Source organism: Mytilus trossulus, chromosome 1 (assembly GCF_036588685.1).
Source record: "Mytilus trossulus isolate FHL-02 chromosome 1, PNRI_Mtr1.1.1.hap1, whole genome shotgun sequence".
In the NCBI taxonomy this organism is placed as follows: Eukaryota; Metazoa; Mollusca; class Bivalvia; order Mytilida; family Mytilidae; genus Mytilus; species Mytilus trossulus.
The window spans coordinates 81554906-81843263 of NC_086373.1; the positions used below are offsets into that span (position 1 = coordinate 81554906).

At 31.8% G+C, this 288358-nt stretch overlaps 6 protein-coding genes across 9 annotated transcripts; 4 read left to right on the forward strand and 2 right to left on the reverse strand.

Moving 5' to 3' along the window:
- The first annotated feature begins 23058 nt into the window (after positions 1-23058).
- LOC134686988 (metalloprotease TIKI1-like) lies at positions 23059-54879 on the forward strand. The gene is made up of 7 exons (XM_063546890.1): positions 23059-23647; positions 27972-28532; positions 44986-45307; positions 49184-49274; positions 51704-51802; positions 52500-52595; positions 54246-54879. The coding sequence occupies exons 1-7, from the start codon at positions 23564-23566 to the stop codon at positions 54391-54393; spliced, it is 1401 nt and encodes a 466-aa protein (XP_063402960.1). The 5' UTR covers positions 23059-23563; the 3' UTR covers positions 54394-54879.
- Positions 54880-64867: 9988 nt separating this feature from the next.
- On the reverse strand, positions 64868-84463 carry LOC134687028 (very long chain fatty acid elongase 5-like). The gene is made up of 7 exons (XM_063546957.1): positions 84312-84463; positions 78465-78522; positions 76848-77038; positions 75665-75766; positions 73581-73752; positions 69746-69870; positions 64868-68873 (listed from the first exon to the last, which is right to left on the reverse strand). Exons 1-7 carry the CDS (start codon positions 84312-84314, stop codon positions 68625-68627), a joined length of 900 nt encoding a protein of 299 aa, XP_063403027.1. The 5' UTR covers positions 84315-84463; the 3' UTR covers positions 64868-68624.
- Positions 84464-84499: 36 nt separating this feature from the next.
- Positions 84500-96966, forward strand: LOC134687031 (Rieske domain-containing protein-like). 2 transcript variants are annotated; one of them, XM_063546973.1, is made up of 5 exons: positions 84500-84649; positions 88338-88467; positions 89037-89071; positions 94084-94164; positions 96698-96966. In XM_063546973.1, the coding sequence occupies exons 1-5, from the start codon at positions 84623-84625 to the stop codon at positions 96878-96880; spliced, it is 456 nt and encodes a 151-aa protein (XP_063403043.1). In that variant the 5' UTR covers positions 84500-84622; the 3' UTR covers positions 96881-96966. The 2 variants fall into 2 exon arrangements, with proteins under 2 accessions (XP_063403043.1, XP_063403051.1); XM_063546981.1 differs by lacking the exon at positions 84500-84649 and adding an exon at positions 86628-87270.
- Positions 96967-98432: 1466 nt separating this feature from the next.
- Positions 98433-132573, reverse strand: LOC134687002 (CDK5 and ABL1 enzyme substrate 1-like). Of its 2 annotated transcripts, XM_063546914.1 has the most exons (13): positions 132199-132573; positions 124480-124574; positions 123980-124085; positions 121215-121280; positions 120508-120619; positions 119918-120026; positions 116863-116943; positions 106974-107077; positions 106699-106805; positions 106176-106212; positions 104572-104634; positions 103243-103347; positions 98433-101281 (listed from the first exon to the last, which is right to left on the reverse strand). In XM_063546914.1, exons 1-13 carry the CDS (start codon positions 132537-132539, stop codon positions 101141-101143), a joined length of 1467 nt encoding a protein of 488 aa, XP_063402984.1. In that variant the 5' UTR covers positions 132540-132573; the 3' UTR covers positions 98433-101140. The 2 variants fall into 2 exon arrangements, with proteins under 2 accessions (XP_063402984.1, XP_063402991.1); XM_063546921.1 differs by lacking the exon at positions 116863-116943.
- Positions 132574-137494: 4921 nt separating this feature from the next.
- LOC134687016 (E3 ubiquitin-protein ligase MIB1-like) lies at positions 137495-206707 on the forward strand. 2 transcript variants are annotated; one of them, XM_063546935.1, is made up of 23 exons: positions 137496-137931; positions 139655-139826; positions 140299-140443; positions 142171-142260; positions 142847-142913; positions 143991-144124; positions 148004-148080; positions 148454-148649; positions 149057-149204; positions 150402-150550; positions 151047-151154; positions 152474-152671; positions 161198-161349; positions 191370-191502; positions 192057-192098; positions 192741-192827; positions 194898-195026; positions 195993-196174; positions 197661-197853; positions 198262-198340; positions 199555-199641; positions 200608-200711; positions 203612-206707. In XM_063546935.1, the coding sequence occupies exons 1-23, from the start codon at positions 137670-137672 to the stop codon at positions 203750-203752; spliced, it is 3075 nt and encodes a 1024-aa protein (XP_063403005.1). In that variant the 5' UTR covers positions 137496-137669; the 3' UTR covers positions 203753-206707. The 2 variants fall into 2 exon arrangements, with proteins under 2 accessions (XP_063403014.1, XP_063403005.1); XM_063546944.1 differs by lacking the exon at positions 192057-192098 and having other exon boundaries at positions 137495-137931.
- Positions 206708-215686: 8979 nt separating this feature from the next.
- On the forward strand, positions 215687-217687 carry LOC134697148 (uncharacterized). The gene is made up of 3 exons (XM_063559252.1): positions 215687-215697; positions 216598-216730; positions 217478-217687. Exons 1-3 carry the CDS (start codon positions 215687-215689, stop codon positions 217685-217687), a joined length of 354 nt encoding a protein of 117 aa, XP_063415322.1.
- Positions 217688-288358: the final 70671 nt, after the last annotated feature.

Genomic DNA, 288358 nt, shown 5'->3' on the forward strand with positions numbered 1-288358 from the left:
CACAACGGGTTGCGGAGGGTATAATGTTTTTGACCTGTCAGTCCGTCTGTCAGTCCTGTTTCTTGTCATCGCAACTCCTCTCAAACCACACAACAGACTTTCATGAAACCTTTTCAGATAATAAGGACATACTATGTAGTTGTGCATATCGACAGGAAATTGCGATTCAATTTTTTTTCTAGGAGTTACACCCCATTGAACTTATTTACTTTAATGTACTACTGCAACAGTTTGTCATAGCAATTACTCTCAAACCACACAACAGAATTTCACGAAACCTTTTCAGATAATAAAGACATACTATGTAGTTGTGCATTTCGACGGGAAATTGCTATTCAATTTTTTTTCTAGGAGTTACGCCCCTTTGAACTTATTTACTTTAATGTACTACTGCAACAGTTTGTCATCTCAACTACTCTCAAACCACACAACAGAATTTCAAGAAACCTTTTCAGATAATAAGGACATACTATGTAGTTGTGCATTTCGACGGGAAATTGCGATTCAATTTTTTTTTTAGGAGTTAAACCCCTTTGAACTTATTTACTTTAATGTACAACTGCAACAGTTTGTCATCCCAACTCCTCTCAAACCACACAACAGAATTTCACGAAACCTTTTAGGATAATAAGGACATACTATGTAGTTGTGCAGATCGATGGGAAATTGTGATTCAATTTTTTTTCTAAGAGTTACACCCCTTTGAGCTTATTTACTTTAATGTACTACTGCAACAGTTTGTCAACGCAACTACTCTCAAACCACACAACAGAATTTCAAGAAACCTTTTCAGATAATAAGGACATACTATGTAGTTCTGCATTTCGACGGGAAATTGCTATTCAATTTTTTTTCTAGGAGTTACGCCCCTTTGAACTTATTTACTTTAATGTACTACTGCAACAGTTTGTCATCTCAACTACTCTCAAACCACACAACAGAATTTCAAGAAACCTTTTCAGATAATAAGGACATACTATGTAGTTGTGCATTTCGACGGGAAATTGTGATTCAATTTTTTTTTAGGAGTTAAACCCCTTTGAACTTATTTACTTTAATGTACTACTGCAACAGTTTGTCATCGCAACTCCTCTCAAACCACACAACAGAATTTCACGAAAACCTTTTCAGATAATAAGGACATACTATGTAGTTGTGCATATCTATGGGAAATTGCGATTCAATTTTTTTTCTAGGAGTTACGCCCCTTTGAACTTATTAACTTTAATGTACTACTGCAACAGTTTGTCACCGCAACTCCTCTCAAACCACACAACAGAATTTCACGAAACCTTTTCAGATAATAAGGACATACTATGTAGTTGTGCATATCGATGGGAAATTGTGATTCAATTTTTTTTCTAGGAGTTATGCCCCTTTGAACTTATTTACTTTAATGTACTACTGCAACAGTGTCACCGCAACTCCTCTCAAACCACACAACAGAATTTCACGAAACCTTTTCAGATAATAAGGACATACTATGTAGTTGTGCATATCGATGGGAAATTGTGATTCAATTTTTTTTCTAGGAGTTATGCCCCTTTGAACTTATTTACTTTAATGTACTACTGCAACAGTTTGTCATCGCAACTCCTCTCAAACCATACAACAGAATTTCAAGAAACCTTTTCAGATAATAAGGACATACTATGTAGTTGTGCATATTGACGGGAAATTGCAATTCAATTTTTTTCTAGGAGTTACACCCCTTTGAGTTTATTTGCTTCAATTTACTTCTGCAACAGTTTGTCATCTCAACTCCTCTGAAACCACACAACTGAGTTTCATGAAACTTTGTAGATAATAAGGACATACTATGTAGATGTGCATATTGACAGGAAATTATGATATTTTTTTTTTTTTCTTATACAAATTTCTTTTCTAACACTTATTTAAATTCTCCAATGACAATGTGGGGACGTGGGGTATGTAAGTGTGCTCACTAAGGTTCTTTATTTTTTTAATTTCAGATTTTAAGTTTTGGATTTATGGGGCTTTATTCATAAAAAAGGGGTGATTTTCAACACTTCGGACAATAACTCAAAAAGGCTTTCACCAAATGAAACTTTGGTGAATTGTTTATATCTATTGATGTAAGCTCCCTTTCAATTTTTATTTTTGGATTTATGGGGCTTTATTCATAAAAAAAGGGGGATTTTTAACACTTCGGACAATAACTCAAAAAGGCTTTCACCAATGTCCATGAAACTTTGTTGAATTGTTTATATCTATTGATGTAAGCTCCCTTTCAATTTTTATAAATTTCAGATTTTACATTTCCATGTTATGAATTTGTATGCTTAAAAAAGGGGTGATTTTCCTATTTTGAAACAATAACTAAAACTTTCACAAAATTCCATGCAACTTTGATAAATTGTTTATTTCTATTGACCTTAATAGTGCCAATTTTTTGGTGCATTTTTATTTATTATTTGGGGGGGGGGGTATTTGACAGGGCTCACACTATTTCTAGTTGATCATATAAATTCATTTTAGGAATTAGGGGCCAAAAAGGGCCCAAATAAGTATTTTCTTGGTTTTGCGCACTATAACTTTAGTTGAGGTAAATAGAAATCTATGAAATTTTGACACAAGGTTTATGATCACAAAAGAAAGGTTGGGATTGATTTTGGGAGTTTTGGTTCCAACAGTTTAGGAACTTGGGGCCAAAAAAGGGCCCAAATAAGCATTTTTCTGTGTTTTCGCACCATAACTTTAGTATAAATAAATAGAAATCTATGAAATTTAAAAACAAGGTTTATGACCATAAAAGGAAGGTTGGTATTGATTTTGGGAGTTTTGGTCCCAACAGTTTAGGAATAAGGGACCCAAAGGATCCAAAATTAAACTTTGTTTGATTTCATCAAAAATAAATAATTGGGGTTCTTTGATATGCCGAATCTAACTGTGTATGTAGACTCTTAATTTTTGGTTCTGTTTTCAAATTGGTCTACATTAAAGTCCAAAGGGTCCAAAATTAAACTTAGTTTGATTTTTACAAAATTTGAATTCTTGGGGTTCTTTGATATGCTGAATCCAAACATGTACCTAGATTTTTGATTATGGGCCCAGTTTTCAAGTTGGTCCAAATCAGGATCCAAAATTATTATATTAAGTATTGTGCAATAGCAAGAAATTTTCAATTGCACTGTACTCAGCAATAACAAGAAATCTTCAATTGCACAGTAATGTGCAATAGCAAGAAATTTTCAATTGCACAGTATTGCACAATAGCAAGAAATCTTCGATTGCACAGTATTGTGCAATAGCAAGTATTTTCAATCGCACAGTATTTCGCAATAGCAAGAAATATCTAATTGCACAATTTCAATTGGAGTTATCTTTCTTTGTCCAGAATAGTAGTTGAATCAACTTAAATCATTGTTTTATACAATATACAATGTATATATTCACTTTTACTACCAACAGATAAATTAAAACAATCTTTACCATTCAGTGATAACAAGCATTTTTTTTACATTTTAATATTTTATGATGTATTTAAATGAGTAATTATTGTTGCAAACTCCATTAGAAATTTAAATTGAGATCGGTTTTGGAATAAAGGAAAAGGGGATGTGAACAAAAAATTGAGGGGGGGGGGGGGGGTGGGGGGGGGTTAATTTTTCCTCATTTGAAATTTCATAAATAAAAAGGAAATTTCTTCAAACATTTTTTTTGAGAGGATTGATATTCAACAGCATAGTGAATTGCTCAAAGGCAAAACAAAAATTTTAAGTTTATTAGAACACATTCATTCTGTGTCAGAAACCTATGCTGTCACAATCACAATCCAAATTTAGAGCTGAATCTAGCTTGAATGTTGTGTCCGTACTTGCCCCAACCGTTCAGGGTTCAACCTCTGCGGTCATATAAAGCTGCGCCCTGCGGAGCATCTGGTTTTGTAATCTTCAAAAATCTTCTCAAATTCAACTACTGGGCTTAATAACCTAGCCACAATTTTCAGTATGGTATCTTGATCGAAAAAAGTATCTGATGATCCTGCCATCCAACTAACATGGCCACCATGGCTAGAAATATAACATAGGGGTCTGCTATATAGAAATCTATGGGAACATTGTTTAAAACAATTTCAAATGGACACAACTTGAACAATAATTTAAAAAAATAATGATATTGACTATTGTAAGACTACAATGGAATGACCTGCTTTTGATTCAACTTCTTGTTCAAATTGAATCAAACTTGGTCTTAATCATTATTGGGATATCTAATACTATTTATTATGAATTTTAACTTATTTTTACAAAATTTACAAAACCACAGTAAATACAGGTGAGTGACACAGGCTATTTAGAGCCTCAAGTGTTTTGTAGGAGACCTAGCATTAATGATAAAAAGATAAAACCACAAAATTACAAAATTACAAGTGGGGCTAAAAATCAACATCAAGAAAACTGAAATCAGCTCACATGAAACAAATAGAATCAGTTTTACTCAATGGAAAAAATATTGCATATTGAAACCTTCTCATACCTTGGCAGCACTGTTACTTTTAATTGTGGAGAGGGGCCTCGGTGGTTTAGTGGTCTAAGTAGTTACTACTGTAATCACTAGCCAGTCAACACTGAGTTTTTGAAATTTGAACCCTGCTCGTGTGGGTGCACTCGACTCCAATCTAAATTGACTAGAGTTGTCAGTCTCCTTATCGTAGGTGATTTTCACCACGCATTTAGGCTTCCTCAACCTTTTAAAACTGGCTGCCACGAAAAAGCTTAATAAAAGTGGCTTAAAACACCCATCAATCAATCAATCAGTTGTGAAGCAGAATCAAAAGACAACTTTATGAGGTGAGTTCAACTGTAAGGGCAATGTACCATCAGGACAAAACTCAAACTATACAGCAGATGTGTCTTTAGTGAACATTTTGTAGTTGATCAGAATGTTTGAGGATGGCAGATAGCACAAATCTTTTTACTACCAAAAATCTCAAACCAGAATCTTCTCACCAGATGCCAACAAGAAGATCAAGCCACTACTATAAGGAGATGATGGAGGATGGTTAGTTAAGTTCTACAGGAAGAGGATATAACTAAGACTGCACCAAACTAGACCCTGGACGGTAAAAGAAAGAGGAACACCTAAAATGACATGGAGGCAAACTAGTGGCAGAGTCTTGTCAACATTTACAGACATGGGGAACTCTACACAAGCTTGCCAATGTATGACAATGGTGTCTGGCCCCCCAAAAAAGTTCTTCAGGTAATTTACATATAATCATTACATGTACTGTTTTTAACCCAGATCTTTAAACTTCACAAATGCTATTATGAAAATGTTTGTGGAGTCATTTTCTTATTTTCTAGAACTTGTCTTTTAAAGCAAAATTTACAAAAACATGGATACCAGTTTTGTGTCATTAACTGCATTTCATGCAGATGTCTGAATGATAGCACAAATGTTGTAATGATATTTCAAAACTTGGGTCTGTCTTCATCAAGTTTTGAAAATATGGTTATTAATTTTTAGGGCAGATCTTTGGAACCTCACAGAAAGTTTTAGGTTGTGCACCTTCCAAATATTGGATTGTTTAAAGTGTTTTCTGTTGTTGACTTTTCTGTATTGTCAAAGACAACATTCTGTGCAACCCAATTTTACCCATTTTAGACTATTCTGTAAATCATCATTAATTTTTTTCAGATTCTTTGCATGTTAGGAAAAAGTGAGTTGTATCTTCAATCTAATGCATTTTACTACATGTATGTTAACAAATTACAAAATATATTATTATCATTTTGAATTCTTTTTAAGATACCTGTTTATATTATAAAAAATGGTCCCATGTAACATTATATTTTCTATTACAAAATTGCTGCTGATTATAAAACATGTCTTTTTCATATGTTGTATAATTTTTACTTGACAGCATACATTATGAGTACTAGATTAATATAAGAATGTATTGATGTTATGTGGTATTTTATGTTATTTTCAGTAATATACAAATACTCACCTGTTCTTAAGTTAGAAATAACTAATTCTAACAGTTTTGGACTATTTTGGTATATTTCAATCTAACATCACCTGTGCAATCCCCTACTTAGTTAGATTATCCAATACCGTAACAGACTTCAGCTGCAAAAATTAGCATAAAACTGATTTATTAAATTTACCTTTAATTTCATTAAGTGTGTAATTTCTTTTTTTTATTGTAAGTATATGATAATTTTTATGACTTACAAAGAATTACCTAAGCTTTTATGATCTATAGATTGTTTGCTACCCCTGATGGAATAGCAGGGTTCTATCATCAGCCAGGTGAAACCATGCGAGTTCGTGATCTACAATATAGATTAATGTCTTATGAATATGTTGATCCACTTAGCTACTATTAACATACTTTTTTTTTATATCCAATAAATTTCAAATCTAAGTTAAAATTGTAAATCATATTCTCATTGGATCATATTTTAAATGACCCGGTACAATAACTATTTTTGTCTGAAAAAATATCCTTAGTAGACAAAAAAATAAGATACAAGTACAAGTCTAAAATCATGTTGTACCCTTTTTGATTTAATAATGATCTACATTTTAGGATTAAATTCATCCCTATAAACATACATTTTAATAATTCTGTACCTATATTTTATAGAAAAAAAGATAAGGTTCAAGAATACTAATCATATGTAGGTTGCAAGTGTGCTTATATCTATTATATAGCAGAAGTCATTCAGTTTTGAATGACCACTGAACTAAATAGAAGTTTACACAGCAACTTTTTGCAAATATAGGTTTGTGTTTATTTGAAGAACTATTTTGTTTGACCATTGAGTGATATCTTCATCACTGATTTAACATTCTGTGATCTGTCACCATTGAGTGATTTCTTCATCACTGATTTAACTTTATGTGATCTGTCACCATTGAGTGATATCTTCATCACTGATTTAACTTTATGTGATCTGTCACAATTGAGTGACATCTTCATCACTGATTTAACATTCTGTGATCTGCCACCATTGAGTGACATCTTCATCACTGATTTAACATTCTGTGATCTGTCACCATTGAGTGATATCTTCATCACTGATTTAACATTCTGTGATCTGTCACCATTGAGTGATATCTTCATCACTGATTTAACATTCTGTGATCTGTCACCATTGAGTGATATCTTCATCACTGATTTAACATTCTGTGATCTGTCACCATTGAGTGACATCTTCATCACTGATTTAACATTCTGTGATCTGCCACCATTGAGTGACATCTTCATCACTGATTTAACATTCTGTGATCTGTCACCATTGAGTGACATCTTCATCACTGATTTAACATTCTGTGATCTGTCACTATTGAGTGATATCTTCATCACTGATTTAACATTCTGTGATCTGTCACCATTGAGTGATATCTTCATAACTTATTTAACTTTATGTGATCTGTCACCATTGAGTTATATCTTCATCACTGATTTAGCTTTCTGAGATTTGTCATCATTGAGTGATATCTTCATAACTGATTTAACTTTCTTCGGTCTGTCGCTACTGAGTGATATCTTCATAACTGATTTAACTTTTTTCGGTCTGTCACTACTGAGTGATATCTTACTCTCTGATTTAGCTTCATGTGATTTTTCGCCATTAAGTGATATCTTCATCACTGATTTAGCTTCTGTGATTTTTCGCCATTGAGTGATATCTTCATCACTAATTTAGCTTTCTGTGATCTAACACCGTTGAGTGATATCTTCATCACTGATTGAGCTTCTGTGATATTTCGCCTTGAGTGATATCTTCATCACTATCAACATTCTGTGATCTGTAACCATTGAGTGACATCTTCATCACTGATTTAACATTCTGTGATCTGACTCCATTGAGTGATATCTTCATCACTGATTTAACATTCTATGATCTGTCACCATTGGGTGATATCTTCATCACTGATTTAACATTCTGTGATCTGTCACCATTGAGTGACATCTTCATCACTGATTTAACATTCTGTGATCTGTCACCATTGAGTGATATCTTCACCACTGATTTTACATTCTGTGATCTGTCACCATTGAGTGATATCTTCATTACTGTTTAAACTTTATGTGATCTGTCACCATTGAGTTATATCTTCATCTCCGATTTAGCTTTCTGTGATTTGTCACCATTGAGTGAAATCTTCATCACCGATTTAGCTTTCAGAGATTTGTCATCGTTGAGTGATATCTTCATAACTGATTTAACTTTCTTCTGTCTGTCGCCACTGAGTGATATCTTCATCACTGATTTAACTTTATGTGATCTGTCACCATTGAGTGATATCTTCATCACCGATTTAGCTTTCAGAGATTTGTCATCGTTGAGTGATATCTTCATCACTGATTTAACTTTATGTGATCTGTCACCATTGAGTGACATCTTCATCACTGATTTAACATTCTGTGATCTGTCACCATTGAGTGACATCTTCATCACTGATTTAACATTCTGTGATCTGTCACCATTGAGTGACATCTTCATCACTGATTTAACATTCTGTGATCTGTCACCATTGAGTGATATCTTCAAAACTTATTTAACTTTATGTGATCTGTCACCATTGAGTTATATCTTCATCTCCGATTTAGCTTTCTGTGATTTGTCACCATTGAGTGATATCTTCATCACTCATTTAGCTTTATGTGATTTTTCACCCTTGAGTGATATCTTCATCACTATTAACTGTTCGTGATCTGTCACCACTGACTGATATCTTCATTACTAATTTGACATTCTTTGGTCTGTCACCATTGAGTGATATCTTACTCTCTGATTTAGCTTCTGTGATTTTTCGCCATTGAGTGATATCTTCATCACTAATTTAGCTTTCTGTGATCTAACACCGTTGAGTGATATCTTCATCACTGATTTAGCTTCTGTGATATTTCGCCCTTGAGTGATATCTTCATCACTATCAACATTCTGTGATCTGTAACCATTGAGTGACATCTTCATCACTGATTTAACATTCTGTGATCTGACTCCATTGAGTGATATCTTCATCACTGATTTAACATTCTATGATCTGTCACCATTGGGTGATATCTTCATCACTGATTTAACATTCTGTGATCTGTCACCATTGAGTGACATCTTCATCACTGATTTAACATTCTGTGATCTGTCACCATTGAGTGATATCTTCACCACTGATTTTACATTCAGTGATCTGTCACCATTGAGTGATATCTTCATTACTGTTTAAACTTTATGTGATCTGTCACCATTGAGTTATATCTTCATCTCTGATTAAGCTATATGTGATTTTTCGCCCTTGAGAGATATCTTCATCACAATTAACTTAATGTGATCTGTCACCACTGAGTGATATCTTCATAACTAATTTAACATTCTTTGGTCTGTCACCATTGAGTGATATCTTACTCTCTGATTTAGCTTTCTGTGTTTTTTCGCCATTGAGTGATATCTTCATCACTAATTTAGCTTTCTGTGATCAAACACCGTTGAGTGATATCCTCATCTCCGATTTATCTTTCTGTGATTTATCACCATAGAGTGATAACTTTATCTCCGATTTAGCTTTCTGTGATGTGTCACCATTGAGTGATAACTTCATCACTGATTAAACACTCTATGGTCTGTCGCCACTGAAAGATATCTTCATCACAGATACAGTTAGCAACGATATGTCACCATTGAGTTATATCTTTGTCACTGAATTAACATTCTTTGGTCTGTCACCATTGATGATATCTTCTTCTCCGATTTAGCTTTCTGTGATTTGTCATCATTGAGTGATATCTTCATCTCCGATTTAGCTTTCTGTGATCTGTCACCATTGAGTGATATCTTCATCTCCGATTTAGTTTTCTGTGATTTTATCACCATTGAGTTATATCTTCATAACTGATTTAACACTCTATGGTCTGTCGCCACCGAGAGATATCTTCATCACAGATACAGTTAGCAACGATATGTCACCATTGAGTTATATCTTTGTCACTGAATTAACATTCTTTGGTCTGTCACCATTGAGTGATATCTTCATAACTGATTTAGCTTTCAGTTATTTGTCACCATTGAAAGATATTTTCATCACTGATTTAGCTTCCTGTGATCTATCACCATTGAGTGATATCTTCATCTCCGATTTAGCTTTCTGTTGTTTGTCACCATTGAGTAATATCTTCATAACTCTACCTCAGGCGTAGATTACCTTAGCTGTTTTTGGCAACACCTTTAGGAATTTTGTATCTCAATGCTCTTCAACTTCGTACTTTATTTGGCTTTTTTCAACTTTTTTTTTATTCGAAAGTCACTGATGAGTCTTTTGTAGACGAAACGCGCGTCTTGCGTATATATAAAATTTAGTCCTGGTATCTATGATGAGTTTATTACAACCACTGGGTCGATGCAACTGCTGGTGGATACTTATTTCCCCGAGGGTATTACAAGCTCAGTAGTCAGCACTTTTTGTGCGGACATGAATTATCATTGATATTGTTATATTCTTTTTTAAATACTAAGGCTTTCTACCTCAGGCATAGATTACCCAAGCTGTATTTAGCAACACTTTTGGGAATTTTGGATCTCAATGCTCTTCAACTTCGTACTTTATTTGTTTTTTTCTTCAACCTTTTGGATTCGAGCGTCATTGATGAGTCTTTTGTAGACGAAACGCGCGTTTAACGTATATATAAAATTAAGTCCTGGTATCTATGATGAGTTAATTTAGCTTTCTGTGATTTGTCCCCATTGAGTGATATCTTCATCCCTTAATTAACTCTCTTTGATTTGTCACCATTGAGTGATATCTTCATCACGTATTAAGCTTTCTGTGACCTGTCACCGTTGAGTGATATCTTCATGTCCGATTTAGCTTTCTGTGATTTGTCAGCATTGAGTGATATCTTCATCGCCGATTAGGCTTTCTGTGATCTGTCACCATTGAGTAATATTTTCATCACCTGTTAAACTTTCTGTGATCTGTCACCGTTGAGTGATATCTCTATGTCCGATTTAGCTTTCTGTGATTTGTCATTATTCAGTGATATCTTCATCACTAATTTAGCTTTCTGTGATTTGTCACCATTAAGTGATATCTTCATCACTATTAACTTTTTGTGATCTGTCACCATTGAGTGATATCTTCATCACTTAATTAGCTTTCTGCGCTTTGTCACCATCAAGTGATATCTTCATCACTATTAACTTTTTGTGATCTGTCACCATTGAGTGATATCTTCATCACTTAATTAGCTTTCTGCGCTTTGTCACCATAAAGTGATATCTTCATCACTATTAACTTTTTGTGATCTGTCACCATTGAGTGATATCTTCATCACTTAATTAGCTTTCTGCGCTTTGTCACCATAAAGTGATATCTTCATCACTATTAACTTTTTGTGATCTGTCACCATTGAGTGATATCTTCATCACTTAATTAGCTTTCTGCGCTTTGTCACCATAAAGTGATATCTTCATCACTATTAACTTTTTGTGATCTGTCACTATTGAGTGATATCTTCATAACTGATTTAACATTCTTTGGTCTGTCATCATTGACTGATGTCTTTATCACAGATTCAGCTAGCAACGATTTGTCACTATTGAGTTATAACTTCGTCACTGATATAACATTCGGTGATTTTTCACCATTGAGTGCCATCTTAATCACTGATTAAACTTTGTTTGATTTGTCATCATAAAATGATATCTTCATCTCTGATTTTATATTATGTGATCTGTCACAATTGAGTAACATCTTCATCCCTATTAACTTTTTATACGACCGCAAAAATTCAAAAAATTTTCATTGTAAATTGCTATCACGTTGGCGTCGTAGACGTCCGAATATTTTTAGTTTTCGCACCCTAACTTACTCTAGTAAAAGTGAATAGAAATCTATGAAATTTTAACACAAGGTTTATGACCACAAAAGGAATGATTTTGGGAGTTGAGGTCCCAACAGTTTAGGAATTAGGGGTCAAAAAGGAGCCCCAAATAAGCATTTTTCATGGTTTTCGCACCATAACTTTAGTATAAGTATATAGAAATCTATGAAATTTAAACAGAAGACTTATGACCATAAAGGGAAGGTTGGTATTGATTTTGGGAGTTTTGGTCCCAACAGTTTAGGAATAAGGGGACAAAGGGTCCAAAATTAAACTTTGTTTGAGTTCATCAAAAATTTAATAAATGGGGTTCTTTGAGATGCCGAATCTAGCTGTGTATGTAGATTCTTAATTTTTTGTCCTGTTTTCAAATTGGTCTACATTAAGGTACAAAGGGTCCAAAATTAAACTTAGTTTGATTTTGACAAAAATTGAATCCTTGGGGTTGTTTGATATGCTGAATCTAAAAATGTACTAAGATTTTTTATTAATGGCCCAGTTTTCAAGTTGGTCCAAATCGGGGTCCAAAATCAAACTTTGTTTGATTTCATCAAAAATTGAATAAATGGGGTTCTTTGATATGCCAATTGTTACTGTGTATGTAGATTCTTAATTTTTGGTCCTGTTTTCAAATTTGTCTAAATTAAAGTCCAAAGGTCCAAAATAAAACTTAGTTTGATTTTAACAAAAAATGAATTCTTGGGCTTCTTTGATATGCTGAATCCAAACATGTACTTAGATTTTTTATTAAGGGCCCAGTTTTCAAGTTTGTCCAAATCATGTCCGATTTAGCTTTCTATGATTTGTCAGCATTGAGTGATATCTTCATCGCCGATTAGGCTTTCTGTGATCTGTCACCATTGAGTAATATTTTCATCACCTATTAAACTTTCTGTGATCTGACACCGTTGAGTGATATCTCTATGTCCGATTTAGCTTTCTGTGATTTGTCATTATTCAGTGATATCTTCATCACTAATTTAGCTTTCTGTGATTTGTCACCATTAAGTGATATCTTCATCACTATTAACTTTTTGTGATCTGTCACCATTGAGTGATATCTTCATCACTTAATTAGCTTTCTGCGCTTTGTCACCATAAAGTGATATCTTCATCACTATTAACTTTTTGTGATCTGTCACCATTGAGTGATATCTTCATCACTTAATTAGCTTTCTGCGCTTTTCACCATAAAGTGATATCTTCATCACTATTAACTTTTTGTGATCTGTCACCATTGAGTGATATCTTCATCACTTAATTAGCTTTCTGCGCTTTGTCACCATAAAGTGATATCTTCATCACTATTAACTTTTTGTGATCTGTCACCATTGAGTGATATCTTCATCACTTAATTAGCTTTCTGCGCTTTGTCACCATAAAGTGATATCTTCATCACTATTAACTTTTTGTGATCTGTCACTATTGAGTGATATCTTCATAACTGATTTAACATTCTTTGGTCTGTCATCATTGACTGATGTCTTTATCACAGATTCAGCTAGCAACGATTTGTCACTATTGAGTTATAACTTCGTCACTGATATAACATTCGGTGATTTTTCACCATTGAGTGCCATCTTAATCACTGATTAAACTTTGTGTGATTTGTCGTCATTAAATGATATCTTCATCTCTGATTTTATATTATGTGATCTGTCTTAATTGAGTAACATCTTCATCCCTATTAACTTTTTATACGACCGCAAAAATTCAAAATTTTTTCGTCGTAAATTGCTATCACGTTGGCGTCGTAGACGTCCGAATATTTTTAGTTTTCGCACCCTAACTTACTCTAGTAAAAGTGAATAGAAATCTATGAAATTTTAACACAAGGTTTATGACCACAAAAGGAATGATTTTGGGAGTTGAGGTCCCAACAGTTTAGGAATTAGGGGTCAAAAAGGGGCCCCAAATAAGCATTTTTCATTGTTTTCGCACCATAACTTTAGTATAAGTATATAGAAATCTATGAAATTTAAACAGAAGACTTATGACCATAAAGGGAAGGTTGGTATTGATTTTGGGAGTTTTGGTCCCAACAGTTTAGGAATAAGGGGCCCAAAGGGTCCAAAATTAAACTTTGTTTGAGTTCATCAAAAATTTAATAAATGGGGTTCTTTATATGCCGAAACTAACTTTTTTTTTTGTCCCGTTTTCAAATTGGTCTACATTAAGGTACAAAGGGTCAAAAATTAAACTTAGTTTGATTTTGACAAAAATTGAATCCTTGGGGTTGTTTGATATGCTGAATCTAAAAATGTACTTAGATTTTTTATTAATGGCCCAGTTTTCAAGTTTGTCCAAATCGGGGTCCAAAATTAAACTTTGTTTGATTTCATCAAAAATTGAATAAATGGGGTTCTTTGATATGCCAATTGTTACTGTGTATGTAGATTCTTAATTTTTGGTCCTGTTTTCAAATTGGTCTACATTAAAGTCCAAAGGTCCAAAATAAAACTTAGTTTGATTTTAACAAAAAATGAATTCTTGGGCTTCTTTGATATGCTGAATCCAAACATGTACTTAGATTTTTGATTAAGGGCCCAGTATTCAAGTTGGTCCAAATCATGTCCGATTTAGCTTTCTGTGATTTGTCAGCATTGAGTGATATCTTCATCGCCGATTAGGCTTTCTGTGATCTGTCACCATTGAGTAATATTTTCATCACCTATTAAACTTTCTGTGATCTGTCACCGTTGAGTGATATCTCTATGTCCTATTTAGCTTTCTGTGATTTGTCATTATTCAGTTATATCTTCATCACTAATGTAGCTTTCTGTGATTTGTCACCATTAAGTGATATCTTCATCACTATTAACTTTTTGTGATCTGTCACCATTGAGTGATATCTTCATCACTTAATTAGCTTTCTGCGCTTTGTCACCATAAAGTGATATCTTCATCACTATTAACTTTTTGTGATCTGTCACCATTGAGTGATATCTTCGTCACTTAATTAGCTTTCTGCGCTTTTCACCATAAAGTGATATCTTCATCACTATTAACTTTTTGTGATCTGTCACCATTGAGTGATATCTTCATCACTTAATTAGCTTTCTGCGCTTTGTCACCATAAAGTGATATCTTCATCACTATTAACTTTTTGTGATCTGTCACCATTGAGTGATATCTTCATCACTTAATTAGCTTTCTGTGCTTTGTCACCATAAAGTGATATCTTCATCACTATTAACTTTTTGTGATCTGTCACTATTGAGTGATATCTTCATAACTGATTTAACATTCTTTGGTCTGTCATCATTGACGGATGTCTTTATCACAGATTCAGCTAGCAACGATTTGTCACTATTGAGTTATAACTTCGTCACTGATATAACATTCGGTGATTTTTCACCATTGAGTGCCATCTTAATCACTGATTAAACTTTGTGTGATTTGTCATCATTAAATGATATCTTCATCTCTGATTTTATATTATGTGATCTGTCACAATTGAGTAACATCTTCATCCCTATTAACTTTTATACGACTGCAAAAATTCAAAATTTTTTCGTCGTATATTGCTATCACGTTGGCGTCGTAGACGTCCGAATATTTTTAGTTTTCGCACCCTAACTTACTCTAGTAAAAGTGAATAGAAATCTATGAAATTTTAACACAAGGTTTATGACCACAAAAGGAATGATTTTGGGAGTTGAGGTCCCAACAGTTTAGGAATTAGGGGTCAAAAAGGGGCCCCAAATAAGCATTTTTCATGGTTTTCGCACCATAACTTTAGTATAAGTATATAGAAATCTATGAAATTTGAACAGAAGACGTATGACCATAAAGGGAAGGTTGGTATTGATTTTGGGAGTTTTGGTCCCAACAGTTTAGGAATAAGGGGCCCAAAGGGTCCAAAATTAAACTTTGTTTGAGTTCATCAAAAATTTAATAAATGGGGTTCTTTGATATGCCGAAACTAACTTTTTTTTTTGTCCCGTTTTCAAATTGGTCTACATTAAGGCACAAAGGGTCCAAAATTAAACTTAGTTTGATTTTGACAAAAATTGAATCCTTGGGGTTGTTTGATATGCTGAATCTAAAAATGTACTTAGATTTTTTATTAATGGCCCAGTTTTCAAGTTTGTCCAAATCGGGGTCCAAAATTAAACTTTGTTTGATTTCATCAAAAATTGAATAAATGGGGTTCTTTGATATGCCAATTGTTACTGTGTATGTAGATTCTTAATTTTTGGTCCTGTTTTCAAATTGGTCTACATTAAAGTCCAAAGGTCCAAAATAAAACTTAGTTTGATTTTAACAAAAAATGAATTCTTGGGCTTCTTTGATATGCTGAATCCAAACATGTACTTAGATTTTTGATTAAGGGCCCAGTTTTCAAGTTTGTCCAAATCAAGATCCAAAATTATTATATTAAGTATTGTGCAATAGCAAGAAATTTTCAATTGCACAGTACTCAGCAATAACAAGAAATCTACAATTGCACAGTATTGTGCAATAGCAAGTATTTTCAATTGCACAATATTGTTCAATAGCAAGAAAGTTAAATTGGAGTTATCTTTCTTTGTCCAGAATAGTAGTTGAATCAACTTAAATCATTGTTTTATACAATATACAATGTATATTCTCTTTTACTACAAAATGATAAATTAAAACAATCTTTACCATTCAGTGATAACAAGCACTTTTTTTACATTTTAATATTTCATGATGTATTTAAATGAGTAATTATTGTTGCAAACTCCATTAGAAATTTGAATTGAGATCGGTTTTGGAATAAACGAAATGGGGATGTGAAAAAAAATTGGGGGGGTCCAATTTTTCTCATTTGAAATTTCATAAATAAAAAGAAAATTTCTTCAAACATTTTTTTGAGAGGATTGATATTCAACAGCACAGTGAATTGCTCAAAGGCAAAACAAAAATTTTAAGTTCATTAGACCACATTCATTCTGTGTCTGAAACCTATGCTGTGTCAACTATTTAATCACAATCCAAATTTAGAGCTGATTCCAGCTTGAATGTTGTGTCCATACTTGCCCCAACCGTTCAGGGTTCAACCTCTGCGGTCGTATAAAGCTGCGCCCTGCGGAGCATCTTGTTGTGATCTGTCACCATTGAGTGATATTTTCATAACTGATAAAACATTCTTTGGTCTCACCATTGAGTGATATATTTATCACAGATTCAGCTAGCAACGATCTGTCACCATTGAGTTATATCTTTGTCACTGATATAACATTCTGTGATTTATCACCATTGAATGATATCTTAATCAATAATTTTATAATCTGTGATCTTTCTCATTATTGATTGATATCTTCATCACAGATTAAACAGTATGTGATATGTAACCATTGAGGGATATCGTTATCACTTATTCAACATTATTTGGTATGTCACCATTGAGTGATATCTTTATCTTCGATTTAGCTTTCTGTGATTTTTCATCATTGAGTGATGTCTTCATCTCCGACTTAGCTTTCTGTGATATTTCACCATTGGGTTATATATTCATCACCGATTTAGCTTTCTGTGATTTGTCACCATTGAGTTATATCTTTATCTCCAATTTAGATTTCTGTGATTTGTCCCCATCGAGTGATATCTTCATCTCCGATTTAGCTTTCTGTGATTTGTCACCATTAAGGGATATATTAATCACTGATTGAGCGTTATGTGATCTGTCACCATTTGGTGATATCTTTATCTTCGACTAAGCTTTGTGTGAATTGTCACCATTAAATGATATCTTCATCGTTGATTTTACATTATGTGATCTGTCCATATTGAGTGATATTTTCATCCTTATTAACTTTTTGTGATCTGTCACCATTGAGTGATATTTTCATAACTGATAAAACATTCTTTGGTCTCACCATTGAGTGATATATTTATCACAGATTCAGCTAGCAACGATCTGTCACCATTGAGTTATATCTTTGTCACTGATATAACATTCTGTGATTTATCACCATTGAATGATATCTTAATCAATAATTTTATAATCTGTGATCTTTCTCATTATTGATTGATATCTTCATCACAGATTAAACAGTATGTGATATGTAACCATTGAGGGATATCGTTATCACTTATTCAACATTATTTGGTATGTCACCATTGAGTGATATCTTTATCTTCGATTTAGCTTTCTGTGATTTTTCATCATTGAGTGATGTCTTCATCTCCGACTTAGCTTTCTGTGATATTTCACCATTGGGTTATATATTCATCACCGATTTAGCTTTCTGTGATTTGTCACCATTGAGTTATATCTTTATCTCCAATTTAGATTTCTGTGATTTGTCCCCATCGAGTGATATCTTCATCTCCGATTTAGCTTTCTGTGATTTGTCACCATTAAGGGATATATTAATCACTGATTGAGCGTTATGTGATCTGTCACCATTTGGTGATATCTTTATCTTCGACTAAGCTTTGTGTGAATTGTCACCATTAAATGATATCTTCATCGTTGATTTTACATTATGTGATCTGTCCATATTGAGTGATATTTTCATCCTTATTAACTTTTTGTGATCTGTCACCATTGAGTGATATTTTCATAACTGATAAAACATTCTTTGGTCTCACCATTGAGTGATATATTTATCACAGATTCAGCTAGCAACGATCTGTCACCATTGAGTTAAATATTCGTCACTGATATAACATTCTGTGATTTATCACCATTGAGTGATATCTTAATCACTAATTTAATAATCTGTGATCTTTCACATTATTGATTGATATCTTCATCACAGATTAAACAGTATGTGATATGTAACCATTGAGGGATATCTTTATCACTAATTTAACATTATTTGGTATGTCACCATTGAGTGATATCTTCATCTCCGATGTAGTTTTCTGTGATCGTTCACCATTGAGTGATATCTTCATCTCCGATTTAGCTTTCTGTGATTTGTCACCAGTGGAATATATCTTCATCTCCGATTTAGCTTTCTGTGATCTGTCACCATTGAGTAATACATACATCACCGTTTAAGTTTTCTGTGATTTATCACCATTGAGTTACATCTTCATCTCCAATTTAGATTTCTGTGATTTGTTACCATCGAGTGATATCTTCATCTCCGATTTAGCTTTCTGTGATCTGACACAATTGAGTTATATCTTGATCACTGATTTAACTTTCTGTGATTTGTCACCATTGAGTGATATTTTAATCACTGATTTAACGTTGTGTGATCTGTCAACATTTGGTGATATCTTCATCTCCGATTTAGCTTTGTGTGTTTTGTCATCATTAAGTGATATCTTCATCTCCGATATAGATTTCTGTTATTTGTCACCATGATTTATATCATCATAATCGATTTAACATTCTTTGGTCTGTCGCTACTGAGTGATATCTTCATCACAGATTCAGGTAGCAACCATCTGTTATCTTCATCACTGATTTAACATTCTTTGGTATGTCACCATTGAGTGATATATTCATCTCGATTCAGCTTTTTATGATTTGTCACCATTGAGTGATATATTCATCACTATTTTAGCTTTCCGTGATATGTCACAATTGAGTGATATCTTAATCACTAATTTAGCTTTCTGTGATTTGTCACCATTGAGTGACATCTTCATCACTATTTTAGTTTTACGTTATCTGTCACCATTAAGTTATATCTTAATCACTAATTAAGCTTTCTGTGATTTGTCACCATTGAGTTATATCTTCATCACTATTTAAGCTTTACGTTATCTGTCACCATTGAGTGATATCTTAATCACTAATTTAGCTTTTTGTGATTTGTCACCATTGAGTGATATCTTCATCTCCAATTTAGCTTTCTGTGATTTGTCACCATTGAGTGTTATCTTCATAACTGATTTAACATTCTTTGGTCTGTCGCCATTGAGTGATATTTTCATCATAGATTCAGGTAGCATCGATCTGTCACCATTGAGTTATATCTTTGTCACTGAATTAGCATACTTTGATTTATCACTATTGCGTGATATCTTCACAACTGATTTAACATTCTTTGGTCTGTCACCACTGAAGAAGTGTGCGCTTTTGTAACATTTAATGTGTTTTTCATGTACCCTTCTCCCATATATCCATTTTTAGTCATTCAACTTTAAAAAAACCAAATTTAACAAAAAACTCACAAATGCAGAGAAATGCTTTGAAATGTTGATGTGTCTGATAATGTTCTTGATTGGTATTCAAATTGTGACTAACTGTTTCCTTCTTGTTGCTGATTTACCCCCCTTTCTGTCTGTCAGTATGAATCTCAGTTAATTTCTAACGCTCTCTTAACATTTAAAAAGACCCGACGTAACACAAGCATGAGTCCTGGTTCACTGATCGCTAACGCTTAAAGTCGACGAAGTATAAAGATTGGGCAAGGATGCCAGGCTAACTTTACACCACTTTATAAGTTCGATGATCTCCGCTTAAACATTTTTGGAATTGCTTTCTTTTATATACATCATGATGCAGTTTTCTACAATTGTATTTTTCAGTATTGGCCAAACCGTTAAGAAGTTGTGCTTACAACGCTAATGGATAGACAGACACATTAGGATAATATCCATTCCAACATGTACGATCAATATTATTTATTTCTGCTTTTTCGTGTAGTTTACTTCAATTCTGTTAAGTTTCATCGATATCTGTCTAGTCGTTTAGGATAAGAAACGTTTACACGATAAAGTGACAGACAGACAGACAGATAGACTGATAAAGGGATGGACGGACACAGTCGGTCTAACCCCTTCCAAAAGCTTTGATTGAGGAGGACATTCAACAAACAGTTGCTGAATACAGTTAGCTGCGGAACTGTAGCTCTTATATCCTTATGGTGTTGTTGTTTTTTTTTTGCTATTTGCGGACCATAGATCTCTGTGAATGGTAAAATAACAAAAGGACCTGAGAGCTATACGGTTCCACATCTAGAAGACCATCTGTTGATATGTATATGTATTTAACTCTTGTGTTGTGGGTAGTTTCTATCTCTTTGAAGTATATCAAAATAGCTGGAAAGAGATAGTTTGTTAAAAAATCAATCAAGTTAAATCATAAGTATACATTATATCATCATTAGATTAAACTGTCTTCTTAAAGGTTTAATAATATAAATTATTCTTATGTATTGTCAACTTTCTCGTCAAATTAACACAATTTGAGATGATCTTTTTTAGATCTGTTTAAACAAAATTTGTTGGCAAGAAGAACACATTGCGAAAAATAGCGTTAGTTCATCATTAAAAAGGGGGCTAATAATTCTGTAAACCTTGGGTTGCTTTTATACGGCACAGGTTGTTTTCATACAAAATAAATGCATATGAACGAATCAAATGATTTATTTTTCGGCAAATAAAAGACGTCGGCAAATGTATCATTTGGGGTCGGCTGGAAATCCAAAATACGTAAACCGTTCGAGATAAAAGACTGAAGCAAATATGTCCTTACAAATAAAAACAGTAGATGACGGGATAACTATACCAAGAACCCTGCTCTTTATTTCTCCAGTCTGTATTTCATACGCCAATGGGTATTTTAAATGTCTGAATTATATATTGTTTAAAAATGACCCTCATATAAAATGAAAATGAGAAAATCTTATATGCAATGAAATGAGGCCTACATTTGCGCGAGTTTTAAATTTGCCAGATTACGTTTGCGCGTGTCCATGCACCTGTGGTTTACAAGAGTTTTGATTTCTGTTTTTATCATGAGATTGTCCTGAACTTTGTGATTTTTGTCGTGAATTTTTTGCAGTAAACAAGTAAATACAGTCTGGGTGTTAAAGTTTGTTACACATCAATTACTTTGCCAAACATGCAAAGCATTTTATGAAACTTTGACAAAAGCTTTTTTTTATGATTCAGAAATTATGTCTGAAGCAAACTTTTGACAATATTTTCTTTTTTATTTTCAGCAATTTTCTACTAGACGGACTTGATTTTTACAGTTCTATTTCACAGACCGTCGGGGATAAAAAAAAATTTGGGAAGATACAATTTTAAATCTTCATGACCGGATTGGTATCATGCGAAACTTGGACAGAAGCTAATCCTCAAGACAGGACTATATTAGATTGTGAGTTATACATCCTTGGTCAAGACAAAGTAATGTAATCTAAATTTTTATAATTCTGTATTTTACTGATAAATGGACTTAACTTTTTAAGTCACCATTACATTGATAGCAGCAATCGCAGGCGAGGTATATGGTTCTATGGAACCTCTGTTGATTTTTTTGTTTGTTAAAAATTCGTTTATATAAACATTTTAAAAGGCACTACATGTATGTCGAATGCTAAAACAGTTTGTGTTTTTCTAGAAAGGAGCATTCTAAGTATAATACCTTATTCTGGAATAAAACACAGTATGTTATCTCGACACCGACTACATATAAGCAGCCAGAGACATATATACACACGTGTATATATGTCTCTGGTATAAGTCAGTTCTTGCTGTGAAAAGACTCTTTGCCATTGTTGGTACGTTTTTATCCTTTAATTTACAACAGTCGACCACATACTTGGCGTATTATAGACTTAAATATACTGGTGACGTAATTTCAGAAAATTGTTCGTAAAAATTCGCACATACGTAATGCGTCAAATTACAGACTATCTTTGACTGAGAACATTGATTTAGTTTTCCCTTTTTATAAACAGACGCCAAATTCTATCATGAACAAGAATTTTTAAAGCTTAAGTCATGGTGTTCAAATCATTTCTTCATCTAGATAGTGCCATCTGTTCTGTGACAAATATATTGTCACCAATTATCAGTTTTCGTTGTGCCGTAACATGAAAATAAAAGTGGTCGGCATCTATTGAAACTTATACATGAACTGGTCACAAGTATCTACTTTACACGACACATAAGTGGACATCGGCAAGTGTTTTTACCGAAAATCAATTATAAGAATAATCTGAAATTTCTGACTAGATAGTAATTGCCAAATTCATTATAAGTGTTATATCATCTTCAGTCCAGAATATTATAGCCCTTACTCCAATTTTCATGTTTGTCTCGGAAATTTCTAATTCATAAAAGATATTACAGATATTTTGAAGTTTCAATTTACAAAAAACAAGAAGATATGTATATGTTCATATACTGAACAGTTGACAAAACCCCGTACAGATATTTCAAAGTTCCAATTTTCAAATAAACATCCTTTTCATTGAACGTGACATTTATAGGAAGATGAAATACAACTCGAGCCCTTTAACAGGTAAAATACAGAAGAACATAAGAATGTTAGGATTATTAACTTTACGCCGAGTGATTTTTCGTTAGATTACCACACAAAAAAGCAATTTCTCTCGTAATTCATTCGCGACAAAGATTGTAATTCATTTACGTGATACACTTTTCTCTAAAATAGACACGCTAGTTTATCACACGTTCAGCTTATAATATTTCATTTTGTATGTAAATATAGGTTTATTGACTTTTTAAATGTTGTCCGTAGGTGCAACAACATCTAAAGCCTATTTGTATACGGATTATGGAACGGCCAATCAGACGGCTGTTAATTTTGATGGACAAGTTATCGTAACAATATTGGCGATCTGACCGTGGATTAGCGTACTACAAGAACAGCATACTATAGAGAACCGAACAAAATGGATTTATATTCATTCATACGCAAAGATGATTAGAAACTTACGAGAATGGAGTTTACTTAGCGCATATCGTATAATTTTCAAAGTGTTATTTTCTAAATGGAAAAGATGAACAAAAATGATTTATGTATTTATTGTTTTCTGGTTTTGGCTTCGGTGTACATTAGCTGATCTGAACACCCAGTGTGATACACACGATCAGGTTAGTTTATCATTTATTCCTTTTATCTAAACGGGGAAGAGTGCAAACAGACCCCCCTTTTTCAGTAAATTCGCTCAATATATAATTTTTGGGGGGTTGACAGTGACTAAAGCCCCCAACCATGACTTTTTTTTTAAAGAAAGATGTGATCTTGAAAATCCTGTTATTGTATTTAATTCAAAATCACAACATAGAAAAGTCTTATGTAAATATGAATTTCTTAGTGTAAAGATCTATAAATATCTTAAAGTGGATTATCATACAAATTCAGAATTATATTTTCTCTAAAAAAAAAAAAAAATTGATTATTATTGTTATTAAAGTGTGAAGGTATGTGTACTTTACAATTGTCGCACTTACAAACTGTCAAAAGTCTGATAAACATGAACTGGGTATGGCCATGGGTTAATTAGTTCAACTATCACCAATTTTAACCTTTTGTATTCTATTAATTGACCATTAAACAAGTTAAGTTATTTTAATGTTTAAAATGGTAACCTGTTAAATAAAAATACTCAATTACTGTCAAATAAATAGTTGAAATGTCAAATACTCATTTAAAAGAATGTGATAAATTAAGAGGACTATTGTTAAAAAATAATGTATTGACTTAAATGTGAATGACTTCTAATCTGTAGGTCAAAAAGGGACTGATCTCAAAGTATAAGTGGGCTAAATCAAATCAAATTGTCAAGATGTCAAACCTGAAATGAAAAAAAACAACCTTTACATTGCAAAAAGGAAAGGACTAAAATAATTCTCAGATACAGTGCAGATAAATTTGTTCTTGTACCTATGATGATTTATTTTGTATTTACTTGTGTTGGAATGCTGAAAAAAGTAAAATTTGTTCATGTCTCATTTCATTCAGAAAATTTAAAATTCATGTTGACCTCTATAAGCGCTTTTTTGGATTCTTGTCACATTGATGTAATACAAAATATCTCAAATTATTCAATGTAAAAAAATGAGATGTGTGGTATGATTGTCAAAGAGGCAACTATCCACCATACAAACTTAATCCACCAGAGACCAAATGATGTGGATGTAAGTTATAGTTTCCCCATGTAACAATACATTTAAGTTACAACTAAGCTTCAAGATCTATACTCCTTTTAAAAAGTTGGATGAAATTTTAAATTTTCTTTTACTTTTTTGTGGTTTAAATTTTTATATCTACCGGTTAGAAAATATGTTAAATGTATAAAAGAATTGACAGAAGAGCCAGATAATTTTTCACTGATATTTTTTTTGGAAAATAGGTTAATTTCTTGTCCTTCGATACTCAGTTGCATACCTGTTCAATTTATGTGAAACATTGGCTTATTGCAAATGCATTTTTACCCCTTGAACTTAAAAAAAGATGTTTACATTCTATCCCTTTCACATGTTTTCATTTTGAAATATTATACTAGAGTTAATGGATTTCATATGTAAGACTTTTGATGAAATTTATGGTTACTATAAAATTTTACATTTGATTTAGTGTACTTTGTTTAAGATGAAGAGTTGTTAAGTGACAAACTTCAACCTCTCAATTTTGGCTTAAAAAGATTACAACTTTTTTGTATATATTGACAACATGGTGACCAAAGTATTCTTTGTTAATCAAAGGTAATTTATGGTCAATTTATCAAAATTCTAGGTCAAAACGTGTATTGATATTCTTCAAAAGGTGTTTAAATATGTAGATTAAAATTTAATAACTGTATTTTATTTATAAATGACCCTTTTATGATGTGTACCCCTCCTTGTAAATTTTCACTGCAAAGTAAAAACATTTAAATTAATGTAATTTATACAGTTTTATCTTAAGATATATCTAGGTATATGCCCAGTATATCATTTGAAAAGATCTTTTGCTTGTGAAACATAAGATGAGGAGATAATTTTTTTTTCAATAAAAGTCACTATGAAATACAAGAAATTGATCTTTCTACCTTCATTATGATGAATTAAATTTGCATGATAGCATATTAACATTGTTAGTTTGAAATTAAACTTGATCAGGTAAAAGAAATTCAAGCTAGACATTTTAATTTCACATTTCAATCAAACTAATTATCTCGGAAGTTTAAATTGGAATATGATATTTAATGACAAAGATTTAACTCTGTGGTAGTTTATTCATTGAGGTGTTTTTGTAATTTTTGGAAGACATGTACAATACTACTACATTTTAGTTGATGGAAAGGGAGACAACTAATGATACAGTGGTAATTGCAATGACCTATGCATATTTTTAAAAGGGTGTTTAAGGTTAGGCATAGACCCTGCTGTTATATGTTCCTTATATTCCCTTCCTGAATAACTCACAACTAGTGTTTGAAAATGGCTTGGAGATGTGATATGATTACAATGAGACAACTATCCTGGTCCATCCACCAAAGACCAAATGATGAAATTTTAGCAACTATATGTCATGGTAAAGCCTTTGACAATGATAAAAACCCATACCGCATAGCAAGCTTTAAAAGCCGTCCAGGCCCAGAAATAACAAAATGTTAAATTATTTAAATGAGAAAACCAATGGCCTGATTTATATATTCATAACAAGAAACAGAGCAAATATGATATACAGTAATAAAAACAAGAAACAAAAACACTGAATTTCTGGTCTCCTGTTAATCTAATCTTGGTAAAAAAAAATGTGATATGATTGCCAATGTCAAAGACTAATCTATTTACCAAAAGTCAATGATGGTAATGGGTCACCATGCAGCCTCATCTGTGAGCAAAATGCCTATACAGTATGATGACTTTTTCTGTTATAACAGAAGTAATAATATACATTCTTGTATAAACATATTTTCTATCAAAGATGATGCATAACTATACATGCAGTTTTTCTGCATCAAAGTAAATCATTAACTTTCAAGAATAGCATAATTTTTTATGAAAACTTTTATTTTAACTGCAAATTTGATCATATCTGCTCTATAGATACTTAAATAAAATTCCAGTTCATTCCTATCAGCTTATTCAATGTATGTCAAGGAAGATGATGACATATAAGAAACCATTAAACATCTCTGAAATGACTCTAGCAGAATTATTGATATTATTGTTAGAATAAGATTACTTCATTTTAATTAGTTGTTGTAATGTAATTAACAGATACCTGCCTTCTTTGATGTATAAAAAGGTACTTAAAAAGATAGTTTGTTTGTATGTAAAATCTGCAGTTATCATTACCATTTTCTCATTGAACCCTTTGATGTTTTACTGGTTTCAAGGAGTGACTTTAGTGTAAAATTTAAAACATATTAATCATTTAATGCTTCTATAACAATTTTATAATGTTTGTTAATAATAATTTAGGATTCAACTTCAGAGGAAAGTTGATTGATTTATCATTCTTAAGGAGGACAATATGTTGTACTGTTTATATGTATACATTTTGTATGATATCTCCTTGTTATTTGGGGTGGTCCATCAATAGTTAAAACAAATACATTAAATCTAGTGCTAAATTCAAGAAAAAAATAACACACTGACATAGTTTCAAAAAATACAGTACTTAAAACCTGAATATCAGATATTGCAGTAAACATTGATAAATATGGCAAAAGCATTCTATTATTCAATTTCCATTCTCAATTTTATTATTGTCCGAGTCTTTTCTATCTTATATGCAGTCCTGGATATATATCTTTTATTCTCGTAAACCAAAGTACAATGGTACAGAGACACACCTACTTTGAATAGATATTATCACTGGTTTCTACAAGACTAACTCAAATATAAGAAAGAAGATGTGGTATGATTGCCTATGAGACAACTATCCACAAAAGACCAAAATGACACAAACATTAACAACTATAGGTCACCGTACGGCCTTCAACAATGAGCAAAGCCCATACCGCATAGTCAGCTATAAAAGGCCCCACTAAGACAATGTAAAACAATTCAAACAAGAAAACTAACGGCCTTATTTATGTAAAAAAATGAACGAAAAACAAATATATAACACACAATTGCATTTGCAATATTAGCACCAAAGGTTCATCTTAGTGAATTTTCTGCAACCAAAGTATTTTTCTTGGTTAAAACAACTGAAATACATTATGAAATACTGTTTTGATAACTTAGTCAATAGTTTAAAACTTTCTCATCAAAATATAGGTATATAAAGCCTTCTAGGCAAAAGAATTCCACCTACATGTACTATCTTTTTTGGTGTAAATGTTATTACTGTTTGTGCAGCCAAGTAAAATTAAAGCATTTTAAGTAGAAATTGATGTGCTACATATAATGTTTTTGTATGAAAATTGATTTGTCTATTGTCTGAGTTCATAATTATACCTATTATTTTTATTTTCAGTCAAAATCTTACAATTCTTTCCTGTGGAAAGTGAAGAGAGACCCACCAGCATATTTCTTCGGAACAATACATGTGCCCTATACTAGGGTATGGAACTACATTCCAGAAAATACAAAAATGGCATTTGATCAGTCAGACAATATTGTATTTGAATTAGAATTAACAAACCCTTACACAATATCTGCATTAGCAAATTGTCAGCTTCTCCCAGGGGGAGAAAAATTAGCTAATATCTTGCCAGCAGAAATTTATACACGATTAAAACAACATTTGGAATATGTGAGAGTAATGTTACCAGTGTGGATGACAGCCGATCAGAAAGGTCGGGGACTATATGCTGATTATTTGTTTAATGCTATAGCTGGAAATTGGGAAAGAAAACGACCAGTATGGGTTATGCTTATGGTCAATTCTTTGAATGAACATGATATAAAATCTCGTGGAATTCCAGTTTTAGATCTATATTTAGCTCAGGTTGCAGAGAGGGAAAGCAAAGTTACGGGTGCTATAGAACGGGTAGAAGAGCAATGTGTTCCTTTGAATGATCTGAATTTTTCACAGGTAAGGGTACAGTTATATGTACAACAATGAAATGCAATAATCCAGAAAGGTTTCAAATACCGGTGAAAATCAGGTACAGATACTACTGTTATGAAATATAAACTTAAATGGAAAGGCTTTTCTATGAATCACAAGTCATAGAAGTTTATAACTGGGAAAAAAAACCACATGATCAAGGTTGGATACCCGATCACTCTTAGTCAGACTTCTTTCTATTGCATTTTCTTAAAGTAAAAATGTATCGTTGACATGCACCATACTTTGCTCTTACAAGCTATTCATAAAACAGAGAAATGTCTTGTTTCAAAAATAACAAATACAAAACAAACATTTATTTTATATGTATTCAGAATGTTTAAAGGGTAAATAATTGTAAATGTTCAGACACCCAAATTACAAATATATATCAGGTACTGATTCATTTATAACCTATGTTTACACTGGATTAGGAATGCATTTAGGAAGGTTATCATTTGAACCAGATGTTTCACACATGCCTTTGATAAAACTTGACCAATTTACAGCCTCTTATTTTACTTTGGACACCTTACTTATTACTCATTGTGTTCATAGACCTAGCCAAAGGAAGTAAATGAACATTAGTTGGCAGCTTTAAGTTAGCTTGACATTTCTAAGTACATGTATAATCTGCATAATGAATACCACAGGGATAGCACTTTTGTAAATAGGGGTATGATTTAAGCCAGTAGATCTTGATTTTATATATATGACAAGGAAAAGTGCACTAAATGGTCTAAGAAGTTTGTGTTCAATTATCACAACCCTTTCAAATCTGAAGTTGTGAGTTGAATCAACACTGGAGAGTGTGATTCTTTTTTCCAGTTTTTTTTCTGCCAAATGGTTGCTTGTTCTCTCCACAGGTACTCCAGCTCCATCAATACAAGCTGGCTGCTAATTGATTCATTTAGGGGATGAAATATGAAAAAAAAAAACACTCAGTAGTATACCATAATTTGTTTCACGAGTAAGCCTCTTGTTTTGTTTCCTTTTGCCAGACTACTGCAAGACATATGTATCTCTTGAAAAGTGCAAAGCGTATCAAAACATCAGAAAAAAAAATTGAGTAGAAGCTATTTTTTAAATTGTTAGAACATTAGAATCATAGATGTTTTGAAGTCTATTTGAATTTGTTATTATTTGATGTTAGCAGGGTTTTCATCATAATAACTTTTGAAATAAAGATGCCAGTTTTGTATATAAAAACAAAATAAAATGATAAGTTTTAGTATCTCAATTCACTTTTCATTTCATATTTTGAATATGATTTTTTTAACATTGGAATTTGCGGGGCTGGGCTAATGGATATTGCACTTTTTACAATTATTTTTTGTAAATTCAATGAAACCAACTGCACTGGTCACACAAACTTGTTTTGTGACAAATCAGAGATTAAATGATTAAAATAGTAGTAGTTCAATTAAAAATCAATTAGTGACTTCCTGATAACAACACCTTCTTGGTCAACTGTATTATGTGGATGAAGTCATACACGAAATGTATGTGCCCAATCTGTAATGTACTGGATAAACTTGCTTTTGTAATGAAGGATAAAATTTCTCCCAATTGTAAACCCTGATCAAATTGTTTTGTCACAAATTTGATTGATGACTTGAGAATATTTGTGAAAATGAAGTAATTTAATTTATTTGATGAATGTAGCTTGATCAAGAAGGTGACACTATTTGCATTTTTATCTGATTTCTTCACCAGCTTTAGTATTGATGTTTGATTTCATGCTAACAAACATAAGGAGTGATGGATTTACCACCAGTTATTTGTATTAAAAATATTGATATTTCTGTTAAATAAATAAAATATCATCTAACCTCTAAATTAAAATAGCAAAATCTTGTGTCAATATATTGGATTGTTGGTACTTTATTACTAATAATGGACTTCTGCTATGCATTTTGTTACATTGTACTTTTGTTAGGAGAAAACAAAGACAGTTTTGTTTTTCTGATTTAGAGAGATCTGTCCAATTTAAAATGTTTTATAGCTTTCTTCATGAAGAGTACTGTGCCTCGAATTTGTTTATTTTATGAGTTTGATTTAAAATGAGGCCAAACAAACTCTTAAATAGAATGGTCTTTATATCACTAATGATTTTTTCGAAGACAGTTTTATTGTTCACTTTACAAATTCCTTCATAGAGTAAAAGAAATAAAATAAAGAAAAAACAATAAGACGGAGAGGAAAGACCTTAATAAAACCCCATACTTCAAAGTCAGGCTGAGGCTAATTGAAACATTTGTTAAAAAAAGTTAAACTTGTAAAATATCATTTACGAAAAATATCTGATATGTTGCTTAAAATACTTTTAATGTTAAGATTCTTTTGGCTTAGTTAAAAATAGATTGTTGATAAAGTGAGTTTATAAATCATGTAAATTAATTAGTAATTCACTTTAATTTATGTAGTAGGAGACCTGACATTAATTATACCTACATTTGAATGTACAGGTAGATTTACATTTCATGGTCAGTGAAAACTAAATGTTCAAATTATGCAGTAAATTGGTAGAAGTTTTACTATGAAGAATGAGTTCTTTCAAGATTTATCTACTTGTCAAGTTTTTGTGCAGGCATGATCATTAATATTTCCGTTACATTAGCGTCCATGGCTCACCTTTTTGTATTTTATATTTTTTTTTAAATTCAATTGGAACACTGATGCTGGTAAATTTTTGGAATCTGTTTCTGTAAAAAAGGTATTCTGTTAACCTTCAAAGAATATTCCATAGGCAGATCCAGCCATTTCTAAAAGGAGAGGTTCCCATTCCCAACCCAGGATAAAAGGAGGGGGGTCCAACCATATGTCCCTATACAAATGCATTAATCATCAAAACAAGAGTGGGTTCCAACCCCCTGGAACACCCCCCCCCCCCCCCCCCCCCTGGATCCCCCACTGATTTCTTATTGCTGCCATATTTTACATTTTATTTGTGTTGCTATCTTATTAAACTATCATCATTGTTATTTCTTGCAGATTTAAAAAAAAATCATGTAAAACCTCCAAATGGCAACTTTTTAGTAACAAGTAGAGAAAAAAATAAGTATATTCCAAGGTATAAATGAAAGGTTACCTTTTTTGCAATCAGAAAAAGCAGATTATAAATAAATTAATTCTTTATAAAAACTTGTCTTAATGTATTACATATCCACAATTTATTATTCCTTTTAGTCTTTGGTATTCATTTGCAATCATTCTTGAAAAAAAATGAAGATCATATATTCATGAAGTTTAAATGTTTTGCACTAGAAAAATTTTAGTCTTCGTCATTCATTTGCAATCATTTTGGAAAAAAAAGTCTCATATATTCATTAAGCTTTAATTTTTTTGCAACAGATACATAGTTTTAAAACATTAAAAAAAAAAAGAGTTGCCAGAACTCATTAGATTTGAAATGTTGTAGATGATTTTCAATGTTTCATTTGAAACTAGTTTGACAGACCTGTTATTTGGCAAGAATTTGTTGAGACATTGGCCAATGATGATGATGATGATTAGTGTTTTTCTGTGTGTAAGTAAATACACGATTTGATAAAGAATTGATTGCCATGAAATAATAAACCTCCAGCTGTTTATTATTTATCATTGTCTAAGACATGCATGAAAATCCATCTATACAGAACTTCAGATTTAACTAAGATAGAGATATTCTGCACATCTGCAACTTCTGCTTGGCATGTGTAGTCAGAATTTGACATTTTCTAATATCTAATCTCAAAATCCAAACAATAGGTATCTCAGATGTATATAAACTTTACTCTTGAAGCTATCACATCCTTAAGAGGGCTAACATCTGTAAAGACTGAGCAATATAAAAACTACCTTACAAGAAAATGTTGTGTATACATTTTGCAAGGATAGCTTTAATAACTAATTGATACCAATATAGTCTGCTTAGCATGAAAGTGATACCCAAAGGATAATTCTATTGTTTAGTGAGTTCCATAATTTTGCTGCACTCTCAGACTCTGCTTGAACATTCATTGTAGAACATACAAGTTTTTTTCTCTTGCTTTAAATTATGTGAACAATAGGGTAGCTAGAAGTAGCAGAAATATTTATGATCATATATGTGGTCAACATCACAAGTTGGCTTTCTCATTTTTATATAGATTAGACCATTGGTTTTCCTGTTTGAATGGTTTTACACTAGTAAATTGTTGGGTCCTTTATAAATTACTGTTCAATGTAAGCATAAGGCTCCATGTTGAAGACTGTACCTTGACCTATAATGGTTTCCTTTTATAAATTGTGACTTGGATGGAGAGTTGTCTCATTGGCACTTATACCACATCTTTCTATATCTATTTGAGTTTCTGAGAAGTAATTCTTCACCATGATCCACTACATTATCTTAGTCAAGTTTTCCAGTGCATAAATATAATGTGGTATAAAAAAGAAATGAAAACACAACACAACAGACACGACATACTTCTGATCAAATAATTGAGAACTCATATTATAATAACTAATTTGCTGGAATTACATTATTTGTAATTACAAAATGCTATGAACTGCAATGCTATAATCAAGCAGCAAAATATAGTGTATGTTTCCATGTGGAAATACTTTATATTTTGTATAGATAAAGTGTTATTTGTCTTTTTTAAGGACTAAATTACTTGCACTTACCAGTATTTATTATTTACATTATAATTTTGATAACTAAAACAACTTTTCACACCTAATATCTGATGTAATTGGAATTAAATCAATTTTTGTTTTTTTCTTGTACTTTGATGAATAATTGGAATTTTAATATTGGCCACCTTTAGATCAGAAGTCTTGAATTACCACAGAACAGTGAATCTTTGTGTTAGTTTGCATTGCATTTCATCAAAAGTAATACACAAATTGCTAAATTTTCTTGTGTTAAAGAATCATTCACTAAATTATATAACAGAAATTATGCATCATAGATTAAAAAACGAATAAATAGGCTAGTCAGAATAAAGAAATCATAAAAAAAATGACAGCATTGTCAGATTTCCAATTTATTTTGTTTGTAAGAATATGAGTTGGAATGATAACCACGCGTTTGATCAGTCTAGGTGTTGACAGAGGTAACACTTCCTATATAGATAGAACTACCAGACAATGCTGCATCTGTGGAATTATTAATTATAATCTTGTAGGTGAATAATTAGATATAATTGTTTCTATATGCGATATGATCAGGAAGGAATGTTCTTCAGTAGTCTGATTATCGCTTCTGACAAGTACTAAACACACCAGCTGAATGTAGAAATAGGACTGGAAATAATATGGGGATAGTTTATCTGATAAGTTATTTAAGTAGGGATGCATGGTTTCAAATATTTCCTTTATCTAATGAGAGCTACTTTTCTTCAGAAGTAAAAAGTCATAGTTGGAACTTAGTAATTACCCATTATCCTCTTCTCCCAAAACAGGAAACAGATCATGTGGATGGAGTACTCTTCTTTTGGAACTTGAACTATTTTATTAATTTATGTAGATTTCATGCTGTTTTGTGTAGGTCTCTTAAAGTTGTTCTATGAAGAGGTTAATTTTGTACTCTATATGCTCTTTTGTTATAGATCTTATGATGTTTTGTTGTAGGTCTCATGCTGTTCTGTTTTAGATCTTATGCTGTTCTGTTCTAGATCTTATGGCAATATGTTGTTCTGTTTAAGTTCTTACAGTGTTCTGTTGTAGATCTTATGGCAATATGCTGTTCTGTTTTAGATCTTATGCTGTTCTGTTTGTAGATCTTATGGCAATATGCTGTTTCATTGTAGATCTTATGATGTTCTATGTCAATCAGTTGATGTTCTGTTGTAGATATTAAGTTGTTCTATGAAGAGTTGTAGGTCTAATACTGTTCTTTATAGATATTTGTCTGTTCTGTTGTAGGTCTTAAGTTGTTTTATGCAAATAGTGGTCTGTTCAATGTAGATCCCATGCTCTTCTGTTGTAAACATTATACTGTTCCATGTAGGTCTAATGTTGATATGTGCTTAAGGTCACATCATGTTTTGTTATGTGTCTCATGATTTTGTGGAATTTTTATATCTTGATAGGCTGAGTTGCTTATGACTTATGCAAGTTGTATTTTTCTTTTTATGTCTTTCAAATTGTATATTTTGCATGAAAACGAGCACTTTCTTTATACAATAGAATAATTGTTTACTTTTTTGTGCAAAGGAATGTGACTTCTTTATTTGTAAGATTTATTTTCTTTAATTTTTTATACAATATTTCTGAAATACCATGTTATGTTAGCAATAACTTTTGTTATTGGAAAAGTAACTTTTAATCCTGGTATGACTATAATTAAAGAGGTGAAGAAATAATAAACAAACCTATTTCAAATATTTGTATCACAATTTTTCTTAAAATTTCCTTTTAAAACTAATTGTTATCCCTTAATGCATATATAGCATGCTTACACAGAATTAACCATTCAAAGACAGGACAAACAAAAATCACTTAAGAAAACAATTAAATAAAAGAAATTTTAAGTTAGGTGTAATAGGTTTTCTTTTAAAACAATAAAGGGTCAAACACTATTTTTAATCTTTTAGAACAAGTGAATCAATTTCTTTATTGATCACAAGAAAAAAGGGAGTTCACTTTCAAACCACTCTGATTCTATTTAATTTACAATTGTCAAATAGATATTTTCAACTAAAATATTTCTGTAAGGAATACATAAATGCATATTCTAGTTTATTTATGTGTAAATGACCAAAAGAAAGTGAAATTTTTACTTTATTTGTATCATTGGTTGATAAATTGATTTATATACTGAATTTACAGTGGTTGAAAACCCACAAAATTATGCTTGTTATTATGAATGGGAGTTCCCTTGCATGAAAATAGAAAAGTAAAAAAGTACAAGAAATAAGAAAATTAAAAGGGGAGATAACTAATCTCTTTCTTCTTTTGCATGACCATGATGTTGTCTGTCTTGGACTTTTGTTTTTTGTTAACCTGAATAATTCAGTCCCTTCCCATAATCAATCTCAGCCACCTACTTGTTAATGGAGTAATCATAGATCAGCGAAATATAACCACTGAATTATTCGGATTAGGTTTTTTGTTTGTTTCCACTTCCTTTTCATTTTTTTTACATGCCACCTAGTATCATTTTGCTTATTCAGTTTTGATTATAATCACAGACATATATTTAATGGACTTGTTATGTCTTAATGAGAAGCTAACATATTAATCTCTGTCTGAACCAGGGCATTTACACTTATACTTTTCTGAGTATTTTTAAAATCCCTTTTCTTTGAAATTTAAGTTCGTGTGGTTGAATTATTTGAAGAAAAATAATTAGGTTTGTGTGCATTGTCTCCGACCGATTTACACTTTGCTTTGAAGTTTAAATTCAACATTATCATACTGTAACAGATAGTAGAAAGGCAGGGCTTAATTTCTGTAGATTTCATCAAGAAAATTGCAAAAAATCTAATCACTGGATGAAGTTCACAAAATTATATAGGGTAAATTGTTGAATGTTCAGTGCAGATATGATCTTCAGATTTAACTAGAAGCTGTTATATGCTTTTTAATGTCATCAAAATGACATTTTTTATCTACTTCAAAGGTTGTGTAAGAAAACAGAGATTTTTTAAATTGTTATAAAAATATTTTTGAATAATTTGTGGATTTTCCAACCATTTATGATTGTAATCAGTTAATTATTATTACTAAGAGCATAATATTTGCACTTTTGTGTGAATATTTATGTAAAAAATCACCTTGAGGTATTAGAATGCATATAAATGTTATATAAATTTTTGATTGTGTTAACCCCTAGAAGGCATCCATTCAGGATGTATAAACTGTTATTTTAACATATCAAGGAATATCTAGAGTTGCATAAAATTTAATGAGAATGTGCATTTTTCATCTCTATATTATTTGTTTATTTTGCTGGGAATTAATCTATAACTGCATATTCCTAAAAGTATTTTCAGATTTTCAAAATTAGGTCCATTTTAGAAATATTGCTTTCTCCAGATTCACCATCACAGCTTCATCATCTGTAACACACAGATGACTTTTATGTAGATGATGCTCAAGTTGCTTAGTTGAAACAGTTAATAATTTATTAGTGAAAAATTATAACAATGAAGTAATAAATTTTACATAAAATTCAGATATGGGATTGGGAAACAAGTTTGGAAAATCTTTTATTAATCAGTCTCTCAACCTCTTAAGTTGTTTTAAAACACATGTTAACAAATGTCCCTAACTGATTTCTGGTTCATTTTTCTCATCAACTTCTGTGATAACTTGCACTAAGCTTAATTTTATGAAATGCACTGTGACACATTTTCAATTCCTTTGATCCAAAATCTGATCAATAGCTCACACTTTATATTATTTTTATAACTGTATTCTTAAAAAGTAATATGGCCCAAACAATACTAGCTTTTCAAGGTGCAAGGTCAATATATCAAATCTTAATTGTTGTGCATAAAGAATCAAGTTATCTTTTTTACTTACAAGTCACATATTTGCATTCTTATATGGAGGATTATAACACCACAGACCACAATCTACTGTTAAAGCACTTTTTAATACTAGATTCTTACGGAATGGGGGTTATACATCTTATCATCTGTAACACTGCCAGTAGATCTATTTACAATATAATCAAAATCTTATAAAATCTACATTTTTATCTACTAATTGATAAGCATTCCTTTAATGTTTGAAGGTGGGATTACTTTAATGTGATTTTTATTGTATAATAAACTGGAATGCAACTCAATTTTAATACACAAAATGATCTTCCACAGTCAGTGATATCAAAAATTGACAGTTGCTACTCCCAGGTATATAGTCAAAAGATCAATGTAACAAAGTATCTGTTTAATGTAATTGTATACATAACTATTGAAACTGTCAAATAATGCCAAAAAGGTAGGTCTGGTTCCCTGTCATTACCATCTGTATTGTGAGGAATGTTATAAAACATGAACTGGATCTTGGACCGGATTCATGATACAAATACATAAAATTTTACGAACATCTCTTATTATTTTTTGTTGCTGCTAATATCAATTACTCTTTGGCAATGGTAGTAACATGATAAGAGGGATGTTCAACATAGTGCATATTTTACACAAATCAATTGTATTAGATAAGATACATGTTATGCACCACCCAAATATCAAGTGAATAACCTAAAAAAAATAGAACAGACAATCTTGACAAACAAGTTATTATGAAGCATTCAAATTCACTGATGTACATTTCAGATGAGGATCTAGGATTTTGAAAAGGGAGGGAATGGGCTTGGCAGTGGTCTACTTTCATAAGACATAATCTTTCAATCAGTTTAATTGAGGTCTGGAGCTGGCATCTCAGTTAACTGCTTAAGGATATCTAAATGGGAAACAAATCAAAAGGAAAGTACATGATGGTAATGACAAATTGGTGATTAATGTCCAGTGGCATATATTAGATGCATACCTGGATGAGAGTATATTATTTTTAAATGAATATGAACCCTGCTTAATACTAGACCCAGTCACTAAACAGAATTTTTGCATGCATTAAATCACAAGGTAAATATGCTGCAGAAATACATGTTACCATACATGAATACTATATTCTGATTCCAAGCCAATCCATCATTGCTTTAACTCTTAAATGCTGCATGCTTCCTTGAGAAGCAGTTTATACTATACATTCTCCTCATACTCTAAATATTCAATATTCAAAATAGAAAACCATGGGTTTAATTGGTACTAAAACAATAAAGAAAAACAGTTATAGAAGTTAGGTCTCCCGTTGATTTGATGATTTAATTAGATTTTTGATATACTCTTGAACTTCAGTAAAATATTTTCTATTCCTTTTCTCTATGTTCATAATAAGACTACCTACCACTATTAGAATGTCTTAATGTTAGAATGCTATTATTAAGTTTTGGAATAAGGACAAAATAATGAGATATTTTGAGAGTATTTAGACTACATTGTTAACACAGCGAGTCTGTTATTGTTACATGGATAACTACTTATCTGATGTTTCAACAATTGTAAACAAAAACAAATTAGCTAATTGTAAAGTTAATCAGTATTCATTCCTTATCATTAGAATCTGAGGGAGGAGGAATCTGTAACTACTTAATTATAATTATTATGACATTTTTTTAGGGGGTCATATGGTATGTATCATTCAAAGAAATCAACATATTACATGATCATAAGGAGGTTTGAAGACATGTATCTTCTGCTTACTCCAGTGCAAAGTCTTCGCTGTTATTGAGGAGAAGGTACTGATGTGTTCAGATGTCTGTTTGTTTTTCTCAACTTCATCTTGCATTTGAACTTGTTCTGACATTTTCATGAATCACATTGGTAAAATCTGCACAATTTGAGAATAAGAGATCATAAGAGAAACAGATTCAAATTTTCATCAGAAATACTGATATATATGTTTCAACTTTTGATAACTTTAAGAATGGTTGGCAAGACATAGATTTAGAATTTTGAAAATTTTACTTTTTTGAATATTATGGAAAAACTACTTTTTTTTTATAATTGTTTATCATTGTGACCCCTTTTCCTGGACCCTGGATCTGCCCCTTAAGATACAACAAATTTTAAGCTAAATTTAGGCAGATGCAGCCAAGATACATATGCCTTTTATATGCTGTGCATTAGATTTTTTTCATTTTACACAGTTATATTTATAAACAGAGATTTAAGTAAGAATTATAAGTGGTACAGAGATGACTGTGTGGGGTGAATTATGCTTGACTTATTCAGATGAATAATATTTTTACAGATTTATACAAACAGTTCTTTCAAGCATGTTTCAGTGAACTTACTTACAAATGTGTGCTTATAAAAGAAAAAGCATGTTTATATTTTAGTACAACCATTTCCTCAAACAATTGATATAATCGAAGGTTGCATAGAAAGTACTTTTCCAGATCATTTCAGATCACAAGTAGGAAGTTTTGCTTATTGATTTTGAAAGCCAGATCAGTGTTGTGTGGGCTTAGATGAAACATTGCTTTCTTAATAGAATTGAAATCTATATCCCTAAGTTTCTTTTTACAAAAGCCCCTGGATTCTTCTTCCGTAAAAAAAAGATGAAAAATTTGTTTTTGTTGGCAATTGAAAAAGAATCCGCAACCCAGGTGGTTTATCACTGTGATATTTCTAAACTAAATTAGATGTTAAATATGTTTCTTTTTTTTACAAAGGAGATTTTTCAATGAATAAACAAATTAGTTTTAAAAATTCAATGAAAATTAAAGAGATATTTAATCGTGAAGTTTCATTTAAGCTGATAAACGAAGTTTTTTATTTGAATAATAGGTTTGATCTAAAGAGAACATTTATTTGGAGTGTTTGAGTCTGACATACCAATGCTCTATCATCCTTGGGTTACTTGTGTGGTAGGAAATCATCTGATATAACGTATTCTTATCTGAAGCAAATCACTAATTTTAAATGTAAATTTTAGTCTTAGATTAAAGGGAGACAACCCTAATGATAGGACAGAGGTATCGTTACACTGTTTAAAGTGTTATGCTAGAACCTTGTATACAATTGTGGACAGTGACTAATGACCTTATATAATTGTATAAATTACACTGGAGAACCCATTTAAGCAGTGATTTATTATGGTTTAAAGTACAAACAGTCATTTTGTGGTAAAGTACTTTTTAAATTGGTTGTGGTTTAGAATAACAAGCTCTCTGGTGAAGAGAACAAATTGTTTCTTGTTTCAGGAGTGACAATAAAACTAGTCAAGTATTCCTAAATAATTTAATTATATTTTTTCAACATATCTTTTTTTTTCATCTGATAACAATGTGATCATACCATTTCTTGTTAAATCTCTTTGTGGTTTTCTTTAAGAAAACAACTTGAGCAATAACTGCAAAAGGGACAGACATATTGTATTCCCCAACTCGTGGTAAACACCTTGAAATGGGATAACAACTAGCTGTTTTAAAATCTCTGAAGGACTGAATGGGTACTTTAATTGTTACCTTAAAATTAAGATTATGTCAAATATGGTTGAATTCCATAGTTAAGGAAGTTTTTAACCAATCATGACAGTTTGGTGTACACTTTTGATATCAATATTACCAAGAATATATTTGATCTTACCTCCTATACATTTCTAGAAATGCGATTGGTTAAAAGTGTCCTCGTGGAGACCGTGTATTTCATATTAGGTTAGTAGGGAGGCAGGGCTTATTTCATACACGGTTAGTAGTGGAGTAATGTCCCTTTATATTCCATATTATGTAGTAGGGAGGCGGGTCTTATTTCATACATGGTTAGTAGTGATATTATGTCCCTTTACAAAAACAAAACGGCACTGAGAAAAAAAACCTACAGATTTCAATAGACAAAAAAATTGATGATAAAGATTGAAATAAATTAATAAAACACATTTATAAACCTAATAAGTTGTTATTGTTGGCATCTGTTTTTGTAGGATCAATGGAAGTAGTTTCTTAATTCCTACAGTATTGTTCATTTTGATAGGTCACTAGTCTAAATTCACACTATAATTAAGATAGTCAGTAAGATAAATTTGTTTTGTTCTCACCCCATGTGGAATTTACTGACCCCATATATACCTATTAGGTCACTAGCACATTATGTAACTATTAATATTCTGAAACGGCAATTAAAGTTTAACATCCACAGATATATCATTCAGGTACATTCCTTGAAAGGATGTGTTAATTCTACACTTTAATGAATGAACTAAAGACACAATACAATGCATTATTCCATTTTTTTTAAAAAAACAGTCATAATTTTTTTACAGTGTTGCAAACACATCAGATTGCAGTTATTGCTATAAATATTATGAAATATGCAGAGAGCACAATATATAATTTATGGGCAGTTGTTAATTCAAGACATTTAAAATAATTACCCTGCTCCCAAATTTAATTTTATCTGAATACAGGTATATAAAACATACTTTCAGGTTTAAAAGGTGCCATAAAATCATCATCAAAATACTAAAATTACAGTCTAACTGATAAAAATTATCCATTTAAGTTAGACTTTTTTATTTAGTGTCAGTAGATTATCACATGAATGCCTTCATTTGTAACTGATATATGTAAATTTATTCATCATTAAATTTCTTGATGGATTTACAGGTGTAGTTTGATAGAAATTCAATTTCTTTTAAAGCACACATCTAATTTACATAATTTTGATTAATCTTAAATGTCGAAATCTATCATGTAGGCCAGTAAATGGTCAACAACAAAATCTGCATGCTCAGAAAAAAAACCCATTTGGGGTATGACTGTATGACCTTTTACACTTAATTAACATTATTTGAATGGATCTGAAAAAAAATCAGCATAACATTTTTAAAGCTGTTCAAATATTTATTACAGTAATAGAATTTCTTTTGATTTCATACCTGATTTGAATTTTTTTTCAGAAACAAAACTTCTTTTTCCAAAATTTTTTAATCTTCTCAACTGAAAATACTATATTTGCTTATCCGGTTATTGATATTGTAAAAACTTTATAGATCCATCTGTATGAGTTGTTTCCCTTGGTTTGGCTATATATTTTAATTGACAATGAAGGGCTAAGGGAAAAGCTTTATTTGTACTGTGGAACGTGTGCAATCCTTTTTTTTCTTCTATATATCACTTAGAAAATATGCTTTGCATGGACAGGAGATCATTTTGTAAAGTGAAGAGCCATTCATCTATTGGCAAATTGAAACAACTTTTGTTAAAAGTGTGTAATAACAGAATAGAACTGGCAAATAAAGTATTGGCAGCAGTCTGTAAACCTTTCCACAAAACTGTGTGTTGTAAAATAAATTAAAATTGCTGTCTTTTCCATTCAGTTTCAAGGCACAAAAAAACAAGCATACAAAATGTCTGATAGTCAAGAACATCAGAATAGGTATTTAACATCAGTTTTGTGAAAATTACCACCAAACTTTTTAGTTTTAATATCAATTTACATGTTTAAAGGTGTCACTCTTTCCACAGAAAAAGATTTAAGTGAGGAAATTTAATTACAAAATCCCATTTAGTTGCTGCTTTCAAGCTCACAAATAAATTTTTACAGACAGTAATTTAATTCACTGCTTTTAAGAAATGACAACAATATAAATAATTGCATGGTAAAAGTGTCTTCTATATTTCTAAACTTTGTACAATGTATATAAATAAACTTACATATGGACTTTTAAAATTTTAAGTAAAAAGCCTATAAAGTGAAAAAATGTTCATGTGAAATAAATTTATAGTGCACATAATACATTTAAGTTTTTTTACGAACATCCACTTGGACTTGTATATTTCTTTTGAGACTTGCCGATTTTTCTACTTAAAGATTATGGTTCACCAGACATATTCACTGGGTAAACAAAGATTTACCTGCAGTAAAATTCATATTATTGACGAAGTTTGCTTACTTTCGTTAAGTACTGTCGAGTGCATCATAAGCACAAAGTATATAGGGGTGGTTAAGGATATATTTTTTGCCAAACACATTTGCTAGTTATATATTATTTTGTCCTTGTGCTAAAAGGCTGCTAGGAACTATGTTTTCTGCAAATAGGTAGAAATGGAACATTTTTAAGCGTAAAACTAATTTGATGCACATTGTGGCATCACACTTTTGTTTTAATCTTTGGTGCATAGAATCACCTGCATAACCCCTCTTTGAATATAGGTAGAAAAGTGTGATGACTATTTGGGGGGTTTAGACATCTACTTCATAAAAGAGGGACTACATAAATTCCAACACTAGATAAAAGAAAATTTTGGCCTGGAATATCTCCAGTTATTTATAAATATTGACTTTTATTATTATATTACTATCAAAGTTTATTATTGAATTTTTAAACAGTTTCAACTCTATAAAGGAATTTATATTTAAACAGCGACCTGTCACACTGTCCTAAGGTAGGATTAATCGTAGTCTAACAGGGCCCACCCACACTTTAAGATACTTTACAATAAGAAATTTATTGGTAATTAGTTACTTATTGAATATTACATGAAGAATTGATCTACAGTAAAGAAATGAAATCTAATATAATCAGGAAGTGTATTGATCTCCGTCAAGTGGGTTAATTAGAATGGACTTGAAGTCACTTCCCACAGTGGTTGTGACAGGTGTGAACCAGGTATCATTCTGTAATTACACAATACTTGAGACAGGCACCCATTACGCTAGCAGTGCATTTCATTCAATATGATGGAAAAAGAAATTATTGGATAAATCTCAGTGGTTCATAGAAACTGAGACTACTATTACACATTATACTAGTCTCAAATCTATAGAAAACAATTTAAAATTAAACCTAGATACTCCACTTTTTTCTTTTTTTTTATATATATATGTACCGGTATATTGAAGCATATAAAAACAGATTTTTTGGGATAATTGTTCTTAAAGTACGTCAGCATGAAATGTATGATGATATGTTCTTGTCACAAAGCATTGAAAACGATTACAAAAATCTCGAGTTGTTTTTATGAATGAGTTACACTCCTTGACGCAAGGTAAATCTGTGTAAATGACATCATTGAACAATCGGTTCTTTGACTGTGACGTAATAACGTAAGCATAATGTGTCATAGCACATTTATGGGAAAGTGCATGAATTTGATATCTATTGTCAGTCTTCACTGCTCATTTAGAGTACTCAAAGTGGAATTAAAGTTTTCAGCTTTTGACAGCTGACACCCCTATATAACCTCCATAACTGATAACTCATATTGGTAGATTCAGAAAATGTTACCTCTATTTTAAATCCAAACACCAAATTTTCATATTTATAAAAAATAGTCATCTAGTCAGAGTCATTATTATAGTGAGTAGATGGAATTTAGAAAAAGATGTTGGAGCATACTTCCCTTGTAATATGTTGTATAGAAGATGCTTTGTTTCCATCAAATGGGCTCACAAGGAGCATAATATAAAATCATTATAATATTATTTTAACAAATATAATAAACAATACAGTATAGATCAGTATACATAGTTACAAACACAAATAAGAAACAACAGTTTTCACATATTCATATATATATAGGAGTATATATAAAACTTTTGTCTCAGACACACCTCTAGAAAGTAACAAAAAAGAATTCTGTATATGAATACATTGATATGTATTATCTTTCAATATTCATCTACATTTATCTGGATGAATTAAGTCCATTGAGCCATCACTTAAGTATATCAAATAATCACCAATGTAAGTGAAACAAGCTTCACGTTCACAAATAGCTGGTGCATATTTTACACGAAGTTTCATGTCACTGAAAGCAAATCAATTGATATAAAAACTAAAAAGTTTTGTGGTCATAATTATGTGCAGGCTAAAAGTTTTAAAAAGAAATAGATCATTGTGTCCTGTGCATTTAGATATTCATATACATGATGATTTTGTTTTTTACTTTTAGGTAGTGTTTGCATTGAATCAAACTTTATGGAAACATGAACTATCAAGACGATTGAAAAGTGAATTCCAATATACAACTGAGGATTTAATCCACCATTATAATTGTGGAGATCTTAACTCTGTTATATTTAATCGTGATTTATCAAATATTCCAAATCTAGTCAACAATACGTTACCTCTTAAGGACTTACAGACAGCTAAACTCATTGACAATTATTTTAGAATGGAACTAATAGATAAAAGGAATGAACGGATGGCAGCTCGTTCTTCTAGTTTACTTAAAGCTCATCCCGACAAAACTTTCTTCTTTGCTTTTGGCGCTGGTAAGTACAGTTAAAGTAATTAAATGTTACATGTACAATATTAAAAAGATGGAGTAGTAATTTTAAAAAATCAGAAAAAATTACAATGATTTTATACAACAGTATCAGGTTCGCAATACTAAAAAGTCTCTCTCTTAATTTTAGTAATTTGTGGGGTAATTTGGAATTACAGGTAACTCCAGGAGTTGTGAATATGCCATTGAAAATACTTGAGTCTGTTGGTTTTCAGAAAATCAATATTCTAGCATTCCTGACATTTTCGGGGACTGAAAAAAACTTCAAAAAATAAAGATGATGAAAAATATGTTTATTGCATGTACATTTGTACTTATTTACATTGGGCTATCTTATGCTAGACTCGTGGAACCATAACTCTGTTGTTCTTTATAAACTTGATAAAAAAAATAATACATTTAAATTTAAAAGAATGAATCAGAAAACCAAAACCTTTCTAATCACTTTTAACAAATTTTTATTGGAAATAAAATCTCAATATAGTTTACAACTTCTGTTTTTCCTTTGATGAGAAAGCTCTATAGTAGTTAAATTCTATAATGGTTGTTTTGTTTTTCTCATGCTTTTATTTCACAAATGTATTTTAGAATTAAAGTATGTTAAGGATTTGTTTCATTGCGATTGTACTTTAAAAAGCAAATCAATTCACAGATAGGTGGCAAAGAACAGAAGTATCAATCTTTTTACAAATCAGAAAATGAGAGATTTTTTATCTGTGAAGAGCTGGGATTTTAGATTTTAAACTAGAGGTTTTTTTCGTCATTAGATTCTGGCATCATTCTGATTGATTTCTGATAAAACTAAGAGTAAAAAACTTTGATAAAAACCAACTGATGATAATTTTACCAACATCTTTTTGAATGCATAGATAGTGCCAATATATCATTGCTTGAATTATCAATACAGTTTTATTTTCTATTTTTGTGGTTTTAACTGTTATTCACATTAATCTTACATAATGTGGTAACAAATCATTTTTTCATTCTTCAAAAGCATCATAAAGCCTGTGAAAAGGAAGATCATCTTACCTCTTGTGGGGCAAAAAACATCTTTTCTATACAATTTTTATTTTTTCCGGTTCATTACAAAGTTGCACATATCTTCTAGCATCAACTGGTTGAGTGGTTCAGTAATGGATATTACAATTCTTCTGGGGAATGTTGTGCAAGAGATTTTTAGGAAATGGGGCAGAAACTAAGTAAATAAAACAGTATGATGATAAAGATTTTGTCCCCTCAGGTAGCAATTGTCATAGCAACCAGTATTCTATTTTTTTGAAAGATATCATTATTTATACATTAAGAAACTACATTTCCTGTTTTAAAAATTACCATAATTGTTTGGAGTAAATGATATCTTCGCCTATAAATGTCTAAATGTGACATTTTTATTCCAGTGAAATATTTTATGACTTATTAAACTGTTAACCTTTTTATGGTCTTTGCATAATTTTTAGGCTTCCTATAGAAATGAAATTCTTCATAAAACAGTAACAACAATTTTTGGTATTTGAAGTTGAATCAATCCATTCTAATCATCAACTGTGCACAGAAAAATACAGTATGTAATTTGAACTGCAGCCCAACGTGTATACACTTTTTTGTTTACATCCATCTTGGATATAATATTTGAAATAATATTTTTTAAAATGTGTTTTTCATCTTTAAATATTTTTATGCTTTTCTTTCTATGTTTAAAGTTTTGCCATTTAAAATCAAATGAATGAAAATTATTTTATTTTAGAATAGTTAATTTAATGCAAATATTTAAAAAGAAATAATAGAAATGTTTCTAATGAAAGTAAAGAATAAAAAATAATTTATCTACCTGCTGTATTGGCATAATTGAGATTTGCAATAAATTTTACATTATTTTTTGGAGAAAATATCAAGTTCTACTATGAGTTACCTCCCATAAGATGTGACCATTCATGTCGTTGCAGAGTTATCTCCCCAACAAGCATTCCAATACTTTTTTTAGAAACTAATAATCTAATTTAATAAGAATGTGATAGTAATTAATGAGAATTGTAAATAGAAAACTGACGAGACAAGAGAATTAATCTTTTTTTTTCTGTCTGTCTGTCTTATAAGACATAGTCATTACATTTTGTGCTTCTGGATACCACAATATTCAATATCTGTCAATGATGAAGTTATTCATTCTTGAAATTGGTTCTTATTTTAGAAGAAATGAAAAGAATAGGAATTACAAATCCCTCTTAATTCAATGATTGTATTTTCATGGGAATTAATCTTCTTTCTTGTCAATTCTGGAAAATGTTAACAGGGTTTATATGTATGAATTGGTTTTGATACCATTTTGCATTGTAAAGCAAGATTTTATTGATCACATCTATACAGAAAGAACAAGACAAATCAAGTCTTTGATGCATATTTTCTAACATTTCAAATGTTTAATAAAGCGACAACTAACATTGCTAGTGTATTTTTGTGTTCTCGAAGCTTAATGGAACTTCATGTTCAGGTATGGAACCAGGAAACAAGAAATTGTGTCTACCCTTTTTGCAGAATATTTTGTAGGGCATATTTTCACACGCCTCTTTCATAGATACAAATTTTGAGGAAATATTTAGTCATTTGATTTGATCAAAATTTTTAGGTCCGAGATTTATTAACACTGAAAAAATTATAATAGGTCAAATATTTTGTATTGTCTATGCAGAAAGGTCCATTTAAATGATTTTAGTGAATGTTAAAAGATACATTACATGGTCTCTGTAAATGCGCCAAGAATTCAACATACCATCAAGTTATTGAATAGATGACATTTGTAATTAAATTAATATAAAATTCTTCCCTATGGTCAGTTGACAGTTTCAAAGGTGTAGACTTTGGTCTAAATCATGAACCCACATTAAATAGTATTTTATTTAAAACTTTAATAACAACTTGTCTATAATATTTGTATATTTGGTAATGTGAATGTAAATCACCACTATTATGGTATTATATCTGATATCTGTTTGTGAAATTTATTTTGAAATGACCACACAACATTGTGATCTCATTTTAGGAAAAGTATGTTTATTTCCATAGGCATTTGGTCTATCTGCCTATTACTTGATAGACCCTGTTATTAGAGGTTCGTTTGTACCAGTTAGGAGAGACATACATTTTGATTAAAATGAAATCTTTTAACTAGTTAATGTAAAGCTATAGGTCTTATATTTTTTCAATGGAAAATCCTGTACTGACAGTAAAATAATCAGAAAAATGTATTCCAAATTAAAATGTTCTTCCAAGGACCAGACACCCTTTAAAAACTAATGGATCCACCTTTGATAAATGCTGACCAATGGACCAAATGTGAAATAATGCCTCACACAATTTAAATATAAAAAAGAAGATGTGGTACAATTGTAAATGACACAGAAATTAACAGCTGTAGGTCATCATACAGCCTTCAACAAAGCCCATAGCACATAAATTATGTCAACTGTAAATGGCCATGAATTCACAAATGTAAAAACAATTTAAATGAGAAAACTAAGGGCCTCACTAACGTACCAAAAAAGTTAACAAAAAACAAACATGTAACACAGCAACAAATAAAAAATAAGGAATTACAGGCTCCTGACTTGGGACAGGCACATATATACAGAATGTGGTTGGGTTAAACATGTTAGCAGGATTCCAATCCTGCCCTAACCTTGGACAGTGGTGTAACAGTACAACATCAGAACAAACTATAGAAATATGCAATATGAATCCCATTGTTCTCAAAAATAAACCATCACAAAAATTTACTTTACAAGTTTGTTTTCTAATTAAATCAAATTTAAAACTTTAGCCAAATCTGTGTATCAATTTATTTTTCAACTTCTTGATTTTTTTCCAGGTCATTTTTTAGGAAATGATACAGTCATAGACAAAATGAAGAAAGCAGGATTTGAAATAGAACATGTACAACCTGGTGATAAAATACCTCTGTAAGTATTGCAAACATGATGGGTACTGCATTTTGAGCAGGAATCAACTTTGAAAATAATAAATACTGCATTTTGAGCAGGAATCAACTTTGAAAATAATAAATACTGCATTTTGAGCAGGAATCAACTTTGAAAATAATAATGTATAAGTCACTTGATAGCTCCATAAAATTGCAGAACTTAAAATTGGGAATGGAAATGGGGAATGTGTCAAAGAGACAACAACCTGATCATAAATTTAAATATAATTTTCTTTTGCATTTTACAAATGCTTATCAGTTAAAATTGGCCATAAATTTACATCTTTCTTATAAAAATTTATCATTACTTAAAGTAAATGTCCCAATGTGTTCTATGATGTCCTCAAGATACTGATGTTTCTTTTTTATATATAAATAAATATTTTAATTATTTTTGCACCTGTGTATTTATTATTAAACAAAATAAAACAATTCATGACTAAAGGTCATCCTCTGGTCCATTTATCACACCTCAGCAAAATATTTAACATTTCTTTACATAGGTAAGGTCAGAAATATCTGTCATTCTTTGTTTCTGAAGGCAAGATATTACACAATATTTATCATTCTGATTAAAAAATTACAAATGTATATAGCCCAAAGAATTGTTCATTATAAGTGAGGTTTTTGTTCTCCTTTTCCCATCATAGCGATGTGATAGAGACTGAGGTTAAATATCATCAATTTATTGACCCTCACTTTCTTATAAAATATATATATATATTTATATATATATATTAATTATTTTAAAAGAAAGTGAGAGTATTTATAGAATGGGGTTTATAGTACAATACCCTTGTTCTATGACTGTAACATTAGTCAACAACAACTTTTTGGGGGGCATACATCTCACTTTCAGTTTTGAGGAATTAATTGAATTTTGGTCTGAAAGTGTAAATGTTTGAAGGTATAGTATAAGCAATGTACATATCTGCAGGGCATTCAATTTGATCCTTTAAGATAGTTTGACAAAATTCCACCAAATTTGCACAGATTTTACATTGACATCAACATGTTTTGCATCCATTATTAGGAGACCATAGGGGGTTACACTTCTTCCTTAGAACACTTGCACATATTTCTTTATAAAAATACAATATTTCTGTGTCCGTAATTCCTCACATTTGGACTTGCCTGTCAGACAATATTCCATTGAGTTCATATGTACTCATTTACACACATACAGATCAGTAACCAAACAAATTCTGTCTCTCTGTAATTCCTCATGTGATAAGTTTAAATTGAAGTCTGACATTTGGTTTGATGCATCTTTTCAATCTTGTAAAACATTAAGGTATAGGTCAGCTAATACACATCTGATAAGTCTTTGATCTGGTTAATTAGTCAGCTTAACAGGTGTAATTTACCTGATAAAAAGTCTTTATTTTACTTTGATGTCAAATTTATCAAGGAAAAACAAAAGATAATTGAAACTATAATAGTTTTGAACATTTGATTTTTGCTGCAAGGTAACATTATAACATCATATGATGTTTTTTTTATGTTGTGAGAGAATGCAATAACAATGATCCTTATGTCAGCGGTAGGTCTGAATGTTTTTCAAAGATTTTTTTTTAATGCTATTGATGTAATTGTTTTTGATGAACATTAGCTGTTGCATGGTCAAAGAATGCATGATCCAAAAAAAGCATTTTAATGACAGGTTCATAGATTTTTCTGAGATTGGTTCTTACAGATATGTTCTGTGTAAAACTGTCAACGATTAATTTTAAAACCAGAGGCTAAAACTTGAGGGGACATTGAATAGGCTTTGATAAAAAAAAATCTTTAGTTAAACTGAGATAAAATCTTAGATTATTCAAAGAACAAACACCGTTAGACATTCAAAAGACACCAACTATCAGGTACCGCACTAGCAGAAGAAGAAATTTTCTAACAATCTTCAGTCAGAGATCAAGGTTCTAATACCCCCCAAAACTCATCAAAGATACCAAGCTTATAACTATATACACCAGACATGTGTCTTGTCAACAAAAGACTTCTAACTATCAAATAAAAAAAAATTAAAAGGCCAATTCAAAGAAACGTTTAAAATCATTGAGGACTCTTAAATCCGAAAGGTTTTGCCAAATACAGCTAAAATATGCGGTATGAACTTTGTTCATTGTTGAAGGCCCAACAGTGACCTATAGTTGTTAATTTCTGTGTCATTTGGTCACTTGTGGAGATTTTTCTCATTGGCAATCATACCACATCTTTTTTTTTAAATACTTGCATTAGAAAATACTTTGTTTTGGGAACAATTTCAAGTTGTGACAGTAGCCTAGTAAAGAATAACAGCTAGTATATCCTGACAATTTTCGTTTTTGTCTGTTGACAATATTCCACAGACATATATATATATATATATATATATTCTATGACTGATAAAAAGTCTTATCTTTTTAGGTTGAATGGAGAGAAAAAAAGAAAACACAGGAGAAGAAAATTAAAAGATAAAAACAGTATATATGGAGATATATGGTTTGATATGGATGAAGAAACTAGGTAATTTTTATTGTACCAGTGTACTGTGTGACAGAAAATCTGTAAATATCTAGCATTGTATTCAAATTGATTCTTGATGATGATTGAATTTTGTAGCGGTTAACAAGTTGAAAGTTTCAATTTTAACAAATACATTATAATGAAGCAACTAGACTTTGATGTGTAATTACAGATTTTTTAACGTTATACCTCAAGCAATGAACATTATATATGTTATACTAAATAAGCAGCTGTGGTCATCTTTGTGTACAAAAACTAGACGCTAGACATCCTTTTATGCTAGAAAAAAATGATGATCAAAGTAAATTGCTCTTAGAGTATTGACTTATGCTTCATAAGTAATATTTTTTTGTTGATATAGTGTGATAGATTTAATAATTCACAGTATGAGAATGCCTTTGTTTCTAACCCCAAATTTTGTCATTGATGACTATTGTTTAGTAGACATTAAGCCTGTAGAAACAAATACAATTCCCGTTATTGACTTTGTAATTAGCGATCCATTTTTAGTTGTCTCCCTTAGGAGGGACATAAATTTTTAGAGACAATGAAGATCTACCGAAAAGAGCAAAGCAATCTGTTATTCCTTTAGATGAAGTTATGAAGTATTGAAGAGAATTTTAATTGTAAAAAAATAAGTTACAAGATGACATTACCCCTTAATATCTTGCTCATTACCTGAATGTTTGTATTTCAGAGAATGGTTAGAAAGACAAAGTGAAAGACAGAGAAATTATAAAACAAGTTTCACAAAACCATTCAATGATTTGTGGATTAGAATGGATGCCAACAGGTACTTATATGTCTTTTATTTCTGAAAGTCTTTTTTCAAATGTCTGCATTATTGGCTATTTTGTGGCAATCAGTTTTAATTGAGGGAGGAAGCCAAAATGCCTGGAAAACTGACAATCCTTATCAATTAAGATTGGAGTTAAGCGCCCCTGCAAAGTTACTATACTAATAGCAATTATATAAAGGAGTTACACATGAACTGTAATTTCAAACTCTGTGCATCTCACAACTGTACTGGTCATTTCCTAGCATGATTTTTGTCAAGCCTGTGACTTTTGTCACAGAAAGCTTGACATAGGGAGAGTGATCCGGGAGCGGTGGTGGTGTTAGCTCACTTCTTAAAAGCTTATTATTTTAGAAGGTGGGAGACCTGGATGCTTCATACTTTGTATATGGATGCCTCATGTTATGAAGTTTCCGTCAGTCACATGTCCAATGTCCTTGACCTCATTTTCATGGTTCAGTGACTACTTGAAAAAAAATTTTTTTTTTTTGTAATATTAAATTCTCTCTTATTATAAGTAATAGGTTAACAATATTTGGTATGTGCAGACTTTGCAAGGTCCTCTTGCCCGTCAGACAGTTTTCACTTGACCTCGACCTAATTTCATGGATCAGTGAACAAGGTTAAGTTTTGGTGGTCAAGTCCATATCTGAGATACTATAAGCAATAGGTCTAGTATATTCGGTGTATGGAAGCACTGTAAGGTGTACATATCCAACTGGCAGGTGTCATCTGACCTTGACCTCATTTTCATGGTTCAGTGGTTATAGTTAAGTTTTTGTGTTTTTGTCTGTTTTTCTTATACTGTATGCAATAGGTCTTCTATATTTTGTGTATGGAATGGTTGTAAGGTGAACGGGTCTACCTGGCAGGTGTCATATGACCTTGACCTCATTTTCATGGTTCAGTGGTCAAAGTTAAGTTTTTGACTTTTGGCCTTTTTTTCTAATACTATATGCAATAGGTCAACTATTTATGGTGTATGGGAATATTTCATGATCTACATGTCAGTCGCGCTGTTTTTATTTTACCTTGACCTCATTTTTTACGGTTCATTGCTCAGTGTTAAGCTTTTGTGTTTTGGTCTGTTTTTCTTAAACTATAAGCAATAAGTCAATTTTATTTGTTGTATGGAAAAATTGTTATCTGTACATGCCTACCTGGCATGGTTTGTCTGACCTTGACCTCATTTTCAGTGTTCAAAGGTCAATGTTTAGTTTTCTTGGTTTATGTTAAGTTTATGTGACGGTTGTAAAAAAAGCTTTATTATTAGGACTATCAACATTATATCAATAATTAGTAAAGAAGGGGATACATTTCAGTGTGTGCACTCTTGTTCTTTTTTTGGGCTGTTGGAGTTATTAGCAAGCAGCAGTGATATAACTGATTTTACCTCAAAAATGCAATTTTAAATTTAAAAAAATTTAAATTTTGTGCTGCAGGATTGCTGTCTTTGATATGTTTATCCACTATTCTTTTTATACAAAAATTGAAATTACTTATGGTTGAAAGAAATAGCCCATTATTGATACATAATCTATCTTTCTCTCAAGCATTTATATTTGTAATAAATGTATGAATGATTTCCATTTTAATTCCATAGATTTTAAATAAAGATTAATAATTTGTTTATCTTATATATTGTAGTCCTAACTTATACTCCAAGTTAGCAGAGAAATATGGTTACGACAGGACGGAGAGACCAACAGACATCCCATATTCCAGAGCAAGCACCTGTTACTGCACCATTCAAATGCTCATTCTACTTGTGATACTATTCATTTATCATTCCTAATTGATTGTCTTTCTATTGTGTTGATATGTGCAATATCCATGTATTGTAAATGTATTCCATAATGTGTACAGTGTAGACTTAAAGCATGCTGGATCAAAGAGAAAATCCTTTTATTTCCTATTTAGTTTTTTATTTCAATTTCCCTGATTATTTCCAAATTTAAAAATATTTGGAAAAGGGAGACAACTTCTTGGTATGACAACAGTTTTGTTGTTAAGTTTGTTTAACATGAAACCAACATAAAAAGTGTCATAAAAACACTGGTGATGTTTCCTGAAATATTTTAATGAGTTAAATGTGCTATTTTATGTAATTGATACAATTTTTAAGAGATGCTGTTTACATAGATATGTTTTGAAGTTTTGTTATTCACTTCTAAAGCAACTAGAACTATTGATTATGTTCAGTGTTTATTTTTTCTAATGAAAACTATTAAAGGGACAATATGAAGCCAGATTTCTGCTTGTTAAGTTTGTAGTACATGAAAATGTCAACTGTGATGTTCCGGATAAACAAATTTTGTATGTTTTTTTTTGTTTGTTTATTTTTTAATGTTTTTGTGGGAATCTGGGAAAGGGGTACATAGTCATAGTACAGATTTTTATATCCCTAGTATATATCTTATGACCCTTTTAAAAAAAGTTGTTTTTAAATTCTCAAGTTAAAATTTGATCAAAATTACTCCCTTTTGGAGAAGTTCTTCTGGTGTTCAGTAATGATACAGTTAAACACATTTTTTTAAATTATTTTCTTTATGTTTTTATAATTTTAACTTCCTCAATATTTCGTAGAGCAAACTAGTTTGTTGACACTTGAACTTTCACATAATTTTTTTTGAGAATTTGGTATAAAGATAGTCTGGACTATTCTTGGGTCATTCTTCTTTTTGTTTGTTTACAAACTGTCTTATTACCATGATTATGTCATCACTGACTTGATTCACATATCATTCACATTATAATAATCAAAAGTTGATCTTATATCCATGTTGAGAATATCTGGCATTAAAAATATTAAAGTCATAAAATGTAAAATGTACACTCAATATTTAGGTGAATAAAATATGTATTCATCATGTATGTCAAGAAGGCATTATATCTTTTTTGTTTTCTTAATAATTTCTAATTTCAAATGTTAATTTAAGGTTATAAATTGACAATTATTTGTTAGCAAACAAAATTCAATACTCATTGCATGTATATATTTTTTGTGATACTAAATTATTATCAGCGATATGAACGCAGTGCTAAGAAATAGTTCTGGGTAATTTATTGTTTGTATTTAACAAAACAGGTAGTTTCATTGTTATTTCATTTCACTCATTTATGTTGAATCTGGTTGTGTTCATTGCAATATTTTGATGTAATTCATAGTTTGAAAGTTGTACCATGGGAGATAACTCTAAACTACCTCAGAGTATGTTACACATGATATTTGTGATGTTAAATAAAAATGTTTAAAAACTTGTTTTAGTTTGATTTTGTTTATTTGCCTGTAAAGACACCACTTGAGAAGCAGGCGTCACTTATAATTAAGTATGCCTTAAAGAAATAAACTTAGGAGTTGGCTATTTATGTCCACTTCAATGCTCAATGTTCAGACTTTGACATAAGCACTAAAATTTGGCATGTAGGTGCATAATGGAAAATCGACCAGAGTATTAGGTTAGCTAAAATTTAACAAGTCAAACTGTGAGCTATTGTTCACCACCAATACTTGTACTAGGAGTAGAGGTCGGTCATTTACAAACGTATCAGCCGTATAGTATACGTTGACGTATCCGCATCTGCAGATATATCAAAAAATATTTAATATTATTATGTGATCCCGAGCTTACTAATAAGACCATACTTCATTTAAAAAAAACTTATTGGAATCTTTTCGAAACGATCAAACATACACTTTTAATATTTTTAATGGTGGTGTTTTGTAAAACAAATATAAGGGGTTCTAAAACTACTTTTACATGCCCTTAAAAAGGAGCCAATGTAGGGCTGGTACACGAATATCCTTTATTAATCTAGTTAAAAAATATTTCAAGATCGTAAATGAATAAACACAAAAAAATCAAATGTACTACTTATATAAATGTAAGGAACTTTGAATATGGTTCATTCGATATTTTATCATAAAAGGTAAAAGTTCATACCGGCACAAACAAACGATTTTACCGTATTCACTCTTATCATACCTGTAAACTGTTCCAACTATCCGGAATATCTTTAAAAGTAGGGTTACATATTCCACAAAAACTCGATATTTCCTTATTGTTTTGTAAATTTCTGCATTAGAAATTAATCAGTCGCCCATTTTAATTTTTGAAAGTACATAAAATCAAAGCTCGGGATCATATACTATTTTTTTGTAAATCTGCAGATGCGGATACGTCAACGTATATGATACGTCTTTAAATGACCGACCTCTAGTATTAAGTAACCAGGAAGTTGATGAGTGGTGAATGGGAAAGCACATCAGACAGTATAGCATGGTCACATGTACCTTGATTCTTAATTTCAGAAAGCATTGATTTGTTTTTTATATTGAAATGTTACCAATATTTCATACAATTATTCTATGTAGAAATATATAGGTATTATGAAAACATGGAAGTTAATGAGCGATGAAACTAAAAATGATCACACAGTATGGCATGCTCACTTGAAGTGTCAAACCAAATGTCAGGAGGTTCTCATTTCAACTTGCTGAGAAAAATACAACCAATATGCTGGAATAGATAGACATTTCATATTTCACTGGCATTTATTAATTGTAAAGTCTAACTTCAAAGTTCAGTTCTTATATGATGCATCACGATCTACAATCATTTAACTTGAACATGAGGAGGAGCTGGAAATTAGCTAATTTCTAACCTACATTTTGAATTTTACTCCCATTGAGTGTCTTAATAAGTTTGAAGATGATAAATTACCTACAGTAAAGCTACTATGTGCAAGGATAGATTTTAGGGAATATCGCAGCCTTCGAAAAAGTCACTCTGATAAACATTCTACTCGTCAAACAATTATGATTAGTTTGGTTTTCAGATGCAAAGTGACTATAAATAATATAGTGGGTTAAAGGATGCATCCAGTTAGTCTTAAACATCTACAAAAGTATATAGTTGTTGACTACTGGTATATTTAATGCTTTGATTGCCTATATAAACAAGAGGCTCTCAAAAGCCTGAATTGCCCACCTTCAATGATTATTTTTGCTTCTCAATATATTTTAATGAGTGGCTCAAAACTATTAAAATGTTATTTGTATCTGTCATATGCTCTTTAAAAGCAAAAAAATGCATTTGATCCCTATGTTCTGTTTTAGCCATAGTGGCTGTGTTTCTGGTCATACAAGGGAAATGAAATACAAAATTTAAACAAGATACACTGAAACTCATTCAGCCAAAGTTTTTCTGAATCATCTGAAAATTTCAGGGTTGATAAAACTTCACCTAATGAACACTCCTACCCCATGTCAGATTTGCTCTTAATGCTTTGGTTTTTATACGGCTGCAAAAAAAAATTTGGGATCGTATAATGGTATGATTTTGTCATCTGCAATGTCGTCAGTAGACACATTTGGCTTCCGGACAATTACTTTAGTTAACCATGGTGGCCATGGTTTTTAAACCAAACAGAATATAAAAAACTTTATTTTAGATACCTTAAGAATCATTCAGCTTAAGTTTGGTTGGAATTGGTTCTATAGTTTCAGAGGAGAAGATGTTTGAAATAGTTTACACTAGTAGGACAATGACGAACACCAATATATGCAAAGTGATGGCAAAAGCTCATTGTTTCTTCGGAATGGTGAGCTAAAAAGGAGAAGTTGTATGATTGCCAATTTAAAACACTAACTTCAAAGTATTCTAGATACCCTATTAAGAATCATTCAGCTGACGTTTGGGTGGAATTGGTTCTGTAGTTTCAGATGTTTAAAATAGGTTACACCAGTAGGACAACGACGAACAATGACAGATGCCAAGTGATGGCAAAAGCTCACCGTTCAATAAAACAATTATTAACAGGAGACCAAATGATGTGGATGTTAGAAATAACATGAAAGCATATGGCTCAAATATAATCAGGTTTAGGCCTAATTTCAGTTCTTGATTTCTGAGTAAATAATACTTTACATCATATAAGTATGCAATTATGAAGTAAAACAGTCTCACCCTCAGTAACAAGTTCCTTCTTGGGTCAAACTAGGAAATCCATTCACTGAAGTTGGAGAAAGAGAGTTGCTGACCTAGGCTACAATCCCACAATTTGTGTTGGACCATCTAGGAGAGTTGAATGCAGGTAGAAGTGATTGTAGTGTTTGTTTGTTTGTTTTTCCATTAATATTCTATCAGCATTTTGAATTAGCACATGTGAGAAGACCACATGATATATACCCTGAAAGTGCATATTGAAATAGTTGGAATTTTTTTTGAAAGGATATTTAGTATGTGCTATTAAAGGCAAGTTAATAGACAACTTTCGAGATCGATGCATTTCCATCAAAAACTCTGGTTTTAGTGAACGACATTTGTGCGTTTAGGGGCGTCGTCACTTCCATTCCAATGTTGAGCGAGTGGTTGGAAAACTATAATTCTATATTGTACGAATTATTCGGCAAATTGAATTCTCAAAATTGACAATCAGCATTGCTGTCATTAGGGAATTGTCATTATGTACCTACAGAACAACCATTATTTCTAGTTTATACTGCACAGTGACGATCACTAAGACGCTTGATGAACATAAATAGTGCAGGGATACATGCGACCCCCTCTATCTGGTAAATGACGTCCTAAAGGCGCGTATAATTGACGAGTATTTTCCGGTGACGGATGAACGCGAAAAGTGGTCTATTAGATCTGAAGATTCACAATGCCTGAGGATAGATATCCTAATGCATTTAAATATTGTGTCAAATATAGCTGTTTAAAGTCTGATAACAAGATAACAAATCAGAATATTTTCCAAATCATAAGTCTATATTCAACAATCCCATAAATTTTTTAAGTTTTTAGTAATTTGATTCAAGCATACTAGAGCTAAACAAGAGGCTCTCAAGAGCCTGAATCGCTCACCTTAATTCTTTTGGTTAAATCTCTCATCAATGATTATTTTGGCTTTTCAATTTATTTAAATGTTCTTTGGATCGTCCTATTTTCTTCAAAAGCCAAAAAAAATAATCATTTTTTTTTATGTTCTATTTTAGCCATAGAAGCTATGTTTCTTGACATACAAGGAAATAAAATATAAAATTTATACTAGATACTCTGAAACTTATTTAGCTTAAGTTTGGCTGAAATTGATACAGCAGTTTCAAAGGAGAAGATTTTTTAAAGTAAGTCAACATGATGAACAAATTGTGAAAAAAGTCTTTTAAAGGGCAATAACTCCTTAAGGGGTCAATTGACAATTTTGGTCATATTGACCTATTTGAAGATCTTACTTTGCTGAACATTATTGCCGTATACAGTTTATCTCTATCTATAATAATATTCAAGATAATAAACAAAAACAGCAAAATTTCCTTAAAATTATCAATTCAGGGGCAGCAACCCAACAACAGGTTGTCTGATTCATCTGAAAATTTCAGGGCAGATAGATCTTGACCTGATTAACAATATTACCCCATGTCAGATTTGCTCTAAATGCTTTGTTTTTTTAGTTATAAGCCGAAAAACTGCATTTGACCCCTATGTTCTATTTTTAGCTCACCTGGCCCGAAGGGCCAAGTGAGCTTTTCTCATCACTTGGCGTCTGTCGTCCGTCGTCGTCCGTCGTCGTTAACTTTTACAAAAATCTTCTCCTCTGAAACTACTGGGCCAAATCAAACCACATTTGGCCACAATCATCATTGGGGTATCTAGTTTAAAAAATGTGTGGCGTGACCCGGTCATCCAACCAAGATGGCCGCCACGGCTAAAAATAGAACATAGGGGTAAAATGCAGTTTTTGGCTTATAACTCAAAAACCAAAGCATTCAGAGGAAATCTGACATGGGGTTAAAATGTTTATCAGGTCAAGATCTATCTGCCCTGAAATTTTCAGATGAATCAGTTAATCTGTTGTTGGGTTGCTGCCCCTGAATTGGTAATTTTGAGGAAATTTTGCTGTTTTTGGTTATTATTTTGAATATTATTATAGATAGAGATAAACTGTAAACAGTGATAATGTTCAGCAAAGTTAGATTTAAAAATAAGTCAACATGACGGAAATGGTCAGTTGACCCCTTTAGGAGTTATTGCCCTTTATAGTCAATTTTTAACCATTTTTCATAAATCTAAGTAATCTTTTACAAAAATCTTCTCCTCTGAAACTACTGGGTCAAATTAATCCAAACTTGGCCACAATCATCTTTGGGGTATCTAGTTTAAAAAATGTGTGGCGTGACCCCGTCAACCAACCAAGATGGCCGCCACGGCTAAAAATAGAACATAGGGGTAAAATGCAGTTTTTGGTTTATAACTCAAAAACCAAAGCATTTTGAGGAAATTTGACGGGATAAAAATGTTTATCAGGTCAATATCTATCTGCCCTGAAATTTTTAGATGAATTGGACAATCGGTTGTTGCCTTGCTGCCCTCCAATTGGTAATTTTTAAAGAAATTTTGCCGTTTTTGGTTATTATCTTGAATACTATTATAGATAGAAATAAACTGTAAACAGCAATAATGTTCAGCAAAGTAAGATCTACAAATAAGTCAACATGACCTTAAGGCGTTATTGCCCTTTATAGTAAATTTTTAACAATTTTCATTTACTCGGTAAATTTATGTAAATTTTTACCAAATATTTTTCTCTGTTACTAATGGGCAAGGTTCATTATAGATATAATTGTAAGAAGCAAGAACGTTCAGTAAAGTAAGAACTTCAAACACATCACCATCACCAAAATACAATTTTGTTATGAATCCATTTGTGTCCTTTGTTTAATATGCACATAGACCAAGGTGAGCAACACAGGCTCTTTAGAGCCTCTAGTTAGCAATGGCGACCATGTTTGTTGATAGATCAAAACTTCGGATACAATTTATAAACAAGATACCCTAAGGAACATTCAGTTAAAGTTTGGAAGTATTTGGCCCAGTAGTTTCAGAGGAGAAGATTTTTGTAAAAGATAACTAAGATTTACGAAAAATGGTTAAAAATTGACTATAAAGGGTAATAACTCCTAAAGGGGTCAACTGACCATTTCGGTCTTGTTGACTTATTTGTAAATCTTACTTTGCTGAACATTATTGCTGTTTACAGTTTATCTCTATCTATAATAATATTCAAAATAAAAACCAAAAACAGCAAAATTTTCTTAAAATTACCAATTCAGGGGCAGCAACCCAACAATGGGTTGTCTGATTCATCAGAAAATTTCAGGGCAGATAGATCTTGACCTGATAAACAATATTACCCCACATCAGATTTGCTCTAAATGCTTTGGTTTTTGAGTTGTAAGCCAAAAACTGCATTTGACCCCTATGTTCTATTTTTAGCAATGGCGACCATGTTTGTTGATAGATCAAAACTTCGGATACAATTTATAAACTAGATACCCTAAGGAACATTCAGTTAAAGTTTGGAAGTATTTGGCCCAGTAGTTCCAGAGGAGAAGATTCTTGAAATAGTTTACGACGACAAACGACGGACGACGACGGACGCCAAGTGATGGCTCTTCAGGCCAGGTGAGCTAAAAAGGACATTTAAATAAAAGGATATGTCCATTAAAACAGGGCATTGCTGGCTAATATGGAAGAGTCAATGCACTGATTCAAAACTAATGATTTTTTCTTTGAAATTAGGATTTAAGGTAACAAAAGTTTGCGTATTTTAGAGTAAGTGAGAAAACTTGACTTAAGGTCAAGGAACAGTAAATGGGCTATGTCGCAGATTTTTCTAAAAATTTACATACATCCTTTGCTCGTTGAACTACAACTGAAAATCGAAAAAATAATGCATTTATCTCAATTATCATTTGAAATATTACTGATTGAATTCTTACAAAATGGGTGAACATTTGTATAGAAAGCACATAAAATCGGTGGAAACCCTTCTAAAATTTGTCTTAAAATCGCCGAATCTCTAATTCTACTCCATAGATTTTTCTTTAAAAAATATATGTTGTTGATACATAAATTTCCGTTATGATGATTCAAAATAAAGATAGGGTCACCGACTTCGTTTTTACGGTATACATCATTCAAAGTTGCGTTCTATGTAAAAAAATCCTACAAAACGTCGAAATAATCGTAACGTTATCGCGTTGCAGGCCGAAAAACGTGGATTTTTGACGTTTTTCACTACAAACAAGGTTACAAATTGAGTAGTAGACAAAAAACGAAGTCGGTGACCCTATGATTATTTTATAGCATTAAAACAGAAATTTATCTGTCAACAATATATAGTTTTTTAAGAAAAATCTATGGAGTAGAATTAGAGATTTGGCGATTTCAAGACAAATTTTAGAAGGGTTTTCGCCGATTTTATGTGCTTTCTATACAAATGTTCACCCATTTTGTAAGACTTCAATCAGTAATATTTCAAATGATAATTGAGATAAATGCATTATTTTTTCGATTTTCAGTTGTAGTTCAACGAGCCAAGGTTGTATGCAATTTTTTAGCAAAATTCTGCGACATAGCCTATTTACTGTTCCTTGACCTTAAAGTAAAACTTACTTTAGAGATCAGAAATGAAACGTTAGCTTACACAGTGAATGTGCGTTGCAAGTTATAAAGCGACACACCTCTAGAACAGTCAAAGTGATCTAGTGCACCAAGCAGCAAATTTGTCTTGTTTTCAATTTTAAAGAGGTATAACTCAAGATAGCAACTATATTCAAACTTGATCTGTGTAATGTAGGAAGTGCTGAGATGGAAGGATGGAGAGACATTAGTATACCATATTATATCCAGTCTTTGACGTGTTTATAAAAGGTGACTGCTGTTTCCCTAATTGCATGATGTGAAACTTGCTAATTTAAGGGTTAAGTCATCTTAAGTGATTTCAATTTAACATACTTTAGCATTTGATAGTTTGGATGGATAGAAGAGACAAAAAAAATATTGTTTAGGCTAAGAAATTTCATTATAAAATATAGAGGTTGAGTATGTTCAATTGTGTATGGACAAAAAGATAATGAAAACAAAGTCAACGACAACCAACAATTTTCATTCTACTTTTATTTATGCTAGATATAGGTATAGTGTATGCAATCAGATACAAATAGACTACAAAATGTTTAAATAGGTACTACAAAGTTTAATTTTGTTTCAACTTAAATAAATCTATTCAAATAAATATTAAAACCATAAAAAATGTTATGCTATTATGTTAAATTATTGCCCCTATTTACATTGAATATTTCAAAAATGTAATGAAAATGACATGTAGTTTTCATCGTAAATTTCTTATTCATGTGAAAATCAATTATGAAATACTTATAAATGGTTTCTGATTTTGTTATCAAAAACATACTTTGGCTTTTGCTTTTAACAGCATGATACAGAAAAAGAAAGTCAATTAGAAAAATTGCATGTTGAGTTTGTGGTTACATATAAAGTAATTCAAATGCTAAAAATAAAGCAAGAAATTAAAATAGTAGACCTTTCTTTTAACTATTTTTCATTTGTTTTAGCCACTATTGACAAAAAACTTTGGTCTTTATCATTTTTTTAAAATACTTTTTAATAAGGATAGCCCAAGTACATATTTAAAGTAGAAATTCAAAGCATCTACAATTTTAAATATGTCAATATTATCTGTGTTAACATACTGATCTTGGCCTTACTCAATTCAAAATATTGAAAAATATCGCTGCCAAATCAGACATTTTACGAAAAAATTCATTCAAATTTATGACCGCCTTAATAAAAAAATCACCTTTTATAAATCAAATAACAATACATGACACTGAAAACAAACATAACAAACAAAATCACAAAAGAACAGTTCTTTTGTGCTTCTTCATAAGCATCAGTGACAATAGAACAAGCACGAGATTTAAATATCTTTATAATTTCAATTATCATTTCTATATATAAATCAGTTTTGACATTTTCAAAGTATCAGTACTATAATATTCAAAACAGTTATCTAGCTCAATTTCTTATATTTTTTTTTAAAGACTATCAAACAAGACAAAAATACAAAAAAAACATGCTGAAAAAAATAAAATAATGCTGAGCAAAAATAATAAAATAAAAATTTAATTACTATTTACCCAGTATATAATGTTCATCACAAATCATTCTTTTATAAATTATTGTTTTGACTGTAGCGTATGAATAATAAAGTTATTAATTATCCTAAATTTTTAAAACAAATGATGATAAAACACTTGTAGTGATTTTCCTGTGATTTCCTATAAAAAACTGATGTGCAAATATTTCATTCAAAGTTTCATACAAATATGAATAGTACAATATATGGAAGTGTTTAACGACCTTGACTGGCTTTTCAGCCCTCGCACGGTCGGTATAGTACAATAGTTTCTTGTCTATCTATATTAGCAGATTTACTTTATTTTAAAGATGCAATAAGAACACTGATGTTAGAACCTGGTATCATTTAAGTGAAGACCATGCTAGGACCTAATGGGTAGTCAAGGGTGTTAAAAGTAAACCCACCACAAGAACCAATGTTCTATCCTAAAGCTGTACTTTCCTTTCAAACCTAACAACTTAATAAGTAGTAGCAATACACATTTTCTCTGTTGTGTTTTGATGATGTTCACAATCATGTTACATTTTTCCTCAAATCTTCTTAGCAATAATTAAATATGAACCACATGACCAATACTAATGATTTCAAAATTAGATGTCTACACCCAATATAGACTCATGAAACAATTGTTTACATTTTAATACTGATTTAAAATGCTTTTGAATGATTATGGTGTAAAAATGAAGATATGAAAAGAAATTGTATAAATTCTGTAATAAAAGGTGCATAAAATTGAGAATGGAAATGGGGAATAATCTACATGACAAGGATTTATTAAAGATTTAACAAAAATCACATACTTCTTAGCAGATGAGTTAACTATCCTATGGGGGAAATAAACACAGGGATTCAATTTGTTTGGCCTTAAAAATTAAGAAAATCGAATATATGTACATCTATAATGTTTTTCTTAAATCATTATTTTCCTGTGTCTATTCAAAATAATATTATGTCATAAATTATTTTGAAAACTTTCAATTTTGTTACTTTAAATAATGCACATTTTTTATATAAAATATTTGTAACAAAGTTACAGTCATACTTTGAAGACCTGAAGTCTAAATCATTAATAAATCATTCTTAAGGAAAATAAACAAAATAATAATTTAACAACTATAGATAGAAACAAACATATACACACATTTGTACAATAATCAATATAAAAAATATTCAAATAAAAAAGCATATAAACCATAAAGAGATCAAAGATTGGGAAAGAATGCCTTACAACTGCCATACACACAGTTATAGAGGATGTAAGTCAATTATTTCTTACTAATAATAAGGTGAACAAGAATGTGTCCCAAGTACATTGGTGCCCCATCCGCACTATCATTTTCTATGTTCATTGGCTCGTGAAAAATGGTGTAAAATCTTTAATTTGGCAATAAAATTAGATCATATCATAAGAAACATGTGTACTAAGTTTCAACTTCAAATTCATCAAAAACTACCTCAACCAAAAACTTTAACATGAAGCAGGAGGAACGGACGTACGAACAGACGGATGCACAGACCAGAAAACATAATGCCCATAAATGGGGCATAAAATCCTGACAATAATTTGTAACACAATTTTCTTTTGGATATGTATATGGTCAGCCTTTCAGCATTTATTTTTAATGACTGTTGTTGTCATGTGTACACTGAGGACTACTATCAAATCAAGTCATGATGGGACATATAATAGTTTATAAAACAAATTGTAAGTCTAGTAATAAGCAGAAATAAAGCCAATATCTAGTCTTTGATATGAAAGTATTTATATTGCAAAGGATTAAGTTTCAGAATAGAGAGAATAAAAGCATTTTGCTACAGTATCTGATATAATATTTTATACATAATTATAAGCCTGGTATCATTTATAAGTTTTGATACATGTACTAAAATTATAATAATCTGCAATGATTCTAAAAAATCTTTGAACTTCAATTTTGTTTACCTTTGTTTATCTAAGTATCTAAAATAAAATGATACTCTAATGAAAGTTACTTTTCAGATATTTTGATTATTTTAATACCAAGTTGGTTCAGGAAGCCACTGTATTTTTGGTTGGACTGTGTGTTAAAAAAGTAGGAAAAAGATATCTTTTCTAACATAAATTTGATATTTCCTGACTTTGCTGATCTTTCTTTAAGTAAATATGAATGGAAAATTGGAAACATAACAATTTTTCATTTGTAGAGGGTCTCAAAACTTTAATTTTTGGGGCAAAAAGAGCCATTAGTCTTTTATAAATTTTTAGTGGTTTACAAAAAAATGTCACTAGAAAAAAAATGAATGAATGATTGATTGATAAAAACATGTGACTAATAGCAAGTGATGGCAATAGCACAAACATTCATTTTGATGGTGGGAGGTAAAAGGAATGCACGGAAGCACAAAATACTTCAGTAAAAACAACCAATACAAAACCATGGGACTTGGTTGCATGCTCAGTCAAGTATAGCATGTTCTTGAAAAAGGCACACTATTTGTAAGACAACAACAACAATAAATAAAACAATTACATGATATATTTTTTACATGAATATTCATTAATATGTATATTTCTTCATTAACCAGTAATAAATTAAGGTAGATGCTCATGATAATGAAACAAATGATTCCTACAAAATTAGCCAATATACAATATTTTTACACATAATTACAGAATTCAACTATCACTGATAATTTTGTTTTGATTAATATGACAATCATATATATCAGACTGAAAATCTGGAATCCAAAACTTCTAAAACAAAGTGTGACCTTTGTTGTTTTCATACTCAAATAAGACTTTTTGTTTTCACTACAGATGGTTTTTATATGGCAATAGGAGTTTTTTTTATGATAAATATATGGCACATTTGTCCTTAAGTTTTCATTGTATTAGAAAAGAATTAAAACTACCTCCAGTAATCATTTTACTAGTATCTGACATATTTTTTTTAAATAAAATACTTCTTCTTCAGTTTAAGATGTTTTATTTTAAAAACCTTAAGCATTTGATCAGAACATTTTTTTAACAAAGATAAAATACATAATATAAAGATATACAATAACAAATGTAATAATCAAATTTCTATTCATACAAAAGTAAGGATTGAAAATGACATAACCGACAGTACTAATTAGAATTTATTAATTCTACTCAAACTTTTGGTATATATATATGGAACACTTCCCTTTGATAAATATATGTGTTGAAATTATGTTAGTATCATTTATGATTGGACAGCTTTGGCAGACAGGAAAACAGCAAAATGTTTTAAATATGTGAAAAAAAATTATGCAGAGTAGAAAATGAAAAATGTAGAATTATTATGCAGAAAAATGCATATTTTAAATCTCCTTAACCAATAATGGTTTAGGAAATTGCACAATTAAAGCAGAAATAATTTTAATGAAGTAGAAATATATTTTTTCATTGATTTTCTCTTAAACTTCTTTGAATAAATGTTTTAAATCAATGAAATCTTTGTAACTTACTGTCTATAACTGCTGGTCTAATAACAAGAACTAAAATTATTTCCCTTTGAAATTATGTCCCTTTGTTTACTGATGGACACACTTGTTCAATCTTTGACAATTTTGACAAATTCTTATGAATAAGTGATCTGATTAAAAGCAGATTCTTATTTTGAATTGAGAGGAATCTACTCTGGTAAATAAACCTAAAGGGTTTCTAGTAAACTCTACCAAAATCAAGAAGATCTTTGTGACTAATAAAGTGCAAATATTAAATCAATTTGTTTTAATTTCTATGAAGAGAATAACCATTTTATAGATGACTCATGAGTGAAAATCGCATCATTTCCTCTTATCTTTATTCAATCATAAATAAATAATTAAAAATGTTACCATTTTGTTCTTATTTATTGAGTCAGAGTCTTAATGAAAAATATCTATAATGGTTGATAAAGTACATGATATCAATACCCTGTATGGTTAATGAGAAAACAATGCTGAACTTCATTTATCAACTGTTAAATATTATGTTCTTATGTCATTAAACCAACTAATATAAAACTGTGTTCAATCTAATTTTGCATAACCATTAGTATGGCCTTTAGAATGACCATTACTATTTCCATTAGATAGTTTCACTCCATCTTTCATTGCTTTCTCCTTCTGTCTCAAATTATAGGACTTGATGTAGAAATTACCAAATAATACTAACATAGAAATCATGTAAAAAGTCAACATGTACTCCCCAATCTTTGGAAAATCACAACGTGTAAAAGCACTCTGTAATGTGTGTAAGAGAATAAGCGTAAACTGTGTCTGAAAAAGATAAACATACAAAAATGTAATAATTGGTCGCAAAATCAGGATGAAAGGGCACAAGTGAATGTTGGTAGTAGAAAAGCCTACAGCTTTATTGCTTCATGTACAATTTCAATAAAATTACAGATGGACAGAATGCTCCAGTGTCATTATATGTCCCTAATAAACAATTCAACATTTCAATAGATACTTAATAGTGAGTCTTTCTATGTTGTGATGTTTCACTATTGTTTTGAGTAAGGGTGAAGGTTGGTACCTATTAAAACATTTAAACCCACTGCATTTGTATGCATCTATCCTAGGTCAGGTACCTGGTGTTCAGAAGTTGTCATTTGTTGATGTGGTTCATAAGTGTTTCTTGTTTTTTATATAGATTAGACTATTGGTTTTCCCCGATTTAACGTTTTTACACATGTCATTTTTGGGTCCCTTATAGCTTACTGTTTGGTGAGAGCCTAAGCTCTGTGTTGAAGATATATAATTTACATAGAAGTTATAAATAAATATTCTATTTTCCTATTGTTCTATTAAAAAAGATCAATTAATTTTGATAAAGATAGGAAAAGTGTCTTCTAGATGCAGTAATACTTTCAGAAGATGCCTTGCAGACATTTTAATTGCATCTTTTTTTCTTTCATCAAATTAGTACCTTATCATTGCATTTTCATTGTAATATAGATAGCTTAACTATCTTTTGTCTTTTTCTGGATAAAATTGCAAAAATCTGAATTTTAGCTGATCTAAAGGATACATCAACAGAAGTTCATAAAGTTATATGTAGAGTAAAAATTATTATGGCATGGCTGATCATAAATATTTAAACTGTAGGCATTGGAAATGAAAAGAAAATTTTAACATGTCAAACTCACTAGCTGAAATTTAGTAATATACTTTTTCCACCATAACTTTGCCCTCATGGAAGGAATAGCTGCTAGAGCATAATAAGCATACATGACTACATGCACTGAACAATTCATACTGCTTGACATCCATGCTGAAAAAAAAGGGGAAAATGTCACAATTATTAAAAATATTTTAGCATTCTACATGGCATGCATGGGATGCAAGCAGATTATATAATAGATGATAAACAAGAATGTGTCCATAGTACACAGATGTCCCACTCACACTATCATTTTCTAGGTACAGTGGACCATGGAATTATGGTCAAAACTTTAATTTGGCATTAAGATTAGAAACTAGAGGCTCTAAAGAGCCTGTGTAGCTCACCTTGGTCTATGTGAATATTAAACAAAGGAAGCAGATGGATTCATGACAAAATTGTGTTTTGGTGATGGTGATGTGTTTGTACATCTTACTTTACTAAACAGTCTTGCTGCTTACAATTATCTCTATCTATAATGAACTTGGCACAGTAGTTTCAGTGTAAAATGTTAATAAAAATTTACAATTTTTTGGAAAATTGTTAAAAATTGACTATAAAGGACAATAACTCCTTAGTGGGTCAATTGACCATTTCGGTCATTTTGACTTATTTGTAAATCTTACTTTGTTGAACATTATTGCTGTTTACAGTTTATCTCTATCTATAACAAGTGAAACTGCGAGCTACTGCTCACTGATGATACCCCTGCCGCAAGTGGATAATATAAATAGTGTCAAAATATGTGTTCGGTAAACAGGAAGTTGTCGAGTGATGAATCTGAAAACGCATCACAAGGTATAGCTGACTTATATAAATCCTGAAACCAAATTTCCGAAATCCTTGTATTGTAGTTCCTGAGAAAAGTGTGACGAAAATTTTCAACTTGGCTATCATGTGTAAAATCATACAAGTGTTCGGTAAACAGGAAGTTGTCAAGTGATCAATCTGAAAACGCATCACATGGTATAGCTGACTTAGATAAACCCTGAAACCAAATTTCAGAAATCCTTGTATTGTAGTTCCTGAGAAAAATGCGACGAAAAAATAAATAGTGTAAAAATATGCAAGTGTTCGTTTTACAGGAAGTTGTGAGTGATGAATCTGAAAACACATTACACGGTATAGCTGACTTATATAAATCCTGAAACCAAATTTCAGAAATCTTTGTATTGTAGTTCCTGAGAAAAATGTGACGAAAATTTTCAACTTGGCTATCATGTGTAAAATCATACAAGTGTTCGGTAAACAGGAAGTTGTCAAGTGATGAATCTGAAAACGCATCACACGGTATGGCTGACATATATATATAAATGTTGATACCAAATTACAGAAAGGGTGGATGTGTAGTTCCTGAGAAAAATGTGACGAAAGTTTTGTGGGACGGACTGACTGACTGACGGACTGACAGACAGACAGAGGTAAAACAGTATACCCCCCTTTTTTAAAGTGGGGGTATAATAATATTCAAGATAATAACCAAAATAAGAAAAATTTCCTTAAAATTACCGTTTCAGGGACAGCAACCCAACAACAGGTTGTGTGATTCATCTGAAAATTTCAGGGCAGATAGATGTTGACCTGATAAACAATTTTATCCCATGTCAGATTTGCTCTAATGCTTTGGTTTTCGAGTTATAAGCCAAAAACTGCATTTTACCCCTATGTTCTATTTTTAGCCATGGCGGCCATCTTGATTTGATGGCCGGGTCACCGGACACAATTTTTAAACTAGATACCCCAAAGATGATTGTGGCCAAGTTTGGATTAATTTGGCCCAGTAGTTTCAGAGGAGAAGATTTTTGTAAATGATAACCAAGATTTACGAAAAACGGTTAAAAATTGACAATAAAGGGCAATAACTCCTAAAGAGGTCAACTGACCATTTTGGTCACATAAAAACTTATTTGTAAATCTTACTTTGCTGAACATTATTGCTGTTTACAGTTTATCTCTAACTATCATAATATTCAAGATAATAACTAAAAACAGCAAAATTTCCTTAAAATTACCAATTCAGAGGCAGCAACCCAACAACAGAATGTCCAATTCATCTGAAAATTTCAGGGCAGATAGATCTTGACCTGATAAACAATTTTACCCCATGTCAGATTTGCTCTAAATGCTTTGGTTTTTGAGTTATAAGCCAAAAACTGCATTTTACCCCTATGTTCTATTTTTAGCCATGGCGGCCATCTTGGTTGGTTGGCCGGGTCACCGGACACATTTTTAAAACTAGATACCCCAATGATGATTGTGGCCAAGTTTGGTTTAATTTGGCCCAGTAGTTTCAGAGGAGAAGATTTTTGTAAAAGTAAACATCGACGACAGACGCAAAGTGATGGGAAAAGCTCACTTGGCCCTTTGGGCCAGGTGAGCTAAAAATGGGTCAAAGGACACATGTGTACTAAGTTTCCAGTTGATAAGACTTCATCAAAAACTACCTGGACCAGAAACCTTAGCCTGAAGGGGAACAAATGCACAGACCGGAAAACCTAATGCACATAAATGGTGCAGAAAAATAATAATAGAAACATGAGCCTCTCAGTTAGGTCTATGTGTATCTTTTAAACAATAAACACTCTCCGTCATTATGGACAAGAACAGAATTCATGACGAAAATCTTGTTTGTTGATCTTGTATTTACTATTGTTGATTAATTTTGTTGATTTTCAGTTGTTCTCTATTTTTTTTTTTATTGTTTGCACAAAACACAGAAATAAATAAAAAGAAATGGTCATTTAAAGTAATATGATGGACTTTCTTGTAATTTAAATGTTATTGACATTATTGAATCAATACATGCATATAGGTTGGTTTTCCTGTTTGGATGGTTTTACACTAGTCATTTTTGGGCCTTTTATAGCTTGCTGTTTGGTGTGTGTTAATGCTCTGTTTTGAAGATGGTACTTTGAATAATGATGGTTTAATTTTACAAATTATGAATTGGATGGAGAGTTGTCTCATTGGCACTCATACCACATCTTCTCATATCTATATATACTAAACTCAAAGCCATATTGCAATGTTATACATAAATAACAAATCTATAACGCATTATCAACATAATTTTTTCAATCAGTGATTGTTGATTACAAGAGTTAACTTTTGTTGCCAAAGTTTAAGGGACTGTGAATTTGATAAACAAACAACACATATCACTGGGAGCATGTACACAATAAATGAATTGCTAGAGCCATGATTTTTTTTTATACTTTCCATGCATTCCCATTTGTAAATTGAAATTTTCCTTTACAGAACTTTACTAAATGTTTTGGTGTATTTTTGTAATTTAAGAATCAGTTATTACTATATACCTTCCAATGCATGTTTTTTTTACATTCTTTCATCATAATTTTAAAGTTCTAACAAGAAGTCTCACAGTTAAGGTCACTGTATGTATAGTAAAATATTGATGACAGATTTTCTCTATTGCAAGTACTGTGGGTTCATTATTATTCGTTGGATACCAATTTTCGTGGTTTTCTTGGGTACAGGTGAACCACAAATTCATATTGTCAACGAATTACAAATTTTCTATACGCTTTGTACACAGAAATCGGCAAACCACGAATTCAAATATCCACGAAAATGTAAGTTTTCCTCAATCCACAAAAAAAAAATACCCAAGAAATAAATGAATCCACAGTAGTAGACAAAACTTGAACTTTCCCCTCTGTTCTACTTTCAGCTATGTGGGTCATGATTGTTTGGCAGGCAAGGTCATTGAAAACACTTCATACCTCGATGATTGTAGCCAAGTTTGGTTAAATTTGACCTGGTAGTTTCAGTAAAGAAGATTTTTTCTATTGAATACTTACACTGTCCTCCAGGCATATATGTCATAACTATCCACCATACAATTAATATAGAACTATGATGATATACGTGTAGATAGGTTATCTGGTTGTCCTTCTTTCTTAGGATCATTAAAAAGGTATCCATAAACTCCAAAATTTTAGACAGGAAATATATGTACAGTACATTTGCCAACTAGAAGAAAAATGAAAACAATATGAATTAACTAAATCATGAATAATTTCGAACAACAAAGAAAAATGAAGAAATGGCTATAAATGACAACTTTACTTAGGCAATTAATAAACATATTATGAAATTCTAAAGTACATGCAGAATTGCAAATCCATGTAAAAATTAAACAAGAGTGCACACACTGAAATGTCTCGCCTTCTTTACTAATCCTTGATACTATCTTGATAGACATAGATATAAAGCTTTATTACAACTGTCACATAAACTCAACATTAACCAAGAAAATGAAACATTGATCAATGAACCATGAAAATGAGGTCAAGGTCAGATGAACCATAACAGGCAGACATGTACAGCTAACAATTCTTCAATATAACAAATATAGTTGACTAATTGCATATAAATAAAGAAAAATGGACCAAAACTCAAAAACTTAACTTTGACCACTGAAAACATGAAAATGAGGTCAAGGTCAGATGACACCTGTCAGTTAGACATGTTCACCTTACAATCATTCCATACACCAATTATAGTAGACCTATTGCATATAGTATAAGAAAAACAGACCAAAACACAAAAACTTGACTATAACCACTGAACCATGAAAATGAGGTCAAGGTCAGATGACACCTGCCAGTTGGACATGTACACCTTACAGTCCTTCCATACACCGAATATACTAGCCCTATTGCTTATAGTATCTGAGATATGGACTTGACCACGAAAACTTAACCTTGTTCACTGATCCATGAAACAAGGTCGAGGTCAAGTGAAAACAGTCTGACAGGCATGAGGACCTTGCAAGGTACGCACATACCAAATATAGTTATCCAACTACTTATAATAAGAGAGAATTTAACATTACAAAAAATCTTAACTTTTTTTTCAAGTAGTCACGGGACCATGAAAATGAGGTCAAGGACATTTGACATGTGACTGACGGAAAGTTCGTAACATGAGGCATCTATATACAAAGTATGAAGCATCCAGGTCTTCTACCTTCTAAAATATAAAGCTTTTAAGAAGTGAGCTAACACCGCCGCCGCCGGATCACTATCCCTATGTCGAGCTTTCTGCAACAAAAGTTGCAGGCTCGACAAAAATTGTTACCATCTAAAGTTTTTGCAAAAGTCTGGCAAAAAGGGGAAAAATAAAACAATTCCATAATGTGATCTATAATTGCTTTTCTCTAATTCTTTGACAATGTATACCTTTCTGCACTCATTGTATAAGTGGTTTTAATTAACATGTGGTTGTTGTTGATATCAGAAGATGATTGGATATGTTTAAGGGTCATAACTTTAATCAGCTAACTGAATGAATCAAAATATGCTAAGTTGAACAGAAATTGACAACTTTGTGAAATGTGGAAGGCACTTGGAGGAGAAGTTTAACAATTTTATTCATTAGGAGATACAGATTTTTACATAGATTACTCGTAAATAATCGGATTTATCTAATCTTGATAGTTAAATTATAAATTGTAAAGTCCTTGCAGAGGCTTGGACTTTAAAATTGATAATTTAACTATCTCTATTGGATAAATCAAATAATCCACTGGTATCAATGTATATATATATTTTATTTTTATAGTGCAACCTGATATTACATAATAATACAACATATCAAAGTACATTATTTACATATCAGCACTGCTATTTAACTTTATCACAATAATTACAAATAAAAAAAAAAAATAAAAAAAATATTTAATGTAATTTCTCAGGTCTATAAATTCAAATTGAAATTAATTGTTCTCTTGTGTTATATCAGTTATATAATTTGATACATATCAATATATTAAAGAATCTTTACATATCCATTTAATATTTGAAATCTGGTGGATAGTTCTCTCATTGGCAATCATACCTCCTTATTTTTATATAGAACAATTAAGACTATAGTTACAAACCCTCATTTCTTTAGGATCTTTGTAAGCTTCAGAATGTTTGTATTTAGCACATAATGGATTACTGGTACTAAAATACCCTATTAGGTATGAACTGTACAATATCTGTAAAATAAATTATTTCATTCATTAGTGAGTAAAATAACAAATCCATGAAGTATGTGCAATATTGACCGAAAAATATCCTTTTTTAGAACAACAACAGAAACAGAAATATATAACACATTACATGGCTAAATCTGTAACATTTCCCTTAAATTTACAATGGTTATTTAGAATCAAGGGGCAACCCCATCATCTCCTGACTGTCGAAGTCAATATATACATTTGTAATTTGCAATACAATAAATTAGCGTCACCTTTAACTGTGGATTCATTCATTTTGATGGGTACCAATTTTTGTGGATTTAAGAAAACATGCTTTTTTGTGGATATTTAATTTTGTTGTTTTGGCAAGGTCTGCACAAATTCCTTTAGAAAATTTGTTCTTTGTTGTTTATTTAAATTTGTGGTTTCCCTGAACTCATGAAATCCATGAAAATTGGAATAAAAAAATATTAATGAATTCACAGTATTTTGTTTTATCTAATACTTCTGTAGACAGCAAAGATGAAAACTATAGATGAGAGATTAAAATTTAAAACAAATCATTTTTGGTTTATTATCTCCCCTTATTTTAATGTCCTTACTGAAAATGAATACCATGAAGTCACAAAAAATATAATAGGATAACCCATTGTATTTTCCTTCTAAGAAATTTTTGTTGTCCCATAATACATAATTCTTTACAGGATTTTCAATGTTTTTTTCATGAATATATTTCCTCATTCTTGTTTATGCATTCTCTTGCTTTCTTTATAACTTTATAATCACTCTAATGTTCCTTGTTTATTAATCATATCATGGAAATAAAGATATGATTCTTAGTAAAGACTTATAAACAAGAAACAAGAGGATTTGAAATAGTGCCATTGTATCCACAATCATTAACTGATAGACAATTGAGATTGAGTTTTAACAAGATGTGCAGTTATCAAAACTGTGACTGTCTTGAATATGAAATGAGTCAGGATACATGTATTTTCCAAACACTTTGTTTCAAGTGCTGAGCCTTTAACAAATTTTTAAGAATCCTTTGTTACATTTTTTTGGGTGTACTTTTGTTACTATAAAATTGTATACTTACTTCAAATGTCATATAAGCTGATAATATAACTAGAAACCAATTATATATAATCATAAATGTCTGTAATTCATATGGTTTTCTATTCTTCATAAATTTTGGTCCCTGCCATACAATGAAATAGTAAGCCAGTACGATAAGTAATACATAAATAGGATTATCATTTAATAGGAACCAGTTCCTTGTTCTGGGATCTGGAAAAGAAAATTCATTAATCAGAAATCTTTAATATATATATATGTTGTGTACAAGTTGTAATGTTAATTTGTACAGGTTTTTTGTACAAGTTATCAGTGTTTTATGAACAGCTGAAAACAAATGGATGATGCAAGCACACACTCACAGACTTTTGTTTAGCATATTTCTGTCATATTTTCACAACTAAATTTTACAGTCTAATACTGAACATTGATACAAAAAACATTACAAGACCACAAAAACACTTTTATGGATATAAAATGGTGTAAGGAGCAAAATAAAATTGAAAATTGAAACCGTTAAGGTATCCTCATTTCCAGTTTGAGGACAAGGAGAATAGCACTACATGTTAGGTTAAAGAATATAAATTTGAATTTAAAACATCAAACTGGGACATTTTAGAAGATAAACCTGTATCACCAGGTGCAAAAAGGTATGTGTTAAAAAAACATAAAACTTGTACAAAAACCCTGTACAAATTACAATTTGTACAAACTTACATTTTGTACACAACATATACATAATAACATTTATGTAATATGAGGAATTATCAAGCAAAAACTGAAGCTATTAAACTTTACTAATGATTTTTTTTTATGTTTTTAGTGCATTATACTTAACCCTTAATATCAAAATAAAAGCAATTCTGGATATTACAGAGCATTGGATGTGAAAACAAATCATACAATATTTCATGCTCACATAAATGTTGCAGCCAAATTTCATTTATCGGTTTAATTTTTGTGTATCGAAAAAACACTTTTCCCATCTTCCATATGTGATGGCTATAGATAATTCTATTCATCAATAAGCATAGAGAAAAACATCCTGTTTAAGGAAGTTCAAGACTCGTGTTCTATAGATAACTCCTTCCTTTTGTTCATATAAAAAGAGATGGAAAGTTACTGATAAAAAGTGTAACTCTTTCACAGTGAATACAGAAAAAAATTTATCACAAAACTTAACCCTGAAGCTATTTTAAAGTCATACGAAACTTTAAATGAAAAAAAATGATGTATATGTTTTTTTTTTTTTATATAAATGGATAGTTTTCATTATAAAACCTATGTACACATTCATGATATACACTAAAAAAAATATCAATGTATATACAATTTTCCTCATATACAAAAATTGGCATTCACAAAAATAAATGAATCCACAACTGCTTACCCTTCTGGAGCACCTGAGATCACCCCTAGATTTTACTGGGGTTCATGTTACTTATTCTATAGTTTTCTATGTTGTGTCATGAGAACTATTGTATGTCTATTTGTCTTTTTCGTTTTTAGCATGATGCATTATCAGTTTATTTTCAATTTAAGAGTTTGACTGTCCCTCTGTAGGTATGTTTTGTCCCTCCTTTAGTATACTATACTGTAGGCAATATTGAATGAAAATCAACCCGACTATTATCCTTACCCTTTGTTTCTTTAGTCCATTCATAAAACCTCGAGGATTCTTCTAGCAAACCCATTTTCTGCAAAACAAATAAAAAATCAATGAACTAATTAAACAGATTGTAAGCATCAAATTAAATAAAGAAAAAATATACGTTATTCTTTGGAAATGATATATTTAGTAGAGTAACAGCAGTACATGATTTTCCTTTAAAAAATTACCACTGAAGCAGTCGTGTTTGAAACCAAGGACCTTGTGTCAGAAAGCTACCACTCTAAACAATTGAGTGGAAACTGAACTAGCATAGCTACAGGAGTTAGTGGTGATGTTATAAGTGTACAAGGCAGAATTTGTTTGTTTGTTTGTGTTTAATTACAATTTCAGTAAGCCTGACTATATTATGGCAGCCACTTTTTATAGGTGGCGGCATTTCCAGGTACCCTGAGAAGACCATCTACAAGGAACGATTATATTGTACTAGGTTAAATGAAACTTGGTTAATGACAGTTCGAACATCAAACCCTACCTTTTCTATATACTACTTTCTTTTAATCTACTACTTTCTTTTATAATCCACAAGTTTTTCAGCCTTTTTAGCCATAGAAGGAAAAAAAATTTATTTACTTAGTACATGCGATTTTGGAGGGCATTTGTTTCTAACCTAAAGGATGTAAACGATTACGCGCGTCCATAAAGGATGTACGCGCAAAATAGTCGTTGATCTTTTATCGTTGAGACGTGTAAACGATAAATTTGTTACTGCATCTGTCGTTTAAATAATTACGAGCATGTGATGATTTCACAAAGTCCTGGTTATTTATTTCCAGCACTTTTTATACCTGTTTGTTTACAGTGCGTGAGTGTAATCTATTTCTGTTGGACTACAAGGGGTCGATAAAGTTTATTAAACCATGTATTTGTTTCTAGCAGCTTAACGTTTACTAAACGATAGTCATTGATGACAAAATTTCGGGTTAGAAACAAATGCACTCTTAACTAAGAATTCAATGCTTTTTCTCAAAATTTTATTGGACATGTAAATTAAAAGAAATGGCTGAAATTTTTTTTGCCTCATAAAAATATGTACAGTTTTGTAAGAAATAAGTTATTTTGAAAGACACATTTAATAATAACTTTATTACCTTTTAACATTCTTAACAGAAGAGATCTAGATGTTAATGGAAAACTTATTTTGTTCCTTGATAAATGGAAAACCCAACATTTGCATGAAAATGGCAGTTTCAAATTTCATGTGACACCTAGCACATTATAAATACATTGTATCTCTATTTTAACCTATACATTTCAACAAATTAATACTGAACAATAATATATTTTCCTCTTACAATGTTATAAAAGGTTGTTAACCATGTCATATTTTGTAATGGCAAAACAATAGCACTACATGTACATTTATGAGGAAATATTATGTACATTTTCACAAAGTTATGATTATACATCATATAATGTTTGTCTACTGCTTCCTTGAAGACTAGCATGAAAATCCATCTAATAATAAAATCAGAAATTATGATTTTTTTTTATGTAACCACATTTTACATGGATGACACATTTTATGAATCTAAAAAAACTACTTAATGTTAATCTCATTAAATATTTAAAGAAAATGGTACTGGTCATAAAAAGATACTGCTTTAAAACAAAATATCCATTAATACAACTGCATATGATAACTTAATTCTTGGTTTCAAAACTTATTATAAGTCCCTATAGCTATATTTCAGATTTTCTATAAATTTTAAATACTAAAGGTATGAAAGGTGTAGAGAGGACAACATTAATCATATCCTTTGAAGTTGTTTTTATTGGGGTAAAACAAGTACTCATGATTTAAATATTCTTCTTTTTCTATTATTTCAATTATAAAAAATATATTTAATGCTTATCCTATCAATGAAATCGTAAGAAGCCAAGGTACTTTGTCTGTCCATAAAAACTATATAATATATATTAACCACACATGTACACATTTGTGCATACCATAAAATCTAATTACAAATTTGGGTGTTCACTACATTGGACATGGATACATGTACGTCATATATTTCAATCTATTATTCATTGATTTACATATAAAAATTTGTAAATGCTGTCGTCAGTTAAAGTTTGATTTTTAAAAATGAATTAAAAGCAAATATTGTGATAAAACAAATACATGGTACTAAATTTATGGCCTTAAATCTATCATGAAATGCAGACAATCCTTTAAAAAAAATCTTACTTACACATGTAAAATTTTTGTCTTTTCTGGTCAGAAAGTATATATTTAGTAAAGGAAACAAATAATTTACTAAGAATTTGTTCACTATCTATATAGGCCTAGAGTCAATTTATCACACATTTGGTATGATTTAAATGTAGCTCGATAATGATGAATTGGTGTATAGCAACCTATTGCAATAAATTACATGATATAAGGAAAACGTTTAATAAAATATGGTTATAAACCCTACTTTGTACTACACGGACAAATAGAGCCTGATTTTTACTAAAATCTGCTAGTTCAAAAGATAAGTCTACAGGAAAACATGTTCCTATACCCTGACTCCAAACCGACTAGTCTTTAGTCTTACTGCTAAACACAGTGAAGGCGAGGAGAAACTACCAGTGACGTCACAATGTGAGAGGAGACATTATTGTCCTTCCCTATGCCTATATCACCCTGCTCTGTCGATCCGAAATTCTCGTATCAAGGCTTCAAAAGGAGACCAGGCATAATCAGTGAAGTCACAATGTGAGAGGAGAAGTTATCAGCGACGTCACAATGCGAGAGGAAACGTTATCAAGTTTGCTTTTGTCAAGTGAAAAACTGTATTAGGAATAGGGAAAAGACCAGTAATAAAAAGATAATCGGGTTTACTACGTATAGATATCTTTAAATATCAAACCCCAATAATTCATTTTTTGATGAAATCAATTTTAAGTTTAATTTTGGACACTTTTTGGCCCAAAAAGTAATAATTTATGCAAATGCAGTTAATTGTGCAAGGAAAATACAATTCAAAAATTAAAACAAAAGAAATATGTATTGTATACATAATACATAGGTTATTTCCATATTTTTTTTTAGAAAATCTCCAAATGCAGCATATGATAATAACCTATGTATACAATACATATTTCTTAAGTTTTAACTTTTGAATTGTATTTTCCATGTTTTAACTTTTGAATTGTATTTTCCATGCACAAGTAACTGCATTTGCATAGCGCACATTAAATCAAAATCTGAACTGAAAAAATAATTACACTATTGTTAAGTGGCCAGCTGCATTGAAGACCATTATAATATTGGTGGGTCTCTAAAAGAAGACATTTAAAATTGAGAATGGAAATGGGGAATGTGTCAAAGAGACAACAACCCAACCAAACAAAAAAACAACAGTAGAAGGTCACCAACAGGTCTTCAATGAAGCGAGAAATTCCCGCACCCAGAGGCGTCCTTCAGCTGGCCCCTAAACAAATATATACTAGTTCAGTGATAATGAACGCCATACTAATTTCCAAATTGTACACAAGAAACTAAAATTAAAATAATACAAGACTAACAAAGGCCAGAGGCTCCTGACTTGGGACAGGCGCAAAAATGCGGCGGGGTTAAACATGTTTGTGAGATCTCAACCCTCCCCCTATACCTCTAACCAATGTAGAAAAGTAAATTGTATGTATTTCCCATAGGGTCCCATGTTGAACTAAGTCCCCCGCTGGTGGCCATCTTGGATGATGGGTTGGCTAAAAAGTGACAACACTTGGTCAGCACCCCATAAGGTTTGGTTTTATTCCATTCAGTGGTTCTCTAGAAGAAGTTCAAAATGTAAAAGTTAACGACGAAGGAGGACAGACACCAAGTGATGGGAAAAGCTCACTTGGTGCTTCCGGTCAGGTGAGCTAACAATACTGCATGAATGAGCATGGTTGGTTTTTTGGCTTTAAAAACTTGCTCAATTTTCCAATTACACTCATAATAAATATACTGCTAACCACAATTGGCAAAAACAATAGATTTGTCCATAGATACGTGAAAAAAAGCACTATTGGAATAAAAATCTGTATAGAAAAAAAATGTCAGATTTAAAAATGTATTATAATAAAATTTTTCTATTGCATGCATTATAAATAGTTTATTGTCTATTGTCTAATACCAAATAGGCTATTTGGCAATTCCCATAATTGACCCTTTTATTAGAGATCCCTAAAAAAGTTGTCTCCCTTATGAGGGACATTAATTTTTATTTACAATGGAGAGCTAGCAGAAAGAGCAAATCTACCTGTGAGTAATGTGAGTAATTTATTAGGTTTTCAAATCTTTTAATAACATTAATTTGTTGTTTAACTAAATACTTTTGACATCAGAAAATATTTGTCTTGAAAAATTAGTTAAACCGCCGATGACATCACTTTCAATTCATCATGCTTTGCATTGGCTAAAGCCAATTTTGTTCGGTATGGAACCAGTCTACGATTGACAAAGGGAAGAAATTTGTTTAAAAAGTGTGTAATAACAGAATCAAATCGGTAATTGGCAAATGGACTATTTGGACCAGTGTCTGATGGTAATGTCCTGTGACAAAGAAGTAAACTGTTTTATAGTAACATTTTATGTCCGCAGGTTTTCAGATCCATAGATGTATTCATAGCGAAAAAGGCCATTTAGTAAAAGACAGAAAACAAAAACCACATGGGAGAACTATAGCAGATAAATTTCTTTTTGCACACTTTCCAATAAATTCATCCTGATTCCTCGTATATTATTTTATTTTATTATTTTAATAACACTTGTTACGTATCTTTTAATGTGTGTGTATTGCATATATATGTTATTGTTTATAATAATAATGTCTGTATCATATGCCCTCCTGGGGCCCTAATTTGGTAAATAAAAATATTCTATTCTATTCTATGTACTTCAAGTTCTTCCTACTAACAGATTCTCTGAATTTCCCTTTCATATGTTTGAACATCATGAACATAGACATGCTATATATTTTGAGAGTAACTAGTATACTTTTTTTACAGATTCTTTTGGAAGGTAAAAATAGTATCAGTGAAAGGGTTCAAAAATGTTATATCAAATAAAAAAACATTAATACTAATTTATAATAAATTTACTTAGAATATCTTCACCACTCATGGCCTAATTTGCTACTGTTACTAAGTATAGCAGCCAAATATGATGTCACCTGGGCATGCACAGCATAGATATGGGAAATGAAAGTAAAATTATGTTGAAAAACGTAAGATGGTCGAAAACACAATACTATATGACATTGATTATGTTATAACATCACAGTAAGAAGCGATTTTTCAATGACATCATTTACAATGATTGCATTTAAGTCATCCTGTGCAACTCATTTATATTAAAAACCATGTTATGGTAGATATGGTAGAGGTAGCAAGGGCGGAGGGGCACAGGCACTTGTTTCTATCCATTGGAAGAACCACTATCAACGTATATTTACTCGTAAATATACGTTGATAGTGGTTCTTCCAATGGATAGAAACAAGTGCCTGTGCGGAGGAGAGCTGTCTCTATTTTTTTTGGCTAGAGCTGACAAAAAACAAGGATGAACGGGTTGAAACAAGTACCTACTGCACTATTGAACAAGTGTGAACAACTATGGCTATGGCAAAAAGCTAAGATGAGTAAACATTTCAGCATACTAATGTACTATTCATGGACTTTTTTTTAAGTATAAATCGAGGAAAAATGATGCTGCAAATCCGGCTTCGAAGCATGACGAAACGTTAATAAACTGAGAAGTTGGAAGCGATATTTTGAAATGTTTCAACTGTTAATACAATTTTGTTTAAGGTAAAATGTTTCAGTAAGTGCTCTATCGTTCTTACCATGCAAAATCAGTTGTATTTGGTATTATTCGTGTAGCTATGCAACTCTAACATGTGCGTCCTGTCAAGCCGACAACCGTCATCAGTTACACTTTCGCTGATTGGTTAAAGTTACGCAGACTGATTCTTCCACACCAATAGATTTTTCTGTTTAAAAAACCGTGAGGGCGAAAGTTCACTTTATGTGCCCTGAACTCTACGTCTGACCTTCCCCTACACAAATATTTGGGTCACACAGCAATGTGTCCTATTTGTGGGTGTGAGAAGAAACAACTAGACTTTTACACATTTCGATCATTCTGAAAACTTTAATGTGTGATTGTATCAGATTTGCACAGGTCAAGTAATATTTATGTACTAATTTGATCTAAAAACTGAAAAGTGTGGAAACACACAAATGTCTTCACTCCAAAACAAGTTGTACACTAAGACATCATTTTTTTTAAGAAGCAATTTGACTAATGTAATGGAAAAGCATGATAAATGCAATTATGAGAATAAAAATATTAACAAATGAGGTATTTGCTAGTTATTATCAATTTCAAGTTTTCTATCCACATCAGTCACTGAAAAAAAAATGCCCTTCCCCAAGTACCTATGGTTAAGACATATTAGTTTTGCCAAAGACTTTTATTTATTTTTAAACTATTGATGATAGATATTTCTATATACTTGCCACAAAGTAGTTTTTATGATGATATTTAACAGCTATGTCAAATTTATTTTCAGATAATTAAGCTTGTTTTCAAGCGACAGGGTGTGTAAAATAATTAAAGTCTATCAATTATCAATTTTGTAAGGAGTTTATATAAATTTGATTCAAGGTGTCCCAAATATGATGAAAAAGGGGGCATAATTATCCAAAAAGGAAAAAATACAGAAACCTTTTTAAAAGTAATAAAAAGAAGTGGCCAGTGGCCATAGGCGAATCCTGGGGTGGCGTTAGCCCCACCTTTTGTGGAAAAAATTTAGTTGATTATATAGGGAATCATTAAAGCATGACTGGAGCGCAACCCCCCCATTAGGTCAGTCAGCTGGCCCCCCTTAGGAAAAGTTCTGGATCTGCCACGGGTGGCAGATCCAGTAATTTTCATAAGTAGAGCCCCCCTGGGCCAGCCCCTTAAATCTGCCTCTGGAAGAGGTAATGTGTTGCCAATGAGACAACTCACCCTAAAGTCAAAATAATTTTGAAAGTTGCCAATTATACATTGTATGTCACTTTACTGCCTTCGTCAATGAGCAAAACCTCAACAATAGCAAGCTAGCTACAAAAACAGCTCATTTCCAGGTAAAAATGGATATTAATTAAGGCACTCAAATAGATTAAACAGTACAAAGGCAATGATAGAATTCAGAAATTAAATATTAAAAGATAGCCCTTACAAAATGTTTTCAGAAAATAAGCAGAAAAAAACCTTGCTATTAGGTAACTCAAGAGTGACTTGAGTTGAAGCAAAACTTAGTAGAATTATACTTGTATTTTTGTAATTATACCCCCACTTTAAAAAAGGGGGGTATACTGTTTTACCTCTGTCTGTCCTTCCGTCAGTCAGTCCGTCCGTCCCATGAATATTGTTCGTCACATTTTTCTCAGGAACTACAATACAAGGATTTCTGAAATTTGGTTTCAGGATTTATATAAGTCAGCTATACCGTGTGATGCGTTTTCAGATTCATCACTCGAAAACTTCCTGTTTACCGAACACTTGCATATTTTGGGTATCATCAGTGAGCAGTAGCTCGCAGTTTCACTTGTTATTCATTTATTTTTCTTGAATGTGTAACATAATTAGACTTATTGCTAGTTTTGTACTAACATGAGCAAAATGGGTTAGTACTTACATGAGCAACACAGTATGTGCAACATCTGGAGCAGGATCTGCTTACCTCAGAGATCACCCCACATTTTTATAGGGGTTGATATTGCTCACTCTTTAGTTTCCAAAGTCATGTTTTATATACTGTTGCTTGTCTATTAGTAGTTTTATTTTTTCAATAGCGTTGTCAATTTGTTTTCAACAGGCATTTGATTAATCTTTTGCTATCTTTTCCCCTCTCTTTTAATTTGTAAAACCACTTTTAATGAGTTTAAGAGAACCAGACTGAAGATTAAAAACTCATACTAACCAGATGCATTATTAAACCTCAATTAAAAATTATCTTGTTCTATTAAATCAGTATACATTAACCTAGATTAAAATTATTAAAAGAAAAGCACAATTTTAATTTTTATAAATTTTATATTTTTTGTGTCTTAGTTATCAGATTTTATTCATAAAAAGTTTGTTTTTTCCAGTTTGTATACAATAACTCAAAAGTGCTTTTAGAAGTTCCATGAACTTTTTTTTATTTTTTCTTTATTTTTTTCATGAATTTCTGACATGACATTGAGGAGTAATGGAACTTAATTGTTGAAAAGGGGACATGTGTAAAATGAACTCATGTCACATCTCATTATTTCTTTTGCAGAAAATGTGAAAAAGAAAATAATGCAAAAAAACTCCTTTTATATATTTTGAATTTGTCACATTCCTGATCATAGCTATATATTATATTGACTGAATTATAACAACAGCCATGTAATGTATGTAAGATTCAAAGTTCTTGAAAGCAGTAGTTTAATTTAAAACTTATTTACAGTTAATATTTTAAAAAGAACCAGCATGCCTTTACATGAAAATATGACTTTAAAAAACAGTATCACTAAATAATATTGTCTGTATATAATATACAAAGGTAACCATAATACTTCTAATGTATGAATACTATTTAATTATATAGATTTTAAATAAGTAAGCCATTTAAAGGTATGAGTCCTATTTTCTGACTTTTAAACTAGATCTTGAATATGGTCTACAAAGTAAACATCAGTGATCTGAATTTGAATAGCATAAATTCATGGTTTTTATTATTTTTTTTAGATTTAGGATAATACTGATTTACTTCCACAAAATCTTAGGTAAATGTATATACAATACTAGTACATTAAAATAAACCAAAGTCAAGTTAATCCTAAGAACAGGAAATAAGATTAAGAATTTGTATCCTTAAAAATAATAATGACATAAGAATCAGCTCACACTTAGTTTGGATATATATGTATATGTATATAGGTTTAATAACTAGGGCCATGGCATACCTTTTAACCTATTAAAATGGAAAAATACAGGTCATGACCTGCATTGAAGAATAAAATTTCAGTTTGTAATGTGTATGAACCTTTTTTACCAGCTTAAAAAAATCTGACTGGCAAAGGCTGTATAGCCAGCCAAGGTCGTTAAAATCTTCCATTTGTTGTTTGATTTAAGTAATTAGGGTGTCTCTCCCAGAATTCCAGTCAGTTGACAGGTATGACATGTAAATCTGCATGTATCCCAGGTAACCAATAAAGGAGTAAGTTCGGTAAGGGCCATATTTGGCCCCAATTTTAAAGTTCATAGTTACAAGACAATAAATGTTTTAAGATGCCTTAACGACATGTTAGAAAGTTAAACAGAACTGTTTTTGTCAAAGTTTAATTCTAACACGTTGAATTTTACATCCAAAAAAGGGGAAAAAAAGGGATTTTGGTGAGATTTGTCAAAATCAGCTAGATTTCAACCGAATAAAGGACAAGGAAACATAGAGCGCAGGCGTCGACAAGCTTAAGATTGAAATAAGACATGTGAAATGTCTTCACAGACATTATTTTAAAAGATCTTTGTTGTCGACGTATGCGCTCTATGTTTCCTGACCAATAATCTATCGAAATTTACGCATTTTCATTGTTTTTTTCGTGAAAAATCATTATAAGTACAACTTGTGACGTCATAATGAAACACAGAAACGTAAAATTTTCAACAAAATGGTTTATATCCTAGCTAGTCAATGTATTAGCTGTAATTTATCGTGATATTGGTCGCTAAATCTGAATTTGAAATTTTCGCTAAAAAAGGGGGCCAATTTAGGACCTTATCGAACATACTCCTTTGTGTGTATAATGTTTTCCAAAATTTCCCTTTTGTTAATTTATAGTATTTTCTTTAGAAAATGGAGGTGTTTGCATGCAAGATCACAGACCTTGAGAGAGATAGGAAAAGATTAAAGATAGACAATCATGATGTTATCATATTGAAACACAAAGGGATATTCTATGCCCTAGACAGTTTTTGTTACCGTGAGTATTGACTGGAATAAATATTACTTAAAGGAGAGTTGGATAAAAAAAAATAATCAGACTGCCTGTCTCAATATCTTAAGGTCTATATGAGTTCCATTATTGGACCATTATCCTTGCAGGGCACTTACTTACTCTCTCTGAATAGTCCTTAGACTAGTGAAGTTCTGCAGAACACACAAACATGACAAAGTAATTCAGATAATGATTATTCTGACTTTCCAGGTATTTAGTGAATGATTCTTAGACATTGTGATTTCGGGGACTGCACACTACAATGGAAAATCCAGAAATTTTCATAAGTCAGGGCCAACTGACTGCCTATAGGTAAGAGGGGGCCTTCATACTTCATAATTTATACTTCAGTGATTCCCTATATAATCAACCATTTCAAAATAATTCGGGGCTTGCCCCCTCTAAATTCACCTCTGCACTGATTAAAAAATCTTGGAGTAGCTTCAGATGTAAAATTGTCACACAGAAAGATCAGAGAAAAATTTAAGAAAATAGAGAAAATCAGTTTTATAAATTTAAATGTTCATACTTTCAATAAATAAACTTTATTTTAGATGCTGGTGGACCACTATATAAAGGTGATATTGAAGTAAGTATTTTTTAAAAGTCACGAAGAAACCACAAGGGTTGACTGGAACATAGAAATTGTGCCATCAATTGGATTTTTTCAATTCCAGCAGTAAAACCCTTTCTGTAGTGGTGAATCTGTTTGGGATGTACATGTATCAAATACACAGTCACTTCAAAGAGAAATGTGAATACCTATCTTGATGCCATCATGAAGAGAAGTGCCATTCCCTATGCATGTTAAAGAACATTTGAAAAAACTCATGGGTGGGCATGGGGTGGTCTGTAGGTAGCCTGGCAAAATTTCTGTTACTATCCATCAATCCTCATTATCCCTTATTCTTCTTTTTTCCATCATATCTCATTTTCCAGTTGCTGTTGAAATCTCCCCCTTTTCATCCCAGTTGATTACTTTCTTGCAGAACTATACTATATTAATTTTTAATTTTGTTCTTTCCTGAACATGCACCACTAACTGCCACTCATGCTACATGAATTCCCTATTTGAGTAAATAGATTTTCCCACAAAAAGGCTGGAGGCAGACCTCTGCCCCTCCCCCTTAAATCCGCCTCTATTTGTTGGTGAAGGAAGCATGAGTATACTTTAGTTTTAAAGTCAGAAAAAGATTTTTTAAACTGATTTTAAACCATATCTTAATATTTTTGAAGTGAGAATGTCTAGGTAACATTTAAATGAAAGAATAGTCAAAATTTGTCCCATGTTTGTCATATCCCAACATTTTTACAAGGAATTTACAAAAAAGGGTCCCCAATGTAAATAAGAGAAAACTCTTTAATGGGAAATCCTTGGGAAAATATCAATTCATTATTACCTTAAGAGACATTATAAGTTTAAAACATGTATATTCAGTGGTGGATCCAGATCCTTTTGTAACGCTACAGTGATTCCCTATATAATAATTTTTTCCCATGAAAGGGGGAGGGGTGAGGCCCCCAGGATCCACCTATGATATTTAAAGACAGACTTTATATAGTTAATATGAATATTGAATAGAATGCTCCAAGCTCAAATTATTAATGTTTTAATTAATCAACTCACCTGTATAAGTTGAATGAATAGAATCTCAAGCTCTTCTAATAAAACTCTCTATATGTACATGTACATCAGTTAAAGTAGATTTTTTAGCCAGGAATTCAACTATATTTTCAACCAAAAACAGTTTGAAATTAGTAAATTAGATTTTTTTAACTAATTTCTTTAGATTATGTTCCTAAATTCAAATATATCCAAGAGAAAAATGCACAAACAGGACACAAAACCTAGATAGGTAAATGAATGAAAGAACAAAATTTAAAAAATGTTGACTTTGTGAGGGAGTATTTTTCCTACAAGTACACTCTACATTGCAATATGTTATCATCTGTTACAAGTGAAGGACACACATGTCATACCATATACTATGTTATTTTTATTCATTTCATGATAACATGATCAAATTAAAAAATGCCCTATGACTTTTGTCATGTTCATTTTACCTTAAATTGTCCATGAAATAGACCACTGGTACACTAAAAGATGAAAACTATTGATTTATAGATAACAGTGCATTTCTGGAATGTACTATATATTACATCAATGGCATATTTGCACTTTATATTTACAAGTTAAACATAGTTTATCTTGACCAATGGTCAAATTCTAGCCTTGGCATCACTATGGAACTGTGGCTTCTTCATTTATCTATTCATTAGCATCTCAAACTATTTGGTCACTTGTTTGTTAATTAAGACTTTATTTTTATAATACAGATAATTATAATGAGACAAGAAGTTGCAAAAGGGATATATAAATGTTATTGTCCATCTGTATCACTGTTGATACAAGAGAGTCCCAGTTTATAATCCACCTTTATCAAATGCTTGATCATGGAGAAAGCTTAACCCTTTTTCAAGGTTAAAGGTCAAATATCAATGTTACAATATGATTTTGGAGATAACCTTTTGTAGGCACTGTTAGCTTCAGCCTTCACTTGTGTGATCTTCATTAACATTTGTTCAACTTATACACATTGATTTGTAGACTCAAGTATTTAACCTTGGTATTGCTGTGTAGATAAGTTTTTGAACTCTTTTGATATCAAGGTCAGAGATGACTGGTCAAGAATACAGTACTGACTAAATGACCATTTTAGAAAACCTTCACCTAGGGATAAAATGAAGTACATGGAGAGAATATGTGAAGGTCATAGGTCAAATCATGTCATTTGAGGGTATCATAAAATTATAGTCTTTCATTGTTCTCAAATCATCTACAATTTAGAAGACAGATTTCATACTCAAAGTTCTAGCTCAAAACCTGTTATTGAGATATTACAGCTGGTAAATAATGTAGCATTTGAGTCTCATTACATCTTAATTGTAATAAACAAATAAATAAATGTTCCAAAAATTGAGGGGGGGGGGGGGGGGTTTGAAAGTCAAAATTTTACAATGTATATCACCTAAAGGCATTGATAAAAAAAAAAACTATTCAAATTGTATTTGATGGAATAGGAATGCTTTTTTTAATTCATGCTTTTTCAGATGTTTTCCATATTTTGATACAAACTTAACAAAATTGAATCTTTAAACATTACTGCCAGAAGCTATTTAGGGGAGACAACTTTAAACAATGTTTATGATTTAACACTTATCTCTTTACCTGGACTTTAGTTGTCAAGTTAGGATAATAAACAATTTATACGCATATTTGCTTTGAAGAAGGGATAATAAACATTTATGCATGTATTTCCTTTGAAGAAAGGATAATAAATAATTTATATTTGGTTTGAAGTAAGAATAATAAAAACAATTCTTATTTGGTATTTTTTAGTTGAAAGGTCAATACAGTACAATAATCATTGATATGAATAATAATTTAGGTAAAAAAATATAAAAATAAAATGATTTACATTTCGCTTTTTCTATTATTCTTTAATAATTAAAATTTTACCACAATGTTTTTCTAACGATGTACTTTTTAGCTCACCTGGCCCGAAGGGCCAAGTGAGCTTTTCTCATCACTTGGCGTCCGTCGTCTGTCGTCGTCCGTCGTCGTCCTGCGTCCGGCGTTAACTTTTACAAAAATCTTCTCCTCTGAAACTACTGGGCCAAATTTACCCAAACTTGGCCACAATCATCATTGAGGTATCTAGTTTGAAAATTGTGTCCGGTGACCCTGCCAACCAACCAAGATGGCCGCCATGGCTAAAAATAGAACATAGGGGTAAAATGCAGTTTTGGCTTATAACTCAAAAACCAAAGCATTTAGAGCAAATCTGACAAAGAGTGAAATTGTTTATCAGGTTAAGATCTATCTGCTTTAAAATTTTCAGATGAATCTGACATTCCGTTGTTAGGTTGCTGCCCCTGAATCGTTAATTTTAAGTAAATTTTGCTTTTTTTGGTTATTATCTTGAATATTATTATAGATAGAGAAAAACTGTAACAGCAATAATGTTCAGCAAAGTAAGATCTACAAATAAGTCAACATGACCAAAATGGTCAGTTGACCACTGTAGGAGTTATTGCCCTTTATAGTCAATTTTTAACCATTTTTCGTAAATCTTAGTTATCTTTTAGAAAAATCTTCTCCTCTGAAACTACTGGGCCAAATTAATTGAAACTTGGCCACAATCATCTTTGGGGTATCTAGTATAAAAATTGTGTCCAGTAACTCGGCCAACCAACCAAATTGACGGCCATGGCTAAAAATAGAACATGGGGGAAAATGCAGTTTTTGGCTTATAACCCAAAAAACAAAGCATTAAGAGCAAATCTGACAGAGGTAAAATTGTTGATCAGGTCAAGATCTATCTGCCCTAGAATTTTCAGATGAATTGGATCATCGGTTGTTAGGTTGCTGCCCCTAAATTGGTAATTTTGAGGAAATTTTGCTGTTTTTTTGTTATTATCTTGAATATTATTATAGATAGAGATAAACTGTAAACAGCAATAATGTACAGTAAAGTAAGAACTAAAAATAAGTCAACATGACCAAAATAGTCAAATGACCCCCTAAGGAGTTATTGCCCTTCATAGTCATTTTTTAACAATTTTCACAAAATTTGTAGATTTTTACTAACATTTTCCACAGAAACTACTGTTATAGATAGGGATAATTGTAAGCAGCAAAAATGTTTATTCAAGTAAGATCTTCAAAAACATCACCATCACCAAAACACAATTTTGTCATGAATTCATTTGTGTACAATGTTTAATATTAACATAGACCAAGGTGAGCGACACAGGCTCTTTAGAGCCTCTAGTTTTAGTTATTAATAAATAGAGATACAGATGTCAGAGGGAATTCAAATCAACAATACAAATAACAATAGATACCTAGATGAGAACATAGCTGTCAAAAATTTAAAAAAATATATTGATAATCTAACTGTTAGTGAACTCACAAAAGGATACCCCATGTTATCCCTCAAAATGGATTGTCTCCCTCTTTAACCTGTTGGAAAAAGATTGTCATTCATTAAGCACATCTGAAATTAATAAATACCAATCCAGTCTATAATGACCTCTGACAGGCGCATGAACATTTGGCAGAGAATCAGACAAGTGATAATAATAAATAATAAATACCTTTCTTGTTTATTCATATTATGTAGGGTCATCGTATCATGTTTTTTGTAGAAAGTTAAAATTCTTCCTGTCTTGTATGTCCATAATTCTTTGTTATACATATATTATTTTTTTTTATGTTGTAAAGGTCTTTTATGTAAATTTTATAGATTTTCATATAAGAAATGTTAGGTGGGTTTCTATAAAACAGCAATCCAACAATAAAAGTTCTCCAAAATAATTGTCTAGAGGGAAACAAATAGTTTGCAGTAAGTTCAATCAGACTTTTAACTCATTCCTTACCTCAATTAGTGAAAGAACTAGAGGGCTGCGGCCAAAGAAAAGAACAAAACAATTTTTTAGTACTACTAGTACCTTACAAAAATGCTTGAAGTTTATACTGAAAGAAATCAATAGATTTTATTTGAAGTCTATAGTAAATATTTTTTGTTCTCATTTCAGGATATTGGTAGCCATTCTTGTATTGTTTGCCCATGGCACAGATATAAAGTGACATTACAGACTGGAGAAAACTTTTACCAGGTAGGTAGAATAACCTATGAATCTACTAAAGATAACCTGAATGAGACTTACAGTATTCTAAACAGAAATCAATGTAATCTAGCACCACCAGTATTCTCTAGGTGATCATTACTATTGATTTGATGTTTTCTGACAAAGATGTTCGTGTATAAAATATTCAATGTACTTTAAAGTTGATCATAGATACATATTTTTAAGATCGAATTTGCTAATACTTAGCCAAAAAATCAAGCTTGATACTGTCTGAATTTGGATTGTGATAAAATTTTGGACATAATATAGGTTTCTGACATAAAATAAATGTGGTCAAAGATCTTACAAATCTATTGCATAATACTGTGCAATTAAAGATTTCTTTCTGAAACTTTTAAAAATTTGAAAAAAATTGAAGAAAAGAAATTGCGATAAAATTTTTGAAGTTAAATACGCGTAGATTGGTTTTAATACATATAATCCTAGTAGTAAACTTTCCTATGTCCCCTTAAATGGCTAAGATGAAAATTGAAAGATCATATCATAGGGAACAAGTGTACTTAGTTTCAAGTTGATAGGACTTCATCTTCATCAAAAACTACCGTGACCAAAAACTTTAACCAGAAGATGGTCAGACAGACGGACGATTGAACTGACTACTGGACCCACAGACCAGAAATATAATGCCTCTCTACCATTGAAGATTGGGGCATAAAAGACTTTTTTATAAGTATCTTACAAAAAATGAAAGCTTCAGAGCAAATGCAAGGTGATTTCCATATAGTCAATATTTCCATCAGCATTACTATTTTAAAATAATTGATCTGCACTGATTTTTCAAAATCGTTAAATTATTAAGAAATAATTCAGGGAGGCTTGAATATATTGTGATTTTACCACGGGTTGGCCCTTTATGACAAATATCGGCATAAAGGGACAACCCGTGGTAAAATCTAGATATATACAAGCCCCCATGAATTATTTCGATTCTAATAGGACAAATACGTAAATTCTTTTTGATCAAAGCGCTCTAGGTGGAAGCAAATATTTGCCATTCCCATAAATAAATGCACTATTAAATTGAGAAGAACATAACAGGAAAGTTGTTTATGTTCAATCCTTTTGCTTGTTTTTACCTTTTAAATCATAAGAATCTGAGATGTTGCTGAATGTTTAGAATAAAACGGCTGATGTGAGGAAATGAGCCTTGAGTCGACAGTAAAAGTCTACAGATCCTATCCCAAAAAAAAAGCTGATACAGCACATTTTAGCATTGTTTCATTACGTTTCCTTATTGTGATGATTTTCGGTTTCAGAAGCGTGTATTTTCCTGTAAATGCTTATATTCTTACATTAATGTTCTATGACGTCAGAAAACTCATTCATAAAAAAAATATGTGACGTGGGAGTACGATCGGAACAGCCCAGGAAATATATTCATATTTTACCACGGGTGTGTACTCAAAGCCTTTGAAGGACGTCATTTTAGAATCTGAAATAATCATGATTTTAGTTTTTAATAAAATTCTGGCCAGAATTGTACACATTAAAGCTCATGATATGCAATTTCCCATTAAAACAATATTTGCAATTAGCACAACTCTTAACAAATAATTGATAATCACTTAATTTTGAATTTGTCTGTGACATTGGTGATATAAACCTATAATATTTAAATTTCATAAAAATCTGGCAAGAACTGCACATCCAATGGTTGGCAAGGCAATTTTCTTTATGAATTAATTTTGAAAATCAATATTTCCAAGGGGCATAACTTTTTTTTTTAATATAATTAATCAGCACTGATTTTCAAATTTATCCAAGACGTTGCTAATATAAACCTGATATAAGTTTAATAAAAAAAAAAATTGTACACATGACAGAACTTACAATGGAATTTTCCATCTAATTAATCTTTCCAAGGGGCATAACTCTTTTAACAATTAATTGATCTGCATGGATTTTCGAAGCTCTCCCAAGCTTTGCTGATAACCTATGATACAAGTTTTACAAAAGAATGGCACGAATTGTACACTAGAGAGCACTAGGAAGACAGGACGCATGCACAGACACACTCTCCATTTTTCTATGTTCCCTGCAATGGGTTGCTCAGAGGACAATAATGCAATAAATTACTTATTTTACTTAAATCAACAATTTTACAAATGTATTGCCAATCAGTCTCAAAATTTGAAGATTTAAGCAAAGGACTATGCTGATTTTGTATTGCTATTTTACAATACAAAATGGCGCTATACAGTTAATCTACATTAAGAAAGATAGGATACATGTTGGGTAAATAATTGCAAACTCTTTCACCATCCACATCAAAGAACTCCTTCTCTCATGAAAATTGACTGCAGTTTACTGGACTATTTTGTTATCTTCTCTCACCAATTTTCAGCTTTAAAAATTAATGCACATTGTAGACTTCATAAATTATTCTAACAAAACTTTTATTTTGCATCACTTCTTTTTACTTAAAGCTTTATAAATTCTAAACTAGACATCTGTAATGCTGCACATTTTTGTGTAATAATTGTCAACCTTTGTATTTCAGTCAATTGATCCTTATAACACAAAGAAAGCACCAGTATGGACCTGTGGAGGTGTCAAACAGCGTACTCACCAAGTTATTATTAAGGATGAAGTTATCTACCTAAAACTATCTCCATGTTCAGGTGACCTAGCCTCAGATCATTACAACTCACCTGAATATAAGTATAAAAATGATCTCACCTGAAAATTAGTGAGATTGGAGTTACCTCCCTTATAGTACCAATTCACTGCTGAGTGGTCCAATCTCAATAATGAAGAATAGAAGCACTATGGAGGGCCCTCATGGGGTTTTTGATTATGTGATTACTTGGCCGTTTTTTTAATGATTATTTGATTATTAAGCCAAATATTTCATGATTATTTGATTACCTAGGACTGTATTTTTAGTTTATGATTATTTGATTACTAAAGATAAGCAAATATTTAATGATTATGTGATTATATTGGCAAAAAAATGGTGATTATGTGATTACTAGGACCCCCCCATGAGGGGCCTCACTAAAGGAGATGAACATGTTAGATAGGAGAAAACAGACAAAGATATGCTGTGAATGACTTTTTTCCAGAAAGCTTCATGTGATATTAGGAAAATTTGTTCAGCTTTGCTGGTCTTAACTGAAATTATTCAATCCAGCGAAAACATGCTCTTGGGCATTGGGCTTCACAGAAAATATGTAATATTTGAAAAAACTAGACCAAACAAATAAATGTTGATTTATAGAATGTATCATTTGATTTATGATAAATGGATTTTACTAAGAAGTAAGAAATAAAAGAAACAAATGGAATTAGTCAATTTTATTCCTAGTAACAAAGTAACTATATCAAAAACAGGACATCATAACAAATATCACATGTCATTTTAATACGTATACAATGATGGCACATTGGTTTGCCTGACACTGGAAATACATTATTGCTTAAGCAGAGCCGTATCATTGTATGTATAATAAGTCCAACAGTATAGTTAAATTAATATCAGTAGAAACCAAATAAATATTAAGAAATGCATGTGAAGCTTTAGTTAGATTAAATGAAAACAGTAATAAATGATTGAATTTCAAACAGAGGTGCAACATTTATTACATAATCAAAATAGAAGTCCCTTTATAGTATTAGTTACAAATTGAATAAAATTTCTGTTATATTTTTTACACTGGAACAAATTAAGAGATTACTGTATTGTATTTGAAGCTTTAAGGACGTCCATCGGTAGTTTTACTGTCGCAAATTTAGTTTACCTGGCGACGCGGAGCGGAGACAGGTAAACGGTTATTTGCGACAGTAAAACTACTGATGGACGTCCGAAAAGCTTCAAATACAATACAGTTATCTCTATTCTAATGCAAAACAAGTTTATAATTAAATTTCAACCATTATTTCAGTGTAAAATCTTCATTAAAGAAAATTCCGCGAAAAAATGTTATCTTTTTTGGTCCCTACACTAGTGACGTCATAGGTATGCTTCCGGCGTCAAACATAAACACCGGGCGTTTTCTGGCTTCTGTGCCACTTCAAAATGTAATAAAATTTGATAAAAAGAAGATTTGTAGGCGCAACAAGTGAGTTTTTTGTTTATTATTGTAGAAATAACATGTCAATATATTCCGAAATTCAAAATGTCGGCTTCCTTAGTTACAGACAAGGAGATAGAGAATTTTACGCTTGCTGTCATCCAATCAGAACAAATGTTACAAAATAATTGCATTAGAATATTAGATTTATGTATGAGAATAAAGGGTCTATCAAAGATACCAGGGTTATAATTTGATACACCACCAGACACGTTTTCGTCTACACAAAGACTCATCAGTCGGCTCAGATGAAAGTGGTTCGAAAGCCAAACAAGTAAAAAGTTAAAGATAATTGTTTATTAATGTTTCCAGGAGAACCTCTGTTAGAAGAAACAAATATATGTTGACACCATCTTGTAATCAAGGCAAGATTGAGAAAAGAGTCTTAAATTATGTTGGAAATGAAATACATGTATGCTAAATGTGCAACAATATTCAATGTGTGAATATTAACCTATCAACATATTTCTATTACAAGCACAATGAAACATTAAAAAAGTCACTGGAGCATAGCAAATGGAGAAAAAATCCTAGCAATATATTTCAACTAATCTCTGTTGGGAATGTCTACATAACACATAGTCCTGGCTGCTTTATAAGACAAGAAATTTCCATCAAGGAAAATGAAACAAATATTTACAAATGAGAGTAACATCAACAAATATATATGTGCACATGGTAGAGATACGACATTATTCGAACTGGGAACATGGCATTAAAAATAAACCTGTGCCCTTCAATACAAGAATCTTATTAAGCTTAGTGGGCAAGGTAATTTTGATTAGGCTTGCCATGTCAAGATGATAGTACTTATTTCCACCTATGCATAATACATTCACTACATCTACTAAACTCCAAGGAATATTCAAAACGGAAAGTCCCTAATCAAATGGCAAAATCAAAAGATCAAAAACATTAAACAAATGGATAACAGCTGTCATATTCCTTACTTGGTACAGGCATTTTCTCTTGTAGAAAATGGTGTATTAAACCTGGTTTTATAGCTTGCTACAAGCACTAGTACAAGTGGTACCTCCTAGAATCCCCTTTTAAAAGTTATGAATGGGAGCCTTACAAAATCATGGTATTACTATAATATAATGTGTATGACTGAATTATTATGAAAAGTGACTATGTTTATATCAAATTGAAATGCTACTTTAAAAAGTTATCGAATGAATATCCAAATAAAATACCACCAACATACAATTCTGATTATATCTTTGATTGAACCAACATTTATTGTATATTTATTTATAACAAATGCATTATAAGCACTGAGATCAACAATTTTACAAAAATGAGTATAACAGATTTGATATGAACTATCAGTAGTTTATCATGTAAAAGATATCTTTTTCTATCTACATGTAAAATAATAAAACAATATAAACAATCAGAGGGAGCTGAAAAATACATATTTAATAATGATATTAAGTAACCTTCTTTTATTGCTGCATTTTTTTTATATAATAGCATAGCAAACAATTTACCATACCTAGGAATTTGAACCATTCAAATGAGTAAGGAGGGCAAAGAAATAGTTTTTTCATCAAACCAGTAGGTTAGATCACAAAACCTCCCCTATTAAAACTGAATTAGTGAACTAATAGAAGGTATATAAAATACATACAATAAAAACAGTCCAGGAAAAGCACTTTACTAATATACTAAATAACAGTATAATAGATAACAAAAAATAAGTATATACAATATACATGGAATACTGGTACCATACCATAGGAACCTACTGAAATGAAACACAGTACTTAGTTAATCTTCATAGAAGATTTCAGGCAACAATGTCATAAACAGTGCAAGTGCAATCCACAGAAAATTCAATGAAGAAATATTTTTAAAAGTATTTCTTTAAACTACAAAAAGAATGAACTAGTGAATTTATGTTAATCCAAAAAATTCTAGATATTGTGATTGAAAAATACTTATCAAACTTTATCAATAATTTTATCAAAATTAAAAAAGGTTTGGCCAATATATAACATCTTTATCCTTGCTGTAAAATATATTGAGAAGGTGCACTCCATGAAAAGGGTCAAACAGTAAGTACATTGCCATCAAAGAAAGAAAGTTAACAATTGGAATGGAAAATTGTTAAGGTCACCATCAAGTTGTCAATAATGGGCATGTCTTGTATAAAAAAGTTCTCTTGTTTGACCTTCATTAATGATCAACAGTGAAAATATTTAAATGCATACACTATATCTTAAAGCAGAACAAAAAGACACTGATTATTAATGAAGAACCAGTATGTTTTATGTCTTGCCTACATGTATACAATAAGGTTTAGGTGATGCACAAGTTTAATCCCTTTGAAAATTTCCCCGACAACTTATTTGAGTAGTGAAACCAAAAATTTACACAGCCAGAACCTTAAATCAATTTAATTTTGATGTATTGCTGAAGTCTGCATACAAGCAATTTTTTTACTTCCCTTTAAAATTTAAATTTGTGGTTCCCTTTCATCCAGGAACGCCACAACAAAATGGTATCCCAGAATAATAATGACCAAAAGTAACCAGGTATAATAAATTGAATATGACTACTGTTCTAGCTCTCATTTTGGTCATCACTCTTATAAATAACAAAATCGTTAAAATAAATAATAACTACTAAATACCTGGTTAAACACATAACTTCTAAATGTATTACAAACAAATAAATGATAAATTAAGTTAAAGGAAACTATGACAATCTTTTAAATGCTTAGATAAATAAATCTGTATGTAATGTTGCCCTAGCCATGATTGAAATTGGTGGGTAGTCTGTATTCCTACTACAATTAAAACCAGTAAGTAATCTTGATCAGTGCATTGATTTGATTGGATGAGTAATCTTGACCTGTATCCCTGTTATGACTGGAACAATAATCTCTGATAGTGTGGATAAATCTCATTGTCAGACAGATGTAGTGAAAACTCCAAAGCCACCAAACAAGCAAATTCAAATGTCAACAACTCCTTCCTATGTAATCTAAAGTCATCTTCCACTTGCTGTTCAAAATAAAAACATAAAATATAAATAATTTAAAGGTATGCATTCAACAGTTTTCTTGTTTGAATTGTTTTACATTGTCATTTTGGGACATTTTATAGCTGACTATGTGGAATGGGCTTTGTTCGTGAAGGCCATACGGTGACATATAGTTGTTAATTTCTGTTTAAAGTTGGTCTCTTGTGGAGAGCTTCACGCAATTCATTTTGAAATGAAGAAAGACAAGAGATTTCTGTTAGCCAATCAAAATAACACATACACCTAATGTAATTATTCATTAATGCAACTACAAGTTCTTCAACATTGGAAGAAACTCAAATGTACAAATTAGGAATATATATTTACCTCAATAAGTTTAGTAAGCTCTGGTCCTTTTACATCATTTAACTTAGCAGACAGAATTAGACATGCTCTAGGTATATATATTTACCTCAATAAGTTTAGTAAGCTCTGGTCCTTTTACATCATTTAACTTAGCAGACAGAATTAGACATGCTCTAGGTATATATATTTACCTCAATAAGTTTAGTTAGCTCTGGTCCTTTTACATCGTTTAACTTAGCAGACAGAATCAGACATGCTCTAGGTATATATATTTACCTCAATAAGTTTAGTTAGCTCTGGTCCTTTTACATCGTTTAACTTAGCAGACAGAATCAGACATGCTCTAGGTATATATATTTACCTCAATAAGTTTAGTAAGCTCTGGTCCTTTTACATCATTTAACTTAGCAGACAGAATTAGACATGCTCTAGGTATATATATTTACCTCAATAAGTTTAGTTAGCTCTGGTCCTTTTACATCGTTTAACTTAGCAGACAGAATTTGACATGCTCTAGGTATATATATTTACCTCAATAAGTTTAGTAAGCTCTGGTCCTTTTACATCATTTAACTTAGCAGACAGAATTAGACATGCTCTAGGTATATATATTTACCTCAATAAGTTTAGTAAGCTCTGGTCCTTTTACATCATTTAACTTAGCAGACAGAATTAGACATGCTCTAGGTATATATATTTACCTCAATAAGTTTAGTTAGCTCTGGTCCTTTTACATCGTTTAACTTAGCAGACAGAATCAGACATGCTCTAGGTATATATATTTACCTCAATAAGTTTAGTTAGCTCTGGTCCTTTTACATCGTTTAACTTAGCAGACAGAATCAGACATGCTCTAGGTATATATATTTACCTCAATAAGTTTAGTAAGCTCTGGTCCTTTTACATCATTTAACTTAGCAGACAGAATTAGACATGCTCTAGGTATATATATTTACCTCAATAAGTTTAGTTAGCTCTGGTCCTTTTACATCGTTTAACTTAGCAGACAGAATCAGACATGCTCTAGGTATATATATTTACCTCAATAAGTTTAGTTAGCTCTGGTCCTTTTACATCGTTTAACTTAGCAGACAGAATCAGACATGCTCTAGGTATATATATTTACCTCAATAAGTTTAGTAAGCTCTGGTCCTTTTACATCATTTAACTTAGCAGACAGAATTAGACATGCTCTAGGTATATATATTTACCTCAATAAGTTTAGTTAGCTCTGGTCCTTTTACATCGTTTAACTTAGCAGACAGAATCAGACATGCTCTAGGTATATATATTTACCTCAATAAGTTTAGTAAGCTCTGGTCCTTTTACATCATTTAACTTAGCAGACAGAATCAGACATGCTCTAGGTATATATATTTACCTCAATAAGTTTAATAAGCTCTGGTCCTTTTACATCGTTTAACTTAGCAGACAGAATTAGACATGCTCTAGGTATATATATTTACCTCAATAAGTTTAGTTAGCTCTGGTCCTTTTACATCATTTAACTTAGCAGACAGAATCAGACATGCTCTAGGTATATATATTTACCTCAATAAGTTTAGTTAGCTCTGGTCCTTTCACATCGTTTAACTTGGCAAACAGAATCAGACATGCTCTAGGTATATATATTTACCTCAATAAGTTTAGTTAGCTCTGGTCCTTTTACATCGTTTAACTTAGCAGACAGAATCAGACATGCTCCAGCACATAACTTTCTGTTCTGTTTATTTATCAACAACTGAAAATAATTTAAAAACATACAAATCAGTAAAATTTAATCTCAAAAAGGAAAATCCTCTTATGATATTGATATATGCCATGTTCAAATGATGTTAATTGTATTTAAATGAAAATAAAATAAGTCCACTTAGTATATGGCTCTGGCAAAACATGGGTATATGTCATGAAATACAACAAATCAGTTGTTTTCAGTATTGCTTGGGTCTTAATACAGTAAACAATTATCAGAAACTTAACCATTTAAAATGTTCAATGAACTGCACTCTGGATGTTATAGGCCCTTTTGACAGTCATCTTGGCTAGCTTATATCTAGATGCATTATGACATATAGGACAGTAATATAGTGATGGTTTCAGCACATTTATCACACATCAACCTGGTCAGCAAACAATGTAAATATGTGACCCACACCTTTTGTGAAAAATCCTATATTTCCAATTTAACTGGAATCAAAAACTAGAGGATCCAGGGACTAAACACACACAATGAATATTAACATAATTTTGATACAATGTGACAAGATTATTTGTGATGAATGGAAACTGTGAGAGCCAACATGTTGTAATGCTGACCAAATTTTTCATTATGATTTAAATCCAGATCTACAAAGTATTTGAAAATTGATGGATGATAAAGAGGAATGCCAACCAGTGATAGCCATAAAAATTACTAGCCAAAAATCTTTAAAAAATCTTTAAAAAATTATTGGCATTTACATTTAGAAGATAGAAAGCAAGCGTTGAAAGATCTTAAACAAAAATCAAAATATTTAGCCTGTGCGAATTAATTTTTTGCAAAAAAAAATGTTTGAAGAAATTTTTGTTTAATTGCTGAAATCTGAAATTTTGTTCCCTCAAGATATGGTCATATTTTCAATTCAAATTTCCAATGAAGTTTGCAACCATAATTACCGAATTAAATACATCATAAAATTCTTAAACAGATAATGTTAGGGAGGTAATCTAACATTGTAAAATTTGGTTTTTGGATTACCTGCCTTACATTGCTTTGAAATTGTCCATTAACCAGGAAACCCGTGTTTTTCCCCTTTTTTTGCCTGTAATTCCTAAACAGTTTCAGCCATAACACCCAAAGCCAATCTTAACCATCCCTTTGTGGTATGGAAATTTGTGGTATAATTTCAAACTGAGAGAGATCCATCCATTGTTTAACTCCTTTTCAAAAGACACTATGTATAACTTAACATTTAGTTAATCTTACCTTTAAAATTAGCTTTTCAAAATACACATAGGCTACAGCTACAACCCATAGGTCAACATTGCTCTGAAAGAAATATAAATGTATTTAACTCTTTATTAAACTTAACTAGAAGATATTTCTACAATTTTTCTAAAGTATACTGCTTTAATACTCCAATTTTTTTTTTAGAAATATAATAATCTGAAACTATAAAATGCATACTGTGGATATCTTCCATTTGTTTGATGTGTTTGGACTTTTGATTTTGCCTTTTGATTTTGGATTTTCCTTTTTGAATTTTCCTCGGAGTTCAGTATTTTTGTGTTTTTACTTTTCATTTATATTCGTGGGTATTAATTTTCGTGGAATCCAGAAAACTTGTTTTTTCATGGATATTTGATTTTGTGGTCTAACCAAAGTCTGCAAGCAACATTGATACAAAATGTGTCATTTGTTGAACATTTAAATTAATGGTTTACCTGTACCAGCGAAAACCACAAAATATGGTATCCAATGAATAATAATGAATCCACAGTAGACATTTCATTGTACACCATAGTAAGCATTTCATTATCATATATGTATAACACTATCTAAACATTTTAACCCAACCAAAAGTAAAGTTATTTTCTCAAAGTTGAAAGTGAGAAAGCAAAATTTTAAATTGAGTTTCACTGCGATTATACAGCTTATATGTATAATATAGAATACAGAATGAATTAAACTTTAAGAAAGTTGACACGAAATTGATAGCAATTTCCTCTCATCATATTAGACCCTTAATCCATTTTTTAATTCTTATCAAAACTAACAAATTATTCACACAAAACCAAAATTGACATGACAGATGGGCAAGTAACTACCAGGCAACACTTGGTAACATTGGGTATAATTCATACCAGTTAATGAAAATAAATCTTTAATTATTGTGAAATAACCTTCTAACCATGTTGCATTGATTCACACTTTTTTAATCAGAATGTTACACATTAAATATTATCAATAACACTTTTATCAGAAATATTGCAGATAATAATCTATCACAAACATGAACTTGAATGTAAATAACTGAGGTAATCCATATTTACTGCGTCCTATTTTTCCAAGGTTACTAGACAACAAATCAAATTTCAAACTTCATATTCAATTTTCAAACTTCATATTCAATTTTCAAACTTCATATTCAATTTTCAAACTTCATATTCAATTTTCAATAGATATGAATAAAACAGTATACTTATAACTACTAAGAATTAATTTCTTCTAGCAGCCATTTTCAATTCAGCTAACTAGAGGCTATGTGCTAGCAGAGTTGCAAACCACAACTACTACAATGTATTTAACTGTCACTTTTAATTTCTTAATATAATTATTAAAAGGGAGGTTTCTCATCCTTGTCTCTTACACTTAAAGCAAACAACATGTATATTCCACGAATAATAATACATCCACAGTAACAAGAAGGTTGTAGCACATGAACAAAATGAAATATATTAAGATTCTGTGTGTTTCGAAACTGTTGAACATTCTAACTGATACATGTATAAAGAAACAGGTAATAATTTTCACTTGTAAACTCTTCATTCTCCTCATTTTTGTTCAGGAAATATTTATCATCAACATACCTTGGTGTGTGTTATGACTTTCAGTTCTTTCTTTAAACTGTAAAATTAAATTGCATGATAAACAACTTAAAGGAGATGTCATTTAGAGTTGTAAAGATCAATTTGAGTGTCTTTCTAACATTTCACTGGAAACCTGCATGGCTAACATCAAATTTTTGCAATTGGCATTTTAAAAATTCAATAAATTCTATTTTCAATACTTAAATATATTATGATTTGACACAAAATAGAACCTCTTTTGAGATTTTTTACATTTGATGATTAGAACTTCAAAATTTGATTAGAATAAAACATTTTCAATTCACTGAGATTTAATAACTAAGGAATATTTATTGTATGTTTTGATCCAAGAAAGTTTCTGGTTTCACATATAGGGGTTGTTTTAAAAGGTTTAATATAATAAAGCAATTCAGCTATAGAAATATTCCTCTAAACTATGACTTGGATTTTGCAATAAAATGAAGCTTAGGTCTGTTAGGGGAGATAACATACCTTCTTCGGTCTGTAAGGGGAGATAACATACCTTCTTAGTTTTGTAAGAGTCAGTTGAATATGTGGATTCTTTACTTTGAACTTCTCATTTACTTCTTTCTTCAGAGAAGATGGCTTCACATAATCTATGACAGATGTCTAAAAATCAAAAACACAATAAATATAACATTTAAAACATCAAAAGTAAGAAAACTTTAAGTTTTCCATGCAATTGTTCATATAACATTGTCTAATAAGTAAGTTAGCAATACCTTTCAGAAGTCAAATATTTATGGTCACTAGGGGGCACTGGTTATCAATACCTACCATATAAGAAGTGAAGGTCAATAATTTCCTGTAGCTACCAGACTGTAACTCTGGATCATCTAAGAATTTAGGATCGTACTGGTGACCTGTTCCTTCTTCTACAACTACAATTATAAAATACTTAAATGTTAATGTTCATTAAGATTTATAGCAGTATCTGATTTATAAAACACATCATTTTTTTTTTTCATTTCAATATATATTCAAAATAACTAAGTTTCTGTAACAGCTTTATTTTTACCTACAAAAAGCCAATCAGATTTATTATTATTCAGACATAATTTAACTTGTATGAGGAGAGGCCAAAGTTCCAAGTTCATTAGGAAACAGTAGAATTCTTTGATTTAGTACTTAGCAGAAGTTATTACATGTTGACATGTTTTGGACTAAATACAACAATAAAGAATATATATACATTGTATCTTGTTTTGTTTTTTTTGCTATTCAATTTTTATCTTAATCATGTCTGCAGTTTAGAGGGGGGATAGGATATTTATCGGGACTCTGGGATCAGGTGTTTTTAAGCTCGGGATTTCTGGATTGACCCTTTCGGGATCTGGGAATTCTTTTTTTCGAATTTTGGGACCTCAGGATTTCGTTTTTTTAAGCGTGGGATTTCGGGATTTCATGTTTTGAAGCCCGGGATTTCGGGATCAGGACCCCTCCTATAACCGCTCAGTTTACTCATTTGTTGCATTTTTTCTGATGAAGTTGTTATGTCACATCTTCTTATTCATGTAGGACTTACCATATGGTATGGACATTGTCTACTAGAAATAAAGGAATAGTTAGGAAACTTATGATGTTGATCTATAAATGTTTACTTCTGGTGAACTTGTATTGTCTCATTTGTGTACTATATCACTCTCACCAATCACAATATATTCAGTTATGGTAGATAAACTTACTTTCCGGAGCACCTGAGATCACCCCTAGTTTTTGGTGGCGTTCATGTTGTTTATTGTTTAGTTTTCTATGTTGTGTCATGTTTACTATTGTTTTTCTGTTTGTCTTTTTTTTTAGCCATGGCGTTGTCAGTTTTGTTTAGATTTTTGAGTTTGACTGTCCCTTTCGTCCCTCTTTTTTGAATTCCACACCAAGTCATGAACCACATTAGTGGTGGTATTTTTGTATTTATCTAAATAAAATGCATAACAAAAAGTTTTGCAATTAAACAAATTATATCCAGCTAAAAGTTACACTGGTATGTTGAACATGTTGAAAGAATGTGGATAAACAGTTTTCACAATATATTGTTTGTAGTGCTTTATTCTATAAATCATTGTTTTAATTCACAAAACCTAATAGTATCAGATAAAATAAAAACTGGCAGCTCAGACTCCAGCTTGAGAATAAATAGTTAAAAGGGAGATCAAGCATATACCTTTATGATTTTTTCAAAATATTTTTTTTTTATTTGTTACCAATATTAAACTTATCTTAAGCAATCAAAGCATACTATGCACATCAAACAATAATGTAAAACAACTGAGTATGTAAAAGGGGTAGAGTCAATTTCATACAAATAAATGTACACATTCTTATAAAAATTTTCAATACAAGTGCCGCAAAGTTAGAACACCTTCATAAATTATGGACAGTCTATCGAAATGATTGAATACATTTTTGTTGTACAAAAATACCTTTACTTCTTTGCCAAATCCCTAAGAAATACAATTCCATGTGGAAATGTGTAATTAAATGTTAATCATCAGCCTTAGTTCTTAGGTTGATAATACACTGAATATGATAACTGTCATGTTATCAAAGTGCTTGTAAGCACTGAAGGGTAGATTGCATCAATTTTGCAGTGGAAACCCAAAAAAAAATTGTAATGCTTTGGAAGGCAATACTTAAGTGAAGCCATTTTAACCGCAGTTAAAGGGAAAATTCACGATTTTTTACTTATGGTTTAAATATGTTCATTATGACATAATATATATATTCACAAAGTTTTATCGCTATATGTGCAGTAATAAAGGAGAAATTCAATATTTAATGAAAAAATATTAACTACTTCCTGTAGGTCGTGACGTTTTCTCCTGGTTTTTGCATGCCGGGATTTAAAATACAATCATTAAAAGTCTTGGTTTTTAATTATATTTTAACGTAATCGTAAGCACGCAGATGACTTATGCTTTATCTAAATAACCATCCGATAATAAGAAGATAAAACGCACAGACGTTCAATTGTACATATTCATGAGATAAATTTTCTATGTTAAACGTATATATTCGAATTATTTTTGTAGACAACACAAAAAGTTATAAATTTATTTTTAATAAATATATTTTCGGACTGATAAGGTGAACAAAGTAAAGTACAATAATCTGTAAAGACAATATGTTGGTGTACTCTTATTGACCTTTTACTATCTCTGCTATGACTTGGTTGATACGATGTGTGTATTCACGGTTCTGTGGCAATACTCGTAGATGGCTTGTTGAAAGGTAAATTGTTATTTGCACTTCGGTATTTAACCACGCCTCTCGGGCACACCTTGCCAGGTGTGACTGTCTATTCGGATCAGTGAATTATAAGACAAGGGAGCATTCAATACACATATTTAAAATATATATTCAAGTTGGTAACAAATAAAAATTGATCGCCGTGGAATTATTTAATTATGTTTGGTGCTATTATTTATTTGAATTCAAATAAGTTAATTTACTAAGAAATACACAATTTTCGGTTAAAGACGGGAAACTTAAATCATATGTCCGATTGAAATGATTTACACCTTTTGTCCTTGATTGATGTCTAATAAAAAGGAGAACTTAGAAATTATAAATAGCTTTACCAAAGTATTTTTATTTGTCTTTATTAGGAAAATAAATGAATGAGAACACTTAGATATAGACTTTTTAAAAGCCACGTATAAATTAATAACTGGAACTCACTGAAGATAACTCTACCGAAGCGGAATATGATATGAACGAATAAAGAAAAAATATTTTTCTACTTGAGAAGTTTTAAAAAATTGACAGCAAATTTAAGGTCTTCTTGGAATGGAATCGAAAAATTACGAATAGATATTCTTTATCAAGTGTGAAAAACGTCAACCAAATTTAATCATAATCGGGGACGTCCTTATTAAAATAGTCTTCGTCTCACAACGTATAATACTTAATAACTATTTGACCAAAATTGTTTAAAAACAAAAGACAACGAATTTAATGTCATCTTTCCCTATTTTTGAATGTAATTATAAGTCTGTTCAACTGGCAAGAATACCCCTAAAGTGGACAAATATCTGACAAGCAGTTTATTCTTTAAATTTGCAGTCATTGAATATCAAGAAAGAAAATAAATCCCGAAAATGATTTGACACTTTAATACTCAATAGCTTTCCTAGAAAATATTCACATCCCTCGGGGATTATTAGTGTACGTCCAGTTGCATATGTCGGAACAATTGTGGTGATGACGAATTTCTTTCTTTATTCGAGAACAATCTAATTGATATATAAATCTGTGATTTTACTATGTTCATAACTTCGATGAACCAAAGCAAGTTATAGATCGACCTGTATTTAAATGAAATTGGTCCTCTTATTCTTCTTTTGGTATACAATAGTCTAGAGAATTGGATGATTACATACTGTTGGTATACGTGGACTAGTCTGTTTACAAAACTTTTACCCCAATTTGCACAAAATGTATGTTTCTTTCTTATGTTCAATGTATACATGTATATATTTTAAATTGCGCTGTAGTTCCGTAACTTTCTATCCGGGCATATAAACATATCGTCGACAAGTGCGCACATTTTTTTAATCAACATTTCTGGAATGATCCAACTATGTCCTTTACTATTGACAACGAGTAAATATTACATTTTCCCAGAGACATATAATACAATTATATGTCTCTGATTTTCCCAAATTAACCCTTGGAAAAAATATGTATATTTGTATATCTTCAATTTTCTTATTTTTTTTATTTTTTTTGTATCATTTTTTTTTTTATAAATAATATTCTTTACACCAGAAATTTTATTTATAAACAAGCGTATGAGTTAAGTAATGACTAGTATCTTATATCACTTTCGGACACGCAAGACAGAGATGTATATTATACATGCACCTGATAGTTCAAAATGGAAAGTTATAAGTTATCGGCCGTGTACACTGATCAATACCTACAGAAGTGAAACGATGCATGAACTTGCAAGCCCGACAGGAAATCGCTTGAATACCTGGACGTGTCACCTTACACCCCTCACAATACCTTTGGGAGTAATACCTTAAGCCATGCGGGTGATCAGTGGAGCGAAGATCCTAATTTATTTGAATAAAGTATATTACTTTAAAGAATTATGAACGAATTAGATTTTCGAAAACAATTTTCACGGAACACTTATTTATGATTTGAACTTTGATTTATAGACATATCGTGATTTTTATTTGGACAAGATAACAAAATGGCGGAAGGCAGAGAACTGATACTCAAAATTTAAAATCGATGGTGATCTCTTATCTAGCGGAACAAAACTTTAATATTTATAAATTTGAGCATTTTTATACAGAATGGACATAATATCAATTTTTGATTTTTTTGCGAAGTTTCCCTTTAAGATAACTACAATTTTAAATATGACTTTAAAAAAATATTACATCTTGTATATATCTGAACAGATACTAGATTCATATACAATGTACCATGCATAGTTTATGTAATTGATTATATGTATCATCATTTCTAGGATGTAAAGATTGTTGTGCTAAATGCACTCTGTTTTGTGTATGTCAAAAAGAAGTCATAAGATATCAAGCCAGTCATATAAGAAATTTGATTACAATCTTTACCCCAAAATCTGACATAGCAATGAGTATGTTAGTTGTATAAAATAGAAAGCATATCAGGTCATGCAAAACGCAAAATCAACTTTTAAAGAATTGTTTTTAATTTCCTATCATCTTCTTTTTAATTTCCTATCATCTTCTATCTAAAAACCCTAATATGAACATTAAATAAAAAAGACCTTTAAATTGATGAGGCTGGGAAAGACCTATAAATTGATGAGGCTGGGAAAGACCTTTAAATTGATGAGGCTGGGAAAGACCTTTAAGTTGATGAGGCTGGGAAAGACCTTTAAGTTGATGAGGCTGGGAAAGACCTTTAAGTTGATGAGGCTGGGAAAGACCTATAAATTGATGAGGCTGGGTTGATAAGCTCATAATGAATGTTATCTGACCTAATGTAGAAAAATATTATGTTTATATAAATGAATAATACTAATAGCATACTATATGAAGGAAAATTATCCTCCCATGCCTACTACACTACGTTATGTCTGTAATAAGTCCATTTTGTCACTCAGTGTAAAAAAATAAATTAAATTAACTCCTAAAATGGTTAGCTTTGATAATCATCTTCTTAGATACTACTTGCTTTAAACAAACATGTTTAAATGTGATTAATAAAATCGAAGTGCTTGTAAGCACTGAATGTTAAAGATTACTTCAATTTATCAGTGGGAAGTAAAATTAAATATTGCATTGAATGCAGTTAATTTAACAGCATTTCTAGAGCAAGGAAGATAAAGATGGATTTAACAATGACATCATTTATATTTTAAGAACAGATATTAGATTCTTGCACCTTGACAAGTGTAACATCATTTTGTGCCTGGAATATCTGACCATAAGTTACATCTTTTAATTTCGGGAAGTGTTCATTGATAGGATGTATAGAATGTTATGATCATGTATATGTTACAGGCATTTTCTAAATTTAGGCATTTTGTAAAATGACTGAATTTTTAGGCATTTTACAAAATGCCTAAAGTTGACAGGCATTTTATAAAATGCCTAAAAAAACCTAGTCATTTTGTAAAATGCCTGAATTTTTTAATGAAAATTTTACAAATTGCCTGGTCTATTTCAGGCAAATTGCGTAAATATGAAATACATGAAATAGATGATAAAAATAAATTGTTAAGCTACAAAAAGGGTTGAGTAAAACAAATTTCAGATTATTCTTTAAAAATGTAACAACCGTTAATAAGAAAATATGTAGGCTTCTAGGAGCCTGAATTGCTCAACTTGCAAAATATTGAAAATAAAAGTATGATACACTCAAGGAATATTTTAACTATTGGTCAAGTAAAAAAAAAGGACATAATCACATATGAAGATTGAGTTGACGACTTCTGTTACCATTAAGTTGCATCATAGGCCTATTGAATATGCATGAAGTATTTGCCACTTAAAAAACATGCACCATTCAATGTCTGATACTATTACTTGTCATCTGTGTTTAAATAAAGAGGTCATGAAAAATGAAAGAAGCTAAGGCATGCATCAGACTCAATGACAAAACAAGCTGTCAGGTTAAAAATCTATTTGACAGAGGTAGATATTGGAGCAAATGTATTAGTTGCAATTCCCCTTGTGGATCGAGAGAAAGGAGACCCGCACAACCTTATAGCTGTTGTTACTGGAAAGGAAGAGCATGGTTATAAACTTGGAACTAAAGATGGAATGCTACGTGGACTTTACACCAGGAATCAGATTGAACTATCTGACAGTAACTTTATTGCTATTCAATGTGTAAATTATGATAATGAAGTATCTATGGGGCGCCGAATGGGACTCTTGTGGTTTTGTACTCAAAATTCAATTTTGTACGGACAAAAGTGACTTTTGTTCAACAAAAATGAGTTCAGTTTAACAAAATTTGTATCATACTACAAATTTAAAATTTGACAAAATTGACTTTTGTCTCAACAAAATTGACTTATGTCTCAACAAAATTGACTTTTGTGAGACAAAATTGACCAATGTGAGACAAAATTGACCAATGTGAGACAAAATTGACTTTTGTCTCAACAAAATTGACAAAATTGAATTTTGTCTCAACAAAATTGACAAAATTGACTTTTGTCTCAACAAAATTGACAAAATTGTATTTTGTCTCAACAAAAATAGATTTTTGTCTCACGAAGGTCAATTTTGTCTCACCAAAGTCAATTTTGTCTCATAAAACTCAATTTTGTTGTTACAAAAATGAATTTTGTCCTCACAAAATTGACTTTTGTCTCAACAAAATTGACAAAATTGACTTTTGTCTCAACAAAATTAACAAAATTGACTTTTGTCTCAACAAAATTGACAAAATTGATTTTTGTCTCAACAAAATTGACAAAAAATGATTTTTGTCTCAACAAAATTAACAAAATTGACTTTTGTCTCGAACAAAATTGACAAAATTGATTTTTGTCTCAACAAAATTGACAAAATTGACTTTTGTTTCAATAAAATTAACAAAATTGACTTTTGTCTCAACAAAATTGACAAAATTGAATTTTGTCTCACAAAAGTCAATTTTGTCTCACAAAAGTTAATTTTGTCTCACAAAATTGAATCTTACCTCACACAATTGACTTTTGTGATTTAATTTCCATATCAGGTAACAAAAGTCAATTTTGTATGCAAATATGTTTATATTTGCATACCTTTTAAACAAAATTGACTTTTGTCATGACAAATATGAATTTTGTCTACAAAAATGAATTTTGTCTTGACAAAAATGAATTTTGTCTACACAAATGAATTTTGTCATCACAAAATTGAAGTTCTCACAAAACAAATCTGTAGCACATAGTTTTGTTAGACAAAAATGATTTTGTTATGACAGAATTGAATTTTGTACAAAACCACAAGAGTCCCATTCGGCGCCCCGTAGTATCCGTCAGTAAAGCTGTCAGTAAAGTTTCTTTGTGTGAAGGTCAGGGTTACACAAAATGTGCTGTAGTGCTACTGGTAAGACTAGATGTAACACTAAACGTTGTCTTTGCAAAAAGTCAGAAAAATGTGTAACGGTTGCTGTCATCCAATCATTACATATAGCAAAATTAATTGTCATCTTCAGTGTTAATGTAAATGATTTAATTTCAATTATAAAACTGTAACTGTTTAAATTGCATGCTATATTTAATGATAGAAAAAAATCATCTGTTTGATATTTCCAGTCGTTAAAATTTGAGTACATTCCATTCAGTTTAAGTCTTTTAGGCATTTTGTAAAATGCCTTACAATTTTTTCAAAAATGCCTGAAAAAAATAGTCAATTTGTAAAATGCCTAAATCATGCAGGCATTTTAGAAAATGCCTAAAAATTTCAGTCATTTTACAAAATGCCTAAATTTAGAAATTGCCTGTAACATATATATATCAAAAAGGTAGTGATATATTTTGTAAGATTTAAATTTCAAGTTAGTCCCAATAGGTATGATTGCATTTCATAGGTCTTTACCTAAAAACCATAATTTTTCTCCTAGGTGCATTAAACTTAGTCATTAAGGGGACAAAATGTGTTATGCACTGATCTATGTAAGTCTTACTGGGTTAAAATTTATTTTTAAGTTTCATTAAAATTCAGGTTGAATATTTATGATTGTCATAACTTCAATTTAGAAGTAAATGTTCATGAATTCAACATAAATACAATGTAGTACAAATTAAACAACTTAATGAAAAAAGTATACTGAAAAGATTTAAGATTTCTCAATATCTACCATCAAACAGATTTAAAAAAAAAGATGGTCCTTGTAAATGATGTCAAATTAGTTATATTCATCATAGTTACTGCAATAAGAATTTAGATATAATTGAGAGCCACAAGTGTTATGTGTTATGGAATCCTGTTCTTATACATTAAATATTGCATTTACTGTGTTTATCTTGAAGGCTTTGATCTATCATAATAACTTTTTCTCAAATGGTTTACCAAATTACAGTTTGAAATTCATCTCCACAACTTGATCAACTGGTAAAATATTATAGCTTATAGCTTCAATGTTTTTTTACCAGTTGATCAGTTCATGGCGATGAATTTAAACTGCAATTTGGTAAGCAATTTGTATAGTAATAACACAAAGCCTTCTGAATAAGCACACTGACAGTAAAGGAAATTTTCACAAACAGTATGAAATAATTGCAGTTATTTGATTTTCTCAAATTTCCCAAATACTGCTGCAGGTATGTTAACATGAAAAATATATCAGGTATCAAAACATGTGATGCTTTATCAATTTGGGTATATAAAGTGTTAGGTATATGCAAACTGAAGTTTCTGTCATGATCTAAATACTGTGGATTCATTTATTCACATAGGTATCAATTTTCAAGGACCTAGGAAATGTGGGTTTTTTTTTTTGTGTGATATGATTCTTGATTGTGAAGTTTTGTAAAATTCTTCAAACAAAGTCTTTGTCAGAGATATTTGCAATGTTTTTGATACATGTACATAATTTGTGAATCAATTTTAACTTTTCCATTGGGTTAACTTGACTTTTTTGAATGTTTTTTTTTCTTGGAGGGCAAAATGGTTAATTTTCCTATTTGACACACTTTACACATGTGGTACACACAGGTCTGATTAAACAAGGCTAAAACAAATGAAACTTGGTTTTAGATAAAAACATCTTGGAAAGTTTACCAGTCAATTGTAACAGTTTAAATTTCATGACTTATAGGATAAATGGAAGTTGAGCATGCTTCCTGCCAAAAAGATGACAAGGGAAATAACTGAAACACAAATCACATCATTGTAGAATACCTATACCCAATAACACCACTTAAGTTAGTACCACACTAATAATGATGAATCCACAGTAAGTTAGAACAGTACAAAATCAACTACCAAGATGGAGGTATGATCAAGGTCATTTATCTCTAGGAATAAAAAAAATCAATATTTCAAATAATTATCGCTTTATGAGTAGTCACAGAACAATTTTTGTTAAATATTGCAATTCAAAATTTCAAGGCCAAATAGTAGGCAGATCATACCATCACCTTAAGAGTTCTAAGTGGGAGATTGTTGTTCTACAGGTACATACACTATGACATAATGGACCAAATCAGACATAAATTGCTTTATACCTTTCTCTAGACCAGGTACAGCTGATGGTCTGTGTAAGAGTAGATTTGGGTCGTAAGAATGACTTCTATGAAGATCTCGGCCTGAAGACATATACATAGGTAGGAACATGAGGAAAGAACATGCATATGAAGAAGAACAATCAACCAAAAGGTCAAATAAATAAATTAAGAGTAACATTTCAGCCTACAATTTTTCTTAGTAAAATAAATAACTAGAGGCTCTAAAGAGCCTGTGTCGCTCACCTTGGTATATGTGAATATTAAACAAAGGAAGCAGATGGATTCATGACAAAATTGTGTTTTGGTGATGGTGATGTTTGTACATCTTACTTTACTAAACAGTCTTGCTGCTTACAATTATCTCTATCTATAATGAACTTGGCCCAGTAGTTTCAGTGGAAAATGTTAATAAAAATTTACAAATTTTATGAAAATTGTTAAAAATTGACTATAAAGGACAATAACTCCTTAGGGGGTCAATTGACCATTTCGGTCATTTGACTTATATGAAAATCTTACTTTGCTGAACATTATTGCTGTTTACAGTTTATCTCTATCTATAATAATATTCAAGATAATAACCAAAATAAGACAAATTTCCTTAAAATTACCGATTCAGGGACAGCTACCCAACAACAGGTTGTGTGATTCATCTGAAAATTTCAGGGCAGATAGATGTTGACCTATTAAACATTTTAACCCCATGTCAGATTTGTTCTAAATGCTTTGGTTTTTGAGTTATAAGCCAAAAACTGCATTTTACCCCTATGTTCTATTTTTAGCTGTGGCATCCATCTTGATTTGATGGCCGGGTCACCGGACACATTTTTTAAACAAGATACCCCAATGATATTTTTGGCCAAGTTTGGATTAATTTGGCCCAGTAGTTTCAGAGGAGAAGGTTTTTGTAAATGATAACCAAGATTTACGAAAAATGGTTAAAAATTGACAATAAAGGGCAATAACTCCTAAAGGGGTCAACTGACCATTTTGGTCACTTGACTTATTTGTAAATCTTACTTTGCTGAACATTATTGCTGTTTACAGTTTATCTCTATCTATAATAATATTCAAGATAATAACAGAAAACAGCAAAATTTCCTTAAAATTACCAATTCAGGGGCAGCAACCCATTAACAGAATGTCCGATTCATCTGAAAATTTCAGGGCAGATAGATCTTAACCTGATTAACAGTTTAACCCCATGTCAGATTTGCTCTAAATGCTTTGGTTTTTGAGTTATAAGCCAAAAACTGCATTTTATCCCCATGTTCTATTTTTAGCCATGGCAGCCATCTTGGTTGATTGGCCGGGTCACAGGACACATTTTTTAAACTAGATACCCCAATGATGATTGTGGCCAAGTTTGGTTTAATTTGGCCCAGTAGTTTCAGAGGAGAAGATTTTTGTAAAAGTTAACAACGACGACGGACGACGGACGCAAAGTGATGGGAAAAGCTCACTTGGCCCTTTGGGCCAGGTGAGCTAAAAATGAATAATGGAATGGCAAGGTTGCAAATCAAGTTTTCTTCTGACCTATTATATCTTAATCAGAGTTCCATTTTATGGAGTTTAACCTTGACTTTACCTTAAAATGAAGGTCAAGGTGACATCTTGGATTTGTAGTTACATCATGTACATTGTAATAATATCTTATTTATCTTAATTCAAAATATCCTATTTATCTTAATTCAAAATATCCTATTTATCTTAATTCAAAATATCCTATTTATCTTAATTCAAAATATCCTATTTATCTTAATTCAAAATATCTATCTTAATTCAAAAGGTAGTAAATTAAGTGGGAAAATGTATCGCAATCTATCTAATATCCATGGATAGGTGGATAAATACTTTTTAAACAATGTCATCAATTAGAACAAGTAGTGACAATTCTTAGATTGAAAAATATCCCCCTCCTTCTAAGTGATTACTGTTGTTATCAAAAAGAGAGAAATGTCTTGCAGTCTTTTCTATGACTTAAATAAATGGCCTAGAAATTATTTGTATTACTCTTTCTTTGCTGGAGAAAAGCATACATGTCAAAATGAACTTTAAAATAGAATATCCATCATATTTTCTACCTTTTCACATTAAAACAATCAGAGGAAATTCAGATTTTCATATACATGTAATATAAAAAAAAATATTCTGAAACATTGAACAAATTCTGCTTCAAAAGAGATAACAAAACCTACCTGTCAAACTATGAAAACAGAGGTCATAACCTGCATTGAGGAAGAACATGTAAGGTCATAAAAAAAAAAAAAACTGTTTCAGTTCAATTTTAGAACTTTTAATTAACAGGTATATATATATATATGACATAATAATACAAACCTATGTTCCATAAATATTATTACATTGTGTGTACCTGAATAATTCAGTCTTTATATACATTTGATATACTATTGCTACATTAATGTCTGAAGGATTTGCAAAGTTTTAAGCTTGTTTGGAGCTTGTTAGGAATTCAGGTCCTTATAAGTAGGAGAGATCAATTTCAGTGAGGGACTGATTTATCCAGGATAAAAGAATATATGCATCTTTTACACCAAAGGTCTAAGGATCAGATAGAAGTCTTGATGATTCAGTTCCTCATTTCAACAATTTTCTTTACTATAATGTTTTTATCTTAAGGTACCATGTTAATTTATTGCTGTTGTACACAATAGTGTTGATGAAAATTTGAAAAAATTACACAAAACATCTCCAACTTAAACGAAATGGAATAAAATACAGTTATTGGGTGCGTTTGAAGACAAGAAAAGTTTCCTATGACCTGAAGACCAAACTATTACAATTAGGTCAGATGATCAACTTAAATGTCTGATAGAGCAGTTTGATGCAACAGAATAGTTTATTAGGTGTAAGCAGGTGGCCAACAGACCACATTAGTCCAAAAAGCAAGACAAAAAATTATGTAAGTAAAAACTTTTGTAGCATTTCAAAATAGTGATTCCATTTTCGAGACAAAAATGTTAATATACTTGTTTGTACTGGCTGAAATTTCTAGTGAATAACAGTGTGTTAATAAAAGCTATTTCAAACTTACCTTGCATTAGTGTGAGAGTATGTTCACTATTTAATGGTGCTCTCTCTGACATTGCTCTGTGTAAATGCCTTCCATGGGAGGGAACTAACAGTTCAATGTATGACACATCCTACAAAAACAACATCATGAACATATCATTTAAGAAAACAAATTAAAGCATAGGTTTTGTAGCTTAAACTAAGCTTCAATAAAAGACAGCACTAGTACTTTATCAATAAATTTAAGAAAGCACTATGTATCTTTGATGGGTATTTGAAATTTTTTAAAGTGGTTAACCTTTTAGGTGACACAATAGATTATTTAGAATCTGCTTTGATAACCCGGCCATTTGTCGACATTTCCTAGGGAGGAGTGCTATACATTAAAATTTCACAGACCTGTCTTTTCTAGCAAGTAATTGCTAATAATAATAATAAGCAGAGCAAACAAATTACCTTAACAATAAAACATCACATGATCACATTGCATGTCAAACCTCACTATTTGAAGTTTTTAAATGCAATTAGTTGAAAAATGACAAATCAAATGAAAAGCAGCTTCAAAATGTATTGAATATAAAAAGAAGGATTTCAATGGTATCAATATCTTACTTGACCATCTTCTACAAGTCCAATAGCATGAAGACCTAGATACAACAGTCCTTCGTGGGATGTTCCAGACATATTTCTGTGTCGTGTTGATTTGATCTCCTCATTTTCAACTCTAAAATACAAAGTAAATTTTACTACCATTTTCAAAAAAAGTTGTTATGTTCTCCTGGTTTCTTTCCTTGATTTTTTTCACCTATACCCAAAGTTTAGCTTATATGGTAAATAATGAAAGGTTACATTTTTCCATCAATGTAGTGACTGAATATTGTTTTTAAACAGTTTATAATGATTTACAGATTTAATGTCCAATCAAATAACCTATGCCCGAGAGGATGGTGAAATGGAATAATGTTTAGGAAAACAGGCGATATTCTGCAATCTGAGGTCAGTTGATGACCCAAAGGATGATAGAAATATCTTGGGAGACTAAGTTCCATGGACGGATTCACGTAATCTAATCAGTTGACAGGTATGGTTAACCATACTGCTGCTGCTGAGACATTCGCTTAGTTGAGGCGTGAAATGGTAACATGGTTTTACATTTATTGTTGAAATGCTAATGAAGTCATGTTTTACAATTTTTACTACTTTTGCATGGTTGAAAATGTTAAAATAGATTATTTGTGTTGTCATGTAAATAGTTAAAAGATTATACACCTCCTTCTGCAACAGAAAAACCTTATCAGTAATGAATACTTATATTTAACCTTCGATCATATGGTAAGGTGGAACATATAACCATTGGAGCTCTGTTCTTGGATACAATGATTACCCTGAAACAAGAAATAAATTAGAATTGTGTAAATATGTATAATACATGTACTACTGCATCATAATTAGTTATTTGTCAGACATTGCAGATATTACAGGAATCCTCTTTAATATTATATAGGAATGAGTTATATTGCATATATATATATCCGGTTTATATGATCCGTTCATCCTATATTGTCTCTTAAAATTCAAGAGTTAATCTTAAATTGAAAGTAAATTATATGACCTTCCAAATACCATTTCGATCCCTAACATCACTGAAGAGACATATATTGTCAAATCTAGATCTGGTGTACTAAAGAAATATTGACACTGAATGTTTGTGGCACAACATCGTAGCCACTAGTTAACAATTATTTTTTTTTCTGTGAGGTATTAAATTTATATTCAGATCCATTTTGTTACATCTTGTGATCAATTTTATTTGGCAATCGTCAATGGCAGTCAGCAGGGTTAAAGAACATCAGTTGTTCGACCTGTTAGTCAAATGCGTTTTGTTTAAATATACTTTTTCACGTTTTTGGTCTTTTGGAAAATGTTGTTTGTGCTGTTTTTAGATCCTTCTACAACGAAATTTGTTTGACATGCACACGTATAAAAATTGCGGTTTTTATCCAACGCAATCATAGGTTTGAACGTAGTTTTCAATTTAGACTCGTTTATATTTTTTGTTTGGGCATGTATCATATTTTCCCTCCGGTTTATATGATCCGTTCATCCTATATTGTCTCTTAAAATTCAAGAGTCAATCTCAAATTGAAAGTAAATTATATGGCCTTCCAAATACCGTTTCGATCCCTAACATCACTGAAGAGACATATATTGTCGAAATCAAGATCTGGTGTACTAAAGAAATATTGACACCGAATGTTTGTGGCACAACATCGTAGCCACTAGTTAACATTTTTTTTTTTTTCTGTGACGTATTAAATTTATATTCAGATCCATTTTGTTACATCTTGTGATCAATTTTATTTGGCAATCGTCAATGGCAGTCAGCAGGGTTAAAGAACATCAGTTGTTCGACCTGTTAGTCAAATGCGTTTTGTTTAAATATACTTTTTCACCTTTTTGGTCTTTTGGAAAATGTTGTTTGTGCTGTTTTTAGATCCTTCTACAACGAAATTTGTTTGACATGCACACGTATAAAAATTGCGGTTTTTATCCAACGCAATCATAGGTTTGAACATAGTTTTCAATTTAGACTCGTATATATATATATATATATATATGCAGTGCAGGCGATTTGGTGTCACGATATCACAGTAGCATGGGTTCGAATCCCGGTGAGGGAAGAACCAAAAATTTGCGAAAGCAAATTTACAGATCTAACATTGTTGGGTTGATGTTTAGACGAGTTGTATATATATGCTACTGTGATATCGTGACACCAAATCGCCTGCACTTCAGCCGTCCCGCTAAACCACACGACCACCTGGGCTCTCAAAAAAAAGAGCTTTCGCTGGCCATATGTTACCTTTCCACGTCGGTTTTAATCTAGCGGCGTACTACAGTACATGATATATAAGGCATGCAGATGTTAATATATATATATATATATAAATTTTTCTGCTTGTATCGGATGGATTAAATCTGTTGTAAAGTCGTCACTGGTTCAGACATACTTATTTATATGTAGTTATATAAAAAATATAATTCAATTTAACTATCATTTATTCCTGCCTGTACTCTAAGGTTGACAAACCTAGGTAGATATATTAAGGATGTACACCTCTGAGGAGCCAAAAATTTCTAGAATTAAACTTTTTTTCTTAACCTGATTTTTAGGGTTATAAGACTGTAACAAAACAATTGGTGAAGAAAAAATCATATGGTGGTGTGCTTCTTTTTTTGCTACGGCCCTTTGAAAATGCCCAATTTTGATGATTTTCTCACTTTTCATCGATTTTTACCTATTTTTGGGCTATTATCGTGAAAAAAATCAAAGTTCCACAATTAAACTTTTTTTCATACTTTCCATAAAGATGTAGTGGACCAATCTGAATAAATTTAACTTACAAAAACTATAGGTTGGTGTTAATATAAGAAAGTTTGATCATATTTCGATGCTTTTTTGTGTAAAATTTACCATACTGCCAATTTTGTATTTTTATGATTTTTCTCATTTTAAAGAACAAAATGCATATTAATTCAACTTTTTTGTTATAAATGATTGAAAAAATACATATCTAAGAAATTTGAAAAGACCAAAATGAGATGGGATGTATATTATTCTTGTAAAATCATTTTTTGTATCCCTCACCCATTTTCTCAAAATTTTGACTAAAAATACTGACTTGAATCGTCGTAAAATTTGAAAACTGGATTATTCAAAAACCGTTCATGGTAAATACACAATTTTTTCACAGAGTTATGTTTGATTATAATATTTTTAAAATTCATTGATATTTTCCACTTCTATCATATGTTTTGGAAATAATTTAAGAACGAGATTTCAACGAGACTGAACGAGACTGAAAAGTCAGAAGAATACATCCTTAAGAAAAGAAAGTAAACATTTGAAGTTAGTGTCTTAAAATTACAGTTACCTTTTCCAATTTTTTTTCATATTTAAGTATAAAACCTGATTGCATATCAATGATCAAATTAAATCTTCTTGAAATGTTCCTTGTGTCTTACTCTCCATTTCTATATTAGATTTGACTTAAAATATTATGTAACTAAGATTGTGGTTTACCTTTCTTCGCCAATCTTTCTCTTACTTCTAACATCAAAGAAATTAACAGGCCTTTTATTCTGTGATTTTATAACATAGTTTCCTGCAATTCTTGTTGATTGGTCCCCTAAATGAAGAAAAATATCATTGACAGGATTGTTTGTTGCATTTTCATATCTTTACAGAAAATTAGTAACATATGGTATAATTAAAAAGTATTGATTTTGTATTTACTTTCCTGCATTTAACTACAGAATCAATTATTACTAGATTTAATACAAAATGTAATATCTAATCATACTATACATTTGTACATGTATATATGGCAACTGCAATTTTATTGGCCACAAATTAATCTGCTTTTGTTCATAATTTCAGTTTAGATCTATGACATTTTAAAGGACATTTGATTCAAATTGATGGAATATTTGATCTTACGACATAGAAGATTTAAAAAAAAAACAAGTTTTATAATTATAATTATGCCAAAACCGTCTTTTATCTTATTTGCCAAATTTTACCTTGTAAATTTTCTCTGATTAAAGATGAATCTCCATATAAAGATGATAGCTTTTTTCTTGGGTTCTTCTCTCTATCTATAGTAGCTGAAGATGTCCTGAAAAAAATAGAAAAAAAATAATCTATAATCATTCAATAACCAATACCAAAATATAAAATATATCATATTTTTCTGTGACAACTGTACCTGTCTCAGATAGAACAGAAGTAAATTTAACTACTTGAATCACATGTTTTATCCCCAGCTTAGTATATATCAAGGTTTTGATTGGTTAGCACACGTCGTTACAAAACCCATTGCCCCTGTGTGTTGCTAACCAATATCCCCGGCATTGCTAACCATTATCCTGGGGAACTTCACACAAGTTTTCCTTAGTTCTATGATTGCTCCTTGTGAAATATTGAATTCTGTAGATTATCCATGATGTTTGTAATTAAATATTTAATTCATTAACGATTGTGTCCTATTATGCCAATATTTACTGTAAATGAGTTTCATTAAATGTATCACTTGACTGCCACATTTTCAAGGAATGGGACTACCGACCTAGCTATGCAAATGACCCACATTGACGTCACACCATCTATGACGTATACGTAACTCTCATAACATTGAGCGCCAAATTTGACTTGATCCAGTTTCTCTGTCTCCGTATTAAAAACACCTTACATTTGACTACCTGTAGGGTTCTACATCCCGTAAAGAAATATGTAAAATTTCCCATAAATTTTTTTTTAGATACATGTACTAGTAATGAAAAAAATTTTGTTTTCATGTTACACTTTGTACACGAATTTCCATAAAACTCGCCCGATTCGGACTAAGACTGGGGATAAATTCGTTATCTACATTCATATCCCTAAATATGGATATTTTAACACCCTGAAGTACCCCAGTACACCTTGAGGCTACGATAGATATGGATATTTTAACACCCTGAAGTACCCCAGTACACCTTGAGGCTACCGTAGATATGGATGTTTTAACACCCTTCAGTACCCGTACACCCTCCGGTTATGCCTCAAGGTGTACAGGGGTACTTTAGGGTGTTAAAATATCTATATCTACGGATATGTACGTAGATAACTTATAGTAGCAAAAAGAAGTTGTGGTATGATTGCCAATAAGATACCTCTTTACAGACCAAAATAACACAAAAATTAACAACAAAAGGTCAATATACATGTAGCAAAGAATATCATGCACATACAGGATGATAACTCATTGTCAGCTTTAACTGCCCTTGATGATCTTTTAATTGTTAAAGTTTCTGTTTACAAATTTATCATCATGATTATTGTTTCAAAAACTTGTGAAATTGGTCAGTTTATGGATTAGTGTTTGACAGATAAACCAATTTCCCAATCTGTGTGCTAGACATTAATTATAATCTAAAGATATTATTAATTTACCTCAAGATACCAAATTAAAAATATGCAATTCTAAAACTAGTGAATAGATTTAACAAACTCCAAAACTCAGTAACTGAAACTAATCAGATTTACTAAGCATATTGCTGTGTGTTTCTTTATTCTTCATTGGCAAGAGGTAAAGGTGGAGATCTCACAAAACATGTTTTCCCCACCACATTTTTGCACCTGTCCCAAGTCAGGAGCTTCTACATTTAGCTTTTGTTAGTCTTAGATATAGGAAGATGTGGTGTGAGTGCCAATGAGACAAATCTCCATCCAAATAACAATTTAAACAAGAGGCTCTCAAGAGCCTGAATCGCTCAAATTAAGTTTTTTGGTTAAATCTCTCATCAATGATTATTTTGGCTTTTCAATTTATTTAAATTTCTTTGAATCGTCCTATTTAAGTATTTTCTTCAAAAGCAACAAAAAAATCATTTTCTCTTATGTTCTATTATAGCCATAGGAGCTACATGTATATGTTTCTTGACATACAAGGAAATAAAATATAAAATTCATACTACATGTAGATACTCTGAAACTCATTTAGCCTAAGTTTGGCTGAGGTAGCACTCCACAGTTCGAAAATAAAATTAAAAATGAGCCCCAAAATGTTTTATCATCTCCTATTCCTGGATTTCTAATACATTAACCTAACTGTTTGTGTTGTACATGTGCATATGTATGTAATCAGTATCTTCCATAGATTCAATTTTCCAAAGTTAAAAGGGTGAAAATTCATTCCTTTTATGTGTATCCATGGCAACATTCAGCATTTATTTACCATAACATCTAGCAACCAGATGCTCCGCAGGGCATAGCTTTATACGACCGCAGAGGTTGAACCCTGAACGGTTGGGGCAAGTATGGACATAACATTCAAGCTAGATTCAGCTCTAAATTTGGATTGTGATTAAATAGTTGACACAGCATAGGTTTCTGACACAGAATGAATGTGTTCTAATGAAATTAAAAATTTTGTTTTCTCTTAGAGCAATTCACTATGCTGTTGAATATTATTCCTCTCAAAAAAATGTTTGAAGAAATTTTCTTTTTATTTATGAAATTTCAAATGAGAAAATTGAACCCATTTTTTTTAATCACATCCCCCTTTCCCTTATTCCAAAACTAATCTCAATTAAAATATCTAATGGAGTTTGCAACAATTACTACTCATTTAAATACATCATAAAATATTAAGATGTAAAAAAAACTGCTTGTTATCACTGAATGGTAAAGATTATTTTAATTTATCAGTTGGTAGTAAAAAGTGAATATACATTGTATATTGTATATATTTTGTGTACAAGTTATCATTTTGTACAAATTATAATTTGTACAAAAAAATTGTACAAATTATAATTTGTATTTTGACTTTGTACAAATTATGATTTGTACAAAAAGTGCTTGTACAAATTACAATTTGTACAAAATAAGCCTCAATTTCACTTATAACTTGTACAATAATTAATCATATGGATATTGTGATAAAAAAGTGTTGATACCCACTATAAAAAATGTCAATGCTATTTTTAAAGTCATATTGATTCATTTATATAACCTTCATGTTATGAATTGAATTCCTGTTCACTGGTTTGTCACATGGTTATTCACAAAAGTAAAATTAAGATGTTAAAAATGGCTAGTATTGTTGATCAACAGGATAAATTCTATCAACAGTGATCAAGAAGTTAGGTAATTTCCTGAGAATTACACATTTAAGCACAACCATCTTTATACTAGAGACAAATTGAATGAGTTAATTTCTAAAGTTAGTTCTGATCCAAATATCATGAATATAGGTTTATCTTCATCTTCTTTGCCCTAGGAACTTTTGCCAAATCTTGAAACTGAGGAAGATTTAAAGAAAGTGTTTAAATAGGTTTCAGAGGAGAACAGTGAAATTGAGATTGATGGCAGGGATGAAAACACAGATGCTGAATCGGTAGAATCAGAAAGAGAACTTAACGATTCTGGATCAACTAGTACAACTATTGAAGTAGTATCAGAGGAAGTGGAAACCCCAACCATTCGAGCAAAAAAAACGCACATTGTTTGGCCAACAAATCCAAACAGATGTCCTGACAAGAAATACAAAACAGAAACTGAGTGAGTTAATCTGTTGGAGACAATGTGATTATCCCAATACCACAATATGACTGATCACTGACCGATCCGAAGGAATATAAACGGTGGTGTTGTAGAAGTAATATTTTGACTATCGTGTAGAGACAATAGCTGGTAAGTTATTAGGAGTCTTAAGCAGAAAACAACTAGAATCAATTTGTGACTCTTCTTTGTCTGTTGCACAAATTCCATATTTACAACTCTCCATCAGGGAAGCTGTGAATTTTTTTTCAAAAACTGGTGGGCAGGGTTATCTCTCTTGCAAATGTAAAGGCGGTTGTAACAATTCGGAGTGTAAATGCAAAAGGCAGAATGTATTGTGTAATTAAAGGTGTCACGATTCCCTCACCTGCTTCAACAAATAAGAGCATCATATATCATTGAATTGTATTGTAAATAGAGTTACCAGTGTGTTTCATATTGATTCGTAATCAAAATTGAAATATTTTTTTTATCATTTGATTTGCAATTTATTATATGTAAAATATTGTACAAGTTATAAGTGAAATTAAGCCTTATTTTGTACAAATTATAATGTGTACAGACACTTTTTGTACAAATTATAATTCGTACAAAGTCAAAATACAAATTATAATTTGTACAATTAATTTGTACAAATTATAATTTGTACAAAATGATAACTTGTACACAACATATATAACAAAGATTTAAGTTGATTCTGGACAAAGAAAGATAACTCCAAATAAAAAAAATTCTTACAATTAGATATTTCTTGCTTTCTATTCTGGACAAAGAAAGATAACTCTAATTAAAAACAAAATTGCTATTTCACAATATTTTGCAATAAGATATTTCTTGCCATTGCGCAATACTGTGCAATTGAAAAGACTTGCTATTGCACAAAAACTTAATATAATAATTTTAGATCCTGATTTGGACCAACTTGAAAACTGGGCCCATAATCAAAAATCTAAGTACATGTTTGGATTCAGCATATCAAAGAACCCCAAGATTTCAATTTTTGTTAAAATCAAACTAAGTTTAATTTTGGACCCTTTGGACTTTAATGTAGACCAATTTGAAAACAAGACCAAAACTGAGGAATCTACATACACAGTTAGATTTGGCATATCAAAGAACCCCATTTATTCAATTTTTGATGAAATCAAACAAAGTTTAATTTTGGACCCCGATTTGGACCAACTTGAAAACTGGGCTGATAATCAAGAATCTAAGTACATTTTTAGATTCAGCATATCAAAGACCCCAACCGATTAATTTTTTGTCAAAATCAAACGAAGTTTAATTTTGGACCCTTTGGACCTTAATGTAGACCAATTTGAAAACGGGACCAAAAGTTAAAAATCTACATTCACAGTTACTGTTAGATTCGGCATATCAAAGAACCCCAAGTATTCAATTTTGATGAAATCAAACAAAGTTTAATTTTGGACCTTTTGGGCCCCTTATTCCTAAACTGTTGGGACCAAAACTCCCAAAATCATTACCAACCTTCCTTTTATGGTCATAAACCTTGTGTTTAAATTTCATAGATTTCTATTTACTTATACTAAAGTTATGGTGCGAAAACCAAGAAAATGTTTATTTGGGTCCCTTTTTGGCCCCTAATTCCTAAACTGTTGGGACCTAAACTCCCAAAATCAATACCAACCTTCCTTTTGAGGTCATAAACATTGTGTTCAAATTTCATTATTTTCTATTTACTTAAACTAAAGTTATTGTGCGAAAACCAAGAATAATGCTTATTTGGGCCCTTTCTTGGCCCCTAATTCCTACACTGTTGAAACCAAAACTCCAAAAATCAATCCCAACCTTTCTTTTGTGGTCATAAACCTTGTGTCAAAATTTCATAGATTTCTATTAACTTAAACTAAAGTTATAGTGCGAAAACCAAGAAAATGCTTATTTGGGCCCTTTTTGGCCCCTAATTCCTAAAATGTTGGGACCAAAACTCCCAAAATCAATACCAACCTTCCTTTTGTGGTCATAAACCTTGTGTTAAAATTTTATAGATTTATATTCACTTTTACTAAAGTAAGAGTGCGAAAACTAAAAGTATTCGGACGACGACGACGACGACAACAACGACGACGACAACAACGACGACGACGACGCCAACGTGATAGCAATATACGACAAAATTTTTTTCAAAATTTGCGGTCGTATTAAAAGGGGGGTGAACATGTCATATATCCCCCCAAAATTTGGATCAAACTAGAATTTCAATGCCTTTGAGTGATACCCTTTTAGAAACTGTTTTCTTAAATCTTCTTTATATGATCAAATAAAAAATGGGTGTCTTTCGCCTCATTTTTTCGTAAAATCCAATCACAAAGTTTGTGCGATAAAAAGTTGGAAAAAAACATTACAATAATTGCCGGACCAATGTATGGTATGGACATGCAAATACGGACTGTCATACAGAAAACAGCCTGTATTACATACATTACATAACCTTGATGTTCATATAAACCCAATACAAAGGCTATTTTAATACTCAGCTATCCAAAAATGAATTTTATTGCACACTAGCTCTCATATTTAAAAAATCCGCAGGGGCCAAAATGCGAAACTACACACCTAACTGTGGAGTGCTACCTGAAATTGATACAGTAGTTTCAAAGGAGAAGATTTTTTAAAGTAAGTCAACATGATGAACAAATTGTGAAAAAAGTCTTTAAAGGGCAATAACTCCTTAAGGGGTCAATTGACAATTTTGGTCAAATTGACTTATTTGTAGATCTTACTTTGCTTAACATTTTTGCTTTTAACAGTTTATCTGTATCTATAATAATATTCAAGATAATAACCAAAAACTGCAATTTCTTTAAAATCATCAAATCAGGGGCATTATACCTGAAAAACCAGTTACCCAATTCGGCTGAAAATTTCAGGACAGGTAGACCTTGACCTAATAAATACTTTTGCTGGAGTTTTTGAGATATAAGCTAAAAAATAAATTTTACCCTGTGTTCTATTTTTAGCCATGACGGCCATGTTTTTTTGACGAAATAGAAAATAAAACACAAACTTTATTTTATACACCCTACTGATCATTCAGTTGAAGTTTGGTTGAATTTGGTTACATGTAAGTAGTTTTAGAGGAGAAGATTTTTTAAAGTTAGCAAATATGATGAACAAATTGTGAAAATTGTCATTAAGGGGCAATAACTCCTTAGGGGGTCATCTGACAATTTTGGTCATGTTCACTTATTTGTAAATCTTATTTTGCTGAACATTCTAGCTGTTTACAGTTTATCTCTATCTATAATAATATTCAAGATAATAACCAAAAACAGCAAAATTTCCTTAAAATTACCAATTCAGGGGCAGCAACCCAACAACGGATTGTCTGATTCATCTGAAAATTTCAGGGCAGATAGATCTTGACCTGATAAACAATTTAATTCTGAAAGATTAGCTCTAAATGCTTTGGTTTTTGAGTTATAAGCCAAAACTGTGTTTTACCCCTATGTTCTATTTTTAGCCATGGCTGCCATCTTGGTTGGTTGGCCGGTTCGCCAGACACATGCTTTAAATAAATACCCTAATGATGAGTGTGGCCAAGTTTGGTTAAATTTGGCCAAGTAGTTTCAGAGGAGAAGATTTTTGTAAAAGTTAACGACGACGGACGCCGGATCCGGCCTACTGTTTTGTCAGATTCCCGTATCCCGCTTACACTATATACATAAACAATTCTCATTTTTTTGTCTTTTCCCGGGTCCGGCAAGACCTCATTTCCCGTTTTCACGCCACAATAATTTGGCTTTCACGTGTCATGCTTACAAAAAATCGGCAATCCCGCGTCACGCTTAATAGACCCCAATGTGTAGGTGGCAAAAGGACTTTGAATGCGAATGTGTAGGGTGCAAACGTGAAGGGGTGGGAACTTGAAGAGGCGTGAACGAGAATGGGCACGAACGGACCTGAATTCCTCTTTTCTTTTAAAATAAAAAAATATGAGGTGGGATAGGAGGGGTCCTGATCCCGTATTCCCCGGCTTATGAACACAAAATCCTGAAATCCTGGACTTAAAAACAGGAAGACCTGAGGTCCCGAAAATCGAATAAAGAATTTCCAGATCCCGAATGGGTCAATCCCTTAAATCCGGAGCTTAAAAACACCTGGTCCTGGAGTCCCGATAAAGGTCCTATCCCCCCTCAAAATTATATATAACAGTCAATACAATTTGCACGTACCTAAACAATTTTTTGGGTGTAATTAGTCCCTGATTTTCCAAAAATATATTCACATTAACAGAATCCATAGATTGTTTTCTATATTTGATGACTGTATCACTTCCTGGCTTCTTTTGAGAAACACATTTTATTTGATCGGTGATGAGACGTTCGGCCTCCACGTCTTCACTAATTTCAAGCTCACACTCGGACTCCTCTTTCAGTCTATGGTGTTTCCTATTGAACATGGCATATTTAGTGTCTTTGTGGGTCCCATCTAAAGAAATATTAGATAAGAAATTGACTGCTGCAGTTTTTCTTCTTGATTTTCTTTTCAGATATTTCATATTGGCTGCTGCCATTCTCAGCTGTTGCTGTTTATGGGCAGTGCTCTTTTCAGACTCACCAGCGTTCTCTGAATTTTGTTTCTAAACGTTGGTTTAGTAAGTAAGTAAGTAAGTAAGTAATTTTTATTGGTTTAAAATCCAAAATTACAGGATTGATACCAAGACAATACAAATTTGTTATACACAAACATACAAACATATATATATATATCATACCAAATTTATAAACATTATATGAGGAGGTGGTACCACAAAGTTATTTAGTGCTTAATAGAGCATTTCTAGAAATGTACATGTCGCTTATAAATTTAACAATAATTCTAATTATATCAGTCTCAACACACGTATACAAAAATTTAAATCTTGCTTCATTAGTCATATTGAAAAAAGAGGGAACTATTTCACTACAGTAATTCTGGAAAACAGTTGGTCTCTAATTATATTTAATTTTGTACATTTTAAAGTGAAATGAAATTCATCTTCTACTTCTAAGAGACACAAAGGACAAATTCTTTCTTCTACAGGGGTTTTAGTGTGACGCCCTTGTTCAATTCTAAGAACACTATTACTAATACGAATTTTAGCAAAATGCCCTATTACTTTTCTGTCTATATTTAACAATAAATAGGTTTCCAATTTATAATTTTCTTTAAGCTGTCTATATGTTCTCAGCTTATTACCATGTACTGATTTATTATCACAAAATATATTTTCTTTCCAATAATTAAGATATCTATCATTAAGTTTGGTATGAATTGCATATAATAAGCGCTTTTTTGAAATAGTATCATGATTTTTCCAAACATGTGAAAAATTTAATGTAGCAAGTAACTGTTCAATCTTTTTAGCAAATCCATTGGTTAATTGCAGGTTGGAACAATATATGACATGTCACAGTAGTACACAATAAAAGACCGTTAGTACTTACAATAACAATGTCTGGACATAAGAATTTGATAACGATATAATCTAATACAATTTCTAATAAAGCCACTTTTAATAATATTTTGCCTTGGATATGTTTCGTATTTATAAATTTATAAATAATAAACAATAATTGCGTGTACTCGAATATGCTTCCAAGCAACCGTTGTAATTATTACCGCTTCACGAACGGCATTTATATTTTGTAGTTGCTGTAAAGTGTAAGGCTTGGACATTTGTCGATGTTATTTTCTCGCTATTGATTGTCTATCATAAAATAGTTTCGAGATCAATAGCCGCAGTGGCGGATCTAGAAATTTTCATAAGTGGGGGCCCACTGACTGACCTAAGACTGGGGGCCCGCTCCAGTCACGCTTCAGTGATTCCCTATATAAGCAACCAAATTATTTCCCAAAAAGGGGGGCCCAGGCCCCCTGCCCCCCCTAAATCCGCCTCTGATAGCTATGTACTGATAAATGTGATGTGGGACTTGTCAGTAAAAAATAGTCATGGAAAATTCTCGCCGTTTTGTTGTAGGTTAAGTTATCATAACCACAGGGAAAATTTTGTAAATCAATGTTTTTTTTTCCGTATATGGATATGGTTAGTAAACTGCACATTGCCAGAAAACAAAGAAATAGTGATGGCAACGTTAAATACGTTAATATAGTAATGCAAATAGACAGGAAATAATAACAAATAAATTAAAAACATTGATTTACAAAATTTTAATCTGCAAACCGAGTCCCTGTGATCATAACCTCACATATATCTTGTTGTAAACAAGATGTACGCCGGGGGTATTCAATGATATTTACAATACCGTTACGACCGACCGTGACCAGTAAAAAATGACCAGGCATATTTACAATACGACCGACACCAGTAAAAAAAGACAAACAGACAATTTTTAGTCAAATGTTTGGTTGATTTGTTTCACCCAACAAAATTAAGAGAAGTGAGGGGTTCCAAATCAAACAAAATCTAAGAATGAGTCTGAAATGAGAACGACCGTCATTAATGACGGTCGACAAATTGAGACATAAAGGCCACACCCAGCAGACAGGTTGCAGTCTGGTCTTGAAAAAAGTATTTGATATGTCAGTTCGGCGAAACAGAAATTCCGTTCGGACATGCAAACCCCTGCCCCCAAAAATATATTCCCGTTTTTATTCATCATGTTTATTTAATGCTAAAAAATTCTGTCAGAAATTTTCGTTTATAGTAGCAAAAACAGTGGACAAGATTATTGTTTTCAATGCAGATACACCCAGAATTTTTGTTTAAGGCAAAAAACAGAGTCATTTTTTTTTCTCTCTTAAATATCTCAGACTGTCTCTTCAAATCAATGATGGTTCGTTCCTTAGACTTTACATAATATATATCTAGAGCTTATGCTGACTGGGATCATTATTCCGCTATTATATTTTAAAAAGGCTGAGATGTTTAGGGTTAAACATGTTTTCGTAGATAAGTAATATTGCTGTGGAACTTTTTTTCATGAGAGTATAATAGTCTATATATAGAGTATTACTTTCTGTTTGGTGGAATGGTTCTTGCTCAATCCTTTGTCGCTTTGAATGTGTTATGATTGTCATCCCCAGCCTAAGCAATGTGTTACTGTAATTTGAATTTCAAAATGACTGAGAGACGGTTTTTACACAAGAAAGGACAAAGTTCACGAAGTCTAGTCTAGCTGCTATATCATTTTACAACAACAACAAAAAAAAGCCCGAGCAAAGGGGGTGTACGCATTAATGGCATTAATGGCTTAGGCTCCTGACAATGGGCATGGCCATGGTAAATTAGTCAATTCTAATTGGTCTTAAAAGATGTTCGGAACACCTTGTGATCTATCTAGGGGTGCTGGGATAGGATTCGACAACGATTTATTCAAATATTTGAGTTATCTGACAGATATGTTTTTCTAGAGCTTTCTGATATACATGTTTTCTAGAGTTTTCTGATAGACATCGAATATATCTGAAGGAACATATCAGTCTTGGGTTCACTTTTCAGTGATAAAAATCATCAATTTCCCCAGACAAAAATCTGCCAGCATCTGTTTAGGTCCATCCATCTAGTTTCACTTAAATGATCATCATGTCTTCTTGTAACAGTACTAACTATAATGTAAGATCGTATCAGAAGAACGAATACTAAATAGAATTTGAAATACTCAAGAAATTTTCCGAAGTATTTAAAACACAAAATAATTCTGACTTTTAAGTTCTAAGCTTGTTCCCATTTAGTTTATTTCCCCTGAAATCATATTAATTAAGCTTAGTATGTCATACTATTAACCATGCATAATTTGATTGCACTGATCTTTTACATAAATAGTTTTTTTAACTTTGTTTTTAAATTAATTGCATAATTTTTATTCGTGCTGAAATATTTAAATAAAGTTTAAAAACTTGTAGAGTGGGGCGCCCATATTCGCCGGGGACATGATTTCACCGTTTTATGATTTTGAGGTGTAAAAACTTCAAGGATGGCTGAAATGGAAGACATATACCGGTAAATGATATTATGTAACACATATGATTATTTTTTTAAAACTGAGACAAAATTGCGGCACCTACCGAAAAGGACCGAAAAACGGACAACTATTTTCGGCCAATTTCCTGAAGAAAAATCACGACATCAAAGAAGTAAATCTTTGACTAAATGCCCTGAATTTCAGTTCTTAACACCTTTGAAATGTCTGCTATTTATCTATAATGAAATTGATTTGATCAATGTTGTTTAAAGCTGCGGTTATTTGGTTTTAAATAGATGTGTAAAACGGCGAATCCCCCATTGACAAAAAATCAGGAAATTTCAAACACCCTTTAATCTAACTTTTCAGATGATTATATTCAAACAAACACGTTTTCAAGCTTAAGAATATTTTACATTTGAAGTTATCTTCATATAAAAATATCAGTATACTTCAAAAACATTTAGACCTAAATTTACAAATTGAAAAAGTTCAGAGAAGAGCAGCACGCTTCTCATGCAACCGCTTCCATAACACCAGCTCAGTTACTGAAATTGGTACCCACTCGAAATTAGGCGTTTACGATACAGACTTGTTTTCTTTTACAAAATTATTCATGAAATTGTTGCAGTTCCTACACAGAATCTTTTGATCCCACTTGACAATAGAACCAGACATAGCAATCCACACTCATTTAGGCAAATACAAACATCTAAAGACAGTTATAAATATTCATTTTATCCACGAACAGTTATAAATTGGAATCATCTGCCACAACAAATAGTATCATGCAGTACGGTAGAGGGATTCAAGAGTATGATCTCAGAATCTGCTCTAATCCCCATATTCTATCCCTAACTATTCTGTTATCAAATGTATATAGTTTTATCACAATTTATTTTTTCAAATGTACATACGTTATGTTGATTTTTTGATTTTGTTATTTTTGATTTTTTGTTGCTAAATTAGTGTAAATTATAAATTTTATAGTCGACGCCCGGCGAATAATCTTCAATAATTGAAGGATCGCTAGAAACCTTAAGAAGAAGAAGAAGACCTGAACATAAACTGTAGAAAACATGAAAAGATGTGGCGAAAATGAGCACCCCACTCTATACCAAACAACTCCTTTTCTGCTCATCATAGAGACTTTTAGAGGTTGAAATCCTCAGTCTTTTTTTTAATAAATCATCAGACTTTTTTTAAACATATTTAGTAGGCTCATCTAAACATGTTAAAAAAAAAACCTACAAAAATAGAGGAAACATCTTCCCGGTTCACTCATTACTGCAATATGCACGATAAGGAAGCCCATAGATCTACATTGGAACCAGTGAGACTAATTATGAGATAAATGCAGTACTTAATCCAAAATGGGAACAGGTTGCGTGTACATTCCATCTATCAAACCCAATGTTTTTTTCCCATTGATTTAACATTTAAACTATTCTAGAACAATTGATCAAAATTCAAAATTAATATAGATTACATATGCTTTCTATGAAAAAATTAGTGTAACATAATCAATGACCTATAGTTTTGAAATATTCTGGTTTGAGCTAACCAAGCCTTCCCTAACAGTTTTGGGGTTTTAGTGTCACGTATACGCTGAGTCCAGAGAATAACAAATGCCCGAGATTCACCGAGATTTTACGAGGATTTACACTTCCTACTACCATTTCGTGTCTGAAGAACATAAACATTTCAAAATGAAGTAGATTTAGACTGTATTGAGCAAAATGAACGCAGAGAACCTAGAACCTTCCACTAGCACGTCCAATCGTGTGGCACGTGTGACCATGATGGAAGGTGTAGGTGCCAGGGTTGTAAGGGGTCCTGACTGGAAATGGGGAAAGCAAGACGGAGGAGAGGGGCATGTCGGAACTGTCAGAAACTTTGAATCACCGGAGGAAGTGGTAGTTGTATGGGACAATGGAACTGCAGCTAACTATAGATGTGCAGGGGCCTATGATTTGCGAATATTAGACAGTGCACCAACAGGTAATTTATTTTGTATGCAGGTTGATTCAAGCTACTTAAATTACCAATACACCTTATGGCTGTTTGGAAATCTGTCCCTATAATGGGGGTCTCATAGGGGGTTCCGATACCGGCTCCCTCTTACTGTTTTGTCAGATTCCTGTATCCTGCTTACACTATATACGTAAGCAATTCTCATTTTTTTGGTCATTTATGGGGTCCTGCAAGACCTCATTTCCCGTTTTCACGTGACACACTTACAAAAAATGGGTAATCCCCATCATGCTTAGACCCAAATGAGACCCACTATAATTTGTCCCGAGAATTTTTGCCGCTTGAACTATGAGGGGGATAGGAACTTTACCGGGACTCCTGGATGTGTTTTTAAGCTCGGCATTTCGGGATTAGTCCTCTCTGGATCCGGGAATTCTTGTTTTTGAATATCGGGATTTCATGTTTTTAAGCCTGTGAATTCGGGATCAGGACCCCTCCTACCCTCCCTCAACTATTGATTTAGATCTTGGCCTGAAATTCTATGCAGGCTGAACACTTGGTGTCATACAACAATCACTTTTCCATTGTGGTGTCAAATGTTTTCTATTGTGATTTCAAAATTTTAGGGCAACCTTTAACATGTTTTAGATGACGAGTAATGATGAAAAAATAACCACAAGGTATCATGTGTAGTGTTGCATTGGTTGACCTGTGGTCTATCGACATAACAGATCAAATTGACTGTGAAGTTTGTAAAATTATTATTTGAATCACCATACACTGTACATGTACATGCTTTTCTTTCACCTTGTGCTATCAGTTTTAGGAAACAACATACTGCATTGTGTGAATTTGTTAATGTCACATCTGTCATAAATTATGTTTTGTGTATGTCATACATTCTATGTATTTGTCATAATGATAACGGTGTTGTATTGCTTTTTGCTTTTTTTCGAATTCTTAAATATAAAAAAAGAAGATATGGTATGATTGCCAATGTAACAACTGTCCACAAGAGACCAAAATGACACAGACATTAACAACTATTGGTAACCGTATGGCCTTCAACAGGGAGCACAGCCCATACCACATAGTCAGCTATGAAAGGCCCAATATGTCAATATGACAATATAAAAAAATTCAAACAAGAAAACTATCTGCCTTATTTGTATAAAAAAATGAACGAAAACAAATATGTAACACATAAACAAACAACAACCACTGAATTACAGGCTCCTAACTTGGGACAGAAACATACATGAAAAATGTGGCAGGGTCAAACATGTTAGAAGGATATCAACCCATATATACATGTAGTTGTTTCAAGTGCCAATAAGAAAACTCTCCATCCAAGTCACAATGTGTAAAGAGTGTGGCCTTCTGAGTTCAACACGAAGCCTTGTGTCACACCAAACTGCAAGCTATAAAGGATCCCAATATGTCCAGTGTAAAACAATTCAAACAGGAAAACCAAGAAAAATATTTGAGAAACACTTATGAACCACATGAACAAACATCAACCACTGAACAACAGGTTCCCAAGGGGTGATACTCTCAGGCTACCTCTGTCATTTGAAAATACATTGTTCTTGTTCTGTGATTCTTACATATACATGTACGTTGTATATATGCTAAGTCTTGTGAAGAAAGGGTGATATACTTTGTGACTGCAAAATTGAAAAAACAATCAATAATCAGATCCTTAAACGGACAAAACAATAATAATTTATAACTTAATTTTTTTTTACAGGAATGAAGCATGATGGATCAATGTGTGATTCCTGTAGACAACAACCAATATTTGGTATCAGGTGGAAGTGTGCAGAATGTCCTAACTTTGACCTTTGTTCAGTATGTTACCATGGTGATAAGCACAATTTGAGGCACAGATTTTATAGAATAACAACACCAGGGGGTGACAGGTAAGAAGGTTTCCAGAGATCATGTACTTTTGAAAATAATTCACCTGGTATAAAAGTATGATGACACTGACAAATACCTTGGTGCATAATTTTAGAGAAAAATAAATACATAAGTATCCATCACAAGTCACATGTTTCATTGCTTGAATTTCCAGTTTAGTAATTTGAAAAGTTTGATCAATGGTCACATCATTAAAATTGTTGAATGCTGAAAAATTGAAGATACACTTAACTGCAATATACAACAAACATATATTTTAATTTCTAAATGAAGATATAGAAGTAGTGTGAATGTATGATATTAAATCTGTTGTTTTTCCGTCAGTTTGTCTGAGTGCATCTCATTTAAAATCTGTTTTTATACTTAAACAGATATTTCTTTAAATTTTATGCAGTGTTTATTTTTCAGGATGAATAATGATTTGATATTGTAAATAATATTAAAGTTCTTTTAAACATTATTTGATTATAGATGTGCTATAGAACCCAGGAGAAAAAGTAAAAAGATAACAGCTAGAGGTATATTCCCTGGAGCTCGTGTTGTAAGAGGAGTTGATTGGCAGTGGGAGGATCAAGATGGGGGAAATGGTCGAAGAGGAAAAGTTACAGAAATACAGGTCTCAGATTATAAAAATAAAATGCCTTTATGTTATGAAACGAGTTCACATATGTATCAAGGTTTATGGTTACTCTAACACTTGCACATATGAATATAATAAAACTTAACATACATTGTACACCATTTAAGAGAAATTCATTTGATCAATAGATATAAGAAGATGTGGTGTGAGTGCCAATGAGACAATGTCTATTATATTGTTTTCAAACTAATGTAGTAATAATTTCACCAAGTTTGATTCCAACATGTCTTCTCTGTTCATGGTGTCAGGACTCTGAATTACAAATCTATCTGTGTACTTAGTCATTTGGCAGGGAGATCCTGAAAAATTTGTAAAATGAATTGTTAACATATGACACACAGCTGTATTGTCAGCTTATTTATATTTTACATTTTCTGTGAAATTATACATTTTTCCATGATGATTGAAAGAGTAATAAGCTTAAGATGGCCCTTTTTGTATTGAATTCAAATTGATCCAATACATATCAACTTGTTCCTTATTTTTAATTTTGATTATATTTTATACATTAAAGGGGCACTAGCTACGATATATATAAAAAAATAAAGTATGATATTTTTTAGATCAATCATTAATCAAATTGGAATAATGAAATAATAATTTGCTTTTAGCAATCAATTTTCTTTAATTTTGTTGAAATAAGCGATTAAACATAATTTTTGACTGATTCGCTTGCAAGTGAAAACGTCATCATCATTCTAACCGGTATTCATGTGAACTTCAAGTTAACCCCTAGCTAGAGATTGACAACGCATGCATTGTACGTGTACTGGTTATTTAAATAAAAAGAATGTCAACAATGAAAGTGAAACTACGGTAAATCATTTGATTACTAATTCGATGCACATAAAATCATTCTTATATGGTTAAAACAATTAGAAACATCTATTTTTAATCTATAAAATAAAATCAAACAGACCTATAAAAATGCAATTGCACGTGTTGTTTTAATCTATTCGTATCTTTATTTTTGTTTACATCGCTTATATGGTCATCTGAGGTCAAATCGATAGTTAATTAGATGGCGTCTGGACTAAAATACACACGAAACGAACCTATATATTATCTACCCCATGCTCTGTAAACTGTTTATTTTAGACTTTTGATAGTTTGGATAAATGTTTTACATTGTTATAAACCAAATATGAGAATTTGAGTCAAATCGGTTACAATGAATTTGACAGCTAGTGCCCCTTTAAAGAACTTTTGTATACTTTATGTCCTGAAAATGAAAAATATTTTCAGTACTTCCTTAAAAAAATTGGTTGTCGGGTCATGGTTGAAAAAGAAAAGTGTTATATTCTCTGTACAAAAGTCATTCTCTTTGTGAAACTTGTTTATTTTTCAATTTATGTGTAATAGATAGGTCCTTTAGACAGTGTATATTGTTAACTAAACAAAAATGAATGCTTTTATTTTTAGAAAACCTTTGGCATTTTGCAAAACTAAAAACGTACTGTTTTAATTTTTCATAGCATTATTTGGATTCACCATTTCCTAAAATCTTACATTTTAATTCATTTTTCAATTATCACAATAAGAAATGCAGGCAAAAAATTCAGGATTTACAGAACTTGATTATAATAGAGTCTTGCTTTTAACTTCTAGTGACTATCAAAGCAAATTTACTAATGAAGAACAGTTATAAACATAACTGAAGTAAAATTGAGTATTTGAATAAAACATGTTTGAAATAATTACAGGATTGGAGTGCTGCAAGTCCTAGAAGTGCTGCATATGTATTATGGGACAACGCTGCTAAAAATTTATACAGAGGAGGTTTCGAGGGAATGGTAAGGTTGTTTAATGTGCTTGAACTAAAAACAAAATGTTTTATAAAACACTAATCAATTATCATGTCTAGGCAGTGCAATATGAAGGAAGATGTAGTGAATGAACTGAGATCAGATTTGAAAGAGTTCTAGACGAACAGAAAGATGCTAAAGATTTAAAATTTATGCAAACAAAACTTGATTTTGAAATAAAATTAAAGTACACATATTTAAATAGAAATTTTTATGATGAGTTATTAAAAATTTGAGTTAAATGTGAAAAGATTTTTTGTTAGTTTTGCATTAATAATAATTTGCCTTAAAATCATTTTATTATATTGTTATTCAGTTTAAAATTTCAAAGTGGAATCAGATCTTCTTTTAAAAGGGACATGAAGATTTTATTAAAAACAGGTTATTAATAAAGATACAGAAAAAATATATTACTCCATACTATTTAACTATTTAATAAGTCATGTAAGTTATGCTTTAGCAACGAAATCCTAATTAAATCATAAGTAAAAATAGGAAATTGCACTCCTCCTCCTCCTCCATGTCTTGACATGTAACATCTGTCTCATACTAAATTGTATTTGTATGTATGTAGGCTGATTTAAAGGTTGTAAACGATGCTAAAGGAGGATCTTTCTACAGAGACCATTTACCACTCTTAGGTAAGTCAAATTGAAAAAAGTTAATATAGATGAAATATATAGACCTTTCATTCTATGAGGAATCACATATGAAGCATTGGTACAATCAGTCTTTGCATTTGAGAATATTGATCAAACTTAGAATAAATTTTCTAGACCTGCACAATACAATTAACGTTTGTTTTTAACTTGTACCATTAAACAGGCAATTAACGTTTGTTTTTAACTTGTACCATTAAACAGGCAATTAACGTTTGTTTTTAACTTGTACTATTAAACATTTTAAAGACTACTTTAAATTAATTGAAAATCCAATTCTACAAAGACATTGTGTATGAGATTTTTATATTCAAAGATATAAAAGATTTTTAATCTTATGAATGTTTCATAGGAGTTACATCCATCTTATATTCTGGTACTTTTAATTAGAATAAATTTTAAAGGGAAGTAACTACTCATTGCCTGCATACTAAATTGAGAAGCAAACAAAGGTTATCTCCCTTACTATATTGAATAACCTGAACTGTTTTAAGATAAAACTATTTGCAGTGCACTTTATAAAGGGCATCTTTGGTATAGAATCTAAATACTACACTGAATTTAAAAGAAAATTTGTTGATAGGCTCCTTAGTTAAGTTAGTTTTGAAATATGTTAGGTCTTAATGGCCTCTAAGGTTATGAGTCATTAAAAACAGTGCATAAAACTATTGTTTGAGACTGATATCACAGATGTACTTTTTGGACACATTCAGAATCATGTTTTAGGTGTAAACCAGGCTAAAAATATTGACACTTCTGTCTGTAAGGGAAGTAAAAGGGGAAACATTGGAAATCAGGTCAAAACCATTATTTGCAAAAAATCCTTGTAAATAGTTATTTCAGAAAAATGGAGAAATGAAAATTATAATTTATGTCTGCTCATAGTTGAAAACCAGCCCTTTGATTTATCTTTTAGTATAATAATGCCTTATAAATATCAATTGCAATATGTAAAAAAAAATGTATGCATGACCAATGAAAGATAAGGTTATGGAGAAACCCATCTGTACTGCTTGTCTTATTGTATGAGCTGTATACGTTATTTTGTTATATTTTTAGGAGAACAAGGTCCTGGTTCGAGATCTGGTCCTGGTGGACTGGCTATAGGTGATCAAGTAAACGTGGATTTAGAACTAGAGATTGTACAATCCTTACAACATGGACATGGAGGCTGGACTGATGGAATGTTTGAGGTACAAGAGAATTGTATAAATTGTCATACTGAACAATTTTTGTGTAACGATGTAAGCTTGACATATTGTACACATGTCTATTGTTCTAGGCTTTATTTCTCTTCAGATTTTATGGGTTAATTTTGTCTTTCAGTTGCTGTTTCTTTTGACATACATGGCCAAAAGGGTCCTGTGTCCTCAATTGGTGTTCATCATATTTCATTATCCGTCTTCAACAGTTGTTAACTTTTACAAAAATCTAATTTTCTGCAAGTATTTGGCTAAATTGAACTTAACAAAGTAATTTTTAATGAATTTATTGCTTATTATGAGTAATAGGATAACACTATTGTGTATATGAGTTCCTTCCAAGGTCTACATGTCCATCAGACAGGGTTCACCTGACCTCTACCTCATTTCATGGATCAGTGAGCAATGTTAAGTTCATTTAATTTTGGTCTGTTTTTCAAATACTACAAGCATTTGGTGTTTTGAATGATTGTTTGGTAAACATGTTTGTCTGGTAGAATTCATTTGACCATGACCTCATTTTACTGAATCATTCGTTCATGTTAACTTTGCTGGTTAAAACTGTTCCATAAATACTTCTAGCAGTACGTCAAATGCATTTGGTGTATGAAATTATTGTAAGGTGTACATGTCTTCCTGATAAGTATCGTTTGACTCTCACCTCATTATCGTTGTTCATTTGTTATTGTTAATATTAAGTTTTGGTCTGTTATTTGTTACTGGAAAGTACTTTTATTCGTGGGGTACTAATTTTTCGTGGTTTTCCTGGATGACTTTATCCCCAAATTTAAGTGTCCGACAAAATAAAACAACCTTTGTCCAGATCAAGACATAGAAAGATCCCCAAGTAGGTTTGACCTCTGATATGATCTAGAAAGTATATTGAATATCGTCGAACTTAGAATACTACAATACATGTAGTAGTCATAGGGCAAATGCACTTTAAATTACAACTTTTGATCTTTTAATTTTCATAAAAAAATATTTTTGATCAATGAAAGTCGGATTCCTGGCATTGATATTTTATGATAAAGAGTTCATTTCATGTCCTCTTAATATCAATTTTCGTATGTATTTGAAATAGTAACTTCATGCTGGGCTTCCTTTTGATAATAATTATTTTACAATTCAAGATATGTTTAGAGTGGGGTGCTCATTTTCGCCGGGGACACAATTTCGCCGTTTTAGGATTTTGAGGTGTAAAAACTTCAAAGGATGGCTGAAATGGAAGAAATGTACCAATAAATTATATTTTTATAACAAATATGATATTTTTTTAAACTGATACAAAATTGCAGCTCCTACCGAAAATGAAAAACGGACAACGATTTTCGGACAATTTCCTGAATAAAAAACACGATTTCAAAGAAGTATTTCTAAGTAAATATTTGACTGAATGCCCTAATTTTGAATTCTTTACACCTTTGAAATGTCTTCTATTCATCTATAATGCAATTGATTTGAAAAAAATTGTTAAAAGCTGCGGTTATTTGGTTTTAAATAGATGTGTAAAAACAGCGAATATGTGTCCCCCATTGACAAAACATCTGGAAATTTCATACACCCTTTAAACTTACTCCTCAGATGATTTTTGTCGAGCCTTCGACTTTTGTCGAAAAAGAGAGACTAAGCGATCCTACATTCCGTCGTCGTCGTCGGCGGCGTCCACAAATATTCACTCTGTGGTTAAAGTTTTTGAAATTTTAATAACTTTCTTAAACTATACTGGATTACTTCCAAACGTGGACAGAAGCTTGTTTATGATCATAAGATAGTATCCAAATGTTAATTTTGTAAAAATAAAATTCCATTTATTCCGTATTTTACTTATAAATGGACTTAGTTTTTCTGCGGGGAAACATTACATTCACTCTGTGGTTCAAGTTTTTTAAATTTTAATAACTTTCTTAAACTATCCTGGGTTTGTACCAAACTTAGACAGAACCTAGTTTATGGTCAAAAGATAATATGCATAAGGAAATTTTGTAAAAAAATAAATCCATTTTTTCCGTATTTTACTTTTAAAAAAAGTAAAATGGACTTAGATTTTCTGGAAATAACATGTTCACTCTGTGGTTAAATTTAAAAAAAAATAAATACTTTCTTTTGTTACTTTTAATTTGAACCAAACTTAGACAGAAGCTTGTTTAAGATCATAAGCCAGTATTTAGAAGGAAATTTTGATAATATTTTGTACCTGTGTATCTGTATTTTACTTATAAATGGACAAAGTTTTCTTCCAGTTAACATTACATACAGTCTGCAGTTAAAGTTTTTAAACATTTATTAGATTCATAAACTATCCTGGATTTTTACTAAACTTGGACAGAAGCTTCTTAAAATCAAAAGATGGTATCAAGAGGAATATTTTTATTGATTTTTTTCCTCATTTTGTTGAGCCTGTGAATTTCAGCAAAAGTAGGCGAGACAATGGGTTCCGTGGAACCCTTACAAATTTTTTTCAAACAAACACGTTTTCAAGCTGAAGAATATTTTGCATTTGAAGTTATCTTCATAAAGAAATATCAGTATACTTCAAAAACATTTAGACCTGCCCATAAACTGTAGAAAACATGGAAAGATGTGGCGAAAATGAGCACCCCACTCTAAAGTATTTGTTTTATGTAAATATTTTCTTTAGGTGACATGTTTATAGCCTAATTAACACCTTTGATTGTCTTTTATCTGTTGATCACTCTATCTCAGTTAATAAGTGTGATTATTACGTATGGGTCAATGTTTACTTTGCAATTTCCTTCAATCCAGTCCATTGTAACTTCCATTTTGAATGGCTTTAATTTTTAATTTTTTTCATTTTTTATTAAGAAAACTTAATCCTCTTTATAAACCCATCAACATGTAAATATTGCTCAAACCACGAAAATTTATTCCCACGAATTAAAGTACTTTCACAGTATTAAAAGAAATAGGCTGACTTTACATCTCTGTCAGGCTTAGTTTATTTGACCTTTACCTCATTGTCATTGATCAAATTAATTTTAAGTTGATGTGATACTTGTAGTTAAACTATTAACTAAAATCTATCATGGTAAGTAGAGCAGGCAAGACTTTTCAGCTGTCGTACTAAGAGATAATTGTATTGTATTTTAAGCTTGGCCTTTGTAAAAAGTAGATTTTACTGTCGCAAACTGACTTTACCTAGCTACACATTTTAACAGATATTTGTGACAGTAAAATCTAATGCAGCATTTTAAAATAAATACCTTTTTTTTAAGCTCAAAATGTGACCGTCATGTTTATTTTGGGATAAATTATATACCAAATAAATCTAAATTCAAAATGATGGCTTTCTTAAATACTGACTAGTAGGACGTGAAATTTACCCCTTCAAAATATTTGTTAATGTTCAATGAAAATAATCTTTGCAAACGAATTGCATTAGAATCTTTATTTCCCCATTTTTTTAATACTTAGAAAATATATAGAGTAGTAGAAAAATTGAACAGCAAAAAACGAAAAACAAGTTTTATGAATTAGTTATCACAACAAAAATTGTAAAGTAGCACCTAACAGGTGTTTTTGCCCTATATGACGTAATTTATTTATCTTGGGGAGTTTGGGACAAAAAAAAATCAGGATGAAAAAAATGCTGGAAACAGCAAAACAAGTTCTATCAATAAGTCAAATAGCCAAAATTGTCAGACGACTCCTCATATTAAATAGTAATTACTTTAAAATGCAGATTGATCAAAAAAATTATATATATTAATAAATAAAGATTGGTGAAATTGTCAATTGACATCTTGCAGGTTTTACAGTAAATAATTATTGTCCCTTGGACCAATCAAGCACCTTTCAGACTAATATTTTGATAAAAATATTTTTATTTTATTGATGTTTGTTTTCTAGTGTCTTGGAACAACAGGAACAGTTGTTGGTATAGATGAAGATCATGACATTGTAGTGTCTTATCCAAGTGGTAATAGGTAGGTTTTGTGTTCTGATGGACTATTTATATTTGAATGCCATACTTGAGTGGAAATAAACAGAAATTCTTTATCAATATTTGACTCATATTATAAGGTTGGGGCATTTTGCTCTAGTATAAATAATAATTTATGTGGTATACTTACCTTTTATTTGTTATGACATGAACCATAACTATAATACCTAAGTGAATTCTTCTTAAGATACTAGCACAAAATAAGCTGTAAGAAAAAAATGGAAACTCTCAAATACAGAAACATATGAAATTGTAAACATAGATCAATAACAGGTCATGCATAATATTGCTGGTATATCATCTTGAATGATTGCCAAGTTGAACCTTTTTTTACTTGAACTGTTCTTCTTTTTCAGATGGACATTTAATCCTGCAGTGTTAACTAAAGTAAATAGTCCTAGCACTGCTTCTTCTGCCAATACAGATAATGCCAACATCACCCCTCCACCAACACCCTTCACAGTGGGAGATCTAGTCCAGATCTGTAGTGATGCTGAGAAAATCAAACTGTTACAGAGAGGACATGGTGAATGGGCAGAAGCCATGATTCCTGTAATTATTCATAATTATGTTGTCATTAATTCAGCCCAAGAATTAGAGGAACTTTATGTGTTAACCATATTTCTTGACTATATTGCATATTTTGTTGTATATAAAAGTTTCTTTGTGCTTATGTCTTTATGATGAGGGTTTTCATGGTTCTGACATTTGCGGTTTCAAGTTGTATCATTGTCTCTATTAAGTAAAATAGCTACCAGTTCATGTCCACTATCTTTAATGCGGTATGTGATAGCTTTTATTTCTAAATTGGTGATAAAATGAATAAATTATATATTTCTTTGAGAAAACATTTAACCGGATAAAAGCATGAATTTGTTATAATTGTATAAATGTTTTGTCATACACTAGTCTTGTGACAGAGTTACGTGATTGATTTGTTTGTTTTTAAACGTTTTCAGACATTGGGTAAGATCGGACGAGTCCAGCAGATTTATCATGATAATGATTTAAAAGTAGAAGTGTGTGGTACATCATGGACATACAATCCCTCAGCTGTTACAAAAGTGGCCTCATCTGATGGGGCAGCAGTAGGAAACTCATCTGGGGGTAATTAATATTGTGCAATAATCTCTTAGACACCAAAAAAAACCATGTAGTATTAACTAATTATCACATATTTTGTACCGATATGTACGTTTTTGCATGGCTTATAATAGCCGGAAGTCAAGGTTGGTTATCAGCCCTTGGGGCCGATATCGATACCAGCCCTCGAAATCCATATCAAGCCCCCGAGTTTAACTTCCGGTAACCTGTCAATCAAAGGCTATTTGTAAACAAGTTAAACACAATGAAAAGAAATTTAGAAAGTAACAAATGTGCTGTAGAAAAAAAAAGTAGAAATCAACAGTGAAAATTTCCCGTAAAATTTTGACGTCATGAAGAATATAGAAAATATTTGACGCCACACTGGAATGAGTACCGATATAGGATTCTTCCTAAGCAATTTTTAACATTTGTCATGTAACATTTAAAGTCCTTTGATATTTGCATTTCTTAGAATTAATATATTTATTGTTAATTATTTCTGAAACTGTTCACAAAACGTTGTTAGTCTTGTTAACCTCCTGTGATACGAACTTTTTTTTTCATCTTTAACTCACAGTGATACATTTATTTATTTTTTTCGTTAAATATCTTTTTGATTTTTGATGAAATATCAAACATAATTTGGTGTAAGCTATTTGTTTTCTCCTACTTAAAAATATGTGATAAATAGATTATTACATGTCATTTTCCATATGGTCCATGGTATCATCCCACGACCCATATCAAGCCCTCTGGCTTGATATGGGAGTCTAGGGCTGATACCAGGGCCATATGGAAAATGCAATGTAATAATCTATAATTATATCACATGCCATGTTCTTGTAATTTTCATTTATTTCCCTTAAAAATAAAGAGAACAGTAGCTGACATATAAAAGCAAGAAACATGATAAACATTTAAGAAAAAAAGGTGTTTAAACTTATTCTATGAAGTTTAGAGCTACAAGACATTTTATTCAATTAAGAAAATAAAGATATATATATACAAAAAAGGAAGATATGGTAAAGTTGACAAGAAGACAACTTTCCCAAAAAGACTATTGTATATGATGCCATATAGCCTTCAGCAATGAGCATAACCATAACTCATGCATTCTTCATTTGCCATAATAATTCTTTTATTGTCATGTTGTTTCATAATCATGGATATTAAGTGACATTTTGATTTGGTGATGATATAATTTTTCTTCTTTTATAGAACGTTTAAGTGCACTACTGAAGAAACTGTTTGAAACACATGTGACAGGTGACATTAACGAGGAGTTGGTGAAGGCTGCTGCTAATGGTGATGCATCAAAAGTGGATGAGATACTGTCTAGATCTGATGCTGATGTTGGTATCTCAAATGTAAGATTACCTATGAAATTTAAACCTTGCACAAAATACATACAAAAACTAAATACATGTAAAATGTACTGGTAAAATATTACATTTTCTAAGATACTGTGGATTCATTTATTTTTGTGGGTATCAATTTTTCGTGGATTAGAATTGCAGTTTTCAAGATTAATTTATTTACAAGAGTTAATTGACATTCCAGTTTAATAGTTTATCAATGGAGATTTTTTGGACATTGGCTACTCTACAGCAATCTTGCTAATTTCATAGTAACAATAATTATGAGCAGAATCTCATTGTTTTTTGCATGTCACTGTCTAAATCAGATCGTATGGCCTTTATAAACTAATACACAAGAAAAAGTTTTTCAGTCACCATACCCATTTGATCTTATATGCCCAAGTATTAAAACATGTATGTAAAGCGATGAAATATGCAAGAAATTAAATTTACTTGCAATTATCAAATATTAATATAACCTATACCTTTTAATTTTGATGATTAGGCCAATGGAATGTTTGCTGGACATACAGCATTACAAGCAGCCTCACAGAATGGTCATTCAGATGTGATTAAAGTCTTGATGAAGTATGAAGTCAACTTTGAAATTGAGGTTTGTTTTTTTATTCATGTCAAAATTTTAATACTAAATTGGAATAAATGAAAATGTGGGATATAAATAGGAGTAGGTCCGGTCCGGTAAGGACTGATTATGGCCTCAAATTTCAGGTTCATCTGACGAAAGATTTTGTCAGACCACTTTTTAAACACTTAAGTGTCTATTTCATTTGATTCAATTAATTTATGTAAAAGATTTAAACTAATTTAGTCATTAAAAACACACCAATTCAAGCTCAAATATGAAAAATCTACCAAATATGCAGGAAAATGTCACTTTTAAGATGGTTTTCGTCAAAAATGAAAGTGGCTGCATCCGTGTTCATCCTCAACCTTTATATATGTTATGTATTATCATGAAATACAACTTCCATTTCAATATTTTGGATGAACACGAATGCGGCCACTTTCGTTTGACACGGAAACTGTCTAAAATTTAACCAAAATGCTAGAATTGTGGAGATTTCAGTAATTTAGCATGCCTTAATGGTGCTAGTACCCGATTTATGTATATGGTATTGTCAAAAACAGCCCACATTTATGTAGCAGAAGCATTCTACTGTCCAATAAATAACTAAAAGTATACATTTTAACAATTTTGTAAAACTACTATATTTTGGGGCCTAAAAGGGGTCTTACTGGACCTACTCCTTTGACATCAAACCTGTGACTTACCAAAACCAAACATATCAAGATGTTTGGCTGATATTCATAGCATGAAGTCCTTTCAGCTTAAATTATGAAATAATGGTATTGTTCACAATTGACTTTCTGTTATTGTATTGAAAATTGACATTAGATAGAAATGATCTCATAATTTGATGTAAAAAAATAGTTAAAAAGCTTAAAAGTTCTGAAAAGTGTTCTTTTATCTGGGATTTGTTCTTTTTATGCCTCTTTCCCCATATTGGTTTTTCTTCTCTAACTTAAGTTTGCCTCAACCAAATGTTATAAATATTATATACAATGCTTATTTGCATAAAACACAGATTAAGTTTGAATTAAGGCTGACATCACTTTTACTGTTCTAGAGTTATGCCCCTTTACCAAGGAACATTGCTGAATTTTTATATTCCAATTATTTAAACTTAAGTTAGTCTCCTTAAATATTAAACTTATACACAATGCCTATAACTGCAAAACTCAGATCAAGTTTGATTTGGGTATTCTCACTTGTACTTGAGTTTTATCCTTTTATAATGTTAAATAATAGCAGGGGCATCATCTGTGTCCCATGGGAACATTTCCTATTTATTTCTGACAAGTTGTCTTTTCTCTGTGACCTTTTCTAAGAAGTTATATTTCATGAATCAGGACAAAGATGGTGACAGAGCAATACATCATGCTGCTTTTGGTGATGAACCCAGTGTTGTAGAACAGCTTCAACGTGGTGGTGCAGATCTAAACGCCAGGAACAAACGTAGGCAGACACCCTTACATATAGGTGTCAACAAAGGCCATATTGGTGTAGTTAGAATTCTACTAGAACTAGGTTGTCATCCTAGCTTACAGGTAAGAGGAATAAATTTCTTATCAATGGGAACAAAAGCCATATAACATCATCCTATATAGACACTTGATAGTAATTCTACTATAAAATTTTACTAAGAATTTTACTATCATAGACATCAAATATGTTTTTTCACCTGGTAAGGAAAAATTTTCATGGTTTAAATTGTCTTTTTGACCTCAGTATTTTTCTAAGCACAGGCATACATTTCAAGTCAGTAAAATGGCATGAGGTGTAATTAGGGTTTAAACAATAATGAAAAGCATTAAATTTTACTTAAGGGCATACGATACAGTTTGAACCTGTATTTACAAGTTGATGAAAATTTGCATATGGGCTATTTTTTACCTGATTCAGTCAAATACGTAATTAAAAATATACCTTCATGTGCTACTTTTTGAGTAAAATGAGGTCGAAATTTGGATATTTGCTCAAAATTCAGATTTGTGTCCGTATTTTCTTTATCGAAAGAAAGTCATAACTTTTTTGTTTTAAAGATAAACACAAATGTTTTTTTTGTTAAATAATCGGTAATTTCTGTATTTTATAAGTATTCAAAAATTATGCATTTTTTTATTCAGAAATAACTCATATTTATCAAATGTTCATGAATAGAGGAAAATATGTCATTTTTTGCTGCATGTTTATTAAAATTTAAAAAATTGCGCTATTTACAGTTTTATAAAATTTGGGTCACATAATCTCCTTGCAAAATGAAACAAATTGCTGTTTTAAAAAATAAGGGTCCATGCACTCGTTTTCAAATGAAATCAGTTTGAATGATAAAAATCAGTCGAAATGCATCTTTTCCCGATATGTCATAGTTTGATGTTGCCAAGATAACATTTTACGTTAGCAATGTCATTACCTTCCCTGTAACTGTATGGTATGCCCTTAATTGTTTGATACCAAAATTAAGTTCTTTTCCAGTTGATATTCCGGCACCATGATTCAATGGTGCTTCCCTGAGTTGTCATATACTTCCCATAAACATTAAGCTACCTTTTTTGGCATGAATATAACCATTTTTCTTAAACCAATGTATGTCACAATTTGGAGTTTTAATTTGTTGCTTTAGTTAATTGATAACATGGCCTTAATATAAGGACTGGTATATCAAATGGTGAACAAATTGTCATTATATTATTATTTATTTTAAAAGTTTAGATCAAAAGTACAAGTTGCTTGCTAGGTTGTGCATTATGTATAACAAACATGGTCTGTTGGGCTGTTTTGGACATTGTGAGCATTTACTCATTCTTGAAACAAACAATATCAACTTATTAAAAAAAAACTGAACACCAATAGCTATGATTTTCTGTACAAATTAGCAACTTTGTAGTTGATACAGAATTTTTGATCATATTTTAAAAATAAGTTCTGATCCTGTTTTGCAATTTAGTAAAAAGTGTCTAAGTAGTTACCATCTTACTACTTTAAATTCAGAAATTATTGCAAAAAATGGGACAGAGTTGTAAACAAAATAATTTAAACTCACATTTTCAAATATTTTATATGAATTTAACAGGATTTTTCTTAAATTAGTAAAAATCAAAATCATATTTAAGACTTAAATGACAAAATTGCAACAATAAATGCACGCAATAAATCCTGAATACAGTATTCATCCCATGCCATGTCAAAATCCAGCTTTCGATGATGCTATGGTTATCTATTATTCTTTTCAATATAAAATTCAACATACAGTTAAACACTTTTTTAACATCTTTGTCTCTGAAACTGCAGTGCCTCTAGATCCTTCAAAGTCAGCAAGGGTTCAGAATTTGTCTCTGAAACTGCAGTGCCTCTAGATCCTTCAAGGTCAACAAGGGTTCAGAATATTAGATACCAGGACATTTTACATCTGTCAGTAAGACATGGTCTGAGTTTAATTCATGGTGGCTGAATAGGGTGTACATGTATATATGCACAAATATCGCTGGTCATACAATCAACCTTTTGCAGATAATAAATTGCAGTCAATTAAGATTGAGTTTTGTGCACAGCTGTGAGGTTCTCACCTTATTATAAATGGAATATTTGTAGCTGTAAGATTGTTGATATACACATGTTAAAAAAAATACATAAAAAAATAGTCTGAAGTTTTGTAAAGCATGTGCTTAAACATGTATTTTTTTGCATATCTAATGTAAAGATTCTACTTGTTCTTTGTTTTTTTCACCCTTCTTTATTTATTTTTTTTGCTGTGACCTTGAAATAAGCACAGTGTTGATTTGATTATATTTTATTTTCCATCTTGGACTGTCAGTGATGGATATTCAATTTTACTTATTGAATAAATGGAAAGTTACTGAATATTTTAAAATCACTATATATAAGAATAAAGAAGAATCTATACAAAAAATATAGTGAGCTCAAGACTTTTTTTTTTTTTATTCACATGGCCCAAAGTTGCTGGTCATTCACCATTGTCTGCTGACCTTTACCAAATCTTCTCCTGTGAAACTATTTAACCAATTGCAATCAACTTTTATACTATAAAATATAGTTGAAATAACTTAAAATACATGTAGCATCCTTGTGTTGTCAATTATGCTCTACCTTTTTAGCTCACCTATTCCGAAGGGCCAAGTGAGCTTTTCTCATCACTTTGTGTCCAGCGTCCCACATCCTCCGGCGTCCAGTGTTGTTAACTTTTACAAAAATCTTTTCCTCTGAAACTACTGGGCCAAATTAATCCAAATTTGGCCACAATCATCTTTGGGGTATCTAAACGTTTAAAAAATGTGTCCGGTGACCCGGCCATCCAATCAACATGATCAAGATGGCCACCACGGCTAAAAATAGAACATAAGGGTAAAATGCAGTTTTTGGCTTATAACTCAAAAACAAAAGCATTTAGAGCAAATATGACATGGGTCAAGATTGTTTATCAGGTCAAGATTTATTTGCCCTGAAATTTTCAGATGAATAGGACAACCTGTTGTTGGGTTGCTGCCCCTGAATTAGTAATTTGAAGGAAATTTTGCTGTTTTTGGTTATTATCTTGAATATTATTATAGATAGAGATAAACTGTTAACAGCAATAAGGTTTAATAAAGTAAGATTTACAAATAAGTCAACACGACCGAAATGGTCAATTGACTCCATAAGGAGTTAAAGTCCTTAATAGTCAAATTTTAACAATTTTCATGAAATTTGTAAATTTTTACTTACTTTTTTCACTGAAACTACTGGGCCAAGTTTATTATAGATAGAGATAATTGTAAGTAGCAAGAATGTTCAGTAAAGTAAGATGTACAAACACATCACCATCACCAAAACACAATTTTGTCATGAATCCATCTGCTTCCTTTGTTTAATATTCACATAGACCAAGGTGAGCGCCACAGGTTCTTTATAGCCTCTAGTTGTTGAGCCTTTGACTTTAGTTAAAAAAGCAAGACATAGCAATCCTACATTCCGTCGGCATCCACAAATATTTACTCTGTGGTTAAAGTTTTTGAAATTTTAATAACTTTCTTAAACTATACTGGATTTCTACCAAACTTGGACAGAAGATTGTTTATGATTATAAGATAGTATCCAGAAGTAAATTTTGTAAAAATAAAATTCCATCTTTTGGGTATTTTACTTTTAAATCGACTTTGATTTTCTGTCAGGAAACAACACATTCACTCTGTGGTTAAAGTTTTTAAAATTTTGATAACTTTCTTATACTATATTGGATTTGTACCAAACTTTGACAGAAGCTAGTTTATGATCAAAAGCTAACCTCAAGATGGAAATTTTGTTTTTCCGTATTTTACTTATAAATTATTTTTTTTATTCCTTTTTTTCCCCTTTTTTGTTGGGCCTGCAATTAACAGCAAAAGTAGGCGAGACACTAGGTTCCGTGTTTACAAATTTTTGTATCAATTGACCTAGAAATTACCTTACCTGACAGGATGAACTGGACTTTATTGTTCACATTGCTTTCTGTTTGAGTTTCCTTGAGTCAATATTTGTAGTGCTATGTTTTATCTAAAAAGTTTGGTTTTATTATTGAACAAATAATCTATTTGCAGAGACGCTTAATATCAGGAGATTCTTTAATCTTTGTGATGTACATTTGAAAATTGAAAGTCAATCCTTTTTTGGCTCATCTTTCAGTCATTTGACCTTTTGCCAACTCTATGTCTCTTTTGTCAGTCTCCCATCCTGTGTCCCTTAAATTTTCTTTAAAACACTTCTCTGAAAGTGCCCAGTGGATTGTAACCAAGGTTTGTCTGCTTAATCTATACGATTTCTTTTATCCTAAAATTATTTTGAATATTTATACGAATTAGCTGTTAATTAAATAGTCATTTGCCAATTTTACTTGAAATTTTGCCAATTTAATCCAGTTATCTGAGAAAGGTGTTTAAATAAAAATTAAATATATGACTTTTCTTTATAACAGATAGTTAAAACATTTTGTCTACAGGTTTGAACTTATTTATCTTGAAAAACATAATGACTTGCTTATGGCCAGAATTGTTTTGGTAACATTACAAGTCACTAACATTATTTTACATTGAACGTTCAGATGAAATATAAGAAAAATTAAATGCTCTTTTCCTATAAGGGTCAATTTTTTTTAAATAGTGCTTAGTTAGTTTCATTATGGAATTAAAATTTGAAGATTGCTACTCATTAAACAGGCCATCATTTAAGTTAGATTTTATAAAATATATGGGATGCAGTAATAGTTACAACATATTGAATGTACTTTTTCACATGCTAACCACAAATATATATTTCCGCAACTTGATACATATACCATAAACGTTTGTTGCTTTTAAAAGTATAAATCGTAAATGTAACTAAATATCATTAAATAAATTCCTAGAAACAAATTCAAGTTATGGATTGAAATTAATGTGTAGTAACAAGTAAGAGTAACTTTTACATATTTTACATGTAGGTTATTTAGCAGTTTTTGGATTGTTCTTTCTTTTATATCTACTTTTTGTTTGTTTTAATAACTAGTACAACAAAAAATGTCAAAGATGCTACAAAAACAGACTTCTTAAGATTTGCATTCTCATCTTGACCTTGACCTTATTCTTTTTTCTAAGCATTCATAAGAGGTTTATTTTGCTGAGACAGGATTACTTTGGTCATTCTCTTACTTTAATATGTCTGTCAGATTTGATGTCCTTGGTTTGACCTTAAGTGAAGTCAGTAAAGCACTTGACTAACTTTAGCTATGTCATAAACGTCTCCATCCCAAAGTGCTGAATAAGCATTTTTTTACAGCACTGCATGTACTGTTGATGTTCATCTTGGTTTTAAACAGTTGACAGTTTCCCCTCTTTGTCATAAGCTCCTCATGTCTTTAAGCAGATAAATACAAAATATCAAGTTTGAGTGTTCCTGATGGAGATAAATCCAGAAAAGTGCATGGGATGCACAAAATGTATTAAGTTATTTTCATTCAATTGGCTTTTCCTCTCTTGCATTCTGAGTCTCAGTTAAAGCTTACATAAATGATAAAAATACACATCTATGGAAAGGTCAATGAGTTAAAATAGACCATTTGACAAAATAATCAGAAATTATGTTTTACCTCTGGATTGGGAAGAAAAAGGAATAAACAGCCATAATTCTAAAATTGCAAAATCATCTCAGAAAAAATAACAATTATTTAACGTTGTTAAATATTCATTCATAAAATTATGAATTTCAACACAAAATAAGAAAAAAATATTAATAAGTATGAATGAAGAAAACCTTTTTAATTCTGGTCCCTTAAATATTTGAACTTCAAGCATTGAAGAAGTGATGTTATTATTTATACCCCCCAGTCATTAAATCACATTTTTTGTATGTCTGTTCCTCCATCTGTCCATAAATCTGGCCATCCTTTCTTCAGTTTGTATGATTCTCTTTCCATTCATCCCTCCAAAACTTATGTTACATACTATTTTGCTTTTGTTTTGAGCGGGTCTCATTGGGGTTTGGGATTGCCGATTTTTCATAAGCGTGACACAGGAAAGTCAAATTATTGTGCCTTGAAAACGGAAATAAATGTATAGCGGGACACGTGAATTACAAAAAAATGAGAATTGCTTAGGTACATAGTATAAGCGGGATACGGAAATCTGACAAAACAGTAAGCGTGATCCGGGATCAGAACCCCCCAATGAGACCACCTTTTGAGGTTGGTCTAGAACTATAAAACATAGGGTTGAACCCTGCAAGTGATTTTCATATATGTTAGGCAGTCACTTCCTAATAAGTTGAATTTTTATACCCAATAAGCAATGTAATTTTCATCAATATCTAACAAACAAGTGGGTGAATACATTGCACTCTGCATCACACACAACTTCTCTTTTATCCCTTTCAAAGACTTTCAAAGGTGTTCCTACTGTGTTGTTTCTGTTTTACATGTGCTTAATAGTTTGATGTAAATATCTTTTCTGCAACAACACTTAAACAGATTAACTTTGCCTGTGCTATAAAAAAAGTATTACTTCAAATAAACTGCAATTATAGTTCAATCCCCTTACATAATATTCTATTACTATGTAAAACTTGATTAAATTCCTGGGTATATATAGAGAACAACATTTAAATTTATTATGCATATAATTAAGCTAATTTGATTATAGTGCTAAATGCCTAAATCTTTATACTTCATAACACTATTTCCTATGCATGTTAGTTTTGGCAGAAAATCAAAACAGTTACCTTGTATGTTGTCTTTTGAAATTGATTACCATAACATTGTGTGTTTCAATTACCAAGTAGACCTTTAGATTACAAAATGATGTGAATCCCTTCTTTATTTTCATCAAAACTGTGAATGGTCACCAACTAGGTATCTTTAGTTAACCCACCAACAGTTCAACAACATGGAATATCCCATTTGTTATATGGTTCTATAGAATTTGTCACTACTTCTCACATGTTTCTACATTCTTCTTGGTCTATCTTAACAACGTTTCTCACCAACAAATTTCATGCAGCATTCTGGTAAACTAAATTTTGAAATACCATCATATTTCTAGAGATTATAGCATCACATCAATAACATAGTCTAAAAGAAAACATTTTATAGAGCAACACATTACCATGATTCTTAAAGGCCTTAAACTTTACTCCCCTCAACAGTAAGAGTTCTTTGATTTTTGTCCCCTCTAAATTTTAATGGAAGCATTTCAACAAATTTATTTGATGCCTCTGTTAACCATGCAGTATATAAGAGTAAAGCAATGATGTGTGAATTCATGAAAAGATTAAGAAAAATAATGATGTGACATGAATCACAATGGACTTGGAAGTTGTGAGGCAACAGGTAAACAATCTGGCTTAGACATCAGGACAACAAAACTAGTTTCATATTCTCATACATGAGCATGTTGTCCTAATATTATATAATATGAAATGATTATAAAGATAAATTGTAAGATGTCTGTCTGTAAACTAGTGTTGTCAACGGTTAATCGGTTAACCGGTTAACCGTTCCAATGACCGAATACCGAATACCAAAAGGCAAAACGTAACTGGTTAAGCGGACGTTTTGCCTTTTGGTATTCGGTATTCGGTCATTGGAACGGTTAACCGGTTAACCGATTAACCGTTGACAACACTAGTTTTCAATACTAATAGATTTGATATAGATTTGTATTGAAATCATTAAATAGTTATGTTTGCTTTAAAAATTGTCCTCGTGGAAATTAATTTGACGGATCAATTGTCCAGTATGTTCATTGCTATTGTTAATCCAAAAATATAAAATTAATTAGAACTTGTGTCTCAGCTCGGGGCAAGATCTTAAGGAAACATAATTAGTTACATGTTGTTTTAACAGTAACTTTAAATAAGAAATATGATTAAATTTTACGATTTACTTCATTTCATTTTTGATCCAATACATCTGAATGTGCATTCTACGTCGTGTAAGTCTATGTCATACTTTAAACGAAATACTAACTCAAAAGCTGTAAAAAGCAAACCAACGTGAATGTAATCAATGTATACTTGATGGTATGAGTATCAGGATTAATAAATTCAAACATAAACGCTCCACATTACTTTCGGAGACAACAAGAGAAAATGAAAGAATAATCGGTTTCAGACATATTCAATTCTAAGATATCAAGAAGTTTTTTTTATTCAATCTGAAGTTAGTACAAACGCCACAGTTGATACTGTGTATTTGATTATTAAAAGTCTAACGTCGACAGGAATCTTACAGACAAGCCTTTTAATACTAAAGGACAAACTTAGATTCATCGTATTAACATTGACACTGATACTAAATCTTTATATACCTATGTTTAGGGTACTGTTGATAGTTTAAGGTCTTCAAACATCAACCCGTTAATTGGTCGAACGATTATCCGACTAACCGGTTAGGCAAAAATGTACAATTTGACAACACTACTGTAAACAAATCCAAAACAATTCCTCCCTGTAAATCAGATCAATATTGAATAACAGTTAAAAAAAATTAAACAGAACATCAGCAGTTAAACAATCTATGAACAAAGATATGAACTGAATTTATTGAATTTTATATTTATGATGTTTTGAAGGACTCAGAAGGTGATACACCACTCCATGATGCCATCAGTAAAAAGAGAGATGACATGATCCAGTTGTTGTTAGAACATCATGCTGATCTTACAGTTACAAATAACAATGGGTTTAATGCTCTACATCATGCTGCACTCAGGGGGAATCCCAGGTAGGTTTCTAAATATATATATTGTATTGACCTTGCCATTACAATTTCTGTCTTCTGCTGCAATGAGGGGGAATCCCATGTAAGTTTCTGAATTGAGCTTGCTGTTACAAAATCCTGCCTTCTGCTGCACAGAGGAACAATCTTCATCTGATCATCATCCCAATTGTTATGATACACGTTGCATTTTGTTGTGTTAAGGATTTCCAAGTAAAATGACTTGATATAAACTGCATGCTATTTAAAAAAAAGAAAAGAGAACCATGGTGACCTTAACCATCAAAGCAGATAACAACAGCAAAATTGTCATGCTTGTTTTCCATCACAGTTATCACCTTCAGATATCTTTTAAGGGGACATTCCTGGTTAAATATAAAGGACATGCTGACCTGAAATTGCAATGCCCTACCAACATTCTGTTAATATAAAAAATTTCCTACATTGCAACTTAATATTAAGGTCAACTGCAAACATTTTGGCAAATTCTAGCTCTCTATTTCATTACCATTTCAGCTACTTTGGAAAAATTCGTATTTTTAAACAGCTATTGTCCTTTTGCAATATTTGTTTTCTATCTATGGAGAAAATCATCCTACAACATGTTGCATTAAAAAGTAACATCACCTTAATTTTCAGTATCTTGATAAAGTAAATGATAGAATGCTATATGTTTTGTACTAATTATGCTTTGCCTATGAATGTATTTAATGTCACTTTGATCGTGTCACCAAAATGATGAGCTGTACTGTGAGTCATAGAAATTGTAGAGGGAATACAATAGAAGAAAAGTGGCATACCATTACCATGTGGTAGGAAATATTTGCCAAAGTGTCACATTTCAGAAAGACAATTAAGATGGCACAGATGTTTTATATTATTGACAATAACAATTATGTGGAAGCTGAATGCAAGGGGGAAAATGATCTGAGACGCTTTTGGTTTGTGCCCAGTTGCCAGTGATTTGAACATTTTTTAGATGATTGAATGATTTCATACAGATTTATCCGTAACAATATGACTAAAGTTTATTTCTACCCATCGTACATTTTTTAAAGATTGTGCTTAAGTGATATAGAAGAATTTTATTAAGAAAAATCATATTTTGATCAAAGTACATTTGTAAATAGACATGCAAAAACAAATCTGGAGTTATCCCCCTTGGTATGTATGTAAAAACACAGCACTCAGTCCAAACCATGCACACTATTCTTGGTGATGTTAGAATTGCTGGCTACAGCTGGTTGAAGGGGACCAAATGACCTTATTTGACTGATTTGGCCCAAGTTCAACCAACTACAGTAAAGCTATCTTGTAAATGTCTTTCCTGAAATAGTAAAATACACAGGTCATGCTGGGAAAAAGTCTCATTCGGTTTCATGCTTCATTTTCGTCACTATAAAAGGATATTTAACTTGAGCAAGTTTAAGGTACCAACATGTATTTAGCTGGATCTGTATCAAAATGAAATTGTGAATTATATTGTCAAGCTAGGTTATGATTTGAATGTGAAAACTTTGTAGGAAATGCATTTTTTTGCCTTGAATAAACATCATAAACATTTGATTACCAAATTTTTAACTTTTTGTAAGTTTTTAACAATATCAACTGTAAGAATAAATTTGGTTTTTAACTTAACAGTAAAGCCAGACAAATTGGAATAAAGCATTGATTGTCTTAAGCCATGAAAAAGGCTGAAAATTTGATTAGATAAGGGATATCAAACATCGGCAGGCTCTGAAATTTAACAGGGGTCAATTGCTCCTGGATTTTAATCTCAATCTATCATGTAATGAATTGACTATATGCTCTAAATATTGTACATTAAGCTGATTTTAAAGAGGGTCTACAGGGGATTTGTTTTAAAATGTAAAATATATGTTTGGCACACACAGTACTTACAAGTTAGTTCAGTCTGTAGTCCCGAGTTAAATTTGATAAGTCCATATGTAGGGTATATGCTTTGAGTCTACGAAGCAGTTACTTTAGTAAGAACTGAGAAGTAAGCTCTGCTATGTTGACTTAGCACCAGTTGAATGCGTAAAAGAAAGTTGGCACGAATGCCCTGATGATCACAGCAATAGAAAGTATACATTTTATAACAGTGCTGCATTGTCATACATCAGTGGTGTGTATGCCTAAAGATGTACAGCACCAGTGCAGATAAACAGTCTCTAGATCACAGATTATAGTCAGCCCCTTCAAATTAGGAGTACCCCTAACTGATATCTTCAAGTATTATTGTGTCAAAGGTCATCCATGATGCAACCAGTACTATGCTGAGAAAAAGAAGTATTTATCAGATCACGGGTTTGTTTCCTTTGCTATATATATACAAATATATACCTGCCAAGTGTGTCAGTGACTTTCCCACATTTAAAAGCTATCCTTCATTCTAAGACAAGAGTCTCCATGATCCAAGGGGTATAGTAAGAGGTTTATAAAGAATTAGAAGAGATAGTATTTTGTTAGTATTCAGAGCTTTGATCAAGTTACATTGTAGATTTTGAAGTTGTATTGTGGAGAGGTAGCATATATGGAGTGAAGGCCATCCTATGACTGCTCCTTTACTTATAAGGCTATGCATTACATATATTTTGGCATACTTCATAGACTGTGTGATCCATGTTATTACATTATGAGGCCATCAGTGGGATTATGTATAGGATCATTAGGATAATCCCATTAGTCTTCTATTGATTAAACAATGATGTGTTGATAGGATAATTATCATTATTTTGATCTTAGATTTATTTTCTGTTTATTCCAAGACATAATAAGAGTCTCTTGAGATTTCAAGGTTCAATTACCCCCTTAGTGCCTTGCATGCTGAAACACATGTAGATGCACTGCTACTGTGTGTGTAGATGATGATAAAGGGTTAATCAAGAGTAATGAAGGTTATTTAATATTTGTTTTGAGAATTGTACCTAAGTGACACTAATTTGAAGGTTATTTTAAAATTTATCTCATTCCTATAACTGCTCATATAATGAGATGCAAAGATGATCAGGAAATGATTTTAATACATTGTGTATTGCACCCCAAACCCCTCATGGCAGAAATATCCATTTATAATAAGATGCCAGATGGGTTTAGTTACAATTCAAATGGCATTCCTTGGCTATTTAAGATAAAGGAAGCCACATGTGTGTTCAGATTCATCATCTGAATTACCAGGATTTTAATATTATGAAATATATGATCCATTTTTATTGGAATCAAATCAGCATTGAAAATAATTGGGATGTGATTTTTCATTAAATTATTCTGGAAATTTGAAAAAAAAATTTACTGATTAAAAGAGATACACATGGAAATTTTGGAAAAAATGCAGTATTTTTTGTGAAAACTCCAGATGTTTTTCCATTATAATTTTTTTAGTATTTTCTTACTGATATAACATGTAGAAAAACGTGCCTGTATGGTGTCGAAATATATTAGACTGTGCTGCATGGGGGCCGCTGCATGAGTAATGGCATTAAATAAATAAACATCCTTTTTGTTGGAGACATAAAAAATATGTTCACATTATTAATATATAAATCTTTGGAGAAAAAATATTTGAATACTATAAATTTCATGTCAGTTATGCTAAAAAAAACGAACAAAACACATTTTTAAAATGCTCTACAGCAGCGATTTAGATCAAGTCTTTTGGTATCATAATTTTCTACATACCCACCATTGGTAGGCTTTAGGTTAGATGTTAAACCACATGTTCAGCACAAAATTCTCTTATTCACCAACCATGATGGAACTTTCCAGGAAAGGGGATGTATTAAATTATACTTTTACACACACTTACAAAAATGACTCGTACAAGAAATTCTGTTTTCCTTTAAGATTGAATGTAGTTTTAAAATATTATACATTATACGGATACTCTGAACCTTGAAACTGAATGCTGCAATCAAAAATTACTTCAGAGTTACTGGAAACAACTACATTATTTTTTTAAAAAGATACATTAACAGTCAATATGAGTGGTGGATCCTGAAATTTTCATAAGGGGGCCTGCTGACTGCCTAAAAGGGCCTTGCTCCAGTCATGCATCAGTGATTTCCCATATAATCAACTATATTTTTCCCTTCAAAAGGGAGACTGGGCACCTGCCTCCACCTACATCTGCCTCTGCATACCCAATGAAAATCAGATAAGAACAGTATTATGTAAGCTTGTAAAAATTGAAAAAACAATGATATTTTAATTCAGCAAAAAAGGAAAAATGATGGAATGAATAGTTTCCACTTAAATATTTTGTGAGCACTATTGTAGACTATTTATAAACTATAATGAAAGTCATATCATTATGAGTTATTTATCTTAAAAAACTCAAATGCTAAGATTTCTGTGTGTTAAAACACTTATATTTTTGGGGAATAACCTCTCAATTCATAGTTTTTTAAATCACTAAAGTATGAAACATTTGAGAGCATGAAATTAAGATAGCCTAAATAGAAAAGCCAAATTATCTGAGGTCAGCTTTTCTCCTGGGTGGTACAAACCTTGTTTCAGCACAATATACTGGATCTTGTTAACTGGAACTTTACATTTAACAATGCTAAAGCATTTGCCACTGTGGATGTGCATATTGTATATTATTGAAAGTTACGAAGATGAAAAAATATTATAAAAGCCATTTCCTACATAAATGTCAATGTTTTAGAGATACATTTTATGAATATCAACTCCCCCTTCCTTACATTTTTTTTCAATTCTCTTAACCCAGATTTGATGCATTGATTTTGTAAATATAAATCTTTCCAAAAAAAATAGTGTAATAAGAGATATTCGTCTGTGACACAAATTCAGTACATACACAGCAAAAAACACACAATAAGCAAAGGAACAGCACTTTATTGCTGTCCTTCATCTCAAAGACACACTGAGGCCTTATGTTTCATGTATATAAACTAAAAAGTAAATATAAAAAAAGTTGTTTTTAATTTCTGGTTGGTTTTTTTTGTGTGTGCTGAATTCACAAAATTGAGATGTCTGTTTTCAATTTTAATTTTCAGATTTTTTAAAAAAAATTTACGTAAATATTTCTTGTTTGTTACAGATATAAGATTGGTCTCTATATAAAAATTGCATCTACAATTTTTGCATTTAAACACTGTAATACGGAGGTACATGAATTTGCAAGTGTCTTTTATGATTTACAGTTAGTACAGTAATAGAATTTCAGCTTGTACCATCGACACAAACAATTTATTATGTACTGAGTATTGTATCAGTTATTAATTTTCCATGGATCTAAAATAAAATAAGATAATATATTTTTCCTGCCATAGAGGACCTATAACATTTGATAATGGATAAAATCAGAACAATGATTAGAACATTTAATATTTGTAATATTTATTATAATATTTATTAGTGAAATATAATTAAATACAGCAGTGACACATGAACAAAGAGAAGCAACTCTACACAACAATGTGTCATAAAATAATAAGTCATGACTGTGAATTCCATGAAGGCATTCAAAGAGGAAGTATTTTTCAAGACATTCTTTTATTAAGTTTGAATTCAAACTTTGTGTTTTGTATTTCTTTCAATTTTAAACCTTTCAATTAAGACATACATTGTATTTTTTTTTTCTTGTGAATACTGTTTGGTATTAAAATCATTATTATTATGATGAAGTAATTTTAAGCAATTATTGATATTAATCTTTATATTTAATTATTCTGTACACCATGAAAAAAATCAGAAATTTAGAATGGGGACTTTTGATATATATGTGGAACTCAAATTTAAATTTTGCAACAAGATTTCACACCCGTACTTCAAATATTGTAAATTTCTTGTTAAAACTGGAAAATAATTTTAAACCTTAAAAGTGGATAGTTATTCATTGACCAACAAGTGTATTATCAATAAATACATACATGTACTTAGTATATATATTGTAATGAAAATTTGAAGTAATGTATAATGTATTCATATGAAAAATATGACAGAAAATCCACAGGTGCTTGAGGACAGGATCCTGTATGAGCCCCATATAGTCCCTCCCCCCCTTTTTAGCTCACCTGGCCCGAAGGGCCAAGTGAGCTTTTCTCATCACTTTGCGTCCGGCGTCGTCGTCCGTCGTCGTCCGTCGTTAACTTTTACAAAAATCTTCTCCTCTGAAACTACTGGGCCAAATTTAACTAAACTTGGCCACAATCATCATTGGGGTATCTAGTTTAAAAATTGTGTCCGGTGACCCCGCCAACTAACCAAGATGGCCGCCATGGCTATAAATAGAACATAGGGGTAAAATGCAGTTTTTGGCTTATAACTCAAAAACCAAAGCATTTAGGGCAAATCTGACATGGGGTAATATTGTTAATCAGGTGAAGATCTATCTGCCCCGAAATTTTCAGATGAATCTGACATTCTGTTGTTAGGTTGCTGCCCCTGAATTGGTAATTTTAAGGAAATTTTGTTGTTTTTGGTTATTATCTTGAATATTATTTCAGATAGAGATAAACTGTAAAAGGCAATAATGTTCAGCAAAGTAAGATCTACAAATAAGTCAACATGACCAAAATGATCAGTTGACCACTTTAGGAGTTATTGCCCTTTATAGTCAATTTTTAACCATTTTTCGTAAATCTTAGTAATCTTTTAGAAAAATCTTCTCCTCTGAAACTGCTGGGCCAAATTATTTAAAACTTGGCCACAATCATCATTGGGGTATCTAGTTTAAAAATTGTGTCCGGTGACCCCGCCAACTAACCAAGATGACCGCCATGGCTATAAATAAAACATAGGGGTAAAATGCAGTTTTTGGCTTATAACTCAAAAATCAAAGCATTTAGAGCAAATCTGACATTGGGTAAAATTGTTAATCAGGTGAAGATCTATCTGCCCTGAAATTTTCAGATGAATTGGACAACCTGTTTTGGGGTTGCGGCCCCTGAATTGGTAATTTGAAGGAAATTTTGCTGTTTTTGGTTATTATATTGAATATTATTATAGATATAGGTAAACTGTAAACAGCAATAATGTTCAGCAAGGTCAGATTTGCAAATAAGTCAACATGACCAAAATGGTCAGTTGACCTCTTTAGGAGTTATTGCCCTTTAAAGTCAATTTTTAACCATTTTTTCGTAAATTTTATATATCTTTTACTTAAATCTTCTTTTCTGAAACTGCTGTGCCAAATTGATCCAAACTTGGCCACAATCATCTTTGGGGTTTCTTGTTTAAAAAATGTGTGGCGTGACCTGGCCATCAAACCAAGATGGCCGCCACGGCTAAAAATAGAACATAGGGGTAAAATGCAGTTTTTGGCTTATAACTCAAAAACCAAATAATTTAGAGAAAATCTGACATGAAGTAAAATTGTTAATCAGGTCAAGATCTATCTGCCCTGAAATTTTCAGATGAATTGGACAACCTGTTTTTTGGGTTGCGGCCCCTGAATTGGTAATTTTAAGGAAATTTTGCTGTTTTTGGTTATTATATTGAATATTATTATAGAAATAGGTAAACTGTAAACAGCAATAATGTTCAGCAAAGTAAGATCTACAAATAAGTCAACATGAACGAAATGGTCAATTGACCCCTGTAGGAGTTATTGACCTTTGTAGTCAATTTTCAATCTGCTTCCTTTGTTTAATATTCACATAGACCAAGGTGAGCGACACAGGCTCTTTAGAGCCTCTAGTTTTTTTTTTTAATCATAAATCTCAGATTTTTCTATATATATCACTTATTTGTACCATATATATACTAATATACCATATTTATACTCTAAATATGCATGTTTACTATCAACGTGAATCTCGACTATAGAGCGAAGCGAAAGGTTGCCAACTTCGTTTCAAGAAATTGGGGCAATGGTCAGGAAAAATTGTTTTAAAATCTAATAATATGTCTCTTACCGGTCTAATCAACGAGTACTTGCTGTTCCCACATAATTATCCTTATCGAATATCAATATCCAGACATAATATATTACTGTTTAAACACTTTTAATTAGTTTTTTCGCTGGCGGTGTTGCTGTTTTTTGGTCCATTCAACTTCGATCAACGGAAGTTACAAAACAGCGACATCTGTGTGGTCTTCAGCTCAAGAAGGATAACTCCACATGAAAACGCGGGAAATTAGAAGAGTTCCGGGGTATATGCAGGATAAGAAAATATAAGAGAATTTCGAATGTAAACATTTCGAAAATCTTTGACTTTTTCTACCCCAGAACTCATCTAATTTCCAGCGTTTTCATGTGGAGTTATCCTTCTTGAGCTGAAGACCACACAGATGTCGCTGTTTTGTAACTTCCGTTGATCGAAGTTGAATGGACCAAAAAACAGCAACACCGCCAGCGAAAAAACTAATTAAAAGTGTTTAAACAGTAATATATTATGTCTGGATATTGATATTCGATAAGGATAATTATGTGGGAACAGCAAGTACTCGTTGATTAGACCGGTAAGAGACATATTATTAGATTTTAAAACAATTTTTCCTGACCATTGCCCCAATTTCTTGAAACGAAGTTGGCAACCTTTCGCTTCGCTCTATAGTCGAGATTCACGTTGATAGTAAACATGCATATTTAGAGTATAAATATGGTATATTAGTATATATATGGTACAAATAAGTGATATATATAGAAAAATCTGAGATTTATGATTAAAAAAAAAAAAAAAGGGGGGAGGGACTATATGGGGCTCATACAGGATCCTGTCCTCAAGCACCTGTGAGAAAATCAGTCAAAATTATCATTTGTCTTCTGCATAGAAAACAGTTCCTTATGCTAGCAAAGTATAACTTTGGTAAATGGTATAAAAAGATCACTCGAAAGATCAGTCTTTGTGACAGTGATCCATTGTCATGCTTGAAGTCTAGCCAATTTAGACCATCGCAGCAATCTTGGACTAAAATGCTATTAAAAGTCCCAAAAGAAATGTAGGTTGTATTATGTAGGTTGTATTAAGGTTATCAAAAATTTGGAATGTTTTGTTTTAATTAGAATGATTTGTGGTTTCAAAAATTAAATTGAATAAGATTTTATTTCTCCATATGTTTAAGAATGAGGGGAGATAAGAATCTTTTGCAGAAAGATCACACAGTTCACTTTATTTATAGATCTCTTATCTACTTGTTTAGACTTTACCATTTACACACATGTGTATGTTAACTCTTCTCTTCAACATTTTGCACCAAAGATAAAATAATTGCTCATGCTAATGCAGCCATGCATGAAATTATCCTGGTTCCACCCAAGTGTTTTTCGTTTAACTTTTGGGAATACTTGAGCCTGATGTCTTAATGTTTGTTTTTGTTGCTATGGTAACCAGGAAGCAGAAGGATGAACTGTAATCTACTCAGCTTCTATCTATTTTATGTCTGTGAAACTGTTAACCATTCTGGTTTTATATTTAGTTGAAAAGTTGTGCAACAGATAATAGTTGATAACACAAAATCTATAGATAAAACTTTTCTCTTCAAACTTATTACATTATGCATATTGCATATGGTTTTATCTTAATACTGGAACAAACCAGTGTTTAAATTGATAGCAAAACTACAAAATGCAGAACATTGGATTTTTGTGATAATTTTTTTCTTGGCTTTTAAAATAAGGGACATTATTTTACATTTCTACTCTGACCTTAGTTTCAAATTTTACTTTATTATTATGTAGTATATATCTCCTTTAATCAAACTTCCAAACAACATTATAGACTGAAGAAATATGGTTGAAATAGATTTATTGGATGTTCAGAGATCTGCATAGTGCATTAGGGTATAGTTTATTTGAAATTTCAGGAATTTGAAGAACTCAAGCCAAAACAAAAAAGGGAAATTATTAGACCAGTTTTCTGTGTACCAGTTATCATAATGTCTAGTATTTGCCCATGAACATTAAAAATTCAATCTTGATTCATATTGCTAAAATTCAAGTCAGAAAATTAAAATTAAGAGTGCACCCATGGATGATAAAAAATTTATCAGTATCAGGTCACAACATTCATTCATAAAAAGGCATCTGGTACTGATGTAGACTGTTGACCTTTATCTATAATTAAATGCTGTGAGCTGGGCTGTGAGTAGCATGTGTGATTATAAGAGATGATGTCAAACAGCTGTTAGCCTCAGCAGGAGGGGTGAAGATAAACTGGACAGTTCATCATAATCCAGATGATAGATTTCAATGAATATATCTGTCCATCTTACACTGGTATCAAGTAACCATTAGTTCTAATGTTGGCAGAGGAATGTTATCTGGGTCTGTGTTTGATTTTGTCTGATACACATCTTTGGGGGAATAAATGAAAAGTTAAATTATTCCTTAATGATATCCCATTCCCCCTAAAACCTTTTAGTAAAAGTACATGTATATTTTAAAACCTGATTTATCTATAAATTTGCAAGCTAGCCACAAATATTCCCTATCAAAGATCAAATTATAAGACCAGATGCCCAGTATCAGTAAACTGACATAAATGAGCATACCAGAACTGTTTTGAAAATCATAAAAAATCTTTTCTTAATTTTTTAATTTTAACATAAATATGTATAGGTATATTACTCAAAGTTTGAATTTATGCTTTTTATAAAGATTTCTGGTTTCAGAATACTAAAAAATATTCACCACTGTGGAAGTGTTTCAGTATTTGACCTTTCAATTTTATTTGAGGAAGGTTTATTTATTAACATGCTGCATTTATAGTTTTCTTCAGGAAATATATGAGAGGAAATGTTCATGGATCAATTCTGTGGGTCAATGAGTCACATTATTACTATGATGTGTGCATTTATTATTGTGAAACTTGTATAGATCTGTTGTTAAGAAAGAAAACTAGCTAAAATTAGAATACAAAAGTAGTTATTGTGAGCTAACATTATAATGTTTCACATTTGCATTTGCATTTGTCTGAGCTAAAACTTAGTAGCTGTCACTAAGAATTGAAGAAAATCACTCCTTGCCCTTAGAAATAGAAAAAAAATATTTGTTTTTGTTTTAATATTCAGTATAAAAAGATGAAAAAACCACTGCAGGGATATATGAACACTAAGGAAAAAAGTGACAATTTTTAGATATTTCTCTGTACCCTTTTTTCAGAAAATTAATAAAAGCCCTGCTTTCAATAATAGTATCTTTGCTAGATCTTATTTGAATATTTAAAATTGAGAAAGGAATGGGGAATGTGTCAAAGCGACAACAATTCAACCATAGAGCAGACAACACTATATGAGGGAGGTGAATAGTGAACATGTTTCTGAAATGTCACTTGAAAGCATTAATTTGTCCATCCAGAAATTGTGATATATATAGTTACAGGCAAAACTTTCATTATAGTATATAACATTTGGCCAAGAAGTTCTAAACATAACTAACACAATCTGGAATTTTGGTATTGCCGTTTTTGTTTAACAATGAAGAGATTTTGAAAAATATGAAAACCAGCGAAAATAGATATTTCATCTTAATTTGGTTGCTGGTGAAGAGTTGTCTCATTGACATTTTTATATGGAATAATGATCCAAGTATTGTTCATTACTGACATTATTTTGAAATAATGGATCCATTTTTTTGTGGAAGAAGCACATACAGAATTTATTATCAAGCAATCATGAAAGGCTACTGTGTAACTTAAGTAACTCCATTGACTAATGAATAAGCAGTGATGTAACTTTGTCCATATGTTATATTTCAGAAGACTGGCATATCTCAACTTGTGTATATTAGCAAATTTTGCAAACTGATTTCAAATGATCCTTGAAGTAAGAAATCATTTTTGATTGATTTTAATATAAAAGATACAGGTTGTTATGGCTGTATGGTCCAATATATCTGAGTAGTATAAGCAATATGTAAGCTTGTATCTGGAATCATTCTGAATTATTTAAACAGTGAATGTTGATCAGAAAAAAAACTTGAACTGCAACTGTTATTTTTTTTTAGCTTTACAGTATTGTTGAAAGGATGAACTTTGGAGTCTTTACTTTAAACACTCTTGGCAAGTACATTGCTTAGAAAAACATTTTTATAAAGCCTGCTTTCATGAAGTTTTATGTCAGAAGAGACTTCAAGGCAAACATAATGTATTCAGGTGCAGGTGAAAACACAATGGTCTTCTCTTTAGGATCTTTGGCCTCTCTTTTACAAGTGGCCATTATTAAATTGAACATAATATAAGAAATATTTTATATAGCTATTGATACTTCAGAGATTTCTCATCAGATTATTTATAAATGACTCCCACCAACTTACCACAGTGCTGTCATTTTGTTATTGTTTAAAATCTGTAGAGAACTCATTAATGACTTGCGTTCAAGCCTTATAACCTTGTTATGTATTCAGTCTTTTCAGCAATAATAAGGAAGTAAGCATAGACAATATAAATGAAAGATTGTTTCCTTGCAAAAACTTGATAACTGTTAAACCAATCCTTTATTGTACTAAGTTGTTTCTGATGACAAAATGTCACATGTATTGAAGATTTTCCTTTTTAGCTCACCTGGCCCGAAGGGCCAAGTGAGCTTATGCCATCACTTGGCGTCCGTCGTCGTCGTCTGTCGTCGTCTGTAGTCGTAAACTATTTCAAGAATCTTCTCCTCTGAAAATACTGGGCCAAATACTTCCAAACTTTAACTGAATGTTCCTTAGGGTATCTAGTTGATAAATTGTATCCAAGGTTTTGATCTATCAACAAACATGGTCGCCATTGCTAAAAATAGAACATAGGGGTCAAATGCAGTTTTTGGCTTATAACTCAAAAACCAAAGCATTTAGAGCAAATCTGACAAGGGTTAATATTGTTTATCAGGTCAAGATCTATCTGCCCTGAAATTTTCAGATGAATCAGACAACCCGTTGTTGGGTTGCTGCCCCTGAATTGGTAATTTTAAGGAAATTTTGCTGTTTTTGGTTATTATCTTGAATATTATTAAAGATAGAGATAAACTGTACACAGCAATAATGTTCAGCAAAGTAAGATTTACAAATAAGTCAACATGACCTAAATGGTCAGTTGACCCCTTTAGGAGTAATTGCCCTTTATAGTCAATTTTTAACCATTTTTCGTAAATCTTAGTAATCTTTTACAAAAATCTTCTCCTCTGAAACTACTGGGCCAAATACTTCCAAACTTTAACTGAATGTTCCTTAGGGTATCTAGTTTATAAATTGTATCCGAAGTTTTGATCTATCAACAAACATGGTCGCCATTGCTAAAAATAAAACATAGGGGTCAAATGCAGTTTTTGGCTTATAACTCAAAAACCAAAGCATTTAGAGCAAATCTGACATGGGGGTTATATTGTTAATCAGGTCAAGATCTATCTGCCCTGAAATTTTCAGATGAATCAGACAACCTGTTGTTGGGTTGCTGCCCCTGAATTGATCATTTTAAGGAAATTTTGATGTTTAGGGATATTATCTTGAATATTATTATAGATAGAGATAAACTGTAAAAAGCAATAATGTTCAGCAAAGTAAGATTTACAAATAAGTCAACATGACCGAAATGGTCAGTTGACCCCCTTAGGAGTTATTGCCCTTTATAGTCAATTTTTAACCAATTTTCGTAAATCTTAGTAATCTTTTACAAAAATCTTCTCTGAAACTACTGGGCCAAATACTTCCAAACTTTAACTGAATGTTCCTTGGGGTATCTAGTTTATAAATTGTATCCGAAGTTTTGATCTATCAACAAACATGGTTGCCATTGTTAAAAATAGAACATAGGGGTCAAATGCAGTTTTTGGCTTATAACTCAAAAACCAAAGCATTAAGAGCAAATCTGAAATGGGTTAATATTGTTTATCAGGTCAAGATCTATCTGCCCTGAAATTTTCAGATGAATCAGACAACCTGTTGTTGGGTTGCTGCCCCTGAATTGATAATTTTAAGGAAATTTTGCTGTTTTTGGTTATCTTGAATATTATTATAGATAGAGATAAACTGTAAAGTGAGCAATAATGTTCAGCAAAGTAAGATCTACAAATAAGTCTATCTGACCAAAATTGTCAATTGACCCCTTAAGGAGTTTGCCCTTTAAAGACTTTTTTCACAATTTGTTCATCATGTTGACTTACTTTTAAAAATCTTCTCCTTTGAAACTGCTGTATCAATTTCAGCCAAACTTAGGCTAAATGAGTTTCATAGTATCTAGTATAAATTTTATATTTTATTTCCTTGTATGTCAAGAAACATAGCTTCTATGGCTAAAATAGAACATAGGACTGGAGAAAATGATTTTTTTTTTGCTTTTGAAGAAAATAGGACGATCCAAAAAACATTTAAATAAATTGAAAAGCCAAAATAATCATTGATGAGAGATTTAATTAAAAGAATTAAGGTGAGCGATTCAGGCTCTTGAGAGCCTCTTTTTTGTACTTCAGGAGGGATGCTCCTTTGTTAACTTAAAAGAGGCACTGTATATATGTCATTCTTGTGCAAAATCTTGAAACTATTAACCAATCTTCTCATTTTTTTTCTGATGATGTCTGATCAAGGTTGCCAGTTTTCCTGATAAAGGTCAATCGTTCTCTCCTGCTTTTCTACTTTTTACAACCAATAAAAACTGGTGCCAAAATATCAGCAAGAGAACTGATGTGATATTCAATACTGGAAATCAATTTTAATTTTTTTTAACATATGTTTTCAATCTGTTGGCAATATGGAGTTAAATTGGAATTTGACAATTTCAGCTCCTACCAACCAGAAATTTTGCCCTTGATTCCTTTAACAATCAATAACAGTAAAACTCCCTTGTCCACATATTCAAGTCGGGCCTAAGGTTTTCAGTGCTGGAGAATGATAAATTTGTGTATACTGGCAGCAGTTATTCTACAGTTATAAGTTCATGTTTTTGGTCAGGCCTTAGGTTTTCAGTGTTGGAGAAAAATAAATTTGTGTTTATTGGCAGCAGTTATTCCACAGTTATAAGTTCATGAATGTAATATGAAGCAAATTCTTATTTTAAAAACTTAGTATGTTTCTATTTTAAGACAACTTTTGCAGCTGAAGAATTCTTTGTATTGGGATCTTCTTTACTCCAAGGTGAATCAATAATTACTGAACTTGAATGACCTAGTTTCTCAAATCTAGTTCAGAAAATAACTAATATCAATGTTTTCTGCATGTTTAATTTGTTGCATATCTTCTCCATCAGCTTTTAGTGAATATTGCTTCCATGCAACTGGGTTACAATTTTAATGTGATATGAAGCAACCCTTTCTACACATCTTTGTGAATGTATAAGGACTTTATAATGTTTTCCATACTTTTGCAGCCCTCCTTGTACATACTTGTCTGTTAATTGGTATTTAATGGCCATGACATCTGCTTTACTTCCTTGGCATCATCAGTAGAAAAATACTAAAAGCTTGCTAATTTTCACAGAGATTATTTCAAATTAATAAATGGGTTATTGCCAAAAAATATCTAAATGAAAAGTCATTGTTTTTTCTTTTAAATCTTTATTGACAGATAGCTTTTTCTATCACTGAGTGAGACACTTAACAATGAGTAAAATATGATCATTCTTTGAAAGTGCTTTAATTTTCAATATTCATTATCTATTTTCTTATTTTCAAGTCTACCATTTGCCCATTTATGTTCCCAGAGCAAGATGTTTCTGTGGACATAGACATACAGGGTATATGTATGTCCTCCCTCCATCTGATTGTTCGTGTATCCATCCTTTGAGTCTTGTAAACACTTTCACATTTACAATTCTTGTCAGATTTTAATAACAAATTTTCTGAAAATGTCAGGCAATTGATTTGGGGATGTATGGCGGTCTGTTGGTTGGTGTTGTCTGTGCATTAACTCATGAACCGTTCAACCAAAGCTTTCAGAATTTTTATATGTTGTTACTGACAACAAAATGGAGGTCAAGTTCAATAATGACTAATTTTTCCATTCAGGAGTTATGGTTCTTGAAAGCTGGAATGATGAATTTAAATATGTTGTTACTGATGACAAAATGGAGTTCAACAATGGCGATTTTCACTTTTCATGTTCTTGAGTAATGGTTCTTGAAAGATTGAAATATGGTGATTCCAGTCATGTTGTTGCATTAACTCATGAACAATTCAACCAAAACTTTTCAATTTTGTTGTTACTGATGACAAAATGGAGGTCAGATTTGATATTTACAATTTTCAATTTTACCGTTTAGGAGTTACATTGAAAAATGCCACGACACAAATAAATGTTTGCTCTGGCAGCCTTATGTTATGAATGCATGTAAAAGGTTTACTAGTATATCAGCGATGTCTTGGACATTTTCAAAAATTGAATAAGTGCCAAACAATTACTTTTAAAAGAGTTCTGCCCCTTGGAAATATAAATTTAATGTATGTGAAAAATTGTTTTGTATGGGCTCTCAAGCCTTTAGGTTTGTTATATATTGATATGAAATAACATGAAAGGTTTTTTTTGTCAGATTGAAAATGTATTATTTTTTTTAGTTATATCCCTTTGAAATGAAGATTCTATAGAAAATTGCATTGTAACTGCTCTAAGTATAATTATAATATGACCTCATAAGAGGTTGAGGGTGGTGGGGTGAGAGATGGGTACCTTTCTGGATACCAAAGACTTGAATAGTGCATGAAATTGATTATTGGTGCATAACATCCATTTGCTAGTACTTCACACATGTTCAGGACAAGAACAAATAAGTACAATATGTAGGTTGTTTAATAGAGGTTATTTGGGTAGAAAGAAGAGGAAATTTTTTACAATAAATGTAAAAAAAGGGTAAATTTGAGAGAGACTTAAATTTTCCTTGCAATAGGGCTACCTATGGATTCCCAAAAGAGTTGATGCAAGGCAAGGTTTCATCGACATAGGCACAGAGAATGTGTCACACTTTTAACAATAGGCATCAGATTTTAAGTTCCCATTCTGAATAAATGTAGCTGCTAACTTATACACTCAGCACGTCCAAAGGAACTCCCCCTTTGATGAGGGTTTAAAACTGCTGGTTGAAGAAGACAAAAATGATCATATTTTATTCCCTTGTCATCCAAAGGGGAGGGAGTTTACACATTGAATCAGATTTTCAGACTTGACGGGTATTTCCAAGTTCTTATTGATTGGGGACTAAGATTTTGCTAAAAGGGTCATGATGATATAAAACTTCAAAAAGTAAATATCTCCTCCTGTGTAGAAGCCTTTAATGATTTCTCTTTTCTGGATGTGTTTACTCTCAGAATTTTACAGTTGGTATTTATTCCTTAGATCTCTCATTCTTACTTTTTTCTGTCTCTCTTTGGATGACTTTGAATTGCAATTGTTGTGTTTTCTTATTGACGCAATTGTGCCCAATGTTGTGAAAATGTTTATTTCATTTGGATATTGCCCAGTAAACACTGTGGATTCATTTATTTTCGTGGGTATCAATATTCGTGGATTATTGAAAACTGGAATATTCGTGGATATTTAATTTCGTGATTTTGCCAATCTCTGTATACAAAGCCTATTGAAAATATGTAATTCCTTGAACATTTGAACTTGTGGTTCACCTGTACCCACGAAATCAATGAAAACTGGTATCCCACAAATAATCATGAATCCACACTAATGGAAATATTTGTAGGATATCTTTGACCACTATAAAATGTAACCAAAGTATCTGTGTTCTGAAGCATTATGAATTGAAAATAATTCCACTCAAACCTTTGTAATGTAATTTCTTGAAGTTCTGTTGACCCTAAGTTCATACTGACTTTGACTTTTAACAAACATCAATGAAAACATGACAATAAATAGGTATCACATCATACTGTAAGATATTACCAATAGTGCTTTGACTATTTATTATTTTTACTGTTCATTAAGTTGTTATTTAATTAATGATTTGTGTCTGACAAAGTGTAGATACCACATTTATGTGTATTGTAAACAAGGAATTCCTTCCATATCTTAATAATAAATATGTACATTGTATCTGCAAAATGTCTGTTTTATACCATATATGTCTATAATCTCATTGGCAATGACAATTATCTGATAACCATACCTTTCTGGTGCAACTCTCATTTTAGAAAGTGACTATCTATGGTCATATTTGATCTGCCATAGGCAGATAAAGAGCAAAGTCTGTCAGTCTGTTCGTTGTTTTCGGTTTGTGAGTATTTGTGTATCAACATTTTCATAGGGAATTTAAAGCTCCTCTTTTTTTGGCATAATTGTGTTTAAAGTACATGTACTGCTATATTGTTTGAATGAGTATAATGTGTGTGTAACTGTATGTCCTGTCCTTTTGACTCATTTGAATGTCTTGATCGAGGTGTTCAGATTGTAAAGATTTTCAAAACTCAGGACAACACCTCTCATGGGGAATATCCCCCATAAATCAGGATATTTGACAAGTCTGGTGTATGCCTTGCCAGAAATCTTGTGCACACTTACACTTGGGTGTATTTTTGCAGTGTTTTAAATGCATGTGAGACATTTTTGCAGTGTTTTAAATCCATGTGAGACATTTATGTAATTTTAAAACAAATGATGAAATAAAGTCTTGGCTAATGCCCTGGTATTTTATAATCAGAGTAGTCTACCCTGATACTGTTAATTTTACTGTATCATAATATTTTATGATGAAAGTTGTTTTTTTCTGATTCTGAAATTTGATATCCTGAATTTCCAGATACCATAAATTTATGAAAAATGATGTTATTTGCCAAAGCCTGGATGCCTTTGAAATATCTCTTAGGAGAACATTGATATAAGCAATAGCTAATGATATTAAAATGTTTGAATCCTGATTGGTTATCTAATAAATCCAAAAGCAAAATTTTAGAATTGAAAAATATTAAAATAAATAATTAGTTATTGATAATTAATATTGAAAGTTGAACAAAATCCTATTTAAAAGTGCCTTTGATGTTAGATAGGAATTGTTATAAGTGTTTAGTCCAGATAGAAGGAGCAATAAAACACACATACACAAAAAAGTTTTGAAGTGGAAAGATAATTATAAACACATGGAATGCATGCCTCTCTATGAGAAAAGTTTTAGAAATGGAGAAAGTAAATGTGATAAACTAATATTAATGAGAGTTTGGTTTAGCAGCACATGACATACTTTTAAATTGGCGGGGTTTACTGTATTTGTCTGAGTTCCTGAAGTAATTACTTTTGACTCATGCTTTAAAAATTTTCCCAAGATTCCACAGTAGCTACAGGAACTAAATTTAGACTGTTGAAATTCTATCCATCATTACAGCTGTCTGATAGACTCAAGTATGATAAGCTACTGGAACGTTTACACAGAGAGATAATGTGGCTACTGTAAAATTGTTTTACCAAGATTGAGTAATAGATTAATAAAAGGAATCACAATTTCAATCATTTTCTCGAAAAATATCCCCAGAAATTAGATAATATCATATATAAGAAAATAAAGGCTTTTGGTGAGAGTTAATATTCTTGATTCAGACAAATTGAAAATAAAAGAATTTCATTCATAAAATTATTAATGTATGTAAAATATATTTAAATTCCTAAGATAAAACCAAAGAAATTTTTAGATTAGAAAAACATCTGTAAAGGAAATACTGAGTGCTCAGAGATTTAAAGGGCAATATGTTAATTTGCATGTCTGGCGTGGGGTTGTAAAATAGCTGTCAGGCCTATCATATTACTGTCTGAAGTTACATGTGGTCTTAATCAAGGCAGGAACCATGCCTTGCATTCACAACCTTATAACAACTCTCTCGTGGCATTTTTACTTATGTAGGTCAAATTATTAGAAAATGGCTGAAAATTATGACTTTTGAAATGTATTTTAATCAAAAGTTGCATGCTATTAATCTAATTCTATTAAATCACTAAAAGAAATAAATAAATTGAGTTATTCTGAATCTGTAGATGGATAAAACAAATAGTAGAAAATTTTCGAACTTACATACATTCAGGTCAAAATACCTCAAAGTATTAAAGAAAGAAAAAGTAGTGAACAATCTTGATGAGATAATACAATATTTTGAGATGGTTTCAACATTCATGCACTAACTAACATATAAGAACTATTTCTTGTAAAGTTTTTGGAAGAGTTTGTATGAACAAGGAAACAAAACACATGCAGAAAGAAATACATGTAGAAATAAATTTAAAAAAAAGATAATTGCAGATAAAATACAGTCACATGCCAAAATATGTGTAACAGAAATATAAGTATGAACTGAAAATTTGCCAGAAAGTTATTGGAATGCACTTACCTTGTTTGTATGTATAGTACAAACCAAGGAACTTACCAAACAAAACAAAAAGAAGAAAAGTTAAAAATTTTAAAATTCCTGCAAATTACTCCATAAAAAATGCAAGTAGGAAACAAAAATCTCCATGTTGTAAATCCATGAACAAAATACATACTTCTTTACATTCCATAAAGGTTTAGGTTACATATGGGATAATAAAGAAGTATGGATCCTGAACACACACTGTCCGGCCATCAGTGGACGCCATTCTAATGCTAGCCGACACTTCTTGCACTTGGTCCTGTAAAGAGAACTTTACCAATTTGAGGTGTGTTGATGGCTTGAAGCTGAATTCTTTTTGACCAATCAAATTTTGGTAGCTTCTGTTCCTCCTCTGAAGTTGCAGTGAGATGTTCCTGTGTAGCATCTTACTTATATCTTACCACTGGTGGGCTATCCCATTTGCATAACCTGCAGGGTGTAAAGATTAAAGAAGTTTGTTAAGAAATTTGTCTATGGGGGGCCTGTTGGAGAACATCACTCACAGTTTGATTTGAAAGTTTGAAAAGATACGGCTTCCTCAATTTACATTTTTAGCTACTGTGTGTTTAGAACATCTGGGCATCACTAAATATGGCAAACTCTATGGGGATAAAGATGGGGTTCAACGGATCCTCTATATACTGATGGGGTGTCTTTAATTTTATATCTATCATATTTTATCTAATATTATACAGTGAACATCTTTGATGATAAAAATGTTTTAAAGATATCTCAGTTGCTGATTGGAAAGATATGTGTAGAATTAATGAAGCTACTTTTATCAAAATAACTTCCTATGTAGCTTGAAATCTTTTTTTTATCTTGATTTTTTTGGGGGGAATATTTTTTTGTACTAATTTATAAAGTACAGATTGATAATAATAATTTTAAAATGTTAAATATTTTTGGGCAAATAAATATATATTAATGTTTATGATTTATTTTTACATTTGAATGTCAGCGTGCAAATAGATGAATTCAAGATTTCAAAAAACGTTTTAAAAATTTGAAAAAGTAAAATTTCAATAAAACAGCAGCTTTATTAGTTCATATTTAATGATTAAATAATCTAAAATTACCTAATTATCAAAGTGCAAAGAAGTACCTCATCACCCCAACAAGGTTTCAATGTAAAAAATCTGAACACAGAACATTAATTGTTCAATTAAAGCTGAACAGTAATTACTTTAGCAGTGTATGTAAGAGAAATATATAAATTTAACATCAGACTTTGGTTTAATGCCAACATGTAAAAACCTACTTCTGGTTATCTGTTTCTCTGCAATCATTTTTTCAATGTATTTTGTTTATTGCTAATATGAATCCTTTCAAAAAAAATGTAATTTCCTGAAGAAAAAAATTTAGATTTAAAAATTTGCTCAACTTTTTTGTTCCACATGTTTTAAAAAGTTAACACAATTTGAATAGTGATTTATTGCCCTTTTAATTTTTTGTTCAGTGACTTCTTAATCTTGTTACTTTTTTTGTCACTTGAATTTTATAGTTTTCTGACTTAGCGTCTATTAATTTATTTGTTGACTTTTAAGTTGAACTGGAAGTTTATGATAAACTAGTATTTTAGATATATCGCATTAGTTCAAATGCAGTATTAATATATAAAAATAGATGTTTGTCAAAGTTTAACTTGATCAAATCAACAGAAACATTGTTTTTTCTCACAAACTTTAAATTAAGACCACTTGTAAAATGTGTACCACTCGAAAATAAGTTCTCAGATCTCAATGCTTAACAAAGTGTGAAAGTAGTTACTGGAATTCTATTTTTCAAAACTTGACTAAAGAAAAAAAATACACAATTTCGTTTTTTCCCCTAAAATATTCATAAAATTTGCAGTGTATTGGTATTTTCACAGCTGGAAATTTAATCAAAAGTATTATTGGTGCAACTGTGATTATGTTAATGTAGAATTAATGGTATACTAATATTTATTCCAGGGGTATTTCCTGCCATGTGGTGAGAGGAGATTATAACCCCTGACATGGCCTTAATAGGAATAAACAGCTTTGGCATTTCCTGTCTCCCCCAGGACTGGATCTGTCATTGTAATAGGGTGGTCTCTTTCTCCACAGGGTTTCTGACTTTTCTGTCATTTGAATTATCCTCTGAAAAAAAGAAATAAGTTCAAAATGCATAAAAAGTAAAATATATTTTTTTAATTTGAATTTTATACAATTGTTGTATATCTTTGTAAAAAATCAAAAAGTTGTTCTCTTTTTAGTCAGTTTTTAATCTTCAGATTGTCCAGAGACCATATTTTTTCCTTATTGAGAAATACTGATTAGTTTTGACCAATAAACATAGACTACAGACCTGGACTGAGTTATTTAGAAGTAAGAATTGGCTTTTTTTTTTTGCAATATATATTTCCATAAGACTCTGATTTAGGTACAACTGTACTAAATACATGTGATTGATTTGCTATAGTTAGAGGTTACATGTGGGGTCATTTGTAAACAAATCTGAACAATAATTAAATGCATAACAAATTTTGTGCCTATCTGCATTTTCAAATTCGGAAGATACAAATGTACCATCAAGTTAAGAATAGTTGCTAAAAATAAGTTTTTCTAATTAAAGATAAAGCACAGCTGTTTTACTTTTACTCCACTTACCAAACTTTATGATGAATTGTATTAACTATTATCACTTTCTTTCAGATTTAACTAAAAATTATTCAAAGTGATATATAATATTGTTATTTTTACAATTAATGCTCAGGAAACGTTAAGTGTGATTAAAGATAGACTATAAAAGATACAGAACAAACTCATGATATTACATCTTGGGTAAGATGTTTCTTTTGGACTTAAAATTTAGATTTAAGGAAAATGATTTCCGAAATTGTTATTTTTATGCTATGATGCACACTTTATTGAATATTCATAATAAAGTAAATGAGGTAAAATATTGGAGGGTGCAGTGATGTACGTGTCATCAAAAGTACTTAGAAAAACAGAAAAAAGTTCCAACAAAATATTTTTTTAGAACAAAAATCACCTCAAATTCTTCCAATTATTAAGTAGCCTCCACATTATTTAGTTAGTCTTTCTGAATATATTCACTTCTGCTAGAGAACAGCTTACATTTATACAATCTGGAAATAAAGGATAATGTAAATAATGCATTTCCACAATATGTATAGAACAGAAATAGATAGAACAGCTGTAAAATACAACAAATTGATGGAGAAAATGAACAACTATGTACAGTTTTGTCTAAATATTTTATTGATTAGGTCAGTTTCTAAATAACAGAAGGCTAGAGGCTATCAAATCAACTTTGTTTGATTCTCAAGACAGCCATTGAAATGGTTTTGTGTGTACAATTTTAAATATTCTTTAAAGGGAGAGGATGAAAATTCTGTAAGAAAATTGACTAAAAAGGGGATGCTCCAGTCAATTATGATTCAGGCAAATCAAAAGGATGACAGAACTACACATATGTCCTTTCCACAGATAATTGTCTTCAAATGACCTGTTGTGAAATTTTGCAAATTTTCCAAAATAATTATTAACATGTTCACTAGTAAATATCTTGCTGCTAAGTTTCAAGGGGGCTTTTGGAAGTATAGTTATTGGAAAAATGCCTAACCACACCAGACTGAAAAATGGCAACATTTTCAGCTTCACAGTGGAGTTTTTACACGATAAACTCTCATCTGAATTACCAATATATTTATAATTGACAGAAGACAATGCACAGGCTCTTGAATTTATTGTTGTAGGGCCTATGGTATTGTCCTTTCAATATAATACTCCATGGTATGACCAAATAAGTTTCCATTTGGGAAGAACAGTATATTGCTACTAAATCATGTGACATTTTGATACCACTGAACATGCACTGCCTCAATCAGAATTCAATTTCATTCTTTTTATGCTTATCAATACAGAAATAAGCATACTTTTCAGTTTCAACACTATGGTTCATCATCAAAATGTTGTAAAATTATCATTTACATTGTTAATCATTTCTAAGCAAAGGTTGATTATGTTTTCAATATTTTCAAATATTCACAAATTAAAAAAAAATGGTATTGTGTTCTCTTTTTGTTTTTGTAATCTGAATATGAGGCATAAATTGATGTACACTGTACATGAAGATTGTTTAAGAAACACAATTAACTCAGTATTAAACATATATTTTATACCATATAAGAATCTTTGTTCAAATAAAAATTATGAAAATTATTTTAGTAAGATCATTAATGAATAATGGTCAGACTTGATGTAGTTTTGGCGGAAATTAAATGTAATATGTCAGTAGAGAGTAGTTTCTAAGAGATAACACTAACATGACTGTTTTCATTAGTTAATTGATAAATGCAGAACAGTTTTGATATTAGATTATCATGAAGAAAAAAATGTATGTCACACATAATATTCATAATGCAGCGAAACCTTAAATTAAAAATGATTACAAAATGAGGCATCTAGGGACCTCTTTGTATACCTTTTATGTTCATTACATAATTGGATAAAACAGTTTTAAATATGAAGGGAGAGAACTGATAGGTAGAAAATGATTTTTTTCCGGTATATTCATTATCATCTCAAGTAGGTTGATGATGAATTCTGATCGGTAGTATAGACAGCAGAATAATAGGTCATTATCAGATGTTTTTCCTTTGATTTCCTCATCTTCAATACTTATCAATAATTAATATTACGATTAAGATTTAATCAATCAATACTCACCGCAGGTATTTTACTGTGTCAGGATAAAAAGTCATCACTTGTTGAATATTTTCCAATCAACTAGGAACGTCTGGTACCCCATCCTCAAATCAATTCAAACATTACACATGTTAGAAATGATATTATGTGGTATCGGTCATCAATTCATTCAACTGAAATGAACTTGATTTTCAGTGATCATTGTCATATTTTTACCCATTGTGAATAGTGGGTGTTTAAGCCAATATGTTCTACTGTGCACAAAATCTTTGCAACATTCTTAATGATAAAAAATTGATGTGGGATTGAAAGCCATTTGATGATCCTGAAACTAAGTGCTCAGTGTGTCAAATGAACTACATAATTAATATTTGTCCATATTGGGGATTATATTTATAAAAACATTATATAGATATATTTTAACAGTTTTATTTTGCAATTTTTTGTTTTCAGACAAAATTTGTTTGTAGCATTGGTTTTTATGTAATCTGTCTCCATTTTAATTAGTTTAGTAACATACATCCTTTTAGCGTGTGTAACTAGATTATATGCCTAGTAAGATGCCTAAGTACAGGAATTGAAATTCTCAAGATAAATTTGTAACTTTAAACTTTTTGGAAAGAATTTTTCAGAAAAAAAATTACAAATTCATTTAAAATAGCCGATATTATTTGTTCATGGCATCGTCAATTCCATTATAGAATTATGGTGGAGATGGGAATTGGATTGGGAAACATTTAACAATTTGTCATTGTTTTATTGACTATATCGTATTAGTAATAGTTGTGTAGTTTTGGTTATTGACCATGAGCGTAACATGATGGTAGCCATTTTATTGATCAGCAGAAGATGTCTGATCCTGGTTCAGCTGTCACTCTACTTTCACTTTGCCTGCAGGGAAGTAATATTGACAAATCTAGTTCCGACAGTGACTTGGAATCTGTGTATCAATAACAAGAAAGACAATTACTAGAGCTTAGGGAATTAAATGTTATTCATCTGCATAAAAAACAGCATAAATATTATGTTTCTGCTTACAGCTTAGAATACATCAATAGGTCAATAATTTTAAAACTGTCTGTAAGATTCTGTGGAAGTAATTGTCAATCTCATATACATAACAAATTAGGGATTTATTGGGTGGTAGATTAGATATGAAATAAATTGACAATATAATATCAATTGGTTAGTAGCTGAGAGGTCAATGTGCAAATATTTGTTTGGCTCACTCTCATTATTTTTCAGGAAAGGCAATATTTGATTTCTGTCTAGAAGCTTTTAAATGCCAAGTCATAAAATTATAACTGTATAGTTATGATTAGCTGACACTGTTTAGAGAAGAAATAACACTTGCATACCATATAAAAAGATGACCAATTCCTCACCGATTTTTCCTTTACTCTTTTTGTCCTTGTTTTTTTTTATATTTACCATATTGTGCCATCATACTATTGGAGTTATGTGACCTTGACTTATTTTGGGCTACCTTGCCAAACTGATACCTTGTGACCACAACACCTCTGGGACTATTTGATAGAGATCCTTCACACTTAATAGAGTGTTTTTTTCATCATGTGTAGTTAATTTGTTGCATTGTCATTTTGAGATGACCACATAATACTGTTTGAGATGACCATTTTTTTGGAGTTAAAGGACTTTGACCATTTATTTACTGTTTTTGGACAAAAGCATTTTGTTCAACAATTCCAATACTTTTTAACAGAAAGCTTTTGATACATGCTAGAGTTGTTGGCCATCATATGTAGTTGTGTCAGTTTGATTTGACCATTTCATTAGAGTTCTGAGAATTACTTATGTATTTACAACCCTACAAGTCTTTTTATGCCCCACCTACGATAGTAGAGGGGCATTATGTTTTCTGGTCTGTGCGTCAGTTCGTCTGTTCGTTCGTCCGTTCGTCCGTCTGTTACACTTCAGGTTAAAGTTTTTGGTCAAGGTAGTTTTTGATGAAGTTAAGGTCCAATCAACTTGAAACTTAGTATACATGTTCCCTTTGATAAGATCATTCTAATTTTAATGCCAAATTAGAGAATTTATTCCTATTTCACGGTCCAGTAAACATAGAAAATGATAGTGCGAGTGGGGCATCCGTGTACTGTGGACACATTCTTGTTTATTTGATGTCATATTCTATTTCTTAAAAAATTGTCAAAGAAGTTCAGGTCAAGATATCTATCAGAATTTGATCAGTAAAAATCATTAGTACATGTAGTGTGAAATTTTCTTAGTTAATTGAAAATGTTTGACCAAGGGTAGGAGGTTATATGAGAAGGAGAAAGAACCTCTTGGTTTGACTATTATATTTCTTCTAAGATTTGAATTTGAGTGAATTAAGAACATGGATAAAACATTTGTTGAAAAGCTACAGATAAAGGATGTCAAGCATCATGTCTTATATCCATGTCAGAGGTCTTTAATTAAAGGTTCACAAAAATTAACTTGTTTTCCAAATGCATGCTGCTATTCCAACCTACACAGAATCTTCATCAATTTACTCATTTATTTATGTGTCACACAAGGTTAATAGGAAATACCAAAATTGTCATAAAATCTTTCTGAGCCTCCACAGGAAGCTTTCGGCATTGTAACTTTGGTAATATAAATGGAGATTTGAAGTAGAATCAGCAGTTTTAAGCTAACAAGACTTTATTATCTTACAGTAGACAATTATCGACATTCTCCCTGTCTCAGACAGACAGCACAAACAGAAAAAATTGTAATCACAAATTTAAAGAAAATCAATTTTCTACTTAATGAAATTTTGTTGAATAAAAAGAAATTTGATGGTAAAAAAATTATCCAAAGAGAGCCTGGTGTACTGTTATCATTGGGGATCAGAATTTCTAGCTGTTAATGATATAACCACTGTGTATAAAAACACACTGATCAATATAACCAACAGGTTTCCATGGTAACTTGATTGTTTGATTGAGTGAGGGTCTGTAGAGATATCTGATCCATAATTAGAAATGTCTGCTTTTTTCCTATAGGGTTTCCCAATCAAGAAGGGAATCCACATTGATGTGGTCATGATAAATCTTTATCCAATAATATGACGTAATGTTTCTTCTCTTGTGGTTTTGGTATTTTTGCCTGAGGATGATCACTGCATGATGTAGCAATGTTTTATGCACATTTTTTCAGTGCAAAAAAATTGAGAAAATGACGTGTTTGATCATGTTCAGTTATATTGAAATGTTAAGTGTGTCTTGTTGAAAACTGGTTTTCTTTGATCTTCATCTTATGACTATTAATGCTAGACCAATATTTAGTTGTGGATACAGAAAAAATACAGAAATACAAGAATTTTATACTGGTACTACTCCTCATTAAATTAAATAAAAATAGATTTCTTCCTGACATAGCTTGTAATTTTAAAATGAATCAAACCTGCTATGTTAAAATGCATCAAATGTTGGCAAATTGTGTTGTGCAATTGCAGTCCTGATATCTCATTAGAAATTATTTTACTTTTGACATGAGAAAACTGAAAATTGCAGGTGTAACCTGTCTTTTCCTTCATTTTTTCATTCATGGAGAATAAGTAAGAAGATGTTACCATTATTAGTACACCTTTATATTGCAATATAGGTTGATCACTTCTCTGCTAAAGTATTATAATCATAATGACTATTCTTAGTTTCCAGAATCAAGCACAGTAAAAAACCTGAAAAGTCTACACTAAGATTCAAAAATCAACAAATAGCTATCAACCTGTCATGTTTTGAAGGCTTCAGAGAATAATCACTGATTATAAGATGTTTTATGGAGCCAAATTTCCCACCTTCTTGATTATCATTCACACTTTCATATCTGTTTAATATTGCACAACTAAAACGCTGTCTTTACCAACAATGAACTTTAGTTTAGGGATCTTTTCTGATATCACATATTTGTGTTCCTTACTGAAGATAAAACTTATTTATGTTGCCATTATTTTGTGAGGAAACATCACAAATCTTTTTAATATAAATAATTCTGATTTTTGTTGGCAGTGCTTTATACTCTTCATTCTAGAATCATTCTACAGGCTTAGGGGAAGTTGAAAAAAAATCAAGTCTGAAATATCTTTATAAGGGAGATAACTATTGATTACTAATAAAAATAAAAGCAAGCAAAATCTTTCCTCCCCAGTCAAATAGATTATAATTGATAAGGATGATGAATAGCAAATGCTTGAGGAATCTCTTGAGATATTAATGAACAGTCAAGTTTAACAGACCAACATCTTCTCATAGTGTGTGTCCCAAAGCAAATTCTCATTTATAAATTTTTTGAAAATCTGTACCTCTGCCATGAAATGGGGAATCATTATTTCTATCTTCTTTCTCCATCTGTCTGTCTGTCTTCAGTTAAGTTCTGTTTAGGTCTGTTCTTCTTAAACAGGTAGTAGTACATGAAAGATTTTTTTCCCAATAAAATATGTCATATTTTCCAAACATTTGATTCAGTCAATTCTTTTTGGGGGTTCAAGATAGAAGAAACATTCCTCTTAAAACATTACTATTTCTTAAGCCATCTATTATGTTTTATAATTTTGTGCGTTATTTTGTTAATATCTTGGATAGCCCTTAAAAATTAAAATGAAAACAAATCCTGAAATTTTATTATAGCTGTAATTAGGTGTTTTTAATACATATATTTTGCCGTATATCAGAAAGTATAAAAGTTACAAGTACAATTTTATCTCAATATTCATTTGAAGTTTCTCATGCAAAATTTCATAAATATGAAATCTCTCATTTCTGTGCCTGTAAATTGATCTACAATTTAAAAGAGTGCAAGGGACTTTTAACTGATTTATAGTGTTTCATGCTTACTCACAATATGCTGAATAAGTTCCATAGTTATTAGGAGATACATATAGGAATTGCCCTTGATTATGTTCATTTATTTTAGACAGAAAAATAAAAGCACTTTGACAGAGATAAATTATTTCTAATTGACAATGTACAGGACTTTTTGTGATAATGAAACAATTGTATGTATTTTCTGCAAATTGCAGTCCAGATGTTCTAATTGACATCCACAATTATTATTGTTAAAATAGTCAGAACCTTACTACTATAAAATATTAAATTTCTCTATTATTTTCAGTGCTATGAGAATACTCCTGACAAAGATACCTAGACACTGGATTGTTGATGAGAAGAAGGACGATGGATACACAGCTTTACATCTAGCCGCTCTAAACAACCATGTGGAAGTCGCTGAACTTCTTGTCCATCAGGTATAATTAACAATAGCATTTCTCACCAGCTATGTCAAACTTACACATGTTTTTATTTATTTATTATTTGTTAACCTATAGTTTTACATAATATGTCATAAAGTAGTGATTTAGGAAATATCAGCACTACTTTATAACATATTATATAAAACATTTTCCATATTGGTATGTTCCTGTTTCTGCCTGACTCATAATAAAGTACATCTTTTTTGTCCATCTCACATCTTATCTAAATTGTGTAGACAACTTCATTTTAATCTCAAAAGAGCATTATTTAAAAATATTCTATGAATGATTGAAGGACGATATATATAATATTCACTCAATTTCTTATCACACAATTCCCACAAGGTTCTCAAAGCCTTACTGATCGACAATGCTGCTGTGTATCTATTCCCTGGCAATAGTATATTTTGAATTGATAAAAAATGACATTTCTTTATTGTGTATTTATATTGTAGCCTTCTTGGTTACAATCCATATTATCTATTTCTATAAAATTGTGAAATTGTTCTTTAGATTTACTTCCCTTTGATTATTTTTTTGTTTTTTAGTCAAGGGGCAGCAACTCTAACATACCAAATGAAGAATCAAAGGTATGAAATAATTGTAGCTTCTTTACAAATGACCAATTGACAAAGATTTCTTACATATTTAGGAAGGTGTAGTTGCTTTAACAAAGACAAGCTGTTCCTCACACAGAATTACATACCAGTACAAGCACTTGTTTTTTTATGTATCATTAACAAATGTATCGGCCTCGGAGGTTGAATATTTGGCTCAAAAACAGATAATGGTTTTCTAACCCCAGCCAGTTAAAACTAGACTTTAAAATGGGTATTTGCTGCTTCTAGCTAAGCATACAGCATTTAGAAGTTAAAGAAAACATGGGAAGGCTCAGCCGTTCAGTCTAATACAAAGCAGGATTAATATTCATATTAGATTAACAAGCTCTCATCCTGGTTGTGTATATTAATTTAATGGTGGACAGTAAGCAGCTATTCGTCATTTTCAAAGGTCCAAATCACCAGTAAATGATTTAATATGAAGAAAAACGAAATTATGCCATGCTTGACCTGGCAATGCTAAAGTGATGTTTTACTTAATATAGTTAGTGGTATCAACCATTTGTTATCAGGTCAACATTTTCATTTATAAAGGTAAACTGTCATTATAAAGGTAGCTAGTGCTTCTGTTGTGGAGTGTTCAGTTGTCAGAATGTATTGTTCTTGTTATAGGGTAAAGCCAACATGGATATACAGAATGTGAATCTACAAACAGCTTTACATTTGGCTGTAGAAAGACAACACACACAGATCGTAAGGGTAGGTAATTCATCCATTAAAATCTCATGACACAGATCTAATTGTTGGATCAATTTTGCTATTCTCTAGGTCATTTTTTGTATTGATGCTTCTAAGCATCTTGTGTTCAGTCAAATTGTTATTAAAGTCACCTCTATGAAACAAAAAACATGGCGTCAGGCTATTCTCCTCTATTCCATTATGCAATTAATACTCTTGTATTACTCACCTCATTTCAAACATCACCTCAAATATAAGGTTAGTTTTCTCTGGTCTCCAGGGAATAACAACACTTATTTAATGTCATTTCAAAAACACATATTGTTCACAATCCTGTATCATACTTAGGTATACTAAAAATTGAAGGTTTCTCTTTAACCATTATGATTTTGTAAGTTATTATAAGATTCTAACATGATGTCTTTCAAATGCTTTGAGTACACACCTGTGGTAAAATATGAATATATTGTTTGGGCTGTTCCGATAGTACTCCCGCGTCATATGCTTTTTAATGAATGAGCTTCCCGACGTCATAGAAGGATGACGTCAGAATATAAGCATTTTACAGGAAAATACTTTCTTTTGAGCCAGAAAATCTTCACATCAAGGAAACGTAAACAAATGATGCTAAAAAGTGTTATATATGCCATTTTTGCATACATATAAGACAAATAAGGACAATTGTCATTTAGATTCAATCAAACCCTTCTAAATATTTTTTTGTAAATAGTTTAAGCATGTCACTTATTCAGTTGGCTTCATTCTCTGACGTCAATTTAATGTGCATTTATTTATGGGAAAGGCAAATAATGCCTTCACCTACAGCGCTTCAATCCAAAACAGTTGCCGTATTTGTCTCACTATCACTCAGGGTAAAATATTTATCATAAAGGACCAACCCGTGGTAAAATCACTATATATTGAAGCCCCCATGAATTATTTCTTAAATAGTGTTAGGAAAATGATAAAAGAATATGTACCTGATATAAAAATAAGAAGATGTGGTATGATTGCTTATGAGACAACTCTCCACAAGAGACCAAATGACACAATCATTTACAACTACAGGTCACTTCATGGCCTTCAACAATGATCAAAATAACTACCCGTAGTCAGACAAAAAATAAACGAAAAACAAATGAAATATTCAGCAATTAACAACAAGCACTGGCTCCAAAATGGCCAGGCACATACAGAATGTGTTGGGGTTAAACCAGTTGAACTAAATCAGTTGAAAAGGCTTCTTTTCTCATCAGATGGATACGAACAGACACATGTTACAAAAACTGGACATGGCATACGTTTGTTTTCATTATGATTTTGCCCTGGTGGGAATTATTAGTAATTAAATTTTACCCAGTTTCTAAAACTAATCGGTGCAACTCTCTGCTGGGGACATCCAGTTGTAATGCCAAACGTTTTCCCTATATTCAGCATTTTCCTAAATTAAAAAAGGCAGTGGAAATACACATCACACCATCCTTATAGACTTACTTTGTAGAAAATACTTATTTGAATGTTGTCTAATTTGTTTGCATCCTATATACACATGAAATATTTACCACTGGATATTAAGCAAACAACGAATCTATTTTGGCATTAAAGAATAAGTCCAAGATTTCATGATAAAGACAACAGCTGTTTAAAGCTTTCCCCTAGTGATATGACATTTATATTTAGTTTAGAAAAAGCTTGACATATATATTGGCTATATTTATGTTACTTTATCCAAGCAATATTTGTATGCATTATTAAACGTTCCATAAACATATTAGTTTTATAAATGTCAATAACAACAACAAAAGGGTCGATCCTTTTATATGAGTTTTGCCAAGACCATGCATGAATTAATAAACCATAGATCTGCTTTACAATATTCATGCAGCTTTGCTTTTATAAAGTATGTTCATGACAAACAGTTTTAAATATGTTCATAAATGCTATTTTATTGGTATATGTTGTGCAGAATGTATTAATTATTACCTAAAACATAAGATTTTTTATTTCAATAGAAGAATATTGTATTGAAAGCCAAATTAGGAAATATTGTTGGAATAGCACTTTGTTAAAATTGCATTGTTGTCATTGCAGTTATTGGTAAGAGAATCTTGTAATCTGAATATCCCAGATAAAGATGGTGACACACCCCTTCATGAAGCTCTAAGACACCATACACTGTCACAACTACGACAACTTCAAGATATGCAGGATGTTGGCAAGGTATATAATGATCAATACTGAATTTTGAAATATTTTACTACTGAGTATATATATTGCATCAATTTACAAACAAACAGTTTATAATGTAGAAAAAAATCTTAAGGTATCACCAAATTTATTTTTTGTTCACCAGCCGCCTAATGTCAAACAAGAGTTAGATAGAAACAAATATTTTTTTCAAACTCTTATTTTCTCGTGAGTTATGATATTTGTAAGTAATTTAAAAAAAAATTAATGGAAAGAATTATATTGATGCTAGCAGTGTTGTTTATAAAAAAAAAATTATGTCCCTGCCTTAGCAAAGGGGGGCATTAAGTTTAACCTTTGTCCGTCTGTATGTCAGTACATCTGTCTTTTCTGCCCGATGTTGGTTTCCGTTCTCTTACTTTAGTTTGCCTCAACAAAATGTTGTATAACTTATTCACAATGCTTATTACCACTAAAGACAGATTAAGTGTGGTTTCACTTTAGCTTCTTGTTTTTTTTTTTTTTTGTTTTTTTTTTTTAGAGTTATGCCCCTTTTAAAATGAAAAATTGCAGAATTTTTAGTTTCCATTTTTGTTACTTTTATATTGCCTCAACCAAATGTTATGAAACTTATACACAATAATCATCACCACATAAAACAAATCAAGTTTGTATTTTGGTGGCCTCACTTATATGGTGTTAGAGTTATGCCCCTTTATAAATAAAAAAAAATAAAGGAAGCCAATATCTGTTCTAAAAATATCAATGATGGAATTGTAATAAAAATTGGAGTTATCTTCATTTGTCCATAATTGTAGTTTAATCAACTACGACCAAAGCTTTATACAATTCAATTTTCACATCATCTGTGTCCCATGGACACATTCCCCATTTATATTTTTATTAAATAATGGTAGGAGCAAGGAATTTATTTTTAATATCAGGTAATGAGTGTTTGTATACAGAAATATGTGAAACTTCTTATATTTTTCATTTTAGTTATTGATGGGATTAGGAACTCCAGGCGCTGACAAGAAATCTAGTGCTTCTATTGCCTGCTTCCTAGCTGCTAATGGTGCTGATTTAAATATAAAGAACAAAAAAGGTCAAACTCCTCTTGACCTTTGTCCTGACCCCAATCTTTGTAAGGCTTTAGCCAAGTGTCACAAAGAGAGACATAGGTAGGTCAGATATATGTTAAAAAATATAATACAAGTATTTAAAAAAAATATTGGTCAAAATAATACAGGTATTATAGAAAATGTTGGTAAAAATAATACAGGTATTATGGAAAATGTTGGTAAAAATAATACAGGTATTATATAAAATGTTAATCAAAATAATACATGTATTTATAGAAAATGTTGGTCAAAATAATACAGGTATTATAGAAAATGTTGGTCAAAATAATACAGGTATTATAGAAAATGTTGGTAAAAATAATACAGGTATTATAGAAAATGTTGGTAAAAATAATACAGGTATTATAGAAAATGTTGGTAAAAATAATAGATTTTTTGCATTCTTCCTTATTCAAGGGATACCAATTTGTTGTGGAACTTGTGGATATAGGTATACCACAAGTTAAATGTTCACAAAGTGCAAATTTTCAATGGGCTTGTATACAAACTTGGACAAATCATGAAATCAATTTACCTGGAAATACAAGTTTTCTTTAACCCACTAAGAGTAAAATTAGTTTCCACCAACAAAAAACAAACTGCCAACCATGAATCCACAGTATTCTAAAGCATTAAGAATATGAGCATGTCCAACCAGCTTGGTCTAACAAGTATGGATCCGTTACTTTATGTGGGGATCATTCCCGAGGGTAGAAGTGAACCTCATTGTTAAAACCATATAGTGAATTATAGTTGCTTACATCCACACTTTTGATCTATGGTGGATAGTTGTCTCAATCATACAATGTCTCTTTGTTTTTATACAAGAATATAATTATACCCCACGCAACGAGTTACACCCCTTTGAACTTATTTACTTTAGTGTACTACTGCAACAGTTTGTCATCGTAACTCCTTTCAAACCACACAACAGAATTTCATGAAACCTTTTCAGATAATAAGGACATACTATGTAGTTGTGCATATCGACGGGAAATTGCAATTCAATTTTTTTTCTAGGAGTTACGCCCCCTTTGAACTTATTTACTTTAACGTGCTACAGCAACAGTTTGTTATCGCAACTCCTTTCAAACCACACAACAGAATTTCATGAAACTTTGTAGATAATAAGGACATACTACTTAGATGTGCATTTAGACAAGAAATTTTGATTCATTTTTTTCTAGGAGTTACACCCCTTTGAACTTATTTGCTTCAATGTACTTCTGAAACAGTTTGTCATCTCAACTCCTCTGAAACCACACAACAGAATTTCATGAAATTTTGTAGATAATAAGGACATACTATGCATGTAGATGTGCATATTGACAGGAAATTATTATTCAATATTTTTTCTTATACAATTTTTTTCCTTACACTTATTTGATTTCTCCAATGACAATGTGGGGACGTGGGGTATGTGAGCGTGCTCACTAAGGTTCTTTAATTATTCAAGAAAATATGAATTATCTAAAGGCTTTTTCATGAAAGACTTTTTTTAAACATCATATTTTAATGCCTCCTTGATAATTTTTTCTATTTTCAGTCCAACCAGTGGTCCACAGAATACTGTGATTATTCGTAATGACCAAGAGTCCTTACAGGAATGTATGGTGTGTTCAGATCTGAAGAGAGATACATTATTTGGACCATGTGGTCATGTGGCTACTTGTTCCCTGTGTTCTCCTCGTGTTAAGAAATGTTTGATGTGTAAGGAACCAGTAACATCTAGACATAAGGTAATTTTATTCTTTCAGCTCTGTTATGTCCTGATTTGGTTTATATCTGACTTGCTTCCAGGAACCTTCTTTGTGCTTGTTCTCTCTACAAATAGATATATACATGGCAGAAAGTTTCTTCGTAGCCAAAGAAAGAGGGTATTAGTTTTGGAGTGATTCATCTCCAAATGGGTAGTAATTTTTGTAGTATAATGAATAATGTATGAATCCTGTGTTCTATGTCTTTAAGAAAGAAATGATACTTTAATATATTACTTTTCCTAACCGAGTGGAAGGCATCCTTATTTTATGTGTGTGAGGCACTTTCAGTTTCAATTAAGGGCTAGTTATATGATATATGTAAAATCATTCTGTGACATATTAAAAGTGGATATATTATTGAAACTTGAAGAACATTTTGTTTTACAGATAGAAGAATGTGTTGTGTGCTCAGACAAGAAGGCATCAGTATTGTTTATGCCATGTGCACATATGTGTGCTTGTGACGGTAAGTGTGCTCAGACAAGAAGGCATCAGTATTGTTTATGCCATGTGTACATATGTGTGCTTGTGACGGTAAGTGTGCTCAAACAAGAAGGCATCAGTATTGTTTATGCCATGTGCACATATGTGTGCTTGTGACGGTAAGTGTGCACAAACAAGAAGGCATCAGTATTGTTTATGCCATGTGCACATATGTGTGCTTGTGACGGTAAGTGTGCTCAGACAAGAAGGCATCAGTATTGTTTATGCCATGTGCACATATGTTTGCTTGTGACGGTAAGTGTGCTCAGACAAGAAGGCATCAGTATTGTTTATGCCATGTGCACATATGTGTGCTTGTGACGGTAAGTGTGCTCAGACAAGAAGGCATCAGTATTGTTTATGCCATGTGCACATATGTGTGCTTGTGATGGTAAGAATGCAAGATAACATACTTATCTGTATTTAGGAAATGTGATATTTCAATTGTAGGACAATAGATGACCTTCATAATCAAACTTTTTTACATATCAATGCTTATGTTACTACGTCATAGTAAGAGTATATTGTTCAATGGTGACATTTATAGGTAGATTTTGGTCCAGTTTGTTCAATGGTAACATTTACAGGTGGATTTTGGTCCAGTTTGTTCAATGGTAACATTTACAGGTGGATTTTGGTCCATCCTCCATAAATGTAAAATTCATATACTCCCATTCAGTTTTGACAGTGATATTGAAGTGAGAAAAAATATTCAACGAGCTAGTTAGAAAAAAAGGAATTGCGTACCACAGCCACCAAATATAGGAAGTGACTTCATTATCAAGAGATCTAAATTTGATATGATATAATACAAGTTTAATTAATAGCCATGTAACAAACAAAAAAATCTTTTACAGACTAAAATGAAAGCTTTCTATTAAATGTCTGCAATGATATAAATAAAAGATGTCATACATTCTTTTGTGTAATTGAGTTGCTGTCCAGTCCACATATATACTGTAAATTCAGAAATTATTGCGTGCATTTATTATTGCGATTTTGTCATTTTAGACTTAAATGCGATTTTAATTATTTTAGGATTTTGAGAAATGTATAATTCATATAAAATATTTCAAAAAAAAGTTTAAATTATTACATTTACAACTCTGTCGCATTTTTGCAATAATAAAAACCTTACATTAATTTCTGAATTTACAGTACCATGATAATATGTTTAAAATTTGAATTTGTTTGTAGGATGTGCTGCATTGATGAAGAAATGTGTGCAGTGTCGATCTTCTATAGATAAACTGGTACCATTTATTGTATGCTGTGGAGGAAATCGTAAGTGTCAAATCCTTGTAACTGAGAAACATTATCAATTGCAATAAGATGATTTAACTAGTTTATTGACATTGATGGTTAAGAATAAAATATCAAGTGTGCCAAATATTCCTTAGATTCATAAAATCCATTTTGTAACAAGAGTCCATGAATCAATTTTTGCATTTTTGGGGAGTTTAAAAACATTGTACATACAAACATATAGACAACTTTTATTTTGTGAAACAATACATTCTGAGTTAACCCATTAAAACAAGCTCTATGAAAATAGAACCCTACCAATAATTAGGAGATCATATCATATAATCCATGTTGAAAACATTCAATGAAAGAAGTGTTCTATTTTAAAACATGGTCCATAAAAGAAATTGGTGCAGCTTGGATTTTAAATTTTATTGTTTTGTATATGATGCAAAACATACCAGTTTTAAGATTTAATTTGCCTAGGTATTGACTATATGGTCATGAAAAAGAATATTTTCACCTGTCCAGATAAAAGAGAACCTGTTGATATTTAAAAAAATTTAAATCTTACATTAAGTTTTTTTGGCGGGCGGGTAAAATCTGCTGCTTTCAAGAAAAATGGCTCTTGTACCATTGTTTCATAATATGAGGTACTGGTAGTAAGTCCTGTTAAAATATACAATATTGCCTTCACAACATAAAGTGCAAAAGATTACTTTTATCTATGATCATTGGATTCATGTGAATATAAAAAAGAAGATCTGGTATGATTGCCAATGAGACAACTATCAACAAAAGACCAAAATGACAAAGACATTCACAACTATAGGTCACTGTACAGCCTTCAACAATAAACAAAGCCCATACCGCATAGTCAGCTATAAAAGGCCCTGATAAGACAATGTAAAACAATTCAAACGAGAAAACTAACATAATTGTACTTTATAATGCTTTTATCTTTGTATTTATGAATTTTGCCTAATGCTATTTGTATGTTCACAGCACCTCCAGCCCCTCAGCCCCCAGGTATAATGAACAATGGTTCTAGAGATACCACCAAAGATGTACAGAAATTACAACAGCAATTACAAGATATTAAGGATCAGGTTAGATTTAAATGAAGATTAATTTTCTAACCTATTAACCTCTTAAACATTTTTATGATTTAATAAAAAAAAGGTTGTTTCACATTTAATTATTGTGCACTTTTTTACAACCGCAAAACAAATTTCCGTTCGAATAAGGTCATCGGCAGCATTGTCTCTGTTGTCCGAAGACACATTTGGTGTGCAGACAATAACTTCAGTTTAAGTAAATGGTCCGAGAACACAATTAATTCGTAGTGCATTTCTTTTAGAACATAAATGAAAATTAAAAAAATCCCACCTGCGCTTTCTCAATGAAACTTTTACAGTGTGTTGTACTACTTTTGGGACAAATTATATCAAAATTATAGAAAACTTCATCGTCTCTAACTCAAAATATGGACAATTTTATCTTTAGGGCGTCTTGAAATCTTTTGACAGCGTCCGAAGTGCTATATTTCAACCTTTTTCACCTGGACCAAATCACTACTTTCCTTTAAAATTCTGGACCCAAATTTCTTTACAGTGTAATTTCACCCCCCTACTTACAATTTGAGGCATTACACATGGATAAATTAATTTGGAAGGGGTATTCAAATAAATGGCAAGTAAACCACTGTTAACACTAGGGACTATATTCGTGAACAACGAAAATCAAGGGACGACAATTGTGGTCTCGGACCTAATAGGATAGAAAGAGTTGACAAATCTTAATAAAACTTGGTATGAATAAAGCTTAATAAATTATAAGACTGCTTGCAAAGTTTCATAACAATAGGATATATATTATAGACAATATGTTAAATTCTATACTCATCTGTGCGTGTTAAATTTTGACGTTAAAATTGAAAAATTTAAACTATCAACATGTAGGGCTTTAAAAATTAAAATATTGCAAAAAACTTCCTTTTAAATGCCTTAATATATCATTTATTATGTACTAAAAGCAATAGAGTACTCATTTAATTTATCAGACTTAGCATAATTATTTAAAAGTCAAATTTATATCAGCCTGGGCCTAAAAATTGAGGTTTTTCAATGTAAGGGGGCCTTACATGAAGATATAATATTTTCCAGCAATTTTAAATTTGTGAAGCTTTTTGGTTATAAATAATCCTTACATATGTATTGAATGTACTTTCAATGGAAAGAAAAGTTACAAATAACATATCATATTAGTTTAAAAGGTCTTAAGCGAAGTAAGACTAGAAAAAAATAAGGGTCAATTTAGGCAGTGCCACATATTTACATTAAAAAATGCATATTGAGGCTATAAGAAATAAAAAATTGTGTCTCTTTTATCACTTCTATACTCATGTGACATGATACAATAAATCTGAGCACAAAAAGGCTCTTGCAATTAACTTTTCTTGCTGAAAGTATGGTCTGATACAAAGATTTTTGGCTTTTTAGTGAAAAACTTGAATGCAATTTTAGTCTCAACAGGCTTATATTTAAACTACTTGCTATCCTACAGAAGAAAAGAAAGATATTATGTGAAATGGAACAGGTACAATAGACATTGTAAAGTGCTTTTGGTACAAATTTAGTGAGGTCTTTATAGTGGACTTCAAATTTTATGTACCAAGAACCCCACTTTTGACTTCATCCAACAGGGCGTTAGACAAGGGTCATTTATACAACACATTTTGCACATATTGTCTGAGATAATCTTCTTTTCTGTAGATTCTGAGTTCATAAACAAGTAAAAGAACTAGATAAAGGCATAGAAACACAAGTATTGACACATGGAAACCTGTCAGATAGAAAGTCAGGATGCCATGTATGCATCAATATTGAAAAAGCCTTAAAATGCCCATTTTGACCATAAAATGCCAAAATTGGTCATTTTTGCAGAAATTCTACAGAATAAAAGTTTAAATCCTTTAGTTTCATGCTATTTGACAAATTGATACCACCAAATCATTTAGGAAAGTTGCCAAAGTACAGATTCTATATTTACAGACTTCACCTCTTAGGTCCGAGAACACAATTAATTCGTAGTGCATTTCTTTTAGAACATAAATGAAAATTAAAAAAATCCCACCTGCGCTTTCTCAATGAAACTTTTACAGTGTGTTGTACTACTTTTGGGACAAATTATATCAAAATTATAGAAAACTTCATCGTCTCTAACTCAAAATATGGACAATTTTATCTTTAGGGCGTCTTGAAATCTTTTGACAGCGTCCGAAGTGCTATATTTCAACCTTTTTCACCTGGACCAAATCACTACTTTCCTTTAAAATTCTGGACCCAAATTTCTTTACAGTGTAATTTCACCCCCCTACTTACAATTTGAGGCATTACACATGGATAAATTAATTTGGAAGGGGTATTCAAATAAATGGCAAGTAAACCACTGTTAACACTAGGGACTATATTCGTGAACAACGAAAATCAAGGGACGACAATTGTGGTCTCGGACCAAATCGATCTCTATGAAATATAATAAGAAGGTTTAATACCACAAAAGGATGCTTGGGATGATGGTCCCAACTGTTTTGGAATAAGGGGCCCAATAGGGGCCCAAAACTGGTATCAAACTGATGTTCAATTACTTACAAATTGAACATAAAAATTACTGATCACAGTTTTCAAATGATCACCAATAGTTTATTTCTATTGAAAGTAATGAATTTTTAGATAATTACGAACACGGGTCAAAATATCCAAAAGCAGGAGATATTGTACTCCAGCGCAGGAGTGTACTGGCAGGCAAGACATTTCCAGAATTTTGTTGATTGAGTGGGAGTCTACCACTCAAAACTGGAGGGTTGGCAGGTATGCCCTAACTGTTCATGGTTTGACCTCTGCAGTCATATCTCTTGCTGCGCCCAGGGTAGCAATTTATTTTTATTGAAATATTAGTTATAAATTTCCTTATTACTTGTCTTATTGTTTAACTTTTCTACTTCCAGACTAGTTGTCCTGTGTGTATGGATCGCTTAAAGAACATGATATTTCTATGTGGTCACGGTACTTGCCAGATGTGTGGAGACAGAATGACAGAGTGTCCAATTTGTCGTAAATCGGTTGAAAAAAGAATTTTACTCTATTAAAACCTTTGTTAATTTTTTTTATGTTATAGTCTTTGGCTGTGAAGATGATTTATTTTTAGATATTGTATTTTGAATTCTATGTATGTATATCCTACATTTTCTTTTATTAGTATATGAACAGTGTGAGGGCTTAATTATTCTTCAGAAGTGATGTCCCGTAAATCATTGTACTATATACACTAAAATCTAGATTTATATTTCAGAGCCAATCTTCAAAATAAAATTTCATGTGATATGAAAAAAATAAAAAGCACACATGCATCACATGTCAATCATGTGACCATATATTTCACAGTGTAAAGAAGAGGAGATTGATGTCTTTTTGGTAGTCTACATTTAAACAAGCTGTAGCTCAATCTTGTAGAATTTTAAAGAGTTCTGTTTTGTTTGAATCAATTTTCACCCCTTTAAAAACAAGGAGGATATTTAAGAGAAATAATATTATGTCTTAATTCTTCTTTACATCACTTAGTTACAATAGCTTATTATTTCATAGCAATAAAAATGTGGTCATTGTAGAGAGTATGTTATTTGAAAAAAAAGAATTTACAAGTGATCCTTTGTAAGAATTTTTAATGAGGAAATGATTAGGATTGTCATGCTGGAATTTTCCAATCTTATCCAACACACCTTTCAATTTTTATTTTTTTGTCAGTGTGAACTCTTATCAAACACACCTTATTCAATTTTTCACTGTTTCTTTTTGATATATGAATAAACTACAATAGGACTTCAATTATTTTAGATTGAATTAAACTAGTCACAGCATTGATTAGTTTTATGCCTCAGCCTCCATTTGATTGAGGCATTTAGTTTTACCTTCTGTTCTTCTAAAATTAATTAAATAGTAGTCCAGATACACTTTCTGTCATGGCATTTCCTACAGATATTTATTTGTATATTGAAAGATTGTTCTCTGAAAGTTGTCCTGTGCGTGTGGAGCAGACATATATACTTAAGATTATATTCTATATTTCACGAGCATGAAGAAGGTTACCAGATGCAGATGATACTTTCTATCAGATACAGTTGAAGCATTGGATCAATAGATCCAAATCTGGCTGATGAGCAGGGCTTTAAATGCTTTTTCCTATCAACTTAGAAATTTTGAAATTGGTCCATCTTTTTTTGACATCATTATTCCTGCATTGTATAGTTAATTGACATTTATATAATAAAAACAGTTTTATAGATTCTTAAGGTTTTTTTTAGTTGTCTTAATTACAGATACATGTATATATGTAACTTAATACATCTGTATAAAAGCATAGGAAACCTATTTTGTATATACTTTATACCACCTAAGATTATATTTCATTATTTTCCAATTTTTTTTTTCATATTTTTTTTATGACAATAAATATATGCTTTTTTTAATTTATAATCAGACCTTTTCTTATTCTATTTCATTTTGTTTCATAAAACTATTTAACATGTTTTACAGATGCTTATTCTTAAGACAAAAGTGAAATCTTCTTAAAAATAATTTGTTTTGAATTGTAAATAGTTGTGCACATATTGTATATGTTATTTAACTCATTAGAACCTGTATAGTTTGTATCATATGTGTTTGTATATATCTTTACAAAGAAAATCAAAACATACTTGGTACCATTTCAGAATTAGATGTATGAGGTGATAGGATTCAAGTTTTCAAACTCAAGCCAATTAATGATTCTTAACATTTTTTTTTCTCAATAATTACAGACTTCCTCTGAATTTTAATAAATGTACTACCTTCTCACAAAAAAAGAAATACTTAGAACATCAAACTATAAAACAGCCCTTAACAGTACTTGAAATATCAAGCCACATATATCCAAACTAAGATACTGCATCAATCATTGATTCTTTATCGTGGATTCTTTTAATTATGAGAAGTGATTTGCCTAATAATCTTCCCCTGTAGTTAGATTTATGATTCATTTGTTCAGATAAATTTATTCACTTATATCTGTATCAATATATGATTAAAATGTCAAGATATGTCTCATTCAGTTAAGAGATTATCCCAATCTTATGATTGAATAATAAAATCTATTATTTTGAGTAAAAACAACAAAGTTTTTTCTGTGTCTCCTTGATAATTCCTCCTATATATTAACAAACCTGTAAACCACAATAGAAATAACATAGTCTATTTTGAGATATAAATAATGAAACAAAAATGTAAAGTGAAATTGTTTTGAATAAATTTGACTCGTGATTCCATCTCGAGAATTTTAAACAATTTCTGTTGGAAAATGATGGTATTTCTAAAGTTTTTTAAAATAAATAAAAGTGACCATAAAATTTGAAGTACAAATAGATTTTCAGTAGTATTATAGTGTAGATTTGAGTTCCTAGACTAAAGATTGCCAAGTTCCTTTTAGAGAAAAAGATGTTGAAAAAGTCTGACATTACTTTTGTAAGTTACCTTTATAATCATCCTATAGTATATGTTGGTATGGATGTTCTAAATATAATTTAAACAAAAACAGTTGATGATGAAATTTCTCAGATAAAAAAAAAATCATTTTCACAATTTTTTTCTTCATTTTTTTTTATTTGATGTCATTACCAAGCATCAATTGTTATCCATTCCTTCCCCTTATTTATTATATGATTTTTTTTAATATATAATAAACAGCAGCTTCAGAATGATGTGGCTTAAAATTGCAAATATTATTGTGCATTGCTAAGTGCAGAACAATTCTGGTATCATTGAAAGTAACAATGAGATAAAGTAATGTTCATAAAAACACTTATTTAACTGTGATGATTGATTTATACTTTTTGTAATATTTCATTTTGCCCTATTATGCTTTTCTTGCATTTTTCGCCATCAAGATTTGCTTATTTTGATATGGGGCGTCAGTGGTAGCATAAATTTTGTATTTCTACATGTATAGATTGTAAATGTACAGTGATAAATAGTACAAAATGTATGTAAATATACTAACATCTAGTCCTGCATATCGTGTTTCTCTTATTCTTATTTGCCATTGTTAATTTCTTCATAAATAAGAAAAACAGACACCATTGTGATTTGGTTAATGGATTGTTTGTTGTTAGATACAGTAATGTTCAGTGTGCTTTGGCTGACCATTATGCTATGAGATGAAATTGTCAAACTTGAAAATGTATATGATCCATCAGTCTTAGCAGAGACATATCATACCAGACATTTGTAACTCCATTTGATGACCATATTATCTTTTTGAAAGCTGATGTTTCTCTTGTGCATTTTATGAAAAAGGACAGCAGTCAACCATTCTTGCTCAAGAAAATGTTTTGCTGTTATAAGTCATCACTTTTTTCTTTGTGCTTGAAGGTATTGATATGAATTTTGGTATATGGTTTTATCATGACAAGTTACAGATCAAGTTCAAATTATGTTTAGGTCTGATAATTTTGTGCACAGTTATGGTCCTTGGAATAATCTGTTTTTCACACTTTTTTGTATCATGCTTAACGATATTAATTTAGAAACTAGTATATAGTTTAACATGACAAGTTACAAATCAAGTTTGAATTTTGTTGTGGTCTAAAGATTGTGTGCAGAGGTATGGTCCTTGAACTCAGAAACTCACTTATTTTTGTCTTGTTTGAAGATATTGATTTAAAAAATTGGTATATACGGATAGTTATGATCTGGCATGCTGTTTAAAACGCAATCAGTAGGTATCTTAAGCCCAACCATGGATCTTTAGGCAACAATAAATGTGGGCTTCGCCTAAACTAGTTTAATTTAACTTCATGTGGTGTTTTTTACCACCGCAAAAAAAAAAAAAAAATGGCCGTATATGGTAACACAACTTCGTCAGCGGCATCGTCCCAAGATGGATGGTTTCCAGATAATAACTTGAATAAGTAAAAAGAAATGAATAAAATTTTAACACAATGTTTATATCCACAAAAAGAAGCTTGGGATAGCTTTTATCCAGTTTTAGGACAAAGAGTTGTGTATTAGTATTTCAATTGTACCACATTGTTAAATAACACAAGTAGAAGGTTGGGATTTATTTTAATGGATTATTGGTCAAACAGTCTAGGAATTAAGGGCCAAAATGGTCAAAAACAAGTAGTTTTCTAGTTGCAAGACAATAACTTGTGTGTAAGTGTATGGATCTCTCTGACATTGTACCACAAGTTTCCATATAACACAGGAAAGGCTGGATTCAGTTTAGGGTTATTTTTCCTGAATATGTAGAAATAAGGGGCCAAAAAGAAGCATTTTTCTAGTTCACAGACACTAAATTGTGTTCAAGTGTATGGATTTCTAAAATATTTTACAAGAAGGTTCAATACTACTTAAGGAAAGTTGGGATTGATTTTGGGGGTTATGGTCTCAATAGTTTAGGAATTAGGGGCCAAAAAGGGGGCCCAAAATAATCATTTTGTAGTTTTCAAACACTAACTTATGTTCAAGTGAATGAATCTCTCTGAAATTAAACCACACGTTTCCATACCATGAAGGGATGTTCAGTATTGACTTTAGGGGGTTTTGGCTCAAAATGTTTTGGAATTAGGGGCAAACAAGGGGAACACTAGGTATTTCTAGTCCATGGACAATTAAGACAATTGCAGTCTTAAGCAGTGTAAGGAAGGTAATTATAAAAAAAATGTCAGGTTTTGGAGTAATTGCAAAAAAAGGGGGGTGGTAGTTGTTTTCAATTTTTTTTCTTCTTCAAATTTCTCAAATTCCAGATTTTTGAAAAGTTACAGCTAATACATTAATGCTAGCAAGACAAATCTTTGTTTGGCTTGCTTGCTTTGCTTGTATCAATGTTTGCTCAAGCATGGCAATTAAGATAGGCGGGGCTTCAGCTTGTATACATCATACTTAAATTTTATTGGACAATATGTTTTAGGTTAAGGACACTAAATTTTAAAACATCACAGGATTACAAATATAAAGCGCAATTGTAGAAATGGAAGCCAAAATTTTTTTTTTTTTTTTCCCAAAGATATGCCTTTTCATCATCCAATTTAAAAGACTATCGTCAAGTACTTTTAGTACAACAAAATAGCTATTCGAACACACCTTCTCTGATTTTGTGATTCATTACATAGGTATTTCATTTGACCCATATATTTCATCTTTTAGTACTAGGATTTTTTATGTTATAAAGTCAACCTGTAGCTTTGCTATATAAAAATGATAGAAGCGAGATGATGTATCAAATGTTCTTGCATTGTACGTTTTTAAGATAAAATATTCATCTCAAACACACCCTAACATAACAAGGTGCACTCGATTTTCTAATAAAAGGGATAAATTAAGAAGGGGGGATGACTAAATTCATCCCTTTTATTTATCATGTCCATTGTTATTGAATATTGCGCACTTTGGATTAATTTTTGCTTGCTCTTCAAATTTGTACTCTATTTGGCCTTTTTAACTTTTTTGGAATCGAGCGTAACTGATGAGTCTCTTGTAGATGAAACGGGCGTCTGGCGTATATACTAAATTTAGTCCTGGTATCTATGATGAGTTTATTTTGCTTGTAAACCTTCAAACTGATTATACTTTGTTTATAGAGAAGGCGATAAATGCTTTTATTGTAAAAAAAAAAACCCATTTGCATAAGTTTTCAATTTATCGTTTACAGAAGTTAATAATAAGATATCAAGTCGACGACATGGTTATCTATCAAGTTGGATGAAGAAAATGCATAACCTCCGATTTTTTTAAATTACCATGGAGGGAGTACATATCAATCTATAATTACAGTTATTTCCGTGTCTGCCCTTCCATTATGTGACTCAAGAAAAAAAATCAAAAAATTGGTAACAATTGTATCAAAAAGAGAAAATCGAGTGCACCTTCTTATGTTAGGGTGTGTTTGGGATGAATATTTTGTCTTGAAAACGTACAAAGCAAGAACATTTGATACATCATCTCGCTTCAGATTCTATCATTTTTATATAGCAAAGCTACAGGTTGACTTTATAACATAAAAAAATCACAGCATTAAAAGATGAAATATATGGGTCAAATGAAATACCTAGTGTAATGAATCACAAAATCAGAGTACGTATGTTTGAATAGCTATTTTGTTATACTAAAAGTACTTGACAACAGTCTTTTAAGTTGCATAATTATCTTCGAAAAAAAAAAATCTTTTTTTGCTTTCCATTTCTACGATTGCGCTTTATATTTGTCATCCTGTGATGTTTTAAAATTTAGTGTCCTTAACCTAAAACATATTGTCCAATAAAATATAAGTATGATGTATACAAGCTGAAGCCCCGCCTATCTTAATTGCCATGCTTGAGCAAACATTGATACAAACAAAGCAAGCAAGCCAAACAAAGATTTGTCTTGCTAGCATTAATGTATTAGCTGTAAAAGAAGAAATCTTTAATTGCACAATATTGCCGAATAGATTTGTAAGATCTTGACATTTTTTATGTGTCAGAAAATGATAATATGTCAAAAATGTGATTGCAATCCCAATTCAGAGTTATATCAAGCTTGAATGTTGTGTCCATACTTTGCTTTTTTGCAATTACTCCAAAACCTGACATTTTTTTTATACATAATATACAAGTAGTGTAAGGGAGGTAAATCTGAATATATCCAACATTGTATGTTAAATGTTTTAGAATTACCTTCCTTACACTGCTTACGACTGCAATTGTCTTAACTGTTCAGGGTTTGACTTCTGCGGTCTTGTAAAGCTGCGCCCTGTGGAGCACCTGATTTTTGTTCCAATCGGCTATAAGGTATCTATAGCGAATATCTGGGGTTTTCTGTAGCAGACAAAATGCTTATTTATTCCTTTAGTCATACTCAGTTGCTATGTTACACTTTGTAAAAACAAATATTTTTGAAAGAAATAGCAGCCAGAGAGGAATATTTAGAAGAATTGTTGTTCATACTTTTTGAAGACTCCATGTTTTGGATTGCTGAGAAAACTGAATCATCAGTGTGGAGACCAGAAAATATTATACCCTGCTTTATGTCCTGTGTACTAAGGTTATTATACTGCATAGAATATTCAACATTGTTACATTATTTCATTCCTGACAATAATTTGTTCTATTTAAGGTTTACAAAGAACAAGTTAATCAATATTCTTAAAAATTCATATTAAACAGGAATTCACATGTTTTCATTATCTGAGACTTTGCATGATTACAGAAAGTTTCCATGTGAAATTACAAGATCTGTGTGTTAAATTGAAAATAGCTCATTAATGAAAACAATAAAAAAGCTGCAGAACATTTATCCGTTTGAGCCATCTTTTCAAAATATAAACATCTTAGGCATGTTCAACACTTTGTACCATCATTGTAAAACAGAATTATCTAGATGTATCTTAACACTATAACAAATGCATATCAAAGATTACCTCTTGCACAACAACAGATAGTTATGCCAAAGAATAAACAACAATACAAAAACTACAAACATGAGCTTAGTCACTTGTTGTTTTGTGTGCATTCAGATGCAGTATCTGGGTGGCTCAAATTGCCCTATTTCTTCTATGTTCGCAAAAATATTTAATATCATTATATATGATAAACTACACTTTGTCAAAATGTACATATGAATCAACGTTATCAAAGATTACTTGGAAAGAGACCACGCAGACACAGAAACTGAAACTTATGGCATTGTCGAAGACATTGCCAAGTTTAAATGTCATATTTGCACAATACTCACCAATTATCCCAGTAGAACTAAAGATTGATGTCATGAAATATTGGATTTGGTTTAGAGCCTTTCAATTTGCGCATTCTCCGTTTTCTTTGTTGCTAGCATCGCGCAGACATTATTTTATGTGTGAACAGCATGTTGCAGTTGCAAGGAACAGCTTTTGACAGCAGTCCGCCAAAGTATACATTATTTACAGAAGCATTTATGTCATTTATGAATATCTGCACAAATGTTAGGTAATAGGAATTTAGCAAATTTAGTGTATGGTATTATTGCAGAGCATGATAAATGATAACGAATCAAGTGCGGCATACAGACTGCGACAACTCTGTTGATGTCGGTCTTAGGAAGAAGGTATTGTGATTGACAATACTACACGTCACATAGGAGTAAGTTACATTACCAATTACTTTTGGAGTTTATATTTTAGGAAATTATAATATTATATATTTATATATAAATTGTTACTTACATAGCTTGTTATGTTTTATAGTAAATAACAAACACGTGTGTTGATTTGTATAATAGTTATCCAATGAAATTCAAAGTCTTCCTGAAATCACATCAAACAAAGAATTGCTGTAATCTTGATAATGAATAGCATACGTCATGGATTGTTCAAGTCAAATTCATTCAAATAATAAAAAGTTTTAAAAGTGGGACAGTCAAACTCATAAATCGAAAATAAACTGACAACGCCTGGTTAAAAACGAAAAAGACAAACATAGTACAAACAATAGAACACATGACACAACATAGAAAACTAAAGACCAAGCAACACGAACCCCACCAAAAACTAAGGGTGATCGCAGTGCTCCGGAAGGGTTAGCAGATGGTGCTTCACATGTGGCACCCGTCGCGTTACTTATGTTATAATAAATCCGGTAAATAGTCTAATTCGGTAGGTCACAATCTAAAGGACAAGCTTTATTATTGCAACTTTCTATGTAGTATGTATGAATTCACTAATTAAATGCAGTTCATGATATTTGATACAAAGTGATATTTATGGATCATTTATTGATAATTTTGACATGCAGTATTGATACAAAAATTGCACCTGTGATCACATTTTTCACTATCTTGTAACCTTTTATATGTCATGTTGATATAGTTAGATAAACATGTAAGTTGTTGTCAAGTGTAAGAGTTAATGAATAATTTCACTTATGTGCCAAGGGTCCTACTAACATGCTCCCGGGAGCGCCCGGGTGAAGAAAAAGCGCCCGGAGAAGAAAATATAGCGCCCGGGGAACAGAAAAAGCGCCCGGGGAAAATATTTAGATATTTTCTTGGCATGAGACACCTTTGTAAAGTTATGGACATTGATTATTTTTTTTTAATTTTAGACAAGTAATTTGCAAATTCAGATAATAGACATTTTTAATAAAGCACAAAAACAAGTATGAATATTTCAATTTTAACAATAATATATGAATACTATTTCGAAAGACTGATAATAATATTTATGGATCACAGTTTATGCGGAAGATTTATAACATGTAAGACATCAAAAGACATGTTTCACCATGCAGTTTCGAAAATAATAGACCTCATGCACCGAATATTTTTAGTAACCGGCAAAATATACATTTTGATCGAGGACAATGTCTTTCATGATTCTTCTATATACTCTTATTTATATTTATTTACTTACTTATCTAAAATGTAAAAGTACAACAACAATTTAGATGTAGCATCGTACATACCCCCATTTTTTATTAAGGACAAAACAAGCAATGATTAGTAATTTTTTAAGGAAAACAAATATTGTTATGAATTATTATTATTTTCTTCTCCGGGCGCTTTTTTCTTTTCCCCGGGTGCTTTTTCTTCACCCGGGCGCTCACGGGCGCATATAAGTAGGACCGTGTGCTAAAGTTAGCAGTAATTTCTCGCTTATTGTATCATGTAAAACCAATTTGCAGGAATTTGAACTCACATCCTAAACTAGTTACTTTTGTGAACTCAAGAATAACAACGATGCATTTGTGTGGTCAAACAAGATGCATTTCCTCTTGTAACCAGGTTCAATCAACAATTTTCTACATTTGAAAATGCCTGTACCAAGTCAGGAATATGACAGTTGTTGTCCATTCATTTTTGATGTGTTTTGTCATTTGATTTTGCCATGTGATTAGGGACTTTCCTCGGAGTTCAGTATATTTGTGATTTAATTTTTTCTTAACGCGCGCAGTTGCAGACCTTTAGCAAAATCTCTTTTGCACCCTCCCCCCTATATTTTACTACCACATTATACTTAGGAAGAAGGAAGGAAGCCAACTTATTTAAACAAGTAGAAGTTATATAAAAAAAAAGAAAAAAAAATCTAGGTTTTAGAGCTTTGACAACTCGAGAAGGGAGCACTTACTTGTGTGGGAGAGATCAGAGATCACTGGACTTGGACACGTTATTCAGTTTCATGATATGGAATAGACTGGAAAGTGTTTGTGGATGTATGCGTGTGTGTAAAGTGTAAAGCAAAATTATATCCGGATAAAATATAATCCGCCGGAAAGAAATGTTACATATGTTGTTGTTATTTTTTTATCCGGAGGAAAATATTTCATTGCCGTGAAATTCTATCTGGGAAGTTAAAATATTGAATAGTTTATAAAATAAAACACCACCTAATCTTTGCAAATACTATGGACTAATAATAGTGTATTTCAGTATAAGCTGAATTGTAAATAAAAAACAAAAAATAACCGTATATATTGGGAAATAACTTTACACTTCATAATTAAAAATAATTATATCCTGAAACGGCGGTGTTTGGCTATATAGCGCTCTCTTTATATAACAGACCACAACACTACGCAAAAACAGCCTATATGACACATGTCCTGAAATATTTAAGTAAATATCGTTCAATTAAAAGACAATCATCATGAAACTTCAGTAACAAAACCAGAAGTAATTTCTCAGATCTTAATTGTCAAATAATATCATGATCAATTTAATATATAAAATAAGGTAATTGAAATACAGGTTAAAGAGAGTTGTTTTCAGATCTCATTACAAAAAAAAAAAAGTATAGATATAGAGGAATCTCAGTATGCAATATTTTTAACTATCTAAATACTCAAGAGTATCTCATTAGATCAAGTGACTAGTCAGTCCAGTACTCAGCACTTCTTTAAAATTTAAATCCTGTATCTATGATGAGTTTATTTCTGTGTTGACTCGAATTATCATTGATACGTTCATAATTAAAAAATTAACTGTTAACAAAACTTTGAATTTTTGAAATACTAAGGCTTTTCTACCTCAGGAAAAGATTACCTTTTTGGTCCTCAATGCTCTTCAAACTCGTTTTTTTTAACATTTTTTTTATTCGAGCTTCATTGATGAGTCTTTTGTAGACGAAACGCGCGTCTGGCATGAACATAAAATTTTAATCCTGGTATCTATGATGAGTTTATTCAAAACTCCCGAAAGTAAGAGACAAAACAAGAACTTTTTATTTTTTAGTCATATAGTCTAGAAGCTATAGTACGTCTTACTTACTTTACTTATCCTCTTCATCCCCGGTGTGACATAAAGCAACAACAAACTGCATCCACTTTTCTATGTCATTGGCCATGTACTGGGCTTGGCCCAGGTGTAACTCATTGCTTTTAATTCTGCTGTAATAGTTATTCGCTAGGTGATTCTAAGTCTCCCTGGTTTCGTTTTCCTGGTGGTGTTCTATATAGAGTTGTTTAGATTGGCGATGTTGTGGCATTTTCAGTACATGGCCTAAACATCTAAATCTTCGTTATATGATGTCTGCTGTAAAGCTCTTAGCATATATATAGCTCTATGACATTTCTCCAAAAGGCTCTTGTTTCTGATCTTATTTGGCCAAAATATTCTATTGATCTTTTTATGCGCTATAAAACCCGATTTAAACCACCATTTTCTACATTTGGAAATGCCTGTACCAAGTAAGAAATTAGACAGTTCTTGTCCATACGTTTTTGATGCGTTTTGTTATTTGATTTTGCCATGTTGGTATGGACTTTCCGAATTGATTTTCCTCTAATTCAGTATTTTTGTGATTTTATTTTTTATCTAGCTGGTATAGACTGCATCTAATTTGTGAAGGTTGATCACCAACTAAAACACGCCATGTGTCTGAACATTACAATAGGACAGATTTTACATTGCTGTTGTTGATTTGCAGTTTGGTCCTTAAACTGTAATGGTTGCACTTCAAGATCGTATGAAGTCTTGCAAATCATGCACGTGCCTTAGAAAGTCTTGTTTTTATATCCTTTCCTGTCTCATAATATTTACTTATGATGCTTCCAAGGTAAGTGAAATTTTCAACACTGTCCACTAGCAGATCATTGATTGTGATTGGTATTGTATTTCTATTATATGTATATGATTACCTTAACCGTATTTGGCACATCTTTTTGGAAGTTTGGGTCCTCAATGCTCTTCAACTTTGTATTTGTTTGGCTTTTAAACTGTTTTGATCTGAGCGTCACTGATGAGTCTTTTATAGACGAAACGCGCATCTGGCGTATTAAATTATAATCCTGGTACCTTTGATAACTATTATTGACATTACCTTGGTCTTCTCGGCATTAACGTTCATTAAGGAATTCTATAAATAAAAAGTAACATGAATGTCATAATGATCGCAGAACACATGAATCTTTTTTTTAGATTATTGGCGACGTCTGCAAGGAATTCATTAAAAGGGACATCATACTGTCATAGCAGACGACTGCTTCGGTTTTTTTGGTTTTCTTTGTGATTTTGACAATGAAAACAATAAAACCTAACAAATTTAGTCGAAACAAAGGAATGAAACTTATATAATATTGCTATTTCTAAAGCATAAGCGAATAATAGCAAACTTTATACAGTGCTATGCACCAACAAATAATTGCGATGAAAATGAAAAGGACAATTTTTATAACACCTTAAATGAAATGCTAAACCAGCAAAGAGACAAAGACCTAACAGTACTGATTGGAAACTTCAACGCCAAAATAGGTAACAGCAATATGGAGTAAGAACAATCAATGGGAAATCAATGACTTGGTCAAATGAATGAAAATGGAGAAAGATTTGTAGAATTATGTGCCAACAATAAATTTGTCATTAGAGGGAGTATATTTCCACACAACCACATTCACGAGGCAACTTGGGTATCACCAGACCATGTCACAAAAAACCTTATTGACAATTTCTGCAACAGCAACAAATTAAGGATATCACTTCAAGATGTTTGTGTAAAGAGGGGAGCAGATGCTGCATCAGACCACCATCTCCTGATGGGAAAAGTAAGAACGAAGCTAAGGAAAATAGACACCATGAAAAAATCAACAAGGGTGAGGTACAATGTCAACTTTTTGAGAGAAAAGACAGAGAAAGAACAGTTCAACATAACGCTTTCAAACAAATTCCAGCTGCTAGAAAAACTTGATAACATCGAAGACCAGTGGAGTCAGATAAAAGAGCACATGTGAAGAAAATCTTGGTAGAAAAACACACACAAAAAGAGAATGGATTACACCAGCCACTTTCGGAAAAGTAAATGAGAGAAAACAGAAAAAGACAAATTGATTAGAAGCAAACCAGAAAATCGAAAGCTGATGCTCAAACTGACTACAACAAAACCCACAAGGAAGTTAGACAATGTGTAAGAAAAGATAAAAGAGCATATTATATTGAAAATATTGCCTTACAAGCTGAAGAAGCTGCAAACATAAGAACATGAAAGATCTGTATGATACCAACAAATCACTTGTTGGCAAATTTAGACAAACAGGTCAACAAGTTAAAGACAAAAATAGGAAGGTTCGTACCACTATTGAAGAACATATTGCTAGATGAGCCGAATACTTTAAGAACTTCTAAATAGTCTACCTCCAGCTAATACACCAGTTATCAACAAAGCTGATGAAGAGCTTCACATAAACCTTAACCTACCAACAAAAGTAGAAAACAAACAAGCTATATAAAAGTTGTAGTCTGGAAAGGCAGCAGGTCCTGACAACATTCCACCAGAAGCCCTTAAGGCCAGCCCAGACCTTACAGCTAACCTCTTACATAAACTATTCAGTGATATATGACAGCAAGAGAAAATGCCTCAACAATGGAATGAGGGTCGTCTACTAAAACTATTAAAGAAAGGCAACCCTAAAGAATGCAAAAATTACAGAGAAATTGAATTACTACCACTGCCAGCAAAGGTACTGAATAGAATTCTCCTTATACGACTTCTAAATGCTATAGAAGAAAGTCTCAGAGAACAGCAAGCAGGATTTAGTAAAGACAGATCATGAATAGACCAGATAGCCACACCACGTATTAAAATAGAGCAGTTATTAGAGTGGAACACCTCGTAACTGATTACCTCTGATAACTTCGAAAGGGCATTTGACAGCTTGGACAGAGAAACCCTTTAGAACATCATCAGAAACTCTTATAACAACACGAAATACAGAGTTATACATGAAGGAAAGCTCAGCGAGAGTTTTGATGTCAAACTGGAGTAAAACAAGGCTGCATGCTATCACCTCTTCTTTTCCTCTTGACAATAGACTACATCATAAAATAAGCAACTAAAGGGTAAAAAATAGAATCCAATGGACAATGTGGCAACAACTAAAAGACTTGGATGTTGCAGATGCTATAGCCCTTATCTCCAGTACATAACAATAAAGGCAAGACAAAACCACCCTTCTCTCTTCAACATCTATAAAGCTTGGACAAAACAACCCTTCTCTCTTCAACATCTATAAAGCTTAGACTCAAACCAAACGAAGAAAAGACAAAAGTGATGAAGATCAATACAAAAAGTAAACAACCAATAAATATGAACAACACCAACATAGAAGAACTTGAGGAGTTTACTTATCTAGGAAGCATTGTAAACAGACGCTGATGTAAAAGCAAGAATCAACAAAGCCAGAGTCATCTTTAACATTCTAGGGAAAGTATGGAGTGCCAAGAACATCTCAAGAAGCACAAAAATGAAAATTTTCAATGCCAACGTAAAATAAGTGCTCTTGTATGGATTAGAGACATGGAGAACAACCAAAACAATGTTGTTTAGACCCCAAAGGTTCATCAACTACTGCCTAAGGAGAATCATAAACATCAGATGCTTCGACAACGTAAGAAATATAGACCTATGTAAAAGAGCTGAACAAGAACCATCCAAATCAAGAAAAGAAAATGGGTATGGATAGGCCACACACTTCGAAAACCAACAGGCAGCATTAATGCCCTTAAGTAAAACCCTCAAAGACCAAAGACAAAAAGAAACAGGTCGACCAAGAAATACCTGGCGCAGGGAGACAGAATCTGAAATAAAGCAACAAGGACAGAACTGGAACACTTTAGAAAAGCTGTTGTTAAATCGAGTTAGATGGAGGGAGTTCGTCAATTGCCTATGCTCCCCAGAGGAGCCAATGGCCTAAGTAAGTAAGTACGTACTATTTCTAAAATACCAACCTACAAAAGTCTACATTCATCCGTCTTTTCCCTTGAAGGAGGGAGTATCCTTCATGGAATCTTCATGGCATTAATGATGTTTTCCTCTGCCATACTGGTCCTCTTCCTGTTTTGTTTCTCTCCTTTTTCTCGTACACAAACTTCATGGCATTTCTGGTTACGTTCCTAAATTTGACCTTGACAGTGGAAAGCTTTTTGTAACTAGCCCCAAGAGCATTCATCTCCTCTATTATCTTAGCCCACATCTTGTTTTTTGCATATCTGCTGTTATGTCCCGGCCAAACTTTCCTCTCAATAACCCTAACTCCTCCATCAATCTTCTATTAATCAAATTTACTTCTGTGCTTGTGAAGTTGGTCCCTCTAATTCTTGTTAGTTTCTTGTTGGGGGTTTGTGGTTCAGCCATTGTTAAACATGAAGTGGAGGAATTTTGGGTAAGAATTTCAGAAATATGGGAAAATGTTAAAAAAAAACAATTTTAAAATTTTTTAACAAGTAGTTAGTTAACTCGTTAAATATGTTTGAACAACACAATTTAACGCAGTAATTAGCTAACAACATTTAACGAGTCGTTAGGCTTAACCTGTCGTTTGCATAAGGACACTTTTGAACATCTGTTGTTAGTATATTTTTCTTATCTTTAATGCGTTCGCTTGTTGTTGCTAATATGACATTGTCATCAGCAAAATGAATGACTTCTACCTGGTAAAACATGGTCCACTGGATACCCCTTTCCTTGTCTGATGTTATATGCCTTTGTATATAGTCAATAGTCAATAAAAATAGGATGAATTGCATAACATATTCCTGTCTTACACCAGATATAACTGCAAATGACAATTGTTTTTTTTTTTACATAAATCAGTACACATGCTATGTCATTAATAAATCTTATAAATAGTTATCATTGATGTAAACGGGAAACACTAATACCCTGTTATAATTTTTAATTGATCTTTTTTTTACCTTAAATGTGATAACAAAAATCCATAGCAAGTGAACATAAAGAAGAAGGTCAGCGTTTACTGTTGTCAATGGCCATTTGTAAATAATATTCATATTTTTTCTCCCCCCCCCCCCCTATGTTTCTATTGTGGTTTTTGTACCTTTGACTATGGGTTAATGCTTTAAAAAATATCATAAAAAATCCATTTTTCGTCGCAGTTAATTTTTCCTTAACATAAAAGATTGAAAAACTATGAAACAATCTAATTATCAAGAAAAAAATGTTTTGAGTCAATGTTTTCTACGGAAGCGTATTAGCGCCACACATTTTTTTTAAATTTTTCTTGCTATGTTTGCGTTATATCGCAAACATTTGCGTTATAACGCAAACCTTTGCGATATAACGCAAACCTTGCGCAAATATCTTGATTTCAATTACTCATTAAGTTTTGTATATATACTAGTCAACAAAAGAAACGATACACGACTTTGAAATAAGTATTTAATATAAAACAAAATAAGATACACCATTTTAAAAAGCTTTCATTTGCAATGTATGCACATGTGATAATGAAAATCAAAACTTGTCAGAAATTACCTAAATTCCGTGTAAATGGGCAAATTAGTTTTGCGGAAAGTTGATACCCAAATCTACACATAATTTTCTAAGCATTAAATTAAATTTCAAATTTGTTTAAAACTATCCAATATGATAATCAAGTTATGTTCATAATGTAACTAATGGGCTGAAATATTGATTTTTTAAATTTTTGGGGAAAAAAGTGTTTTTTTGAAATCTCAAAAAATGCATAATTTTTTTTTTATTTTGGTCACAAATCAATGCTTTAGATATGAAAATAACACAGTAAATTTGGAACCTTTCGGATTAGTTTTTAGATGGCTGCCGCTTTTTGAATACCACTTTACACATACTGTTTATGGTAAATCAGTTGATAATGTATACATTTTAACGATTTCTCGTGGGACCGAACTTTGCTTAACAAATAAACGAAGGAACTGTATGATTTTTAAAAACAAATTGATGGCAAACACTGTCTTTACCTTTAAATGAGAGGTTAGCATCATTAGTTGGCACTTCTGTTTTTAAAAATGTCGTTTTATGTAAATTTTGTAAAAAATATAAAATTCGTGAAAAAACGTCACAAAAGCAAAAAAAAAAATTTTTTTTCAGCGGAATTATATTTCCATAATGATTAAGTATTACTACCTTCAATATTGGTCCAATGGAAAAAATACTTTATCTTTAATTTGAAAAAAGTCTTGTATCGTTTCTTTTGTTGACTTGTATATATCCGTCTGTCATTCATTTCGGATGTGATTTACTAGTAGATAAAAAAAGAAACATACATACAAGGCCAAATCATTATAAAAAATATGCATAGGAATTATGGAATACTTAAAGTGCAAATATGCATACATTGAAACTGATTTGTGCATCAGAAAAGTATATAATTTAAAAAGAAAATATATATATAGTTTAGTATACAGTCATATTTAAATTGAAAGATCAAAAATAATGTCATACAATTGTGAAATTTCCAAGTCAAATAGACAAAATGATCTTTCTGCTTTAAAATGAATAATTAATAAGGGAACATTTTTTGTAAATCTCAGAATCTGATCAAGATTCTTTGATAGAAAGTCATTGAATTTTCATTTCAATATAATGAAGTATTTTTAAGATGCTTGGGTAGCAATTTGAATAGAGAGAACATAATTTTATTTATAGGTTAGACCAAGTATTGTCTGACCAATTAAGAACATATATTCACACTTTCGAGTGACCTTACAAAACTATCCTTTCCCATTGTAATATTCAAACCTAAATAAGATAAAATTGAGAATGGAAATGGGGAATTTGTCAAAGACACAACAACCCGACCAAATAAAAAACAAACAACAGCAGAAGGTCACCAACAGGTCTTCAATGTAGCGAGAAATTCCCGCACCCGGAGGCGTCCTTCAGCTGACCCCTAAACAAATATATACTAGTTCAGTGATAATGAACGCCATACTAATTTCCAAATTGTACACAAGAAACTAAAATTAAAATAAAACAAGACTAACAAAGGCCAGAGGCTCCTGACTTGGGACAGGCGCAAAAATGCGGCGGGGTTAAACATGTTTGTGAGATCTCAACCCTCCCCCTATACCTCTAACCAATGTAGAAAAGTAAACGCATAACAATACGCACATTAAAATTCAGTTCAAGAGAAGTCTGAGTCTGATGTCAGAAGATGTAACCAAAGAAAATAAACAAAATGACAATAATACATAAATAACAACAGACTACTAGCAGTTAACTGACATGCCAGCTCAAGACTTCAATTAAACTGACTAAAAGATTATGATTTCAACATATGAACATCAGGCACAATCCTTCCCGTTAGGGGTTTAGTATCATACCATCATAACATATATGAGAAGAACATAACCCGTGTCATGCCAACAACTGTTTTTTTAGAATAAATGTGTTTAGTTCCGACGCAAAGACCTTATCAGTGACTCAATATTAACGCCAAAATATGCAATCTTTAATGACTTGACAACAGTATCGTAATTATATCCCTTCTTAATAAGTCTATTCAAAGGTTTTGCAAGTTTCTGAGGTGAATACTGACACCTTTGTGCTTTATACAGAATATTTCCATAAAAAATTGGATGTGAAATACCTGAACGTATAAGAAGTCTGCATGTTGAGCTATATTTACGAATGATGTCTTTATACCGATGATAAAATTTAGTAAATGTTTTGACTAGTTTGTGATATCGAAAACCCTGGTGTAATAATTTATCAGTAATACATAAACTTCTCTCGTTAAAATCTAAAACATTGTTACATACACGACCGAATCGTACAAGTTGAGATATATAAACACCGTAAGATGGTGACAAGGGAACGTCACCATCTAAATAAGAGTTCACTTTTTATAATGAACTGAATATAAAACATAGGTAATGATCATTTCAATGGATGAAATGAAATAGCAATGACATAGTATGTGAAGGATAAATTGTTTTTCTTCTGCTTCGGGTAAAATTTAATACTTTTTATATCTTTAGATTTTTTTAATTTTAAATAGCAACACAATGCTATGAAAATCCCCGTTTTTGAAATTTGATTTTGTTTTATAAATATAAAACTCTCTATATGCATATTTGAATTCAGACCATTCAACATTAAATGCTTACTTTTTATTGATAAATTTAAATGTATTGTGCTTCTCCGAAAACAATCCTTTGCTTTATATATCAGCAGTCTGGCATTATGTATTTTTGAAAGAAAAAAAAAATAATTCCCTCAAATGTAAGGTATATAAATTAATTAATATTATTTTATATATCCTTACCAATTTTTTTTTTGTGTATTCTATATATGTGTTCCATTAAAAAATGCATGAAATTTTGAAAAATTCATTTTTTTTATTTTAATCATTGCTCTTTCACCTTTAATCATGTACTGTATCAATCGATGTGTGAAACTCAAATAAAATATATATTTAGTAGGCTATTTTCCCAAGGAAAATGCCTTTGGGGATTGAACACTTGGTTAGTGCAACTATTAAGAGTTCACTTTCATAATTAACTGACAATGAAAAGTCATTCATGTATAGAGCATTTCATAGTGCATGGAAAACCATGTACTATGAAAATTAGAAAGCAAAAAACTGACTTTTCATTGGACGAGAAGGGATGAGTATGTTCTAATAATAAAACATCTTCATTTTATAGTTATTGCCAAAGGGTAGCTTGTTTGAATCTAACCTACTTTACACAGTTCTCAAACAAGAGCTTACTTTGGAAGTATATTTATATTCGGTTATAGCTATATTAGCATGGTTGATTTTTTTCTTAGGTATAACCTCAATTTACTCAATTTTCTTTGTAATATATATACTAGTAGTAACATCGATTTTGGAGGCCCTTGTAGTTTGTTGTTCAGTGTGAGCCAATGTTCCGTGTTGAAGACCGTACTTTGGCCTATAATGGTTTACTTTTACGAATAGTGACTTAGATGGAGAGTTTTCTTATTGGCACTCATACCACATCTTTCTATATTATTCTGCTCATTATTAGTCAATGATATGATCTAATTATTGAAGCATTTTACTTTGCAATGACTACAAAGGTGATACATTTTAATATAGACAGCCTCCTTCATTAATAACTACTGTTTCCTTTGAATCTTAAATAAGAAATAAGATAAAACAAATGTTTGCGTTTAACGCAATGTTTGCGTTATATCGCAAATGTTTACGTTATTTAAGGAATGACTGTAATTTTTTTTCTGTCTATGAAGAAATAACATAAAAAAATTGGTGCACACTGAATAACGCGCGTAGCGGGTTATTTACAGTGTGCACCACAATTTTTTTTATGTTATTTCGAATAGACAGAAAAAATATTACAGTCATTTCTTATAATTTAATTCTAAATTCCATTTTAAACCGTAGAAAGCCATGAAATAACGTTGATGACGTTCCGGTCACATGACTAAATTATGTCTATGGGCTCAAAACAAAATAACATTAGCCAATCAGAAGACGCATTTCATTCAAATTTAAATTATTGCGTTATAACGTAAAGGTTTGCATTATATCGCAAATGTTTGCGTTAAACGCAAAGGTTTACGTTATAAAACATTTGCGTTATAAAATTCAAAATAAAAAAGCAATGAATGAGGTTGATAAATTTTATATATGCCTTTTTGTGCTTCTTTGTTGAATATTTGTTTGTTTTTATTGTGATTAAGAGACTTGTTGTACTTTTACATTGTCATTATTTTTTATGATATTCTTATCTGACATTTTTGCTAATACACCTCTTGGTGTTACTTTGATACATTTAGCTTGGCTTTGTACTTATCCATACCGTTATTGTGCTATTGTAAAAGATATTTATTGCTTGTCTTTCATTTTTGCTTTGTGCTTTGTCTATACGCCTTTTTATATTTCTATGTTACATACATGACGTGTCTCTGTAGTTATAAATCCCGTCATTGTGTTATTGTACTATGGTAAATTTGTGTATTCTTGTCATTATTTTTTTATCATATGCTTGGTATATATGCCGTTTTGGGGTTCTTTGTTACACATTTGTTTTTGTTTTTTTGTGATTAAGATTGTTACACAATGTTGACAGCTGTATTTTTGACATTTTTACCTATTATGTGACTTTGTCTGTTTGTTTTGTCCAAGCATTGTTGTCAATATAATAGAATTTGAAGCGACTGTCATACAGGTGAGATATTTAGCTAGGTATAAAACCAGGTTCAATCCACAATTTTTCTATACATAAGAAAATGCCTGTACCAAGTCAGGAATATGACAGTTGTTATTCATTCGTTTTAATGTGTTTGAGCTTTTGAATTTGCCAATTGATTAGGGACTTTCTGATTTGAATTTTCACACACTCAAAAAATAACTTGAACAACGGCCTTAAACCTCTGTCTTGGTTGATATCATTCGAAAGGGGGACTTTGTGCGATTATATCTTTTCCCTCCGGTTGAAGTTAATCCGTAAATTTTCTTTTTAAATCCAGTTTGCATTCGATTTTTGACTATGTTGGCAATGCATTTAAAAGATAATGTACAATATCTTAACTTCACATTCATCCATACATAGATGTTTTTTTTTTTAAGAATATATGGGATGGTCGGGGTCTGCGTTTTTCATTTGTTTATAGTTTCTATGTCAGATGTTGTTGTTTCTCTTTGTATGTCTTATTTGTTACCGGGTTGGTCTTTTGTCTTCTGTTTGCTCTTCTTCATAGATAGTCCTGGGTTGTTAACACTTCTTTTTAGATTATGTTTTTTCTCCTTTAATGTATATTCATATACCATATATCATCGGAAAGAGGTTTAAAATGTTCTATGTCGATATCGAATCGATATCTTATCGCTGTTGTCATCGATATCGAAGTTTTGTTTGTTCATACATTTTTTTATTCATAAATTTTCGATATCAATTCGATTCGATATCGTGTTGTTATTGTCGATATCGACGATATCGACAGTATGTATTTTCATGCTATCTTCGATATCGTACCGAACTTGTTGATATCGACAGTGTCTTTTGTCACTGTGTATTCGTTTTCGATATCGATTCGATATCGTGTCGACATTGTCAAGATCGCGCAATTAGAACCCGTTCGGATTAAATACCTTTATTATGAATTTATAAAAACAGTACATGTTGTAATTTTTTCTTATTTTATACAAAGCTCATGATTTTGTCGTCTGTTTATTTATCATTCTACATAAGAAATTCATCACGGATACAGTGAAAATGACATTTCAGGATTCACACATTACATTCACTGTTACCCTAAAAGATTGGATGTGAAATACCTGAACGTATAAGAAGTCTGCACGTTGAGCTATATATACGAATGATGTTCATGTTCGTGTACCGATGGTAAAATTTAGTAAATGTTTTGACTAGTTTGTGATATCGAAAACCCTGGTGAAATAATTTTTCAGTAATACATAAATTTCTATTGTTAAAATTTCAAACGTTGTTACATACACGAGCGAATCCTACGAGTTGGGATATATAAATACCGTAAAATGGTGACAAGGGAACGTCACCATCTAAAAATGGATAATTAACGAAAGGAAATGAAACATCATCTCTTTTATCATAAATTTTAGTATTAAGCTTTCCGTTAATGATATAGATATTAAGATCAAGGAAAGGATAGTAGTCGTTGTTAGTATTAGCTTTATTTAGAGTAAGTTCAACAGGATACATTTCTTTAGTATACATACTGAAGTCGTCATTATTGAGAGTCAATATATCATCCAAATATCTGAAAGTATTATTAAATTTTTGTATCAGATGTTGTTTCGATGGGTCTTTGCTGATTTTTGGTCATAAATTGTAAGACATTATAAAAACAGGTCCGCAATAAGTGGTGCACAGTTAGTCCCCATTGGAATGCCGATTACCTGACGATATACGGCATCTCCAAAGCGAACAAAAATGTTATCCAATTCAATGGCAGATTTAGTATCAAAGCATGTCCAATCAACATAGTTCTTTTGTTTATTGTTACTTAAAAAATGCCCGAATAGTTATCAAAGATACCAGGATTATAATTTAGTACGCCAGACGCGCGTTTCGTTTACATAAGACTCTTTAGTGACGCTCAAATCGAAATATTTATAAACCCAAACAAGTACAAAGTTGAAGAGCATTGAGGATAGAAAATTCCAAAAAGTTGTGCCAAATAGGGCTAAGGTAATTTATGCCTGGGATAAAAAAATGCTTAGTTTTGCCAAAAGTTAAAAGTTTTGTATACAGGAAATTTATAAAAATGACCACATTATTGATATTCATGTCAACACTGGGCTGGTGATACCCTCGGGGACGAAACGTCCACCAGCAGTGGCATCGACCCAGTGGTGTAAATAGTTAAAAGAGTTTGAACATATATATTCACATTCTGACTTTTTAAATGACCATTAAATTAGGTGTGTGATTTTTTTCTAAATGAGAACGTGAGGCAATGTGGTATATAGGGAAGACAAATCAAATAAAATTGAGAAAGGAAGTGGTGAATATGTCAAAGCGACAACCACCCGACCATAGAGCAAACAACAGCCGAAGGCAACCAATTGGCCTTCAATATAGCGAGAATTCCCGCACCCGTAGGTGTCCTTCAGCTGGCCCCTTAAATATGCATAATAGTACAGTGATAATGGACGTCATACTAAACTCCGAATTATACACAAGAAACTAAAATTTAAAATCATACAAGACTAACAAAGGCCAGAGGCTCCTGACTTGGGACAGGCGCAAAATTGCGGCGGGGTTAAACATGTGTATGAGATCTCAACCCTCCCCCTATACCTCTAGCCAATGTAGAAAAGTAAAAGAATAACAATACGCACATTAAAATTCAGTTCAAGAGAAGTCCGAGTCCGATGTCAAAAGATGTAACAAAAGAAAATAAATAAAATGACAATAATACATAAATAACAACAGACTACTAGCAGTTAACTGACATGCCAGCTCAAGACCTCAATTAAACTGATTGAAAGATTATGTCTTCATCATATGAATATCAGGTACAATCCCTCCCGTTAGGGGTTTAGTATCATACTATCATAAAATATATGAGAAGAACATAACCCGTGTCATGCCAACAACTGTTTTTTTTTAGAAATAAATGTGTTTAGTTCCGATGCAAAGACCCTATCAGTGAATCAATGTTAAAGCCAAAATATGCAATCTTTAATGACCTGACAACAGTATCGTAACTATATCCTCTTTTAATAAGTCTATTTAAAGGTCTCGTTAGTTTCTGAGGAGAATACTGACATTTTTGTGCTTTATAAAGAATATTTCCATAAAATTTTGGATGTGAAATACCTGAACGTATAAGATGTCTGCATGTTGAGTTATATTTACGAATTATTTCCTTATACCAGTGATAAAATTTAGTAAATGTTTTGACCAGTTTGTGATATCGAAAACCCTGGTGTAATAATTTTTCAGTAATACATAAATTTCTCTTTGAACAGATTTAAAATCACAAGTATAAGCATGCAATTTATCATGTACTTTCAACAAGTTTTTGACACTCCAAAAGTAATTAATTCCACTATTTCAAAGGCCTTAATCGAATAACTTATTATCGAACAATTCATTATCAGGTTTAGGTCGACAACTTATTTGACTCATTGTGATATTGAAAATTCAAAGTCCATAGGATTTTGTTTAATTAACTAGAAAACATAACTTGGAATATTGTGCCTTCAAGAATTCAGAGCCATAGAAGCACTGGTGTGCTGGTGGTTTATACCAGAAGGTAGTGATATACGCCAAGTGTGGTAGCAAGTCTATGATTTGGTGTGTGTAAGCCTGTTCTGCCAGTACATATCCTCTACACTACAAAGACGACAGCAGTGTACCCGCGCGACTTTGCACGTTAACTGTGGTCTAGTACCTCAAGTTAAGCTGAAGTATATCTCGGTACAGCAAGAGCTCTTGAAATGCATTGAGAAGGCGCACCGGTGTGTGAACATGCCCTAGCTCTCATCAACCTTGTCCCAGCTATGGGTAAATAATCGGTTATACAAGAGTCGAAACCCAGTAAAGCAACTCATTTAGGAGATGGTAAACTTTAAAATGAAACATGTATAGAATGGATTTATTAGCTCAGGACAGCAGCCCCTCTAGAGAATGGAAACATTAAACACTAATTCCCTAGTTCTCCAGGTTGAAGTGTTGTGCATAGGGTCATCTCTCCTAACCTTTAGAAACTATTATAGTTACAGAAATCACAACACATAAAATAAGATTACTCTCTAAGTTCATCGATGGACACAAACAACAGCGGAATGACTTCTCCTAGTGAGAGACATATCGTGGAAACCAGGGAAATGAAAATAAGTCTTTTAGAGCATAAAGCAATCTAAATAGCACAAATACATATAGAAGCCTGGAATGTTAGAACCATGTATGAAAATCAAAGACTTCACATGTCATCAAGGAAATGCAGCAATACAGGTTAGACATTCTTGGTGTGAGCGAATGTCGTTGGACTGGCTCAGGAAAGACTAGAACAAATAGTGGAACATCATCCTACACTCTGGACACACTTCCAGACATATTAAAGGTGTAACTATAATTATATGCAAAGAAAAAGCAAACACTCTCCTAGAATGGGGACCCATCATTGAAAGATAAACAACAGCATGATTTAATTCAGATTACTGTAAGCTTTCTATCATACAGTGTTACGCACCAACAACAACGTTCTGTCGATCTTTGTCTTTGCAATAGGTGATTGAGGGGACCATCTTTCCTTATACAAACATTCATAAACTGACATGTAACAGTAAACCAGATTGACCACATATTTGTGATCAATAAGTTGCGTATAAGAGATGTACGAGTACTAGTAATCAGGGGGTGCAAACGTAAACAGTAATCAATTTCTACTGAAAGCCACCCTGAAATTAACATGCATGTCCAAGCTGTCAATATGGACAATGTCGAATCGAAATCGACAAACGAATAATTAAATTGAATTATAACATTACAGACAGTCTATCCTCTCGGTCTTAATGATAATATCATGGGAATTGGTAATATATCAAGAACCGATTCCGTTAACATTTTGGATATAGTTTCTAAACCTGTTCGTAAAAACTGTTCTCACGGTCTTAGAAAAAATCGCAATCAAAGAAAATTTCGGACCAATCATACCAATATTTCGGACTTAATTTCTACTTCAAAATACAACGACAGACAAAGCTCTGTTCATTACCGGTTAATAGGTTAAATAAAATTTTGGAGGATTGTTACACAATTTCATATAAGAGTCCTAAATATGAAATAGTTCAAACTATTATGGCATATTGTTATTCTAAACTATTTCCAAAAAATGATCGCCCTGAAGATCATAAAAACATTTTATTGAAATAAAGCATGTCAATAAAGGTTTTGATTTTGTAAATATTGCCGGTATATTTAACGACCATTCTGTTAAAGAACAGATTCCTGGATATTTTGGCAATACTGAGCTCCCTCTTATTCGTTATATTTACAAGAAATCTACTCGAAAATTTGTGTTCAATTATAACCAATTGTGTAAAGATGTTAATGTCAGTGAAAATACACCTACTTCATGTAATTGTATTAATTCCGCATACATTTATCGACCCATTTCCCATGTTATAACAAGAGATCTTACCAACGTTCAAGACCGAGAGTTAAAATCATTCCTCAGTAAAGGACCAAAATATCGTCCCCCTTCAGTTATCAGTTGGAATTAGTGTCGTAATATCATCATCCACGACTCACTCCGTACTTACTGTTTGAAATGGATAAAACGGGAAAAAGCAGACAAACAATCTTTGGACTCTTTTTTCAATTTAGTAATGAACATAGTTGATATACGTATTCAAAATTTTAAAGAACATTTTATTATTAACAATAACCACAATAAATCTATTTCTCGTATCAAACATAAACTAAAAGAACTAGCCAAGGAATTTGTTTTTGTCCCGGCCGAAACAGCTGCTAATAATATTATTATTGTTTGACGTAAATTTTACATTAAGGTTCTGAAAAAAGAATTACCCATGCACTAACATTCCAACTGACTCCATTTTCAGAAAACGACATCTGCAACAAACAAAAATTTTTAGCTTCCGCTTTACACGCAGAACCAAATACAATGAAAGTCCCAACTATGTATTGGCTTCCGAAGCTCCACAAAACACCTTACAAATATAGATTTATTTCGTCTTCAAGCCATTGTTCCACAACTAAATTGTCTATTCTTATTACCACTACACTTGGTACAATAAAAAAACCTGACAATAAATTGTTCAAATACGGCTTTCGAAAATAGTGGAATTAATTACTTTTGGAGTGTCAAGAACTCGTTGGAAGTACTTAATAAATTGCATGTTTATATTGGTGATTTTGAATCTGTTCAAAGTTTAGATTTTTCTATCCTGTATACCACATTGCCTCACATTCTCATTAAGAAAAAAATCACCCACCTCATTAAATGGACATTTAAAAATTCAGAATGTGAATATATATGTTCTAACTCTTTTAGGTAATTTTTTAGTAGCAATAAACAAAAAAACTATGTCAATTGGACATGCTTTCTATACTATATATGCCCTTGAATTTTTACTAGTTAACATTTTTGTTCGCTTTGGAGATTCCGTATATCGTCAGGTTATCGGCATTCCAATGGGGACTTCTGTGCACCACTTATTGCGGACCTGTTTTTGTATTGCTTTGAGTTAAAATTTATGACAAAAATCAGCAAAGACCCATCGAAACAACATCTGATAAATTCAATAATACTTTTAGATATTTGGATGACATTTTGGCCCTCAATAATGACGACTTCAGTATGTATACTAAAGAAATTTATCCTGTTGTACTTACTTTAAATAAAGCTAATACTAACAATGACCACTGCCCTTTCCTCGATCTTGATATCTATATCACCAACGGAAAGCTTAATACTAAAATTTATTATAAAAGAGATGATTTTTCATTTCCTATCGTTAATTATCCATTTTTAAATGGTGACGTTCCCTTGTCACCATCTTATGGTGTTTATATATCTCAACTTGTACGATTCGCTTGTGTATGTAACAATGTTTTAGATTTTAACGAGAGAAATTTATGTATTACTGAAAAATTATTACACCAGGGTTTTCGGTATCACAAACTAGTCAAAACATTTACTAAATTTTATCATCGGTATAAGGACATCATTCGTTAATATAGCTCAACACTGAAACTGCTTATACGTTTAAGTATTTCACATCCAATTTTTTGTGAAAATATTTTTTAAAAAGCACAAAAATATCAGTATTCACCACAGAAACTAACAAAATCTTTAAATAGACTTATTAATAAGGGATATAGTTACGATACTGTTGTCAGGTAATTAAAGTTTGCATATATTGGCGTTAATATTATGGTCTTTGCATCAGAACAAAACACATTTATTCAAAAACCAGTGTTGGCATGACACGGGTTATGTTCTTCTCATATATGTTATGATGGTATGATACTTAAGCCCTTACGGGAAGGATTGTGCCTGATATTCATATGATAAAAAATCATAATGTTTCAATCAGTTTAATTGAAGTCTGGAGCTGGCATGTCAGTTAACTGCTAGAAATCTGTTGTTATTTAATATTTATGTATACATCAGACTCGGACTTCTCTTGAATTGAATTTTAAATATACGTATTGTTATGCGTTTACTTTTCTACATTGGCTAGATGTAAAGGGGGAGGGTTGATATCTCATTAATATGTTTAACCCCGCCCCATTTTTGCGCCTGTCCCAAGTCAGGAGCTCTGTCCTTTGTTAGTCTTGTATTATTTTAATTTTAGTTTCTTGTGTACAATTTGGAAATTAGTAGGGCGTTCATTATCACTGAACTAGTATATATTTGTTTAGGGGCCAGCTGAAGGACGCCTCCGGGTGCGAGTATTTCTCGTTACATCTAAGACCTGTTGGTGACCAACTGCTGTTGTATTTTTTATGGTCGGGTTGTTGTCTCTTTGATTCAATGCCATTTCCATTCTCAATTTTATGAATAGACAGTGACAAAACACACGATCGATATCAACAATTTCGGTACGATATCGAAACGATATCGATAAATGAAGATAGCATGGAAATACATACTGTCGATATCGTTGATATCGACAATAAAAACACGATATCGAATCGAATGGATACCGAAAATTTCTGAAATAAAAAATGTATGAACACACAAGACGTCGATATAGTCGATATCGATAACAGTGATACGATATCGATTCCATATCGACATAGAAAATTTTAAACATCTCCCCGATGATATATGGTATATGGATATACAGTAAAGGAGAAAAAAAACATCTTGAAAGAAGTCTTGACAAACCTGGACTGTCTATGAAGAAGGACATTGATTTTGCTGATGACAATGTCATATAAGCAACAACAAGCGAACGCTTCAAAGAGAAGACAACTATACTTTAAAACTATGTAAAGGAAACTGACCTTGGACTAGTTGTTCAAAAGTGTCGTTAAGCGAACGACTAGTTAAGCATAACGACTCGTTGAATGTTAACATTGTTGTTAGATAATTACTGCGTTAAATTGTGTTGTTTAAAAATATTTAACGGTTGAGATAACTACTTATTAAAAAAATTTACTACTATTGTTTTGTAACATTTCCCGATAATTCCAAAATTATTACCCAAAATTCCTTCACTTCCTGTTTGACAATGGATAAACCACAAACCCCCAACAAGAAACTACCAAGAATTAGAGGGACCAACTTCACAAGCAAGATAGTACATTTGATCAGTAGAAGAGTGGTGGAGGAGTTAGTGTTACTGAGTGGTAAATTTGGCCGGAACATAACAGCTGCTCCGCCAAAAACAAGATGTGGGCTAAGATAACAGTGGGGTTAGTTACAGAAAGCTTTGACGTTCCACTGTCAAGACCAAATTTAGGAACCTAACCAGAGATGCCAAGAAGATTGTGTACGAGAAAAAGGAGAGAAACAAAACAGGGTGAGGACCAGTACCAAAACCAATAAGCACTTCCTCCTTCAAGGTAATAGACGCTGTATAATGGGGATTTTTGAAGTTGGTATTTAAAAAAATTAATAATAATATATAATTTTCATACCTTTGTTTCGCCTGCAATCACTATGACATTCATGCTACCTTTTATTTATAGAATTCCTTAATGAACGTTAAGGCCAAGAAGACCAAGGTAATGTCAATAAACAATTGAAATACAATACTAATCACAATCAATGATCTTCCAGTGGATAGTGTTGAAGATTTCACTGACCTTGAAAGCATCATAAGTAAAGATTGTGGGACAGGAAATGATATTACAAAGCCGACAAGCCAAAACTGTCATTCTGTATGGTTTAAAAACTTGGCGTGTTTTAGTTGGTTACCTTCACAAATTAGATGCATTCTATACTAGCTGCATAAAAAGATCAATAGAATATTCTGGCCAAATAAGATCAGAAACAAGAGCCTTTTGGAGAAATGAAATGCTTAGAACATAACAGCAGAAATCAAACAACGAAGATTTAGATGTGTAGGCCATGTACTGAATATGCGACAATACTTCAAATCTATTAAACCGCTCTGTATCGGATAAATCAGGAAAAATGGGGAAACCATGAATCACCCGGAGAAGAACTGTTACATTCTAATTGTAATCAATGGGTTACACCTGAGACCAAGCCCAGTTCATGGATAATGAGAGAGAAAAGTAGACAGTTTGTTGTGGCCTTATATCACACTGGGTATGGAGGATAAGTAAAGTAAGTAAGAATCATTGGGCAAAACTAACTATAGCTTTTAGACAATTTGACTATAATAAAAAGTTATTGTTTTGTCTTTTACTCTCAGTAGTCCCCCACCACATACAACCACAGAAACTTTTCAGTCAATTCCATTTGAAACTGAATGACGTGACCTAGTCTAGGGATATCTCCCATACAAGTAACTGCTCCCTCCTGTATAGATATAGTATGACATTTTTATAGGTCGAAAACCTAAAACTTTTTTTCTTTTCTTTTTCTGAAGTAAACTGTAGTTGTAATTCTGGTAAAATGCAAAAATAACTTGCCAAAGGTCTGCAACTGAAAGCGTTAAGAAATGCATCTTGTTTGTCCTTCCAAATGTATCGTTGTTTTTCTTGAATTATGTGCACAAAAGTAACCATTCAGGAGAATTTCATATTCCTGAAATTTGGTTTACATGAAACAATAAGCGAGAAATTACTGCTAACTTTAACACACACCTTAATTTACTTATTCAGTACTTAGTTCAATTTTTCAGAAATTTTAGGCAAAGTAAAAATGCTATGAAGTGAAATTATTTATTAACTTTAAAACTTTACAATAACCTACATGTTTATTAATCTATAACAACATTACATATAAAAGATTAAAAGATTGTGAAAAATGTGATCACAGGTGCATCTTTTGCAACAATACTGCATGGTAAAATTGACTATAAATAATCCATACATTTATAGCACTTTGTATCGAATAGCATGAACTGCATTTACATAGTGAATTCATATAATACATTAACAGTTGTAAAAATAAAGCTTGTTCCTTAAAACCTTTTATTATTTGAATGAATTTGACTTGAACAATCCATGACGTATGCTATTCATTATTAAGATTACAGCAACTCCTTGTTTGATGTGATTACGGGGAGACTTTGATTTTCATTGGATAACTATTATTCAAATCATAATATGTTATTTACTGTTAAGCATAACAAGCTATGTAACAATATTTATATATATAATGATATAATTATAAAAGTAATTGGGAATGTACTCCTATGTGACGTGTAGTATTGTCAATTACAATACCTTCTTCATAATACCGACCTCAACAGAGTTGTCGCAGTCTGCATGCAGCACTTGTTTCGTTATACTTATCATGCTCTGCAATAATACCATACACAAATTTTGCTAAATTCCTATTACCTAACATTTGTGCAGATATTCCCAGTGACATAAATGCTTCTGTAAATAATGTATACTTTGGCGGACCGCTGTCAAAAGCTGTTCCTTGCAACTGCAACATGCTGTTCACACATGAAATAATATCTGCACGATGGTAGCAACAAAGAAAACGGAGGAAATGCGCAAATTGTATGGAATTAAACTTAATCCAATGTTTCATGACATCAAGCTTTAGTTCCACTGGGCTAATTTGTGAGTGTTGTGCAAATATGACATTCAAACTTGGCATTGTCTTCGACAATATCATAAGTTTCAGTTTCTGTTTCTGTGTGGTCTCTTTTAAAGTAATCTTTGTTAATGTTGATTCATATGTACATTTTGACAAAGTGTAATTTATCATATATAATGATGTTAAATAATTTTTGCGAACATAGAAGAAAGAGGCCAGCTTGAGCCACCCGGATACTGCATCTGAATGCACACCAACCAACAACTGACTAAGCTCATGTTTGTAGTTTTTGTATTGTTGTTTATTCTTTGGCTTAACTAGCTGTTGTTGTGCAAGAGGTAATCTTTGATATGCATTTGCAATCAACAGTGTTAAGATACATCTAGATAATTCTGTTTTACAATGATGGAACAAAGTGTTGAACATGCCTAAGACGTTTATATTTTGTGTAGAAGGCTCAGACGGATAAATGTCCTGTAGCTTTATTATTGTTTTCATTAATGAGCTATTTTCAATTTCACACACGGATCTTGTAATTTGACATGCAAACTTTTTGTAATTATGCAAAGTCTCAGATAATGAAAAAATGTGAATTCCTCTTTGATATGAATGTTTTAGGATACTGATTAACTTGTTCTTGTTTTTAATGTCTGTAAACCGTAAATAGAACAAGTTATTTTCAGGAATGAAATAATGTAACAATGTTGAATATTCTATGCAGTATAATAACCTTAGTACACAGGACATAAAGCAGGGTATAATATTGTCTGGTCTCCACACTGATGTTTCAGTTTCCTCAGCAATCCAAAACATGAGGGTCTTTAAAAAGTATGAACACAACAATTCTTCTAAATCTTTCTCTCTGGCTACTATTTCTTTTAATAAAATTTTTAACAAAGCGTAGCATAGCAACTGCGTATGACTAAACGAATAAATAAGTATTTTTTCTGCTACAGAAAACGATATTCGCCACTGAAAATTCTCATTTATAGATCCCTTATAGCCGATTGGAACAAAAAAAACACCACATGAAGTTATACTAGAAATAAGTTCAGGCGAAGGCCACATTGATCGTTGCCTAAAGATCCATGGTTGGGCTTGGGATACCCACTGATCACATTTTAAACAGCATGCCAGATCATAATCATCCGTAATGTCTGATAAGCAAGGACCATGAATTCTATTAATCTTCGCATTAGCACCTTGTACTGATAATAGATGTAATTTGAAACGCTCACTTGACAGAAGGATCTTTCCTCTATGTTTTTGAAGAACTTGTTTAAAACTATAATGTAAAACTTTATACTTAGAATGTAATTGTAGATATGTATAACACGGTTGTGTGTCCTCATTATCCATGACAAACACTTTTCTGCTATCATGGACAGCATCTTTCTCGGACTCGTATACTACACAAATAGGATCAATGTACATGATATCAAAATCACTACCTTTAATATCCACTCCTTCTCCCTTACTTCCGCTGGTCATTTGAGGAATATCTTTTAATTGACCTTTTAAGTCTCTAAATATGTAGTCAGTCGTCTAGCGCTTACTACTTTCTCTGAGCCAATCTTCTCACACAAATAATTATAGAAACACAATGATTCTGTTTTACTGTGAGACATAATTTTTCTATAATCTTATAAGGGTTTTAAATTATGCAACGATGCGGTATTGCTATAAAGACAATATCTAGTTATCTTTGGTATTGATTCAGCATGGTACCGTATTATTGTCAAGAAATATAGTCTTTTATCCTTGGAATGGTTTCTGGAGCATTTTGTATTGTTGTTCAGATAGTATTTTATCCTTTTAATGGTCTCTAGATTGTTTTCTGGATAGTACTATATTGTTGTCTAGATAGTCTGTTAACCTTGTAATGGTTTCTGGATGGTACTGTATTATTGCCTAGATAGTCTGTTAACCTTGTAATGGTTTCTGGATAGTACTGTATTATTGCTTAGATAGTCTGTTAACCTTGTAATGGTTTCTGGATAGTACTGTATTATTGCTTAGATAGTCTGTTAACCTTATAATGGTTTCTGGATGGTACTGTATTATTGCCTAGATAGTTTGTTAACCTTGTAATACTTTCTGGAACGTACCGTATTATTGCTTAGATAGTCTGTTAACCTTGTAATGATTTCTGGATGGTACTGTATTGTTGTCTAGATAGTCTGTTAACCTTGTAATGTTTTCTGGATAGTACTATATTGTTGTCTAGATAGTCTGTTAACCTTGTAATGGTTTCTGGATGGTACTGTATTGTTGTCTAGAGAGTCTGTTAACCTTGTAATGGTTTCTGGATGGTACTGTATTATTGTCTAGATAGTCTGTTAACCTTGTAATGGTTTCTGGATGGTACTGTATTATTGTCTAGATAGTCTGTTAACCTTGTAATGATTCCTAGATGGTAAGTTGTATTATTGCTTAGATAGTCTGTTAACCTTGTAATGGTTTGTGGATGGTACTGTATTATTGTCTAGATAGTCTGTTAACCTTGTAATGGTTTCTGGATGGTACTGTATTATTGTCTAGATAGTCTGTTACCCTTGTAATGGTTTCTGGATGGTACTGTATTTTTGTCTAGATAGTCTATTAACCTTGTAATGATTCCTAGATGGTAAGTTGTATTATTGCCTAGATAGTCTGTTAACCTTGTAATGGTTTCTGGATGGTACTGTATTATTGCCTAGATAGTCTGTTAACCTTGTAATGGTTTCTGGATAGTACTGAATTATTGCTTAGATAGTCTATTAACCTTGTAATGGTTTCTGGATGGTACTGTATTATTGCCTAGATAGTCTGTTAACCTTGTAATGGTTTCTGGATAGTACTGTATTATTGCTTAGATAGTCTGTTAACCTTGTAATGGTTTCTGGATAGTACTGTATTATTGCCGTGATAGTCTTTTATCATTGTAATAGTTTCGAAATGGTACTTTATTATTGTCTAGATAGTCTTTTATCATGGTAATGATTCCTAGATGGTAAGTTGTATTATTGTCTAGATAGTCTATTAACCTTGTAATTGTAATAGTACTGTATTGTTGAAATAGTCTTTTATCATTGTTATGGTTTTAGATGGTTCTGTATTATTGCCTAGATTGTCCGGTATTTTTGGAATAATTTATGAATGGAACTATATTTTTGCCTATATAGTCTTTTTACTTGTAATGATTTATGATGATTTTCTCTATATTTTCCTAAAAATAAACAAAACATGGACTTCTTTACTTATTGACTGAAATTTAGACAGTTGCCAGATAAAAGTGTAAACTGTATATATATATAGTATTTATACTATTATTTCATGGACTTTTGCGTGTTGAACAGTTTGTAATTATTATCATAGCTAATGTAAATAACATATCGTTTTATCTACAACCAAGATACATTATAAAATTATATTCTGACTGGAAGGATGGTCTTTTATTTCTGTATTGTTGATTTTTTTAGCCATTTGTTTTGACGCATAATTTATATTGCACTTTTTGTCCATTATTCTCTAAAATTGTATTATCAACATCGCGAGGTTCTTATTCATTTTATGTTCTGGTCAATGGGACTATTTCTTTAGTGTAAGGATGTAAAAGACTTTTAGTAAGGAAAGTATGTCAACAATCATAGAATATTTACATTGAAATTTAAATTTAATGAAATTAATCTGGTGGTAGATTCACTTGAAACAACTTTTCCTTGTTCGATATTTAGATAATTTTTGTATAAAAGTACTTTTTCATAGAATGATATATTTAGAATTATCTAAAATGAGGAAACGTTTATGATATATATATATATGATTGTATGTGTGTGGTATCTAACATCCTATAGATTTTTAGAGATATGATAGGTTAAAGGACTACAAGTTATTAAGTAATATGAAATATATATAGAAGATAAATAATAAGTAAACTATCCACCAGAGTTCCTTTCATTTCGTAATGTGTCTGCTCTTTTGAATCAGTTAAAATTGGTAAATATCGCATACCTTGTGTTTGATTTTATTGTAGAATACACATGGACAATTTTATCTCGTAATCATTTGGATAAAATTTTACAGTAATGCTTTGAAAACATTATTACTTTTTAAAAGCTTGATAAAGAATCATCATGTTTTTTGGTGGACATTTGATTTTATGCATGGTTTTGCAAAAGTCAAGCTTATTAATAATCCAATCTAACGAAATACGAAAATTGGTTTCTAACAAATAACGCTGTATTTTTTGCTGTAAGTTCACTTTGTTCTGTTGGTTATGTGGTGGTGCAGCTGCTAGTTCTCTTTGCTATGTTGTTTTTGCGATGGCGCAGCTGTTAGTTGTCTTTGTTCTGTTGTTTTTGTGGCGATGCAGCTGTTAGTTATCTTTGTTCTGTTGTTTTTTGTGGCGATGCAGATGTTAGTTATCTTTGTCCTGATGTTTTTGTGGCGATGCAGCTGTTAGTTATCTTTGTTCTGTTGTTTTTGTGGCGATGCAGCTGTTAGTTATCTTTGTCCTGATGTTTTTGTGGCGATGCAGCTGTTAGTTATCTTTGTTCTGTTGTTTTTGTGGCGATAGCGCAGCTGTTAGTTATCTTTGTTCTGTTGTTTTTGCGGCGATGCAGCTGTTAGTTATCTTTGTCCTGTTGTTTTTGTGGCGATGCAGATGTTAGTTATCTTTGTTCTGTTGTTTTTGTGGCGATGCAGCTGTTAGTTATCTTTGTCCTGATGTTTTTGTGGCGATGCAGCTGTTAGTTATCTTTGTTCTGTTGTTTTTGTGGCGATGGCGCAGCTGTTAGTTATCTTTGTTCTGTTGTTTTTGCGGCGATGCAGCTATTATTTATCTTTGTCCTGATGTTTTTGTGGCGATGCAGCTGTTAGTTATCTTTGTTCTGTTGTTTTTGTGGCGATGGCGCAGATGTTAGTTATCTTTGTCCTGATGTTTTTGTGGCGATGCAGCTGTTAGTTATCTTTGTCCTGTTGTTTTTGGTGATAGCGCAGATGTTAGTTATTTTTGTTCTGTTGTTTTCATTATAGTGCAGCTGTGGTATTTGTTTTGTAGATTTCATGGTGGTGTAGGTGTTATCGTTGTATTGTTGTGATATCTTCTTTCTAATTTTGTTGTTGATAGTTTTTAGTCTTTTCTTAACTTTCGTGCTATGAATTTTGTCTGTTTTTCTTCAGCTTGTGTTTTTTGATTGCCTCATCAGTAGCTTCATACTTTTGTTTTGATTTTTGAACCGATTGCACTTGCAGCTGTTTTAAATTAGTTTGCTGTCTTTACACATTTTACTCATTAGCTATTAACTTTACTTACCTTCTTATCAGACTTTGGTCGTTCACTTATTTTGTTCTAAGCACATACACAACAGGATTTGTCAAACTCTTACATAGAAAATGCCGTTTGTATGATGAAATCGTATAAATAGGCAGACAATCTCAGTTTCCAAGTATAAACTGATTAAAAGATAACAAAACCCACTAAAGTTAAAAGTAAGTACCCATTTCCGTCGAAATTTGCTTCTGTAAAATTCATTTACTAGGAAATTTTAACGTTACAATGCACTTAAAAGACCAATTGCTAGTACTAAGTTAAATTAAGAATAAAAATGGGGAACGTGTTAAAGAGGCAAATATCCGACCAAATTCAAGAACAGAAAACAGCAAATGGGTCTTCAAGACAGCGAAAAATCTCGCACCCAGAGGCGGTCTTTGGCTGGTCCAAAACAAAAATGTGCACTATAGTTTAGCGAAAATGGAGAACTTGCTAAACTGCTGAAATTTAAAATCACACAAGTCTGACAAAGGCCTAAGGCTCCTGACTTGGGACAAGCGGTAAAATGGCATATCAACCCTTTATTCTAGTCAATGTAGAAAAAACAAACACACATCAATACGCCAGTATAAATCAGATTAAAAGTATGAGTCCGGGGTCAGAATAGGTAACACAGGAAACTAGGCAAAACGAAAATGATACATTAATCAACAAAGGAACAGATACTGACATGCCAGGTCCAGGCCTCAATTAAACTAATTGAAAAAATGTGTATTCATCATATGAAAATCAATAAGATTTTTTTTTAAAGATCTGAGGGGTTAACTGATAGTAAGTTTTACATTTGACGTAATTTAGGATTTAGGAAATCTCCTTAGTTACCGTACTGGGGGACAAACTGGTTGATTTTCTGATAACAAGTTTTCACTTGATTGTAACTTGATGATATCTACAAGGCTTAAACTAACGTGCATTTTTTTAAATACAACTTGTTCGTAAGTATATTGGTCACTTTTTAATATAAAATTTGTATTCAGTTGATTTATGAAGGTCATTGTGCATATTGCGACAAAGACATTTAATTATGATTTTTTTTGTGCTGGATTGTCGTCTCATTGGCGTATTTAGATTTTAACACAATGTTGACTGCAGTACCCTAATGTTGACATTTTTACCTACTAGTATTAAGTCTGTTTGTTTTGTTCACACATCGTTGTTAGTATAATCGAATTTAATACGAGTGTCATGCAAGTGCGAAGTTTAGCCAGCTGTAAAACTAGGTTTAATCGAAAAGTGTCTACATAAGAAAATGCCTGTACCAAATCAGGTAAGTTGTTATCCATTCGTTTGATGTGTTTGAGCTTTTGATTCAATTTGCCATTTGATTAGAAACTTTTCGTTTTGAATTTTTCTCGGAGTTCGGTATTTCTGTGGTTTTACCTTTTAAAACATTGATCTTATTTCAAAATAGTTTAAACCTTACCATATCTCTATTTCGAAAGTAATCAAAATGCATGGTCCTACATCCTGTCGATGCATTTCTAAGACTCGTTGCGATGTAAATCCGTTAGTTGGTGTTTACTGATTGATAATTTAGTCTGGAAAATATAATTCGTTTATTAGTTGCAGTTATAGTTTAGTGAATATGTTAAATGATATGGGTAAGTACATATGCATAGGGAAAGTGGTCGGGTTGGAATGTAAGACAGTAACTAACTCTCCGAAAGCAAGCACATGAAAAAGTACGCATACCGTAAGTTAACTAAAGAATAAATGAGACATAACTGAAAAAAAAATAAAAGAGCGTAAGGGCCTACATCAGAAGAACGGGTTGGTGTTTGTTTCGGATGATTTTTACGTAAAGTCCAGTGTCAAATATTTCATATGATTTACTTTAGACAGCTATCCACAACAGTTGAAATGAAGAGAATGCAACTGTACGGCCTTCATATCTATGCCCCTTTTACAATCATATACACAGGGTGAAACGTTACACTCGGCTTCTGAAATGCCAATTAACCTCCTGAATTGATACTGATCTATTGATTATTATTCGTTTTGAATAATTCACGTAAGTTACCAAAGCATTGCCTTTTGTTGGTATTAATTTATACAAAACACTTGTAATTTATACAAAAGGCAATATTTATAGATTTAACGGGTTAAATAATGTTTGAAAATATGAGTTATTTCGCTTTGCACCTGTTTTTGTCTAACACTTGTCTGTTTTGTTTATACGGTTATTTTACGTCAATGTTAAATGTAATGTAGCTTTTTATTCCAACAGTTTTTTCCTCCATAAAAACACTTTGCTGCTTAATATTATATAACTGAAGTTGTATGATATGTAATTATTTGGAAAATGAACATTTGAGGGAAATATGGTATACAATCTATGAAGATGATACCAATTTATATAACAAATATCTCTCTTGTTTACACGTACTTTTATATGCATTTTTTATGGAAATATTCTGTATAAAGCACAAAGGTGTCAGTATTCACCTCAGAAACTTACAAAACCTTTGAATAGACTTATTAAGAAGGGATATAATTACGATACTGTTATCAAGTCATTAAAGATTGCATATTTTGGCGTTAATATTGAGTCACTGATAAGGTCTTTGCGTCGGAACTAAACACATTTATTCTAAAAACAGTTGTTGGCATGACACCGGTTATGTTCTTCTCATATATGTTATGATGGTATGATACTAAACCCCTAACGGGAAGGATTGTGCCTGATGTTCATATGATGAAATCATAATCTTTCAGTCAGTTTAATTGAAGTCTGGAACTGGCATGTCAGTTAACTGCTAGTAGTCTGTTGTTATTTATGTATTATTGTCATTTTGTTTATTTTCTTTGGTTACATCTTCTGACATCAGACTCGGACTTCTCTTGAACTGAATTTTAATGTGCGTATTGTTATGCGTTTACTTTTCTACATTGGTTAGAGGTATAGGGGGGAGGGTTGAGATCTCACAAACTTGTTTAACCCCGCCGCATTTTTGCGCCTGTCCCAAGTCAGGAGCGTCTGGCCTTTGTTAGTCTTGTATTATTTTAATTTTAGTTTCTTGTGTACAATTTGGAAATTAGTATGGCGTTCATTATCACTGAACTAGTATATATTTGTTTAGGGGCCAGCTGAAGGACGCCTCCGGGTGCGGGAATTTCTCGCTACATTGAAGACCTGTTGGTGACCTTCTGCTGTTGTGTTTTTTAATTTGGTCGGGTTGTTGTCTCTTTGACACATTCCCCATTTCCATTCTCAATTTTACTTTTATAAGAAGCAGTGGGATTTTCATGGTCGGTAACTTTTTTTTAACATATTTTGTTAAACGTGATAAGAACTATTAAAATCGAAGATTTAAAATGAGCATTTTTTTACTGTAGTTATATTGTCTGTGAAAGTGTTTGCTGTAGTATTTGACCATTTCAACACCGTACTGATATTTACAATCGAGTATCATGACTCCCTTAAACTTCTTTGGCACAACGCAGATCTAACTAGAAGAAAGGACGGATTTTTGTATACCCACAATCCTGCAAATTTCAATCTTCTCTTCAACTCTTTCTTTTGTATTTTACACTAATAATATGGATAGAAACTCCTCATTATAATCCGCTAAAAGTTAATTCGATACCTGGCTTTAATTTTCTCGTATTTTATCGATTCATTGGTACAACAGGTTAGAACAGTACACGTTGTAGATTCTCGTAAACTTTTAATTTGAAAGATGGTTTACAAGTGACATTAACAGCGCTAGAGTTTTCTTCATTAAAAACGTGTAGGTTTTTATTCCTAATTAAAGAATCTTTGATAAGATAAAGCTATTAACTAGAAGACTAATAATTCACTGCTTTTTACGACGTTTTTTAATTAAAAATAAATTAGATCTATTATATTTTGGTGGGAAATTTATTTCTACTATCATGAAAGACTGTCTACACGGTATGTTAAGTAATAGCTTTGATTCCAGATCGTGAGTATAAACGCGCACTAATTACTAGTCTTACCCGAGAGCAAATGTTATTCAAAACAAAGTACATTTGTATTAACCGTAAAACTGACGCGGAAGCATTAGCAAAAAAATGATGAGGCGACGACCTCTTAAGGAAATTCCAAGAATATGAAAAATAAGAAAAATATATGAGAGCACGATTTCAACTCAGGAGGATTGTTTTCAAATTAATTGAAAGTATGGTTAACTTTTAATCAATTTTCCTTATCTTAAGAGAAATTATAATGCCAGTAATGAAGGCTACGTATAATCCTCTTAGTGGTGAAATTCGAAATAGATTCAATGCTTTCGTCGAACAATTAGGAAATTATATATATATATATTTTTTATAGATAAGATTTTCATAATTCTGTTTATTTCTAATCTCGAACCCTTATGGAAACTCCCTTTATTTTCGTGGAAAAGCGGTAAAGAAAATGATCAATGAAAAAGTTGCATTCCGTTTAATTTAAATATGAATTTCGTTGATTTGAGGAAACATGAAAGTAGATGGCCACACAAGTGCAGTCAATGAATACAGTCAGAACAAAATTTAAAAAAAGAAAAAAAATTCGTTGCTTAGAAATAGAAAAACAACAAATCACAAAATATTGAACATAAAAGTAATATTTAATGATATACACAAATGTATAAAACAGCCGCGGGAATGCTGGTATGATACAAAAACTAGATGCTCTAAAGAGCCTGTGTCGCTCACCTTGGTCTATGTGAATATTAAACAAAGGACACAGATGGATTCATAACAAAATTGTGTTTTGGTGATGGTGATGTGTTTGTAGATCTTACTTTACTAAATATTCTTGCTATTTACTATTATCTCTATCTATAATGAACTTGGCCCAGTAGTTTCAGTGGAAAATATGTTAGTGAAAATTTACAAATTTTATGAAAATTGTTAAAAATTGACCACGAAGGGCAATTACTCCTTAGGGGGTCAATTGACCATTTTGGTCATATTGACTTATTTTTAGGTCTTACTTTGCTGCAAATTATTACTGTTTACAGGTTATCTCTTTCTATAATAATAATATTCAAGATAATAAGAAAAAACCAGCAAAATTTTCTTAAAATTACCAATTCAGGGGCAGCAACCTAACAACCGATTATCTAATTTATCTGAAAATTCTAGGGGAGATACATTCTGACCTGATCAACATCATGACCTCCAGTCCGATTTGCTCTAAATGCCTTGGTTTTTGAGTTATAAGCCAAACACTGCATTTTACCCGTATGTGCTATTTTTAGCCATGACGGCCAACTTGGTTGGTTGCTCGGGTCACCGGACACTTTTTTTAACTAAATACCACAATGATGATTGCGGCCAAGTTTGGTTTAAATTGGCCCAGTAGTTTCAGAGGAGAAAAGTTTTGTAAAAGATTACTAAGATTTACGAAAAATGGTCAAAACTTGACTATAAAGTGCAATAACTCCTATAGGGGTCAAAATGGTCATGTTAACTTATTTGTAAATCTTACTTTGCTGAACATTATTGGTGTTTACAAATTATCTCTATCTATAATAATATTCAAGTTAATAACCCAAAACAGCAAAATTTCCTTAAAATTACCAACTCAGGGGCAGCAACCCAACAAAGGGTTGTCCGATTCATCTGAAAATTTCAGGGCAGATAGATCTTGACCTGATAAACAATTTAACGCTGTCAGATTTGCCCTCTGTATCATCAGTTGTAATAAGAATACTAGCTTTAAAAATCACAATGAATAGACGTACTTCAGTGTGGAAAGGGAAGTATATATGGTCAATATAACATTGCTATGGTGTATATGAGAATAGGAACCAAACACAAAGGTAAACACACAGAAAAAACAGACACCTAAATTTCTTTGTATTTCCTGCCAATCTAACGAGTCAAACCATTTTCGACAGTTTTTACGGTTTGTGCTAACGTCGTCCTGTTACACCGCTGTCACAAGTTGGTTTAAGGATTGAGCGTTTACGAACTATTTTAATCCCGCCACATCCTATTTGTACCTGTCCCAAATTAGGAACCTGTAGTACAGAGGTTGCTGTCTGTTATATTTGTTTTTTATTCATGTTTTTGTCACACATCAGAGGGTTGGTTTATATTATTTCACATTAAGTCGTGCATGTAGAGACCTTTGATAGCTGACTTTAATTATTTTATTTGCTCATTATTATTGAAGGCCATTCAGCGACTTTTAGTTCCACGTCATTTGGGCATGTTGGATAGTTATGCCATTGTAAATCAATATTTTTTGTACACTTAATTATTCATATATATTCAAATTATGACCCGTATTTAATAGTTGTAATGCCCGCGTCACACTGTCCCGATTTTTACGCCGATTGCATCACGATTATGGAAATTTTCAAAATCGGGACTGATCGTTTCCAGATCGGGCTATTCGTAGTGCCATCTTTCACCATCGTTGAACCATCGGCCACTTTTTCGAGCCTTCGGGGACAACTTCGGGAAGGCTTCTAAATTTTTTAACATGTTAAAAAATCCCAGAAGGTGTGTCCGATGTTGAGGGTTCGTATTGAGTTCGTATCACCATCCTCACCATCGTAATGTCACCGGGAATGCATCTTTAAATATCGTATTGCATTCGTGTTTGCATCGTTTGCATCGGGCAGTTTCGACATTACGATGTCTACACGAATGAATCACGAAGCTACCCGAAGGTCTTACGATGGCAACATGACTTCTTGAAGACCTCGTAATCCTGTCGTGTTGCCATCGAATAAAAGTACGAAGGCGACAAGATGGAACAAGATGGAACTACGACGGCAATAAATCCAGCTAAATGTAACTTAATTTTCGGCCTAAAATACATTTAAAGTGCCATGCGCGATATGCCCTGGTCAGTCTAATACGACAGTTAAGGAAGGCGTTCACAAAACATGGAGCTCATATCATATGATTCTATGAGAACAAGAAAGGCGACAGCGTTGTTTCTATTAATTAAATTGGAACAAGAAGAGCAGCTATTACAGGCTCAGGATTTACTTTATACAAGTTAAATATTATTTTTGTCAATTTTTTATATCAAGTAACATAATGAAAATCATAAACGCTTCTCGTACACCAACACTGCTCAGATACACGTATATAGAGAAAAAACCAACGTTTTCTTCATTATTCTGATTGTTAATGTATCGTCTGAGTTGTTGTCGCACGAATGTTTACTCCATAACCATTTTGTTTTTAATATGTCATATTTAGCCTCATTTGATGCTTTCCCCACATCCTTCCTTTTGTCTATATTATTATGATATTCTCCTGGAAAGAGCTCTTTTTTAATAAAAGGGATCAACGCACACAAATATTTACCTTTAAGATAGATCAGTAAACATGGGCATAATTATGGGTGATTATTCAGACTAGTGCATACATTTTACGGTCCAAACAAGACAATGCCAAGCATGGTATCCCCTCGTATGTAACATATTAGGGACACATATGGACATTATATTTGTATATGACACATGCAGAAAATGGTAAATTGAATATGCATATTTGATACATAAACTATTTCAGAAGTCAACCAAAACATTCAGTAACTGGAAATACCTTTAATATTGTCTTTAGAACCAGCAGGTAAAAAATTGAGCAACCAATTTCCTGTGTATTATGCTATTTCAAGGAGAAAAAAACAAGTCCATCTGCATGACCTTGTACGTTGTCAGATCATTACAACGAGGAACAATATACCAAATGTGGTTAAAATCTTTTGAAGCATATTGGTTTTAAAGTGTCCACAAGGGTGATATTGCCTTGTATTACAACAGCCACTGTGACCTTGACATTTGAACTTTAAAGTTAATAGCGATTAATTTAAATGCATCGTAAGCTGTACACGACGTCTTTTAGACATCGTATGGCCATCGCGCCATCATCGTAATCCATCGTGTAGACTTCGTAATCCGTCGTGTAGACTTCGTGATCAATCGTGTAGGCTTCGGCTGAGATATGAAGCTTAAATAACCGTCTTCGGTTACCTTCGTATGTCCATCTTTTGCTATCGTATATAATTTCGGCACCATCGTATAGACTTCGTTATTCATCGTACTTGAATCGGTCACTTTTTGGTATTTTAACGAGATCGGGACCAACTTCGTACGAACTTACAATTTTCGCATTCGGGTGTCCATCGTATATAAAAATCGGGACAGTGTGACACGGGCATTACGAAGTGCATCAAATGAAGTTGATAAAGCTTTAGGGGTAAAATTCAATTTACTTATTCAGCTTTGTAGTTTTAAGCATTTTTACCTCTTTTATGAATTGATAACACAATATGGTAACTTTTCTAAGATTGAATAGTCATCAAATATTGTGTCTATAACGACAAACGACGAAGCTTTCAAATCTAAAGGATCGATGCATTTCAAATATCATTGTTTCCAACCACTTTCCATGCAGCGATTACAGAAATAAAAATTAATAAGCGTACTTAACCCATTTCTGCACGAAACAAATTAGATACGCTGGCATAATATCAGAAATTCAAATTTCTGAAAGGCAATTATGCAACGGTCTTAACAAGTCCATAATTGTACATGACTCTTAACAGGCAAATATCACAAAAAGTTCCGTGCAAAGCTTCGAGAGGAAATTATAGTCTTCTTGAAAACATGAATTGTTGCTAATTTTGTCACAATAAGGCAAAGAAGACATCAAAATAATTATAATACAGAAGGACAAATCGACTTTTTTTCTTAAGGAATTATAACCCGTCAAAACCACTGATTGAAAACGTTAGCACGTCATTTTAACATGACAATAAAATCACATCTTTTGTTGTATACGCTTAGTCCAGAAAAAGAAGGATGTTTGTCTTGATAGTCGTTTGTCATTTATGATGAGGTGAATTAGCTATTAATATTGTGAAATTGGATCTCCTTGAGTCAAAGAATGTGAATTATTGTTTATTTCTAACGACTAATCATTCATGTAATGAAGTCGATATGTTTTTGTCGTATACCGTTCTTCCTGTGTTAGGCTATCCCTAATATAACAAACTTTATCACGGAATTTACTCGTTTGTTTATTTTTGACTGATTTTGCTGAAAGTATAAATTGACCACGAAATAAATAAATAAAATCCCAATTAAAAGTATATCTTATTTATAAGAACTAAGTTCGAAGTAATATAGATCCGATCTAAGTAATGAACAGATAGTTTAAACGAGTTACGTGTCCTCTTTTCATTTGATCACATCATGTTAGTTTTGAAGAGATGAATGGATACTAGTACTAATAGTTTACGATTGGTAGAAGCGGACAATGAACACTTGATGGAACACGCAAAATGTCTTTCATAACGTATATTTAAAGAAGAAATGACATTCGTTACATTAACGTACCTCTTTGATTTGTTTAGATAAAAAGAAAAGTGTTTTCTGATTATAGGTAGATTTGTAGATTTATATTTAATTTTATGCAAAATAACCGCATTCCATTATAAAAAGAATGGATATGAGTAATATATGAATGAAAACAGTGTTGTTTTTAACTTTTTTAGCAATAAAACAGTAATGCAACAACCCGATAATGTCAAGCTCGATCCATCGTCTGTTTCGGAATACATTGTGAATAAAAACATGCATCCACCACATTCCATTTTCTGGTGCAGTGAAACCCTTATTATTTATACTACCACTGAGTCGATACCACTTCTGGTTGACTGTTAGTCACCGAGGGTATCAACAGACCACTATAGCCAATACTTCAGTGCTGGCATGCAAATACGGATATTGGTTGATCGAAAAAACACAGAGTGGACGTGGCCGGGTACTTGTGTATCCCAACAACAAAATATAGTATTCACAGTTACTGACAGCTAGTTCAAAGCCACTAACAACTAATTAAAAGAATCATCCATCTAAGACAAAATTATCTAATTACACATCTAACATCCAATGGATTTAGTGTAAAGACATCACAAACAGTCAGAGAAAACCATGACCTTGTGCAATGCCAAGATAAAGGTATCGACAAATTGTAGGTCCATAAATGTGTATATGTATTTATAACAATAATACTAAGTTTGCTTTTAATTCACTGACAATAAAATCAATATTAATATCAATAAAAACAATATTCAATGGTTGGTAACCTTTTAAAAATTTCGATAAGTTTACCATGCAGGATAGCTAAATTGCCAGGTTTATATTCAAAAGATTTCTTCTGTATCTTCGAAAATTTAACAAATGTGGTCATGGTTTGGTCGACTGTTATGGAATATATGTGTCATCGATGGCAATAAATATGACCATTTGCATATCAAATGTCATATTCCCCGTTTTTCATTTGCGACATTGCATAGTGTGATTTATCCCCCGTTACGTAATGGGGCTAATGTAGAGGCAGATTGTTTTACCATCAGATCTGCGTTTGTTAGTGAGATTGGTTCTAAAGGTGTTTTTTTTTCTTTAAAATTTTATGTTATGTTTTGTGGTATTTCTGATTTACTCTGTCGATGTCTAATCAATCATTTTATCTGTCGTGGTCGTTTCAATCATTTTCCACAAAAAGTTTATCCTTATCTTATAATGTAGCTTCACACTTTCACATTCCTTCATCTTTTAAAAAAGTTAAAGAATTTGCATGCTTTGATGATTAATGAATTTGGTAATGTCATTGCGCTAGACAAGTGACATCTATTCATCAAATTGCTGAGGTCATACCACAGACTATGTATCATTTATCCGAATTTAACATGGGCAAGGAAACGGGTGTCAGAGTTTTGTGCCGAGTAAGAGGATCATTCATATTTAAGGTCTTTCCTCTAGACCTTATTGTTTTTCTAATGTTTTTTTTTTCTTCCAACATTTGTTTGGCAGGACCTCCTCCCCTTTCTGTTAGAGTTATCAAGACCAAATATGGACCATCGATAGACCTCATCATGAACTTTTACCAGATGAACTTTTGTAGGATTTCATCATCCCCTTTAGAAGTTATCTCCCTTTTAAACTGATTTGATTAATTTTAAATATATGAATATGTATGAATTTAATTCATTACATTTTTTAAAGCAATAAACGATACATCAAATCTAAGACTTTTCTTTTCTCTAGTTAATGAAAAATAAAGTTGTAAAGGATCAAAGAAAGGTTATATTCTGTGAAGAAACATTATCCGGATTTTCAATGCATAATCATGTTGATCTGAAAATCTGATAGTTCCTGACGAAATCTGGGCGATTGTCAAGAAAATATTATTTCATACTCAATATAAGTAAGTCTTTTGTCTAGTTGATAGAAGTAAGGGATTACATGGTTCTATCTGATTTATAATTTCGAATTAATTTTATCTTTTCTACATGACTGGCTTACTGACGGAATCCCTGTATTGTTTCCCTGATATAGTGTTAAATCTTATCTTAACAATACCTTTCTTTGGTGATTGTAAATGTTAGAGGCAGATAGAAATTCAATTCAGACTGTCAGTCACGCTGTCATGGAGGCTTGTATGTAATTTTTTAATACTTTGATAGGATTTGCCAGCAAGCTGTACAGAATAATGAAGACGAATTCACTTTTTATACTATTCAATTAATACTATTTTCTTTTCTTTAAACCTAGGATTTTTGCACAATAAAGTTGTCAAGACTCATGATATAAACCGATTTTTTTTGTCGATAAGAATTAGTCTTCAGATAAAAATATCTCCAATTATTGCAATATATTCTTAAATTGTTGATCGTAGCAAAGTCTTCCGTGGAATAAAAAGAAGAATCTTCTCAACTATCAAAATGCTATCAATAAACTGCTACAGAATGACAAATTACTCCGAAGCGGACAAGATCGCTTCATCAACCTCTATCCAACAGATAGAAAACAGACTCAAAACAGTTAAGTACCCTAAAATACTCCTGGGATACGCTCCGGCCTTTACCGACTTGCCAATCATTGTTATAAATTAGGCCTTTTCGATACCACAAATTAAGTTCTTTCAAGACAAATCGCTCTATAGAACATCTCCGGCATTCACGCCATAATTCTAATATTGCAATGTCATAAAAAGCGTCCACTAATTTACTGTTTACGTGATGCAAAGGACATTTCATTCAACGAAAGAATCCTATTTTAATTAATTTGAATTTCAATAAATCAAATTTTAATTTAAACTTTCAGTTTGAATCCACGTTTCGTAACCTCTTCAATGATGTGAATGCACCCTTCTGTAAACAATTATAAGAAGATCTTGCAATCTAATTTTTCACCATTTCTCACTGTTTACGCATTAACTTGTCATGAATAGTATTTGTGAAATAGCTTTCAAAACATGACACTCAAAGCTGAAATTTATGATTTTATTACTTTTTCATTCATTTGTCATTATTATTTTAGCTATGAATTATGAAAATTATTATTGTTTTCAGAAATACAAGTACATGGTTTTTCATGCAGAAAGTTGTAGAGCGAAAAGGGGGAAAATATATCGAAGGAACTTTGAAACTTTAAGTAGAAAATAAACTGACAACGCCATGGCAAAACAAAAAAGAAAGAATCATCGGAAAAAGACAACAACTGGACACAACAGAACATCGAAAACTAAAGACTGCACTTGTGAAAATCTTGCTTCGAAAAAAATAATTGTACTACATGTTTAGTTCTCGGAACTATATGCAATATCTAAATACATTTCTCAGTAAGCACATTAAATGTAACTTGACACACTTTTAAGAATGTGTTTTTTTTAGAATCACATGATCCTATATACAAAAATGAACAAATTGTCAAATTTAACATGTTTAGAAATGAGAAATGTTTAGAACGTATGGAACGCCACGACTGCCTTATGTTAATAATCAGCATTATACGCAGTGTTCACAGCATTATATGAAGTGATCACAGCATTATATGTAGTGCTCACAACATTATATGAAGTGATCACAGCATTATATGCAGTGCTCACAGCATTATATGCAGTGTTCACAACATTATATGAAGTGTTCACAACATTATATTAAGTGCTCACAACATTATATTAAGTGCTCACAACATTATATTAAGTGCTCACAACATTATATTAAGTGTTCACAACATTATACGTTTTTTGTTGTATGATGAGATTGATGTATGATGAGATTTATGAAATGATGAGATCATTCGGTAAACTTCGTTTTTTAGCGGAAATTACCGAATCCATAATTGGTAAATTACGGTAATGCCCAGCAAACAAATGTAAAAAGTTATTAAAATCATGTTATCATAAGGTAGCATACAATATTTAAAACTGATTGAAATAAGTAAGGAAAAGGTGAAACTGAGAGGTGAATGATTGAAGTAGTTCTGTTCGTCGTAAGAAATACGAATGGCAAAATGTAAGTTAAATAATAAAAAGTTTATTTAATGAAATATCGTAGGAAAATTTGTATGATATATTCTCGAGTTCATTTCCTACTGAAGAAATTTAGCAAGGTGCCACTTTATAGTCCGTACTCAGTTTTAAAAAGCTTAATTACCTTTTAAATAAAACAGTCAGCTTTCTATAACACATAGGTGCCATATAACGCTAGCTTATATATGTCATGATAGAGTCGTTTTTGGCATCGATTTTCAGAATTTGGCAATTGTACATGAATACGTATCTAACAGATATGGAAAATGCAGTTTAAAGCATTTCACTGTAGGTGTTAAACATAACTTTACATCAATTATTCCATTTTTTTACAAGCTTTTTAGCACGGCAAGTATTAAGATTGTCTTCTAAATATGATCAGCAGTCTTATATAAAAATTTAAACTTTCATAGAAAAATTTACCCTTTCAAGACCCTGTTTAACATTTTCATTTAAAGTTATCATCTCTTATGAAAATTGAGTTTGTGGGGATGAATAAAACGTTTACTACGTTTGTTCGTCAGTTTGCACGGTACATACATGTATATATATAAAAGTGGTATGCTTGCCAATGAAACAACTTTCCACAAGAGACAAAATGACATCACAGAAATTTTAAACAGCTAAACGGCCACAGTACGACCTTCAACAATGAGGAAAGCCCATACCGGATAGTCAGCTATAGAAGGCCCCGAAATGATAAACGAAAAATATTCCTAATTTATGTACAAACAAACGATCGAAAAACTAACATGTATATAACACATTAATTAACAAACGACAACCACTGAAATAAAGGCTCCTCCTGACTTGGGACGGCCACATATATGCAAAATGTGGCGGGTTTTAACATGTTAGCGGGATGTTGGTATCCTCCCTCTAACCTGGGACAGTGGCGTAACAGAACAACATAAGAACGAACTATGAAAATCAGTCGTAAAAGGCTTGTTAGTTTTCTCGTTTGAATTGTTTTACATGGTCGTATCGGGGCCTTTTATAGCTGACTATGCGGTATGGGCTTTGCTCATTGTTGAAGGCCGTACAGTGACCTATAGTTGTTAATGTTTGTGTCATTTTGGTATTTTGTGGATAGTTGTCTCATTGGCAATCATACCACATCTTCTTTTTTATATTAACTCATTAGATGGGTACAAATATAAATACATATGATCTAACAAGAAAATAGAGTGAACGTGCATGTGGGCGGGTACTTGTATATCCCAACAATAAAAAGACACTATAAGTACTGATCTGAGAGTATATATAACTAATATAGTACCATGCTGTTGATTAAAAATAACATCACTCCAGACCCTTTTGTTTTCCACATAATTAATATTGCCAATAATTAAGAAGTTCCGGGTCGAATCGACACCAATAATATATTCACCTGTTAACTATTACATTATCTGTACGTCCCGCATCTGACAGTAGTACCACGAAACGCTGTATTTAAGATTTTGCTATATACACGGGTCGTAATCACAGGGTTGAAACTACTTAATTCAATCATTGTCACATTGTTCCCGATTGTAGTACTTTAATCAGTATGACTTTCTAAGATGACAATACGAATAATAAAAATCTGGACTTAAAATAAGGCGTATAGGTACAGCATGTACAGTTTTCAATTTGTTAGACGTAAAACAGCGAATCAAAGATTCAATTTTATTCATAACTCATAAAGGACAAAACTGTTGATTAAAAAATACTCCTTTCCAGAGACTTTTGTTTTCCAAACAAAATCAATAATACCAATATTAAATTGACAAGTTCCAGGTCGACGGGTTCAAACAGAAAGATGTTAAAAGCAGAGAAAACTTCATCTTATAATCGGCATGACTTTATCAGATGACAATACCAATACTAAAATAAGGCTTACGCATAGTTATATTCTTTAATTCAGTCACAGACCCGCGATATCACGGATGTGTTCTAGTAAATATGTATACATATTAAGTTGTGAATATGGTGAAACTAATCCTCAAAATAAGTTTAAAATGCCCTGGTGTGGAATAAACTTGGGTTAAATTGATCATACTTCTTAATTTACTTATTTCAATCCGTTTTAAATATTGTATACTGCCTTAATGATCACATATATAATAATAACTTTTTACATTTGTTTGCTGGGCATTACCGTAATTTACCAATTATGGATTCGGTAATTTCCGCTAAAAAACGAAGTTTACCGAATGATCTCATCATTCATAAATCTCATCATACATCAATCTCATCATACAACAAAAAACGTATAATGTTGTGAACACTTAATATAATGTTGTGAGCACTTAATATAATGTTGTGAGCACTTAATATAATGTGAGCACTTAATATAATGTTGTGAGCACTTCATATAATGTTGTGAACACTGCATATAATGCTGTGAGCACTGCATATAATGCTGTGATCACTTCATATAATGTTGTGAGCACTACATATAATGCTTTGATCACTTCATATAATGCTGTGAACACTGCGTATAATGCTGATTATTAACATAAGGCAGTCGTGGCGTTCCATAAGAACGTGTAAAATAGAGCACAACAGGTGTGCTTAAAATTGTGTTTACTAGTAGAATGTAAATACCATTTTGAAAGTATGAGAAACACGAACCCCGCAAAAAAAACCAAACGGGGGTGATCTCAGATGCCTCGGCAGGGTAAGCTAAACATGCATACATGTATAACAAATTAGAGCATCAATTATGATTCACACAATTTCATAGTTTTGACAAGGGTTCACATTTTTTTTTACAAAATTGATAAAAACAAAAGGTTGTAAAAAAAGATCGAATATAAAGAGAAAATACAACAAATTCTTAATCCGTATACGTTATCCAAATCAATTGTTAAGAAAATCTTTTCGATAAAAAAAAATGACAAGATTGAAATATTCTAGCAAAACAAATCGTAAAACCATTCTATAGAGAGTTGCTGAATTAATCTATCCACAATGTAAACAACGATAATTAAAGTATTAAGCAAAATAAATATATACATTTTTCATTATTTTGACGAGTGTGTAATAGACATTGTCAAGATTAAACAAGCAGAAGGAATTGAAGAAACCTTCAACGTTGTATCCTTCTTCCAGAATTTTGTAAAATTCATTGATATAAGCCATGAAAATTAGAACCAAGACATAAGGAGACATCAGTTTGGGAAAAATCACACCCGGACCACCTAACTGGTTAAAGAAATGATATAAAGTGCACCATTTCACCAGAAATAATATCTACAAGCACTTAAAAAAACCCAAAAGCAATGGAACAGCGCTCGTGTTGCTTTTCTTTATACCAAAGTCACAACAACGACCTTCAAAATGGCGCATAGGCTCTCAACTCACTGCAAAACTCTTTTTTTTTATCATTGATTCGAGTGCAACTATTTGTTACTTGCAGTCATGCTACATCTGTGCATTAAAGAACAAACATATTGACAGAAAATGCCCGATATTACTACTGTGAAATATAAAAACAACACATTTAGAGAACCACGGACCCTATAGCTTAATTTTTTGTTATTTTTTTGAAACATATAGATTCAGCAATTGTTTTCCGACTCACTATTTTGACTGTTCCGAAGTAGTCAAAGTTTCTTCAACGTCTTGAGGCCTCGATCGTTTCCAGCTGTGAAATGGTCTTCAAAGCCATTGGTGTCCTTAAGAGTTCGATTGTAATGCAAGTCTAGTAAAATTATCAGCAGTTTTCGTTAGAAGAAAATATGTCTACATTTTAATATCTTCTCTTTTACGACACACTGTTCCCTCTCTCCTGGTCTTCTCTTTTATTATCTTTGTTATCTTGGTTTTCATTTCTTCTTTTATCCGTTTAATGGAGTTTTTTTCGTCTCTTATACAATGCATCTTTCATCATAAGGTAGATCAAAATATTCTAACCTTTTTTTTAAAAACAAAATACCATATAGTATAATTCTTGATGCGGTGTCAAATGTTTTATTTGGTGTCCAGTCTATAGCTATCAACAAACATGTTGGACAGATTAGGAATCATTGTTTAGCATCGGCCTAAACCTATGAGAGCTGGTTAAAAATTTTGATAAATCACCTGAACTGTAAAATTCATTAGTGTTTTTTTATCATGTTTACAACTTTAGATGGTATTCCATTATAGACCTGAGCAGTTTCCACACCCTTCTCTGTTGACATTATCGCTCGTTTTTTAGAAGTCGATAACATTCATGCAGTCTAGAAGGATGATTGCCAGCCTACCGAATGTGTAATGGTGGTGCGTAGAATTGCTATTTTGTAGTTTGATCTGAAACCAGCTTATTTATCTCGAAGTACCTTATTACTTGCATCGTATTGGCTGGCTGGGTATAATTCGGCACTGCATTTACTAACTTCAGATAGAATTGTACTACATCCCTAGTTCAAGCATATACTTGAATATCTTTCTTATGCAGCTTTACCAGCTTTTTTTTTTTATTCTGTGCGAAGTTTCTCTCATCTCTGAGAAACTGTTGTTTGTTTTGTGCTTTAGTTTTTGTATTGTAATTTTTTTCCTCCATTTTACCTTTTTCTGCTGTTTTCTCGTATGCTCCATGCGACAAACAATTTTTCTATTTTGTTCTTTTTAAAAAAAACAATTAACACATATTGACATGTGTTCTTGGTGATATCTCTTCGTGCTTTCCTTTTGTCATCATTCTCCATGTTTGACTTTGGCTATATCAAGGATGTGTTCTAAGCTGACAAAAGCTCCTCTAATTACTCTCATATCTTGTAAATGAACGCCTTCATATCTGACTTATCATGATGTGGCCAATTTCGTGTTTTCATTAGGCGATTCTCGTGTCTCGTTATGTATGTTCTCATGTAAGAAAACTCTGCCTCCTATCAATAGCTAATTCATCTTGCAGAAATTAACTTATTTTTCTTCATTTTAAATATATATCCGAAAAAACAGGTTTTTTTTGTTGTTCTTTCTGTACTATATTGAAATTATTATTAGGTGATACATTTTCAATTTTTGTCTATATTTTCAGTTCATATAAAATATACAAATGTACTTAAACTAACCTTGCAACTCGGGTTTCAATAGGAAAGTTTATACCTTGCTAGACATGCTCTTACGTCTGATGTTTTAGGCGTTCAAAGTTTTGATGACAAGCATACCTGATGACAATTGTACCAAAAACCACGTACTGTAAGCACCGAAATCGATAGCTGATCTATTTTCAAACCTTGTGCTACATGTGGTTTGCAAGATTCAAACCATTAACATTTTGAGTGATCGAACTTGGGCCTGTTGCATAATGAATTAATCTATAAAAATCAGTACAAGTGTGGTTTACCGTACGATAGCTTGTGTTATATTTTCATCTATGTGTGCAAATTGGAACGATGCAAGTGCGTTGAGTTAACTGTTTCTTTCCTTGTTTTTGTCTAGTGTTATTTTTGCATTGGAATTGTTTCGTCATGCGTTCATATTATATAATCAGGAGATGCCTTGTATATCCGCCAAACAGCTATATCCAGACGTGTTATCTATACATTGACCATTAGTTGAGTTGCATATTAAAGATGTTATATACTCCTGGGGATAAAGTTTTAAATCAAGTCTTTTTCTTTTTGATTTACCACTACAAAATACTGTCCGGATTAAACTGAAAAATTATTCATTGATGCAAAACATAGACAAACTGTCACTTAGTATGCTCACTGTAGATGTAAGAAAGAAGAAACTACTAATATAAAATAAGGAGATGTGGTATGATTACCAATGAGACAACTATTCACCAGAGACCAAATGACGTCGATGTTCGCAAAAAAGGTCATCGTACGCATATAACATAGCTATTAAAATGGTCCTGAAATGACAAAGGGAAAAAAAACCGGACAGATTGACATACAAAACAATAAAAGAAAAAAATGATATACGACAGATATAAGTTGAAAAAGACCACTGGATTTCAGACTCCTAAAGGACAGACATACACAGAATGGAACGGGGTTTAACATGTTTGCGGGAGCTCAACCCTCCCCACTACCCGAGACAGCTGAGTGACAGCACAACATAAGAACAAACTATAAAATCGGGAAACAGACCTGATTTACTGATCGACACAAAATAAACATAGCCAATAACAACTATTTATTTTTTTAACCTAAGCCGGGATTACCGGTAATTATTAAAATGAAATATGATTTTCGACGAATACAGGAAACATTTATAAGAATAACATATTAGTTTTCACGTGAATTTATACTTAATAAAAAGTCAGACAATGGTCATTAACTATTCATGTGGTCGAATGTCAAAAGTTTTCAACAGTGTCAACAATTCTGTATTACACATATGTCCAGAGAATACTAATATAAGTAATGTTTAATGAGATATAATTAAGTAATGACCAGCATAATAAATAGATAAAGAAAATGTTCTAGAACAAAGAAAGACCAATATAACCATAATGATCATTCCAAATATATCCCTTTATTATGGCCAATATATACATCAAATAATTGATCATTTCCTGAAAATGTGTTAAGAGTCAATCTTTAATGTTGTCTTGGGCTACAGTAATGGGCTTCCGTTCCCAGAAGGCTTTCAATGACGCCATATATATGCTATTTCAGATTAAATCAAAAATGGACAATATAAAAATCATAAATCGGCAAATTTAGTACCTCCAACATGTCAGTTTGTATGTATTTACTCGAGAAAGATTATGACATATGCATAAAGCATTGCAATTTTAGTAAATTGTATTTTTCAATAATGAATAACAGAAAATTAAGTGTAAACATCGGTTAAACAGCAACCACACAATTAAAGGTAAACTACAGGTTTTGATATCAGATATCCCGGAGTGATCCCTACATTGTGTAGGGTAACACTTCTTTATTGTGTGTATGAAATAACCAGAAGAAGCTAAATTATGGAATTACAAAAGGAAGAAATTACTAAGAAACTGAGAGGTGATTTAAATAGCCTCATTTCACTCAAATTGGTTTCAAATCAGTGTAATTTTCAAAAACAGGTTTCATCACATAAATAAATACCGCATCAGACACCATCAACCATGATCAACAGTTGACTCCTCGAGAAAAAGTGCAAGCAAATATAAATAGAAGAAGATGTGGTATGTTTCCCCGGAGACAAAATGACGTAGAAGTTATAGTGGCAACTATAAACCATTATAAGGCCTTCGATAATGAACAAAACACATACCGCATATATATATATATAGTAAGCTATAAAAGACACCAAAATGCCAATGTGAAACAATTCGAGCAAACTAACGGCTTGTTTTATGTGCAAAACAATAAGCGAAAAACAAATAGCTCATCTAGAAGCTAACGCAAACAAATATAGACAGACAAAAAAGACAACCCATGGTCCTGATAGCCAGACTTGCTACAGACACAAACAGTGTTGCTATAATGCTGTTGCTGCATTTGATCCTGGACTAAAATAGGATACGTCACTTTCGGTTGTATATGATTTAGCTCTCATTAAACTTTTGGCTTCTGTTGATGCATATGATACAATTTGTTTCCGAACTTAAAATGACAAGAAAACTCTTTGACGTATATCATATTTTTTGATAATGAAAAACGGGAAATTTTCACAGCCTTTCAATTGTTTACGTTTATAAGTTAAAAATACATTTCCTAAACTATATTTGTTGTCCAACTCCATCATTTAAGTTTGAATGTAGGTGCGTTTGGCTCTCCTCTTAAGCTTCCATTTGCTTATATAGCTATTTCCAAGTTTCAATAATTTAAACTTTCATGGGTTTCAATATTTTTCAGTTTGAGGGTTCCTGCTGCTAAAAAAGGCAGAAAAGCGCTTCAGATGTACACATTTATAAAGAGTTTTCTGCTATATAATTAGAACAGCAAACCCTAAAATAACATATTTCCTTTTCATACAAAATGTTGTCAGTTTCAAATGTAAGCAACAAAGGCATATTACATTGGTATAGATATATATTTCTATAACAGCTCGTTAGTTATAGAAAAGCAGAGGCGTCATGTCACATCCTGTCGTAGATAAGCAAAAATATTCACATATTCCAGGAAAGAGTTAACAGACTTCTAGTGAACTGATAGTCAAGTACATGATTTATTACATTTTATTTCAGTCGGGGAACTTTTATTATTTGTTTAATCTTGCTGCATATTATAGCTGTGTTAATGCAGTCAAACATATTACATACATGCTTTTCCTTTCATGGATTGAAGCAGAATTGCAGGTAGAAACGCACCAGACCAAAGATCAATATGCATACAGCAGTGTAACACAAAGATTGATGGTGATATGCGACTTGTTGCAAACGTTCTGATTTGTATCATCAACAGTGCAACGGAACATACGAAACGGATAAAGTCCTTAATTAGTTAAGTAGCGATTGGTCGTATAAACATTCTGATAAAAGAAATCATTTGTCACTATTAAACCCATTTGTCAAGAATACTCTCTAAATGCTATCTGGGGAATTATTTTTCATCACTTCTCCTACGACGTTTCTCAGTGAATTATTTGTCTAGTTATAGCCATTTCAATAAGATTTGTCCGCAACAAGCAGATTTCTCTTTGTCAATATTTTCTTTAAGAATTAATGTAACTAAAGTTAATCAACTTGTCTGAGTTTCTTTGTTTTTCAATCAATGCATTAATTTAGATTTGCATGTAATGTTTTTTCTTTAGTGACTAAGCCATTAATAAGAAATATATTTCTCTTTTTATTTTTCATGAGTCAGTTTTTTTTATCTATTTTTTCAAAAGACTTAATTAGGACTATGAACAAAAACGTTGCTTTAAAATAAATGTCAAATGTTGAAGTAAATTAAAGAATATACAGGAAAACCGGAAACGGAATGGTGTTCTTGGAAAGGATAAGGAAATGAACGTCCGTTTTGTTCCTGTGATTGTCTATATGAAGAATTGAAAGGTGAAAAGGGATGATATTCGGTGCATTAAATTTCACTGCATGAACCGGCAAAAATAATAATGCTATATTGTTTTATAAAACATGTGTTTAAGCAATGAACTAGTACAAATTGTTTAAGGGACCAGCTAAATCCCGCCTTCGGGTGCGGGTTTATCTCGCTGTGTTAAAGACCCATTGATTGCCTTCGGTTGTTTTTATTCCTCTTGGTCGGGTTGTTTACAAATTCCTCATTTCCTTTTTCATTTTTTTTCTTATTTTTTTTGGAAATAGATATAGGAAGATGTGAGTGCCAATGAGTTAAAATTACAATTTAAAAAAAAAGTAAACCATTATAGGTCAATGTACGGCCTTCAACACGGAGCCTTGGCTCACACCGAACAACAAGCTATAAAGGGCCCAAAAATTACTAGTGTAAAACCATTCAAATAATTTATTTCGCGCCATTTCATCAGTTTCATTCCAAGAACATGTATTGGGTTTTTTTAAACGCAGACAACCTAATATGCCTTATCTATAAAAAGGAACAATTTTTGATTTTTCTAGAATTAATATTAGAACTCCAAATTTTAAATAATTTATTGTGTTGACAAACTCGTATTTGTAGTGTAGTTGTTTTGTTTGTTGATATTTTGTCATGATTTTGACTGTTATTAAGGAACAGTGCCCCTTTTTAACACAAAAAATAATTCTTTCAATAGTATTTTTTTTTAAATACAGATCTGAAGCTATACTCTGTAATAATAAATTAATTTGATTCAAATGCACTTTTCAAAGAAATCATTTCTCGTCAATATAATCAGAAGTTTCCGAAATGCAGGCAAATGTCGACTTATAATAATAGACTTCGCCTTTCACTTTCTAATTAGTAACAAACAGGATATTCTTTGTACAAAGATTTCAGAATCTCATTTTTCTCTGAAATAAAGTAATGATAATCATAGGCATGAAAACAATATGCTCTTAGATTTATTCTGTTAAAATCAATGGTACACGCTTATAGGTTTAAAACACTTTTAATCCAAGAAAAACACTGAAATTCAGAAAAAAAACCACGACAAAATGTTGGTTGTTTCAATATTCATGTTTTGTACATATATAGGAATAAGTAGATGTGGTATGTGGATTGCGTACGGAACAACTCTTCATAGTAGTTTTATATATTAGGTGGTGTTTGGGTTAAGGTGTGTTCTAATGGCATTAATATTACAGGCGTGGTTTGCTTTATTCGTTCTGTCAATCATGATTGATTAACCCTGGCTTTCTTTTTTTTTTACTTTTTTTTTTTACTGCACACACCTTACTTGTATTAGAATCTGGTTTAGACAAAGAAAAAGAAGAGAGAGAAAAAAATAACAATCCTCGAACTGTTAACACTGTTGATTCTGTACAATGTTTCCAAAGCAACAATTACGTAGGAAATTTATTTAAAACCCGTCTTATTATTCCTTCTACATGTTTTTCCTTTTCATCCTTTCTTTTCGTCTAAAACACAATTTATTAGACTTGTAACATTTTGACAGGAGAGACTTTACAACCAAGACAAATGTTAAGATAAAACAAGCTTTGAATGGTATGAAAGCTATTTTAGGATAGGTCTGTAAAATTTAATGCCAATGCATTGATTTTCTCTAATTAGAAAAGAATCGTCTTTTGCTGAAGAATACCAAGAAGATTTTCATACGTGCTGTTGATGAGGAATTAGTTGACAAATCACGCATATTGACAAATGACACTATCATAGGAAGAAGGGAAAACAATTACGGTTTCAAAAAATAATTGTAATTGTATTATTCAGATATCAGTCAGCCTAGTTTTTTAATGCTTCAATTTTTGCTACAAAAAGTGTCAATATACTTATTTATATTCTTGATTTCAGGAACTTGTTTTAGTATTAAAAATAAAAAAAATAAAAAAATTATTAAAAAAAAAAGGGAATCCCGATTTTTGAGTTTAGAAGGTATTGTAAAATGCTAAATCCATCAGCATTTACTGTTCTATTCATGGTATTTTATCGTTAAAAATCAAGATTGTTAAATGTACACAAAATGTATACTGTTGAAATATACACAAAAGAACTAACTGTAAAGTTAATAAATCATATATAAACAGCCATCATTGTCGATTCCCAATTCTTACGTTTTGCTGGAGAGGGTTGGGGCTCCAGAACATGTTTTACCCTGCCGTATTATGTATAATTTATGCCTGTCACAATTTCGTGTACTGCTTTTTTTTTTTAACATAAATCAAGCTGTTAGTTTACTCAGTTTGCCATGCGGTATTCGTTTCGCTCATTGTTGAAGGCCGTGTCGTGATCATGTGTTGCTAATTTCTTCATCATTTAATATCTAGTTGAAAGCCGTCTCATTGGCATTTATACCACATCTTCTATTTCTATATTGTAGTTAGGTATAAAAAAATACATATTTATTTACAAATAAAAATTCTTTTCCTGTACGTGTGTGGTCTTGTCCGTTCAGTTCCTTGTTGGTCCGCCCTGAAAGGGAATGTTGCATGATAGCTAGTTGGTTTTAATTGTGTCGAATGGCAAATTAATATCATAAGCTGGTACAACCATTCTGATTTCACACTTTTTTTTGCTATTCAGATTTTGCATGTTTAAAATAAATTGTACCTGTGACAACTTTTGTGGCTTTATTTTGTATGTTTCGTTGAAATATGATGAACACATATTTGAATAAAAGACGTGGGGAGTTCGTCAATGAGAAGGCAGCCAAACGGCAAAAAAAAACCCAACAGGATATCTAGATAGTAACATAAGTCTTCGACAATAGACGTCTATCAAATATATCAAGCTCGAAATCGTCCATCATGTTGATAGACAATATGTGAATAAATTATGGAGAACAATTTTGTAACTTTTTCACAGCTAACATTCTCTTTGATAAGAACTGACGTAGACTATAGAGAATTTTCCAGTCAATAAAGAACATATTAGAAACGAGACACGTGAACATATCATTTCTACTTTGATTATTCCGAAACATTTTATTAACATATAAGAATTTCTGAATCACCTTTTCCTATCCAGGTTCGTTAATTCAGTATAACAAACTAATCTCTATGATACCAATCGAAGTCTCATGATTTTTGTACATGACTTGGTCTAAATGCAACGGTGACACTAAGCTTAATCTAATTACTAAATATACCGGCGGTTTTCCATTACTCAAGACATAACTGTAAAGCGATGACTAACCTTTCCATACGATGAAGTCTCAGAAATAACAGTTCAAGTCATCTTCCGATCCCTGATACAAGACTATTAGAGAGCATGTTATAACTGTGTTTGTATCTTCGCGAGGATGAAAGTTGACAGCAGTTTCATGGCACTTTATTAACCATTTGTGACAATGTCAACAATCATAGCAACAACTACTGTGTCATATAAGTGACAAAACCACGCGAAAACATTGATATTTTGCTCACTTTTCATGTTATATTCGTTGATTTCAACATATTACCATTAATGAATGATGTAATGCATTGACAGTGCTTAGAATGCATGGTAGGAAAAGAACAAATTACACTGTGGCGTAGAAATCAGGAATAAAGTTAAACAAATTAGATGTTCTTGTTTTAGAACAAACTGTTAAAGAAAAGCTGTGAAATCATGTGACTTTCATTACTGTCAATTGGTATAGTAATTATTACCAGAACACACGGAAAGCGGGGTAAATTTGATAGAAGAGTTTATTTTAATGATGCATGACTATTATTTGAATCTGATCACGCATATACCATAATAACAACGATAATATCATAGGATATTAATTTCTGAATTTTAATACTTGGAAGAAGATCCCAAAATCAAATTAATAATCTTATTGTCTTTTTGAAATCACAGAACGTATCCACACACAGTAAGATACATATACCCACTGCCATTAACACCAGTCTAAAAGAGGGACGAAAGCTACCAAAGGGACAGTCAAACTCATAAATCTAAAATAAACTGACAACCCCATGGCTAAAAATGAAAAAAGACAAACAGAAAAACAAAAGTACACAAAAAAGTCATGACAAAACATAGAAACTAAAGAAATAAACCACACGAACCCCACCAAATATATAAGTTGAGTATCAACTCTTCCAAAAGAAAACACTATTATTTTTAAAATTGAATTGTATAGTGTCAAATCCTTCTCCAAAACAAGTTAAAACCCATTTCAACAACAGCTGTGGCGATACTGAATGTATAAGCTATGGTGACGGGATGCAGCCATAACACATTTTAACTTAATATTTTTATTTTTTATCTTAATTTTCTAATTATACAGCCGCAGAATGTACACAAGGGTCTTACTTTAAATCTATCAAATTTAAACATCAATGATTGTCTTTTTCTAGATTGGGAATTCAATTTCACACACAGGAAAATTAATACACTTGAATAACGACAAAACAGGCAATTTTTCGTTGCCCATTGTTAATTTTCCTATTCTGAAAAGCAGTGTTCAAACTGCCCTTTTTATCGTTATGATTAGTTAGTGATATTCTATGTAGATTTGAATGAACGTAATCTTTTTGTAACTGGTTAAACATTAAGTCTAAGATGTCCATTTTTTTATTTTCTAAGGAAATATTGGTTATTGATTTTGTAATGTACGGCGGGCGACTGACTGCCAAACAGTGTCTGTGCAATAAATTGAAAACTATTTGATGAAATCTTTTCAACTATATGTTTTTTCACGATTTTATCTTTCATCTATGTTGATTTATAGACCTTTAAATAGCAAAGATTGGTACTAGATTGATTTTGGTATTTAAATTTTTGAGCCCTACAGGTTTTTTTTTTTTACTTGATCCTGTTTTGAGTTCCCTCATGTTACTTAATTGTATATCAGATACAAAGATTTGATTTTTTAAGTTAGGCTTTTGCTGAAGACCACTAGACAAAAAGCAAGATATTACATGCTATGTTGTTTATACAGTTCGTAACTTTAGAAAGGATTCATGTAAACTCATTATGCATTTGAATACACTTTTCCAAAAAAAATCTATTTTAGCTGTTCTTTCTGTAGATAAACTGACTGTGACATCCTAATTTTTTTATTACATATTTGTAATGTTCTGTTGGTTTCTTCCAATGGAGAACACCATTCTCAGTTCATTCAATATGCACATTCGCGTACAAGTATTTGCAGTGATGTTATGAAAATGTCAACGAACATATATAATAATTTTCATAACAGCGTGGATAACCACAATACTTATGTTGGTAATAATACTGTGTCACTTAGAAAGTAGAAAATGTTTTATGTGTGCGAATGAGACAACTCTCCATACAAGTAACACATCATATAAGTAAACCATTAAAGGTCAAATTGCGGTTTTCAACACGGTTCACACCGAACAGCAAGCTATAAAGGGACACAAAAATTACGAAGTTGTGAAACTTGTGTCTAATCCATTTGTCATTTTGAACAATACGTTAATGTTGTTAATAAAACTAACCAGTCTAGGTATCGTCATGTAACTCTTTTTCTTTGGCTTCATAAATTCATTGATCATCAAACTACAAAATGCATTCCTATGTGTACATGGGAAGGTAACTTGAGACAAGACAACGCGAAAAGACGAAAAATCATAAAACGCTAAAAGACGAAATAATGTCAACCAGAACCAATAAATTAACGGATGAGTTATGATTCGTTTGATCACTTCCGTCATTATTGCTTATCAAACTTTATAATGTTACAGACATTCAAGTTCATTGTGATTATTCTTAGCAGTTATTTTGTTTCGAAGTATAACGTCAAAATATGAAAAGACGATATAAATTTATAGTTTTTGAGCTGCATAAAGGATGTTATTCGAGCTATTTTCAGTCAACATACAAAAACAGTCTCATTTATTTTATTCTCTAAATGACAGCTAATATGATCAGCTTCAGTTAATCAGCTTCATATGGCAGAAAGCAATATTTTCATTTACAAATCAATTTTCTTCTGCCATTGATGGAACTTCAACATTTAGATAGAAATTGATAAATTAAAATACTATGACTGCAGATGAAATAAAAGATTAAATTAAATTTATAAGAATTACACGAAGCATCATGTAAACCTAAATTGACAGGATATTAGCGGAGTCTACAAATATACTTCAAAGTAAAGTGTAGGAATACAAATTAATTACAAGGAATAGTTAGGACATAAAATCAAAGGAAAAGAATCTTTTTCGGTATCAAAAACATATCCTTCTGAAAATTAATCAAAATAATTATCTTTTACAATTGATAGACGTCGAGTTTGAGTTACGAGAGATGGTAACAAGATTCCGCCATCATTAGACAGAATACACGATTATATGATCGATTTTTCCTTCAAGAACGTCATTAATTGAACATTACCAGAAAGAGGGATCAGTGATTTGACGACCGGACGTAGGAGTTTGTTCTTATTTTCCGGGCCAACGTCGGAAATAAACCCCGATAGACGGAAGTATTTATATGTAGATGTGGAAAGTCGAAGTCTTGTTAGAAAAGGTGATAAAACACTAATTTCCTGTCAAGCAACTGTATACACACTTAATTCCTGTGACAAGTATATAATCCACAAGTTTTAAATGCTAATCTAGCTGTTGTATAATAGCTGAAATCTGTCGATGTAGGGTGTTAGGTTCAACATTGGACTTGTTTCTGCTTTAATTGTTTATTGTCAATCACAGTATGGCAATTTTGCAACCACGTTCTGAAGGAATTAAATTGTCAATCAATTTAAAACAATCTTTCCTGTTTGCATTTTACAGATTTGTAAACATGTTGCTCATGTATACAAACACATCATCAATCCATGTCAGTTTGTATAATTATTTTGACTTTTTCAGACATACTGTTCTGTTATAAAAAAGCTGAAAATTAAACAAATCATGTGCAATTTATTAATCATGTATGCAGCGCTAATTTTTCATGATCTCATTCTTTATATAAAGGAGATTATATGAGACTCTCCGTGCTTATATATGATAGAATAAGTTTGACACATCAAATGTAAACATGCGCATCTGATGCAGTACAATTGGTACCTTTGAAGTCATTACTAAAGCTGGTGGACTGTAAGTCCTCGATGAAATCATCACCCTTGTAGCAAGTATTTCGATATTGACATTAACAAACGGATATTGTTGGACAGACATTTGCATTTATAATATTTTCTAAATCATATATTGAATTAAGGAATGTATGCAAAGCTCTGATTAATAGTCCGGATTTGGTTATAAACACTGGACACTTTTAATTTGGAAAACACTCATTTGCAAATCCGCCGCCGCCTTTCCTTAGAGCTACCGTGACCGTATATGCATGTAATCAAAATGTGCAGAATTACATGGGATTCAATAAATCTATTGCTTTTCTGCTGCTGTTATTAAATATATAATACTTTAGGTCCTTTTTGGTTTTATCATGTCTTCAACGTTTGTAGTAGGATTTTGTTTGAGTTTTTTTTACCTAGAACATTATCGTAGACTTTTATTGTCGAAATTCGCATCTAGTGAAGTAAAAGTTGATTATTGATTATAGATTTAATATAACAATAGACTAGAAATAAAAACACGTTGGTTTGAATTATTTCAAATTTTTCTTCCACTACCCCAAGAGCTGACATGATTAAGCGACCAGTCTCAACCTGAACTATATATGAGCTGGTATAACTGCTGTATTATCAATGATTCAATAATGTTCTATCAGAGCTGTTAATAAAGTCTTTTATATCATCATGAGAACATTATTTACACTAGACTCGAAACATTACATATCTCTTAATTGCCACTTTTTTCCAGATCTCATTTTCTTCCTCCATATCCACTGTGATAACACTTCTTCTTGCCACATATTTCTGAAATAGGCTTCTTGCTTTTTGATCCTGCCACTCACAAGGACATGCACGCTTGTTGTAATGCCTGTCCTTCAAAGTCCATGTATCCTACTTCATTCACAAAAAACAACAGTCCTCCGTCCCTGTTGTTGGCACTCCTCAACACGCTGTTGATTTTTTCCATTTTCATCTTCCTTTCGTATGCATCATTCATAGTTTCTTATCAAGGGACTGTCATCCCCAGTAAGACTGTCTGCCTTGTTCCCTGTGACTAAAGTACCAACTCTGGTCTTGCTGTGTTTTCTACCGGGAAGTTTATACTAGTACGTTGCTGAATATCTGCAGTCATCGTCCAGTCCGTTGAAGTTGCAAGAATACCAAGGCCTTTATTTGTGTTGTCTTTGCTCTCTCAAGCGTTCACAATGTTTACAAAAGTTTTGTTCTTCATGGAATTTCTCCTCTACCTCTTGATGATATTCAACTTGGCTGCTATTGTATTTAGTATAAAAACATGTCTCCATATGTACCTACCATTTTCCAATGCCACTGGTTATGACGACAACACATGCTGAAGATTTGCTGGTTTGTCTTTGCACTAAGTGCACGTTTAATCCTCTATATCAGTCCGCATGTAATGAAATTTGATGGACCTGGTGTAGTACATTATACACTTATCTTAGTCGGAAATTCAAACAGTATACCTCCATTCTCCAAATCTCGCATCAGGCCAAGGCCCTGCTTCTAGCTTCTTGCCAATTTACCCAAACTACTTGTACCTTGCCCCCTACCTTAGTATTCATGTGTTCTTCTTCTATCTGTCGTACTTCCTGTTGTACTAAATGTCTCTTTTCCTTCTCATCTGCTGTATTCTATCTTGGTTTCGTTATCACACAAAATCCTATCCACAAAAGACCAAAATGACACAGACATTAACAACTATAGGTCATCGTACGGCCTTAAACAATGTGAAAAGCCCATACCGCATAGTCAGATATAAAAGCCCCGGATAAGACAATGTAAAACAATTCAAACGGGAAAACTAACGGCCTTATTTATGTAAAAAAAATAACGAAAAACTAATATGTAACACATACACAAACGACAACCACTAAATATACAGGCTCCTGACTTTGGACAGGCACATACATAAATAATGTGGCGGGGTTAAAAATCTTTGTTGGTTCTCGACATCATAACCTTCCGTGTTATTGTGACTTTAAACTCTTCTGGCAACACCTTGAGTGATAATTGCAGTTTAGTCCATGTGCTTCACAATCTAATCCTGCTCAAACTTATGGAACACCAAGCCAACGTCTGAAACACGTACTGATCTTCTTTTCTGAAAGCTCAAAATCAGATTTGTATACCAATAACGGGCATGGTATCCCTAGCAAAACGCTATGTTGATACATCCAAGCTTTATATCTTCTAGGCTGGCCACTTAAGTATATCTTTGACAGTCAATCTATCAACTGCTTAAGTATTTCATTTTGCGTTTTCAATGTCTGCTAATGAAGCAACTTACCACGGGTATATTTCCCCCTTCTAATTTTAAACTTTCATCTCTTACATTGCCTTTTCTTACGACCAAACGTCTTGATTACTGGGTTCGAATTTCATTCTGGCCCAACAACTTGTCATTCATTTCAACTCCTCTTATGTCTTCTCTTTATTACTGTCTTTGTTGTAACAGTCATGTCATCCCGAAATGCCCTTATTCATGATTTTCTTATACCTCATGATATTTATGGTCCTCAAATAGAGGTTTCCACTGACTTCACAACGAAGTTCATTGCTGTTGCAAACAGTACCACTGACAATATACATCCCGTCAATATTCTTACTTCGAATGCCTGCCACGCTGTGGTGAAATCTCATGTTGTAGGTCTCATCTGAATATGATCAAAATATTCTTGCAGCATTGCCCTGATGATGGTTTAGTGAGGAATGGACCCAAAAGGCTTCGCAAAATCTGGACACAGTACCGATAAGTCACTGTTCTTCTCCTTTGATTCTCTAAAGATATGTGATAAAACAATATATCTAGATTCTTTGGGCATACCTCCTTTCTGACCTGATATGTCATCTCTATATATTCGTTGCATAGCAAGAAACTCGTTATCCTCTTCGTTAAAACTGCTAGTAAGATCTTCCCCTCGATGATCAATAGGGAGATGGTTTTAAACTGCTAAACGTTCCTAGAATGCTCTTTCTTTGGAATAAAACATCCTTTATACCAGGCATCTATCCTCTTTCTTCTTCTTCAAACTACTCTTAAAATCTTCGATAATTGCCAGTCAGCTTTGGACAGGTATACGATTTGGCCATGGTGCTGATGCTGTTCTAGACGTCTTTAGAACATCCTGCACTTCTTTAAACTTTAATTCTGTCTCATCAAACTGTTTTTTCGATTTCTCTGGAGTTGTCAGTTTCTCAAATTTTTCCAGATCATCCCGTCGCATTTCATCACTATGATTCTTTTTGATATGGTCTCCTCTTTTTCTTTTAATCTTCATATACTGAAAAGGATGTGCTGTGAATTGGTCTCCTTCCTTTGTCCTTTGTGAGTTTCTGCTCGTGTTAGTGTTTCCAATTTTCCTTGGTTTATTTCATTAACTGCTGTAGAGGTAACCTTTCTTTCCCACAAGCGTCTCTATACTGTTTACTGAAAGATTACATTTTATCCTTCTGTTTATTCTAATTGAAATGCAGTTTTAACAAAAAGGATCATCATATTAAAAATATTATGAACTATTGAAGAATGAAAAAAATCCTACATATTCGAAAACTGTCAACTTTAAATTAATAAATAGCAGAATAAACATAAATGATTACTTGAGGTGCTGTTCTGAATGATTTAAGTTTAAATAACCTCTGGATCTAAGTGAAATATTACCAGAGTCGTCAATTCAAAATCCGTCAATATCTCATTGAAACGTAAGAAAATTTATCACGCTTGGATGATTAGTGATGCAACTGTTCGGTTTCATCTATCACACGAAAATTAACATCTCTGGCAACACGGTCACTATTAATTAGGCGGAAAGTTCTAAATTAATTTTTCGACAAATATGTGTAAGTGAACTGTTTTGGAAAATGTACATTAACATGGCAACCGAGGCATAATTCCTCGTGAATGTTAAGTTCGGAAAAAATTAGAGTTGGCGTCATCTGTTATGGAATAAATTACTTTGTAAGTAATTGTTCCTTTCATTTGTCGGTTACATGATAAGAAAAGTAGAAAAATTTGCATAAAGCAGAAATACTGTAAATCCCCTTTCCGATACACATGAAAGTTCATGAATATTCCCATATGGTATGATCTTTGCGCTTGTCTCGAAATTAACACATCATATCGAGACTAATAGGTATAATAATGGCATGTTTTTTTTAAATGACGAATGATACGGAAAGAATTGGTGAAATTTTACATAATTTTCACGTGGAGGCAAAATATATATGTATATTTTTTTCAATTTTAGAGTTTGTCGTCTACCATATTAGTTTGGGATTAATTTTCGATCCAAATGCAAAAATGTAAAGCACAAACAAAGCATGCAAAAGTGCAATATAGTGAGTAATATATATCGCAAATGCATTTACTTTATTTATGCAGTCTGAATTTTTTTTGAACTCTAACAAAATAAATCAATATTTTAATGTCCTTTCCTGAAAAATCGTGATACCCCTTTGACAAATAAATGTTGTAAACAAATCGACAAAATTGATGAAAGACCAACAGACTGACCGGCGTCCCATTAGAATGATCTGATTACAAATAAATTGAAATAATCATTTAAAAAAAATCCTAAAACCAACCATTTTTTGAAAAGAAAGGTAAAACTAGCAGTATGGATAATGAAGCCAATAGTTTGACTTTTGATCATTATTGTATTTTTTTCAAATATGGTTAAAGTCAAAATCGGCAATAGTACAAAAAGCATATATGTAATTTTTTTTAATGATTTGTGATATTCAAAATGATACGCATGAATAATTCATGATGGCGACAGCGAAACAGTTTGGTATTGATGCTATCATGCAGTTCTGCATAACTAGGTTTTATATTTATCTCGATTTAAGGGTAATAAAAAGGTTGCTTACTCTTAAATAAAGGCAACTATAGTATACCGCTGTTCGAAACTCATAAATCGAATGAGAAAAAACCAAATCATGGTTACAAACTAAAACCGAGGGAAATGCATCAAATATAAGAGGAGAACAAAAACACTTAATACCGTTCATATAATCTAACTGCTTAGTTTTATATTTAGTGGATTTGGTCGTCCTTGTCTTATCCTTGTGTGTTGCATATTGTTCATGCCTTTTTGGTCATCTTTGTACTCTTTGACAGTTTTCTCATATTTTCTTTTTTTATATATTATAAGTAGCAATGAAGGCTAACGCTTAAGGTTTGCACTTATGCCGAGAGGATTGAATAAAAAAAAATAGAAAAAAAGAAAAAAATCCGTTGTTGCCATTTTTTTTAATTTGTATTTGCACTTCGATAGAATCCTGAAAAAGATAATCCTGTTATCTTACACGTTGTTACGTAACTAGGATTTACGCATGCAGTTCTAAACTCTCACAACGTAATCTCTTATTCTTCTTAAATAAACCATGTAATTATTTTGCACCAATAAAGAGTTTAAGGGTTAATTTCCCTTTAACGGGAAAATGATGGAAGATTGCACAATTGTTCTTTTCTGTAGAAACATTTTGAAAGTTCCAATAACATTTTAATTCATATTAATGATATTTTTGGATTATTGAACAAACACATTTTACGATCATTACAATGTAAGATTTTCTACTCGGGAACATGACAGTGAAAAGAATGTATATGACGATCATCAGGGAAACAGAAGTATAAAATGAAGCTAAGACGGCACAGAAAACATTAAATAAACCATTAAACAAATTTAAAGCTAACGCCTACTATCACTTTTAGTTGTTAGTTATATTTTTTTTTATCATTTCAAAACAGCAATAAACAAATGAACTTAACGTTAACGTATGTACTTAATAAGCATATAACTGGATGTAAAACAAATGATCAACATTGGTATAAGAATCGTTTAATAAATATTCTCACAAAATGCCACTATCGACCGACATATCTGTTTATCGTTTAGGTTTTCAGTTTTGTCGTTAGAAATAATTTTTCTGTGATTGAGTATTAAATGTTCCCTAGAGAAGCCTTCTTTTGACCTTTTATATAGATGTTGTTTTAATTGTTTTTCTTTCGTTGGATTTTCATATTTAACCCTTAGCATATATGATGAAGATATTCAATAACAACAGTTCGAACGCAAACAAGTTTGTTTTTGTGATTTTTGTAAACTACAACTAGGACATAGGCTTAGCTCAAAGCTTGTTAAAAATGCATTATTGGTCTTAAGTTTGATTCTATCATTGGCACGCTGTTTATGCATGGTATCTATGTGTTTCTGATGGAGGTTCATTCTGATATTTTAATATTCTTTAAACATTTCCGAAAATTCAGATATGAAGTACGTTAGTATAAAGTTATAATAAAGAATCAAAATCATCCATCCAAGACCAAAACGAGTTAATTGAGTCGTCAATTTGAATTTAAAAGAAAGAGCCTGTATCACTCATACAAATATAAGTTGATATCAACAACTTGTACCATTTGAAACCAGCTGAAGAGACCAGGTGCGTCAAATGAAAAGCGCCCTTTATAATACATGCATTAAATAACATGTGAATGTCGGGAATAGTACACGAATCTGCAACTTTTTATATCAGACGACAATTCTGGTATATTGATTCGCAGGACGATGAAAACATGCATCTAATGAGACACGAAACAGATACACTCTCGACCAATAGAGATGAACACCAACAATAGCAAAAGAGAATATGTGAGAAGAGGATATAAGATTTAAAAAAAATCTAGAACAGAACAGCCAAAACCATTAAACTGTCAATTTTTAAAAGTCAGCTGCAACAATAGGTAAAGTTCTTGATGTACTTGAAATGGGGGTATCTTATAAAATTATTTGGTCACTCAAATTGAATGTTAGTAAAATGCCCCTATCATTTCAAATGTTATTCGTGTTATTTATAATTGAACATATGTTGGTCACGGTATTGCTCTCTTATAGTTTGTGTTACAATACTAACGTTATAAATACCAGTACATAAGGATATAAAGTTGAAATATGACATGGCAATAGGTTAACCGAAATAGATATTTCATGACATCAACATGCATTTTTGTATAAAAAATATTGTTGTAGGATAAACGTTATTTCAACTGTTTAAAGTTCATAATAATTTTTCTATGTATTTGACAAAAACAATTGGTTGTTTAAAAACGAATTAATAAATTACATGTCGTATTTTTGGCTGGCTCTGCATATTCTTTGTGTAAGCTTGACTTACCAGAGTATTAACTAAAGTTAAATAGATAGACACACGGTAGTTCTATAGGAAGACATTAATACCTAAAAAAACAATAAGCAGTAAAATGAACAGAATAAGAATGAAAGTGTTTAACAAGACCATGAAAATACGGAATTTAAGATATACTAGAAGATATAAATATGATGCATAATTTGCAAGTCAAACATCAGGAATTAGAACATCCTGTAGCACTTTTAAATTGCTTATAAGCTAGTTTAAAATGTTTCTTTTTGAAATATCAAATCTTTCATTACAAATGAAAATATTATTTTTTATCAATTTTTTGGGAGTTAGATAGAAACTAAAAAAACACATAATTACTGATTAAAATTTGACGGATGCTCTTTCAAGGGATTTTTTTAAATACAAGTTACAAAGAAGTGCATTAAATATTCTTGGTGTATATTTAACCAAGGATAAAACAAAAGAATGCATTAAGTTTTTTAAAGTTACTTGTTTGCAAATATTAATACTTATAGTTGAAACTAAGCCAATTGTCAATATGTTGGAATTTGATGCGACTGTCATGCGATTGAGAGATTCATCTAGCTTCAAAACCAGGTCGAATCAACCATTTTCTACTTAAGAAGATGCCGGTACCAAGTCAGGAATATGACAGTTGTTATTCATTCGTTTGAGCTTTTGATTTGGCCATTGGATTAGGAACTTTCCTTTTTGGATTTTCCTCAGAGTTCAGTATTTTTTGTGATTCTATTTTTCCCCTAGATTCTTTTTAATCCTGTCAATTCTAAAACCGTGTTTTACATACGAGACATCTTGATAGATCTAGTCACATTCACTGACTATTCAATTTTTCAACTGATTTATCTTTCAAAACCATCAGGAAAACTGTCTAAACTATCGACAAAAATCTGCATAACGTCATTCGCATGTTTTTGTAATGGAAAGTAATTTTACTTGCAATTTTCCTCTTAAACGATAAACTTCGTCCCATACCATACTTTCATTACCACATTGTTATGATCCTATTATTATAGCCGTCAAACTATTGATACTTAGAATACAAATCTAGTATCCGGTGGATTTCTATATTCCAGCATCATAAATTTTCCGCGCAACATTAATATGACATTTAGCAATCATACCTGCTGGAAGTTTGAAATAAATTCCCATTATCTCGCTCGTTTAGTTTTATAACAAAACCATAATGTGACAGTCTTGTCATTCCAGATCATTTTCATGTAGTTGGGTATTAAAATAGTTTTAAGTGACCCTAGCTAAAACATTTAACAACTCCAAGATTCTATTATCTCAAATCACATTGTAAAAGATATATTAACACGACCTATTGTACAATTATTAACGAGAATTAACGAGAGTTACCATGTAGGAAGAAAGATGAGGTCTAGATTCTGTGTCGTCTACTGGAGAACAACTCCCCCGTGGCAAGAATCTCCGCTTTTTATATTAGTATATCATTCGCCATGTCCTTGCCTTAGTCCTGAAAATGTTTCTAGAGACTGATTTAGAGTTTTAATTTCCGGTTACAAATATGTCTACAGAATCAATTATTTTGCACCCACATACCATAGAAGGATTGAGGGCCACGCAGACAAGTAGAAATATTAAACATTTGAAGTTGACAGTATATAACGTTTTGAAAAAAAACTTGAGAATCACATTTGTTTTAATACTGCAAGTATTATACAACTATTTCAAACAGATATCTTCAGTTATTAATTGTATTTAACATGTACATTCAATCTCAATCAATGAGTGTGCAGATGTTTTCAGTTCATTAAAAAATGCAAAATTGTTGATATAAATAAAGGCAACAGTCGTACACCGCTGTTCAAAAGTCATAAATCGGGGCTACAAACCAAAACAGAGGGAAACACATCAAGCAAAGGAGAAAAACAACGAAGTAACATAAAAAAGAATGGCCAACGTAGATACAAATACCTTTTCTAAGAGGGGGGATAAATCCTACTTTGTAAAGAATCATTCTGATTTAAACACAAAATTCTCTGAAACTGATATTATCAAGATGCTTGATTTCTTGATTGACAACATATTTGTTACGTTCGGAGGACATGTTTTTTCTACAGATTGTCGGGATTTCAATGAGAACAAATTGTGCCCCTCTACTTGCCGACTTTGTTTTTTTTATTATTATGAGGCTGACTTCATACAGGAACTTCTGAGGAAGAAATAAAAGAAGATATCGATATCCTTTAACTCTACTTTCCGCTATATAGATGATGTTCTTTCACTGAATACTTCAAAATTTGGTGACTATGTGGAACGCATCTCACCCATCGAACTAGAGATAAAGGATACTACAGATGGTCAAGTCGGCCTCATATCTTGACTTACATCTAGAAATTGACAATGAGAGTCGGTTGAAAACTAAACTTTACCTATAAAGGAGATGATTTCAGCTTTCCAATTGTGAACTTTCCATTTCTAAGTAACAACATTCAAGCAGCACCTGCATACGGGGTATATATCTCCCAATTGATACGATATTCCCGTGCTTGCATTTCCTATAATGATTTTCTTGATAGAGGGTTGCTGCTAACAAGGAAGCTAATAAACCAAATGGTGAAGTTGAAATCATCCCTTCGTAAATTTTACGGACGCAATCACCAGTTGGTTGACCGTTATTGAATTACCGTTTCACAAATGATATCGGATATGTTCCTAACGTCGTAGCTACAATCACCTTCTCTTTCATGAATGTGACCTACCGAATTAGACTATTTACCGGATTTGTCATCACATAAGCAACACGACGGGTGCCACATGTGAAGCATGATCTGCTTACCCTTCTAGAGCACCTGAGATCACCCCTAGTTTTTGCTGGGGTTCGTATTGTTTATTCTTTAGTTTTCTATGTTGTGTCATGTGGACTATTGTTTGTCTGTTTGTCTTTTTCATTTTTAGCCATGGCGTTGTCAGTTTATTTTCGATTTATGAGGTTGACTGTCCCTTTGGTATCTTTCGTCTCTCCTTTATAATGTAGACACTGAGGTGAACAAAAACAAACGAAAATGCAGCATACACAGAAATGAACTATAAGATAACAACTGTCATTTTCCTGACTTGGAAGACATTATAAGAAAAATGATGGTTTCAACCTGGTTTAGTGGCTAGGCAAATCTCGCGCTTTTATGGCAATGTTAAATATACCACTAAAATGACAACATTACAATACCACCAGGACAGAAAAATACACAAATAAACAATACACTAGTACATTCATTTCGACATGCTAACCACAGAATAACAACGTACATTTTAAAATAACCTAGGACAGGGGACATTACCACGAACTGTCCGTCAAATGACTGTAGCAACGCCACAAAATTGACGTCACAGGTAATTTGAAAAAAAAAATGGATAAAGATGAAACACGAAAGTAACACGAATTGAGCGTAGAGAATCATAACTCGTTTTTAAATACATACCAATTAATTTCATAAGATCATGTGACAATATGGCGGGAAGAAGTGTTTTTTGAACAGAGAGAACAAAGAGATATTTTCTAAAAATTTGAGGAAAAGGCGTTCAATGGACTAATACTAGTGATACAAGTGTTCTAAATAAAGAGTAAAAGTAAATCTACTGAGGACAACTCATGTGTCAACACAGGTGACAGTTCAGGTGACATTGCAAATGTAAACAAACCACACAATACACCTTCTAATTCTTATGTTTTACATACAATGGACACAAGTGTTAGTATGAGCCAACAAGATCCAAACTTTGTATATCCTTACAACCCTGGCTCGAACGCTGGGTTCGAGCCACAAAACCCGCACTTGTGCTCCAGTCCGTCCCTCGGAATGTACCCACAAAACCCGCACTTGTGCTCCAGTCCGTCCCTCGGAATGTACCCACCACCTATACATCATATGCAAGATGTATCACCTCCTACCCAGCCAGCATCTACACAACAGCGTCATACATGGGTTTACGAGCTATCCCGTTGGATGGCCCGGTTTGAAAACAAGCTTGATAAACTAGAAAAATTGACTCGTTTGTAACTTCTTTAAATGCAAAGGTTATACGATTAGAACAGGGTACCAAAACCTTAGATGACCGTTTAGACCAAGTGGAAAAGAGCACACAGTTAATGAGTAATGAATATGACAACCACAAACAAAATTTCAACGATATTAAAGCGGAATTAAATAAAATTTCAGGCCAATTAAAAACCAATAACTCTAGTGTGAATACTGTTGATAAAAAACTAAGTGCATCACTTTGGTGATATGAAAAGGGAGAATGATCGATTGCAAAATGAAATACTTGAAGTCCAGATGAAAGCAATGAGTAACAACTTAATATTTTTTAATATACCTGAAGTTAATGATGAAAATTGTCGTCATACCGTTGACATATTTTGTGAGGAAAAGCGGTAAATTGAAAATCCATCTAATATTGTGGTTACTGGTGCTTATCGTTTAGGTAACAAGGACAACAAAATCCGGCCAATCCTTGTTAATTTTTTATCTTTCGAGAATAGGGGCAACGTCGAAAAAGAGAAAAAACACCTAAAAATGTTAGAGTTCGGAATTTCGGAACAACTCCCTCTAGAGATCCACAAAACGCAGGAAAGAGAAACTGCCTATCATGAAACAGTTGCGTGACCAAGATGTAAAAGCCTTCTTTGTGAGGGACAAGATTTTCCTTGGTGGAAAAGAATATACTCCATAGAATTTAAAGAAAGAACAATTTGAAAATTTAAAATGTTTGTGGTGGAATGTGCATGGACTTATATCCATTTATGATGACAACAATTTTCTTAATCTAGTTAATAAATACCATATTTTATTCGTTTGTGAAACTTAGTTAAGAGAAAATAACTTAAATAATATTAATGGTTTTGTTAACCTTTCTTGTATTAATCGTTGAAAACGTTGTAAAAATATAGGTACTAGAAATAAAGGAGTTTAGCTGTTTTGTTTGTAAACATTACTTGTGTGATGGTATTTCTATTGAAAAAGAATTGAACTATGGAATTGTTGTAATATTAAATTAAACAGAGATTGTTTTACTATTAGTAATGATATTTATATGTGTTTCTCGTAAAATTCCACAAAAAACATGATTTTCATGAAGTAATTGAAAGTATTGTTGTAGATTTAAAAGAAAAGGGTACTGTATTTGTTTGTGGTGATTTGAATAGTCGTATAGGTGAAGCAAACGACTTTTTGACTAATGATAATTTAGATAAATATGTTGAGAGTGTTGAGCAGGTGCAAAACCCCATTATTTCAAATAGGTGCTTTATGGACAAATTCGTCAATTCTTTTGGTCTTAAACTTTTACAGATTTGTTATAAATAAAGGCAACAGTAGTATACCGCTGTTCAAAACTCATAAATCCATGGACAAAAAACAAAATTGGGGTAACAAACTAAAACCGAGGGAAACGCATTAAATATAGGAGGAGAACAACGACATAACACTCAAATGTAACACACACAGAAACGGACAAGCATCAGACTAAATTCCATGAGAATAACAAATATAAAATCAAAACCAAATACATGAATTTGGGATTGACAAGTACCGTGACACGTCTTATCGCAATGTGAATTTACACTCAAAAATAAGAGAAAACTAACGACACAACGTCAAAATGTAAAGCCTCGGTCACACCTTACCGGATAGCTCGAACGGACGACTAACGGATAACTTTTTTTTTCAATCCGTTCATGTCCGTTAAACGTCCGTTCTTATCCGTTAGGCGTCCGTCCATATCCGTTGCATGTCCGTTAAGCGTCCGTTTTATCCGTTGACGTCCGTTCTGTCCGGTGGAAAATTTTGAGCATGTTCAAAACTTTGAACGGACGTCCAACGGATAAAATGTCCGTTCAACGTCCGTTAGGCGTCCGTTTTGTACGGTACTCGTCCGTTTTGTATCCGTTACGTGTCCGTTACGTGTCCGTTATTCATCCGTTGGAGATCCGTTTGACCAATTCACCAACGGACGTCTACCGGACGCCCTAACGGACGACTAACGAATGTGAAACGGACATTAACGGATAAAACGGATGCCTACCGGATGCAAAACGGACAAATGCCAATTGAAATTTCGCATGGTTTCTTGCCTTTAATTTTTGGATGGTTTATTGCCTTTAATTATCAGATTATTTTGTTCATCCGTTTTATCCGTTACGCTTCCGTTAAGTGCCCGTTTTATCCGGTACTCGTCCGTTGGAAGTACGTTCGACGTCCGTTCTCTCCGGTACGTACCCGTTTCACGTACGTTCAATGTCCGTTGTCTGTCCGTTAGGCATTCGTTACATGTCCGTTAGAACACCAAGGACTCTCAACGGATAAAAATTTTGTCAACGGATAACTTTTTTTTTATCCGTTAGGCGTCCGTTCGAGCTATCCGGTAAGGTGTGACCGAGGCTTTAATACACACAGAAACGAACTATAATATAACAATGGCCATATTTCTGACTTGGTACATGGCATTTTTAAAGGAAAAAATGGTGGGTTGAACCTGGTTTTGTGGCATGCCAAACCTCGCACTTTTGTGGCCTTGTGAAATATCACATTAAAATGACAACACAACACCACAGGACTACAATATAAATACATTGGAGAACACAATTGACAAAGAATCGCACGAAAAACAGCCAACAAAAGGCAACAAGTTCAAAATTTAAATACGTCAGAAGTGCATTTTGTTCACACAAGACCTACTAGTGACGCCCGGATACAAAGCCGAAACAAGTTAGTTACCAGAACATCCCTATTATTTAGAATAATTTATACTCTTGCAAACAGTAAATTTTATAAAACTCTTTGTTGACATGCATTATCATTTGTATGGTCATAATTGTAAATAAGTTGTTAATTAAACTTTGAATTTTTTTAAAAATAACAAGGATTATTCATCTCAAGAATAAATTATCTTAGCTGAATTTGTAAAATTTGTAGGATTTTTCGGCCTAAATACTCTTCAACGTCATACATTATTTGGCCTTTTTAACCTTTTTTATTCGGTTGTCACTGATGATTCTTTTTTAGACGAAACGCGCGTCTGACGTAAATATAAAATTTCAATCCTGATATCTATGATAAGTTCATTTACTAGGTATTCAATTTATCTTTATTCTAAATCCTCCATTTATATCTGTTGCGACTTTTTGCTATGGTAATTCCGATGTGTGCCACACGTTGAGCAGGAACAAATTAACACTTTGTAACGTCTGCATTATCTCGCTTTTTGTGAGATTATTTTTTATTTAGTATTTGTGTTTTGCGTATACATCATTTATTTTTGTCTTTGTGTGTTGGTTGATCTTTAATTGCACAAAGAAATTTACAAATACACTCTAATTAAAATACAGATCCGATGTCGACAATTCTAGTAAGTAAAGCTTTGATACACTGTCTATATTTTAATTAGATTGTTATAAATATTTTTTATACAAACAACCAAATCAATAATTTCTTCTAATAGTTTTTGCCGTTCTTGGCCTTCTTTAAGACTTTTAGAATGTAGAGGTAAATTTTCCCAGAGGCAGTGGCAACCATACTTTAATTAAATCAATACATTAATTGAAATTACAGTGAAAACGTATTATTTAAATAATGCTTATAGCAAAGAAATGCATTAACCGGATAGTAACTTCGGTGAATGTCATTGAATAAGTACAGGGTTTTGTGTTACCTCTTAGATATTGTAAACAATCGATATTATCATTTCTTCTGTTCAAACAGTTCAGTTCTATGTCATAAAATTCTTTAATTTGAAAATCATGTTTAACAATAATTTGTACATAAATGGATATAACTGTGAAAGTTAATGCACTTCCTGAAAAATAACTGAGATCTTTGAAAGATATAGTGGTTTGTATGGTTATATGTTTCTATCATGACACCACTGAAGGCAGTGGCCAGGTTTTTTTTCCGCATTCTACGGTAATATTATAAATATGTACAAATAAACTCATCATGGATGCACGTTTAAGTTTTGAATGCTAGACGCGCGTTTCGTCTGCAAAAGTCATATCAGTTATTACGCTCGCATCAAAATAGTTCAAAAGGACAAAGAAAGTACAAAGCTAAAGTTCACTGATGACCTAAGATTCAGAAAAACTCTTCTAAACATCAACCCAACAATGTTAGATCTGTAAATTTGCTTTCGCAATTGTTTTGTTCTTCCCTCACCGGGTTTCGAAGCCATTCTACTGAGATATCGTGACACCATATTGCCTGCACTGTATCCGGCGCCATAGACCACACGACCACCTAGGATTCATAAAAATGAATATATCAGACATGGTATGATATACAATGAGACAACTACTATTATCAAATTAACATGCAAATGCGTCGATGAAATAAAACAAACAAACACAAGCACAAGCACAAGTACAAGAACAAGAAAAGACAGCCTCGTGTTACTAAACCCAATATATAAGACAACATAAAATTATATGCAGACCATAACACCATCTAATGTAGATGCTAGCAAATAGTTATTCTTATCGCTATACAATAGAGATGCCTTGCTACGCTACTGCATACAATTATAGTTTATATAAAAGGAAATGCAAAATTGAAGATCTACTTTTGCTTTTGTCTAAACAAAAAATATCGCCAAATAAACCCAGTAAATTTTTTTTGAACATCCTAGTCTTTGTACTTTACTACTTTTACATACGCTTTATCGTGTTCAAGCTATATGTATTATTCATGAACAGCAACAATATCCAGGATCTACTAAAAGATTAGCGATGTTAATTTCAAAGACAGGATTGAGTGACTAATTCAATATCGTTTTTAATCCACGTGAAGTTTAAAAGCATCTTTGTTTTCTTATAACGCAAGTTGAAACACTTATAAAGTTAAAACGGAGTAACTCTGAAAATAATTTATAGAATATGTGAGATAGTAAAAATGGAAAGAAAAGGTGTGATCATTCACATCTCCTTATTTTTCTAAACGTAATTAAATTTAATTGATGTATATTCTTAGACACGAGATTTGAACGAGAACTAAATCGATAAGGTTTCGTGATAGTGTTTTTTTTGTAATTACAAGATATATACAAGGAACATCGAATCTGTACCCGACAGTACTGTTCCTAATCATGTTCAGATTCACTCAGGAAGAAATTTGCATTTTATATTTGAATAGAATCAAAGAGAACCTGATAATACGATCAAAAACTTCTTTAGTTGCAATTTGGATAAGACACGAACCTAAAGACAAATTATTCTGAAGTACTAATTTCCATTAATTTTACACGAATGGAGGACTGTTAACCATCAATGAATTAAATTGTCTTTTCGTGTATTCAAAACAAATTGTAAAGTCATCATTTTGTACAACAGCAAGGTGTAGATAAATACAATGATATTCATTAAGCATTTAATTGTGGCTACAAATTGCCCTCTTGGTTTGTTCGTTTTGTCTTCGACATGTTCAACTTATTTTTCTTCGTTTTTATGTAAGAGAATAAACTTACTCCCTCTTATGTGTCTTTGAATAATTTTAAAATCAATAAAATGAAACAGTTGCTTCATTCGACCATTGAACGTATTCTGTGGCAGATTGCATTGTTTTTTTTCGTCTCTTTTGTTATAGCTAGGCTCTTTTTGCTTAGTTTATGTTTTAAAAAATAACTCGTTCATCGACAGGAACAAATTATTTTTAGGAGAAACAGCATAAATAAGCCGGAAACATGTTTCATTTGTAACGAAAAGAAAAACATGGCACTTTTTACATTCATATTAATGCCACTTTAAAAGATACGAATTAGGGAGTATTTAAACCATCTGATGATTAAAGATTCCCTTTTTTAGCTCACCTGGCCCTTCGGGCCAGGTGAGCTTTTCTCATCACTTGGCGTCCGTCGTCGTCCGTCGTCGTCCGTCGTCGTCCGTCGTCCGTCGTCGTCCGTCGTCGTCCGTCGTCCGTCGTCCGTCGTCGTCCGTCGTCGTCCGTCGTCGTCGTCGTCGTCCGTCGTCGTTAACTTTTACAAAAATCTTCTCCTCTGAAACTAGTGGGCCAAATCAAACCAAACTTGGCCACAATCATCATTGGGGTATCTAGTTTAAAAAATGTGTGGTGTGACCCGGTCAACCAACCAAGATGGCCGCCACGGCTAAAAATAGAACATAGGGGTAAAATGCAGTTTTTGGCTTATAACTCAAAAACCAAAGCATTTAGAGCAAATATGACATGGGATAAAAATGTTTATAAGGTCAAGATCTATCTGCCCTAAAATTTTCAGATGAATCGGTCAATCGGTTGTTGGGTTGCTGCCCCTGAATTGGTAATTTTGAGGAAATTTTGCTGTTTTTGGTTATTATCTTGAATATTATTATAGATAGAGATAAACTGTAAACAGCAATAATGTTCAGCAAAGTAAGATCTACAAATAAGTCAACATGACCAAAATGGTCAGTTGACCCGTTTAAGAGTTATTGCCCTTTATAGTCAATTTTTAACCATTTTTCGTAAATTAAAGTAATCTTTTACAAAAATCTTCTCCTCTGAAACT

Bases quoted from the DNA above. Each gene is read 5' to 3' on its own strand.
- LOC134697148 (XM_063559252.1), top strand. The intron at 216,731-217,477 runs GTGAGGTACAAT...GATATATGACAG, and splicing joins CCATGAAAAAATCAACAAGG to CAAGAGAAAATGCCTCAACA.
- LOC134687028 (XM_063546957.1), bottom strand. The intron at 73,753-75,664 runs GTTTGTAACTAT...TTTTTCTTCTAG, and splicing joins AAGATCCTAAAGAAATGAGG to TTGGCAAATGTACTGTACAT. The intron at 69,871-73,580 runs GTAAGTATTCAA...CTTTTTTTTCAG, and splicing joins ATATATGCCTGGAGGACAGT to CATGGATGTCAAGCAGTATG.
- LOC134687031 (XM_063546973.1), top strand. From the start codon at position 84,623: ATGTGTGATTGTATCAGATTTGCACAG. The intron at 88,468-89,036 runs GTGAGTATTGAC...ACTTTATTTTAG, and splicing joins CCTAGACAGTTTTTGTTACC to ATGCTGGTGGACCACTATAT. The intron at 94,165-96,697 runs GTAGGTAGAATA...TTTGTATTTCAG, and splicing joins CTGGAGAAAACTTTTACCAG to TCAATTGATCCTTATAACAC.
- LOC134687002 (XM_063546914.1), bottom strand. From the start codon at position 132,539: ATGGCAGCAGCCAATATGAAATATCTGAAAAGAAAATCAAGAAGAAAA. The intron at 124,575-132,198 runs GTACGTGCAAAT...TATTTTTTTCAG, and splicing joins ACACCCAAAAAATTGTTTAG to GACATCTTCAGCTACTATAG. The intron at 106,806-106,973 runs GTAGGTATTGAT...TTTGATTTTTAG, and splicing joins TGACCTTCACTTCTTATATG to ACATCTGTCATAGATTATGT.
- LOC134686988 (XM_063546890.1), top strand. From the start codon at position 23,564: ATGATTTATGTATTTATTGTTTTCTGGTTTTGGCTTCGGTGTACATTA. The intron at 45,308-49,183 runs GTAAGTACAGTT...ATTTTTTTCCAG, and splicing joins CTTCTTTGCTTTTGGCGCTG to GTCATTTTTTAGGAAATGAT. The intron at 49,275-51,703 runs GTAAGTATTGCA...TTATCTTTTTAG, and splicing joins CCTGGTGATAAAATACCTCT to GTTGAATGGAGAGAAAAAAA.
- LOC134687016 (XM_063546935.1), top strand. From the start codon at position 137,670: ATGAACGCAGAGAACCTAGAACCTTCCACTAGCACGTCCAATCGTGTG. The intron at 192,828-194,897 runs GTAGGTAATTCA...TTGTCATTGCAG, and splicing joins AACACACACAGATCGTAAGG to TTATTGGTAAGAGAATCTTG. The intron at 196,175-197,660 runs GTAGGTCAGATA...TTCTATTTTCAG, and splicing joins TGTCACAAAGAGAGACATAG to TCCAACCAGTGGTCCACAGA.